We start from the raw sequence: 278,272 nt of genomic DNA on the forward strand, positions 1-278,272 counted from the left end.
ATATTTTTTTACAGACAGGGTCTTGCTCTGTCACCCAGGCTGGAATGCAGTGGCATGATTATGGCTCGCTGCAGCCCCAAGCTCCCAAGCTCAAGTTATTCTCCCACCTAAGCCTCCAGAGTAGCTGGGATCATAGGCGCACAGCACCACACTTGATTAAAAAAAAAAAACTTGTTTTTTTTTGTAGAGATGGGGTCTCCCTATGTTGCTCAGGCTGGTCTCAAACTCCTGGCCTCAAGAAATCCTCCTGCCTTGGCCTCTCAAAGTGCTGGGATTGCAGGCATGAGCCACTGTGCCTGGACCCCAATTGTATTTTTTATTTCAATTATTATATTTTTTAAGACTAGAATTTCCACTTCTACGCAGGACTGAAAAACTAGCACTGGACCTGCCCTCCTACCATAAGTAACCAGAAAACTGGACAAAATAGAGGAAAGAATTCCTTTCAGACAGTAGACAAAAGGAAGTGCGGAACTATGATATTCGAGATAAAGGAAATAAATTATGTAATCTCTGTGATTGCCTAGCTTGCTGCTTGGAGGCAATTTCTGGACCACAGCATAAAGATGGAAAACCCAAGCAGAGCACAGTGATCTTGCTGATTTAGGAGACAGAGATCTGAGTCCAGGTAGGCCAAGGCAGCTATAATTTGCGGAGCAGGGTATAAGAGAGGAGGGAGTTATGCAAAGAAAGAACTCCAGAATTTGGCATGGGGCTCCCTTGAGTCTTTGCTGAATACTGAGTTGTGCATACATTGAGTGAAACTCCCATGAGGATAGGCAAAGACCAACTGCTGAAGAGCTGTAAGCTGAACAATTCCCAGAGCTCAACCAGGACAGGGAAATGTTTGATTTCCAATCAGCCACAGTGAAGAAATGTTGAGTACCCAGGAATTTCAGTTGAGACCCCAAAATGATCACGCATTCGTAGTAGGGTTATCTTAGTTCTAGACTAGAGTGAAAGCTACCCTTGACCTACTATAACAAAGCTTATAAACAAGCCTTAAAAGTTTGAAGCTGACATGAAAATGACTTAACTGCCTGCTAAACAAAACTCAACATTCTTTAAAGTAAGACAACAAAATTCAGGCACTCAACAACAAAACGTTCACAATATCCAGCATCTAATTAAAACTACTAGACAAGCAAAGAAACAGGAAAATATGACCTATAAACAGAAAAAAAAAATAGATGACAGAAAAAAAACAGAAAGGGTAGAATTAACAGACAAAAATTTAGAAAAGCTATTAAAATATGTTCAAGGGTTCGAAATAAAATATAAACATAATGAGGAAAGAAATGGAAATAATTTTAAAAGAACCAAATAAAACTACTAGAGCTAAAAATATATTTGAAATCGAAACTTTACTGATTAGGATTAACAACAGATTAGACACTGCAGAAAATGAGTAAACTTGAAGACATAGCAATAGAAAGTATCCAAATTGAAACACAAAAAGAAAAAAGTATGAAAAAATGATAACTAGAGCCTCAGTGATACGTGGGACAATATCAAGCGGTCTCACTCATATATAATTGAAGGCCCAGAATGGGGATTTAGAGAAAACATTTGAAGAAATAATGACTAAAATTTTCAAAATTTGATGATAACTATAAATCCATAGATTCAAAAAGTTCAACCAACTCCAAGCAGTATAAACACAAAGAGAAACCACACTGAGGCACACCATAATCAAGCTGCTAAAAACTAATGACAAAGAAAGAATCTTGGCTGGGCGTGGTGGCTCATGCCGGTAATCCCAGCACTTTGGGAGGCTGAGGCGGGTGGATCACCTAAGGTCGGGAGTTGGAGACCAGCCTGACCAACATGCAGAAACCCCGTCTCTACCAAAAATACAAAATTAGCTGGGCATGGTGGTGCATGCCTGTAATCCCAGCTACTCGGGAGGCTGAGTCAGGAGAATCACTTGAACCCGGGAGGCAGAAGTTGCGGTGATCCGATTTCATGCCATTGCACTCCAGCCTGGGCAACAAGAGCGAAACTCTGTCTCAAAAAAAAATCTTAAATGCAGCCAAAGGAAAACAAAGAACAGTTTAGGTATAAGGAAACAAAGACAAGGATTAACACTGACTTATCAGAAATAATGTAAACTGGAAAGCAATGGAGAGACATTAAAGTAGTGTGATGGTTAATACTGAGTGTCAACTTGCTTGGATTGAAGGATGCAAAGTATTGATCCTGGGTGTGTCTGTGATGGTGTTGCCAAAGGAGATTGACATCTGAGTCAATGGGCTGAGAAAGGCAGACCCACCCTTAATCTGGGTAGGCACCATCTAATCAGCTGCCAGCATGGCTAGAATATAAACCAGGCAGAAAAATGTGAAAAGATTATACTGGCCTAGCCTCCCAGCCTACATCTTTCTCCTGTGATGGATGCTTCCTGCCCTTGAACATTGGACTCCAAGTTCCTCAGTTTTGGGACTCTGACTGGTTCTCCTTGCTCCTCAGCTTGCAGACGGCCTATTGTGGGACCTTGTGATCATGTGAGTTAATACTTAATAAACTCCCCTTTATATGTATGTGTGTGTGTATATATATACACACACACATATATACACACACACACACACACACACATATATATATGTCCTATTAGTTCTGTCCCTCTAGAGAACCCTGACTAATACAAGTAGTGAAAGGAAAAAAAAAAAACTGTTAACCTAGAATGCTATATCAAAGGAGGAAAAAACCTTCCAAAATAAAAGCTAATTACACACCTTGTCAGGCAAACCAAACCAAACCTGAGAGAATTTTCTGCCAGCAAACCTGCACAAAAAGAAATGTTATACCCAATGCCCAGATATTGGTTTCTAATTTCATTCTGCAACACAAGGGACCAGGGCTCCTCGGAGAAATGGCTGACTCTAGGACTGGGGCTATGAATATACAAGATGAGCCTGGAGCATTGCATAGTACCAGAAAGTAAGAAAATGCTAAAAAATATAAATGATAGGGGTATGCCAAAGGGACACAGCAATCAACTGAAAGAGCTCCCAAAGACCAAAATTGGAACAATTTGAATAAGAAAATAAATAAAACAGTGTGGGATTATAACTAAAAATATAAAATAAATATTCATGAGTCCTTACTGATGTAAACAAATAATTTAGTAAACAAATAAATGAGGGAGAATAGAGAAACCTCCCATACAAAAGAATTATAAATAATTTATGTGGATACTTCCCTCTCAAGGAGGTGGAGCATAACTCCCCACTCCTGAAATGTGGTCTGCACATAATGACTTCCTTCCAAAGAGTACAGTATGAAAAAGAGAGGAAAAGGGCAACTTTATGGTGGAAAAACTTGAAAACTACTATCTCAGCCAAGGGATCAAGGTTGACATCACTAATAAGCAGTCATGCTGATATCATGTGCCGCTGATATAATATGATGAGAATGGCACTTTACCTCTGTGGTCTTTTTTCCAAGAACATACAACCCCAGTCTAATCCTGAGGAAAACATCACACAAACCCAAATAGAGGACATTTTACAAAATACCTAACCAGTAATCCTCAAAGCTGTCAACGTCATTAAAAACAAAGAAAGTCTGAGAAACTACCACAGTCAAGAGGCGCCTAAGAAGACATGACAACTAAATGTAGTGTGGTATCTTAGATATGACTCTGGGACAAAGAAAAAAGCAAACAAAAATACAGTATGGATTTTAGTTAATAATGTAGCAATATCGTGGCCGGGCACAGTGGCTCACGCCTGTAATCCCAGCACTTTGGGAGGCCGAGGCGGGCAGATCACGAGGTCAGGAGATCGAGACCATCCTGGCTAACACGGTGAAACCCCGTCTCTACTAAAAAATATAAAACGTTAGCCGGGCATGGTGGCGGGCGCCTGTAGTCCCAGCTACTCGGGAGGCTAAGGCAGGAGAATGGCGCGGACCCGGGAGGCGGAGCTTGCAGTGAGCTGAGATCGCGCCACTGCACTCCAGCCTGGGCGACAGAGCGAGACTCTGTCTCAAAAATAAAAATAAAAATAATTTTAAAAAAGAACGTAGCAATATTGATTACTTAGTTGTATAAACCAAAATGTATCTGAGACAGGTCTCAATTAATTTAGAAGTTTATTTAGCCAAGGTTAAGGACACGTGCCTGGGATACAGGTCTGTGCCATTCTCCAAAGATGATTTTGAGGGCTTCAATATTTAAAGGTGGAAAGCAGCTTGGAGGAGAAAGAGGGAGGGTGTGGTTACATTACTGAATCCATATGTTACAAAAAGGGAGCAGGTAGGGGAATAGTAAATTATGTATTCATCTCACGCTCACTATAAGATAAGGTGAACATAGAGTAGCTACCTATGGAGATATTTAACTTTTTATCTGTACCTATCCGTATAGGAATAAAAGGAAAAGCAGCTTCTTGCATGACTCAGCCTTCAGCTTATTTCCTTTTCTTTTGGCTTAGTGAATTGGGGTCCCAAGTTTGTATTTTCCTTTCACATTTGTAACAAATGTACCATACTAATGTAAGATATTGACAATATGGGAAACAGGATGCAGGGTATAAGCTACTGTATCTGTGTGTGTGTGTGTGTGTGTGTGTGTGTGTGTGTGTATTTTTTATTTTATTTATTTATTTATTTTTTTTTTTGAGACGGAGTCTCGCTCTGTCGCCCAGGCTGGAGTGCAATGGCGCCATCTCGGCTCACTGCAAGCTCCGCCTTCCCGGTTTACGCCATTCTCCTGCCTCAACCTCCGGAGTAGCTGGGACTACAGGTGCCCACCACCACGCCCGGCTAATTTTTTTGTGTTTTTAGTAGAGACGGTGTTTCACCGTGCTAGCCAGGATGGTCTTGATCTCCTGACCTCGTGATCCCCCACCTCGGCCTCCGAAAGTGCTGGGATTACAGGCATGAGCCACCGCGCCTGGCCTAATAGTGTATATTGTAAAAGGACTAATGGCCATGCCCTAGTCTAGTCCTAATAAAGAGTTCCAGACATCACAGAACCACTGTTAGTCCTATTTCCTGGCACCTTATGAAGCAACTCCTCTGGTCAGTCACTCCTCTGGTCAAGCAATTCATCAGACCTAGGAGTACGGGTGGGGTGAAGAAATCAACGCCAGAGTAGTTGGTTATCTATCCCCATGCTCATCAACTCCTTACCCCAGCAGGACTTTGGAGTGGCCCACCTACACAGGCATTCTAGACTATTGCAATTGATTATTGCAGTGATTGAAGCAAGCAATAATCATTCCAAGGCCACACAGGAATGAGAGGCAGGAATAAGGAGAAGCAGGAATAGAGTTCAAAAAGTTTTCCTCTGTCCCATCTTATCACTGCTGCCTCTGGATCCTCTGCACCAAGCGACAGTCACCCAGCCTTCTACACACACCAGGTCAAGGCAGCATGAAGTATCCCCAGGGGTTTCTCACAGTGTTATTGCTTTTGCTGCTGATACTGCTGTTTCTAGAATCTATGTTTCTCTCCAGCTTCTACAGTTTCTTCAGAGTTCATTTTGGGGAGGGAAACAGCAACTCCTTTATCAGGAATTGTAACTATAACTCTTATTAGATGCTTACTCTGTGCACAGAACTTTACTTGCCTTATGTCATTTGATCCTTTCAACAACTCTATGAAACACATGCTATTGTTATACCATGTACATATGAGGAAACTGCAGCACAAAAACATTAAGCAACATGCACAAGATCACACAGCTGTAAGAGATGGAAATAAAATTTAAACCCATTCAGTCTTAATTTAGAGACCACAATCTTTGTTCATCATCAGATACCCAGTAATTAGCAGATTGTGAGTACTCAAAAAGATTTGTTGAATATTTGTCCAATAATGAACGAATGGATGGATGGTAAAAAATTACACTATCAGACCGGGCACGGTGGCTCACGCCTGTAATCTCAGCACTTTGGGAGGCTGAGGTGGGTGGATCACTAGGTCAAGAGATAGAGACCATCCTGGCCAACACGGTGAAACCCCATCTTTACTAAAAATACAAAAAATTAGCTGGGCGTGGTGGCATGGACCTCTAGTCCCAGCTACTCTGAAGGCTGAGGCAGGAGAATCACTTGAATCCAGGAGGCAGAGGTTGCAGTGAGCCAAGATCGTGCCACTGCACTCCAGCCTGGCAACAGAGCGAGACTCCATCTCAAAAATAAGAAAAAATACCCTACTAGCTTCACCGGCAATCTTATTCCTCATGTTTTCCTCTGTTTGATGCCTTAGTATCTCAAAAATATACTATGAGGCCAGTCTATGTATCTGAGTGGTGCATTCTACTTTCAGTTTTTACCATTTAAAGAAACATATTTGCATTTCTAATAAATAGAAACACTTTCCTTTTGATTTTTCTGAGGCAACATAGGTGACAAATTCTCATTACCAGAGCTCTATTTCAAAAGCTGGCTTGTTTGCTCACTTTGATTCCTCATGGAAGTAGGTTCTTCAAAAGAAAGAATGTAAATGGCTATCAAACATACAGGAAAGATGCTCAGACTCAACAATTATGAATGAAATATATATTAAAAGAATGCCAAAATACCATTATTCAAACTGGCAAAAATTAAAGCACTGAAATACCCAGTATAGGTAAGGGTTCTAGGAAACAGACTTTCTTATACATTGATTTGTTCCTTGGAGTTTAAGTTGGTACAGCCTTTTTAAAAGAAAATTTGACGAATTCTAACATTGAAATGTGCAGACATGTTGACTCAAGATTTTCATTTCTAGAAAATTTATGCTACACAAAAGCTTCTGTTGTACAAACATATCTGTTGTAGCATAATGTATATAAAAACTGGAATAAGTGAAATTTCTGTTAATGAGAGAATGGTTACATAGATTAAGACAATGGAATACTATGGGGTCATAGAATGAGAGAAACCTGTATGTATTTACATGGAAAAGCATCCATGATATTGACAAATGAAAAGTACAGAAGAGCCTATAAAATATTATTCAACATTTATAAACCAAAGCTAATTTATATATATCTGAATATATACATTTTTGATATGCATATGAAAATTCTGAAGTTATTCCAATCTATCAATAATAGTTACCTCTGGGGAGTAAGATTAATGGCATGGTGGACCCTCACTTCTGTAACACTGAAATTTTTTCACAACCTAATAGCTCTTTTATAATTTTTAAACATGTATATCTGGAAGCAAAGAAAGAAAAAAGGAAGGAAGGACTAACTTTTGCTTAGGACTAACATTTGCTTAGAATCCTCACTAAGATCAAATAGAACTACATTTGAAAAATAGCCAGGAATCATAAGGCCTTTGTTTTATTTGATGTCTTCTAGACTTGAGCTTATAGGGAAAGCTCTCTAGGCCATTGAGCACAAAGGTTCTTGTAAAGAGCTCAATCCCTCCTAACAGAAAACTCGTGTGGTTTTATGTTGTCATGCTAGTGATTAGGGCATCCCACACCCCTTGGGGAGAGAAGAAAGTGTGACAATTTCTTTAGCCCTTGAAAGAAAAATGGATTTAAATGCAAAAGGAAAATTTTCTCATTTTTTCTTATGTTAATTATTTGAATATATACATATACATGTACATATACATGGATGTATGCATCAGCAGGAAATATCTTCCCTCAGCCACACGTGAGAATGTATCCCCAGTTGTCAGAGGTTACTGGCCAGATCCTTGCTATTCCCAGTGTCTAAAGTTAGGCAGATAACGGGCCGTGCAAAGTTATATTGAGAATCTGAACAGATGAATGATCCAAACACTGAAAGAAGAGAAAAGGCCAGGGTTCTGGTGGAGGGTTGAAGAGGCAGCCTCTTTTTGCCTCCAACTCCAGACTATGTGACCATCTCATTGTTATACCTATGTTTCTCATAATATGTCTTGAGGGAAAAAAGTCTAATCTCACCTTAAAGATGAGTATCCTTCTTGGTAAGACTATAATAGTGTATTCAGTCAGCACCCTGACCTTTCTTGCCTTCACCTAGCTGAAATGTGTAGTTATATAATTAACCGGAAACCAATTAATTTATGCAACTCTTTACCATCACTTTCATTTTCATAATGAAGACCATTCCTACCAATTCTGACCCTCACAACGGCAATAATCAATGTTAAAATTACACGGCTTAGCCTGAACAAAGGATGAGAAAAATAATGAAATAAATAAAAGTTAACAAACACCAGAAAGCACAACTTATGTTGTTACAGCCGTGTTTCTTTATATAGCAAGAATCATTTTCAGAATAGCAGAGACTACAGTTTGACAACCCCTTGTGTGAGTTATTGGCCTGAAAAACACAGCCCTGTAATTATTTAAGGGAAAATGGGCATGGAATTTAGATAGAAGGAATGTCCAGATAAGTCCATATTTGGAGAGTAAAAACAAAAGACTAGATTACACTGTGTAGGTATGATAGACCCATACTTACCTAGGAAAGGTAATAAAAAGTTGGCACAAATAGGATGCCAACAGCGTAGTGTATCTCAACAATTCTGGAAGCAGGAAATCTTCACAAGATAATATATTTGAGTTGAGCTTTTTCATCAGCTGTACTAAGTGAAGAATCATTACTGTGCCCAATCATTTAGGAGTCTGGAGTCTTCAAAGCTCAAGGAGTAGGGGTTGGAGGCCCTTTAAATTCTTGCTAATGTGTGATCCCCAGACTAGTAATATAAGCATCACCTGGGAGGTCATTAGAAATGCAGACTCACAGCCCCCATTCCAGACATAAATCAGAATCTACATGTTAACAAGGTGCCCAGGTGATCTGAGATGTGCTGCTCTGGATGTCAGCTGAGAGTTGCACTTGCCTGATTTCAAGCACCAGAGCCATGTCTCCAGTAGCTAAATCCCAGCATCTACCCCTATTCCTAGTCTGACAGCCAAACTCTTAGGAGATAGAAGTGCACAATGGTATTAGCTGATGGTCTGATCAACCAACATTTATTAAACTTCTACTGTGTACCCAGCCAAGGGTTAGGCCCTTAGACAAAAGATGAAGCCCCCTATTTTCAAGAACTGAATCTTCTTGCTTGGGGAAGAGAAAAGAGGCATATCCGTATGCCAATCCACTTTCTCACCTTCTCTTCCCTTTCTTTCTCCTATTCTAGCCACAACAGAACTGATCCCTGTTCTCCAAACGTGCCCTGTGCTTTTCTGCCTTCGTACTCAATATTCTCTCCACCTGCAACTTTTCCTGTCCACCTCATCTTCAACTACACACACCTCAAAATCCAGCTCCTGCCTACCCTAAATTACTCTGCCTACCATTCCCCCCAGAGTGCATTTCTATATGCACCTTCACCATTATCCGGTAACACTTGGCTTCAAGCTAGCTGAAAAGATTGACGTTTTTTGAAGCTAAAAAGAAACTTCAGGTGGAATTTCCCATTTCTCCCAGCTAAACATAATAACCCTCTTAATGCTTGTACTTAGGGTGATCCTAGAACTGCCTCTTCTTCCAAAATGTTTCAGTTCATTGCCAAAGCACTGTTGAGGTTAAAGATTGTTAAAATGTCTCACCTAGCTTAAAATCAAATTTTAGGATTTCATCAAAATTTGAAATGTTTTATTCAGGGATCAAAATGTTGGTCCCCAAACACTGGGCTTCTCCCAAAATATTTCTCACTCCCCTACGTGGCTTACACAAAGTAACAAACACACGAACACACACAAACTCAGAGGCCCGAAGCAAGTCACCTGCATTGTCAAACACTGGGTGTAATTCTCAGTGAATACTCTAGATGGTAGCATTGTGCATTTTATTCTCCTATTCTTTTCATTGATTTTTCTAATTCATCATTTTATATATCAGGAAAGACGTGTGTGGAGAGGGAGAAAGGTCAAATATTAATTTTATATTAATATGAATCTATAATTAGTTGAAAATTAATAACAATATTAAAAACTTTTCCAACATTTTGTTGCCTCTTAGGCCAATTTCCCGACTCTCTTTTCCCTATTGCTCAAATTCTTGGTTGACACCATTGACTGACTCCACTATCTCGTATCGCATTCACTTTCCAACCCCTTGCCATCTTCCCCACCCAACCCTTCTAAAATTATTATTTCATTAACCTCCCCAGTGATTTCCTACCAGCTAAACCCAACTGCCTCTTCTTAGGGCTCATCCTAATTCATTTCTCTGAAACATTTGCGAGGTAATTAACTTTCTCCTTTTTATCCTCACAATTCTCCCAACTTCTTTATTTTGAAATGTTTCAAACCTACAAAAAATTGAAAGAATCCCACAAAGAGCAGCCACATACTTTCACTTAGATTGACTATTTAACCTGTTACCATACTTCCTCCATCCTTCTTTCATTCTCCCTTGCTCCCTTTCCCTCCCTTTCCAACTTCCCCTCTCTCTTTCCAGACATCATGGCACTCTAGATACTTCAGCATACGTTTCCTAAGTTGCAGATATTATCATACTTGAACCTTAAGTTCTTCAACATGCGTCTCGGGAATAAGTACATCCTCCTACAACAACTCCTTCTTGAAATTCTTTACTTTCCTTTCCTACCATTGATTCTTCTTCTACCTCTGACAACACTTTTCTAGAGGCCTAAGGTAGAGAGGGTGGAGTAGGGCAATGAATCTGGCCCTGGTTTAGCCACAAATCAACTCTGTGATTTGAAAGAAAAAAAATTTTGCTTAATTATAAAAATAACACGTCCATTGAAGAAAACAAGGGAAATACAAAGTTTAAAGAACATAAAAACCATGTAAACCTACTATCTAAAGATGATTACTCGAAAAACATTTTTTAGTCTTTCCCAAAGCATAATCTATTTTATACAGTTAAGCTGGTATGATAAATACAATTTTCTATCCTGTTTTTTCACTTAACATTGAAAATAAGCATTAAAAACTTTCCATAAAACATTTTTATTGGCTGAATATTATTCTACTATTTTGTTCAATGTAATCTTGAAGAAAAGATGAAACTTCCATTTTAAAAATGAGCAAAAGGCTTAAAGAGCAATTCATAAATGAATACAAATGGCCAAAAGTTTATGAAAAAAGTATTTAACTAGTAATAAAAAATAATTTCAAGCTAAAATGACACCATTTTTATCTATCAAACTGACAAAAAATGTTTTTAAAAAAGAAATAATAACCATGGTTGGAAAAAATGAGAGGAAACAGACAAATACTACCGACTAGAATACAAATTACTATATTTTTGGATAAAATTTGCAGTACATAATTTTGAAAACCTTAAAAATATACATACACTTTAGCAAATATGTTTGTAGGAATTCATTCTAACAATATAATTGGGCCATTGCACCACAATACATGCACAAAGATGTTCATAACAGTGTGATTTATTACAGATTGTTTCCAATCTATTGCTAATTAAAATAATATGAAATTAACTAAGTAGATTATCACACAACCATACAACATAATACTAAGCAGCCACTAAGCATATTGTTGAATAATAAAATTACAAGAAAACTATGGGCTGGGTGCGGTGGCTCACGCCTGTAATCCCAGCACTTTGAGAGGCCAAGGTGGGCAGACCACAAGGTCAGGAGATCGAGACCATCCTGGCTAACATGGTGAAACCCCGTCTCTACTAAAAAATACAAAAAATTAGCCAGGTGTGGTGGTGGGCTCCTGTAGTCCCAGCTACTCGGGAGGCTGAGGCAGGAGAATGGCGTGAACCCGGGAGGCAGAGCTTGCAGTGAGCCGAGATCATGACACTGCACTCCAGCCTAGGTGACAGAGCGAGACTCTGTCTCAAAAGAAAAAAAAAAAGAAAACTATGATTTTTCTGTTACATATTTATATATTACTTGAGGTTTTTCCAATAAACATACATTGCTTCTGTAATGAGTAGAAAACAAAGATTTTTAAATATTGTAGAAATATTTATTAGCATGAAATATATTAACAATAAATTGATGATTGAATAAAACCACTTATAGAAAACATGCATTGTATGATACTATTTAATGGCTTTAATAATATAATTTACACACCATAAAGTTCATCCATTTAAAGTGAACAATTCCATGGTTATTAGTATATTTACAGAGCTGTGCAACCATCACCATGATCTAATTTTAAAACATTTTCATCATCGCAAAGAAAGTCCTCTCCCATCCTCCCATCCCCATCTTCAGCCCTAGACTACCACTAGACTACTTTTCATCTCTATGGATTTGCCATTGTAGAAATTTCATATACATGGGATCATACCGTATGCAGTCTTTTGTGATTTCTTTCATTTAACAGTATTTTCAAGTTTCATCCATGTAGTATGTGTCAGTAATTTAATTTTTTATGAATGAATAATATTCCATTGTGTGGATATAACACATTTTATTTACCCATTCATCAATTGATGGACATTTTGGCTTCATTTATCAGCTATTATGGATAATGCTGCTAGTTTTTGTGTGAACATGTTTTACTTTTTTGATAACGAGGAGTGGAATTGCTAGGTCATATGTTTATACTAGGTTTAACTTTTGGAGAAACTGTCAAACTGATTTCCACAGAGACTGCACCATTTTACATACATACCAGCAATGTATGAGGGTCACAATTTCTCCACATTCTCACCAACACTTGTTGTTATCTATCATTTATTATTGCCATTCTAGTATGTATGAAGTAGTATCACTTTATGATTTCGATTTTCATTTTCTTAATGACTAATGATATTGAGCATCCTTTCACATGCTATTGGCCATTTGTATATCTTCTTTGGAGAAATGTCTGTTCAAACCTTTGCCTGTTTTTGTTTTTAAAAATTGAGTTGTCTTTTTATTATTGAGTTCTTTATATGTTCTGGGTACCAGTTCCAAGTCTTATATATGACTTTACAAATATTTTCTCCCAGTCTGGGAGCTATCTTTTCACCTTTTCAATATCACTTAAAAGACAAAAATTGTAACTTTAATGAAATTCAGTTATCTCTTTTTTAATGGCTGCTGTTATTGGTATCATATCTAAGAAAATACTGCTTAACCCAAGGTCACAAAAAATTTACTCCTATGTCTCCTTGTAAGAGTTCTATACTTTTACATCTTACATGTAGGTTTATGATCCCTTTTGAGTTAATTTTTGTGTATGGTGTACTGTGGGGTTTCAAATTTACTCTTTTGTATATGTGTATCCATTGTCTCAGCACTATCTGTTGAAAATGTTATTCTGTGTTCAGTGAATTGTCATGGTCCCTTTGTAAAAAATCAATTGATCATAAATATTAAAGCATATTTCTGAACTTTCAATTTTATTTCATTGATCTATATCTCTATACTATGCCAGCATCACAACTTGTTATTTTTAAGCTATATTAATGAAGGGAAAAAGACTGAAAATAAAGGGATTAAATCATCAAAAATAAAATATTTTATTGCATGTATGTACCATATGTATTTAACTACTTTCCTCTTTGGGGGCATTTTAAGCTACTTACACACTTTCTCTCTGGTAAGTAACACTGTGATGAGCATCCTTCCACAAACCTGCTGTATTTCAAGTTACTTTCTTAAGGTAGATTCCAATCAATGCATCCACTCAGTCAAGAGTAAGAGTATTTTTAAGATTCTTTAGATATATAGATGAGAGAGAGAAAATGAGAGAAAGAACAAGAGGAAAGAAGGAAAGAAACATGTGTGTTTGTATGTATACATACATGTCAAAATTAATTTACATATAATCTGTATCAGTTTACACCCCCAACAAGATGTATTACTTAGAGAAGTTCACCAATATTCTCTGTGTCTCAGATTTTTCATCTATCCAGTGAAAATTTGTTTACAAGAACGTTAGAAGCATCAAATAAAATCCTTGTTACAATGGAGCTATAACAAGTTTTTAAAGTTCTGTAGACATATAGGGTATTGTTATTTCCATTTATTTTGTCCAATTATGATCAATATGCATTTAGTGAGCAGGTACTTCCTGCAGAGAACTATGAGTGGCACAAAAATAAAGCAAAAATTAATTAAAAATTAATTTATTGACAAGATGGTAAGCTACTTGGAGACAGAAACCATATCTCATAGAGGATATAAGAAAAGCATAGTACAAAAGAATATGATAGCTGTTACAACAGATGTTATAAACAAAATCATTTGGATTCACAGAAGATGAGGAGATTAATTTCAGCCAAGGAAATAAGAAAGACTTCCCAAAAGAGGTAATATTTAGGGTAGCAGTGGAAATTTGATGGAGGTTGTCATGTTGGGTTGTCACGTTTCATTAAGAACATTTCTGTAAAGAGCTATTTCTTATGTTTATTCTATTTTTTATTCCATTTCTGATTGGTTTTTCTTATTCTTATCTTTTCCCAAGGTTAAGATTTTATTTACCTAACTATAAAGTTAGGATTATCATGCCAGACCTGGAGTAGTTAAAGATACCTCCTGATGATCAAATACTCAGAATACAGAGACTTTGTTGTACCTTCCCCAGCAAGTGGACCCTAGGTTTTTATGCAATTGAAAAGGCCCATTTTTATAGTTTGAGCTCATCCACCATATAAGGAACTGTCGAAATTATTGGCTCAGACTGATCAGATGTGTTTTCATTTGTTGCGACCCTAGTCTTATTACTGTCATAATCAAAATGTATCTGTTCTTCAATAATATTGACATTGTCTTGGGAAATAATTATCTATGGGTCTCACACATTTCTGTATCGCTTGCAAGCAGAGACAATGATTATTTTCAAAGATTTTTGTATAGCAAAGAGCCATGAAAGATAGAGATAGTGTCTCCTTCTAGGACAAAGGGCAAATTTGCTTATTGTTCAGTAAAATATAAGTTTCCCTCCCACTCTGCTCCTGTAGATAAGGTCCCCTAGCCAAACAATCTTCCGTATTGAGGGGATAAGACACATAGTTTTTGCTTATCCCTGAGTGATTGGTTTCAGTTTCCTGCCATCTTTCAGAATTATTGAAACAAGTCAATCACATCCCCCATGAGAACTGGGGGGCACCTTATCCTCTTGATACTACAAAGCTTACCTTCTAAAGCCCCTGGCTGTTAACTCTATTCCCACATGTCACCCCATGTGGCCCTGCATGTCATGTGGTGTCCTTCTCCACTAGGCTGTGAGTATATATGACTAACGAACTGCAGTGGACCTTACCTGTCCAGTGTTGAGTGTTAAGTGTTTGGTCATCTTCGTAACCCTGGAGCAGGAATCCGCCTTTATCAATGGGTTAAACAAGAGGTGGTCAAGACATCCAGAATAATAAAGACAATGTTTCCTTCTAGAGTAAATGTTGAACACATTTATATGCAGCCAGTTATAAAAGATTTGGTTCCCTACGTTCAGGATCCCTGGGCTGTGATGCCACTGTGTTCACAGCCTCTACCTAGCCCCCTCTGCATCACCCTGTGGGAGTTAGAGGGGAAGGGCAAGGGGTGCTGACATGAACACAAAGCTCCTGCTGTTTGCTGTGCAATGAGTTATGAAATCCTTTGCCTCTGACCCAGAAGTTTCATATTTTCTCCGAGCATCCATAAAACTGGCATGCAAGTAGAGTAAAATCTCAGACCCTTCATAGTTCTTGAAAAATTGTACAGCCTGATAAAATTACCTTGCACTTTTCTTGAGTGCCTCTTCTTTATTAATCAACCAATGTGTAAGTGCATTTTGCAGTGATTCTGAGTGGTGTTTGGTCTGTTTCAGTTTAAGTTAAAGCCTTTGGTCAATCTGGTTCACTGATATTACAAGTGTTCTTTCTTATGGATTATTAAGACCCACAATATTGGCATCCACTTGTTAAAAAATATCATGGCTACCACTGGGACACCAATGAATGAACGAATGGATGAATGAACGAACAAGTCACTGAAATCATTGAATTGTTGACTGTTTCCTATAGTAAAAGAGTCCTAATTAAATAAAGATGGAATTTTGGGGGATGTACACAGGAGTTCTTATTATTCAAATGTTCATTATCAAAGTCTACACAGTATGTTCCTGCAGAGAGCAAAAGTTTCCATAACATAAAAAGTGTTTATTAATGAACTAGCCATAGTAAAATTACAGCCCATTTAAACATCCCTCTTTGACTAACACTAGTGTCTATCCCTTGCCATTGCAGCAATGATCTTTTCTTCCTGTAAATATCCAACATCGTGCAGTGAAAATTTGCAAAGTGAAACTGAAAGTTTTGTAAAAGATGCAGAAGTATAAAGAAGATAAAAGATGTTGGAGAACTGCTCAAATAACTTACAAAGTCAATGACAAATGATCACTCAGCAAAGTTAGATAAGTTAACAATTGAAGAAGAGAAAATGAACAAGGATGATGACAGCACTGACATTTCAAAAGAGGACTATTTGAATAATAAAAGCTTAAGAAAGGTCCTTGGAAAAAATGATGCAGCTCTCAAACATTTTTGTAAAAATGACCCTCTAATAAAAGTCAAAAGTGAAGTGAAGGATATTGTTACCATGCTATCACATAAGTTTGCCAGAAAATTATACCCTTAAAAACAACAATTCATTCTTTGTTTTAAGAATTAGAAAATAGCTGAATTAGAACCTATATCAAATGTAAGATAAAATCTCTTTTCATAATTGTTTCACTTTTGAACTAAAATCTCAACCAAATCTTTTATTTTTTCACTGTTTATTATGAAACACTCCCTGTTTCACATATATTCTAAGTGTCTTTTTTCAGTACTAGTTTGTCCTGCATAATGAGGACTCCCTGTGATTACTTTGCTATATCAGGCTTCCTTTAATCCTGGAGTATATATATATTCCACTAGCACAGTAATTCCTAAGGGTGGTATTCATACCACTGATAGTACACTAAATGATTTTAAGTAATTTGCAGATAGTCTTTTTTATTTTAATACTTACGCATTTATTTTAATATGTATTACCAAAAATATAATGTATTGATTAACCCAACTTCTCACAAACTATTATGGCTTAAGACAAAGTTAAATTTTAAAAGGCAAATAGATTTAAAATAAACTTAAATAAAATGTTAATTATCTTTTTTATGCAAATGGGAGGCATATGAGGCATAAGTTGTAACTCATAAATGACTCCAGTTTAGGAAGCACTGCACTAGCATAAAGGTACCAGGCACAAATCTCAAGCACTTTCAAAAGATGACATTTGGTGGCCAAGAATGTGTTCAGCAGGACAACAAAGCCTCACATTAGTGATAGGACAGGCCCCTTCACATCATAATTGTGGAACAAGTCCCTACTATTCAGACACACTTAAAATTCTCCAGGAACAATTAGTTTGAAATAGTTAGGGACAAGTTTTGTCATCCCCCATCTCCTCCCTCTATGTGTCACTGCATCTTCCTCTACTTTCTGAACACCCTACCTGTCATCCATTTTTACCAATTTTTTTTTTTTTTTTTTTTTTTTTTGAGACCGAGTTTCGCTCTTGCTGCCCAGGCTGGAGTGCAATGGCGCGATCTTGGCTCACTGCAACCTCCACCTCCCAGGTTCAAGCGATTCTTCTGCCTCAGCCTTCTCGAGTAGCTGGGATTATAGGCATGCACCGCCACACCCGGATAATTTTGTATTTTTAGTAAAGACGGGGTTTCTCCATGTTGATCAGGCTGGTCTTGAACTCTTGACCTCAGGTGATCTGCCCACTTCAGCCTCCCAGAGTGCTGGGATTACAGGCGTGAGCCACCGTGCCCGGCCTATTTTTACCAATTGTTACCTGAAGGCTTGGCCCTATCCCACTTTCTATAGTAATCCAGGCTGGAGGCCAGAGTACTTCAAAGGCCTCAACATTGACCACCTCCAACACAAGGGAAGCATAATCCATTTCCCTTTCAGTGAAGGCATATGTGTGTGCACACACATTTGTGTGTGCGTTTGTGTGTGTGTGTTGTGGAGGGTATTATGGAGGTAATCATAGTAATGGCCTTCTATTTGTTGTCTCAATTCAAATATCTTTTTTAGTAAATAATTTTTATTTTAATTGATGGAAGAAAGGGAAGCAGCATCTCAAACAGATATTCGTACACTCATGTTCATGTTCATGTTCATGGCGGTATTATTCACAATACTCAAAAAGTGGAAACAATCCAAATGTTCACTGATAGATGAATGGACTAAAAAATGTGCTGTACACATACAGGGAAATGGTATTCAGCCTTTAAAAAGACGGAAAGTCTGACACATGCTACAACATGAATGAACCTTGAAGACATTATGCTAAATGAAATGCAGTTGTCAGGGACTGAGGGAAGGGGAGAATGGGGAGTTACTGTTTAATGGGTACAGTTTTATCTTGTGAAGATGAACAATTTCTGGAGATGGATTGTGGTGATGACCGCACAACAGAGTGAGTGTATAAAATGATTCTGAACGATACACCTAAAATGGTTAAAATTGTTATGTTACATATATTTTGCCACAGTGATGAATAAATAAGAAGGAGAAAGAGAAGAAGAGGGAGAGTGAGGGAGGGGGAGGAGGAGGAGAAGGAGGAGAAAAAAAGAAGAAAGTTGATTTACACTGGAGAACTCACAGGACCAGGACATACAGATACCAGAGTCCTCAGAAAACTAGGGTGAGACATGGGGCTAATATAGGGTGATAAGTTGTTGAAAGTCCATATATAAAGTGGTTGAATGACTACCAGAGATTCCAGGCAATTCACCCACAAACAAAGGTTTACTCTATGGAGAAACTGAACCAAAACAGACCTAGGGTAACACAGGAATAGATGTGGAGTTGGAAACAGGTGGATAAAGTGAAAGTCTACACACTAAATGTGGAACCCCTCAACTCCTGTCCCCTCTCCCCTGCTCCCAGAATGTGAGACACCAAACATCTGCTCCCAAGAAGATTAATTTTCCTCTTGAGAAATGGAATGGCCTATAGAATACAGCCTTCAGATTCTGGCATTTTGGGATCACTCAATAATAACATCAGCATACCAAAAGATTAAAGAAGGAAACAATAAAAGGAAACAGGGAGAAATAGAGATAATGCAAGTAAAAGACTTTTTATCTTTATCATTATTTTTTCAATCAATAATATATTTATATGGTTCAAGGTCAAATAAATATAAATAGGGACACAAGATTGGTCTCATTCCTATCCCTTCTTCCTCATCCACCTTCTTTGCATCCCCCACTCCCCTACAGGTAATCATTTTATGAGTTTATTTTTGCCATTTTAATATTTATTTATGTAAATACAGGAAAATATGAATATATATTTTATTTTCCTTTATATTACAAAAGATAGTAAACTATATATTGGTTTTCATCTTAAAAATATTTTTCACTAAAAAGCTATCCTGGAGATGTCTCCATATCAGTACGTAATAATCTTCATTTTTGTTGTTGTTTTAATTTTGGCTTTTTTGCATTTAGGTTTTTGTTTGATTTTTGTTTGTTTTTTGCCTGACAGGGCACACTATGTATGCATGTCATGGTACGTATGTAATTTTGTACATATCTATCTATAGGATATCTCTGGATAGATTCCTCAAAATTGAACTGTTACGTCAAAGGGAAAATAGATCTGTAATTATGGTATATATTCCCAGATTCCACTTCATAGTAGTTGTACACTTTTTCCCCAAGGCCTTATAAGTAGAGTATAAATTTTGGATTTTTTCCAGGGTGGTACATAAGAATTGGTATTTCACAGAAGTTTTAATTTGAGTGTTTCTTATTGTGAATGAGGTTGGGCATCTTTTCGTATTTTTAAGAGATCTTTCCATTTCTTTAAATTGTTAATGTCCTATGTCGATTTTTCTATTGGGTTGTTGGCCTTTTTCTTGACATTTTCTATGAGAGAGCAGCTCTTTGTGACACAAATTGCAAATATTTTATCAGTTTGTCTTTCTTTTTTTGCATTGCTTATGTTGCTTTTTGTCACAAAGACTTTTTTAAAATGTAGTCAAATGCCCTAATCTTTTTCCTTAATGGCTTCTGGATTTTGAATCATAGTTAAAAAGGCCTTCTCCCACTCTAAGACTGTAAAGGAATTGACCTATGTTTTCTTCCAGTTCTTTTGCGGCTTAATTTCTCTTTAAATTTACAACATCAATCTACTTAGAGTTTAGCCCGGTATATGGCATGAGACGTGGATCCAACTTTATCTTTTTCCAGTACCATTTTTTTTTGAGACGGAGTTTCGCTCTTGTTGCCCAGGCTGGAGTGCAATGGCACGATCTTGGCTCACCACAACCTCCGCCTCCTGGGTTCAAGCGATTCTCCTGCCTCAGCCTCCGGAGTAGCTGGGACTATAGGTGCGTGCCACCACGCCTGGCTAATTTTGGAATTTTTAGTAGAGACGGAGTTTCTCCATTTTGGTCAGGCTGGTCTCTATCTCCTGACCTCAGGTGATCCACCCACCTTGGCTTCCCAAAGTGCTGGGATTACAGGCGTGAGCCACCGTGCCCCGCCTCCAGTACCATTTATTAAAAATTCCTTTTTACCACATTGATTTGAAATGCCCTATACTAAATTCCCATATCTATTTAGGTCTATTTCAGGACTTTCTGTCCTGTTCCCCCGTCTCTTCCTTCACCAGTACCATACTCTTAACTTTTGAGGCTTTATATTTTAATATATTATTTTTCATTTTTAATATATGATTTTTCTATTGCAAAGATTCCTGGCTATTTTTGCTTGCTTATTTTCCATACGATCTTTAGAATCTCCTTTCAGAAAAGAAAAGATGATAGTTTATTGGAAGCGCATTAAATTTATAAATTAATTTAGAGGAAACTAACATCTTTATAATGTGAGTCTTCCCTACTCAAGAATAGAGTATATCTTTCCATTTGTTCAAGTATACTTTTGTCTTTCAGTAGTGTTTTCCTCAAATTTTTTGCACATTTCTTCCTAAATGTTTTATCTTTTTTGTTGCTATTGCAAATAAGGTCTTCTCTTTCATTGTACCATCTAATAGATTGTTTATATATGGTAAAAAATATTGATTCTTGTACATTAACTTTATATTCTCTCATCCTACTGAATTATCTCTCGCTCTCTCTCAATATACGTGTGTGTGTATATTGGTGGGGGCAGAGAGAGAAAGAAAGAGAATTTTTCAAAAAGAGTCTTTTTAAAAGCTATAATTAGTATCTTCTGAGAGTTAAATTATTGAATCCATAAAACAAGAGCAAGAGTTTATGGAAAAGGAACAAAGAACAAGAACACACTTTTTTTCAGATAAAACCACGTTTTATTTTTGTAATGCCACATCATCTATCTGCTCATGTGTGCAAATCTATATATTATATATTTTTGTGAAATAATACATGTTGAGTTTTGCTATAGAAGGGGTGGAAAACTAGCTTAGAAAACTAATTCTAGGCCTGCTTCTGTTATTTATTACCTTTGTCATATTAGGCAAATGAATTATCACCTTTGGATCTTGTTCCCCCAACTGTAAAGTTGTACTCAATTATCTAATTCTATATGGTCTTTCTAAGGTCAATATATCTATGAATAAATTAATCAGTAAATGATTTGTTTCTTTTAATTTTCATGTGATTTTTCTCACTGAGAGATGTAACAAGTTTGTGACAATAACCTGCTACTTTCACTATAATTTAAACACAGCCAGAGGTTTGAGGAAGTTTTTGGCCTTTGAAGTTTGTGAACTGGAAACTGTTACAGAGTGTTTTGAATTCTCTACAACCTGCAATCCTACTCAACAGTATAGGTCACTTATAGTTTAACTTCTTTTTGAAATTTATTTTTATTGTATACATTTCAGGTGTACAACATGATGTTTTGATATATACATACACATAATGAAATGATTACTACAAGTAATTGAGTTAACATATCCATCACCTTCCTTAGTTACCTCTCTTTTTGTGTTTGTGGTAAGAGCACCTAAAATCTACTCTCTTAGCAAATTTTTAATAAATAATACAATATTATTAACTATAGTCCTCCTGCTGTACATTAGATCTCTAGATTTATACATCCTACATAACTTCAAGTTTGTACCCTTTGAACTACATCTTCCCATTTCCTCACGCTTCCAGCCCCTGGTAACCACAGTCCTAGTCTCTGTTTAAATGTATTTGACTTTTTAAAAATATTTTACATACAAGTGAGATCATGCAGTATTTTTATTTGTGTGTGTGGCTTATTTTACTTAGTTTGATGTCTTTCAGTTTCATCCATATTGTTGCAAATGACAGCCTCTCCTTCCTTTTGTTTTTTTTTTTTAATTTCAGCTTTTATTTTAGATACAAGTGGGTATATGTGTAGGATTGTTACATGGGTATATCAGACCCAGGTGGTGAGCATAGTACCCAATAGCTAATTTTTCAACCCATTCTCCCTTCCCTCCCTGCCCCCTGTAGTAGTCTGAAGTGTCTGTTGTTCCCATGTTTATGTCCATGTGAGCTCAATGTTTAGCTCCCACTTATAGGTAAGAACATGTGGTATTTGGTTTTCTGTCCCTGCCTTAATTCACTTAGGATTATGGCCTCCAGCTCCACCTATGTTGCTACAAAGAACATGATTTCATTCTTTTTATGGCTGCATATTATTCCATAGTGAATATGTACCACATTCTCTTTATCCAGTCCACCATTGATAAGCATCTAGGCTGATTCCATGTCTTTGCTATTTTGAATAGTGCAGCAATTAACATATAAGTGCATGTGTCTTTTTGCTAGAACAGTGTACTTTCCTTTGGGTATACACCTAGAAATGGGATTGCCGCATCAAATGGTAGTTCTGTTTTCAATCCTTTAAGAAATCTCTAAACTGATTACCTCAGTGGCTGAACTTATTTACATTCCCTCCAACAGTGTATAAGCATTCCCTTTTCTCCACTGTCTTGCCAGCATCTGTTGTTTTTGACATTTTAGTAATAGCCATTCTGACTGGTGTAATATGGTGTCTCATTGTAGTTTTGATTTGCATTTCTCTGATGATTAATGATCATAAAAATTTTCTCACATTTCTTGGCCACTTGTATGTCTTCTTTTGAAAAATGTCTCTTCATATCCTTTGTCTGTTTTAATGGGGTTATTTGTTTTTTGCTTGTTGATTTATTTAAGTCCTTATGGATTCTGTATATCAGACCTTTGTCAGATGCATAGTTTATGAATATCTTCTCCCATTCTGTAAGTTGTCTATTTACTCTGTTGATGGTTTCTTTTGCCGCATAGAAGCTCTTTGGTTTAATTAGATCCCACTTGTTAATTTATGTTTCTGTTACAATTGCTTTTGGGGACCTAGCCAAAAATTCTTCGCCAAAACTGATATTAAGATGGGTATTTTCTAGGTTTTCTTTTAGGATTTCTATAGTTTGAGGTCTCATATTTAAATATTTAATTCATCTTGAGTCACTTTTTGTATAAGGTGAAAGTTAAGGGTCCAGTTTCATTCTTCCACATGAATGAATGGGTAGCCAGTTATCTCGACACCATTTATTGAATAGGGAGTCCATCCTCTATCGCTTGTTTTGTTGGCCTTATCAAAGATCGAATGATTGCAGGTGTGCGGCTTTATTTCTGAGTTTTCTATTCTGTTCCGTTGGTCTATGTGTCTGTTTTTATACAAGTACCATGCTATTTTGGTTACTGTGGCCTTACTATAGTTTGAAGTCAGGTAGTGTGACAGTATCTCCTTCCTTTTCCATTCATCCACTGATGGAAACTTAGGTTGTTTCCATATCTTAGTTATTGTGAATAATGCTGCAATAGACATGAGAGTGCAGATATCTCTACAAGGTGCTGATTTCATTTTCTTTAGTATATACTTAGCAAAGGAATTGCTGGGTCACATAATAGTTCCATTTTTAATTTTTTTGAGAACTTCCATACTGTTTTTTATAATGGCTGTACCAATTTACCCTCCTACCAACAGTGTGTGAGGGTTCCCTTTTTCTACACCCTTGCCAACACTCATTATGTCTTGTCTTTTGGATAATAGTCAACCTAAACAAGACAGTATGGTACTGGCATAAAGACAGACATATAGACCGACATAATAGAAAAGAAAGCCCAGAAATCAATCCACACACATATAGTCAAGTGATCTTCCACAAGGGTGCCAAGACTACACAATGGGGAAAGGACAGTCTCTTCAATAAAGGTGTTAAGAAAACTGGGTATCCACATAAAAGAATGAAACTGGACCCTATCTTATGTCATACACAAAAATCAATGCAAAATGGAATCAATTCAAAAAGCACATTTACTCACATGTTCATCGCTGCACTATCCACCACAGCAAACCACACTAAAGACCTAAGCATAAGACTTGAAACCATAAAACTTATAAAAGAAAACATAAGAACAAGCTCTTTGACATTGGTCTTAGCAAAGTTTTTTTTTTATGACACCAAAAGCTCAGCAACTAAAGCAAAAACAAACAAATGGGACTATATCAAACTAAAAAGCTTCTGCAAAGGAAGCAAGCAACAAAAAGCCTATGGATTGGGAGAAAATACTTGCAAATCATATATCTGATAGGGAGTTAATTTCCAAAATTAACCAAGAAACTCACATAATAGGAAAAAAACATAACTGATTAAAAGATGGGCAAAGGACCAGAATAGACATTTCTCCAAAAAAGACAATAGGTATTTTTGAAAAATGTTCAACATCACTAATCATCAGGGAAATGTAAATCAAGACCACAATGAGATATCTTCTCACACAGTATCATCTCTTTACGCTTCTAATATACTTTGGATATTTGTCTCTGCTCAAATCTCATGTTGAAATGTAATCCCCAATGTTGGAGGTGGGGTCTGGTAGGAGGTATTTGGGTCATGGAGGCTGATCCCTTCCTCATGGTCTGCCGCTGTTCTCACAATAGTCAGTGAATTCTTACAAGATCTGGTTGTTGTAAAATGTGACACCACCCCCTACCCTCTCTCTCTCTTACTCCTGCTTTCACCAAGTGACCTTATTGTTCCCCCTTCGGATTCTGCCATGAGTAAAATCTCCCTCAGGCATCCCCAGAAGCTGAGCAGATGCCTCACCATGCTTCCTGTACAGTCTGCAGAACCATGAGCCAATAAAATGTCTTTTCTTTACACATTACCCAGTCTCCAGTATTTCTTTCTAGCAATGCAAGAACAGCCTCATACAGCTTCCTAAAATGAGATAATTTAAGACATAATTATACCTTAAGCATGATTACCACAGGTTTAAACGTGGAAGAGAGGTCAGATTTTTGTTTTGGAATGCAATCAGAAATATTTATTTTAGAAAATAATTTTAGCAGTTATACAACATTATGATTTTATTTATCCAAGATGCATTAAAATAATCTTTTTCTTAGTCCTCCTTCCCATTTTGATTCTAAATCAGACTTACTTATCATGATGACAACTAATATTTATTAAATGTGTATATGTACCAGGCACTAGTCTAAGTAATCTCCATGCAATATTTTTTTGCTTTTATATCAACCCTACAAAGCACAAAATTTTTCTTTAATCTGTATTTCACAGAAATGATAGCAGAGCTTTAGAAAGCTAAAGTGATTTGCTCAAAGTCATACAGCTAGTAAAATATAGGCATATAAACTTGTCAGTCTGTCTCTAAAGCCCACGCTCTGAACCACTATGTTTAATTTCCTTTAAAAGAAAAAAGGAAATGAAAAAAAATGTACCTTAAGTGGTACAGCCTGATGAATCAGACTTCCTCAACTTTTAAGTCATGTCATAATGTCCAGATTCACAATCACGACCCATTACAGACAATAAAAAGTGTGATGTTGGGAACAAAAAGGTAATGGGATATTTTTCTTAACATAAGGCATGAAACTTGAACTACAATAATGTTATCCAGAGTTGAATGAAATTCTTGTGGCAAATGGGTCAGAATTTGGATTCGTTTTAATTTCAGAAACATAATAAAGTATGCGTAATATTTACTATATAGCACCATAATGTTTCATCAGCGTAAGTTGTGAATATTCACATTAAGTGGCATAAACAAAGACTCTAAATAGCCTTGTGTTGGTTCAGGTCAGGATTTACAATAAAATTAGTTAAAAAGGAGTTTTCGTTTCTAGAGCTCTATATATTTTGGAATTGTGGATAAGAACTCATGGACCTACACTTCTCTAATTTTTTTTCTTTTTTAAAAATTTTAATGTATTGTGGTAAGAGCACTTACCAGGAGATCTACCCTCTTAACAAGTTTTAGTTGTACAATACAGTTTGTTAACTATGGGGACAATGTTGTACAGATCTCTAGAACTTACTCGTCTTGCATAATTGAAACTTTATGTCCATTTGACTATTTTTGATACATCATATAAGTGGAATTATGCAGTTTTTTTCCTCCTGTGGCTGGCTTATTTCACTTGGCATGTTTTCAAAGCTTTCTCCATTTTGTCACATAAGGCAGAATTTTCTTCTTTTTATAAGGCTGAATAATATTCTATTGTATGTATATAGCACATTTTCTTTATCCATTCATGTCAATGGACATAAGATTGTTTCCACATCTTGGACATTGTGAGTAATGCTGCAATAAACATTGAAGTGCTGATATCTCTTCAAGATCCTAATTTCAATTCTTCTGGAAAAATACCCAGAGGTAGGATCGCTAGATTATACAGTACAATTTTTTTTAGGCACCTCCATACTGCACAAAGGTTCCAATTTCTCGATCTCTTTGCCAACACTTTTCTTTTTGTTTTTTTTGTTTGTTTGTCTCAGTTTTTCTGTTTTTATAATAGCCATCCTAACAGATGTGAGGTGATATTTCATTGTGATGTTTAGTTGCATTTCCCTGATGATTAGTGGCATTGAGCACATTTTCATATACCTGTTGACCATTTGTTTGTCTTCTTTGGGGAAATTTATATTCAAGTATTTAGCCCATTAAAAGCTTTTTAAATTATTACGGATACATAATACTTGTATATATTTAAGGGTCATGTGTTATTTCGATAAAAGCATATAATGTGTGATGATCAAACCAGGGTAACTGGGATATCCATCACACCTCAAGCATTTACCATTTATTTGTGTTAGGAACATTCCAATTCCACTCCTTTGATTATTTTGAAATCTACAATAAATTATTTTTAACCTTGTCACCCTATTGTGCTACCAAACACTAGGTCTTATTCCTTCTATCTAACTGTATTTTTGTACCTATCCACCATCTCCTCTTTCCCCCATACCCCTATGCCCCCCCCACTATTCTTTTCAGCCTCTGATAACCATCAATATATTCTCTATCTCCATGAGTTCTTTTTTTATCTCCCACATATGAATGAGAACATATAATAATTATCTTTCTGTGCCTGGTTTATTTCACATAACCTAAGGTCCTCCAGTTCCAACCATGCTGTTGCAAATGACAAGATTTCATTCTTTTTTGCTTAATAATATTCCATTGTGTATATGTACCACATTTTCTTTATCCATAAATTCATTGATAGTCACTTAGGTAGATTCCACATCTTGGCTTATTCGTTTAGGGGTGTGTTTTTTGTTATTGCATTATAGAAGTTCCTTATACATTTTGGAAATTAATCCCTTATCAAATATGTGGTTTGCAAATAATTTCTCCCATGTCTAGTTTCCTTTTTCACTCTATCAAGTTTTTTTCCTTTGCCGTGCAGAAGCTTTTTACTTTGACCTGGGCCCACTTGTCTATTTTTGCTTTTGTTGCATATGTTTTTGGTGTAGTACCCATGAAATCATTGCCAAGACCAGTATCAAGAAGTCTTTTCCCTATGTTTTCTTCTAGGAGTTTTACAGCATTATGTTTAAGTCTTCAATCCATTTTGCGTTGATTTTTGTGTATGGTGTAAAACAAGGGTCCAATTTCATTCTTTTTTATGTGCATATCCACTCTTCCTAGCACCATCTGTTGAATCTTTTTCCCATTGTGCATTCCTGGAATGCTTGTTGAAGATCAGTTGACTTTATACAGGTAGATTTATTTCTTGGCTCTCTTTCCTGTGCCATTAATCTGTATGTCTGTCTTTATGCCAGTACCAAATTATTTCATTTACTGAAGCTTTGTAACATATTTTGAAATCAGAAAATGTGATGGCTGCAACTTTGTTCTCCTTTTTGAAGATTATTTTGGTTATTTGGATCTTTTATGGCTCCATATGAATTTTAATATTATTTTTTCTGTTTCTATAAAAAGACTGCCATGAGAATTTTGATAGGAATTATATTGAATCTGTGGATCAGCTTGGGTAGCATGACATTTTAACAGTATTAAATTTTAATAAGATTGTTTTCCTAACTTCCTTTTTAGATAGTTCCTTGTGTGTTTTTTTTCTTCAACTTTTATTTTAAGTTCCAGGGTACATGTGCAGGATGTGCAGGTTTGTTACATAAGTAAAGGTGTGCCATGGTGGATTGCTGCACAGATCAACTTATCACCTAGGTATTAAGCCCAGTATCCATTAGCTATTCTTGATGCTCTCCCTCCCACTACCCCTCCAGCAGGCCCCAGTGTATTTTGTTCCCCTCCATCTGTCCAAGTGTTCTTACTGTTCAGCTCCCACTTATAAGTGAGAACACGTAGTGTTTGGTTTTCTGTTCCTGTGTAGTTTGCTGAGGATAATGGCTTCCAGCTCCATCCATGTCCCTGCAAAGGACCTGATCTTGTTCCTTTTTACGGGTGCATAGTATTCCATGGTGTATCTTTTTAGATAGTTCATTGTTAGTGCATGCAAATTCAACTGTGTTTTTTATGTTAATTTTGTAACCTGTAACTTTACTGAATTAGTTTATTAGTTATAACAGTATTTTGGAGTGTGGAATGTTTAGGGTTTTCTATATGTAATAACATATAATCTGCAAACAGGGACAGTTTTACTTCTTACTTTCTGATTTGGATGTATTTCATTTCTTTTTCTTGCCTAATTGCACTGGCTACAACTTCCAGTACTATGTTAAATAATACTGGCAAGAGTACCCATCCACTTGACATGTTCCTGATCTTAGAAGAAAAGCTTTCAGTTTTTCACTGTTGAATTTGTTATTAGTTGTAGATTTTCGTATATGGCCTCTATTATGTTCAGGTAACTTCTTTCTATTCATAGTTTGTTAAGAGTTTTTATCATAAAAAGGTGTTAAATTTTGTCAAATACTTTTTCTGCATCTATTGAGATAATCATGTGATTATATTCATTATATTAATGTAGTGTATTACAGTCGTTGGTTTGTGTATGTTGAACCATCCCTGCATCCCAGTGATAAATCCCATTAGGTAATGGTGTATGATTCTTTTAATATGCTGTTGAATTCAGCTTGCTAGTATTTTGTCAACGATTTTTGGGTCTACACTCTTCAGTAATATTTGCTAGTAGTTTTCTTATGGTGTCTTTGTCTGACTTTGGTATTAGGGTAATGCTGGCCTCATAAAATGAGTTTGGAAGTGTTCTCTCTTTAATTTTTTGGAAGAGTTTGAGAAGAATTGGCATTAATTCTTCCTTAAATGTTTGGCAGAATTTATCAGTGAAGCCATCTGTTTCTGGGCTTTTCTTTGTTGAGAGTATTTTTATTACTAATTCGATCTCCTTACTAGTTATAGGTCTGTTCAGACTTTCTATTTCTTCAGGATTCAATCTTGATAAATTGTATGTTTTTAGGAAATTATCCATTTCTTCTAGGTTATCCATTTCCCCTAGTTTGTTGACATATAATTGTCCATAGTAGTATCTTATGATCCTTTTTATCTCTGTAGCATCAGTTACAACATCTCCTCTTTCATTTATGATTCTATTGGTTTGAGTATTTTCTCTTTTTTCCTTACCTCCATACCAAAAAAAAATTTGGTATGATTTCAATCTCAAGTTTATTAAGTCGTGTTTAGTGACCTATCATGTGATCCATCCTAGAGAATGTTCCTTGTGTGCTTGAGAACTTAGTGTGCTCCTTTTTAGTCTAGCTAAATGTTTATCAAATTTTATTGTTTCAAAAAACCAATTCTTAGTTTCATTTTTTTCTAGTTTTTATATGTTCTATTTAATTTTTTCTTCTCAAATGATTATCATTTTCTTCTTCCTGCTAACTTTAGGCTTAGTTGTTCATCTTTTTCTATTTCTTAAGGTGTATAGTTCGATTATTTATTTGAGATCTTCCTTGTTTTTAAAAATGAGTGTTAAGCACCTGTAGTTCCAGCTACTTGGAAGGCTGAGGCAGGAGGATTGCTTGAACACAATAGTTAAAGGCTGCAGTGAGCTACAATCACACCACTCCATTCCAACATGCAGAGTGACAGAGTGAGACCTTGTTTAAAAAAATATTAAAAACAGGCATTTGTCACTACAAACTTCCCTCTTAGGACTGCTTTTCCTGCATCACATGGTTTTGGAATGTTGCATTTTCACATTTATTTGTCTTACTCCCTAATTTCCTTTTTGAATTCTTCCTTGACTCATTGGTGTTCAGAGGTGTGTTGTTTAATTTCCGCATACTTGTGAATTTTAGTTTTCCTTTTGTTATTAATTTCTAGTTTTAATGTGTTTTGGTCAGAAAAAATATTTGGTATGGTTTCAGTCTTAAGTTTATTGGGTCCTGTTTTGTGATCTATCACGTGATCCATCCTAAAGAATGTTCCATGTGTGCTTGAGAAGAATGTATCTTCTCCTGATGTTGGGTGAAATGTTCTGCATATGTTTGTTAGGTTTGTTTCATCTATAGTGTTGTTCAAGTCTGCTGTTTCCTTATTGATTTTCTGTCTGAATATTCTATCCATTACCGAAAGTGGGGTATTGAAGTCTCTTATTATTATTGTATTGCTGTCTATTTCTCCCTTCAGTTCTGCCAATGTTTGCCTTATATATTTAGGTGCTCTGATACTGGGTACATATATATGTATAATTGTTACGTAATTTTCATAACTTCCTGGAGAATTGACCCTTTTATCATTACGTAATGACCTTCTTTGTTTCTTGTGACTGTTTTTGACTTTAACTCTATTTTGTCTCATGTAAATATAGCAAACCTCTGCTTTCTTTTGGTTGTCATTGACATAGATTATCTTTTTTTTAATTCCTTCACTTTCAGCTTATGTGTATCCTTAAATTAAAAGTGAGTTTCCAATGAGATACCATCTCACGCCAGTTGGAATGGCAATCATTAAAAAGTCAGGAAACAGATGCTGGAGAGGATGTGGAGAAATAGGAATGCTTTTACACTGTTAATGGGAATGTAAATTAGTTCAACCATTGTGGAAGACAGTGTGGTGATTCCTCAAGGATCTGGAACTAGAAATACCATTTGACCCAGCAATCCCATTACTGGGTATATACCCAAAGGATTATAAATCTTGTTACTATAAAGACACATGCACACGTATGTTTATTGCGGCACTGTTCACAATAGCAAAGACTTGGAACCAACCCAAATGCCCATCAATGATAGACTGCATAAAGAAAATGTGGCACATATACACCATGGAATACTATGCAGCCATAAAAAAGGATGAGTGCATGTCCTTTGCAGGGACATGGATGAAGCTGGAAACCATCATTCTCAGCAAACTGTCGCAAGGACAGAAAACCAAACACTGCATGTTCTCACTCTTAGGTGGGAATTGAACAATGAGAACACTTGGACAAAGGGCAGGGAACATCACACACTGGGGCCTGTTGGGGAGTGGGGGGCTGGGCATTAGGAGAAATACCTAATGTAAATGACAAGTTGATAGGTGCAGCAAACCAACATGGCACATGTATACCTATGTAACAAACCTGCACATTGTGCACATGTACCCTAGAACTTAAAGTAGAATAAATAAAAAAAATTAAAAGTGAGTTTGTTGGAGACAGCATATGGTTGAATTTTTGTTTTCTATCCATTTAGTCACTCTATATATTTTGATTGGGGGATTTAATTCAATTACATTTAAAGTAATAATTGATGGGAAAGGATTTACTATTGCCATTTTGTTAATTGTTTCCTGTTTGGTAGCTCTTTTCTTCCCACTTCTGCCTCTTGCTGTTTTCTTTTATGTTTCATTGACTTTCATTGTTGTTATTGATATGCTTAGATTCCCTTCTCTTCTTTGCATAACTCCCATAGATATTTTTTGTGTGGTTACCATGGGACTTACATAAAGTATTTCATAACCATCTATTTTAAGCTGATAACAACTTAATTTCAATCACATACCAAAACTCTGCATTTTTACTCTTTCTACACTCACACACACACACAGACACACACACACTTTGTTATTACTGTCACAATGTACATTCATTTATGTTTTGTATCCTAACATATGTTTAGTTATAGTTACTTTTAATACTTTTATATTTTTGTACTACCATTAAAAGTAACTTTACCCATCACCATTAAAACAGTAAGTTGTCCTATATCTGTCTATATATTTACCTATACTAATGAGTTTTATACTTTCTTAAGTTGTTGTGTTACTTTTCAGTGTCCTTTCATTTCAACTGAAAGAACTCCCTTTCTCATTTCTTGTAAGGCAAGACCACTATTGAACTCCTTCAGCTTCTTTTTCTCAGGGAAATTCTTTACCTCCCCTTCATTTTTGAAGAATATTTTGCCAGGTATAGTATTCTTGGTTGACAGTTATTTCTTTTGGCATTTTGAATATATAATTTCGTCCCCTTCTGGCCAGAAAGGTTTCTGTTGAAAAATCCACTGATATGGGAAAATCCCTTATATAAGACAAGTGGCTTTTCTCTTGTTGCTTCCAATATTCTCATTGTCTTTTACTGTGATGATTATAATGTATTTTAGTGTGGGCATCTTTGAGTTTATTTTACCTGAAATCTTTTGGGCTTTTGCATCCAGATGTCTATTTCTTTCCCCAGATTTGGGAAGTGTTCATCCACTATTTCCTTGAGTGTGCTTTTTCATGATCGTTTGGGGGTTTTGTTCTTTCTTCTCCTTCCAAGACTCCTATTTTGGTTGGCTTAATGGTGTCCCACAAGTCCATTAAGCTTTCTTCATTCTTTTTCATTCTTTTTTCTTTTTGCTCCTCTGACTCAATAGTTTCCAGTGAGCTGTCCCTGAGTTCACTAATCCTTTCTTCTGTTTGATCTAGTCTGTTGTTGAACCCTTTAGTAAGTTCTTCAGTTCGAATATTGCATTGTTCAATTCCATGGTTTTTGTTTGGTACTTTTTAAATATACATTTTCTATTTCATTGTTGAATATGTTGAGAATATTTTTGAAATTCTTACTTTGTTCATGCATTTTTCTCCTGATCTTGGTGAGCATCTTTATCATGTTATCCATAAAGAATAAAGAATTTTCCATGAGGTAAATTATATAACTCAAATTTACTAGAGTTATTTTCTGGATATTTACCTGTTCCTTTGTTTAAAACATATTTCTCTGTTTCTTCATTTTCCTTGAATCTATGTCTTGGTGTCTATGCATTATACAAAATATCCACCTGTTTCAGTCTTCACAGATTGGCCTTATGCAGGAGAAGAACCTCAATCATAAGCCCAGTCAGAGATTTGAGGGCCCTTTTCAACCTTCATACTATCCAATCTATGTTCTTTGTTCTTAACAGCCACCAGGCATCTAGATAGAGTATGCTAATTCTCATTAGCACGTCAAGACAAATGGTCAAAAGGCAGTTTCTCAGGCAGCCTCCCCAAAACTTGGATCACTGAATGTTCTCTTCAACTTTTTTCCTCCTCAGAGAGAAGATGGGATCTGGGGGTTTTCACCTATTTTTTCTGTACTGAGTCAGGGGTGTGGGGGCGGATGTGGCAACTAGTAGTGTGCTAGATCAAATCACCAGCCCTGTTTTCACCAGCCCCCAGGCATCTAGATTATACCAGGTCCCATCAGAGCTCTGAGATATGCTAGAAAGAAGGCAGTCCTCTGGGTAGTAGGCATTTGACATGTGGCCCACCTCTTTCCCTCACCAGGGAGAAGCTGAAAGCTGGGGGTTTTGATCGTCTGCTTGCTCTGTGCTGAGCTGGGGGGAAGGACTGTGGGTTGATGGTGACTACCATCCCAAACTGCCATCTCTGTTCTCATTAGCCCCAGATAGCTAGGTCATGCCAGGTCCTGTCAGTGCTCCAAGATGAGAAAAACAGAAGCCAGTCCTCTGAGTAGGACATGGAGAATTTGGGGTATTAGATGTATAGTCCATCTCTTTCCCTTCCCATAGAGAAGCTGAGAGCTGGAGGTTTTTTCTCAATCATATAGCACTATGACAGAGGTAGGTATTATGGAAACAGGGTTTTATTATTATTATTATTATACTGTAAGTTCTAGGGTACATGTGCACAACGTGCAGGTTTGATACATAGGTATAATGTGCCATGTTGGTTTGCTGCACCTATCAACTCATGATTTACATTAGGTATTTCTCCTAATGCCCAGCCCGCCACTCCCCAACAGGTCTCAGTGTGTGATGTTCCCCACACTGTGTCCAAGTGATCTCATTGTTCAATTCCCACCTGTGAGTGAGAACATGCGGTGTTTGGTTTTCTGTCTTTGGGATAGTTTGCTGAGGATGATGGTTTCCAGCTTCATCCATGTCCCTGAAAACGACATGCACTCATCCTTTTTTATGGCTGCATAGTATTCCATGGTGTATATGTGCCACATTTTCTTTATCCAGTCTATCATTGATGGGCATTTGGGTTGGTACCAAGTCTTTGCTATTGTGAATAGTGCTGCAATAAACATACATATGCATGTGTCTTTATAGTAGCAAGATTTATAATCCTTTGGGTGTATACCCAGTAAGGGGATTGCTGGGTCAAATGGCAATTCTAGTTCTAGATCCTTGAGGAATCACCACACTGTCTTCCACAATGGTTGAACTAACTTACACTTCCACCAACAGTGTAAAAGTGGGAAACAGCGTGTCTTAAATCTTCCTACTGGCTTTGATATAGGTAGTTTTGTGCTCACCTGCGGTCCAGGAGCTTCTCAACTGTTTCTGCATTTCTCACAAAGGTAAGTTTCCCATGAACTACAGTGTATGTGAAGAGAAGAAAGGTCCAAGGCTTCCTATTATGCCATCTTGCTGATGTCACTAAAGAGTACACTTTTGAAAATTGTTTTAATAGTGGTAAATAACATTCATTTTTAGTATCTTTTTTTTTATACTTTAAGTTCTGGAATACCATGTGCAGAATGTGCAGCTTTGTTACATAGGTATACATGTGTCATGGTGGTTTGCTGCACCTATCAACCTGTCATCTACATTAGGTATTTCTCCTAATGCTATCCCTCCCCTAGCGCCCCACCCCTCAACAGGCCCCAGTGTGTGATGTTCCCCCTCCGTGTCTATGTGTTCTCATTGTTCAACTCCCACTTATGAGGGAGAACATGCCGTGTTTGGTTTTCTGTTCCTGTGTTAGTTTGCTGAGAATGATGGTTTCCAGCTTCATCCATGTCCTTGCAAAGGACATGCACTCATCCTATTTTATAGCTGCATAGTATTCCATGGTGTATATGTGCCACATTTTCTTTATGCAGTCTATCATTGATGGGCATTTGGGTTGGTACCAAGTATTTGCTACTGTGTATAGTGCTGCAATAAACATACATGTTCATGAGTCTTTATAGTAGAATGATTTCTAATCCTTTGGGTATATACCCAGTAATGGGATTGCTGGGTTAAATGGTATTTCTGTTTCTAGATCCTTGAGGAATCACCACACTGTCTTCCACAATGGTTGAACTAATTTACACTCCCACCAACAGTGTAAAAGCATTCCCGTTTCTCTACATCCTCGCCAGCATCTGTTGTTTCCTGACTTTTTAATGATCACCATTCTAACTGGAGTGAGATGGTATCTCTTTGTGGTTTTGATTTGCATTTCTCTAATGACCAGTAATGATAACAGGTAACATGGCTGCCTATGTAAAAAATTAAAAGAAGGGCAAAAAACCTCCTGTCATGTGACATGATGGCTCCCCTTTGCCTTTGGCAATGATCATAAGATTTCTGAGGTCTTCACCTAAAGCAGATGACAGCACCATGCTTCCTGTAAAGCTTGCAGAAATGTGAGCTAAATTAACCTCTTTTCTTTATAAATTAGCCAATCTTAGGTATTTCCTTAAAGCAATTCAAGAACAGACTAATACAATGTGCATGAACAGGAAGGCTTGATATTGTCAAGATGTCACTTCTTCCTAATCTGTTCTATAGATTTAGTGCAATCGCAAACAAAATCCCTGCAACTTATTTTATACATATTGACAAACTGATTTTACAGTTCATATGGAGAAGCAAAAGATCCAGAATAGCCAACACTTTTTTTTTAACCTTTATTTTAAGTTCAGAGGTACATGTGCAGGTTTGTTACATAGGTAAACTTATGAGGGTTTGTTGTACAGGTTATTTCATCACCCAGCTATTAAGTGGGTATTCATTGGTCATTTTTCTTGATCCTCTCACTCCTTCTCCCACCGTCCAACCTACAATAGGCCCCAGTGTGTGTTGTTTCTTCCCATGTGCCCACGTGTTCTCGTTGTTCAGCTCCCACTTATGAGTGAGAACATGCAGTATTTGGTTCTCTGTTCCTGCATTAGTTTGCTAAGGATAATGGCCACTAGCTCCATCCATGTTCCTGCAAAGAACATGATTTTTTTTAATTTAAATTTATTTATTTATTATTATTTTTAAAATTTTACTTTAAGTTCTGGGATACATGTGCAGAATGTGCAGGTTTGTTACATGGGTATACACGTGCCATGGTGGTTCGTTGCACCTATCAACCCATCATCTAAGTTTTAAGCCCCGCATGCGTTAGATATTTGTCCTAATGCTCTCCCTCCCCTTGTCCCCCAACCTCCAACAGGCACCAGTGTGTGATGTTCCCCTCCCTGTGTCCATGTGTTCTCATTGTTCAACATTCACTTATGAGTGAGAACATGCCGTGTTTGGTTTTCTGTTCCTGTGTTAGTTTGTTGAGGATGATGGTTTCCAGCTTCATCCATGTCCCTGCAAAGGACATGCACTCATCCTTTTTTATGGCTGCATGGTATTCCATGGTGTATATGTGCCACATTTTCTTTATGCAGTCTATCATTGATGGGCATTTGGGTTGGTTCCAAGTCTTTGCTATTGTAAATAGTGCTGCAATAAACATACATGTGCATGTGTCTTTATAGTAGAATCATTTCTAATCCTTTGGGTACATACACAGTAATGGGATTACTGGGTCAAATGGTATTTCTGGTTCTAGATCCTTGAGGAATCACCACACTGTCTTCCACAGTGGTTGAACTAATTTACACTCCCATTAACAGTGTAAAAGCATTCCTATTTCTCCACGGCCTCGCCAGCATCTGTTGTTTCCTGACTTTTTAATGATCACCATTCTAACTGGAGTGAGATGGTATCTCATTGTGGTTTTGATTTGCATTTCTCTAATGACCAGTAATGATGAGCTTTCTTCCATATGTTTGTTGGCCTCATAAATATCTTCTTTTGAGAAGTGTTTGTTCATATCCTTCGCCCACTTTCTGATGTTTTTTTTTTCTTTTTGTAAATTTGTATAAGTTCCTTGGAGATTCTGGATATTAGACCTTTATCCAATGGATAGATTGCAAAAATTTTCTCCCATTCTGTAGGTTGCCTAAGAACATGATTTTATTCTGTTTTATGGTTCCATAGTATTCCATGGTGCATGTGTACCACATTTCCTTTGTCCAGTCTGTCATTGATGGTCATTTAGATTGATTCCATACCTTTGCTATTGTGAATAGTGCTGCAATGAACAAAGCATGCATGTGTCTTTATAATACAATTATTTATATTCCTCTGGACATATGCCTAGTAATGGGATTGCTGGGTCAAATGGTAGATCTGGCTTTTAACTCTTTCAGAAATCACCAAACTGCTTACCACAGTGGTTGAACTAATTTATACACTTACCAACAGTGCATAAGTGTTCCCTTGTCTCCACAACCTGCCAGCATCTGTTATTTTATGACTTTTTAATAATAGTCATTCCCACTGGTGTGAGATGGTATCTTGTTGTAGTTTTTATTTGCATTTCTCTAATAATTAGTGATGTTGAGCTTTTTTCATATGATTGTTGGCCACATGTATGTCTTCTTTTGAAAAGTTTCTGTTCGTGTCCTTTGCCCACTTTTTAATGGGTTTTTTTTTTCTTGTAAATTTGTTTTAAGATTCTTATAGAGGCTGGATATTACACCTTTGTCAGATACATAGTTTGCAAAGACTTTCTCCCATTCTGTACATTGTCTGTTTACTCTGTTGACAGTTTCTTTTGCTGTTCAGAGATCTTTAGTTTAATTAGATCTCATTTCTTGATTTTTGTTTTTGTTGCAATTGCTTTTGGCATCCTCATCATGAAATCTTTGCCCATGCCTATGACCAGAATGGCATTGCTCAGGTTGTCTTCTAGGGTTTTTATAGTTTTGGGTTTTACATTTAATTCTTCAAATGATCTTGAATGAATTTTTGTATATGGTTTAAGGAAGGGCTCCAGTTTCAGTCTCTGCATTTGGCTAGTCAGTTCTCCCAGCACCATTTATTGAATAGGGATTCCTTTTCGCCATTGCTTGTTTTTGTTAGGTTTATTGAAGATCAGATAGTTGTAGGTGTGTGGTGTTATTTCTGTGTTCTTTATTCTCCAACACAATATTGAAGAAGAATAAAGTCAGAAGACTGACACTACCTGAATTCTTGCTTACTATAAAGCTACGATAATGCAGTAAGTGTGGTATTGGTGAAAGAATAGATAAATAGGCCAGGCACAGTGGCTCACACCTGTAATCCCAGCACTTTGGGAGGCCGAGGTGGGTGAATCACGAGGTCAGGAGTTCAAGATCAGCCTGGCCAAGATGGTGAAACCCTGTCTCTAGTAAAAATACAAAAAATTAGCCGGGCATGGTGGCGGACGCCTGTAATCCCATCCCAGCTACTCAGGAGGCTGAGGCAGAGAATTGCTTGAACCTGGGAGGTGGAGATTGCAGTGAGCTGAGATTGCACCACTGCACTCCAGCCTGGGCGACAAAGTGACTCTGTCTCAAAAAAAAAAAAAAAAAAAAAAGAATAGATAAATAGATCAAGTGGGCAAAATACAAAGCCCAGCAAATAGACCACAAAAATATACTCAGCTGATTCTTGACAAGGGAGCATAGGCAATATAACGGAGCAATGATAGTCTTCTCAACAAATGATGCTGGAACAACTAGACATCCACATGCAAAAGGAAAAATCTAGACAAAGACTTTATACCTCTCATAAAAATTAACTTAAAATGGTTTATAGAGTTAAATGTAAAATATAAACAACACAACTCTGGATTATAACATAGGAGAGAACCTAAATGACCCTGGATATGGCAATGACATTTTAGATTTAGCACCAAAGGCATAATCCATGAAAAAAAGAATTGATAAGCTGAAACCCATTGAAATTTAAAACTTCTGCTCTGCTTCAGACACTGTTGAGAGAATGAAAAACAAGCCAAAAACTGGGAGAATATATTTGTAAAAGACATATCTGATAAAGGATTATTATCCAAAATATATGAAGAACACTTAACCTCAACAATAACAAAAAAAAAACCCTGATTTTAAAATGAGCAAAAGACTCAAACAGACATCTCATCAAAGAATACATACAGACAGAAAATAAACAAATGAAAAGATGCTCAACATCATATGTCATTAGGTAATTGCCCATTAAAGAATAATGAGTGGAACAATATGGTGGGATAGAAGGCTCCACTGATTGTCCACCATCACCCCACCCGAAAGGACATCAATTTAATAACTATCTACACCAAAAAAGCACCTTCATAAGAACTGAAATTCAGGCGAGCATTCACAGTACCTGCCTTTAACTTCAAATTGCTGAAATTGACACTGAAGAGGTGGGAAAAACAGTCTTGAATTGCTAATGCCACCCCTCACTGACCTCCCAGCCGGGCAGCAGCTGTGTGGTGCAGAGAGCATTTCTCGCCACTGTGGGAGGGAGAGCACAGCAATTGTGCTACATTGAACTCAGTGCTGCCCTGTTATAGCAGAAAACAAAACTGGACCAATATTAGCTGACACCCGCCCACAGAGGGAGGATTTAAACCAGCCCTAGCCAGAGGGAAGTTGCCAATTCCAGTGGTCTAAACTTGAATTTGCTCAAGCCCCACCACCACTGCAGGCTAAAGTACTCTGGGGCTCTAAATAAACTTCAAAGGGAGTCTAGGCCACAAGGACTGCAATTCTTAGGTGAGTCTCAGTGTTGAACTGGTCCAGAGCCAGTGAACTGGGCAGCACGGGACCTACTGAGACACCAGCTGGGGTGGCTAAAGGCGTGCTAGCATCACCCCTTCCCATTCCCAGGCTGCACAGTTCATTGCTCCAAAAGAGACCCCTTCCTTCCACCTGAGGAGAGGAGAGGGAAGAGTGGGAAGGACTTTGTCTTGCATCTTTGATACCAACTCAGCCACAGCAAGATAGGGCACTGGTCAGAATCATAAGGCCCTCTTTCCAGGCCCTAGCTCCTAGACGGCATTTCTAGATACACCCTGGACTAGAAGGGAACCTGCAGCTTTGAAGGGAAGTACCCAGGCCTGTCAAGATTTATCACTTGCCAACTGAAGAGCCCTTGGGCCCTGAATAACCAGCAGCAATCCCCAGGTACCATGTTTAAGGCCTTGGGTGAGACTCCGAGACTTGCTGGCTTCAGGTAAGACTCAGGACATTCACAACTGTGGTGGTATGGGGCAAGACTCCTGCTTAAGAAAAGAGGAAAAAGTAGGCCGGGTGCAGTGGCTCATGCCTGTAATCCCAGCACTTTGGGAAGCCAAGGCGGGCAGATCACAAGGTCAGCAGATTGAGACTATCCTGGCTAACATGGTGAAACCCCATCTTTACTAAGAATACAAAAAAATTAGCCAGGCATGGTGGCGGGTGCCTGTAGTCCCAGCTACTTGGGAGGCTGAGGCAGGAGAATGGCGTGAACCCACGAGGAGGAGCTTGCAGTGAGCCACGATCGTGCCACTGAACTCCAGCCTGGGTGACGGAGCGAGACTCTGTCTCAAAAAAAGAAGAAAAGAAAAAAGAAAAGAGGAAAAAGTAAAGGGGACTTTCTCTTGTACCTTAGACATCAGCTTGGCTACAGGGAGGTAGAGCACCAAGTGGACTCTTGGAATCCTAGATTCCAGGTCTTGGCTTTTGGATAGCATTTTTGGACCTGCCCTAGGCCAGAAGGGAATGCTGTGCCATGAAGGGTGAGTCCTAGGCCAGGCAGCATTCACAAGCAGACTGAAAAGCCCTGTGGGCCTTAAGGTAACATGGCGGTAGTCTGGCAGTACTCCCTGTGGGCTTGTGGTGGTGGTGGCCACAAACTGAGATTCATCTGCCTTTGGAAAGGAGAGAGAAGAGTGGGAAGAACTGCATCTTGTGGTTTGAGTGCCAGCTCAGCCTCAGTACAATAGCTCATGAGGTACACTTCTAAGGTTTTTCACTCTTGTCCCTGGCTCTCAAATGGGAACTCTTGACCTGCCTGGGGCCTGGGGGAACTCACCACCCTGAAGGTAAAGCCACCTGTTTGGCTGGCTTTGCCACAAGTTTATTGTAGAGAAACATGGCAATGAATGAACATAGGTGGTAGCCAGGGAGTGGTTACAGCAGGCCTTGAGTGAGACCCAGTGCTGTGCTGGCTTTAGGTCTGACCCAGCATAATCATAGTGGTGGTGGCCACAGGGGTGCTTGTGTCACACCACCCTTAGCTCCAGGTGAATCAAAACAGAGAGAGACTCAGTTCGTTTGGGTGAATGTAATGGAAGAGAACAAGAGTTTCTGCCTGTTAATTCAGAGAATTTTCCTGAATTTTGTCCAAGACCATCAAGGCAGTACCTCTACAAGTCTGCAAGAAGCACAGTGTTACTGGGCTTGGGGTGTCTTCTAAAGCAGATACAGCTTAGATCACAGCAACCAAGTCCTTTTTTTCTTTCTTTTTTTTTTTTTTTTTTTGAGATGGAGTTTTGCTCTTGTTGCCCAGGCTGGAGTGCAATGGCATGGTCTTGGCTCACCGCAACCTCTGCCTCCCTGGTTCAGGCGATTCTCCTGCCTCAGCCTCCCAAGTAGCCAGGATTACAGGCACGTGCCACCACGCCAGGCTAATTTTTGTATTTTTAGTAGAGACAGGGTTTTCCATGTTGGTCAGGCTGGTCTCAAACTCCCGACCTCAGGTGATCCTCCCACCTCAGCCTCCCAAAGTGCTGGGATTTCAGATGTGAGCCACCATGCCTGGCCAACTCCTTTCAAATATCTGAAAAACTTTCCCAGGAGGGGCAGCCATAAACCAGCCCAGATTGAGAAGAGTAAAAAAAATGCCTAACTTTTCAATGCCCAGACACAGACTAACATCTACAAGTATCAAGATAATTCAGGAAAACATGACCTCACCAAATGAAATAAATAAGACACCAGAGACCAATCCTGGAGAAAAAGAGGTAGGTGACCTTTCAGACAGAGAACTCGAAATAGCTGTGTTGAGGAAACTCAAAGAAATTTAAGATAACACAAAGAAAGAATTCCAAATTCTATCATATGTATTTAACAAAGTGATTGAAATAATTTTAAAAGAATCAAGCAGAAATTCTACAACCAAAAGATGCAATTGGCATACTGAAGAATTCATCAGAGTCTTTTAATACCAGAATGGATCAAGCAGAAGAACGAATTAGTAAGCTTGAAGACAGGCTATTTGCAAATACAGTCAGAAGAGAAAAAAGAGAAAAGAATAAAAAAACAAAGAAGCACATCTACAGGGTCTAAAAAACAGCCTCAAAAGGGCAAATCTAAGAGTTATTGGCCTTAAAGAGGAGGTAGAGAAAAAGATAGGGGTAGAAAGTTTATTCAAAGGGATAATAACAGAGAACTTCCCAACCCTAGAGAAAGATGTCAATATTCAAGTGCAAGAAGGTTATAGAACACCAAGCAGGATGTGCAGCAAGATGGCCGAATAGGAACAGCTCCGGTCTACAGCTCCCAGCACGAGCGACGCAGAAGACGGGTGATTTCTGCATTTCCATCTGAGCTTTGAGGAGAGCAGTGGTTCTCCCAGCACACAACTGGAGATCTGAGAACGGGCTGACTGCCTCCTCAAGTGGGTCCCTGATCCCTGACCCCCGAGCAGCCTAACTGGGAGGCACCCCCCAGCAGGGGCAGACTGACACCTCACACGGCCGGCCAGGTACTCCAACAGACCTGCAGCTGAGGGTCCTGTCTGTTAGAAGGAAAACTAACGGAAAGGACATCCACACCAAAAACCCATCTGTACATCACCATCATCAAAGACCAAAAGTAGATAAAACCACAAAGATGGGGAAAAAACAGAGCACAAAAACTGGAAACTCTAAAAAGCAGAGTACCTTTCCTCCTCCAAAGGAACGCAGTTCCTCACCAGCAACAGAACAAAGCTGGATGGAGAATGACTTTGACGAGCTGAGAGAAGAAGGCTTCAGACGATCAAATTACTCCGAGCTACGGGAGGATATTCAAACCAAAGGCAAAGAAGTTGAAAACTTTGAAAAAAATTTAGAAGAATGTATAACTAGAATAACCAATACAGAGAAGTGCTTAAAGGAGCTGATGGAGCTGAAAACCAAGGCTCGAGAACTACGTGAAGAATGCAGAAGCCTCAGGAGCTGATGCGATCAAATGGAAGAAAGGGTATCAGCCCTGGAAGATGAAATGAATGAAATGAAGCGAGAAGGGAAGTTTAGAGAAAAAAGAATAAAAAGAAACGAGCAAAGCCTCCAAGAAATGTGGGACTATGTGAAAAGACCAAATCTACGTCTGATTGGTGTCCCTGAAAGTGACGGGGAGAATGGAACCAAGTTGGAAAACACTCTGCAAGATATTATCCAGGAGAACTTCCCCAATCTAGCAAGGCAGGCCAACATTCAGATTCAGGAAATATAGAGAACGCCACAAAGATACTCCTCGAGAAGAGCAACTCCAAGACACATAATTGTCAGATTCACTAAAGTTAAATGAAGGAAAAAATGTTAAGGGCAGCCAGAGAGAAAGGTCGGGTTACCATCAAAGGGAAGCCCATCAGACTAACAGCGGATCTCTCGGCAGAAACCCTACAAGCCAGAAGAGAGTGGGGGCCAATATTCAACATTCTTAAAGAAAAGAATTTTCAACCCAGAATTTCATATCCTGCCAAACTAAGCTTCATAAGTGAAGGAGAAATAAAATACTTTACAGACAAGCAAATGCTGAGAGATTTTGTCACCACCAGGCCTGCCCTAAAAGAGCTCCTGAAGGAAGCGCTAAACATGGAAAGGCACAACCGGTACCAGCCACTGCAAAATCATACCGAAATGTAAAGACCATCGAGACTAGGAAGAGACTGCATCAACTAACGAGCAAAATAACCAGCTAACATCATAATGACAGGATCAGATTCACACACAACAATATTAACTTTAAATGTAAATGGACTAAATGCTCCAATTAAAAGACACAGACTGGCAAATTGGATAAAGACTCAAGACCCATCAGTGTGCTGTATTCAGGAAACCCATCTCACGTGCAGAGACACACATAGGCTCAAAATAAAAGGATGGAGGAAGATCTACCAAGCAAATGGAAAACAAAAAAAGGCAGGAGTTGCAATCCTAGTCTCTGATAAAACAGACTTTAAACCAACAAAGATCAAAAGAGACAAAGAAGGCCATTACATAATGGTAAAGGGATTAATTCAACAAGAAGAGCTAACTATCCTAAATATATATGCACCCAATACAGGAGCACCCAGATTCATAAAGCAAGTCCTGAGTGACCTACAAAGAGACTTACACTCCCACACATTAATAATGGGAGACTTTAACACCCCACTGTCAACATTAGACAGATCAACGAAACAGAAAATCATCAAGGATACCCAGGAATTGAAATCAGCTCTGCACCAAGCAGACCTAATAGACATCTACAGAACTCTCCACTTCAAATCAACAGAATATACATTTTTTTCAGCACCACACCACACCTATTCCAAAATTGACCATATACTTGGAAGTAAAGCTCTCCTCAATAAATGTAAAAGAACAGAAATTATAACAAACTATCTCTCAGATCATAGTGCAATCAAGCTAGAACTCAGGATTAAGAATCTCACTCAAAACCGCTCAACTACGTGGAAACTGAACAACCTGCTCCTGAATGACTACTGGGTACATAACGAAATGAAGGCAGAAATAAAGATGTTCTTTGAAACCAACGAGAACCAAGACACAACATACCAGAATCTCTGGGATGCATTCAAAGCAGTGTGTAGAGGGAAATTTATAGCACTAAATGCCCACAAGAGAAAGCAGGAAAGATCCAAAATTGACACCCTAACATCACAATTAAAAGAACTAGAAAAGCAAGAGCAAACACATTCAAAAGCTAGCAGAAGTCAAGAAATAACTAAAATCAGAGCAGAACTGAAGGAAATAGAGACACAAAAAACCCTTCAAAAAATTAATGAATCCAGGAGCTGGTTTTTTGAAAGGATCAACAAAATTGATAGACCGCTAGCAAGATTAATAAAGAAAAAAAGAGAGAAGAATCAAATAGATGCAATAAAAAATGATAAAGGGGATATCACCACCGATCCCACAGAAATACAAACTACCATCAGAGAATATTACAAACACCTCTACGCAAATAAACTAGAAAATCTAGAAGAAATGGATAAATTCCTCAACACATACACCCTCCCAAGACTAAACCAGGAAGAAGTTGAATCTCTGAATAGACCAATAACAGGAGCTGAAATTGTGGCAATAATCAATAGCTTACCAACCAAAAAAAGTCCAGGACCAGATGGGTTCACAGCCGAATTCTACCAGAGGTACAAGGAGGAGCTGGTACCATTCCTTCTGAAACTATTCCAATCAATAGAAAAAGAGGGAATCCTCCCTAACTCATTTTATGAGGCCAGCATCATCCTGATACCAAAGCCTGGCAGAGACACAACAAAAAAAGAGAATTTTAGACCAATATCCTTGATGAACATTGATGCAAAAATCCTCAATAAAATACTGGCAAACAGAATCCAGCAGCACATCAAAAAGCTTATCCACCATGATCAAGTGGGCTTCATCCCTGGGATGCAAGGCTGGTTCAATATATGCAAATCAATAAATGTAATCCAGCATATAAACAGAACCAAAGTCAAAAACCACATGATTATCTCAATAGATGCAGAAAAGGCCTTTGACAAAATTTAACAACCCTCCATGCTAAAAACTCTCAATAAATTAGGTATTGATGGGTCGTATCTCAAAATAATAAGAGCTATTTATGACAAACCCACAGCCAATATCATACTGAATGGGCAAAAACTGGAAGCATTCCCTTTGAAAACTGGCACAAGACAGGGATGCCCTCTCTCACCACTTCTATTCAACATAGTGTTGGAAGTTCTGGCCAGGGCAATTAGGCAAGAGAAGGAAATAAAGGGTATTCAATTAGGAAAAGAGGAAGTCAAATTGTCCCTGTTTGCAGATGACATGATAGTATATCTAGAAAACCCCATTGTCTCAGCCCAAAATCTCCTTAAGCTGATAAGCAACTTCAGCAAAGTCTCAGGATACAAAATCAATGTACAAAAATCACAAGCATTCTTATACATCAATAACAGACAAACAGAGAGCCAAATCATGAGTGAACTCCCATTCACAATTGCTTCAAAGAGAATAAAATACCTAGGAATCCAGCTTACAAGGGATGTGAAGGACCTCTTCAAGGAGAACTACAAACAACTGCTCAAGGAAATAAAAGAGGATACAAACAAATGGAAGAACATTCCATGCTCATGGGTAGGAAGAATCAATATCATGAAAATGGCCATCCTTCCCAAGGTAATTTACAGATTCAATGCCATCCCCATCAAGTTACCAATGACTTTCTTCACAGAATTGGAAAAAACTACTTTAAAGTTCATATGGAACCAAAAAAGAGCCCACATCGCCAAGTCAATCCTAAGCCAAAAGAACAAAGCTGGAGGCATCACGCTACCTGACTTCAAACTATACTACAAGGCTACAGTAACTAAAACAGCATGGTACTGATACCAAAACAGAGATATAGATCAATGGAACAGAACAGAGCCGTCAGAAATAATGCCACATATCTACAACTATCTGATCTTTGACAAACCTGACAAAAACAAGAAATGGGGAAAGGATTCCCTATTTAATAAATGGTGCTGGGAAAACTGGCTAGCCATATGTAGAAAGCTGAAACTGGATCCTTCCTTACACCTTATACAAAAATCAATTCAAGATGGATTAAAGACTTAAATGTTAGACCTAAAACCATAAAAACCCTAGAAGAAAACCTAGGCAATGCCATTCAGGACATAGGCATGGGCAAGGACTTCATGTCTAAAACACCAAAAGCAATGGCAACAAAAGCCAAAATAGACAAATGGGATCTAATTAAACTAAAGAGCTTCTGCACAGCAAAGGAAACTACCATCAGAGTGAACAGGCAACCTACAAAATGGGAGAAAATTTTCTCAACCTACTCATCTGACAAAGGGCTAATATCCAGAATCTACAATGAACTCCAACAAATTTACAAGAAAAAAACAAACAACCCCATCAAAAAGTGGGCGAAGGACATGAACAGACACTTCTCAAAAGAAGACATTTATGCAGCCAAAAAACACATGAAAAAATGCTCACCATCACTGGCCATCAGAGAAATGCAAATCAAAACCACAATGAGATACCATCTCACACCAGTTAGAATGGCAATCATTAAAAAGTCAGGAAACAACAGGTGCTGGAGAGGATGTGGAGAAATAGGAACACTTTTACACTGTTGGTGGGACTGTAAACTAGTTCAACCCTTGTGGAAGTCAGTGTGGCGATTCCTCAGGGATCTAGAACTAGAAATTCCATTTGACCCAGCCATCCCATTACTGGGTATATACCCAAAGGACTATAAATCATGATGCTATAAAGACACATGCACACGTATGTTTATTGCGGCATTATTCACAATAGCAAAGACTTGGAACCAACCCAAATGTCCAACAATGATAGACTGGATTAAGAAAATGTGGCACATATACACCATGGAATATATGCAGCCATAAAAAATGATGAGTTCATGTCCTTTGTAGGGACATGGATGAAATTGGAAATCATCATTCTCAGTAAACTATCGCAAGAACAAAAAACCAAACACCGCATATTCTCACTCATAGGTGGGAATTGAACAATGAGAACACATGGACACAGGAAGGGGAACATCACACTTCAGGGACTGTTGTGGGGTGGGGGGAGGGGGGAAGGATAGCATTGGGAGATATACCTAATGCTAGATGACGAGTTGGTGGGTGCAGTGCACCAGCATGGCACATGTATACATATGTAACTTACCTGCACGTTGCGCACATGTACCATAGAGCCTAAAGTATAATAATAATAATAATAATAATAAAAAGAAAAAAAAAAAAAAGAACACCAAGCAGATTTAACACAAAGATGACTACCTCAAGGCATTCAATAAGCAAACTCCTAAAGGTCAAGGATAAAGAAGAGATCCAAAAAGCAGGAAAAAAAAAAAAAACATATGATGGAGCTCCAATACGTCTGGCCACAGACTTTTTAGTGGAAACCTCACAGGCCAAAAGAGAGTTGCACGACATATTTAAGGTGTTGGAGGAAAAAAAGCGTTTACCCCAGAATAGTATATCTGGCAAAAATATCCTTCAAATATGAAGATAAATAAAGATTTTCCCAGAAAAACAAAAGCTGAGGGATTTCATCAACACCAAACTCATCCTAAAAGAAATGCTAAAGGGAGTACTTCAATCAAAAAGAAAAAATGTTAATGAGCAATAAGATATCATGTGAGGTACAAAACTCACTGGGAATAGTAGGTACACAGAAAAACACAGAATATTATAACACTATAACAGTGATGTGTGAACTACTCTTATCTTAAGTAGAGACTAAACAATGAACCAATCAAAATAATAACTACAGCAAATTTTCAAGATATACATAGTACAATAAGATATAAATAGAAACAACAAAAGGTTTAAAAACAGAGGGACAAGACCTAGAATCTTTATTGGTTTTCTTTTTGTTTGTTTCTGCAAACAGTGTTGTTATCAGCTTAAAATATTTGGCGATAAGATAGTGCTTGCAAGCCATGTGGTAACCTCAAACCAAAACATACAAACATGTGGTAACCTCAAACCAAAATATACATAAATAAAAAATAAAAAAGCAAGAAATTATACCAGAGAAAATCACCTTCACTAAAAGGAAGCTAGGAAGAATAGAAATGAGGAAGAGAAGACTATGGAACAACCAGAAAACAAATAACAAAATGGCAGGAGTAAGTCATTACTTATCAATGATAATGTAAAATGTAAATAGACTAAATTCTTCAATCAAAAGACATCGAATGGCTGAATGGATGAAAAAACAAGACCCAATGATCTGTTGCCTATAAGAAGCACACTTCACCTTTAAAAATACACAGACTGAAAACAAAGGGATGAAAGAAGATATTCCATGCCAACGGAAACCAAAAAAGAGCAGGAGTAGCAATACTTATATCAGACAAATTCCATTTCAAGAGAAAAACTATAGAAAGTGACAAAGACGGTCACTATATAATGATGAAGAAGTAAATTCAGCAAGAGGATATAGCAATTTTAAATATATATGGTCCCAACACTGGAGCACCTGGATACATAAAGAAAATATTATTAGAGCTAAAGAGAGAGATAGACCCCAATACAATAATAGCTGGAAACTTCAACACACCATTTCCCACATTGGACAAATCTTTCAGACAGAAAATCAGCAGAGAAACATTGGACTTAATATGCACTATAGACCAAATGGTTCTAATAGATAATTGCAGAACATTTCATCCAACAGCTGCAGAATACATATTCTTTTCCTCAGCATGTGGATCATTCTCAAGGATAGACATATGTTAGCTCAGAAAACAAGTCTTAAAACATTCAAACAATATGAAATAATATCAAGCATCTTCTCTGACCACAGTGGAATAAAACCAGAAATCAATAACAAGAGGAATTTTGGAAACCATCCAAATACATGGAAATTAAACAATATGCTCCTGAATGACAAGTGGGTCATTGAAGAAATTAAGGACATTGAAAAATGTCTTGAAACAAATGATTATGGAAACACAATATACCATAAGTTATGGGATACAGTACCCAAAGTACCCAAAAGCAGTACTAAGAGGGAAGATTATAACAAGTGCCTATATCAGAAAAAAAGAAAATTTCAAATAAACAACCTAATGATGGCTCTTAAAGAACTGGAAAACCAAGAGCAAACCAAAACCAAAATTAGTAGAAGTAAAGAAATCATAAGGATCAGAGCAGAAATAAATGAAATTCCCATGAAGAAAACAACACAAAAGATCAGCAAAACAAAAAGCTGATTTTTTGAAAAGTTAAATAAAATTGACAAACCTTTAGCTAGACAGAAAAAAAGAGAATATCTAAATAAATAAAATCAAGGCAAAAAAGAAGACATTACAGCTGATACCACAGAAATTCAAAGCATTATTAGTGGCTACTATGAGCAACTATATGCCAATAAACTGCAAAACATAGAAGTGGACAAATTCCTAGACACATGTAACACACCAAAATTAAACCATGAATAAATCCAAAACCTTAACATACCAATAATGAGTAACAATATCCAAGTTGTAATAAAAAGTCTGCCAGTAAAGAAAAGGCTGGGACCTGATGGCTTCATTGCTGAATTCTACCAAACATTTAAAGAAGAGTGAATTCTATTCTGAAAAAAATGAGGAAGGAATATTTACAAACTCATTCTACAAGGCCAATATTATCCTGATACCAAAACCATACAAAGACAATTCAAAGGCCGGGTGCGGTGGCTCACACCTGTAATCCCAGCACTTTGGGAGGCCAAGGTGGGCAGATCACCTCAGGTCGGGAGTTCAAGACCAGCCTGGCCAACATGGTGAAACCCTATCTCTACCAAAAAAAAAAAAAAATACAAAATTAGCTGGGTGTGGTGGTGCATGCCTGTAATCCCAGCTACTAGGGAGGCTGAGGTAGGAGAATCACTTGAACCCAAGAGGTGGAGGTTGCGGTGAGCTGAGATTGTGCCATTGCACTCCAGCCTGGGCAACAAGAGTAAAACTTTGTCTCAAAAAAAAAACAACAAAAAAAAGACACTTCAAAAAAAGAAAACTGTAGGCCAATATCTCTGATGAATATGGGTGCAAAAATCCTCAACAAAATAGTAGCAAACAGAATTCAACAAAACATTAAAAAGATCCTTCATCATGACCAAGTGGGATTTATCCCAGGGATGTAACGATGGTTTGGCATGAGCAAATCAACTAATGTGATACATCATATTAACAGAATGAAGGAAAAAACCATATGATGATTTTAATTGATGCTGAAAAAGCATTTGATAAAATTTAACGTCCTCTCATGATTAAAAAAAAAAAAACCCTTGGCTGGGCATGGTGGTTCACGCATGTAATTCCAGCACTTTGGAAGGCTGAGGTGGGCAGATCATGAGGTCAGGAGATCAAGACTATCCTGGCCAACATGGTGAAACCCTGCCTCTACTAAAAATACAAAAATTAGCTGGGCGTGGTGGTATGCACCTGTGGTCCCAGCTACTTGGGAGGCTGAGACAGGAGACTCACTTGAACCCAGGAGACGGAGGTTGCAGTGAGCCGAGATGGTGTCACTGCACTCCAGCCTGGTGACAGTGCGAGAACCCATTAAAAAAAAAAAAACCCTCAAAAAGCTGGGTACAGAGGAAACATACCTCAACATAATAAAAGCCGTATATGACAGACCAACAGTGAGTATCACACTGAATGAGGAAACACTGAAAGCCTTTCCTCTAAGATCTGGAACATAAAAAGAATGTCCCCTTTCACCACTGTTATTCAACACAGTACTGGAAGTCCTAGCTAGAGCAACAAGACAAGAGAAATAAATAAGGGACATCCAAATTGGAAAGGATGGAGTCAAATTATCTTGTTTGCAGATGATAAGATCTTATACTTTGAAAAATCTAAAGACTTCACAAAATCAATCACAGCTGATAAATTCAGCAAAGATGCAGGATACAAAATTGACATACAAAAATCAGTAGCATTTCTGTATGCCAACAGTAAACAATCTGAAAAAGAAATAAAAAAGTAATCCCATTTACAACCACCACAAATAAAATTAAATACCTAGGAATTAACTAAACCAAAGAAGTGAAAGATCTTTATAATGAAAACTATAAAATGCTGAAGAAAGAAATTGAAGAGGACACCAGAAATGGAAAGCTATATTCCATGTTTATTGATTGGAAGAATCAACATTGTTAAAATGTCCATATTACCCAAAGCAATCTACATATTCAATGCAATCCCTATCAAAATACCAAGGATGTTCTTCACAGAAATAGAAAACATAATCCTACAATTTATATGGAACTACAAAAAATCCAGAATAGCCAAAGCTATCGTAAAGCAAAAGGGATAAAACTAGAGGAATCACATTACCTGACTTCAAATTATACCACAGAGCTATAGTAAGCCAAATAGCATGGTACTGCCATAAAAACAGATGCATAGACCAGTGGAACAGAATAGAGAACCCAGAAACAAATCCACACACCTACAGTAAATTTATTTTCAAGATGCCAAGATATACACTGAGGAAAAGAAAGTATCTTCAGTAAACGATACTGGGAAAACTAGATATGCATATGCAGAAGAATGAAATTAGACCTCTCTCTCTCACCATACACAAAAATCAAATCAAAATGGACCAAAGACTTAAATCTGAGACCTCAAACTATGAAACTATTACAAGAAAACATCAGAGAAACTCTCTAGGACATTGGTCTGAGTGAAGATTTCTTGATTAATACCCCACAAGCACAGGCAACCTAAGCATAAATGAACAAATGTGATCACACCAAGTTAAAAAGCTTCTGCACAGCAAGGGAAATAATCAACAAAGTGAAGAGACAACCCACAGAATGAGAGAAAATATTTTCAAGCTACCCATCTGACAAGAGATTAATAATCAGAATGTATAAGGAGCTCAAACAACTCTATAGGAAAATATCTAATATTCAGATTTTTAAATGGGCAAAAGATTTAAATAGACATTTCTCAAAAAGACATACAAATGGCAAACAGGCATATGAAAAGGTGCTCAATATCATTGATCATCAGAGAAATGCAAATCAAAACTACAATGAGATATCATCCCACCCCAGTTAAAATGGCTTATATCCAAAAGACAAATAATAACAAATGTTGGCAATGATGTGGAGAAAAGGGAACCCTCACACACTGTTGGCGGGAATGTACATTAGAACAACCACTATGGGGAACAGTTTGGAAGTTCCTCAAAAAACTAAAAATTGAGCTACCATATATTCCAGCAATCCCACTGCTAGGTATATACTCAAAAGAAAGGAAATCAGTATGTAGAAGAGACATCTGCGGTCCTATGTTTGTTGCAGTACTGTGGACAATAGCCAGAATTTGGAACCAACCTAAGTTCCATTAACAGATGAAAAGATAAACAAAATGTGGCACATATACACAATGGAGTACTATTCAGCCTTAAAAAACAGTAATATCCAATGATTTGCAACAACATTGATGGAACTGGGAATCATTACGCTAAATGAAATAAACCAGGCACAGAAGACAAACATCAAATGTTCTCACTTATTTATGGGATCTAAAAATCAAAACTATTCAACTCATGGAGATAGAGAGTAGAAGGATAGTTACTAGAGGCTGGGAAGGGTAGTAGGAAGTGGGTAGGAGATGGGGATGGATAATGGGTACACAAAAAATAGAAAGAATGAATAAGACCTAGTATTTGATAGCACATGGTGACTATAGTCAATAATAATTTAATTGTACATTTCAAAATAACTAGAAGAGTATAATTTGATTGTTTTTAACACAAAGAATAAATGCTTGAGGGGATGGATACCCCATTTTACATGATGTGATTTTCACACATTGCATGCTTGTATCAAAACATTTCATGTAACCCATAAATATATATACCTACTGTGTACCCACAAATATTAAATATTTTTTAAAAAGAAAAGAAAAATAAATAAGTATTTTTTTAAAAAAAAAGAACAATGAGAAACCACTGTACATCTGTTACAACAGCCCAGATCCAAAGCACTAACAACACCAAGTGTGGATGAGGATGTGGAACAGCAGAAACTCTCATTCATCGTTGGTGGGAATAAAAAATTGTAGAGTCACTTTGGAAGACAGTTTGGCAATTTCTTACAAAACTAAACATACTCTTACTATGAGATCCAGCAATTATGGTCCTTGGTATATACCCAAATGAGTTGAAAACTTATGGACACACAAACTCTGCACCCAGATATTTGTAGACTCTTTATTCATAATTGCCAGAAATTAGAAGCAGTCAAGATGTCTTTCAGTAGATGAATGGATAAATGGATAAATAAATTGTGATACATTCAAACAATGGAATATTATACAGCAGGAAATAAATGAGCTATCAAGCCACAAGAGGACATAAAAGAATCTTAACTGCATATTGCTAAGTGAAAGAAGCCATTCTGAAAGGGATGTATACTGTATGATTCCAACTATATGTAATTCTAGATAAAGCAAAACTATGAATATGGTAAAAGGATCAGTGGTAGCCAGGGGTTAGGGAGGAGGGAAGGATGAATAAGTGGAGCACAGAAGATTTTTAGGGCAGTGAAAATACTATGTTTGGTACTATTATGGTGGATATGTGTCATTAGGCATTTGTTAAAACCCATAGAATGTATCACACCAAGAATGAACCCTAATATAAACTATGGACTTTGGATGATAATGATGTGTCAATAGAGTTTCATCAGTTGTAACAAATGTGCCATTGTGGTGTGGGATTTTGACAGTGGGGAAGGCTATGTGTACGTAGAGGCAGGGGGCATATGGGTAATCCCTTTACATCCCACTCAGTTTTGCCGTGAACCTAAAACTTCTGTAAAAAATAAAGTCTATCTTAATGAGATAGCAAAAGCAAAAAGATAAAGATATGGAAAATGGAAGAAAAAAGATAATAAAATTTGAGGATCAATCCAGGGGTATAATATCCACCTAGTTTAGAAAAAGAAAAAAGTGTAGGGGATGAAATTATCAGATAAACAATGTAACAAAATTTCCCAGAACCAAAGGATGCAAGTCCACAGATTAAACGGGCCTACCTTGTGCTCAGCAAAATGCACACAATAAAAGACTGACCGTTCTGAAGTGATTTGAGTATTGTCAATGGGAGCTGATCTGCAGCAAGATTATGTTATGAAATATGTTGTTCTTTTTCAGTAGCTCTAATTTAAGGCTTAGGAATACATCAAAGTCACTTCAGTGGAGTTTTCACTAGAATTACTTGGCTGAGTTGTGTAGGCCATTCGATTTATTCTGTTTCTTGGCTAGCCTCTTAGCATTGAACATGAAAGAGGCTGAATGAGAAAGTACAGATGGGTTAACACAAAACCATCCCCAGTATAAGAAAAAACACTCCAAGTACCTGGCCTAGCGGGAAGTTCTGTATCTTCATATATACAAAGCAGCCTCCTCATTTTAGATAACCAAAATGTGCATAAATTATTTTATATAGTGGGTTACTACCCACACCCTAGGCTGGATTTAGGTTTTGAAACATTCTCTGGAAAAGGAAATGATTGGGTTTTCTGTGTTTTTGGTGGTTTCCTAGTCATCTTTATTCACATAAAAATTCAAGCAAAAGCCCAAAAGTAATTTTTCAGGCCAATATTTCCAGGCAAGCAAATTTTATATGCCAGTCAGATTTATTGTAATAGGAATAGAATGAATTAAGTCAGCTGCTTCTAGATGATGTTTGTGATTGATTTTCCAGAACACCTTGGAGACTGTCCGTTTATCTCCTCCTGTTCTCAGTTTTTAAAAAAATTGAAAAGTTCTTTGGCCAGGCACATGCTATTTTCCACCTATCCTCCTTGGCACCTACTACTGCACAGCGCCACATGTTCTTTTCACCCAAATTGCTTGACTTTACCACGTCTCACTGAAGTTTTTTTTTCTCCCCACAGTTACTGCTCTTATGTCAAATTCTCTTTGAATGATCTATTTCTTTTCTTGTCTCTCTCTCTCTTTCACACTCACATTCTAATGACTCTTTTGATAATATCCAAGGCGCTTATTTAGAAAGAAAGAAGATCAGCAGGAAGAAAAACATCTTCTCTTACTCCAGATTTTTCCCATTTTAAAATACGATATTCTATTCATCTTGTAGAATTTTTTAAGTTTTCAGAAGTGAATATTAATCAAGTCACAATGTGAGGCATTGAGGGAATCCATTCACCTATCTGACTCAATCTTATCTTTTATAAAAGGCAGTCACTAAATTGCCCAGAGTTTATACCTTTTGAATAAGTAACTTCTTTTTTTTTGTTAATCCACTGCTTTCTCATTGGTCTCTGCTTAAGCACTCTGAGTAGAGTCATCCCCGTAAAATGAAAAACTGAGGGAAAAAGCCTCTCCATGATTTGATGAGGGTCACATGGCTGGTCTGTGACATTAAGAAATAGCCTGGTAAACTCAGTACACGGGACAATCTTCCCACTCAATTGTAAATCATTTAAACTCAGATTTAAGTATAATACCTTGCCTTGGTCTCAGTGCCACAGTGGTCATTTTATTGTTCCTGGCAGAGAAGGGAGGAAAAAATGAAAAGTAATATAGTGGTTGAAAGCTAAATCTCTTTAACAGACAAAGCTTTTTTTAAAAAAAAAAAAAAAAAAACTCACTGTTTTCCTCCAATTCCTTCCTTTTGCACCCTAGACTTGGTCCCACTTCAAGAATGTATAAAAAATTATTAGTTCATCTTCTCTGGGAATAACTATCCCTACCATAAGTGGGAAGAGCCCTGGAAAAGGAATCATGAGACCCAGGCACTTGTCCCAGCTGAGCCACTAATTAGCTGTGTTACTTTGGGCAAGTTGTTTCATGACTCTGGCCTTCAGTTTTTCTATCTGTAAAAATAAGAGGGTTGGAGTAGAAAGTTTCTAAGGTCGTTTTAGTCCCAACTTTCCTTGATGGTATGGTCAATAAAAGAAAATACACACTGTGAATATACACATGAAGTAAAGAGTGAAGTAAGAAGAGACTAATTGGTCCGGGCAAAAGGCAATGCACATGTACACACACACACACAAATCCAAAGATGCACGAAGCTGAAAAGTATGAGATGGTGTTAGCAATTTAAGAAAGGATTTAGATACTGTTTGTTGTCATCCATTTTACAGAGAACTTGAAGCCTTGGGTTAGATGGTCATTTTCCACCTCTAAGCTGTCCTTTCTTTTATAGGTTGATGCAGTTGTTAATCCAAAGGGATATAGGATGGTGTCTTAGCTTGGGTTGCTATAGCAGAATACCATAGACAGGGTGGATTAAACAACAAACATTTATTTCTCACAGTTCTGGAGGCCAGGAAGTCTTAGATCAAAGTGCTGGCAGATATGGTGTCTGGTGAGGGCCCACTTTGGCATTTATAGACAGCTGTCTTCTGATGGCAGAAGGGGTGAGGGAGCTCTCTGGCATTTCTTTTATAAGAGCTTTCATCACATTTATGAGGACTCTGCCCTCATGACCTAATCACCTCTCATAGGCCCCACCTCCAAACACCATCACATTGGGAATTAGAATTCCAATATATGAATTTTGGGAAGACATGAATATTCAGTCTATAGCAGACAGGCTGAAAGTAAGGAGTCTTGACCTTGAAAGATGAGATTGTATGGAAGGATGGAATCTGACCAATGAAAGGCATTAGCACCATTCAGTAACCTATAGAGAATGAACACCATTGTTTCAGCCAGACACAGGAGACATCATTGGCAACATAACGGAAATTTGGCAAACATTTTATGTGGTTGTGCACCCAGGTACAGAAATGTAGCCAAATAAACTCATGCTCAGTGTTTCTTTTAGGTAGGTCTGTTCTCTATTACATTAGGGTAAATGAATGAGCTTAAATAACTGTTAGATGATAATTCTTCCAGAACCATGTTTCTCAAATTAGGTATGCATAAGAATTATCTGTAAGAAGTTGTTAAAATACAGATTCCAGGGTACCATTCCTAGGATTATAATTCAGTAGGTCTGTAATTATGACCACCAATCTGTATCTTTAAAAGTACCTTTGGTGCATTCTAATCCAAGTCAAAGCATACATTGTAAAAACACTGAGGTAGAGAGAATAGATCAGGCCTCTTCTACCTGGAACCTGCTCGTATATGGCCCATTAGAAGAACTTCTTTCAAGCAAAAGAGTTCCCTAGAGTGAATTTTTCACCACGTCGAAAGGCATAAGCAGTACATAGAAAATTCAGATATAATCCAAATGTAAAGCTATTGTGTATTTGGTCACTGAAAAAAATATATAGGCTACTGATTATCTCCTCTGCCTCTAACATCTTACCATCACCTTTATTGGTTTTGTCCCGTGAGTGTTTTAGCACACTAATCTACCTCAGACATTATTTTAATAAAATTCTCAGAAGCAATTATAGTATTTCTTTTTTTTTTTTTTTTTCAGATGGAGTCTCACTCTGTCACCCAGGCTGGAGTGCAATGGCGCAATCTCAGCTCACTGCAACCTCCACCTCCCACATTCAAACGATTCTCCTGCCTCAGTCTCCCCAGTAGCTGGGATTACAGGTGCCTGCCACCACGCCCAACTAATTTTTGTATTTTTAGTAGAGACAGGGTTTCGCCATGTTGGCGAGTCTGGTCTCGAACTCCTGACCGCAGGTGACCCACCTGCCTTGGCCTCCCAAAGTGCTAGGATTACAGGCATGAGCCAACACGCCTGGCTGCATTTATAGCATTTCACTGCCCTCAGACTACTGAATATTTCCACTTTCTTCAAACCCTTTCTTCCTCTGGCTTCCATGACACCACACTCCCAATATTTAATGTCTACTATTCTGGCAGTGACATATCAGTTTCCTTTGCGAACTTTTCTTTCTATCCCCATTCCTTAGTGGATATTGATTTCCAGAACTCTGTTCTAGGTCCTCTTCTTATTCTAAACACCTTTTGGGGGCAAAGTCATTATTTCAAGGTTTTTAAATTACCATCTCTATGTTAACATCCACTAAATCTGAATCTCCATCCCAGATTGTTCTTCTGACCTAGTCAACCATCCACTTGATTTCCCACTTGAATGATGCCCAAGCACCTCTAAATCAAGATGGTTCAAACTGTATTTGCAAAACCCAGGAGATCTACCACAGGATCTATCCAGCATAACTATGGAAGGAAGAAGAAGAAGGAGGAGGAGGAGTGGGGGAGGGAGGGGGAGGAGAGAAGGAGAGGTGGATGGGGGAGGGGGACAGTGGAGGAAGAGGGAAGAGGGAGAAAATAAGGAGAAAGAGAAGGAAAGGCAGAAGGGGAGGGGAAGGGGGAAGGGGAAGAACAAGGGGAATGGGAAGAGAAAGAAGAAGAAGAGAAGAGGAGGAGTAGGAGGAGAAATAACAAAAGGCACCAGGTTGGAAAGGAAGAATTTAAAATATATTTATTTGCAAATGACATTATCCTATAGTGAAAAATCCTTAAAAGTCCACTAAAAAGTAAAACATAGTGAAGCCAATAAACAAGTTTAGTAAAGTTTCAGGATACAAAATCAATTTATGAAACCCACTCTTATTTCTATACACTATCAATGAATGAATCAGACCTAAATAAATGGAAAGACATTCTGGGTTCATAGATTGGGAGACTTAATTTGTTAATAAGGCAACATTAGCAAAATTGATCTACAAATTCAGAGCTATCATATCAAAATTCTGACTCATTTGCAGAAATTGACAGACTGATCTTAAAATTAAGATGAAAAGGCAAGAAACCTATAATAGGTAAAACAATCTTGAAAAAGAAAAACCAAGTTGGATGACCCATTCTTTCTGATTTCAAAATGCTACAGTAATCAAGACAGTGTTGCAATGGAATAATACAGGCATATAGACCAATTGAATAGAATAGAAAGCCCAGAAATAAACCTTCATGTATAAGGTCCAATAATTTTTGAGAAGGGTACCAAGATCATTCAATGGAGAAAGGACAGTCTTTTCAAGAAATGGTGCTGTGAAAACTAGATGAATGAATTTGTATCCTACCTCACACACCATATATAAAAACTAACTCAAAATGGATTAAAGATCTAAATGTAAAATCCAAACCATAAAACTCTTAGAAGAAAACACGGAGGTAATCATTCATGACCTTGGATTTGGCAATGAAGTCTTAGATATGACACCAAAAGTACAAGCAACAAAAGAAAAAAAAATGTGTAATGTGGAATTCATGAAAATCCAAACTTTTACAGATCAAAAAACATTGTCAAAAAAGTGAAAAGGTCACCTATAAAATGGAAGAAAATATTTACAAATTATATGCATGACAAGGGACTTTATCCAGAACACATAAGAAAACCTCTTACAACTCAATAATAAAAATACAAATAACCCAATTTAAAAAGTCAAGAGATTTGAATAGACATTAAGAAGATACACAAATGGCTAATAAGCACATGAAAAATGCTCAACATAATTAGTGATTAAGGAAACAAAAATAAAAACCACAATGAAATACTACTTCACACCCACTAGTATGGCTATTATATATGTATATGTATATGTATATGTATATGTATATGTATATGTATACATTTAACTTTTCTTTTTCTCCTTAAAAAGAGAAAAAGGCTGGGCACTGTGGCTCACATCTGTAATTCCAGCACTTTGGGAGCCCGAGGCAGGCGGATCACCTCAGGTCAGGAGTTCATGACAAGCCTGGCCAACATGGTGAAACCCCATCTCTACTAAAAATACAAAAAAAAAATTAGCTTGGCGTGGTGGTGTGCACCTGTAGTCCCAGCTACTCAGGAGGCTGAGGCACAAGAATCGCTTGAACCCAGGAAGTGGAGGTTGCAGTGAGCTGAGATCGTGCCACTATAGTCCCACCTAGTCGACAGAGTGAGACTCTGTCTCAAAAAAAAATAGTAATAATACAAGTGTTGGAAAGAATGTGGAGAAATTGGAATGCTTGTACATTGCCGGTGGAAATGTAAAATGGTGCAGCCACTGTAAAAAACAGTTTGGTGGTTCTTCTAAAAGTTAAACATAGAGTTATCATATGTCCCAGCAATTCCACACCTAGGGATATACCAAAGAGAATTTAAAAACATATGTTCACACAAAAACTTGCACTCAAATGTTCATAACACTCAAATGTTCATAGCAGTATTAGTCATAATAAGCAAAAAGTGGAAGCAAGCCAATGTCTAGCTACTAATGAATGATTAAACAAAATATAGTATGTATATTCATACAAGGGGATATTGTTTGGCAATAAAGAAGAATGAAATGCTTATACATGATACAATAGGGATGAACTTTGGAAACATTATGCTAAGTGAAAGAAGCCAAACACAAAAGGTCACATACCGTATGATCCCATTTCTATGAAATGTCCAGAATAGGCGAATTCATAAAGACAAAAAGTAGATTGGTGGTTGTCAGGGACTGGGAAAATGGAAAACTGAATCATACATGTTTAAATGGTGAACTGAATGGTATGTGAATTATATAGCAATAAAAAGTAAATTAAAAGAACAATAGAATTGGGCTGGGCATGGTGGTTCACACCTGTAATCCCAGCATATTGAGAGTCTGAGGTGGGCGGATCACCTGAGGTCAGGAGTTCAAGACCAGCCTGGCCAACATGGTGAAACATCATCTCTACAAAAAATACAAAAATTAGCTGGGCGTGGCAGCATGCATCTGTAGTCCCAGCTACTTGGGCTCGGGAGGCTGAGGCACAAGAATCACTTGAACCAGGGAGGCAGAGGTTGCAGTGAGCCAAGATCGCGCCACTGCACACTCCAGCCTGGGTGACAGAGTGAGACTCTGTGTCAAAAAAAAAAAAAGAATAATAGAATTGGGCAAATGATATCAACAGGAAATTCACAGAAGAAATATGAACAGGGTTGCAATTTCAATGAGATGTAATTTTTTTCAGCCTCTCAGATTATCAAAAGTGTTAAAAATAGATAATAAAGATTGTTAACCCAACTGAAAGAAATAGAGCAATATAGGTGCTGTCATACACTGCTGAAATAGGCGTGCATTGGTATCACCTCTTGGAGGGCAATATAATGATATTTATTAATGTTTCAAATATGCACACTTAATAGCTTAAAATTTCCTTATGTGAAGATTTGAAATGTGTTCCCCCAAAATATATGTGGAAGTCCTATCCTCCCACCAGGACCTGTGAATGGGACCTTACCTGGAAACAGTGTCTTTGCATATGTTATCAAGTTTAGATGAGGTCATGCTGGATTAGGGTGAATCCTAAATCCAATGACTGCTGTCCTTATAAGTAGAGGAAGATTTGGATATACACAGATTTACACACAGAGAAGAAGGCCATATGAAGATGGAGGCAAAGATTGGAGTGATGCAGCTACACACCATAAATGCAAGGATTGCTAGGAGCCACAAGAGCTAGGAAAAGGCAAGGAAAGATTCTTTTCTAGAGCCTTCAAAAGGGGCACAGCCTTGTCAACATCTTGATTTAGGACTTCTAGCCTCAGAAACTGGGAGATAATAAATTTCTGTTGTCTTAAGTCATCAAGTTTTGGTAATTTAAGATAGATTCTTAGTAGGATTAAAACATCCTACTAAGAATCTATCTCGCAGAAATGCTTGTGGAAGTGGACAAAGATATTTACAATGTACTAGTGGGCTTGTTGCAGCAACCTTTATAATTTATAATTTCAAAAAACTAGATATAACCTAAATGTTCATCAATAGGTAACTGGCCAAATAAGTTATAGTACATTCTATTGTATATGGACCTTTATTCAGCTACTAAAAATGAGTTCTCATACTAACAAGGAAGGACATCTGTGCTATATTTCTAAATGAAAAGAGCAAGTAGCAGACAAACCTATGAATGTGTCTTAGTCCATTCTGGTTGCTATAACAAAATGCCATAGACTGAGTGGCTTATAAAAAACAGAAATTTATTTCTCACCTATGAGAAACACACATTCACCTGTCCAAACCCAAAAAAATTGACTCAGAGACATGTAGAACAGTGGAATCAAGACTTTTAATGGTGGTCTTGCAAGATCGGATATCTGGTAGGCAGGCACACTGGGGGCAGTTACAGCAGGTAATTTATCTCCTAGCATGCAAGCCCCTCCTCCAGATCCTCATTGGTCAAGTACTATGGGGTTACAATCTTCCCTGACGTCCCCTAAGTTTCATTACCCCCTTATAAGGTTATACCCCATCCCTTTCCCCACTTTAGTTTCAATTTCCCAATAACGAAAATTTCTTCCCTTTTATGGGCTGACCCCTCTTCTACATTCTGTTCACTTATCGTGACCTTCTAGGTGCATGAGCTGTACAGTTTGTTACATTCACAGGCTGGCTGCCAGTACTTAGATTTATTATGCCTTGAAAATGGATCATTTAAAATTCCCTCCTCTTTTCTATTTACTTCGTTTGGTCTCATTTTCATCTAAACCCTTTTTGTTTTTCAATCACTTTAGAAGTTGTTTACTTTCTTCGTCATAGGAAAGTGAGTTTAATTTGGTTTCTAATAGTAGCAGGTTATTTTGCTGGTAAGTTACGGGCATTTGTTTATTAATAGCTGTTTTAATTAATGTCTGTGCTAGTCCCCTCATACGAGGGATAATATAACATCCCACTGCTGTTAAGACTCCTGCCACAATTATGAGAGATGTAAGGACTGAGGCTACCATGCCTTTTAATTTTTTAAACCAACTTTCTAGCCAACCCATAAATGAGTCATTAATTCCAGCATTTTCTGTCAGTTCATTGGCTAGAGTTGTCAGCCCATGTAAAGCTTTTGGGGAAGTATTTTTGGGAAAGTGCAACATTTCCCACCTAGCATAACACATACGCTGCCTTTTTCTGCTAGTATTATGTTCAGCGCAAGCCTGTTTTCCCAGGCCATTTGGCTGGTGGCATTTAACTGTTTAGCCACCCCTTTGAGGGCATCCCAAGTATAACTGATGAATCTCTGTTGATTATAATAGATGCAGTTAATCTAATTCACGTTTTTATTAATAGCTGACTACCAGAAGAGTGCTGACTCAAACCCAGCAGCTATTTGGTTTCAGGCCTTAAAGTCATTAGGCACCCTCCCCCCCCGACCAGAGACTCCTACTGAGTTAACATATATATTGGGATTAAAAGAATTTGTCAAATCTTTCCAATTTTGGTGGCCATATGTATTTTCAAGTGTCTTATGGAATGCCAGGGTGAAGGGAATGGCCAATTGGACTAAAGCACAAGTCCCGGTCCAATAGGATGGTAACAAGTTATGGAGGTTCCTTTTCCCACAATACCACCAGACATTAGCCCGGAGTATATGGAGAGCTGAGTAATTGCCACTGCCTGACTCACCAGTGACATTTAGGATGTGGGTACAAGTCGAGAGTTCTCTTATGGGCTTATTGAACTCTGCCCCCTGCCTAGAGAGGCAAGAGGAGTTGTTCATATTCCCTATAGAGAACGAGGGGATTGCCTGCGGGAAAGAGCAATGACAGACTCTTTACAAGTCTCATTTCCCCATGTATTTTTGTCTTGGTATAGAGCCAACATGCAATGCATTCCTGCAGATTCGGTATCCTATCCTAGGGAAAAAAGAACCACCTGTGCTTGAGGTCATCCCACAGCACATGTGTAGCAGTTACTCTTGTTGAGGGCTTGTACTGAAAATTTGACCCATTTGACCCAGGCATTTACATTCTTGTACCCTGTCTCAATTTCTAAGGTTTGCCTTAAATGCTTTACCTCAATTATTTTTACTCTTTTAGGGTCATTATTTGGTGGACTAAAGTTTTTATTAGGGTTTGGGGTTGGAGCAGTCCTAGGCAAATGGCAGGTTGGGTTCTTGGTTAGTTTGAGAACAAATCACCCAAGGGGGTCCTTCTCTGTGATGTTTGCCCCTAAAACATATACCCAAGATGCTACTTTTGGTTTTTGATTTAGAACAGCTGGATTTGTTAATGGTGATGAATATAGGATTGCATTTTAAATTCTGGCAGTTATTTGGCGGGGAGCCCTTGGACAGATGTAGTTTATTCTTTAAGGGTCTTCAGCTTGGAGTTACCCACCCCATGTTTACTGTCCAACCATGAAATTGGGTAGTCCACCATACATCATCCCAGTTGGGGTACAGTGATGCCCTACTGTAACCTGTATCTGGTTTAGGGCAAAGATGTTTATCCACCCGTGAGAGCTGTCTTTGATTTTCCAAATTTGATTTTCCGAATTTCCAAATTTCTCTGCGGCGGGAGAATGGTGTGAACCCAGGAGGCGGAGCTTGCAGTGAGCCGAGATCGCACCACTGCACTCCAGCCTGGGTGACAGAGTGAGACTCTGTCTCAAAAAATAATAATAATAAAAAATAAAAATAAAAAAATAATAATCCTTGATTTCCATAGTAGGGAGATCTGTAGCTCTGCCCAAATATGGGAGCCCATATAATAACTTGTAGGGGGACAATCCCAAGTCTTTTCCTGGGGCTGTCCTAATCCTAAGGAATGCTACTGGGAGACATTTGGTCCAAGGCATTTTAGTTTCTAAGATTAATTTGGTGATATGCTTTTTGAGAGTTTGATTTATTCTTTCTACCTTTCCAGAGGAAGGGGGATGCCAAGGGGTGTGATAATTCCATTTAATTTGTAAACCTTCCGTAATTCCCCTTAACACCCTTGAGGTAAAGTGGCTCCCATTATTTAAATTAACATTTTTTACCAGGTTAAATCTAGGTACAATCTGTTTTAATATTATTTTGACCACATTCCCAGTGGTGACTGTTGGAAGGGAAAGGCCTTCACCCAGCCGGAAAGGTGATCTACGATTACCAATAAATATTTCAGTCTTTTTACTTTGGGCATTTCTGTGAAATCTACTTGAATGCTTTGAAATGGTCTTAGTCCAGGAGGTCTTCCTTCCATGGCCTGTTTTCTAATCACCTTTTTGTTTATCCTTTGACAAGTTACATAACTTCCACATACTTGTTTAGTGAGGGTATAAATCTTTATACACCTGTAATTCCTAAGTATTGCATTACACAGAGCCTGGGGCCCCCAATGACTCCCTTTGTGTGATACAGACATTAGTTATCTCATCAAGAGTTTACTTATTATTTCTCTTCCATCAAGAAGCACCCATTTCCCATCTTTAGTTTGAGTGACCTTTATCTTGTCTAATTCTTCCTTCTCCTCTCTGGTAAACTGGGGCCTTAATACTACCTTAGGGATGTCTGGGATCAGGCTAAATCGTTTAATTTCTTTCTCCAGGGAGGCTTGCTTAGCAGTTTTATCTGCAAGCCTGTTTCCTACAGCTTCTACAGTGCTCCCCTTCTGATGACCATTTACATGAAATATGGCTAGCTCTGCTGGAAGGAGGAGGCTTTCTAAAACCTGTTTCACCAGTTCCCCATGTACCAATTATTTTCCTCTGCTATTTATTAGGCCCCACTCTGTCCAGATTTTTCTAAAAGTGTGTACCACTCCATAGGCATATTTAGAATTAGTATATATATAGTGCCTTCTTGGCCTTTAAGGAGCTTTAGGGCCTGGTTAAGAGCATGTAATTTACAGGTTTGGGCCAACCAGCCATTAGGTAGTCTACCTTTCTTACATAAGGAGTGTTTATTTCCATTAATGACAGCATAACAATTATGTCTTTTGCCATTTATCACTCGGGATGACCCCTTTACAAATAGCCTTATCTCATCATGTAGTGGAGCTTCCCTAAGGACTGATTTAATTTTGGTTTGGTATTTTATGATATTTAAGCAGTTATGATCTGATGTTTCTTTTTTCTCCTCTCTTTTCCATAGGAAATTGGGTGCATTCAGGCAACTATTTATTGTTATGACCAAATTATTTTTTTCTAGTAATATGGCTTCATATTTTAGAATTTGAGAATCTGTTAACCATTTACTGGCTTTTTGATTTAATATATTCCTGACCTGGTGTGGAGTGCTTACTATTAGGGCCCCACCAAAGGTTATCTTTCAACTCTCTTCTCTGTTTTTTTTATTATACTTTAAGTTCTGGGTTACATGTGCAGAATGTGCAGTTTTGTTACGTAGGTATACACGTACCATGGTGGTTTGCTGCACCCATCAACCCATCACCTACATTAGGTATTTCTCCTAATGTTATCCCTCCCCTAGCCCCCACCCCCACACAGGCCCCAGTGTGTGATGTTAACCTCCCTGTGTCCATGTATTCTCATTGTTCAACTCCCACTTATGAGTGAGAACATGCAGTGCTTGGATCTCTTCTACCAGCAGGGCTGTGGCAGCTACTGCTTGCACACATTCTGGCCACCCCGAGAGACAGGATCAAAAAGCTTGGAGAAAAAAGCAACAGGTTGCCTCTTCCCTCCCCAAGTTTGAGTGAGCACCCCAAGGGCCATGCCCTGGTCTACTGTTACAAACAGATGGAATGGTTTCTCTAAAGATGAGAGGGCCAGGATGGGGACTGTAATGAAGGCCTGCTTTAGCTCTTTCACTGCCTGAATTTCCTTTGGGGACCATTGCAAGGGATTGGGTTCTTCTTCTAGTAACTTGAGATACAGAATCTTTGTCTTTTGAGCATATGAGTTAATCCATAATCTACAGTAGCCAGTTAAACCTAAACGTTTTTGGAGTTCTCTCTTTGTTTTAGGCAAAGGCAGACCTACTATTCCTGATATTTTCTCTGGCTTTATTCTTTGCTTCCCTTCACTAATCAGGTGTCCTAAATATTTAACTTCTTTTTCTACAAACTTCAATTTGTTCTTAGAGATTCACAATCCCCTTTCTCCTAGGAAATTAAAGCAAGCTTATGGTGGTTTCTGATACCTCCCCAGAAATTAAAAGATCATCTACATATTGCAACAACTAGGTTCCCCTGGAAGGTTGGAATTCCTTCATGACTTTTTCTAAGATTTGACCAAATAAGTTTGGGGCTTCCATGAAACCTTGTGGCAGCACAGTCCAGCAGTACTGTTGTTTTCTCCCAGTTATAGGATTTTCCCATTTAAAGGCAAAGAGATCCCTACTCATAAAGTCTAGGGGACACACCCAGAATGCGTCTTTCAGATCCACCACACTGAACCACTTATGTTCATAGAGTATCTTACTAAGGAGGGTGTAGGGGTTAGGCACTACAGGGTGGCGAGTCTGGACAATTTGATTTATAGCTCTTAGATCTTGCACCAATTTATATGACCCATCAGGCTTTTTGACTGGGAGAATTGGAGTATTGTATGGTGACATGCGGTGTTTTAATAGTTCATCTTTAATTAATCCCTCTATTACTGGTTAGAGACCTTTTCTCCGTTTAATAGAAATTGGATATTGTTTTCTGCAAACTACTTCTTCTGGTTGTTTTAGTTCAATCCTTAGTAAGATACTCTATGAACATAAGTGGTGTGATTTTTAGTCCTCCCCTGTGCTTTCCCTAACCCACAAAATGGGATTAATTTCTCTCTCCTCCTCCTCTGTTAGGAGGCCCATTATTACTTTTACTTTTCCTTCCTTTATTTCTAATCCTAAGCCCAATCACACAATCAGGTCTTGACCCAGGGATTTAGTTCCTACTTCAGAAAGATATGAGTGACCCCTCAATTTCTTCTGGTCCTAATCTAATTAACATTTTCTTGAATATTGGAACCTGAAATCCCTCCCCTTTTACCCCTAATGCTGTCGATTTTTCTGTAGAGTTCTGTACCCTTTGGTTGGTGAATTAGGCAGGAGAGAGCCGCCCCAGTATCAACCAAAAATGTTGCTGCTTCTCCCTCGGGTCCCACCTTCAAGATCAACAGTCATGAGGGGGATCACCTTTTCTTCTTTTTTCCATTCAGGACATTTTCTCTTAAAATGCCTAGCTTTTCACACTTGTAACATCCACTCATAGACTTAGGAGCTTTTCCCTGTATTTCTCTTCTTTCTCTGTGTCGAAATTTGTCACTCCCTTGTCTCCTTTGAGGAGGATTTTGATCTAACCTTTTTTTGACTACATCTTCCACAGTGGAAACCATGATTTTCATTTTTTGTTTCTGTTTCTCTTCCTCTCTCCTTACAAAGACCTTCTGAGCTTCCCTCAGTAATTCTTCAATCGGTTTCTTATTCCATCCTTTAATCTTTCATAGTTTTTTTTGGTAATGTTAGGCCAGTTCTTTTTACAAAGTTAACTTTCAAAAGGCCTTGCCCTACTGGGTCCTCTGAATCTAATCTGGAGTATTTGTTCATCTGATCTCTGAGCCTCTGCAGGAATGCAGAGGGAGTTTCCTCTTTTTCTTGTTGAATCTTGAGTGCCTTTGAGACATTTTGTATCCTAGAAGTGGACTCTTTGATTCCTTTAATTATTAGTTCCTTGAAGTCTTGCATTTGGGCCTGGTCCCTGGGATCATTATTATCCCATTTGGGATCAACATTTGGAAATTTTTGTTCGGCTGGCAAGACTTCTTGCCCAGGAGGGTGTTGCCTCTCCCAGATGGTCATGGCCACTCTCCTAATCATTCCCCCTTCTTCTCCTGTGAACACGATATTTATGATAGACATCAATTCAGCCCAGGTATAAAAGCTGGGTCCCAGGCCAGGCACAGTGGTTCACGCCTATAATCCCAGCACTTTGGGAAGCCGAGGTGAGTGGATCATTTGAGGTCAGGAGTTTAAGACCAGCCTGGCCAACATGGTGAAACCCCACCTTTACTAAAAATTCAAAACAAAAATTTAGCCGGGCATGGTAGCAGGCACCTGTAGTCCCAGCTACTCGGGAGGCTGAGGCAGTAGAATCGCTTGAACTCAGGAGGCGAAGGTTGCGGTGAGCTGAGATTACACCACTGCACTCTAGCCTGGGCGACAAAGCAAGACTCGGTCTCAAAAAAAAAAAAAAAAAAAAAAAAAAAAGGGAAGAAAGAACCTAGGAATTGGTCCAGCTGGTCCCTGTCCCATGGGAACTTCCCTAAGAAGAAACATGCTATATGCCCACTGTCTGGAAGGGATAGGAAAGTTCTCAATATCCCTCTTACACTGTTCTAATTTTTTCTTTCTTTCTTTTTTTTTTTTTTCCATTTGGATAAGGATTTAAAGGAGCAGTTGGTTGGGCTCCTCCATGGTCTGCAGGTTTTTCTTCCTTTAACCCTCCTGCTGCCCATTGATCTTTCTGTCCCCTATTTTGTGAGACACGTAGAGAGGGCACGCATAATAGGGGGTCCCAGGGCTTTTCACTGGGCAAGGACTTTTTTTTTGAGACAGAGTCTCACACTGTTGCCCAGGCTGGAGTGCAGTGGCACAATCTCGGCTCACTGCAAGCTCCGCCTCCCAGGTTCACGCCATTCTCCTGCCTCAGCCTCCCAAGTAGCTGGGACTACAGGCACCCACCACCACATCTGGCTAATTTTTTGTATTTTTAGTGGAGACGGCAGGGCAACGGCTTTTTACTAGGCTCTTTTTCTTCTTTGAGGGGAAACATGGGGGCTAATTCCTTGATCCAGCAGAGAGTGTAACCTATCTTTTCTTTTGATTATGGGGTTTTATCATTTACATAGAGAATTAAAGCTTGGCACACTCAATCCTTAACTGAGTCAAACTTAGGCCAAAAGATGGAAGACTTATGAATGGGGTCTTTGGGCCAGATAAAACATCAATACATTATTGTCTTTTGCTTTTCCTTGTCCCTGGTTTGAGGGTCATCCCTCCAAATCTGCAGCATTCTCCCAAAGGACTATCCGGGGAAATGTCAGAGGGAATCTCTTTGGCTCCCTCTTTTCTTTGTCCCCTAGGCTTAGAATTTCTGTTTCCCATTTTTGGTCAGTCTCGTATCTGAGCTTTTCTCTGTGTACTCAGCCCCCACACTGGAGGTTTCTTGCACACCCAGAGAATCACTTTGTTCATCTCCAACCATCTCCCTCACAGGAGAACAGAACCAGGTATTGGGACTCCACACTCACTTTGTATCCAGGATACATCTCAGTCACACACACTCAACCTCCAGAAATGCCCAACCACCAAGGCAGTACTTATAGTCTAATTTTCCTACCTTGACTCGTGCATGAGGTTGCCTGGTTGCCATGGTGCCTGCTTTATTCCCTGTGTCGCCTACGCTGCCTCCTGAATAACAGTCTCAGGTTTGTCTATGGCCTCTGTGGGGAGCCAGGATGCCTGGACAGAGCAGACCACCTAAATCAGGTGGGACGTGTCTCCCCTGTTGGCTGGGGTCCCACTCTACACAGGCACAGAGATCCCAGACGGGCCCCCAGGTTTGTGAGAAACACACATTCACCCATCCAAGCCCAAAGAATGGACTCAGAGATACGAAGAACAGTGGAAATGAGACTTTTAATGGCAGTCTTGCAAGATCGGATGTCTGGTAGGCAGGCACACTCAGGGCAGTTACAGCAGGTAATTCATCTCCTAGCATGCAAGTCCTTCCCCCAGTTCTTCATTGGTCGAGTACTATGGGGTTACAATCTTCCTGGACATTGTCCAAGTTTCATTATCCCCCTTATAACGTTATACCCCGGTCCCCTTCCCTGCTTAAGTTTCAATTTCCCAATAACAAAACTTTCTTCCCTTTTATGGGCTGACCCCTCCTCTACATTCTGTTCACTTATCATGAACTTCTAGGTGCATGAGCCATACAGTTTGTCACATTCACATGCTGGCTGCCAGTACTTAGATTTATTGTGCCTTGAAAATTGATCATTTAAAATGTTTTCTCACATCACCCTATTGGAGGCTGGGACCTAGAGCAAGAAACTAGCAGATTTGGTTTCTGGTGAGGACTCAATTCCTGATTTATAGACGGTGCCTTCTCATTGTGTCCCTACATGGTGGAAGGGAGTCACGGGGTCTCTCTAGGATCTTTTTATTTTTTAATAAGGGTACTGATCCTATTCATGAGGGCACCACACTTACGACCTAATCACCTCCCAGGGTGCCACCTCCTAATGCCATCACTTTGGGAGTTAGAACTTCAACATGTGAATTTGGGGAGGAAATAAACATTCAGACCATAGTAGAATGTTTTTGTAAAATAATATATTTATAAATACCAGTTAGTAAAGAAAACTACACACACACACACACACACACGTGTGTATTTTCATAAGAATAGTAAAGGATATGAAATAATACTCATTAAACTGTTAATAGTGGTTAATATTGGAAACTTGGAGGGGTGGGGAACAATGCTGATTTTTTTTACTTTCTACTTTTGACAGATTATTTATCAGTGAAGGTATACTTCTTTAGTAATGGAAAAAATTTAAATAATCCTACCAAACTAAAATTCTTTCAGTTGCTCAAACATTTCATTCTCTTTCACATTTCAAGGTTTTATTCATGATTTTCTTTCTGACTGGAACACTGTCTCTCTGACACCTTCACCTGGCTACTCATCTTATAAGTCTTGGTTTCTTTATTACTTTCTTTCAGAAGCCTTCCCTGAGTACCCTTCTTCTCCCTATAACCTTGCAACTGATTTAGGTGCCCTCCTCTGTGTCCCCTAGCACTCTGTATTGCCCTAAGATAGCACTTACCTCACATTAGGTTGTGATTGTTGGTTCACATGTCTTCCCCACTGCACTGTCTTATGCACTGCAGTATTCCCAGTCAATATTCAATATGTATTGAATTTATTAATTGATTTATAGACAGAACATTACTGAAAATCGTATTCCTTTTATTCCAAAGGGAAAAAATGGAGAAATACGGAAGACAGTAAAGAAGGGAGAAAAGAAAGATAATTCAGAGATTTTATTATACCCAAATGAAAAGCTAGATGGAGAGGCAGAAGGAAGAAACAAGGCAACCTGGAGAAAAAGAAAGTAATCTGAGTGACACAGTCTGTCATATCTTCATCTATCTCATGCGATCAATATTCCATTCACACTAGACTACTCACTCTGCTACCCCAAATACATACTTATACACCTGTATGACTTTGCTCATGTTATTCTTGCGGCCCAGAATGCTCTTTCACGTGTTCCTCCACCCAACTCCTACTTTTCACAGGATTTTGACCATGCAGAAGCTTTTGACAACAGTTCACCACTGCCTTCTTTATCAAATGAACTCCATTTCCCTGGCCAGCTGGCCAGCTCCTCTTTCTCTGTCACCTGACTTCTAATGCTAGAATTTCTATAATACAATACAGCCAGCCAAAGGATGAATGGGAAAGGCATGGTTAAAGGACCAGTGTAGCCCATGATGCCAAAAGACAGTGAAGCAATATCAACCAAGTCCTGAAGGAACAAAAGTGTGACCCAACAATTTTATATCCTGTCATTTTGCCCTTCAACAGACAGATATCTTCAAGCATGCAAAAGGTCAAGAAAAACAACACATGTGAGTGCTTCTTTTTAAAAATACTAGCAGATGATAAAATCTAGACAATCAAAATATGTACCAAAAAAGAACTCAGGAATAAAGAAGCTTTGAGAGAAGGACTAGTGGTAAGTATTGAATTAATTTAGGCACAAGAGCAAACAACTTAGAGAATTTTAAGTGGAGAACAGAATGTAAATGCTATAAACTGTGAGAAGGCACAAATAATAATATAGCTAACAGAAATCAGGAGATGAGAGGGGAAGTGCAGGGTTACATTTCCTCATATTTATTATGACAGTTTACTATGTGCCAGGCACTGTGCCAAATATTTTACAAGTGTTAACTCATTCGTTCCTTACAACAATCCATGCAGTAGGTACATTTTTTTTAAGTGGGTACATTTTAATTCCCTTCCAGAGAGCAAATTGAGGCAAGTAGAGATTAAATAATTCCCCCACCTTCATACAGCTAGTAAGTGGCAGAACTGACTTGAACCCAGGCAGGCTATCTCCAGAGCACATGTCCATAAACAACTACATAGAAAATCAGTCAACACTATCAAAAATTGAGACCCGGAGATAAAAATATGAAGACTTCAACCTCTTTATATTTTTTAAATCTTTGATCTTAACTTTAAAATAGTCTTTCAGAAACTACTATTCCTTGAGGGGGAAGAAGTTTACCAATTCCTTGGCTCACACTTTGATTTAATTTTCTTTGTTCAATTCGGTGATTCTTAAAACATAAATAATGTGTTAAAATTTGCCTATCCATTTGTTAATCCTATATAACAAAAGTGATTTCCAGAATAATGCTCATTAATCTTAAAACAGCTACTGGTTATTAGGTGTTCACTATTAAAATAAGCTATTTATTTATTTATTTGTTTGTTTTGAGACAGAGTCTCACTTTGTCACCCAGGTTGGAGTCCACTGGCATGATCACAGCCCACTGAAGCTTCAACCTCCTGGGCTCTAGTGATTCTCCCAACTCAGCCTCCCAAGTAGCTGGAACCACAGGCACATGCCACCATGCCCGGCTAATTTTAAAAATTTGTAGAGACAGAGGTCCCCCCGTGTTACACAGGCTGGTCTCGAACTCCTAGGTTCAAGTAATCCTCCCACCTCAGCCTTCCAAAGTGCTGGGATTACAGGCATAAGATTCCATGCCCGGCAAAATAAGCACTTTAAATGGATTACCTCATTAAGTTATTGCAACCACCTTATATAGGTTGTTGTATCACAACAACCTATAGGTACTGTTTGTATTCTCCTGTTTTTCAGATAAGCAAATTGAGGCACAATAATGGCTATTCTTGGTTGGTGCAGATTTGGAGGAATTTTTTTCTCTTTTTGTATTTTTATATTTCTCCATTATTTTTATAATGAGTGTGTATCTTTTTTATAAAATGAAAGCCATTGTGAAAGCATGTCTCAAAATAAATAACTGTGAAGATTCCCTGGGGCTCAGTCTTCAGCTCTTTTCTCCTTTTGTCCTGAACTCTCTTCCTAGACCATATCATAGACTCCCATAGGTTTGAATGCCAGCCAAAGGCAAATGGCTCCCATATCTATATTTCCATTCAAGCACCTGTTTTCCAAGCTCCAGACACACTTGCCCAGCTGCCAACTAGACAACTCCTGTTGGATACTTCATAGACTATTCAAGTTTAACATGTCCAAAACTATGCTCATCACTTACCCCAGACTGGTCCTCCTCAGTGCTTCCTAATCCCAGTGAATGGTGCCACTCTCCACCCAAAGGCACAAACCAGAATCTATGTCATTTTTTGTTCTTCTCTTTCTCTCATTCTCTATATATTCAATCTATCACCAAGTATATGCTTTACCTAAAATATGTCCCAAATCTGTTTACTTATTTCCATCTCTGCTACCACTTCCTAGTCCAAGCCACTATAATCTCTTTCAGTTACCTCCTAACTGGTCAACCTTTTAAAACTCTTGCCCCCTTACAATTCATTCTTCTCACAGCAGCCAGAGAGATTTTAATAAACATAAAAGGAATTCTACTTAGAACTTTTCAATTAATTCCCATTGTTCATAGAACAACTTCAGTTGAGTACAGGGGCACATGCCTGTAATGCCAGCAACTTGATAGGCTGAAGTAGGAGGATCACTTGAGTCTAGGCCAAGTCTGGCCTGGGCAAAATAGCAAGACCCCATTTCTAATTTTAAATAAATAAATAAACTTCAAACATTTACCATGACCTTTGTGGCAGAAATTATAAGTTGCCTACTCAATATGTTTCCCCCTTCTATATATGTAAAAAAAGATATTATTAAGAGTAGTAACAGGCTCAGTTAAAAATAAAACCTCCCCAGACCCCACTATAAGTAGGAGTGGTCATCCAACCCAGTTCTGGCCAATAAGATAAGCAAAAATCTACAGGACAGGGCTTCCAGGAACACTATTACTTTCTTAATGGAAAGGGACAAATTTGGCTGCCACATGTTCTTTTGCCCTTTGCTATCTCCCCTTTATCCTGCCTAGAGGTGGAGCAGCTGTCTTGGAAGCATGATGATGGAGGCCATGCTTGAAAGATCACAGAACAGAAAGATGGAAGCTTGGGTCCTTGTACTTGAACTAGCCCTGGACTGCTGACTTTGCAACTCCCATTATGTGAGAAAAATAAACCCTTTATTTGGTTAAACTGCCATAACTTGGTTTCTATTACATGCAGCCAAAAACAGTCCTAGCAGATACAACTCTGAATATGTCTCCTGCCTACCTCTTCAGCCTTATCTCAAGTAACTCTCCTCCTCATTCACTACATCACAGCTACACTGACATTCCTTTCATTCTCTAAATAATTCAACCCCTATTTTGCTTCAGGATATTTCCATGTGCTGTTCCTTTGGCCCAGAATAATCTTTTCCCCACTCATTAACAGCTAACTTCTACTCATTATTCAGGTCTTAGCTTAAGTGACAACTCCTCAGCATGGATTTCCCTCACCTATCCCGCCCAATCCAAATTAGGTGTTTACAGCACCTGCACTTTTCCTTCTTAGCATATATCATCATTTATGTACTTTTATTTACAGGATTTTTTTAGTTTAATGTCTGTCTACCCAACCAGACTCTGAGCTCTATAAAGGAGGAACTGTGTTTGCTTGTCTACTACTGAATATATATCTAGCTCCTATAACAATGCCTGCCACATAGGGGACACTGAATAAATACGTGCTAATCAATGAACAGTCTATTGAAATGCCATGTCCTTTGTGCCATTTTTCCTGCTTTTCTGAATCAGAATTAATCACTCTTCCCTCTATGTTTCCATGGAATATTGCTTTGACTCTTGGTTTAATTCAATCCTTTTAACAAGAAAGGCACGTTTTAAAAGATCTCAAAGTCTATTCAGGAGAGGAACACATAAAAAAGAATTATAATACAGCATACGAAGTACAACGGTTGAAGTATGAGAAAGATACAAAAGTAGAGCAAGGGAAAGGGTAATTAACTTAACGAAGTGGAAGAGATGAGACCAGGAAAGGCTTTCAGGGGGTGATAACATCTAGGCAGCATTTTGAAAGCCAAATGGGAATTTTCCAGGTAAACAAGGGAAGGCAGAAAACTCCAGGCAATGAATATAGCATGGGCAAATGTCCTACAGTGTGAAGAAGTAGGGCATGTTCATTAATAGGGTGTACAGTGTGAGGCAGGCATCAGAGGCATAGTGTGAATAACATCCCTGAGGGGAACCATATGACCCAATAAACATAAGTTTCTCCATGAGACTGCTCTTGTGGCTTTTCTTTTTTCTCTCTTTAAGCTTGACCAAAGAATTGTAGAACACATAGAATCGTGACATATTTCATAATTTATGTAATCACTTTAATGCACAATCATGTCTCCAACAATTAGAAAATTGTTTTCCTTGAGACATTAGGATGTGGAGGTAGTCATATGTACATGCCCCATTTTCCTGCCCAGCTGCGACCTCCCAGTTGGCTCCATCGCTGTAGAAAAAAATTGTCCAAAATCAAGGCTAGAGAGTTGGACAAAGTCCAGATCATTAAATGCCTACTATGTCACAATAAGTGGCTTGGATTTTATAGACAATGAATAGATACTAAAGGATTTTAAGCAAGGGAGAGATTATCCTCAAATCTGAGTCTTAGAAAGATCACCTTGAAGACAATGTATGAGAGACAAGGAAAACAGAATTCTATTGCAATAGTAAAAGTAACTGAGAACCTCAACTTAAACAGTGGTGATTGACAATGGAGAGAATAGGATTGCAGAGCTAATTCAGAGACAGAATTAACTGGACTTAATAATTGATTAGCCGTGGGGATGAACAAGACAGGAAGAAATCAAGGATCATCTGGAAGTTTCTATTCTAGAGACTGATTATTGTGTCATTTAGTGAGAGAGGTAATACCAAAAAAAAAAAAAGAGCATGTTTGAAAGGAGAGATAACTAATTCAGTTCGGGACATATGGAATTTGAGGTGTCTGTTGGGTATTGGAGATGTCTAGCAGGTTAGATGGACATATGGGTGTGGAGCTCCAAGAGAACAGCCTGGGTAAAAGATGGATGTGAGATTTGTCAGAAAGGATGACAAACTAAACTGGGGTGTTAGCAGTGAGCACAGGAGGAAAGAACAGCTTTCAAAGATATAAAAATTTAGAATAGATAGGATCTAGTGAGTGATTGGAATAGATGGGATCTAGTGATTGACTGGATAAAGGGAATGTGAAAAAGAGACAAAACCTCAGATTTTTGGTTTGAAAGACAAACCTCAGATTTTGGTTTGAAAGACTGGGTGTGTGACAATTCCACTATTATAAGCTGAGTTATGTCCCCTCAAAATTCATATGTTGATGCCCTAGCCCTCAGTATTTCTATATTTGACTGTATTTGGTGATACGGTTTTTAAAGAGGTAATTAAGGTTAAATGAAGTCATATGGATGGGCCCTTATCCAATATAATTGACGTTCTTATAATAAAAGGAGATTAGGATACAGGCATACATAGAGGGAGAATGTCATGTGAATATGGAGATGGTCATCTACAAGCCAAGGAGAGAGGCCTCAGAAGAAGCCAACCCTGATAACACCTTGATCTTGGACTTCTAGCCTCCAGAGCAGTAAGAATATAAATTTCTGCCATTTAAGCTACTCAGTCTGTGGTATTTTGTTATGGCAGCCCTAGCAAACTAATATAGCCACCAACTAAGATTGGGAATATGAGGAGAAAAGTAGGTTAGGAGAAGGTGTTGAAAGGAGACTTTGATATAGAACATGTTGAGTTTGAGATTTCTGAGGTATATCCAGGTGGAGATGTTCAAATGGCCTTGAAATTAAAAGATAGAACTGGGTTACAGGTACAGATGTGGAAATCATTGATATGTAGGTGATATTTTCAACTGTAGGAATGAATGATATCATCTAAGAAGTCTGTGTAAAGTGAGAATGATCATCAGGAAGAGAACCACAAGGCATGTGAACATTAAAAAACAGACTGAGGAAGAGGTCCCAAGAAAGGAGAAAAATCAGAGACAGAAGATGGAGAGAGCTTAGAATTAGTCTTTATTTTATCCTGTTTTCATTATAATTAGTTAAGTACATATTGATAGCACCATTTAAAGAGCTTTAACTTAGTGAAGGAGGCAGTATCTTATTCATTTCTGAATCTCAAACACCAAGCACAGCGCCTGACATTTAATATCCCTGCAATAAATATTTGTTGAACCAAATGGAATCGAAATTAGGACTTCATTCCCTTCTTTGTTTTGTTTGCTTATTTCTGGAGTGTGCAGCATGTATTACCATGATATTTTAAGTTCATAGTGAAAAATCATTTCAATGTGTCCTAGGCTTGGTCCCCTTCCAACCCAACCCCCAGGACAATAGTTTTCATTATAACCTTCTGTCTTTGCCATTCTGGATGGAATTCTGTGCACAGAAGTTATATACATATATGGGTATATCTATGTAACAAATCGCAGCACAGGAGTCCCCTGGGCTCCCTCAGGCTCTGGTATGACATATTTGAGCCATATAAATTCAGCTTCTCCTCTGGCATCTGTTAGCCGACTCACTTGCAACTCCACCTCAGCAGTGGTCTCTCAGTCCTCTCAAAGCAGGCAAAGAGTACTGTGTGCTGAGAGACCATGGCAAAGAATCCTCCAGAGAATTGTGAAGACTGTCACATTCTAAATGTAAGTTGATTCATATTTTTTCCCTTTTGAGCAGAAGCATGGTTTCACAGATTTATCATATTGCAAAGTGAACATTAGAAAGTGGAATCAAAGGTGACTTTGAATTATGGCTTGCTTATTGAGGTTTATTGTGTATTGTTTTATTCTCTCTGTTCTTTGGTTAGGCAGAAGCTTTTAAATCCAAGAAAATATGTAAATCACTTAAGATTTGTGGACTGGTGTTTGGTATCCTGGCCCTAACTCTAATTGTCCTGTTTTGGGGGAGCAAGCACTTCTGGCCGGAGGTACCCAAAAAAGTAAGTAAATACACATCATAATCTGATGCTTCTGTTCTGAGTTTGATTGAATTTAATTAGTAGGCATATAAATTATTCTGAAAATGAAAATCATTAAGTCTCTTTTGTGTTTATTTTCTGGTGGTATGAAAAACTGAATCAAGATTTTTCTCTCCTTCATTTGCCTAATTATTTTGGTAAGGGAAAAAAATTTATCTTCTGTATTTTGGTTAGTAATGATAGGGTGTAGAATTACCCATTCTTCCATAATGCTTATATTTAAGGAGTTAAGACTCCTCCTAGGAGCAAAGTTTTTACTTTAAGAAAAAATACTTTCAATCTTTCTTTCAATTATCTGGGCAGAAACTGATGGAAAAGTAATTAGACCACCACATAAGGAGAAACCACCCAAAGTGGCAGCAAAGGATTTTCAGGGATTATATTTCTGACTTAATGCATCTGCAGTGAGAACAGGCAGCAAGCTGCTTTTCAGGAGGAGCAATTCTCATACCTGACTTCACATTTATTTATGACTTAAAAAAAAACTAGAGCTTTTCAGCTCCTTGCCAGCGGTAATCATCACTGTCCCACTGAGATAGTAATGCCACAAGGTAGAAGCATGCGACACCAAGTCATTAATCACAGATAACTCAGAAAGCTTCTGATGCTGCGGTCATTTGGTGAAGCTTGGCTAGCCACTGTAGTTTATATTTCTGTACCTTAGTGTTATTGTTACTCCTGGGCTCATATGCAATGGGCAAGTTTAGATATAAAATAAATAAATAAAACCATAGTCCCAAATAAAACCATTGTCCCTTCATGCTCACAATTTCCATTTAAAAGATAATCAACAAATATACAAACTACAAGTTGTGAAGATAGTTTTCTGGCTTTGCCATGTTTTTCTGTTGGTGTGTGGATTGCTGCTGAAGTTATTGTTATTACTGTTGTTAATTTGTTGTCATAAGATGCTCATTTCTATTTGGTAACAGATGTAGGGAGAAAAAAGCACAAATCCAGGAAGGAGGATGATACAAGAAAATGGGTTGGCATGGACCGTTAGGAGCCAAAGGAGCAGTAGGAGCAGAGAGAAAAAAATATGGGTCAGTGGGGAGAGAGAGGTAGAGGGGGAAAAGCAGAAAACAAGGTGGCTAAGTGTCTGAAAGAAAACAGAGGTATAAGGCATAACCACCCTTGGGTTCTCCACCTCTGCTGTCATACCCACTTTCATTTAGTCCCAAAGGATATCTTATCAGGTTTAAGTAGGAGGGAGAGCAAGCCAGCCTACTTTGTTTGCCTTTTTATTTATACCTTGTTCCAGAAAAGATTTCAGGCATCACCCAACGCCTATGGTTAGCCCTATCCCCTACTCCTCCTCCCCTTACTGCTCCTTGCTTCTGAACTACTTACCGTTCAAATGTCCTTCTAGAGAAGCCACCTGTGTTCAGGCTGGCAGGGTGGGTAAAGCAATCGACATCAGGAAGGAAACAGCAATTAATAAGAGAGCCAAAATGCATTCCAATACAATTCTGGTACCACTTAGTTAATTCCCAAGGTGATATGTCACTCCACAAGTTGAACCTTGGATCCTCTTGAAAATTATACATGAGTTAAAGGGCCATAAATCCTTTTGTTCTCCACAGCCATAATGTACTTAATTGGGCATGGTGGATAGCTAGTCCTTTTGACCACCCTTAGATGCTTGCCTAAATAAGGGGCCAAATGGCCTTTCTTGTTTTATTGTTGTCGTTGGTACTGCAAATGCTATTCCAAAAGAGTATATGTGTTTTTATAAACTTATAGTGCTATTTGCCTCAGCGCAGCTATAAACGACTAAGTGGAGACCTTGCCTTTTTATTGCAAAGTGTCAAACTCACTAGCAGGTTCATGGTCTCCTCTGTTTCCCTGTTATATCATCTAGTTCTGTTTTTAATGATTATAAGGAGCAATCCTATGATATCTCAAACCAAAAGTAAAACTTGGTCAGTGCATGCACAGAAGAGGTGGGATATGCTGCTGAATAAAGTTTATCAAAAATCAAACCTCTTGTGAAACAATCCATTTTGGGATGTCATTTTCAGCAAAGGGACTCTCAGAAATGAACAAAGCTATTATGAAGTAATCCAGATAAAGACAACAGGTGTCCCCTAGGGCAAGTTTCTCTACCATGAACAAATGTTGTTGGTTTTCCATTCCAGTGGGGAGTTATGATTCATTGTCTTTGATATTTAAGTCATGGCCTTCACAAGACCAGGTTTGGTTCATTGAAAACTAAGAAGTCAGCTGGAAATGTGGATGCTTTACTTAGTCCACTACTACCTTCAAGTCCCAGACAAAGATCTCAGGAGACCATCTATGTTTCCAATGGCTAAGACTATCAATAAGCCTGCCTTAGAGCAGACTTAAGAATACTGGGAAGAGACTAGCAGTCAGATTAGTCTTGGAAGAATTGCATAGGAAAAGGATCCAGGCATCTTACACAAATTAAAGACTCTCCCCTTAATGGTATGGCCTAGCAAGAAACAACAGTTAGCAGATTAAAATCCAGGCTCTTTGGGCTTTCATTAACAAGTCCACGAGACTTGTTGGGACTCTGTGGCCCTTGGTAGAGAGAGCTGTGTGTGCAACTGTGCTTATTGGTGGCAGTGATTTGTTTGCTGTCCTGGGATTTCCTCCAAGCTCTTAGTGTTTGCTCTCCTAGCCTCCACCACGCCTTTTTATTTTGTCTTTCAACATCTGTGTATAATAAACAGTATTTATTTAACATCCCACATCTGGTGTTGACATTTTCATGCCAGTAAGTCCTTCTCCTCACTCCCGCTTTGGTGTGTACAAAAGATCCAGATTCCTGTATCCAAATTGAGAACAAGCCATGCTTGACCTCCTCGCCTCACATACCTCAGGTCTGTGTGCACACAGGTGTGCACACACACAGACACACACACACACACACCAGAGAGAGAAAGAAATCAAAATAAAGTGAAACAAGGACGACTAACTCTGGGTGAGCTGCTGCATTCTCTTACAGGTCCCAGGCCCCTGACCCACAGCCACATACAGGAGTCACCTGAGCTAAATGAAAGCCAGGTCCATCCAGCTCTGAATTCAGCTTTCTTAAACAAGCAGAAGAGACCTATTCAGTCCCAGCAATTTTGAGAAAGCATCATAATGAGGCTCTCCTTCTAGGCAGTGACTGCCCTGGGATCATTGAAGCAGAATCGCCAAAGAAACATTCTTGCTTAAAGCCCCCTGTATTACACATTTTACTGGAAACAGTCAGAAGCCAACTCCTCAGCTAATTAATCCAACATGAAGAAAACAAATCAGAAAAATCCTAGCCCTCAAACCAACAGTTTAGAAACTTAGCACAGACCTTGTAGCCCATCCCTGCCAATCCTTTGTGGAGCGAGGCAGAAGAATCATACATTTAATAAATGAAAGAGTGTCCTTACTGCCTTACATAGGAGCTGCCTGGTGACTTTAGGGTTGTTTGAAAGCCATCAGGACCACACAGTAATCAGCAGATTTGTGAGGATGTTCCTTCAACTTCTATATATTACCAGAGCAATGAGGAGTGATAGGGATAAGCGGGCATTTTTCTGCCCTCCTGCCACACCTCAGTTGCAGGTGATCATTAAAACAGTCTCCCCCAGCGTTGTGAGCCCACTATCATTCTAGGTTGAAAATCCTTTGCTCAGAAGAAGCACTTTCTTGACGAGTCTGATCGCAACTTTTTGTGCGTGCCTATTTCTTGGCATGCACAATTGGGCATTAGCCCAATATTAACTTTTTTCACTCCTCTCTAGGCACACAAGGAAGACAACTTTCTTCTCCAGGTCCCCTGGGCTTTCCTACACCACAGTCTGGTGGGTGAAATGTGGGTCTAGAGAAACATTAATATACCCTCAAGGAAAAAATTGAAGGAGTAGCCGGAATATTTTTGGCAGGGAGACTGAGCTTTACCAGATGGTGCCATGTTGGCACTTTCAAAAAAGAAAAAAAAAGACCTCTCTTCATTTTCCTCCTGAACCACTGTGAGACCCAGGTCCACCATTGTACAATTCTCACTGGGCCAGCACTTATTCTGGGCTACTCAAGGGCAGCTCCCAGCAATTATGTAGAGCCAGGCTGTGGCTGTGATGGGCATGTTCTTCTTAGTCAGTCTCTTCATTCTCCTAAGGCAGCATTTGCTGAACAACTTATATGACACCAGGATGAAGAGCCTGGGCCTTCGAAGACAGCTGTTCTGGAGTGGTTGAGAGTGGAATTGGGGCTGTGGAGGAAGTAGCCTGGATGATCAACAGATAGTAGCAGTAGGAGTAGTCCAATGATCAACCTGACAGGTTGATCTGAGCAAATCTTAGCAGACTTTGCTAACTATCTAGCATTACAGATGAAAAGGGGTAAAGGATTAAAATAGAAACTGAGTCCCTAGAGACACTCAGTGATTTACCCAAAATCACACAAATTGTAAGTGGTGGGGTTAAGGTTAGAACTAGAGGCTAGTCTGAAGATTCTTTCCACTATTCTTCAGCTGCATTTAAGAATCAGGGATGGGAATAATGGGTAGGATAAAAACTTACTGGTCAGCTCAAGTCTGTAGATAAAAGAAGTAGCTTTTTCTTGTTGAAAAAGACTGTCTGTGCTGCTTATGCCAATATTTTGCATATTGCCAAATGGTGATTGAAGACGCAGAACTCTAACTTTGCATAAGGAACAATCTGTCTGCTCTGTGTTGGTAAAGAAATACCCAGAGGCCCTTTAATTCCCCCAAGTTAGGTTAATAATAATATGGTACAGTGCATTCTCTTCCCTTCCTTCCAGCCTAACACCTGCTAGCCAGCTATTCTGAGCATGTATTTCACCTTTGGAGAGTGTACCTCATAAACAGACAGTAAGGGATGAAGATGGAGTGAAGAGCAGCTAGATTAATCACAGGCTTCAAAAAACAAACCTAAGCCAAATGTCCTCAAATCCCTGTCAGGACAGGCTAAAGCTTCTTGCCCCTAAAACAGATCCATCACACTGAGGTATGAGATAGCTTTACTTTTTCTAAAAAGCTTTCTTTTCTGATCTCAGGGACTGCCACAGAGGCAAGAAAACAAGGAAAACTGTGAAAGAGGGATGTTAGGGCTCATTTGCTGCCTGAATGGAGGATTTAACTGGACTGAAGACAGAATTCCTGGGCAGGGAAGAAAAATGAGTTGTGTCCTCTACATGTTTTGTCAGTGTGGTCTCCTTACGCCTCTCACTGCCTGGACTTAACCACATATCTGTCTCGTTTCACTTCTGATTCCTATTCCACTCCATTGGCTTCCTTGTTCCATTCCAGTGTTCTGGTTCTTATAGTTAAGGCCAGCCTTATGTGTGGGTGGAGTAAGAGCCCATTTGAGTGGTGCTGGAAAGATGCCCTTGCCCCCAAATAGCTCCCATTCCTCGTGCCACTGTGCCTATTAGATTGGTGCAAAAGTAATTGTGGTTTTAGCCATTGAAAGTAATGGCAAAGTAATAAAGTAATAAAATCCACCATTAGTACTTCATTCTTCTGAGTGAAGTACTGTACTCAAATTTTTAAACAGACAAATATTCATCACTAATATCTAAGTGTGAAATCATGGGTCAGATTGATTTCTTCTTTGTCATAAGGTACCTGAAGCACCACGAAATTCCTAGATGTCTAGACAGGAGACAAAGGGACAGAAATAGGAAGAGAAAGAGGAAGGGCTATGAGGGTATAGAATGAACAGAATATGAAAATAGAGCAGAAAAGGAAAGCTAGAAGCACCAAAAATTAACTCTCTCTATTTGCCAATTGGGCAGGGGTGTACTCCTCATCATATTCTGTCCTTGCTCTATCCTCCCTGGAATAAAGCTGAGTTGGAGGCAGCTGAGATGAGCTACTTGTAGCCCACTCACACCTCTCTTCAGGCCAGTCATCCTGTCTCTGCTTTAGCTTGCTCCTGGAGAGGACAAAGCCATTTATTCTTTCATCTCCAGGAAGACCTTCAACCCCTGAGCCAGGAAGCTTAGCAGAGAGCAAAGTACTTGTGATGCCAAAGGCATGAGCTCAGTCTTCATATGGGCCAGTGAAGCTTGCATAGCCATTACCCAAGCAATGTGCTCCACAGGGACCCAGGCGAGACAGTGTGTCTGGATTTGCTCATACCCATCTCCAAAGAGTCCAAAGTGGGCCACCAGCATCATCTTCCTAGACGAAGAACAGTCTGTTCCAAAAGGACACCTTTGATAGTGGAATTCTGTCTGGGTGAATATACAGCTCCCCACTCCTACCCCCTACCAAGGATTCACACATAAACGAAGTCATTCTGTTCCCACTCTAGTAACTTATCATTACTAACATAAAGCCAACAAGTTGGTTAATGAACACAATCAGAATGGACCCCTTCTCCCCTATCAAAAAAACTCTTTGCAGGAATGTTGAAAATAATCAAGATCTGCTGAGCTTGGCAGTTTCCAATAGTTTTCATCTAGCAAGGTGTCCAAGTAAAGTGCATTGCCAACAGTGCAGGAAAACTCATTCCACAGAAGCACACTGAAATTCTAAATGTCACCAGTAGGTTCCATAGTCTTCTACCAGTGATTGAAAATACAGCCTGTATTTTCTCTTTCGCCCAGGTAGGCAGTGTTCCAGCATCCCCTAGTCTCTAACCTCATTTTTCCATACAATAATCCATCAGTGGTGCTACTGATGAAATAAACACCCCACCCCAGCCCCCAATGGCTAGTGGCATCAACATTTGTCTCAAAAATGGATAGTATTTCTAACAAAATTCCCCCATTGGGAGAGCTGACAAGACTGGATCTGAAGTGGATGCCTCCCTTTTCTACTTAGGTCAGACAGACTGAGAGCTCAATTTGTTGCCATAGGTAGAAGTTTCTCTTTTCAAGCTGGCTGCAGAGCTGGAACTGAGGACATATTTATTGCTAGAAGCAAATAACAAACCTAAAGGAATTTGCTACCTATCACAAACCAGGCCAGACTTCCTGAGTTAACTCTGCAGTTGCTGGAGAGTTCTAAGTATTGTTTTTCTTTCACTTTTAAAATGATTTTTTAAAAACACCTTGCCAATACTCAAAAATGTCTCTTTAGGAAGATAAGGATGTGCTATTGGTGGGGAAAACTTATTCAACAAATACTTAGGTTCCAACCACGTCCAAGGCACTGTAGGGCTACCAAGAGGTAAATGACATTGTCTCTTGTTTTTCTCTTCAGCAGCTACATTAGACTTGTCACCCTTGAAGTAACACTTGCTTCTACAAATGGTTCCAATTTGTTTTTCTCTAGTTGAGTTGGTGAATATTTGACCAGGTTAAACTAACATTCAGTCAATGGCATCAGCAGAGACTAAAAAACGACCCAACCTGGTGTAAGTTCTCTATAAGGCTGCCACTGGGAACCGTATCATTAGAAAGCAATGTGGGCTCTGAAGAAGACTTGCTTTTTCAGGCTTTTAGTTTCCCAATTTTTTTTCATAAGGAAAAATGAACATGGAGAAACTCGATAAACAAAGGTCTCCTAATGACAGAGATAAGATAGACTTCCAAAAGGCATCATCAGGTCTGGCCTGGTTTGTGACAGATAACAAATTCCTTTATGCTTATTTGCTTCTACCTATAAATATGTCCTAAAATTATAAGTTATGGGCTTACTCCTAAACTGCAGTGCCATATGGGACTGGTCCTCTTGGTCTTTAGAAATACAATTGCCTCTTTTAGAGTGCAGGAGGAAATCTGGGGTTTTGTTTTAGCCACTCAAGAAAGACCTGATGAGCAGTCTTTCTTCTTGGGAGGCTCCACGTTACTTAATGCAGGACACTTGGCTCAGTTGGCTTAATTCCATATACACAAAAGAATCTGCAGAACTTGAAAACAACTGAATATGGCTTGGGAAACAGAACCCAGGAATAAACTGGGTGGGGTTGGTTGCCGTATAAAGAGAAGGCTAAGGGAAGGCAATAAATGTTTCCTGGAGTTTAAGGGGCAAAAGGAAGCAAACAAAGCAGGGTAGGGCTCTAATATTGGCAAGGAGAAAGTCTCCAGATTCTAAAACGAATAGACTCAAGGCTGTTGTGGCAATATTAAAGCCCTGGATAAATAAGAAGACAAAAAACACTTAACCATTTTATGTGTATTCAAATCTCTTTCCAAGCCCTAATAAATTTCATGGGCAGTGGGGGGGGGGGCAAGGCAGTGAGCGGGGGGGGGGAGGTAGGGGGAGGGGTCGTGATTACTTAGCACTTGGAAACGGAAGTGGTAGCCTAAAGAAGCAGCATAGGTTTTAGGTGATCCCTCAGCTTAACACAAGGAGAAAATACTTTATAGGCTGGTTTGCAAACTATCATTTGCTGTTTAGTCAAGGCTGCCAAGAAAACTGTTGGAATTCTTAGTAATTAGCTCAGCAGCTTGGCTTGAATTCAAAATACCAGCTCTGAAGGGATCCCCATATCAGCTCCAGCGCCAAAAAGCACCTCACTTTAGGGACACACTGAGTATCTTAGAGATTGTTTTCCTCTGTTCTCCCAGACCTATGACATGGAGCACACTTTCTACAGCAATGGAGAGAAGAAGAAGATTTACATGGAAATTGATCCTGTGACCAGAACTGAAATATTCAGAAGCGGAAATGGCACTGATGAAACATTGGAAGTACACGACTTTAAAAACGTAAGTTGGATGTTTTCCCCCTAAGACTTTCCACTTAAAATATTAGAGCAGTTGAGTCAAGTTAAAAATAGCCTCCATCTAAAATTTGAATTAAAATGGAAAGCTAGCCTCCTCTAGCTTTCCATTTAAATTCAAATTTTGCTAGTCTGGGACCCCAACAGATCATGGAACTTACTAATAGTGGCTCTTTTGGGAAGCTTTATTGTTGTTTTGTCTGTTTTATAGGGATACACTGGCATCTACTTCGTGGGTCTTCAAAAATGTTTTATCAAAACTCAGATTAAAGTGATTCCTGAATTTTCTGAACCAGAAGAGGAAATAGATGAGGTATGTAAGAAGAATAATTGTGGTGGCAAAAGACATCATTTATTGGATGCTAGCTATGTGCCAAACATTGTACTAAATGCTTTACTTTTCTTTGATTCTCCAACAACCTTATAAATAGGTACCATTATTATCATCATTTTCAGATCAGGAAACTAGAACTCAGAGCCAAAAAGTGACTTGCTCAAGGTCACACAGCTAGTGAGTAGCAGATTGGGGTCTTGAACTTAGGCCTTTCAGAAAACTCAAGTGCATAATTTTAGGTGCAATGCTATACTTTTATACCCGGGCACCCATTAACATTATGTTGATTTTCTCTGAAACCAAAGATTTCTAGTAAGAGGGATGAGCCAGAGAAAATCAATCTTGCCTCAGATAAAGCGTTTTTAAAAAAGAAAGTTCCAAAGCCACCTGGGGTTCTTGCCACTTTTGTCACACTTCAGTATTCACCTATTTTAAAGATTGTGGTTCATTCACCTTACCATTTTATGCTGGGCTGCTAATGGAATAATTCACATTTAACCACAGTAGGAAAGGCAAAGCAAAGAAGGTGAACACTGCAATGGGATACAAATTCTCTGAAAACACCCTGCTAGACAAAAGTAAGGCAACCTAGGGTGCTGGTGAAATCACTGAATGGCCCCTTAAAACCTAATGGGAGATGGATGTTATTGCCTAAAATACAACTATCTGTAAGGCCTTTAGGCTCTTTATTGTTCCCTGATATTTTGTCTATAATTACAGTATGGTTTTATTAGTGGGAGGAGAAGGGGGATCTCAGTTAAGGTCCTATTGTGACAGCATATCCCCACTATAGCAAGAAAAAACAAACATTGGTTTGGTTTGGTTTAGTGCTTAGCTGGCAAATCTAAAGTGGAATTATGGCAATGGCAGAATGATTTTTCTTCTTCTTCTTTTTTTTTTTTTTTTTTTTTAGTAGAGACAGGGCTTCACCATAGCCAGGATGGTCTCAATCTCCTGACCTCATGATCCGCCCGCCTAGGCCTCTCAAAGTGCGGGGATTACAGGCGTGAGCCACCACGCCCAGCCATGGCAGAGTGATCTTTCTATAAACTATAAAAACCTCTTTCTTTCTTCTCTCTCTCCCTGTTCTTTTCCACTTTTCTCCTACCCAGCTCCCTCCATCTTGATTCTCACCAACCCATTTATCTTTTCCTTTACCTTTTTCTTTATTTGGGGGCGGTGGGTGGGGAGGACTATTTTTCTTTCCCTTACCCAAGTCTTAGAGCTGTCATTGGCTCCCACTTTACTCTTTCATGCTACTGGTCTCCTCGGGGCCAGAGAAGTTACAGACCCTTGTTACTAGAATTTCCAAGAAAACAAAGAACGTTCTCCCAAAGATGATGCTCTGCTCCCAAGGTCTACTGTAGTGACAAAGTTTGGAGACTTTTTTTTTAAAGTAAGCATGAGTTAGATGCATCTGAGGAATAGATCAACGTTCAGGATATTAGGAATGACTATAGAAGGCAATGGTAAGATAAAAGGAAAATCAATAGGATTAAAAAGCTACTATACACAATAACGTATGCCGATTACATACAGAAAATAATGTAAGCATTTGAGTAGGCCACCCAGCAATGAGAACCGGAAGTGATATAATAGGATTTATTTTTTTGAAAGATTAAGGCAAAGGAAGCGGGGCACGGTGGCTCACGCCTATAATCCCAGCCCCTTGGGAGGCTGAAGAGGGGGATCACTGGAGGTCAGGAGTTCGAGACCACTCTGGCCAACATGGTGAAAACCCATCTCTACTAAAACAAAACAAAACAAAATAAAATTAGCTGGGCACGGTGGCGTGTGCCTGTAATCCCAGCTGCCGAAGAGGATGAGGTGGGAGGATGGCTTGAACCCGGGAGGTGGAGGTTTCAGTAAGCCGAGTTTGCGCCACTGCACTCCAGCCTGGATGACAGAGCAGGACGCAGTGTCAAAAAATAAATAAATAAACAAATAAAAAATAAAGGCAAAGGCTCATAATGTCTCATTTTGGCCCTAATTTAGTCTTCAGTTAATTTCACCAAATATTTTAAATAACGCAAATATTCATTTCATGATAGTAAGAATACTGTACCTTCACGTAAATCTTGTTTTTTATATTCACGCCACAGATTTTTTTTAATGAGACAAATTTGTGGTCCTGAATGACAAAAACCTTCTTCTGTACTTCCCTCCACACTGTATCCATGGCATGTGTATTTTAAACATGCAGAGCAGGTATATAAATAGCCCTGATTTTGCTAATAAAGCTAGTCAGCATACCAACCTTATTTTATACAATTCCTTTCAATGCATCTCAAGGTCGTTACAGACTCAAGGACAAAGGTGCTAAGACTTTAGAATTGTAAATGATTCCGGGAGAAATTCGTAAGAACTAGGTATACAACACAATTACCTCAATACTAGAAACTGAAGAGAAAGTGGCATCCTCTACAATATAAAAAAAGCTGCTTAAAGGAAAAACACTCTGTGAGATAAACTCTAAGCATCTACAATGAAAGGAATGCAATAGTAGGAAGGCCAGTGAAGTCATAAACTGGAGACTTGACTTTAAAACATAAAAGGACATCTTTTGTACTATAACTAGCTACCATCAACAGGCAAATCTTGTAAAACCAAAATATTAGATTACATTGTTATTGAATTGATCTCACCAGTTTGGATTATAGGAGTTTTTTCAGCTTCAGGTCAAATCCTGCTTGCCATCCAAGAGGCAAACCTAAAATAAGGCAGGCTAACAAAATGTATTTATAAAAAAGAAAACAAATGTAAATCACTTAGGGTTCCAGAAGCTCAAGTTAAGACATACACAGACCCAGGGCACCCTGAAAATAATGAAGCGCCTTTCTGACTTTGAGTGAAATGGTAACAGAGAAGGCTCCTATTTTAGTAAGCAGCCTTGCTGTTAGACCCAGGAGGGAGGAAGGATCAGTTGTTAACTCCCCAAAGGGCACCCACTGAATGCAAGGCACAGAGCTAGTTCACCAGCAGCCCTAGGATTAAACTTATTACACTCAAAATATATTGTTTTCCAGCATCCCATAATGTCTCACTTGTTCTATTAATTTCTCTGCCAATCCCTACCCTAAGCTACTTTCTTCTTTCAGAATGAAGAAATTACCACAACTTTCTTTGAACAGTCAGTGATTTGGGTCCCAGCAGAAAAGCCTATTGAAAACCGAGATTTTCTTAAAAATTCCAAAATTCTGGAGATTTGTGATAACGTGACCATGTATTGGATCAATCCCACTCTAATATCAGGTATGACATTGTTATTCTCATCCTCCTCCTATTTTGTAAGACAGTAACAGCTTAATGTTCCCAGCATTTAGAGGCTACATTTCTAGGAAAACAAATGATCGGTTTATATCTTCTTGGATGAGTCTGTATATGCTGACTGCCAGTGAGGAGGGAATTTTTCACAGCCAAGTTATAAATCAGATAAATTAATGTTGACAGGCTTTTAAATATCCCAGCAAAGGTAACACCACCTTAATGTGACTAGTGATAGCAAAAAACTAATCTGTCTTTCTTTGCACATCTATATTCATTGCAGTCGGTATACCAGACTATTGCTCAAACCACTGTGGGTCCAACCCAAGAATAGAGGAGAGAAGGGCAAAAACAATGCTCTGCTGTCAAGAAGGATTCCCTATGTCAAATGGTGGCATTTTCCTTAGAAGATAGGACAATCACTGCAATACAAATTTCTTTGTCGCTGTTTTAGGAATTACTATAAAAATAGTTGAGGGCTAGATGTCCAGAGGAGAAGAGTCCAGCCCTCAACTTCCAGTCAGCCCATAGAGAAAATAAAGGCCCCTGGATGTCTTAGTCTGTTTAGCTAACATGGAATTTGGCCTCCCTCATTCTGCACAGCACAGATTACTCTATTACCCAAGAGAGGTTATTCTCACCAGTGTAAGCATCTGTGGGTACTCTTTAGAGACATTAAAAAGGTGACTAAATGCAGTGTGGTATCCTGGACTGGATGCTGGAACAGAAAAAGAACAATTAGTAGAAATACTAATGAAATCTGAATAAAGTCTGTAGTTTGGTTAATAACATTGTACCAATTCTAACTTCTGATTTTTGACCATTGTACCATGGTTATGTAAGTAACATTAGGGGAAACCGGGTGAAGAATATGTGAACTCTGTACTATTTCTGCAACTCTTCCATAAATCTAAGATTATTTCTAAACAGAAAGTTTAAAAAAAATTTAAGACAAGAAACATAAGGGAAGTGGGAAGACAGAGGATGTCAAATCAATTCAGGCAACCAAGAAATATTTATTGAGCATCTACATGGGTAAAATCATCATTGTAGGAGATACAGAAGTCCCTTGTCCTCAGTTTTTAATTTAGTATGCTATTAAGGCAAAGCAGTAAATGCTTGATGCCAAAGAAGCAAAGAAGTTTGTGTATGTAGAAATGATCAGGCTTGTTTTGGAAACTACTCTAAAATATCAGCTGAAAGAGCTTGGAAAAGTGGTCCATGCCTAAACGATGCCAGTTAGAAGACACAATGAAAATCTCTATCCCCAACTGCTATTCTCCCAAGCACTTCTTTCAGGAACATTTGCAAAGCAGTTGCATCACAACTTTGCATTTATTATCTTAGTTTCCGAGTTACAAGACTTTGAGGAGGAGGGAGAAGATCTTCACTTTCCTGCCAACGAAAAAAAAGGGATTGAACAAAATGAACAGTGGGTGGTCCCTCAAGTGAAGGTAGAGAAGACCCGTCACGCCAGACAAGCAAGTGAGGAAGAACTTCCAATAAATGACTATGTGAGTTATGTTTATGTAAACTCTTGATAGAGGAGGAAAAAAGAGCCCTCACAAAACTTACTACCCCTCAGATCACGATCATTGGAAGGAGAATGATCATGGCTTTAACAAAAAAAAAAAAAATGTTTAAGAAACTTGGAATCTCCAGGAGGCTCATTCAAAATCAATCTCGATCTCTGCAGATATATCTCCATGATCAGGCTAAGGAGCTTAATTTCTCACAAGCCCCCAACTCATACAGTCTTCTAGTTCTCCCCTGCTTGGTGAGAACTCTTGCTAGTGAACCTTCCTCTCCCACCCCCAACACTGGCTTCTTCTTCTTTCAGACTGAAAATGGAATAGAATTTGATCCCATGCTGGATGAGAGAGGTTATTGTTGTATTTACTGCCGTCGAGGCAACCGCTACTGCCGCCGCGTCTGTGAACCTTTACTAGGTTACTACCCATATCCATACTGCTACCAAGGAGGACGAGTCATCTGTCGTGTCATCATGCCTTGTAACTGGTGGGTGGCCCGCATGCTGGGGAGGGTCTAATAGGAGGTTTGAGCTCAAATGCTTAAACAGCTGGCAACATATAATAAATGCATGCTATTCTATGAATTTCTGCCTATGAGGCATCTGGCCCCTGGTAGCCAGCTCTCCAGAATTACTTGTAGGTAATTCCTCTCTTCATGTTCTAATAAACTTCTACATTATCACCAACAGCCTGATTGCTGCTGAACACACTGGGTAAGTGTTTGCTGAGAATATTCCCAGCAACTGAAATGGAGCAGACCCGTTAAACATAGATGACTATGCTGAGGCTCAGAAAACAATGCCCCAAAATGAAGGCCTCAGAAGCAACAGTTTTTCTCTGACCTTCTCCTACCTGCCAGTCTCTCAGTCCCATTCTCCCCCCAAGGCTAGCCATAAAAGCTAGAATCCCTCTTCCTCAAGGCGTGTCATAGAAATCAGAACCCCTTTTTTCCAAAGCCAGCCATTAAACCTAAAAATATCACTCTGATTTTTCCTCTGCTTTTCTGTGTAAAAGCTGGCCATAAGGAAATTATCTGACCTACTTTGTTTGACTGTAGGTCATAAGACTCCCTTTCCAGAGAGGACCCAACAGGTTTGGAAGTAGAAAATGGCAAAGCATAACGATACCTAAATATCATATTTTACTCTGCTGTATTAAGACAGTGGAAATAAGGGGCTGATGACAAAATGTCTTCATAACTGATGCATTAAAAACATATCCTTTTGTGCATAGCCCCAGTGTTTAATTATATGAAAGATATATTGTGAACTTGCTGAAGTATCAATTAAGCTGCTGGACAGGCAGTGAGTCATAGCAGGCCAACACTAAAATATTCCAAATGTGCAGACTCAGCAAAGGAGAAAGCTAAACTAGCAAAAAGGGTCTCAGGCTCTCCTCCTATAAACAGGAACTCAACTTAGGACAAATTCAACATTCCATAGCCTTCACATCTGGCTCCTCTTTATATCAGTGTTTGACTAGATACCTTTCCAAGGCAATTGTCTAAAAAACAAGAACCCATAAATACCATTCACAGAAGCAGGCATCATAGGAAATTATTGAGATGAGGAATCAAATGGGATTTTCCCTCCCAAATCACAGGGAACTAGCAGTATACCACTTTCTGAAAGAAAAGGTAAGGGCCTACTTCCCAATCACTCCATACTTTGCTTGGGAAAGGAAAAGGGGGCAAAGGGGAAGGAAAAAGAAGTGGTTAAAGAGTAAATCCATAGAAAATGGCTTTGCCCAAGGTTGAGTTGCGATTAGCCAGTCATTAATTGGTAATTAGCATATATGCCATACTTAGATTACCAATTTTCACAGAATGAGAGCACAATAAAATATATCTAACAATGCACATTACTGAAAATATTTTTGATTGATGATTTAGAAGACATCTGATTGTTTTAGAGTACTTCAATTATCATAACAAGCATTAATTTATAGTTGAAATAGAAAAATGTAAAAGATATGAAATTACTTTGAGGTTATATGAACTTCATGATGTTTCTATCATTGTTTTTTAATAAGACTACTCATTTTTAACATTGCTTTTTTAAATCAGCCAATAATTTTATTTTATTTATTTTTCTATTTTTTATTTATTTTTCCATAGGTTATTGGGGTACAGGAGGTATTTGGTTACATGAATAAGTTCTTTAGTAGTGATTTGTGAGATTTTGGTGCACCCATCACCCAAGCAGTATACACTGAACCCCATTTGTGGTCTTTTATCCCTTGCCCCCCCCAACCATTTCTCCCAAGTCACCAAAGTCCATTCTGTCATTTTTTTTTTTTTTTTTTTTTTTTTGAGACGGAGTCTCCCTTTGTCACCCAGGCTGGAGTGCAGTGGCGCGATCTCTGCTCACTGCAAGCTCTGCCTCCCGAGTTCACGCCATTCTCCTGCCTCAGCCTCCCGAGTAGCTGGGACCACAGGCGCCTGCCACCACGCCCGGCTAATTTTTCTTTTCTTTTTTTTTTTTTTTTTTTTTTTTGTATTTTTAGTACAGACAGGGTTTCACCGTCTTAGTCAGGATGGTCTCGATCTCCTGACCTCAGGTGATCCGCCCGCCTCGGCCTCTCAAAGTGCTCGGATTACAGGCATGAGCCACCGCGCCCGGCCCATTGTATCATTCTTATGCCTTTGCGTCCTCATAGCTTAGCTTCCACGTATCTGTGAGAACATGCAATGTTTGGTTTTCCATTCTTGAGTTACTTCACTTAGAATAATAGTCTCCAGCCGGGCACGGTGACTAAGCCTGTAATGCCAGCACTTTTGGGAGGCTGAGGCGGGAGGATCACGAGGTCAGGAGATCAAGACCATCCTGGCTAACACGGTGAAACCCCGTCTCTACTAAAAATACAAAAAAATTAACTGGGCATGGTGGCGGGCGCCTGTAGACCAAGCCACTCAGGAGGCGGAGGCAGGAGAATGGCGTGAACCTGGGAGGCGGAGCTTGCAGGCCGAGATCGCACCACCGCACTCCAGCCTGGGCGACAGAGGAAGGCTCCGTCTCAAAAAAAAAAAAAAAAGAAAGAATAATAGTCTCCAATCTCATCCATGTTACTGCAAATGCCATTAATTCATTCCTTTTTATGACTGGGTAGTATTCCATCATATATATGTGTGTGTATATATATATGCGTATATATGTGTATATATGTATATATGTATATGTGTATATGTATGTATATATTACATATGTATATGCGTGTATATATATGTGTGTATACATATGTGTGTCTATATATGTGCATATATATACGTGTGTATATATATATATATATATTAAAAAAACAGTTTCTTTATCCACTGGTTGATTGATGGGCATTTGGGTTGGTTCCACGATTTTGCAATTGTGAAGTGTGCTGCTATAAATATGCGTGTGCAAGTATTTCTTTTGTATAATGACTTCTTTTCCTCTGGGTAGATACCCAATAGTGGGATTGCTGTATCAAATAGTAGTTCTACTTTTAGTTCTTTAAGGAATCTCCACACTCTTTTCCATAGTAGCTGTACTAGTTTACTTTCCCACCAGCAGTGTAGAAGTGTTCCCTGATCACCACATCCATGCCAACATCTACTGTTTTTTGATGTTTTGATTACTGCCATACTTGCAGGAGTAAGGTAGTATCGCATTGTGGTTTTGATTTGCATTTCCCTGTAGATCAGCCAATAATTTTAAATTCCTGAGATACTCAAATTTATGCAGTCTATAGTATACTATATATACCATGCTCTATGAGGGATATAAATGAAGTAGAAAATATACTCCCTGTTTCCAAAGAAAGATGAGACACCCAAAATACATAAGCCCTAACATAGGAACTTATACACAACTCACTACAGTTGTATATGCTGTGTGCATGTGTGCATGCGCGTGCACACACACACACACACACACACACAGACACACACTCTAAGAGGTATAGATAATTCCGTATCACATTTTAGGACTCAGAGTTCCTACTCACATTCCTTTAATTCAGGAAGCATTTCTTGCTCAAATGAGATACCTCAACCTCCAAATAATTTCACAGTGGGAAATTGTGATCCTCTTAATGAGCCAGAATGAGTTAAAAAAAAAATACAAGGGCATGCTTAAATAAATATTCAAGGCTGGGCACGGTGGCTCATACCTGTAATCCCAGCACTTTGGGGGGCCAAGGCAGGCGGATCACAAGGTCAGGAGTTTGAGACCTGCCTGGCCAATATGGTGAAACCCTGTCTCTACTGAAAATACAAAAAGAATTAGCCGGGCGTGGTGGTGCATGCCTGTAATCCCAGCTACTCAGGAGGCTGAGGCAGGAGAGTCGCTTTAACCCGGGAGGTGGAGGTTGCAGTGAGCCGAGATGGCGCCACTGCATTCCAGCCCAGGTAACAGAGCAAAAAAAAAAAAAAAAAAAAAAAAGAAAGAAAAGAAAAAAGAAGAACAAGAGGAGGAGGAGGCGGAAGGATTCAAATTATCACATGTTTAGAAGGGGGGGTGCGGGGAGAAGGGAACAGCACAGCAAACAAACAAATCCAAACACACTCGTCTGTCACTTCAATTTAGGCCCAGGCTACGTTGGAAAGGAAAAAGTATAATACCTCTCTCATCACAAATTTTTACCCCTCATATGAATCCTGTGTAGAGATTCCTTATTTCATGCTTTACACTTCCCTCACATTGACCCCACTGAGGCTACAGCTGCCTCTCTTCCCTACACCCTTCCCTAAGCCCAGCCTCCTCAAAGAGCAACATCAAAGTAACTCTGACCTCCCAAGCCAGAGACCTTGCAGTAATTACAATGTATCCCTGTCACCCACTCCAGCTCTTTTGTTGCCAAGTCTTTTCTCTTCTAAACCTTCCCCACCGGATTATTCCTTAGATCATTTGTTACAACTTCCTCCCTGCTGAAGTTCCCAGGTTGGAGATGGAAACTAACATAAAATGCTTATAGACAAAGTTTATTTTTCACTCACAGATTTCATTAATGCCATTTCCTTTCCTGAGAGTCTACAATAGCTACTTACTTACTACATTAAGGATCAGGCCTAAGTCGCATTCAAAACATCCTGATTCGAAGCACCTTAAACTACCACCTCGTATCTCTTTTCTCCTGCCACTACCCTACCTACCACTCTTGCTTTTCTCAGGCATTTTAGTTTCATGCTCTGTTTGTCCAGTCATCCCATCTCCTTTACAGACTTGTCTCTCACTGATTTGAAGAGATTTTTCAAATCCCATTTTCCTCTTGCCCAAACATGGAATCTAAATTCTCTCTACTTCATTCTATGCCTGTATAAATTAATACTGTCGTTCCTTGGTATTTGTGGGGGATTGGTTCCAAGACCTCCATGGATACTAAAGTCCTCGAATGCTCAAGTCCCTGATATAATATGAAGTAGTATTTGTATATAACCTACACACATCCTTCCTTATACTTTAAGTCATCTCTAGATTACTATTTATAATACCTAACAATGTAAATGCTATGCAAATAGTTGTTATTTTTTTATTTGTATTATTTCTTATTGTTGTATTATTTTTTGCAGTGGTTTTTCCGTATGCTTTTTATCCACGGATATGGAGAGCTGACTGTATATCACTCAATGCACATACTCCTTACATATGATTTTAACGTGTAAGTTCTAAAAGAAAAGGGCCCATATCCTCTCCCATTTTGCTCTGTCTAGAACCTGGCACCATATCTAAAGCATATACGTGGCCTTTAGATGTTGTGTGTGTGTGTGTTTTAATTGAGGCCAATGAGAAAGAAGACGGGGAAGAAGATAGAAGAAAAAGAAGAGGCTGTAAAAGAGCACAGTTACAAAGCCCAGTCAGAATATTATTACAAAAAGCTGGCCTTGAGTTCTGTTCAAATTTAGGATACAAGTTCTCATTTTACTTAAATTCATTTTTTTATTCCTCATCTTTTGACACAGTTGAATTCCGTAAGTGTAAGGAATTCCTCTAATCCCAGAATGATCAAAAGCATAGATGATTGTCCACAGCTCAATTATTTCCATTATATGAATGCAGGCATTTGGCATTTCCATCTCAATTTTCAATGATTCTATGCATAAAAAAGAAAAAATGCCAAAAAGCACATCTGCCATGAAATCACAAGAAATACCATATTACCTTTCAGATTCTTTGGGGATTTAAATTCCAATCAAGAAAAGTCAGGTAAGGCAAAACCATCCATTGCTCCCACTCAGCATAAGGACACTATGCATTAGTGTGCTCAGCACCTTCCAGCACACCTAAAATGGCTCTTTGGCAGGAATAGGGGCAAGGGAAATCTATTTTGAGTCTTTATATATAAGGCTCACTGTCTGGCTGAATCCAAAACTGTCACTTTGGCTCCTAGAGTCTAACGCTGAAAGCTTACTGAGATAAATATGGACCTTCTCATTCAGGCTGTCAGGAAATGCGTGGATCTATTTTATTTATACCCTTAAAAATGATTTCATTTTGGCTTTCCTTCTTTGAAGAAGTTTAATTCTGGGGCTTAATTTTGCTGACAGAATGCTGTTCCCTAACAAGAAAGAAAAGTATTTCCATATTAAAAAACAGGTATAAATGTATACACAAAAAATACTGTCCCTGGCATTCCAAAGTCCTGCTCCTAAGTCTCCTCTACTATCTTTCATCAATTTGCATGAAAGCTCCTTACCCAATGACTGCATTGATCATTTATTTAGATCAATATTCAGTTCTGTCATTTGTAACCCAATGACTGGATAGTCACTTGTCTACTTACTGCTTTGAAATTGGTATTCCATTGTCTATCTTCTCTTCCGTTCTCTTAACTTCACACTCAGTCCTATCATCCTTGCTAAAGGGGGTTGAGAAAGAGAGAGGCAGAATGAACCAAAGGAAATAGAGCAAGCCACAATAAATTCCTCAACCAAAACAAACTAACAACAACAAAAAAAACCCAATATCTCCGTAGTCCTGAGATGATCTCTGCCTGACAGTGACATTAATATATTGTTTATATTTATCCTTCTCTGCTGATGCTATCATTTGCCATTCTGAATTTTCCACTGACAGCAGTAATTCTACTGGTCTTATGGAGATGTTGCTTTCTAAAACACAATTCAGGCTCACACTCATATCAGTCACCAGTGAGCCAAAAGCAAGACACCTGCCAAGGGCAAGGGATTTAGGGTACAGGCCCCAGCCATAGTTGAGCTGCTGAAGTACAGAGTAAAAAAGCAGCAGTGCGACTATTTAGAAATAAAACATAAGGATTTGATCTTGTTTATTTTGCAAATGATCCATGTCGCCTATCAACTCACAAATTCACTGTGTCCACCGAAATTTTTTCTTAAGGATGGGGGTTGTCTCTACACAGCAATATTGCTCCAGCCTTGTGTATCTGGTGAGCCACCGTGATGTAAATCTTCAATGTTCCCAATAACAGCTTTCGATGTTTGGGTTATGCTAAATCATATCATGCTGAAATCAGAATGGTTTGTGGTTGACCTTTCTATATTTCCTCTTCCTCCAAACTACTTCTCTTTTTGAGAGTTTCTTCTTACCAGGGCATGTCAATCTAGGGTAACTGTTAAACTAATATGATCAACAAGATATGAAGAACCCAGAAACCTGCTAGAAACTATGGCATGACAGATAGAAAATAGGTTATCCTCTTTGTTGTCTAGTCATTTACAAAATACTTGGCATGATAAAAACTGTGCTTTTTAAACAATTAAGCAAGTGTAAGACAGAATTCGTTTCAGAAGGATTCAGGAGAACAAGAATTCTTCATATGCTCTCAGAGACCAAGAACTTCTGTCCCTCAAAAACCAACAGTGGCTTTAAATACTTTGTAAATAAGTAACAGAAAATAATTTCGTTTTACCATATCCTGTAGTTTCCTTTACTGGCTTACCCCACACATTCCTGGAAGGTTTGTCATTTAAAATTGTTTTTTCTTCTTTCTTAATTGTTGTGTTTTCTGATGACAAAAATAAAACATGCTGTTGTTTTAAAAATAAAAACCAAAAAACATCAACCCCCCCCCAAAAAAAAACCAACAGTGATGGTTTTCTCAGAATCAGCCTATCAGTTATATCAACTCAAAAATCTGCAAAGCCCTGATTACCCAAAGATATTTGTCTTACTGTTAAAGTCAAGTTCAGCTGCATATGAAAGGAAATCCTAAAATGATGTAACTTAAACAAAGTAGAAGTAGATAATCTGGGTTGTCCAGTCAACTGACCCATGTACCTATCTTTCTGTTCTTCTATCCTCAGTATGTAGTTTTCATCCTCAAGGTCACCTCATGGTCAAGGATAACTCTAGTTCTAGCCATCGTGTCTACATTCTAGATTGGCTTCAGAAAGAAGCTGGACACCACAAACGCACACCCCCTAACTTTTAGGGAGACTTCCACTTACACGTCATAAGCCTGAACTTAGTCATATGGCCAAACATAGCTTCAAAGGAGACTGGTAGCATTCTTTGTTCTGGGAGCATTATCACTTCAAATGAAATCAAGATTCTGTCACTGAGGAAGAAGGCGAGAAGACATGCTGGAGGAGGTAACTGGCAATCTTGGCAACATCTAGTAACTTGTCACAGGATCTAGGATCCCTACTATTAAAAAGTTATCCCTTTTGTATTAAGTTGCTGTCTCTCAAATTCTCGTTAAATGTAAATATATTACTCAGAAAGTGATAAAACATTAACAAATTAAGACCCATTCTCATATGATCACAAACCAGTCGATGAGATGAACATTTTTTCTGAAGAATGAGAGCATAAATAAAGAGAACTAAAAACCCTACTTGAAAAATAAATACAGGATAGGTTAAAGGAAAGCATCTAGAGGACTCTGTAAAGTCAAGACACTACAGGTCAAAAGGCTGAGGGTGGGGAGAGAGCCAAAACCAATTTTGCTTACCTCACAATTTTGCTGCAGACAGACCCCACACTTCTGGGTTGATATAATGGTATGGAGTTGCTACAGTCTGCAGATAATACCCAAAGATATTATATCACAAGGCAAACAATTCCATTTATTATTTTTTGCAAGATTTTTGTTTTTCATTTTTACCAACCAAGAGGGAAAAGTGGTACTAGGAGATGTAGGACTGGTTGGAAAAAGGAAAGAAAAAAATCTTTCTAATAACTATAGCTCTTGCTCTTGAATCAAAATAGAGCACCATTTTGAAGAAAAGTATGAGGACAGGTTTTTCTTTTCAAAAATCCTCCTTAGTTTTTGGAGTAAGACCTTTATAAAATGAATATTATTCATCAAAGGAATTTTGATTTGACAGACTTAAATTGACTAGAGAAAGTTCAAGTTCTACATTATGGGGAATCAAAATGTCTCTAGCAGAGCAGAGTAAATTTCATGACACATCATACACAGAGCAGATGTGAGAAACTTAGGCCAGTAAAAACAAGTTCTATTTTACTGTCACCCAGGGAAATTTCCCTTTTCTTTTGAGTAGCCAATAATCCACACTTATTTTTCTAAATCTTGATTTTTTGCACCATCAGTGGATCCCATCAGTCATGGCAATGAATATGGCTTTGGAGATAATAAAAGGCTGTAACCAATTTATAGACCAATCCCAAGAACATAAACTTTTATATTCAGAGAAACTACAATGACAATTTAGGCCACTAGAGAGAAAAAAAATATTAGTTTGAAACTTGTTCACAGTTTTCAGGCCAACTAACACAAACTGATTCCCTACAACACATTCATTCTGAGCACTCAATAAATATTAACCAACATTCCCCAGTGTTTTGACCCAATATTATATTTAGGCATCTTAAGAATGAAGCCCACTTTAAGTACTGAGAGATTGCTTCACAGAAATTTTGTCTTGATATTCAATCAAATTATTTTTATGCTAAACCTTCTTTACCCAGTGTCTACATTTTATTAATCAACTGGTCCTTCACTTTAAGCTTATGAGAAGTTGTACAGAAAACACTGAGAAAAGTTTTCTTTAATTTGAGGGTATTATTATCATGGTTGCAGATATTTTGACTTTGGGGACTTGAGGAAAGGTAAGGGAAAGCTAATCCATGTTTTAGCTTTTCCCCAAAGCCTCCAAACTATTGCCCATCCAGTTTCCTTTTAGATGGTAATTAAGCAGTCTGCTGGAGCTGAGAAAAAACACCTCAAACTGCAGAAAATTGAAATCTATGTTTTATCAGGCATGCAAGTATTTCCCTCCAGGTGTCTAATTCCACATTCCAAAGCACGTTGTTTTCAAAAATAGAGTAATTCAACATATCACAATTTTTCTTACACATTTCTGTACATTTTATACCCTATTCCAAAGTGTTCAACTGGCATGCAGGTACTCACGAAAGAAGTGCTCTATTTCATTTCATGGAGTGACATGTCTAGGAGAACATATTTTTTCAGTTATAGAAGTTTTAGATGGGTTTCATTCTATGTCATCTTTGAAAAATGAGTAATCCCACCCCGAGGGTCACATTCCTACCCCACACAGAAGTGGCCCTTGTCTCTAATTATCCAACCAGAAGGATAAGATTTCCATATTAAAGAGAAAAAAGACCATCACAGATTTCTTTGTTATACAAAGCTTAACATCAATAGACTGACTGTGCTCTCTACTGGTAAAATCAAGAGCTACAACTAGCATCAAAAATTTACTTTATGAAAACCTTATGGAAATAGGAATTCAAAAATTGTTTACTGTGCCCAGAAATAGGATTTCTTGCCAACTGAGTTCAAAAATTACAGGAAAAGATTACTCTTTAGCCTGAGAGCAGAGGCAAGTGTAGTCAGAGCAGCCCCAGGATCAAGGTGAATACAGATTCATATACTAGTACCATTTGATATCATTGTCAATGTGTTACTAGTTGCTTAGTGTGTTCTGACCAAACACAATGGTCCAGTGGTTCTCAAATTTTAGTCTGTTATCAGAAGCTCCTGGGTTGCCTGTGAAAAATACACATACTTAGATCTGAGGTACAGAAATTCTGATTCTGCAGCTTTGGGATGAAGCTCTGGAATTTGCATTTTATCAATTCCTCCCTCCCCTGATGATTCTGGTGCAAGTGGCCCAAGGAATACATTTTGAATAACATTGATAGATTTTGCAAAACACCCTTGTCAGATGTGCTTGAACCACAGGAACTCCATCTTGAATAGGGACTGTGTAAAATAAGGCTAAGACCTGCTGGGGGGCATTCCCAATAAGTTAAGGCATTCTTAGCCACAGGATGAGACAGGTGGTCGGCACAAGATACAGGTCATGAAGACCTTGCTGATAAAACAGTTTGCAGTAAAGAAGCCAGCCAAAACCCACCAACACCAAGATGGCGACCAGAGTGAACTCTGGTCTTCCTCACTGCTACACTCTCACCAGTGCCATGACAGTTTACAAATGCCATGGCAACGTCAGGAAGTTACCCTATATGGCCTAAAAAGGGAGGCATGAATAATCCACCTCTTGTTTAGCACATAATCATGAAATAACCATAAAAATGGGCAACGAGCAGCCCTTGAGGCTGCTCTGCCTATAGAGTAGCCATTCTTTATTCCTTTACTTTCTTAAACTTGCTTTCACTTTACTCTATGGATTTGTTACAAGAAAGGGGTCCCAATCCAGATCCCAAGAGAAGATTATTGGATCTTGTGCAAGAAAGAATCCAGGCGATTCTGCAGTGCAAAGTGAAAGCAAGTTTATTGAGAAAGTAAAGGAATAAAAGAATGGCTACTCCATGGACAGAGGAGCCCCCAAGGGTGGCTGGTTGCCCATTTTTATGGTTATTTTTTGATGATATGTTAAACAAGGGGTGGATTATTCATGCCTCCCCTTATTAGACCATATAGGATAGATTCCTGATATTGCCATGGCATTTGTAAACTGTCGTGGTGCTGGTGGTAGTGTAGCAGTAAGGATAACCAGAGGTCACTCTCGTCGCCATTTTGGTTTTGGTGGGTTTTGGTCGGCTCCTTTACTGCAATCTGTTTCATCAACAAGGTCTTTATGACCTGTATTTTGTGTTGACCTCCTATCTCATCCTATGACTTAGAATGCTTTAACTGTCTGGGAATGCAGCCCAGTAGGTTTCAGCCTCATTTTACCCATCCTATTCAAGATGGAGTTGCTCTGGTTCACACTCCTCTGACAGACTCGTCTCAAATTATTTATTGTGCGAGATCCAAGAACTCTCTTGGGGTCTAGATCAGGACCCCTTTCCAGTAACACCCTAATAGTGTGGTCAGAATAATTACAAACTAGTATGTCAGCAACACCATCTTCAGAACTATGATCTCTCTGGTGGGACTGGAGGAAAGCCTTTGGTTTCCTTGCTCTCATAGGTGCCAGCTCTCTGCCTTCACCTGTCTTACTGACTCCTGTTTGGTGTTTGAGTAAAGGAAAGTATTTTTAATTAATAGTAATAATAAAAGCTAACACTTACTGAATGCTTACTATTTGCCCAGTACTAAGTGCTTTTCTTATATTAATGTGATCCTTATAGCAATCCTATGAATGAGGTAGAATTATTATTATTCCTATTTTACAGATAAAGAAACGGAGACATTGCCTAAGATTACACACCCTGTTAAGTAGCAGAGCCAAGATATAGAAGGCAAGCAGGTCTGCTCCAGAGCTCATGTACCTAACCATTCTCTATACTAACTATATACATTTCAAAGGGAAAATATGAGCCTTTTTTCTTTGTGATTATATTTTGACTTTACCCACTGAGGTACAAAATTATTGAGTAGAAAAAAGGTTTTAAAATGTATTCCTTTATCAGTGGCTTACTTGATCAAGTTCTGTTTCCCTGAATAGTGTGTGATCACAGCAATATCCACTATTTCAGAGGCATTCAAACCAGAATAACTCCATCTTGAATAGGGGATGGGTAAAACAAGACTGAGACCTACAGGGCTGCATTCTCAGGAGGTTAGGTAGTCTTTGTCACAAGATGAGATAGGAGGTCAGCAGGACTGGTATCCTGCTGATAAAACAGGATGCAGTGAAGAAGCCGGCCAAAACCCACCAAAACCAAGATGGCAACAAAAGTGACCTCTCGTCATCCTCATTGCTCATTATACATTAATTATAATGCATTAGCATGCTAAGAGACATTTCCAGCAGCACCATGACTGTTTACAAACGCCATGGCAACGTTCAGAAGTTACCTTATATAGTCTAAAAAGGGGAGGACTCAGTTAAGGAAATTGCTTGCCCTTTCCCTGGAAAATTCATGTATAATCCACCCCTTGTTTAGCATATAATCAAGAAACAACAGTAGGTATAGTCAGTCAAGCAGTTCATGCTGCTGCTCTGTTTATGGAGTAGCCATTCTTTTGTTTCTTTACTTCTCTAATAAACTTGCTTTCACTTTACTCTGTGGACTCGCCCCAAATTCTTTCTTGTGAAAGCTCCAAAAACCCTCTCTTGGGGTCTGGATCAGGACCCCTTTCTGGTAACAGCTACAATGCTTTTATAATGCTTTCTGTGTTCCCTGCAAATTCATTGCCTCACTTAGATTTGGAAACTGACACATTAAGCAACTTTTCTGAAGTCACCAAGGAGTTGATGGCAGCAATGAAAGAGCCCAGGGAATTTCACTTCGAAATATGTCACCCTGGTGTGTTGATTATTTTAAATTAAAGGCCCTTGAAGGTCAGTAGATGCTAGAAGAGGCTTTATTCCTTCATCCGAATTAAGACAGAACCTGCAAAAAAAAACATAATTGCCTTCCATTTCTTCCCTGAAACTTCATTTTCTATCCCAGAAAAGAAGACCGAGGAATACAGCCACACCTGGACAGACTTTTTCACAAAATGTCTGTTTCTCAGGCTCATTCAAATTCCAAAGAGTCATTTACAAGTTAATTTTTGTCTCCCAGGCTCATTCATTCTCCCTAATAATTATTTATACCCCTCAAAAGAATTGCCTATGTTCCCCATCTCCTCCTCCCTTATAAAGAAGGGTATATACGCCTCTGGGCCTCATAGGTTATTGGGTAATCTCATTTTGGTGATTTCCCCACCCTCTCGTGCATGTTAAAGAAATTCTATATGCCCTTTTCTCCCATTAATCTGTCTTTTGTCTGTTCATTTTCTGTGGCCCTTCAGATGGCTTTCCCTCTTCAACCCTACAGCTGTGTAGTAAGACCTCTACTCATCCTCCATGTTGGCCCTCCCCACCCAATCCTTGCATGCGCACCACTCAATCCCTTCACATACTGGCTTGGTTTAAGTAGCATAATATCCATAGCCTAGGAATGGCCATATATGAAAGATATAAAAGAACAAGCTGTGTATTACACAAACTTGTCATGGCTTTTGGAAACCATGCTAGTGCCCAAAAGACAAACAACATAATTGAAGACGTCAGCCTAGACAAAAGAGGTGTTCTTTTTACGGTTGTCATTATAAATCTCTCTCTGAACTTTACTTGGCATTTAGGTATATTAGGCCTTCAAGTGTAGACCTTTAATTTCTTCCCTGTCTTTTTAAAGACCTTTAATTTCTTCCCTGTCACATTAAATATCACTATTTTCTTCTCTATATCCCCCTCATAAAATACTTTTAAAGCAACTTGGACACAATAGTATCCTTCTCCTGCCCTCTATAAACAATTCATGAGCCCAAAGCATGTGCAGTTCTTTCTAGTTGCAACTATGAAAGAAAAAGGTTAGCAGTAGCTAGCTAAAATGTTTGTGAGCAACTGTAAGTTCCAGTCAGGGTTCATCAATGCCCCAGAGCAATTTGCAAGAGGGGGCTGCATTTATATCCTGAGTCATCATGCCAAATCCCAAGGTGTAGAACTTCATCCTTCCATCGATTGCCATGAGTCTTGAGAGTATGAAGTTACCCAAATTCAGGAAACAATGGTAATAAAAGGGATTGATTGATACCTTTATCCCCAGACTGGTTTTTACAAACCACTGGAAAAACCATGCTGGTAACAGGGTATGCTCTGTGATGATCCCCACATCTAAAACCGTTTTTTTCTCTCCTCTTGCTGTAGCAAAGCCTCAATTCAAAGCAGTTTTCAAACCATGTGTAAGGTAAATAGATATCCTTATCCTAAGGTAAATAAGTGAATTAATGGAATAAGGCACTATTTTATGAACTATTGAATTAGCAAAAATTAAGAAGATTTTCAGTGTTGGTAAATGTATGTGAAGAAAGACACTTTGATATAGTAGTAAGAAGAGTGTAATTAGTGTAGCTATCTTGAGGGCAATTTGGCAGTATCAGTCAAAATTAGAACTGCATATACTCTTTGACCAGCTGTTCTTCAATTGGGAATCTAATCTAAATATATATACTTTTAGTATATAAAAAATATAATTCAAAGGGTATTCATTGCATTGATTGTGATATGAAAAAAATTGGAAAAAACCTAAATTGCATTGATTATGATAGAAAAAAATCCCGGTCTAATAATAGGGCATGGTTAAATAAATTATGTTGTGTCCCTACTCTGGAACACTACATTAGATCTGCATGACCTGCTATTAAAAAAAATTTAAGAGGCATTTTTAAATGAGGAAAAACCAAGGTAAGGAACGGCTTGTATAATAATAGCTAACCAGGTGAGACTTCTGGAATGGCAGAGTGAGGATCTTTGTAAATCCACTGCTCCATAAAATCGATGAAAATGCTGGCAAAATTATAAAAATCAACTTTTTTTTTTTTTTTTTTTTTTACAAATCTGGAAATTAACCAAAGGTCTAAAGCAATCTGAGGAGCATTTATTCAAGAAAAACCACAGCACCTATGTAAAAAAACTACATTTTTAACTTGGCCTACTCCCATATTTCTCTCCCCAGCTCCACAGTTCCCTTGAAAGCCAGCCAACTCACAGCCAGAGGAGCTGTAAAAACAAAACAAACAAAAAAATCAAAAACAAAAAAAGACAGGAGCTTTACAGCCACTAGAGGGGGCAGACTGGTTTTGGAGCTCCTCAAAAAACTTCTATCCCACAGCATTGTTACTGTTTGACTTGTCTCATATCTCTCTGGGAAAGCCCCATTTATACAGTGCTTTCATATGTGACCTGACTCTGAGCTTGCTCGACAAGAAAAGCCCTATCTTTAGTGCATTAATCAAAAATAATCAGCTGCAATTGTTTAACATCACAACTGCCTGAGGTGATTATACCCATTTGGGCAAGCCAGGGCCTGTCCAAAAACTTAAAAGAAAGATCTAAGGAATGCAATGTTTGTAGTGGGCTTTAAAGAACTTGAGACCGGCCTGGCCAACATGGTAAAACCCCGTCTCTACTAAAAATACAAAAATTAGCCAGGTGTGGTGGTGCACACCCATAATCCCAGCTACTCGGGAGGCTGAGGCAGGAGAATTGCTTGAACCCGGGAGGCGGAGGTTGCAGTGAGCCAAGATCATGCCACTGCACTCCAGTCTGGGTGACAGAGCAAAATTCCGTCTCACAAAAAAAAAAAAAAAAAAGGGTTTAAAAGATGCAAACAGAAATTACAGAAATTATGGAGTTGCAAAATACAGTAATTGCAATGAAAGATTCACTAAAATTGTTCAATAGCAGATTTGAGCTGGCAGAAAAAAAGAATCAGAGAACCCAAACATAGGTTAATTTACGTAATTCAGTCTGAGTAATAGAAAGCAAAAAGAATGGTGCTTTGGAGACCTGTAGTATACCATCAAGCATACCAATAGACATACAATGTAAGTCCCAGAAGGAAAAGAGGGAGATGTAAACAAATAGAAAGAATATTTGAAGAAATAATAGCCAGAAATTTCCCAAATTTTATGAAAAACTTTGCTCCACATAGCTAAAAGTGCAACAAACTTCAAGTAGGGTCAACACAAGGATATCTACACCCAGTCACATCATAGTCAAACTGTTGAAAGACAAAGACTCTTTAAAGCAGCAAGAGAAAAGCAATTCGTCTCTCAGTGAGATTGATAGTGAACTTCTCATCAAAAAGGACAGAATGCCTTCTTGCCTTCATGGAGGACAGAATGCATTTGGATGGCATCCTCAAAGTGCTGAAAGGAAAAACTTGTCAACTAAAAATTCTGTATTTGGCAAAACTATCCTTCAAAACTGAAAGAGAATTAACACATTTCCAGATGAACAAAAACTGAAAGAATTTTTCACTAGCAGATCTGACCTACAAGAAATACTAAAATAAGTCCTTCAGTCTAAAATGAAAGAACTACACAGTAATTCAAATCCACACAAAGAAATAAATAGTACCAGTAAAGGTATCTATGTAGGTAAAAATAAAAGATAGTATAAATGTAGTTTGATAACTTTTGTCTCCTCCTACCTTATTTAAAATATAATTGCATAAAGAAATAATTGTAAAATTGTGTTGATAGACTAATAATGTAAAATATATAATTTCTATGACAATAATAGCACAAAAAAAGAGACGGAATGGAGCTATATTGGAAAATGATTCCGTATACTATTAAAATTACATTTCTATTAATCTGAACTAGATTGGTTTGTTCTTGTTGTTGTTGTTATTGTTGTTGTTGTTGAGACGGAGTTTTGCTCTGTCGCCAGGCTGGAGTGCAGTGGCGCGATCTCGGCTCACTGCAACCTCCACCTCCTGGGTTCAAGCGATTCTCCCTGCCTCAGCTTCCCAAGTAGCTGGGATTACAGGCGCCCGCCACCACGCCCAGCTAATTTTTGTATTTTCAGTAGAGACGGGGTTTTGCCATGTTGGCCCGGCTGGTCTTGAACTCCTGACCTCAGGTGATCTGCCCGCCTTGGCCTCCCAAAGTGCTGGGATTACAGGCGTGAGCCACCGCCCAGACTAGATTGTTTTAAGATAATAATTGTAATCTCCAGAGCAACCACAAAGAAAATAACACAAGGGATATATGGTAACAGAAATGACGAATTAATTAAAATAGGGCATTAGAATATGCCTATATGTCACAAAGTAAGGAAGTAATGGAAAAACAGAGGTGCAAAAATGATATAACATATAGAAAACAAATAGAAAAATGGCAGATGCCAGTCCTCTCTTTAAAATCAGTAATTACATTACATTTAAATGGAGTAAACTTTCCAATAAAATATAGAAATTGACAGAGTGGATAAAACAAACACAATTCAACTACATACTGTCTATGAAAAAACTACTTTAAATTTCATATGGAACCAGAAAAGAGCCCGTATAGCCAAGACAATCCTAAGCAAAATGAACAAATCTGGAAGCATCACGCTACCTGACTTCAAGCTATACTACTAGGCTACAGTAACCAAAACAGCATAGTGCTGGTATAAAAACAGACACACAGACCAATGGAACAGAATAGAAATCTCAGAAATAAGACCAAGATGAATTAAAGATTTAAATGTAAAACCCATAATTATAAAAACCCTAGGAGAAAATCTAGGCAATACCATTGAGGACATAGGCACAGGCAAAGATTTATTGATGAAAATGCAAAAAGCAATTGCAACCAAAGCAAAAATTGAAACACAGGATCTAATTAAACTAAAGAGCTTCTGCACAGCAAAAGAAACTATCATCAGAGTAAACTGACAACCTACAGAATGGGAGAACATTTTTGCAATCTATTCATCTGACAAACGTCTAATATCTAGTATCTACAAGGAATTTAAACAAATTTACAAGAGAAAAGCAAACAAACCCATTAAAAAGTGGGCAAAGGACATGAACAGACACCTCTCAAAAGAAGACATACATGAGGTCAACAAACACATAAAAAAAAAAAAAGCTCAACATCACCAATCATTAGAGAAATGCGAATCAAAACCACAATGAGATACCATCTCACACCCGTCAGAATGGCGATTATTAAAAAGTAAAAAAAACAACAGAGGCTGGTGAAGCTGCAGAGAAAAAGGAATGCTTTTACGCTGTTGGTGGGAGTATGAATTAGTTCAACCATTGTGGAAGACAGTGTGGTGATTCCTCAAAGACATACAGAAAGAAATACAATTTGACCCAGTGATGTCATCACTAGGTATATACCCAAAGGAATATAAATCATTCTATTATAAAGATACATGCATGCATATGTTCATTGCAGCACTATTCACAATAACAAAGATATGGAATCAACCTAAATGACCATCAATGATAGACTAGATAAAGAAAATGTGGTACATATACACCATGGAATACTATGCAGCCATAAAAAATAACAAGATCGGCCAGGCGCAGTGGCTCACGCCTGTAATCCCAGCACTTTGGGAGGCTGAGGTGGACAGATCATGAGGTCAGGAGATGGAGACCATCCTGACCAACATGGTGAAACCCCGTCTCTACTAAAAATACAAAAATTAGCCGGGTGTGGTGGTGCGCAGTAGTCCCAGCCACTCGGGAGGCTGAGGCAAGAGAATGGTTTGAACCTTGGAGGCAGAAGTTGCCGTGAGCCGAGATCGAACCACTGCACTCCAGTCTGGCAACAGAGTGAGACTTTGTCTCAAAATAATGATGATGATAATAATAATTAATAATAATAATGAGATCATGTCCTCTGCAGGGACATGGATGGAGCTGGAAGCCATTATCCTCAACAAACTAACGCGGGAACAGAAAAACAAGCACTGCATGTTCTCACTTATAAGTGAGAGCTAAACAATCAGAACACATTGACACATTGGGGGAAACAACACACTGGGGCTTGTCGGGGGGTTGGGGGAGGGAGGGAGAACATCAGGAAAAATAGTTAATGGATGCTGGGCTTAATACCTAGGTGATGGGATGATCTGTGCAGCAAATCACCATGGCACCCGTTTACCTATGTAACAAACCTGTACATCCTGCACAGGTACCTCGGAACTTAAAGTAAAATTGAGGGGAAAAAAAGAAAGCATTCTTATTGTCAATTATGAAATCGTCAAATATATCAAATATAAATTATATTTTTCAGATGAATGTCAAACAGAACATGTAACATGTATAATGTAAAAAGGGTACACAAGGAAAGATGAATAAGTATCACTTTTAATAAATATACTGATTTTAAAAATAGTGTGAGACTAATTACCTTAGTAAACAGAAAAACAATAAAAATCAAAAAAATCCAAGTTGACTTTCTGAAAGGATCAACAAAATTAATAAACCTTTAGCTAGACTGACCAAGAAACAAAGATTCAAATTGCTAAAACTATAAATGAAAGAGCAGGCATCACTACCAACTTTAGAGAAATAAAAACATTATAAAGGAATACTATGGACAATTGCATGGAATCGAATTAGATAATCTACATGAAATGAACAAATTACTAGAATAACACACAAACTACCAAAACTAACTCAAAAAGAAATACAAAATCTGTATAGCTTTATTACAAGTGATTGAATTGGGAATCAATAAACTTTCCACAAAGAAAAACACAGGCTCAGATGGCTTCACTGGTTAATGCTATCAAAAGTTTAAACAGGAATTAATACAAATCCTTCATAAACTCTTCCGAAATTGGAATGTGAGAAAACACTTCACAACTCATTCTATGAGGCAAATATTACCCTGATGCCAAATTAAAACAAAGACATAATGAGAAAGCTACAGACCAATATCCCTTATAAACATATGCACAAAAACCTCCAACAAAATATCAGCAAGCCAAACTCAGCAACATAAAGAAAAATTTATACATCATAACCAGTTGGGATTTATTCTGGGAATGCAGGGTTGGGTCAACATACGAAAATCAATCAACATAAACCTAAAATTATCAATTAAAATATTTTAAAAGACAAAAACCACATCATGATTTCAGTAGACACGGAAAAAGCTTTTGACAATGTACAATACCTTTTTATGATAAAAATGTTCAACAAACTAGGAATAAAAGGGAACTTCCTAAACCTGATAAAATGTATTTACACGGTGGCTCACGCCTGTAATCCCAGCACTTTGGGAGGTCGAGGCGGGCGGATCACAAGGTCAGGGGATACAGACCATCCTGGCTAACACGGTGAAACCCCGTCTCTACTAAAAATATGAAAAATTAGCCGGGCGTGGTGGCGGGCGCCTGTAGTCCCAGCTACTTGGGAGGCTGAGGCAGGAGAATGGCGTGAACCCGGCAGGCGGAGCTTGCAGTGAGCCGAGATCGCGCCAATGCACTCCAGCCTGGGGGACAGAGCGAGACTCCGTCTCAAAAAAAAAAAAAAAGGTATTTACAAAAAAGCCCACAGCTAAAATCAGACTTTAATGTAAAAAACTGAAAACTTACCCCTAAAATCAAGAACAAGACAAGAATATCTGTGCTCACCATTTTTATTGAACATTGTACTGGAGGTTCTATCAGGAGAATTAAGCCAGAAAAAGAAATATAAATCATCCAGACTGAAAAAGTAGAAGTACAGTAACTCTATTTGCATATGACATAATCTTGTATATTGAAAATCCTAAGGAATCCACAAAACAAAACAAAAACTATTAGAAGTACACCAAGGCCACAGGATATATGATTAGTGCATGAAAAAGATTATATTAGAGCTTCATCTCACACCACACAGGAAAATTTATTCTGAATTTTTCGTAGACTTAAATGTAAGAGCTAAAAACAATAAGATTTTTAGAAGAAAACATAGGATAAAATCTATAAGACCTTAGGTTAGGTAAAGGTTTCTTAGATATGACACCAAAAGCACAATCCATCAAAGAAAAAATTGATAAATTGAGCCTTAGGAAAATTCAAAACTTTCGCACTTCGAAATGACGCTATTAAGAGAACAAAAAGACAAGCAACAGACTGGAAGAAAATATTTGCAAAACACATATGCAATAAAGGATTTCTATTTAGAATACAGAAAGAACTCTTGCAATTTAATAAGCAGACAACCCAATTTTAAAATGGACAAAATCTACGAGCATACTTTTCATCAAAGAAGATCTACAAATGGTTAATAAGCACATGACAACATGCTCAACATCAGTCATTAGGAAAATGCAAATTAAAACCACAATTAATACCATTTTGTACCCGGTAGAACGAGAATGAAAAGTAAAACAAACAACAACAAATGTTAGTGAGAATGTGCAAGAATGGAAACCCTCATGAAATGCTGATAGGACTGTAAAATGGTACAGCCACTTTGAAAGCAGTTTGGCAGTTCCTCAAAATGTTAAACATATAACTTCCATACAACCCAGCAATTTCATTCCTAGATATCTATCCAAGAAAAATTAAAACATGTGACTACACAAAGACTTGCATGGAAATGTTCACAGGAGCATTATTCGTAGTAGCCATATATTGGAAACCATCTGAATGTCTATCAACTGGCAAATGGACAAAGTGCGATATAATAGAATACTACTCAGCAATAAAAATCACAGACTACTAACACATGCTATGTCATGGATGAACCTCACAAACATTTTGTAAAGTGAAAGAAGCCAGGCAAAAGAAACCACGTATTGTATGATTCCATTTACATGAAATTTCTATAAAAGACAAATCTTTGGAAATGGAAAGTAGACTAATGCTTGCCTAGGGTTGGGGGTGGGAACGGAGATTAACTGTAAATGAGCAAGAGGGATCTTTATTAGGAGAGTGAAAATGTAAAACTCATTTATGGTGATGATTGTACCACTCAGTAATGTTACTAAGAATCATTGAATTGCACACTTAAAAGGGGTGAGTTCTCGAGACCATCCTGGCAAACACGGTGAAACCCCGTCTCTACTAAAAACACAAAAAATTAGCTGGGCGTGGTGGCGGGCGCCTGTAGTCCCAGCTACTCGGGAGGCTGAGGCAGGAGAATGGCGTGAACCCCGGGGGGCGGAGCCTGCAGTGAGCCGAGATCGCGCCACTGCACTCCCAGCCTGGGCGACAGAGGGAGACTCGGTCTCAAAAAAAAAAAAAAAAAAGGAGGGGGGGTGCATTCGGCTGGACGCAGTGGCTCATACCTGTAATCTCTGCACTTTGAGAGGCCAAGGTGGGCAGATCCCTTGAGCCCATGAGTTCGAGACCAGCCTGGGCAACATGGCGAAACCCCGTGTCTACAAAAAATACAAAATATTAGCCGGGCACGGTGGCACGTGCCTGTAGTCCCAGCTACTGGAGGGGTAAGGTGGGAGGATCACCTGAGCCTTGGAGGTCGAGGCTGCAGTGAGCCGTGATGGCACCACTGCACTCCAGCCTAGGTGATAGAGTACGACTCTGTCTCAAAAAAAAAAAAAAAAAAAAAAGCTGAATTTTATGTTATGTAAAATATATCTCAATAAAGACCCTTTAAATATTAGACTGACACTTACATAACGCTGTTTTAAGTGTCTGGCATATAAGCAACTCATTTAATCCTTATAACAGCCCTATGAAGCAAGTAATATTATTTATCTTTTCATAAATGAGGAAACTGAGGCACAGATAGATTAGGTGACTTGCCAAAGAGCTCACAACCAGTAATTGGTAAAGATGGAACTCAAACCTAGCCAGTCTGGCTCTAGAGTCTGTGATCTTAACCATGGCTTCCATTTGTGGGAAGAAAAATCTGTACAGATACACATGTATATAGCAATGTGTGGAAGGAATCATAAGGCACTTTAATCAGTGATCCTCTCTGGGGAGTGAGAGCGAGGATGGGCAGCAAAGCAAGACTTTCACTTATTACGTTATACTTCTTTGAACTCTGAATTTTTTATACATTTTCTAATAATTCATGTATTCATTTTGTAGATAAGAAACTTCTATTTTTAAATCAAAACATTGGTTATCTTTGATTTGTTACCTTATACACTTTTAATTTCCCTGAACATTTTTCCATTTTCCATGTTCTTTGGGATAAGTGTGTCTTCGGGCCAAGTTCTCACATAATTACCATGACATGTTTTCTGCTACATTTTGTCTTGCCAGTGTGTCAGAGACCCAAGATGGGGCTGAGGCCAAGAAGGATCGGGTAGGAGGCTAAGGAAAACTTCATGAAAGAGGGGCCTGTATTGCTCGCTCTGCTTGGGCAAGACTGTGATTGGGCTGGATTCAAGGCTGTCCTGAGCTGTAGTGTGCAGCTCTGAACTCCCTGGATCCCCTGGGGCACTCTAAGGGGGGCTGGCTGCTTCAGAAATTGCTTCTATTCTGTAGGGGAATAGATTATCTGCATGCATGTGCACATGTGCGAACAAACCCATTTAATGAAAGCAGGAGTTTGGACTTGTGCCTAAAGGGTAGGAGTGGTTCTGCACTGATGTGTGAGTGTGTAGCATGGGTGTTTTTGTTCTTGTTTGTTTCACTTAATATTTAAAGATACTCAAATGGGACTATGTTATGAAAGCAACTAAGTGTTGTGGAGTGTCTTTACTAACATAGGAAATAATAGTTTGTAAACTTTAGGAAGCATTAGACTGTCAAGATGCTTAAAAGAAAATGGAAAGAGTTGATGTTTAGACTGCGATTAATTCTCTTTGTAATCATTCCCTTGGTTCGATGATGTTGTGGAGCTGAGGAATAATAACAAGGTTGGTTGGTTTGTTTTTAATATGTACTTACTGTATACTAACACCCTACAAACGGCATATTGTGAGAGAATAGGATATTCTTTTTTTATTATTGTACTTTAAGTTCTAGGGTACATGTGCACAATGTGCAGGTTTGTTACATATGTATACATGTGCCATGTTGGTGTGCTGCACCCGTTAACTCATCATTTACATTAGGTATATCTCCTAATACTCTCCCTCCTCCCTCCCCCCACCCCACAACAGGCCCCAGTGTGTGATGTTCCCCAACCTATGTCCAAGTGTTCTCATTGTTCAATTCCCACCTATGAGTGAGAACATGCAGGTTTGGTTTTCTGTCCTTGTGATAGTTGGCTGGGAATGATGGTTTCCAGCTTCATCTATGTCCCTAAAAGGACATGAACTCATCCTTTTTTATGGCTGCATAGTATTCCATGGTGTATTTGTGCCACATTTTCTTAATCCAGTCTATCATTGTTGGACATTTGAGTTGGTTCCAAGTCTTTGCTATTGTGAATAGTGCTGCAGTAAACATACGTGTGCATGTGTCTTTATAGCAGCATGATTTATAATCCTTTGGGTATATACCCAGTAATGGGATGGCTGGGTCAAATGGTATTTCTAGTTCTAGATCCTTGAGGAATCGCCACACTGACTCCCACAATGGTTGAACTAGTTTACAGTCCCACCAACAGTGTAAAAGCGTTCCTGAGAATAGGATATTATTTCATGAAGGTTTTCTCTTTAAAGATTTCATATTCAATAAGGACTGATTAAAAGATATTTGGACAGGTCGGGCGCAGTGGTTCACACCTGTAATCCCAGCACTTTGGGAGGCTGAGGTGGTCAGGAGTAAGAGACCAACCTGACCAACATGGCGAAACCCCCATCGCTACTAAAAATACAATAAATTAGCTGGGCGTGGTGGCATGCACCTGTTATCCCAGCTACTCAGGAGGCTGAGGCAGGGAGAATTGTTTGAACCCGGGAGGCGGAGGTTGCAGTGAGCCAACATCGCACTACTGCACTCCAGCCTGGGCGACAGAGAGAGACTCTGTCACACACACACACACACACACACACACACACACACGAAAGAAATAAAAAGAAACAGAAGGGGGGGAAATAGGTCTTTTCAAATGGCCTATCTTCTCTTATATGCCCTTTTTTTTTTGAGATGGTGTTTTGCTCTTGTTGCCCAGGCTAGAGGAGCAATGGCATGATCTCAGCTCACCACAACCTCTGACTCCTGGGTTCAAGCAATTCTCCTGCCTCAGCCTCCCAAGTAGCTGGGATTACAGGCACGCACCACCACGCTCCGCTTATTTTATATTTTTAGTAGAGACGGGGTTTCTCCATGTTGGTCAGGCTAGTCTCGAACTCCCGACCTCAGGTGATCTGCCTGCCTTGTCCTCTCAAAGTGCTGGGATTACAGGCGTGAGCCATCGCGCCCGCCCTTATCTGCCACTTTCCTGCTGAGGAAGTACATGGCCTTTCTGGACAGGAAAATGTGTGCAGAATCTCTTACGCTGTACCCTAGGTTGCCCTGTGTACATAATGTAGCTACTTTACCTTTCTAGTCATGATTCTGAGTAATCGTCTACCCTGCTATATATGCTGCATATAGCCATTGGTGAATTGTCTATATCCAGGCAAGTGCCATGTCAGTTTGATTTGCTTTGTGGACATTGCTAATAGGTTTGTATTTTCCCAGAAAAAAAGTGGTGAGAAACTTCGGCTGGAAGAAACAAGAGCCTTACCAACTCACCACTTCATTTTTTTTTTAATGAAAATTTTGAGGATATGGTAATAAGAACACCATCAGATGAAGCATGACAATCCCAAAGAACTGATGTGCACCTGATAAATGCTTGTGGTTAGAACAGCTGACCCATTTTCCCCAGTTTCCATAAGCCATGTCATCCCTGGTTAAAGAGCCAGGTAGGTCAATGTCAAATAAGTACTTACTCTTCATGTGCTAGATGTTATGGGAGGAATATTTTAAAATTTTTAAGTGTTCGGAATGCTACTAAACTTTTAGGTATTGGAGAGGGATAGGAATATAAGCAAGCTGCTATGACCAACACACAACTAAAGTGCATGTCCCAAGAATAAGAGGTTAGGCCTGATGATCATGTACTTTAATTCCTCAAGGTAAGGTCAGCATAATCTAAGAGCAAAAAGCCAAATATAAGCCCTTGGGGTCAGCCACACTTGAAAAGGAGGAGGAAATTCAAACAACAAAGTAAACTAAAAAGAGCAGTAAAAGGGAAGAAAATCAGAATGTTACACAGTCAAAACAAAAAAAGAAAAATATTTTTAGTGGTACCAAATGCAACAAAGACTTCAAGAAAGAGAAGCAGCAAAAAGCAATTTGACCAGGAGGAAGTTGGCTGTGGTTTCCGAGGTTAAGTGGTTTCTGACTGGGCAGGTGGTTTCTATTATATAAATGGTGGCTTATATAGAATGAGATGTTGAGATCATCTTATTTCACACAGAACATTAAAGGAGCATTATAATTAGACTCACTCATTCATTCATTTATTGCATTAGCATTTACTGTGTTCTTACAAGTGCCTGATGCTACTAAGCTCCATGGGGTCAGGGTACCTAATAGAAAAACCATAATTAAATCATAATGGCTTCTCTCTCACAAGCAATCTGGGTGAAGTTTTAAAGCGATGACTTAAAAATGAAAGTCTTATTTCCCTATAGCTGTTTCAGTTTATATATTCATTTCTGACACATTAGCCTTTTGTTTTCCTTTTTAAATTAGTAAGGTTTGGTTTGCCACATCACAAAGTTTCAACCTAGAAAAGTAGCAAACTTAAAAAAAAATCAAATCTCAAAGTATCTTATATATGCTGTGAGGAAAAGCAGAAATGGCATTAATATCTTAGGTTAATTTTTTTTCCTGCAAACACAAACAAAAACCCTCACAGAATAGTCCAAGGGAACCAAAGTTTACTGTTTCATGAGAAAATGCATATATTGCTTTGTGTCTATTTTTTTATTTTATTTTATTTTTTTATTTTTTTGAGACGGAGTCTTGCTCTGTCACCCAGGCGGGAGTGCAGTGGCGTGATCTCAGCTCACTGCAAACTCCACCTCCCGGGTTCACGCCATTCTCCTGCCTCAGCCTCCTGAGTAGCTGGGACTACAGGCGCCCGCCACCATACCTGGCTAATTTTTTGTGTTTTTAGTAGAGACAGGGTTTCACCATATTAGCCAGGATGGTCTCGATCTCCTGACCTCGTGATCCACCTGCCTTAGCCTCCCAAAGTGCTGGGATTACAGGCGTGAGCCACCGCGCCCGGCCCTGTGTCTCATATTTTAACAGGTTTGTTAGGGTGCATCACCAACTTGGATTGTGACAGGGGGTTGAAAACATCAAGTCTCAAAGATTCTTTTGTGAGCTCTGAAGAAAACCAGAAATGGTATTTATACCTTGTATTACGTATTTATTTCCACAAAAGTTTGATGCTTACAACATAAACCCAACAACCCACCTGGAACAGGCCATGGAAATCTAACGAGTTTTTCACACTTAAGATATACCTAGAGATCTCTGCTTCTCAAAATGTCACCTTGCAACCTGGTGCCTGGAAATAAGGCAACCCACATCAATTTTGGGACATCAAAAATGAATTATTTTAAACATGGATATATAGTGAAGTAAAATGTAAAATTCTCCAGATTTCTATAAAACAAAACTTAAAAGCTCAAAACCCCCAGCCTGTGCCACTAAGGGAAACTCACTCCCTCTGCCATTAGGATTGTCACCATGGAATGAGCAGACCTACTGCTTCCAGTGGAAACTGGATCTCTCTCTCCAATCTAGTGATCCCTCTTTCTAACCAGCTAGTCTAATTAGCCAACTATTAAAGACACGTGAACACTTTCCTTTGTACCAGTTATCATCAGGTGAAATGTTTCCTCATTACTTTCAGAATTAAGTATACAATTCAGTATGCACATGTACATATCAGCTATAAGGGCGTTTTCTAACTGGCTATCCAAAATAAACCCATCTTAAAAATAAACCAATCCACCTGAAGAGTGATGTGTGGTGTTTTTCCTCTTTCTACATTCTATATTTTAATTTTCTATAATTTTTCCTTTTTAATAATGAGGGAAAACTTTTTTTTTTTTTTTGAGATGGAGATTCACTGTTATCGCCCAGGCTGGAGTGCAGTGGTGTGATCTTGGCTCACTGCAACCTCTGACTCCCGGATTCAAGTGATTCTCCTGCCTCAGTCTCCCAAATAGCTGGGATTACAGGTGCTTGCCACCACACCCAGCTAATTTTTGCATTTTTAGTAGAGACGGTATTTTACCATGTTGGCCAGGCTGGTCTAGAACTCCTGACCTCAGGTGATCCGCCTGCCTCAGCCTCTCAAAGTGCTGGGATTACAGATGTGAGCCACCATGCCCAGCTGAGAGAAAACTTTTTTTTTTTTTTTTTTTTTTTGAGACGGAGTCTTGCTCTGTCGCCCAGGCCAGAGTACAGTGGCGCGATCTCGGCTCACTGCAAGCTCCGCCTCCCGGGTTCACGCCATTCTCCTGCCTTAGCCTCCCAAGTAGCTGGGACTACAGGTGCCCGCCACCACGCCTGGCTAATTTTTTGTATTTTTAGTAGAGACGGGGTTTCACCGTGTTAGCTAGGATGGTCTCGATCTCCCGACCTTGTGATCCACCCGCCTCGGCCTCCCAAAGTGCTGGGATTACAGGCGTGAGCCACCATGCCCGGCCGGGAAAACTTTTTTAAAAACTCTAAATATAACCTTAAAACATTCTTCAAAACCACTGCAGTGAAAAATATGTATTTGAAAATTGCTGATAATCCTTTAAATATTTGCTTCTTTAATCTCAGTAGCCAAAAATCTGATTTGCTGTACTTGAGTCACTATTTTTCAACTTAATTTTCTTATCACCTTATCTTATGTCAAAAGTCACACATGAAATGTTTTAATGGAGAATATCCTTTTTCTGCAATAACTCCAAGCATTTTAAAACACATACTCAAAATTCATGATTATTTAACTAGTAGTTTTTGCCCAGGTTTTTTTCTAACTGTAACTGACTCCCCCTTACCATCAATTCAAGGACTGTGGCAATCAGACTAGATAGGTTCTACTAATGGATGTATAAAGAGACTCAAAACCAAAGAAATAATTCCCTGACTTCAACTCAAATTTTAGTAATTATTATTTTCCTTATTAATTTCCCTATTATCCTGAAGATACAGGTTACATCCCTCCCTGTACAACTTTTTAATGCAAACTATACAATCAAAAAAGTCTGATCTCTAGGAGATAGATCAGTGCTAGGAGATAACCATATGCTACTTTATAACATGGAATATAATTTTTTTCACAGAGAACAGTTTTTTTTAATATTTGCACTTTAAGTTTTTTTGTTTACATTAAGTTCTGGGATACATGTGCAGAATGTGCAGGTTTGTTACCTAGGTATACATGTGCCATGGTGGTTTGCTGCACCTATGGGAACAGTTTTTTTTAAACAAAAACATTATTTTTTTTAATACAGAGTTAAGGCCACAGGCTTATATTTCACATCTAAAAACAGTACTCTGAGTAGAAATGTAGGGCTTAGCTTTCTCAGTGGAAAACAACAACCACCCCAGCAGATTTTCTACAAGTTAATTTAAACACGATCTTTTTAGAGGAAAACAGTATTTATTGTATAAGAGTTATACTTATTAATCAAAGGCACAAACGAAAACTAAGACTTAAAGTTGACCATAATATTGACAAGTCATATCAACCTGGTACCAGCTAAATTTAATGAAGATAAGTTCCGCTGAATTCCTAAGGAAAATACAATAATTCCGACACCATTTAATAATTAGAAACTTTCAAACAAGAGGGAAAGTATGAACATCATAATAAATGCCTCGATTTGGAGGCAAAGAAATGTAAGTTGTGTGCTGAAACCTGACGTATCACAGAACATCAGTAGTCCCTTTCAGTCTTGGATGCCTTAGACCCAAGGCCTTAGACTGTTATCACCATCTGGCAACCCTGATGAGGGATGCCATCTATTGACTGACTGAAATTAAATTACACAATGTGACTCTCTGCCTGTCAGCAGAACAGAGAGTCATAAAACATTTTAACTTCTTGGTGCAAATTATACAATCAAACCAGATAACCTTGACTGGGAAGGAGCCAGTTCAGAGAGGTCAATTTTCTATCACACTACATCAATAGCAAAGTCAGAGGAATCAATTTTCCATCTTGTAACACTACATCAAAATAGCAAATTCACAGTGCCTTCCAAAGGCCCCCTACTAAGAAAAATAACAGTCAAGAGGAACACAGTATTACTTCATTTACAATTTACTAGCTCTTCCAGTGTTTCAGGGGGATATAGGGTTTCAACGATCTAACATGAATAGGACAGAAGGTGGACTTAGAACATAGCAAACATACATCTTGATTGAATCAGCCCATTGCGAGCACAAATCTTGATTGAATCAGCCTATTGGTGTAGTTTTAGGTCTACATACATCTTGATTGAATCAACCTACTGGTGTAGTTTTTGGTCTATCAGTAAGTAGTGTCGTCAGTTCTCCAGCCAGGCAACTTTCTAATTCACAGGGGGGACCCTAAATGTCCTAAAATTAAAGAAAAAAAGTTAATGTACTTGTTACCCAAATTTCAACATCTGTATTTGCTTACATACATTCTAATCTATTCCTGCTAATGAAGACCTTCCTATGTGTTCCTAGTCAGTGGCTCAAGTAAAATGCAAAGTGTGCCCTAGGGATCAATTCAGCCAACAACAGTTCTCACAATATTTTACCAGTCAAATACTAACGCCATTGAAACACATGTCTTTCCAAAATCTGGTTCCTTATTAGACCAGATGAGTTTACGGTTTTAACGATAGCCCACCAAAAACATCTTTTTACCAAGAAAGCCACACTCTCAATGACTGATTAAGATTGTGGTAAAAGAAAACTAGGAAAAGGACTAAGGAAAATGTCAATATTGGTGAGGAGCAGAGTGCACCTGCCAGGGAACCTCACAAATAAGGTCATTATTGGGATTCTTTGTTTCTCCTCTCTCTAGGCCGAAACATGTTAGAAAAGGGACCACTTATGATCTTTGGGCTGACATGTGTATGTAAATATATAAACCCACATGGGGAGTCTTCTGTTGCATAACTGTAGAGAGCATGCATAGATAAGCTGTAGCTAAGTCATTACTTTCTGACCATGCCCTGTGTATAGAGACCTAACCTGCCTACACAGGGCTTACATAGCACCAGCTAGATTTAAATATACTACTAGACAAGACATTCTTGGCAAACTTAGTCCATGCATCACATATACAGGCTAGAATAAATATCAACACTCACAGAGCTGAGGACCAAAATGAACGCACCTTAAAGGTAGAGAGGAATAGGCCCGCAGATACATTGGGTTACACTATCTCATACTGGTTATTTGTTATGGCACGAGAGAGGCAGTAGGCGAGAAAGATTCCAATCAGCTAGAAATAAAATAGGAACAAAATTAAATACATACACAAAAGAGCTTGAAGACCTAAGACCATATTCTCCTCTCACTTGTAATTCGCTTATGATTTTCGTCCTTGAGTTTTTCTAGAGTTATGTTTAATACTCTGCAGCATCTAGATCACATTCAAAGAATGTAAGTGAAGTTTTATTGCCACTATGACCCAGAATTTCACAACTCTCACCAAAGGAAAATCCAGCAAACTGTCACTCAAGGAAAATACAGTCACGAGTTTTGGAGAAACTTTTCTTACTCTCATTTCCCAGAAAAAACAAAGACATGGTTTTCAATAAGTATCTTAACAAGTGAAATCTCCATCAGTGAAGGCAGAGATTTTCCTGGAAAGATCCAGAGCAATGCTACAATAATGAAAATGTTCTAGAATCCCTGTACTGTCCGATATAGTAGGCAGCAGCCACATGGCTACTAAGTATTTCAAATCTCCAGCAAACTGAGGTTTTAATTTTATTTAATAATTTATAACAATTCAAAGGTGGCTAGTGGCTACTGCATTAGCATAGATTTAGATATAGCTTTGCTTGCTTCTTTAAAAATATATTAAGACTAAACTTGAATTAGTTTTATTTCTAGTGTTTAATATAAAAAAAAATCGTTCAGAGCCACAAAACAAACTTCATGCTACAGTGAGAAACACAACTTGGGAAACACAATTTGATCTACAACGTGGAATCAACCCCAAACAACTGGTGCATAATGAATGTGGGGGTGGCATCATCTAAATTGTAGTAAGTTGGAACTTGTATGCAACTCATCAGGCAGTTGCAGACCAGAAAAGATCCTAATAACATTTTAGAATCTTGACTGACCGCAGAGAGAACCAAGGTTCCTATCTAATGTTTTGTTTCATGAACTATGATACTGGAAAGTTGCCATAACTAAGAGGGCACTGAGTCTTTCCACAGTTAACTGCTTTCAAAAGATATGTACTGCTACAAGTTAATTCTAAATCTTACTTTTTTTTCTTCTTTTTTTTTTTTATTATACTTTAAGTTCTGGGATACATGTGCAGAACGTGCAGGTTTGTTACATAGGTATACACGTGCCATGGTGGTTTGCTGCACCCATCAACCCGTCATCTACATTAGGTATTTCTCCTAAATAAAGTATTTTTATACTGTGACCAGTAACAGAGAGTTTTGTGAAAATGCGACTTCCCTAAAAATGTCCTCATTATCCAGTCCCCTGAAGCAAAAACTTACAAGCCTTAAAAGTGAAAATCTTGCTGCATGCAGTGGCTCATGCCTGTAATCCCAGCACTTTGGGAGGCCGAGGTGGGCAGATCACTTGAGGTCAGGTATTCAAGATCAACCTGGCCAACATGCTGAAACCCCATCTCTACTAAAAATACAAAAAAAAATAGCCAGGCATGGTGGCACACACCTGTAATTCTAGCTACTCAGGAGGCTGAGGTGGGAGATTCGCTTGAACCCAGGAAGTGGAGGTGGCAGGGAGCTGAGATGGCGCCACTGCATTCCAGCCTGGGCAACCGAGCAAGACTCCATCTCAAAAAAAAAAAAAAAAAGTGAAAATCTTCTAGCTTACACCTACAAGAGGGATGGGATGAAATATTTCCTAAGTAACTACAAAGACTTACTTGGAAGCAAGCAACTCCAAAGGAAATTCCTGCAACAACTCCCATTTCTGACTCTATAATGGTCATCACCTTTATAAAACAACCCTAATGGGAGGAAAAAAACAAAGATTAAATACAGCACAAGCAGCCTGTACGTTTCTTTATGGTAATAAATACTTTGATCATATAACTCTGCAGAAAGATATATTTATGGTAATAAATACTTTGATCATATACCTCTGCAGAAAGATGTATGTATCATAGCCTTTGATTGTCATTTTATTGAAATCTACTCTCTTCCATATGCTCTTAACAGAACAAGTAATTATTCCCAACTATTTCCACCTTCTGGATTATATATTTAAAAGTGTTACTTCACTTGAACCCAGGAGTTCAAGGCTCCAGTGAGCTATGATCACACCACTGCACTTCAGACAGGGTGACAGAGAGAGACACTGTCTTTAAAAAAAATACTAAATAATAAATAAACAAAAAAGTGTTACTTGCTAGCTGTCTGAACTCAATTCTTACCCGCCCTGTCTATTTCAGCTTATATTTAAAAATTAAAAACTGGTCGGGTGCAGCGGCTCACGCCTGTAATCCCAGCACTTTGGGAGGCCAAGTCAGGTGGATCACAAGGTCAGGAGATTGAGACCATCCTGGCTAACACAGGGAAACCCCGTCTCCACTAAAAAATACAAAAAATTAGCCAGGCTTGGTGGTGGGCACCTGTAGTCCCAGCTACTCGGGAGGGTGAGGCAGGAGAATGGCGTGAACCCAGGAGGTGGAGCTTGCAGTGAGCCGAGATCATGCCACTGCACTCCAGCCTGGGCGACAGAGCGAGACTCTGTCTCAAAAAAAAAAAATTAAAAACTGGGTCAATTTTGTATTCAGTTAAGTCTTCAAATATTGTCAAATAGAAAGTTTTAAAAGGCACCTTACTTCATTGTTTACTTTGTCTGCATCTCTCTGTGGAGTACAATCTTCAAGTTTACAGCAACTCTTAGGAAATCCTTTTTCTGAGTAATAATTAGTATCTGTCCAATCTCTATAATCGGTGACACCACAACAATGCAACTGAAAAACCCAACAAAAGCATTTACTGTTTATATTACAACTTTGTAGTCAAACATTTAACCTAATATCCTCTATTGCAATTTGTGCTCAAAACATTTACTAATCTCAATGATCTCTCTCCTCAATTGATTCAAGAGATGAGCATTGGGTCCTTGATTAGCACCACGCATGACAGTTTTGTATTGGCCTTACTTTACTGCTATAGTTGGTACTAACTGTACCTGGACTATGATGTAAGTGGGGAAGGAAGAGAACAGGTGCACATGTGAGGAAAATGAAACACGTCACACTTCTTTCCCCTACAAGTGGATAACATCTAGTAGCCAGACTCTACTCTTTTCTCTGAGGCAACAGGGAATGTGTTCCCCTCTAGGTGGTGGTTACCACTTACCGTATTTTGGATCTTGTCTACTGCATGACTTCTATAATCTCCTGTAGAGTTATACTGCTTCAAAGCCTTCTCATAATTATTCTTAAAGCTGTTCTTAATCTATAGCAAAGAAACACAATGTCAGTAAGAAAATCCTCTAGAAAGTTCTTTTGGTTTCAGGTCAAATAAGTTCTCGAATCTGACCAATGGTTATATCTCTGACAGTAGCAACATACATGGTAATTAACTTCCATGGTACAATCCTGTCCTCTAAGGGATATAGGTTAGCTGAGGGGACTACTAAGCAAAACATTAAAATACATGATGAGAACCACTACAAGTTCAAAGTGCTGTGGGAATATGTATTTATCTGAGTGGCAATGCAGTATTGCTGTATTCTGCACCCTGCTAATTTTTCTCCACTTTAAACTGAGTACAAATTCGATGCCTATGGAATTTGTAAGCTACAAAACCTCACTTTGGGAGGCTGTGCTACCACTTTATGAGAACTCTCATTAATGAGCCTTTACTACTCACCAAATGATATTTAAACAACCCCAAGTTTACCTGTTTTCTAATTCAGTATTAAACTTTTTTTTTTTTTTTGAGATGGAGTCTCACTCTGCCACCCAGGCTGGAGTGCAGTGGCGCGATCTCGGCTCACTGCAAGCTCCACCTCCCGGGTTCATGCCATTCTCCTGCCTCAGCCTCCCGAGTAGCTGGGACTACAGGCGCCTACCACCACGCCTGGCTAATTTTTTTTTTTTTTTGTATTTTTAGTAGAGACAGTTTCACCGTGTTAGCCAGAATGGTCTCGATCTCCTGACCTCGTGATCCGCCTGCCTCGGCCTCCCAAAGTGCTGGGATTACAGGCGTGAGCCAACGCACCCGGCCCAATATTAAACTTTTGATGATTTGCATTAAGTATATCCAATCTTTTCAAAATGCAAGGCATAAGAAGGTTATCAATTTTGTGCTTTGAATATTTTCCTATCAGTAAAGTTATAAATTGTACTATCTCCATTTTAATAGGTATCTACACACAGAAAAATGACAGGGAATATAAGTAAGCAATTTTCTTCTGGTGACTATCAGTCTTTACAATTTTCTAAATTTTCTTTTAAATTAGAAGTGGACCAGAATTTTTACAAGAAGGCCATTATTGTCAGCTACAGGTTTAAATACAGAGGTCTGACTCTTCTACTTAAATAAATCCATTTTTATCTCTCAGAGGATAAATGTAACATGCTAAGCTTCCCTAATTCAGGCTTACCTCATGTCTGAAAACAAATCCTACGATGGCAGCGACCAGTTCGACCAAAAAAATGAGAGTCAGAAACATTGCATACTGCAGGATAAGAAAGAAAAGTCCAAGTCAGCATAAATAAGATATAGCACAACTGCAAAGGGAGTCAAAGAAAAAATAATGGTCGCCTTCTCAATTAGTTCATCATGTTTTCATTGAAAAGGGCAGGGAAAATAACAACATGTCTATTTTGAAAGTGGAAACTGGCAGCTGAACTGTGACTTGATAAGTTTTCATAAGGAACAGGAAAAATTGTAAAGGGCCATGGCCAGTTCCAAGAAAGGAATTCTGTAACATACAAAACTTTTCTAAAACCAAGAATCAATTCTAATGAAAACTAGGACTCACCAGTTTTAGCATCCATGCAGAAGCTCGGCAGGTAGCAAAACAACCAAAGGTGCCCAAAAGAATAATGACGGTACCAGTAGCAATGAGCACGAAGGGGACGTTGGTGGCCTTCTCATTTAAAAGAGAAAAGTAATTCTCCAGGCTCACCTTGCCCCAAATGCCAACTGCAAGAAGGATAACGCCAGTGATCTATGTGGGAATTCAGAGAATACAAACAGTTACGTACTGTGTACAGCAGCATCTTCAAATCACAATGCATGAGGTATTTAAGTCACAATAGGTGTAATATGCTGGGATACGGCAGACAAGGGGGAAGAGTAGAAAGGGTTAGGAGGGGATCTGCACACAAGAGCAGGCTGTGTACCAGGTATCTTATCAAAATTCTTAAAATTCATCTTTTCGTGTGTAAACACAAGCGAATGGCATATTTGCCCTAGGGATCAAAACTTCCTTAACTATCTTACTCCAACCTTAGGAAGAAAACCTTGAAGGGGGAAAAAAAAAACCGTGATTTTATGAGTTCCAGAAACTTCCCCCGTCCTCTCCAGTTAGGGATGAGCATAGAGTACAAAGGACTGGTACACAAAAGCAAGCCCAAGGATAGACTGGCGGGAGTGGAGGCATACCATACTTACCTGCGAAACACTCCTCTCTTATGAAGCAGTGAAAAGAAAGACACTATTATGCAAGTGAGCCCTCAAACGGGCCGGGCAAGCCTTGCTTGCCTCTGCAAAGGTCCAGGGTCACCGTCTGCGTGCTCTGGGGGCTTAAGGCCCCACCTCGCCTCCCGTATCGAACTCGAACGCTGGTACGTCTGGGTCCCAGCTCAGCCTGTCGGCCGCCTTCGTCCCGCACTCCGACCCCAGCGCCGGCGAGATGCCTGAGCTCTTTGCTCGGGGCCCAGTCACTGGTCGCCGGCGTCGGGGTCCCAGGCGCGATGGCTGCCCAAACCCCACACCATTCCCGACCTGAGCTCCCGCCGCTCAGGGTCACACCCCCCACACCTAAAAGCCCGGGATCCCCTGCCGGCCCCAGGCGCCTTCGTCTCTCACCCAGAAAATAAAAGTGTAGATTAGTAGGACGCTCTTGAAACAAGTAATGACTGGTTTAGTCTGCAGTCTCCGAGACGGGGACGCCATGACTAGCCCGAGACCCTGCACCACCGCACCGGGCGATCGGAACACAGAGAGCGAGACGCGGAGTCCCCGAGTCTCCCCGGAAACTGCCGAAAACTTACGAGCGTCCACAACTGAGAAGGGCCGGAAACACTGTACAATTTTGTAGAGGGTAAAGTACGGGAGGCTGTCCGGAAAGTGGCAACAATTTCAGAGCGCCCCCTGCCGAAGGTTACCGAAAACTATATACAAAGGTTCTAGTGTCGGAAATTTCATAGGTCTTCAAGTGGAGCTTTCTTCATTGTTTTTTTTTTCTATCCTAAGGAATCTTTCCCGCCCCCCACCCCTCCCCTCTCCTTATAACTTCACCATATTGTTTCTATCACCAGCAGAGCCCGCAGCGCTCTGAGATTGGGCCTCCCTGGCCCCTGCTGCCCTAGAGAGAAGGAAAAGAATGAAGAGGTTAAAAGCGACCTAAGAAAATACATGGGAAAATACCCACAAGAAATATATTTGCAAAAAGAAAGCGGATTGCAAAGCAATACATACAGTCACGTGTGCTTAGACAAAAACTGAAAGGAACAGTGAAATTTACCTCTGGTGGAATTAGGCTGATTCTTTTCTCACTTGTGTGCTTTTCAATTTGTGAACATTGTTTTATGTGTTAGGAAGGGGAGATATGAATCGAGGAAAATAATCACCACTTGTTGAAAGAATTTCTAAGCTAGGTATTAAAGATAATAATGACTTTAGAATTTCCCTGCAGGACTTTGCAAAACCCCAGTATTCCTCTCCTCTTTTATTCCCTAAGTAATTGGAAAGTTGAGGGAAAGTATTTTTACATAATAGTGAAATGTAAGTTCAGCTATTCGCTGTAAACTTTTAAAAAGAGAGAGTGCAATGGAAAATCCCTGGTGAGTGTGACCTTCTCTTAAATGTTAAAACAGAAAGGCACTGTACATTCCAGCCACCTGGTTTTTCCCATCAAAACCCAGCTGATTACAGAGAGATTAAAACCTAATGTTATATATTGTGAACATATTGGTCTATGTTGTTACAGCACAGGAGGTGTGTTAAGGTCTGATTTCTCAACTAAAGCATCAGCTCTTTGAGGGCAGAGACTGAGTGTTAAGTGAGTATGTGTTATCTCTAGAGGAATGGGGTTAGAAGGCTATATCAGTTCCCTATGCAATCCAACCCTTCATCATTGACACAAGCTTAATATCACAAGTGGCTATTTACTCTATTGCCATTGCAAAAAGACCTGCATTTGTGGAGGAGAGATGAATACTCAAACTTTTCTGCTTGAAACGTTGCTTTAAACATACACCTCAGGACCAGAACACAGGAAAGTTCCATTGACTTGGTCACACAGAGCTTCCCTGTGCTTCGAATATTGACCTAGGACCAGTTCCTGTAACATCTTGCCAGACGTCTGAGGTGCAAGGCAGCAACTATTGGAAAATTAATTATTGCACTGCCAGGCTTTATACTAAAATTTTTACTAAAATTTGAAAGGCCTAATACACAAATACATGGAGAGAATGGATAAGTGATACATCTACATACACCTTCAAACACTTTGAGGTAAAGTCGTCAGGAAATAGCAAATATTCAACATGGTGGAGGGGGTTGTCTAAGTATATGCAAAGTTTTCTCCCTAGGCTAAATGACCCCAACTGAAGGGTTCTTATACTAAAAACAAGGATCAAGGGAAGTCTTGATAACTTGTCATCTTAAAGAGATTTCTTGTCATCTTAAAGAGAAGTTTCTCTGAAACTTAGATTTGTACTATGTACTGGAAGGGATTTACAATGTGAGCCCAAGAGCAAAGAAATATGTCTGTAGCTGAAGAAAAAACAAAATAGCAAAGCAAAAGCCACATCTTATTTCCAAGAATGTGTTGACTTTCCTCCTCTCCCTTCCTCTACCACTCACAACGCTGCTTTGTTTGAATAACACTTGGTGCCAAATTAAACCAAATGCTGACATGGAAATTCATATTCCTATGGCTACAACACCTTGCACCATTGCCTCCTACTCTGCTACACCCACTTCCATCTCCCCACCCCCACAATGCCACCAAACCCAGAAATTCAATTTAGTTCAAACCTAGGCCTGGGTCTGGGTACAAACCCAGACCAAAGGGGCATCTAATCCCATTTAAGGCAATTTAAGAAGTATTTCCCTAGGCCATTAGATAAATGTATTCTTTAAAGTATTAATAATGACTGTGATAATGAGCATTGACTATATACCAACCACTATTGCTAAGAGCTTGATACACATTACCTCATATGCACACATCACAAGAACCCTATTATGAGGTTGACACACCTAGCACCTTCATTTTACAGATGAAGAAACAGGTTGAAAGAGGCTAAGTAAGCTGCCTAGGACTAAACCTGGGCAACTTCTGTGTCTTTCATCAGAAATGGGGCCCACTTTGTGATGAAACATAGCTGCTGTTGTACATACGGCTGCCTCTGCGCAGAGTAACCTGAGTAAAGATTGCTGTTGCACAGACATTTAACCTAAAACAAGGACTCCTCGGAGCCTCTGAAGCTTAAGAACCTCAATGATTGCCCCAATTCTGCCTTGCACTTGGGGTTTTTTGGTTGAATTTGGCTTTTGCCTTCACTCCAATAGCCCAGCCACCTAGGAAGTAACCCTACCTGCCCCAGAGTGGTAAGGCAGAGAGTTCAGTACTTTTTCTTGTTCAGCCTCTTAATTTCTCCCTCTTTCTGAGCACAGAAACACAATTTGATGCCAACAATGCAGGAAAAAAGGAAAATACTTTAAGTATTGTTACTGCTTGTTTTACATGGAACATTTAGTAGTCTCCCTTCCCAATTAACTTCCTGTAACCTTCAAGATTAGGTGTAAATATTTTTCATTGCTAGATATCAGGCAAGGGAAATGACATAAACAAGGGCTCACTGTTAAGTCAGACCTCCCTTGTGCCACCTCCAACCTCCCTCCATCCCTACCAAGCCCCTCATCCCAATACAATCTCAACTGATTTCCTACTGCTTTTCCAATGTGAATTTTCTGCTCTATACCAGGTCAGTATGATCAACCCCCCAAATAAACAAGTCCTATTCCCTAGTCTCTGCCCACCCTCATCTTCACTCATATTTTCTGCTTCTACTGAATATCCAGCTCAATCCCAACTCAGTAAAAAGTCCCTCCTCCCTCACCTCTTTCTCTAACACCATAACTGTCTTAACTACACACTCACTCCCATTAACTCAGCGCTTTAGTCAATTACTGCAATATCTGCTTTGCATTTCTACTTACCTATTCTACATCCTACCGTCTAGATGTTCAGAAACTACTGAAGAGCTAGTGTGGCAGGGCCCCTATGCCCCCTTTTATACTCTCCTCAGTACCCTAGGACATAATGCCCAATTGATGAGTTCATTTTCTGCTCAGCCAATCCCTGTTGAGCTGATTGCTCATTGAGGTCATAACTGGTCTCTGGGAGCAACCACATAGTAATTACTCAGGATTGATTGTTGAAATTAAATAAAAAATTAAATGTCTAAGCCATCCCAGTATCACACTATAATAAAACAGAAAAAATTAAATTGAGTACCTAGATAATGTCTTGGGACATTCCTACTCTCTCTCTTAGGAACCACTAAAATAATAATAATAATAAAAAACTGTATCACTGAGAGTACATCTTATCTCTTATTCACGTAATAACTTTACCATTTTCATTTTCTAATCCCTTTTCTAGCATCCCTTCAATTACCTTTGGCTAAGTGCCTATCATAGAATTTAAAGGCACATCCTACTTATTTTCTTAATATCTCATATTTTATGTTACAGTCATCAGATACCTCATTATTTAAACAGTTAATTCATATGTACAGTTTAAAAAATCCATTTCGTTAATGGAATATCTCTTTATTTCTATTGTCTCTTGTGCATTCCCATTCTCCTTCTCTGAAATTCTATTCTTTGTCTATTTTTATTCCCTTTTTTTTCCATCCACTCCTTTCAGATGCTCTGTAAAACCTTTACTCCCTTTCCATCCCTGATCTTGCCTTTTTCAAAAAAGCTCATAATATACAGTTTGGGACACATAGACATGATAAATACTTTTTTTGTTTGTTTGTTTTTTTGAGACGGAGTCTCACTCTGTCGCCCAGGCTGGAGTGCAGTGGCGCAATCTCGGCTCACTGCAAGCTCCACCTCCCGGGTTCATGCCATTCTCTGGTCTCAGCTTCCCGAGTAGCTGGGACTACAGGTGCCTGATACCACGCCCGGCTAATTTTTTGTATTTTTAGTAGAGATGGGGTTTCACCGTGTTAGACAGGATGGTCTCGATCTCCTGACCTCGTGATTCGCCTGTCTCGGCCTCCCAAAGTGCTGGGATTACAGGCGTGAGCCACTGCGCCCAGCCATAAATACTTTTAAATGGTATTAAAATTGACAATTCTATGTCCATTTTCTAAGAAAGTTGTTTCTAGTCTAGCCTTGTTGAGCTTTCCTGAGATCTCAACTAGGGAAGTCAGTTTCCATATCTAATATTTCGTAAAACAATACGTTATTTACTGCTGAGGGGCTTCATATTAAAAGTCTTAAAGTTGAAAATGGTACTGAACTTTAAAAAACTTAAGAAATTGAGTATGCCTGGATGCTGTCAGTCTCCTTATCTACCTTTGTCTTATCCTCCCAACCAAACCATAGAGAGAGGTGTTTTATTTTACTTTGTAGCCTCACAGTATCTAATGTTGTGTTTTACACACTGAGTATGTGCTGCAGAAACGTTGGGGTTATTATAATTAACCTCACTTGTTTTGGGTGAGCTCTTTATATTATTAATCCCAATGCTTTGCAAGAATGCTGTCTCTCTCCTCTGACATATCCCCTTACTTTGATCTCCCTATGATTTCCATATTCTCCCCCTTCACTTTCTTCTTTAACCTCTCTCTGGAACCCTTCTGGCCCACTCCTTCAAGCTTTCAGTGGGATTGAGGCCTTACGCAGCATCTTCACCCTGGCATGTGCTAGGCTTTGTGTTGGATGGCTGGGGATATGAAGAAGACTAGGATAAGGTTCTTGCCTTCTAAGCACTCATAGTCTAGTAGGAGTCAGAGATAAGTAAAGAACAATGCCAATAAGTGTGAAAAGTCCTAAAATTGAGATATGTACAAAGTGCTGTGAGAGAAAAGGAAGGCAAAGTTAACCATCTTGGGCTGGGATGGGCTGGGGGAAGCTTCCTAGCAGCAAGGGTGGGTAGAGTTCCAACAAGCCAAGAAAGGAGGGAAGGGACCATAGAGCAGAGTGAACACGTCTGTGCAGAGGCTCCAGGATGTGAAAGGAAGAACAAGAAGCTCAAGGAAGAGCATGAGGCTGAGGGTGTCCAGAATGAGGAGGCATGGGGTGAATGCTTAAAACTAGGCTAAGGACATAGGTGGGGTTTGCTTGTGAAGAACATGGTATGCAATGCTAAGGAACTCAGACCATTCGCTATGCCAAGAGGGAGCCAGTGAGGGGGGTTTAAGAAAGAAAAAACTCTGGTAGAATGTATTACTTTGCTTGTTCCCTCTCTCTCTCATATTCCTCTCTCTCTCTCTCTCTCACACACACACACACACACACACACTCACATACTCAAACACACAGACACACACATTTAATATATTCACTATTTTCTCACACATGAGCTTAAAATAAACTCCTATATCTAATTTTCTGGCCCTACCCTATTTATTCAACTTTGTTTTCTATCTCTCCCTTAAACCTCTTAGCAGTTAGCCTCTCCCTCCTCTGACCTAAAGGTGAGCTCTTGTTGATGGCATTTCCTTTGCCTGAGACTAGACCAAGGCCCACCTCTTCTCAGGTGACCCCCTCCTCTGACTTCCTCCTAGCGTCCTTAAAGTCTGTAACACAGCTTTTGGCAGTCTATTACCATAGGCAGTTGTATTGTTTTCTAATTGATTGTGTCCCTCTTCTCTCCCCTACTAAACATAAACTCTGGGAGCTGGAGAGTAAGCTCCATAAGATCAAGAATCACACATTACTTGCTCACCACTGTATCTGCAGTGCTTAGCTTATAGTAGATGACCAATAAAGATTCCCTAAACATACACAATTGTAATTAAGAACATGCTTGTTTGATGTCTGTCTCCTCTGTTCCATGAGGGCAGGGATTTTTGTGTGTTTTGGTCACTGATGTTTCTCAAATACCTAGAACCATATGTGGCACATAATGGATGCTCAACAAGTATTTGTTGAATTAATTATGGATTACAATGCCTGGGATTTTGTCTGTCTTGTTCACCACTACATCCACCACTCTTGACATGGTAGATACTTGATAAATTTATGGAATGAATAAGGCCATGACGATCACGTCTTCTTCTTCTTTTTTTTTTTTCTTCTGAGACGGAGTCTCACTCCCTCGCCCAGGCTGGAGTGCAGTGGCGTGATCTCAGCTCACTGCAACCTCTGCCTCCCAGGTTCAAGCAATTCCCTGCCTCAGCCTCCTGGGTAGCTAGGATTACAGGCATGTACCACCATGCCCGGCTAATTTTTTTTGTATTTAGTAGAGACGGGGTTTCACCATGTTGGCCAGGCCGATCTCGAACTCCTGACCTCATGATCTATCTGCCTACCTCAGACTCCCAAAGTACTGGGATTACAGGCGCGAGTCGCCGCGCCCAGCCACATCTTCTTTACATAGATATTACACTGTTAAGCACATGGTAGATACTCAATACATATTTGTCACAGGTGGATTGGAAATGAAGCAGGCTCAGGCTTGCTTTTGAACTTTGTATTCTCATAAGTACAATTCTTCCCCTTATGACTGAGAAGGGGTTACCAATTTGCTTGCATACACAGGAGAAACACCCTTTCTACAACAGCTTAAAATTCTTCCTTCTATAACCACTGATTTTCCAAGAGATGGAAATGTCAACTGTGAGGGGAGGGAGATTGTAAGTAGCTGGTCTGTGCTATGGCAGAATAGTCTCATTATCAGATACTAAAATGAAAAAATCTTGCTGAGTGAAATGTAGCCCTCCATCAGAGACCACTGGGAAGCAGCTAGATTTGCTCAAACAGCCTACCTCTAAAGCCTCTCCAGGCATGCTTTCCCTCCATTCTTAGTGTGGGAAATCAGTCTTGATTCTTCAGGCAAGAAGTACATGTTTTTTTTTGTTTTGTTTTGTTTTTTTGTAAACAATATAATCTTAACAGAAACTGAAGTCCAGAGAAGTTAGGTCACTGGCATGAGGGTTTCAAAGCGTATCTGACGTGATACCATACAGATTACAAGACAGTTCAGAGTTGGGAGTCTAAGGAATTACAGGAGAAATCTTAGGGAATGTCAAAGTCAGCTACAGTCTTCCCCTCTCTTTGGTGTTTGTGAATGTTTATGAAATTCCTTTTCATTCAATTCTTATGTCATGCTGAGTCATAAAAAGAAGTGCTCTTCAGTGCAACACATCTCTGGAGGCCGCTTAAGCCAGCCTCTGTGTTAGTCATCACTATACTCACAGGCTTGGAGCCAGTGCCATTCACACTTCCCCCTCTTCTGCAGCAGACGGACTGAGTTCCTCTAATCCCTGTGTTCCTTCTCCCCCATCTTTCTAAAACCCTTCTCTGAGAGAGGAATAACTATAGCTTCGGGGATAATATAGCTTTAAGGAAATTTTGGCAGATGTGGACGTCGTAACATCTGGGCAGTGTTAACAGAATCCCGGAGGCCGGGACAGACCAGGAGCCACTCGTTCTAGGAATGTTAAAGTAGAAGGTTTTTTCCAATTGATGAGAGGAGCAGAGAGGAAGGAGAAAGAGGAGGAGAGAGAAAAAGGGCACAAAATACCATAAAACAGGTAAGATCTGCAACTAACCCCTCCACACTCCACTACCCCAATTCACAATTGTGAAGGGGATAAGGAGACCCAGGACTTGGGCAACATGGCTGGGGGTGGAGGTCGGGGGGAAGTTCTTTTATGAAGCTGGATCATATGCTGCTTTTCATTTGTGCCGTGACCTGACTGCAAACACATGTTCCCAGCAACTTCTCAGCCCACAGCAGAGGGATGGGATGGTTGACTCTGGTGAGTCAAGTATTAAGCCTGAGACTGGGGAGAAGCTGGGCAGGTACGAGGTCACAGGTTCAGGGATCTGAAAAAGGAATGCCTCTGCTCCAGAACAAAGGAACTGGATGGAGGCTAGATGTGGGAGAGGGGTCAGTGATTAGTTATCTAACGTTCATTTTCCTGGATCTGTCTTTAATCTCCTCTTTCTGCTCCTTTTGTTGCCTCTTTCTGCGTTTATCTATCTCTTTCCTTCAGCTCTGTCAGATTTTCTTTCCTTCCTTCCCACATCTTTCTACTTCCCTTGCCTCCTTCGTTTACTCTCACTTTTTCTCCGTCCTGCTTCCCTGTCACTTTCTAGACAAAATCTGAAGCCAAGTAGCAATGAATTAGAAAATACATTTTTCCCTTTCTTGGGCTTTGCATGTCCCTTAGGGACTCTGGCCAGAATCTACCACATTTTTGTTTCTCTATTTCTAGGACTGACTCCTCCCCTGAGCATGGCATTTCATTGAAAGCATGTGAGTGAATGGGTGCTTGCTGAAATGCCCAGTGGCCAATTTATACCAATGGGCAGCAAGTTTTAATACTGTCATTTACAAAGTATTTGCCCGCTGGGAACCACAAAACTCTCGTCCCATTAGGGTGAGGACAGGGCAGGAAGTGAGAGGGCAATTGGAGCTTGTTCACCCTCTCCTCATGTACCTCAGCAGGTCCTCCTCTACCTCGCTGACTTCCTGCTGGCTCAGCAAGGTAAAACTAGAGGGTTAGGCTTTACTTGAAAGCCAGAAGCCACTACCAAACCACCAAGCCTTAAAACCCAAAGCTAAGAACAGAGCCAGAGTATAGTTACTGCCTGGGAGACTAGAGAAGGGAAACATTCAGTCCTGTCCAATACAAAGTTGGTAATAATATTGTCTAATATATAAATTACTTCCCTATATGACAGACAATAATCAATTCATGAGGTAGACAGTATTATTATTCCCATTTTATAGATGAGGAAACCGAGGCTTAGAGAAGTTAAAAAATTTGTCCAAGACCCCATAGTTAATAGGTGACAGAATTGCATTCACATCCAGGCCTGTGTAACTTCAGTGTTCAAATTCTTAGACCACATATGCTAATGCTTTCCCAGATTAGTGGTTAGGAAATGTTAGTTGAATGAATGAAACCTAATGGCAGCCTTTAGGTCACCAGGTTCCCTCCTGGTTCTATGTAACTTCATGTTGGCCTTTTCCTGGTCTCAGTACTTCAATGTCCCTCTCTATAACTTGGACCATGAAGCATTTGCATCTGATCCCACCACAGTCAGATGAAGATTGGTTATTTTACATCCTCCTCCTCCTGGGAGGAAAAGGGACCATAAATAACAAACAGAGTCTTGTTATTCTATAACATGAAAGATCCTTATGTGGGAGATAATATAAAAGGCATTCATTAATTATAAAATCTCTCTTCTTCCTTACAGATCCCATATTTCTGCTTCCCCTCACTTTTGGAAGTTAATTGATAGCTGACTTCTGAAAGTCACTTTCCTTTGCCCTGGCACTTCAGGCCATATACATCTTTTCTTGTCTCCATAATCCTCCCTTTCAAGGATGGCCAGTCAACTAACTCAAAGAGGAGCTTTCTCTCTGCTGTTCTTTCTAACTCCGGCAGTGACACCAACGTGGTATGCAGGTAAGTTCTAGGAGCTGTTGTCTATTATTTCCAGGAAGGGTAGGTCCTAGACCAAGACTTGGAGAAGGAAGAGTTAGACTACAAAAAGAGACACTTATTTTCTATACAGAGAAGTATTAAAGGACAATAAAGATGGTTAAACATGGCAACAGACTACCAAGGGAGGCTTTTAAGGCAGTCTAACAAGAGCTATTTGAAATAGGCCACACTAGTACAAACATGAGAAGGTTGGACATCACCTTTGAGGCCATTGTCTCACCTGCTTGTGCACTTAGCTTCCTGAAAACCATTTTCTAATATGAAATCCTTTATGAGTCAAATCTTTATTAATATTAATTCTTTTATGAGTCAAATACTCTTGTCAAGACCACAAAAATGGACTTAGACCACATACCTCATTTGGAAAAAATAAGGGAGGCAGGCAATCTATTCAAGTGAAACGAGAATCCATCAGACTTCTTCCCACCCTCTCTGACCTTATTTATAAAATGAGATTTTTTATAGCCCTTTTATGCCAAAGCTGTTAGTGGCAATACAGATCACATCCTTTTAATCAGGAATTTCCCAGTTTCCTCTCATTTGTTCTTTACTTCAGAAGGGATGGAGATTTCTGGATTCCTGAATATTTCACTCTTCACCCAGAGAGCCAGAGAACAAACTCAGTGAGAAGAGGGAAAGGGGAGGGGGAAGGGATGAAGGCAGGATAATGAAGTGGCATACAGAGGTTTTATATGGGGCCCAGCTGGCATTCCAAGTGCTAAGAATATTCTGTGGCCTGCAGTGTCTGCCCTCACAGGGGCCCATGGGGAGGAGTGGGGGAAGGAGACAGGCCCAACCAGTGGGGTTAGGAAAATATCCAGAGATGAGTAAATAACAAACTGCTCCCATCACAGCCACAGTCACTGCAGCTAAAATTTTCCACATGCCCTTAGCTCCTGGTGGAGGCCTTTGGCAGTAGCTCTGTTTGTCTGGAACAGCTGCATCAAGCTTTCAAACAAATATGCAAACTTCTTCCCCTTTTTGGCTTAACCTGGCTTTGTAGGGGGTGAAGCACAAGGACTGACATTGAGATGAAAAAATTCAAGTCAAGCCCTTCGCACAGCATATCCTGTTTGGGGTTAAAGGTGCCTCAAGTCTCCAGGAGATAAATATGCAACTGTCCTCCCCAACCTCCCCTAGCTTCAGTTCATTTACAGAGACCAAAATCCAGCCAAAGACCACAGGACTAAAGGAGTGGAGATTAGATGGCTCGAAGCCCAATTCTGAACACCTGTATGAAACCTCATGGCATGCAAAGGTCTTTACCTTTCCCAAAACAGAAGCCTGAGCTGTTGGAGGCATGAGCACAGAGCAGTTTTTTAAAAGTTAGATTCAGTTGAGGTTCTCAAAGGGCTATTTGCAAAGGTGGAACACCCCACTTCCACGTGAATCACGAGTCACCACTCCTGAGGAGCTCAGTTTGGTGAGGCCTCTGCCAGCCCTGCAATTCCACTCATTCTTCCCTCTTCTATCCTTAGGAGGCCACATGATGAGAGACATTTCCCCTACACTGCTAGCTCAGCTGTTGGGCTTGCCTTCATGCATTTGTTCATTCATTCCTTCAACAAATATTTATTGAACACTCTTTATGCATCCAGGACTGTTTTGTTTACTTCTACAGCCTTGTCTTCAAATGGGCATGGCAAAGAATAGCAGCCAAATGTGGATCCAGGGCTAATCAGAAAAAGGGTCCAGGAATAATCAGCAGTGGCTGGGAAAAGTTAAGAATATAAATAAAGCAAAGAATGGGTTAAAAGTGTGTGCTGGCATATCTGTGCAGCCCAGAAAGTCAGACTGTATTTGTCATCATAAGCCAAGGATTAATATGAATCTTAAAATAGTCTTTTAACTATCAATTACATGTCTAACTATACTTTTGTGAAGCGCAGTGCTTAGAGGGCCTGACTGTACTATGGAGGTTGGAGGAACCCAGTAACAGACCACACAGTAACCAAGCACTGATTGATCTAAAGAAACTGAGGAATGCTCCCCAAGTCCTTCCCCCAGGGCTGAAGAGGGACAAGCAGACAGAATAATGTAGGAAATGTTCCCCTTTAATTTCATTCTTATGCCCATCTTAGTATTCCACCATTTGCAAAAAAAGAAAAAAATACTCAAAGATAGGCAAAGAGAGGAAATGGGAAAATGGAAAGATTTAAAGTGGCAAGGTGGTCTGAACCCTTTCTCCACACAAAGCATAGTTGGCACTGTCCAGCTACTTCTGCACCCTGATGGAGATTGTAATTATCTTATTGAGTCTTCCCCACAGTTTTCCTACATCCCCTGTAATTCTGGAATGATGTAAAATGCTTGGTGGCCTTCGATCCCACACACACAGTAAAAAAGCTAGATTGCAAAAGAGATTTTGGACTTTTACCCCAGTCAGACATTATCAAAAGCTCTCCCCTAATCACCATCTTCAGTGGAGTGTCTTGAGTTTGGTATCTAGGGCATCAAGCAGACCTGGGCTGGAATGCCCACTCTGCTGCTTACTAGCTGGGAGACCTTGGTTCCCTTGGTTCCTCAAGCCTGTTTCTTTGGCTTTATATTGGAGCACATTAGTAGTACCTACTCTGCTGACATGTTATGGTGACATAATAAGCTAACATATGTAATGTGCTTAACACAGAATATGAGCTGAGAGATGTTAGCAGTCATTGTCGTAGTTGTTCTTGTTGTTGTTACTGTTATCAAGCCACAGGGCTTTGACACTCCTGTTTTCTCCTCTGGTAAACAGTCCTTTGCTCCCTGCTGAGCATTTCTTCAAAAGCTGGCTCTGTAACCGGAGCAGGGAGACCTAATACTTTAGGGAATCACACACATCTGGCCTCCTGTTTACAGGTCCTATAAGGCTTTGAGGCTAATACCAAACTGAAACAGCTGACAAAAATTCCATGACCCCCCCGCCTACTCCCCCGCACCCACCAAAGAAACCTCCCATTATGGGAAAAAAGAGAGCAGGGGAGATGAGGCCTGAGAAGAAATCAACGGAAGCCAGAAGAAGAACTGAAATGGGAAAACAGAAAAAAAGAAAAAGGGGAAAAAGAAAAAATGAACTCTTTCCTCTGGAATGAGGGCAAACCAACGAGGACATGATTTCATAAGGCAAACTTTCAATTGATTCATTCCCTTGTTCACCAAGTTGGACTGGTTTCCCAATACCTCACCTCCCCCACCCCTAGTCTGGGCCTGTGGGGAATGGAGGAGCTTCATCATCTGGCCCTCTGCTCCGCCCTTTAGTGCAGGGGGCCCTGTGCCTCTTCCCAAGAAGAGGAGGCGAGCTTTTGGCCTGAGTGTTTACACAGGCCAAAGGCCTCCAGCACTAAAACCCAGTCTTGTCCTGGAAGCACACACCCTCTCCTGGAAATAGGGAATTGTCTCTTGACTCCAAAACAGCTGGCTACCCTATTCCTGTGCATGCATTAGGGCTCAGGGAGGCTGGAAGGAGGGCTTCCGGAAACTTCACTCCGGAAAGGACCAAGTTGTTTTCCAATTAGTTCGTATTCATGACCGATTTCCTGCCGTCTGGTGGAACATACTGTTTAGTCTCCCAGACAGCCACAGACCTGCCTTCACTAGGGACTGGGCCACTTAACTGGATGGAGATAGATTAGGAATGTTCTCTAGCTCAGCAGCTCCCTGTTAAAGTTCCTTCTGATTAGAGAAACAGGAAATTTATCTGAAGGACTCTGCCTTCTCTGTTCTCCAAACCAGGGCAAAGTGCTCACAAAACTGCTTTCATTTCCTCTTGCCTTTTAAGTCATCCCTCTCGGCCTTGGCATGCCACCCCCAGCAATGGTAATCGATGACAAAAAGGCCCGTGCCCTGTGGGCTAGTGGAAGCCTGAGTAATTGTTTCTCTTTGAGGACCGTGAGCAGGGCCGTCACTAGGGGGAAGACACAGGTTCTGTTTTTGCCTCCTCTCTGGGACCACTGTCCATTCTCAGAGATTAGTCCCCAGTGTCTTACCAAGACTCATGTGTTGCTTCAAGGAAATGGGTCATTTATAGTCCAGATTGACAGGATTGATGTATGGTCAGATTCAATTTTTTTCTTTTAGATGGAGTCTTCTAGTGCTCGCAGTAACTGGCCACCACAACCATGAGCCTGCCCTCTATGCAACTAAGGTGCTGAGATTCACCCACAATAGTTCTGCTGCCTTACAATGCAGGATTTCCCCCACTAAATATCCACCTGGCTCCCCACCCACGGAATGCCATGTCCTAAGGAAGTTATAAAGTTGGATGAGAGGGGGAAGGTTGGGAAGGAATTGAGTGAGAAATCAAGACACCATCTTGATATTGTCTTCCTTATTCTAGGTTCTGGCTACTATCCGGATGAAAGCTACAATGAAGTATATGCAGAGGAGGTCCCACAGGCTCCTGCCCTGGACTACCGAGGTAATCTACCCTGCTTCTCAAGCCCAGAAAAGCTCCTTTCTGGCCTCAGACCTAGGCCCTTCCCTGAAGCATCCCCATCAGGCTTGGCTCACATGTGCCAAAACTGTAGCACAGGGAATCAGGGGCTGTGATTTCTCATCATGAACTTGGTTACTGACTTACTGTGTGACCTCACCTCTCCAGCCTGAAGGTTCTCCATGTATTATTAATCATTAACTATTGACTAGTTACTCAATGCCCAATCCTGTGCAAGGTAAGCCTGTGAGTAATACAAGGTCTCAGATAGGGTTTTGTCCCCATCATGTGGCTTATATTCTGTTGGGGTGATGGGGGAGTATAAAATTAGCACATGTAAGTGTGAAGCTATGTCATAGCAGTAAATGCAATAGGGTTTAAGAAAAAGAAGTCAGGAAAAGGGTCATGAAAGATGACATTTAGGCTAAGCTTAGAATGATAGGTGGGATTTTGAGAACTAGAAAGGGGAGGGGAGAGCATTCAGCAAAGCAGATGGCTAAAAATATGGAAGTAAGAACAAACCTGGTAGAGGAGGGAGCTAAGAAGAACCCAGCCTGATTGGAGGAGATGGAATGTGGAAGGAGTAGTATCAAAGAAAGTTAAATATAGGCCAAGTGCAGTGGCTCATGCCTGTAAACCCAGTACTTTGGGAGGCCGAGATAGGTGGATCACTTGAGGTCAGGAGTTCGAGACCAGCCTGGCGAATATGGTGAAACCTCATCTCTAACAAAACTACAAAAAATTAGCCAGGCATGGTGGCACGTGCCTATAATTCCAGCTACTCGGGTGGCTGAGGCAGGAGAATCTCTTGAACCCGGGAGGTGAAGGTTGCAGTGAGCCGAGAGCTGAGATGGCACCACTGCTCTCCAGCCTGGGTGACAAAGCAAGGCTCTGTCCCAAAAAAAAAAAAAGTTAAATATAAACAGTGAGACCAAATTAGGAAAGACTCCATAATCTAGGGACAATACTAATGAGAAGCAGGAAAATTATCTGTGATGAATGCTGCATAGTGAGTAATTCCTGCATTAAAAGGGAAGTTAGGCCAGGTGGTATCTAATATCCCTTCTATTTCTGATTCTTTGTTTCTTTGCTTTGCAAGCCATGTGGAAGAGTTTAACTGTTGTACTAGGATCTATAGGGAGCCCATCACATGTTTTTGCACAGAGGCATGACACAGTAAATTGTCATTTTAGAACATTAACCTGATTATTCTATGCAGAAATAGGGGTTCAGTGGTTAAGTCTGAGTCAGGGAGACTCTCCAGGAACCAGCTACAGTAATGTTGGCTAGAGATGACTGATGGTGGTGGCAAAGAAATGGAGGGTACGGATGAACCCCATAAATGTTTCAAAGAAAGAGATGACAAGACTTAGTACAGACTTGATGTACCAAGAAGCTAAGAAACAAACTGATGTCTGAAAGCACTCAGTCTGTACACCTGGAAGAATTGTAAGACCCCTCTCAGAAAGACAATGTCAAAAAAGAAAACTGGTTTGGTAAAGATGCCCTACAGGCAGCGAAAGGATGAAGTTGTGTGAGTCATCAGCTTACATAGATGGGTTGTCTGAGGGAGCAGAAGGCCAGGGTCAGAGCTTTAGAAGACATCTGTAGACATGAGTAGAAGAGGAACCAGCAAGGGGAAAAAAAGAGAACTAGTGGTCAGTCATGCAGGAAGATATCTGGGCAGTACCTGTCATATTACAGAAGCCACAGGAGAAGACAGTTTTAAGGAAAGGAAGGGGTAAGAGATAAATTGTGTCATATATTGCAAAGAAATCAAATTGAGGGTAAAGGAAAGATTTTATTTGGCAAGAAGGAGGTAAATGGTGACCTTTAACAAAAATAGTTTCAACTGAGAAATTATCAGAGCTTTGAGCTCCTCTGAGCTCCTTTGTAGCTACCTTCTACTCATGTTCTTCTCACTGCCAAATGGTCCATACCCACTGCCTCTCTCCCTCAGCACCCACTAACTCCTAAACTCTCTACAGTCTGTTTCTCGCCCACTCACAAATCTACAACCTGAAATGACATCTCTTGAAGAAAAAAGTTCTCTCCCATGAGAGAACCAATTCCCATGACCCTTTCTTGAGCTTGTCTCTCAGTCTCTCCAGCAGCAGTGAGCACCTTCCTTTCTTCTTAATCCCCCTTCCTTGGGCTCCATGGCATTTCACAATTCTGGTCAGAGCTGAAACTGGGAAAGGAGGTGGACTCTCTGGTGGTGACAATAGAGAGAATGAGACTGGGATCTGAACTTGGGTCAACCCTGACCTGTCTCCTGAGCTGGTGGACTACATCTCCAACTGCTGCTACGCACTTCTATTTGGAGATATCTAAGACAAAAATATTTCTTCTCTCCTGAAAAAGGTTCTACCTACTGACCTTCCTACTTTTGATAACACTACCATCATTCTCTTAGCTACTCGGACTTCAAAATACCTCAGTGTCACCTCTAATATGTCCTGTCACTTTTAACATCCCCCTTTTCCTCATCACTTCCTGCCAGTCAGTCACCAAGACCTGTAATTTCTTTATTAATCCACGGGATTAAAACTTTGACCTCACACATGGATAATACAGTTGCCTCTAACAGGACTATCTGACTCATGTTTCCCCCTCCCCCAAATCTAGTGGCCCACAATGACCATTTTAAATCAGAATCTGGCCTTGGTCTAGCTTCCCAGACTGACAACTTCCTACCTGTTCTCCCCACATGAAATCTGTGCTTCGGTCAGGCTGTGTTCAGTACTGTGTTCCCAACTGCTTTAGCCCACACTGAGCTTTCCCTCGCCCATTTATTCTTTCATCGAATATTTATTGAGTACTTATTAGTTACCTCTTCTGAAATAAATGTTTACTGTCTAGACACACTCATTTGGCCTTCATTATGCACTGCCTCTTTGGTTTACTTTTTATTACCCTCAAGAAAATAGTTCTGTATTTAACTGTATTTAGCTATATTTCTGTATTTGACTGTATTCAACTGTATTTGTGTATTTAGCTGTTTTTAACTGTATTTAACTGTTTTTAACTGTATTTAACTGTTTTTAACTGTATTTAACTGTTTTTAACTGTATTCCTGTATTTAACTGTTTTCAACTGTATTTGTGTATTTAACTGTTTTTAACTGTGTTTAACTGTATTTAAGGAATCATCTGTGTTACTCTCACAGAGCCATGGTAAAAAGTAGATGCTAACCACTAGCATCCTGGGAGCAGAAGCCAGATTATGGGAGACTATAGTTTGGAGAGGTGGCTAGTAAAAAGCAACAGATGCAGAAGGTACTTTCATGGAGTCTGCAGCCCTATTATTAACATTAACCTTCTTCACTGGTTCTTCTTAAATGAGCAGAAAGCCCTTTAGAGAAATATAAGCTGCATAAGGGCCTTTGGTTTGGAGGTCTAGTGTCTCATAGCTCTTTTTAGGACTTAGTCTTAGGGCATAAAATGAATTGAGTGAAGTTAGCAATGATGAGGGGGAGGGAGTGGCCAGGAAAAGTACAACCTGAGGCCCCAGCCTCCCAGGTAAAGTCTTTGTGACCTTATAATCAATAGGTCTGCAACTGTAGTGCTAAATGACTTTCCGTAATTTGGAGATGGTGTCTCCAGATGGCAGTCATGTGTCTCAGTCACATGCTCAAAACGAATGCTGGGAACCACAGCGTGTTGCTGCTTTAGGAAAGATGGGACACTGGCTCAAACCCAGACACTGACTTAGGGAAAATCATTCACAGGGTTGAATATTTTACACATGAAACTTCATTTGGTTCTCACAACAGCCCTATGGAACGGTTTATTATCCCCCATTTTACCAACCAGGAAACTAAGCTCAGGGAAGTTTTAGATTCAGAGAGTCACAGAGAATTTAAACTCAGATCTGTCTGACTCTAAAGCCATGCTTAATCCATCTCTTTCATCAAAAATTAACTCATTGTTCTAAAAAAGAAGACCAGAAAAAAAAAGAACAACCAAATCATTATTTTAGAGCAAATTGGCATGTCATTTGCTATCATTTTCATTCATCTTGCACTTTCTATCATTCCCTTATCCCAACTCCTAGCTTGGAGTCAGCTGGGCTGCTGCTTTCCTTGCAGCTTGCCTCATCCCTGAGCAAGCTAGTCACACTGCCTGGGTTATCTGAAGATAATAGAAGACAACAGAGAAGGCCCTTTCAAAACTCTTGTCAGCACTTTATCTTCTGCATACACCTTAAAAAGAGATAGACAGATGAATAGCTACAGAAAGCAGAGACAATGGGCCTGAGTTCAAACCTCCGCTTCTCCCCCTTCCAGCTCTTGGACTCTGGACAAACACCTATTATGTGCCAGTCACTGTGCTATGTATTTTATAAATGTTATTTCATTTAAATAAATTGCATGCTTGCTATGTAGTGATATGGAAAGATCTCTAAATACACTGTTAAGTTTATCAAACAAGCAATGGAGGGAAAAGTGGGCATAATATGCTACTCTATGTATTAAAAAGGAAAGAAAAATAAGAAGCTATACCAACATTTGCTTTATAGGCACAAAGAAACTATTAAAAGTAGTTATTTGGGAGGGGACTAAGTTGGGGTGGGCATGGGAGCAGGGGTTGGGGGAAGACATTTTACTTTGTAACTTTTTATACTTTTGAGGTTTTGAGTCATGTGGATATATTATCTATTCAACAAGGTCAGTGTTTACTTCAAAATAGTAGCCTATTTTATATCTGCAGTGGCAGACACTGTGATTACATAGGACATGGGGTTTGGAGCAGACAAAGCTTGGGTTCAAATTTCAGCTCTACCCCTTACTTGCTTAGGGATCCTGGGCAATTTACTTCCTCATCTGCGAAAGAGGGATAAACACCTGCACACCTTACAGGGCTGTTGGGAGAACTGTATGAGATGATATATGTGAAAAGGAAAACATGTAGCATGGTGCCTAGAACACAGGAGATACACAATAAAGACTTACACATTTCCTACCAGACAATTTTGCCATACAGTATTTTTTGGGTTTTTTTAGGTGGGGCGGGGGAGTTTTTTTTTTTTTTTTAGGACAAAGTTTCGCTTTTGTTGCCCAGGCTGGAGTGCAACGGCGCAATCTTGGCTCACTTCAACCTCTGCCTCCCAGGTTCAAGCAATTCTCCTGCCTCTGTCTCCCAAGTAGCTGGGATTACAGGCGCACATCACTGCACCCGGCTAATTTTGTATTTTTAGTAGACAGGGTTTTACCATGTTGGACAGGGTGGTCTCAAACTCCTGACCTCAGGTGATCCGCCTGCCTCGGCCTCCCAAAGTGCTGGGATTACAGGGGTGAGCCACCACGCCCAGCCAGCCATACAGTATTTAACCACATTCTTTTTTCTTTTATCGGTACATAATACCTTACATATTTATAGGGCACATGTTGAGCGTCACACACATAGACTGTGGAGTAATCAAGTCAGGGTATTTGCGGTATCCATCACCTTCAGTATTTATTATTTTTATGTGTTGGTATCAAGTCCTCTCTTCTACTTACTTTGAAATATACAAAACATTGTTGCTAAGTATAGTCACCCTATTCTGGTATCAAACACTAGAATTTATTTCCTCTAACTATAGATTTGTATCCATAACAAACCTCTCTTCATCCCCTCTGCCACCCACTTACCCCTCCCAGTCTCTGGTATCTATCATTCTATTCTCTATGTCCATGAGATTAACTTTTTAGCACCCACAATTAAGTGAGAACATGCAGTATTTGTCTTTCTGTGCCTGGCTTATTTTACTTAACATAATGTCTTCCAGTTCCATCCATGTTGCTGCAAATGACAGGATTTCATTCTTTATTATGGCCAAATACTATTCTATTATGTATATGTACCACATTTTATTTATCCATTAGTCCACTGATGGATACTTAGGTTGATTCCACATCTTTGCTATTGTGAATAGTGCTGTGATAAACACATGAATGCAGATCCCTTTGATATATTGATTTCTTTTCCTTTAAATAGGTACCCAGTAGTGGGACTGCTGAATCATATGGTAGTGCTAGTTCCCTCCCTCCCTTCCTTCCTTTCCTTCCTTCCTTCCTTCTCCTTCCTTCTTCCTTTCTTCTTTCCTTCCTTCCTTCCTTCCTTCCTTCCTTCCTTCCTTCGAGATGGAGCCTCATTCTTGTTGCCCAGGCTGGAGTGCAGTGGCGCCATCTCGGCTCACTGCAACCTCTGCCTCCTGGGTTCAAGCGATTCTCCTGCCTCAGCCTCCCCAGTAGCTGGGGTTACAGGCACCCGCCACCACGCCCAGCTAATTTTTGTATTTTTAGTAGAGACGGGATTTCACCATGTTCGCCAGGCTGGTCTCAAACTCCTGACCTCAAATGATCCGCCTGCAGAGGCCTCCCAAAGTCCTGGGATTACAGGCATGAGCCACTGTGCCTGGCCTTTTTAATAATAGCCATTTTAACTGGGGTGAGATGATACCTCATTGTGTGGTTTTGATTTGCATTTTCCTGATGATTAGTGATGTTGAGCATATTTTCATGTATCTGTTGGCCATTTGTGTGTCCTCTTTTGAGAAATATCTGTTCGTGTCCTTTGCCCAATATTTTGTTTTTGTTTTTTGTTTTTGTTTTGGAGACGGAGTCTCCTGACCTCGTAATCCGCCCACCTCGGCCTCCCAAAGTGCTGGGGTTACAGGCATGAGCCACTGCACCCAGCCCCTTTGCCCAATATTTTAATGGAATTATTTGTTTTCCTACTGTTGAGTTGTTCGAGTTCCTTGTATATACTGGACATTATTAGTCCCCTGATGGATAAGTAGTTTGCAGATATTTTCTCCCATTCAAGAGGTTGTCTCTTCACTCGGTTGTTTGTTGTTGTTTTGCTGTGCAGGAGCTTTTTAGTCTAATATAGTCCTCCTGGTCTATTTTTGTTTTTGTTTCCTGTGCTTTTGAGGTCTTAACCATAAAATTGTTGCCTAGACCAATATCCTGAGGAGTTTTCCCTATGTTTTCTTCTAGTAATTTTATACTTCTGGGTCTTACATTTAAGTTTTTACTCCACCTTGAGTAAATTTTTGGATATGAGAGATGAGTGTCCAATTTCATTATTCTGTATAAGGTTATCTAGTTTTCTCAGCACCATTTATTGAAGAGAGTGTCCTTTCCCCAGTGTATGTTCTTGATGGCCTTGTCAAAGATCAGTTGGCTATAAATATATGAATTTATTTCTGGGTTTGCTATTCTGTTCCATTGATCTATATATCTATTTTTATACCAATACTGTGTTGTTTTGGTTACTATAGCCTTACAATATATTTTGAAGTCAGGTAATGTGATGTCTCTAGCTTTGTTCTTTTTGCTTGAGATTGCTTTGGTTATTCTGGCTCTTTTTTAGTTCCATATGAATTTTAGGATTGCTTTTTACATTTCTGTGAAAAATGATGTTGGTATTTTGATAGAAAGTGCATTGAATCTGTAGACTGCTTTGAGCAATATGGTCATTTTAACAATATTAATTCTTCTGATCCATGAACACGGGATATCTATTTTTGTGTCCTCTTTAATTTCTTTCATCAATGTTTTATAATTTTCAGTGTATAGGTTTTCACTTCTTTGGTTAAGTTTATTTCTAGATTTCTTTGTAGCTATCGTAAATGGAATTGCCTTCTTGATTTCTTTTAACCACATCCTCGTTTCAGTTTCCCATGGGCATTCTTTGGGTACAGTTGCTCAGCTACTTATGAATTTTTAACCATATTGTCACCTCTCCTGTATTACATCTCATCCACATCAATGTCATGAAAAGCATTGTCACATGCCTCACTTACTTCCACATAGTGTATCCACCATTTCCCCTGCTCTACCAGTCTGGTGACCCTACCCAAACAGGAAATTAGGTCAATCTGGAATTACTTGTTCTAGAGGGTTCCTGGAGAGCACTATTTCTCTGGGTAACTGCCATACGCCTTATGTTTAAATATTCTAGAACACTATGCTATCAGTGCTGTCAGTGTCACTAGGCTATAGTTCCCAGAGACTTCTTCCTTATTTGAAAACTGAGATTGTGTTTGCTCTTCTCCAGCCTTTCAATGTTTTTGTCTTTATGCCAGGATTTTTTCTGGGTCAGAAAATTTGAACTTATTTACAATAGTTGGGGCCTCTCCTACTGTCTCAGCATTTAGACCGACCTTTATATTTCCCTTTACCATTCTTACTTATTCTACCGATTCCAATCTGATGTGTATTTTCCTTGACAGACTATGGGAGCGATATAGAATGGGAGTGATTGTTGAGGTCCCAGCCTGCCAAATAAGGTCTTTGTGATATGTGTTGTGGCCTTATAATCAACAGCTCTGCAACTGTAGTGCTTAAAATACTTTCTGTAATTTTGAGATGGTGTCTCCAGATGGCAGCCATGTGTCACTGCCACAGGCTCAAAAGTAATGCTGGAAGCCCCAAGAGTAGTGTTTACTGAAGAAAAGATTTCTCACTGTCATCTGTCTTCATTCTCCAGTTACATTCAGAAAGAGGCTCTAGCCTTTCTTTGTTCCTTTGGTGTCTCATCTACTTCTTTTTTTTTTTTTCCAAAGCTTTTTTTTTTTTTTTTCCCTTAGGATGTGGGAACTGAGTCAACTCACATGGGGCTTTAGCCTTCCCAACCCTAGGCTAACAGACCCGTGCCATGCTGTGTGTGTGCATCCTTGGGCAGGCGGCCCATTTGAGTTAATTTTTGTATAAGGTGTGAGACTCAGGTCGAGGTGGGTTTTTTTTTTTGCATATGGAAGTACAAGTGCTCCAGCACCGTTTGTTTGAAGGCTATCTTTCTTCCACTGAATTGTTTTTGCACTTTTGTCAAAAATCATTTCAACACACCTGTGTGGGTTTACTTATGGGCTCTCTATTTTTTTCCATTGACCTATTTGTCTTTTCACCAACACCACACTGTCTTGATTACTGTACTTCTAGCTTGCCTTTCTTCTATTGCTACAGTCCCCCGATGGTGTTACACATTAAATATCCAGGATGGAGAAGCCACATGCTACTCACCGAGGGGAGGAAATTATCACAGCAGCCTGGGCACGCGTTGTGAGCTCTCCTGTGACCGGGGCTTTCGATTGATTGGAAGGAGGTCGGTGCAATGCCTGCCAAGTCGTCGTTGGTCTGGAACTGCCTACTGTAGGCGTAAGTTGTGTGTGTGCATATGCTGATGCATGTATGCGAGAGAAGCCAGCCAGCCAGCTGCTGAGGGTATATGCCTGGAGGTGTTACTAATATGCCCTTCTCTCAAGTACAAATTGAGAATATTCCATAAGCCCCCCAGCAGGGCCTTTCCCCATTCTAACATTCGAGTTCAGTTTCTCTGGGTTACTGCCCAAGCAATATGAGCATTTAACCAGCGACCAGCTCTTCTGTCTCGGGGAGCCCAGGAGTGCACAGCCAGAGCTAAGGCTTGGGCCTAAGGTCTGTTGTGGACCTAGATCTTCTTCTGGAGCTCCTGAGGATATGTGGTCTTAGACTCTTTTCCACTTGTGGTCAACTGCTGTACTTCCTAGCCTGTAGCCTTAGAAGACCTTGGCAGTGGAGCTGTGAAACGTCTGCTATTCTTCATTTTCTTCTGAAAGTCAGAAGAAAAATCCCTAAGTCTAGAATGTGAAAGTGCTGATATACACACATTCCAAATCATGTCCCCCTTCAGCTTCCAAATCTCTACCTCTTACTCAAGTTCCACAGCCTTTTAGCAGCTGAGCTTTTCCTGTCCATATGTCCATGGCAGAACACCATTTGTAGGACACCCATGTATGCACAGCCCTGTATTGGTCACTTCCTGTGTTACTCAATTCTTCAAGTACTCCCAGGCTGCTTATAGATGAATGGGATAGAAACACAAATGTGTGCACATCAGTGTCGTGTAACTGGATGCGGAAGTGCTGAGCATTCATATAGAAATGGGGCTGGTCAGAGAAGACGCTGTAGAAGAGAAAAGAAGCTTGATAGCCAGAAAGCAGGTAGTCACCACACCCCTCTAGGTGACTGGAATTCAATTGTTTCAGGACTTAGACCCCATCATTTTCAACAGGAATTTGAATCGGTCTGACACAATTGAAAAATATAGGGCTGTAAAGTACAAGTGAACATAAAATCAATTAAAATAATGGTGACATACATATTTCCAGGTGCCTACAATGAGTCAATTACTACATTTGAGCACTGAATCTAGCTTTGACTTTCCTCATAAGAGACAAAAGGGCAAATGCTTTGGATCTATCATTTTTCCTGTCATATGATACTAAGCAAACACATTCATCTGAAGAGACAAATCTTTTCTCTTCACCCTGATTTCAAAAAGGTCATTTTTGCATAGGTCTTTACAAAGGGACACTGGAAAACAGAAAATGCAATAATCTTTAAGTCTGGTTTGCCAAGCAACAAAATGAACATAGCTTATACAGATCTTTATTCAAAGCTCTAACAATTGAACTTAGGTAGGATTAGAAGTTAGACAACCTAAAGGAATATATGGCCTCCTTCTCTCAAGTATCAGGTATCTCCAACAACACTTTGGCAAGCATAAGCTCACAATTAATCCATGGTGACAGGCTCCATCTCTGCCACATGTGGTGTCCAAGGCACATGGATTCCTCTTTTACCAAATACCACACCTGGCCCTCCAGGCACTGGTCTGACTTGTATTCTCGCCCAGACAGAGAGTCAGCCCAAGTTGGCATGTAAGTGAGCCTCAGCTGAGCAGTACCTACGGGAGCCCCAAAATTATATTGAGTATGCCTGGAGGAGAAAAGAAGCTTTGAACGTGCTCAAGGGCATCTAGCATTTGAGGAATAAGAGACAAAAATTAACAGTTGCTAAGGCCCTAAATGAGCCCAGAGGATATATGCATTGTGTCTTTTAATTTATACAACAATCCTATGAGGTGTCCACATTTCACTGAAGAAAACACTGAGACTCAAAGAGATGAGGCAACTTCTTAAAGTTACAGAGCTAGTAAGAGGTAGAACTGGGATGCAAACTCAGGTCTGATTTTTTTTTACTCTTGATAAGTTGTTTGACTTCCCCCTCTAAAATAGATTCTATTTGTTTAGAGAAGTTTTAAGTTCACAGCAAAATTGAATGAAAGATATAGATATTTCCCATTTATCCCCAGCACCCACACATGTACAGCCTCCCCTGTTGTCAACATCCCCCACCAGAGTGGTACATTTTTTACAGTTGACGAACATAAATTAATACATCATTGTCACCTGAATTCCATAGATTATATTAAGGCCCACTCTTGTTGTATATTCTATAGATTTTGACAATCTACAGTGTTAGGTCTGATTTTGAAGTCTATATGCTTGGACAAGTAATTTACTTTTTTGACACCCCCCTGCCCAAGGGTGCTGCTATACTTTATGAAAATACAAAGACAATTAGGGAAAAAGGCAGTTAGGCATAAAAATGTAAGGGCAGTTCAGGTAGGGTTTCTGTATTTTCTGCTCTCTCTGATGTTTCTCCCTGTGCTAGATGCCCAGGCATCACCTCCAGATAGTTGCACAAGCCACTGAGCTTGTCACTTGGTTTTCTCTTAGAGATGAGATGCCACGCACTACCATTCATCACTAGTGGCACTTACACCTGCACAAATGGAGTGCTTCTTGACTCTCGCTGTGACTACAGCTGTTCCAGTGGCTACCACCTGGAAGGTGATCGCAGCCGAATCTGCATGGAAGATGGGAGATGGAGTGGAGGCGAGCCTGTATGTGTAGGTAAATGCTGGTTGCTCCCAGTTGTCCTGGTGCAAAGAGCCACCCCAGCATTATATCGACAAAAGATGTGGAATTCTCACCACAGAAGGCATTCCTCTTAGCTATGAGGGTGGCACCCTGGGTATTTGCTAAACAAAATGATCTTCTCCCCTGAAGTTGCGCTTCCTTCCCCAGTTTCCTTGAGCACCTTGAACTTTTTACCTACCCAGTGGTGTGTGGCATTGCTTCAATGGATTCCCCCCAGGGAAAGCAAGGGGCCCACGAGTCAGCACTTGATTTTTCATCTTGGCAGACATAGATCCCCCCAAGATCCGCTGTCCCCACTCACGTGAGAAGATGGCAGAGCCAGAGAAATTGACTGCTCGAGTATACTGGGACCCACCGTTGGTGAAAGATTCTGCTGATGGTACCATCACCAGGTGAGCCTGAATAATGGATGCCCCTTATGCCTTCCCTCGGCTTCTCTCAGTCATTCAGGCTGGTCACATTGAAACTGCACAGGCTAAGGTAACAGTGGGGATGTGCCTCAGACTTCAATTCTAAGGGTCTCTTTCCTCAGTGTTTCTTTCACCCTGTCCCATGCAGGGTGACACTTCGGGGCCCTGAGCCTGGCTCTCACTTTCCCGAAGGAGAGCATGTGATTCGTTACACTGCCTATGACCGAGCCTACAACCGGGCCAGCTGCAAGTTCATTGTGAAAGTACAAGGTCAGAAAGAATTATTTAGTTTCCATATTGTTCATTAATCCTGCTCTACCCTGACCCACCCCATGTCTCTCCTCTCTATGCCTGGAAGAGACACACCTCATTTATACTGGGAGAGGAGAAAAACAAGTTCACCAAACAGGCTTATTTAGGAAGCCAGCATTACATGTGCATACATATGTTTCTGAAACCTTGACTCTACAACAAGACTGTCATCAACAAGACTCTCATTATCCTAAATCCAGATAAAATCCACAAGGATATTCTTTATCCATTTCTTTTCTTAGACGTCAAAATGATCACATGTAATCAGCCTTCATTCTGTCGTTCACCTCTGCTAAAATTGGTGGTGTTGGCTGCCTGATTCTTCCTCTTTGCTTTGTGTTATATTGTTTTGTTTTGCTTTTCTCATTATAAAGATAATTCATGCTTGTTGTTGAACATTTGATAAATAAGGAAATACATAAAGGGGGAAAATCTATTACCCCATCATCCAGAGGCAACTGCTATTAACTTTTTGGTATTTTCCTTCCAGTCTTTTTTCTATACATACTTTAAAAAATATATAGTTGAGATTGTACTGTACATCCAATCATAAATCATCCTTTTCACTTTTCATTAACAAAGTAATTTTCCCATGTTATTTTAAAATTCCTCAGAAATATTTCTAATGACAGCATAATATTCTACTCTAAAAATATATCATAATTTGCTTAACCCTTCTCCCACCAATGAACATTTAAGATTCCTCCAACTTATTTCTGCTATTAAGAGGAATTCTGCAAGGTAGTCATCTCTACACAGCATGTCCATAAAGTCTGGAAACAGATGGTAATATTTTCTTCTAAAGATTGTCAGTCTTTTGATGACAACATGTATATTCACCTGTGTTTCCAGACTTTACAAACCTTTGTCTGCATTTCAGATTTAATTCCTTAAGAAAGGAAAATTCCAGCTCCATCCCCAGCCAGTGGAAATATAGAAAAGCCATTTTTCTGATCATCTTAAGTCTTCTGGTCTAGAAAGCCCAGCATGGGCACCCTCTTAGCCTTTCCTTCTTATAAGAAACACCATTAACTTCTAACTTGAACTCCTCCCTGACAGTGAGACGCTGCCCAACTCTGAAACCTCCGCAGCACGGCTACCTCACCTGCACCTCAGCGGGGGACAACTATGGTGCCACCTGTGAATACCACTGTGATGGCGGTTATGATCGCCAGGGGACACCCTCCCGGGTCTGTCAGTCCAGCCGCCAGTGGTCAGGTTCACCACCAATCTGTGCTCGTGAGTGAAACCGGGGAATGGGGCAAGTAGATGTGGTGATCAGGGGAACTTTGGAGGATCTTCCTCATGGCACAGGGGTCCAATAACAATGTATATGATGTGAGACAGGGGGGTTCTAGGATGTGTCTAATTTAAAGGCCAACATTCCCCTGTAGACTACTGCTACCCCAAGAAGAAGGGTTTAAAATCTCTAAGTGTTCTTTTAGGATTTCCCCCAAGGGATGGGAGAAACAGCCAGAGAGAGGCAACCTGAAAGACTGGAACACCTCAAGATGTTAGGTTACCTAAGCTGGGATGGAGGAGAAAGCCGTACTCTGACTGGTCGCCTGCTTCTGCCCTAGCTATGAAGATTAACGTCAACGTCAACTCAGCTGCTGGTCTCTTGGATCAATTCTATGAGAAACAGCGACTCCTCATCATCTCAGCTCCTGATCCTTCCAACCGATATTATAAAATGCAGATCTCTATGCTACAGGTAAGGCCCACTCCCCTAAAGAGGGCTTAGCTCCGGTAAATTATCCCTTACCTTTTCCAAATCAGAGTTGTTCTCTGCAGCACAAACCTTACCTACTTCCTGAAACTTTTTGTGGATAGCATTTGATCAGTTTTACCGTAGACATATTTAGCACATTTAAAAAACTGTTGTTACTGAAAAGGCAATCAAGTCACTGGAGTGGTGGCTGTGACTTGCAGGGAGCTGGGTGAAAGATGGGAAGGGAGTGTGGCAAAGCACTCTGAAGAGACTTGCAAGACAGCTATGATCAAATGTAAATGTTGGGAATTAAGTACGTTTATGTTTTCAAGGAATAACAGCACTAACAAACACTTATGCAGTAAGTGCTATGTAGGTATCCAGTACTGATCTATGGGTTTTACACATATTCATCCAATTCTCACAACAACCCTTTGGAGGTAGATACTATCGTTATCCCCATTGAATAGGTGAGGAAACTGATGCATAGAGATTAAGTCACTTGCCCAAGGTCACTAGCTAGTAAGTGGTGGAGCTGGGATTGAACACAGGGAGTCTGGCTGCAGAATCTGTGCTCTTAGCCACTACCAGTAGCAGAAAAGAAGGAAAAGCGTTATGATATCTCAAAGTAAAATGAGAGAGTTGCATGTCAGTTTTTAACATAAGAGATACCTAGCCAAAGCCACTAGTAGGGAGAGGTCGATAGGACAGAATAAATATGATTATGGGGACTTATAAAAGAACAGGCTAGGTTACTGAAGATAATTCAGGGTGTGCTGACAAGACTAAGAGAAGCAGCTCTGGGGAGCTGCAAGGGGCTGGATACCCACGTGGGAGAAAAAGCTACTTAGGAGGTTTCTAAACATTGAATCTTAGAAGTTGCCAAGTGAATATTCAGAGGCCCAGGATGGAAGCAGTTTTACAAAAAAAAAAAAGAACCCTGGAGGGTCTAGACCAAAAAGAGGGCCTTATTCATCCAGAGATCCAAAAAGACTGACAACGGCAACAGTTCAGTTGGAAGCAAGGGAGTAAGAACAAGAAAAGGAACCTGTCAGCAAGCATAGTGACTCTGAGGGTGAGGACTAGAGGGGAAGTCCAAAGATGAAACAGAGGTGGGGTGCCGGGGAGTATTCAAGGCCTCTTTAAACCTCACCCTGGTAACTGGCTAGCAGGTGATCCTGCAAGACAAGGCAGGACAGAGATCTGGGGTAGGACTGCAAGCTGCGCTGCCCAGTGCAAGGAAGGTAACAAGGGGTAATGAAAAGATCACTGGGCACAATTTTGGAGAAATCCTGGAGACCGAGCGAAGGCCCTGGCCAGGTAGCCTATTGGTAAAGAGCACACGCTTGGGCAGGGGGCATCAGTCCTCAGTTTGAATCTTGGCTCAGCATGTTATTGTCACCACCTGGCTTGTGAGGAGTGTTGTGAAGATTAGATTATGTCTACAAAGCATTAGGTTTGTGTATTCAATAAACAACAGCCATTATCATATCACATTGGCTATCCATCAAGAACTTATGTAATTTAAAACCTATGCAAAGCTAAACAATGATTATGTTCCTGCAATTTACTCATTGAATTTCTCTTCTCTACCCCACTTTGTGTAACTGGTTTCAGTAGAATGAAGGAAACACTGTTGGGGCAAGTACTTCAGGAATGACAGAGGGAACAGGTTGTTGTAGACCCCACAGTGTGATTGCGTGACCACTGGGGGAGAAGGGGCTCCTTTCCCACACTGCTTCATATGGTCCCAGGAGGAATCAGCCAAGTAGCCTTAGGTTTGAACGCACAGCTCTGTTGCGTAAAATGTTCTGTCTCCCCCCCAGCAATCCACCTGTGGACTGGATTTGCGGCATGTGACCATCATTGAACTGGTAGGACAGCCACCTCAGGAGGTGGGGCGCATCCGGGAGCAACAGCTGTCAGCCAACATCATCGAGGAGCTCAGGTCCAGGCTGGGAGGCTGCCAAACGTGGGGGGAGGGGGGGTGGGGCGGGGGGAGAAACCCTAGGCAGGACACTGGCAAAAGTGGACTATGGGGAAACCATCAGACACTACTCTCTTGCGGCACTTCTTGCGTTTGAACTCTTATGGATGCATTAGGTAAGACCAGAGAGTAGTTTCTTTACTTTGGTAGAACATCAGAATCAAATGAGGGCTTAAAATACAGATGACCAGGCCCCATCCTAAACCACCTTAGGAATGTGCTTTTACAAAGGCACCTGAGGGGACTCTGAAGCACAGCCAGGGCTGAGCCAGTAAACCCAAACTTGACTCAGATAAGCCCCTGCTCTTGTTTTCTGGCCTCATCTCTTTGCCTTCAGTCTCCAAAGAGCAAAAGGCATCTTTTTTTTTTTTTGAGACGGAGTTTTGCTCTTGTTGCCCAGGCTGGAGTGCAATGGCACGATTTCAGCTCACTGAAACCTCCACCTCCCAGGTTCAAGTGATTCTCCTGCCTCAGCCTCCCGAGTAGCTGGGATTACAGGTGTGTGCCACCATGCCCAGCTAATTTTTGTATTTTTAGTAGAGACAGGTTTCGCCATATTGGCCAGGCTGGTCTCAAACTCCTGACCTCAGGTGATCTGTCCACCTCCGCCTCCCAACCTGCTGGGATTACAGGCATGAGCCACCATGCCTGGCTGCAAAAGGCATCTTTAAGCACTGAAATCTGAGTAATATCTGTCAACTCCTGGGGAAGAGAACATTAGAGGTGACAGGTGATGGAAGAAGTGGGTCTTTCTCATTATCTATCCAGTATCACCCTTCTAATGCCTTCACATATATTCAGGGCCAATAAAGCCATCACTGCTCTGTTTTAGAGCAGTGCCTCTAAACAATAGAGAAACTATACCTGCCTCTAGAGTGTAGTCTCAGTGGGGACAGAAAGATTCAGTCCCAGTTAGAGAAGAGACTAGAAAACACTCAGAGGGAGACTGCAGACTTGCAGCTACAGATGGAAGAGTTAACCAGAAGGTATTTATCAACCTAAGGGCTGCCATGTATGATGTGCATACACAGCATAGTCTCTGCAATGGGTGGCCCCTGGAGTCACCCTGTGCAGCCTGCACAGCAATATGTGATAGCCCTGCTTAAAGGGGCCTACAATGAAAGCACTGCCTGTTAATAACAAAGCTATTGCAGCTGAGGTGAGGAAGGGACAGCTTAGCAGAACTAGATGCATGGAGGCAGCAAGAGTAGAATCTGAACACAGAAAAACAAAGCGACTTGAGACAGGAAGTAGAGGGGATGGGGACCAGGGATGAGGTGGGGAAGGAATTAGTCCATGAGTGGAGCTGCAAAAAGTCAGAGGGTAGTAGAGCCTGTGGGGATGGGTGCCCAGACAAGGTCTCATACCTCCCTGGGCTGCTCTCTCTAGGCAATTTCAGCGCCTCACTCGCTCCTACTTCAACATGGTGTTGATTGACAAGCAGGGTATTGACCGAGACCGCTACATGGAACCTGTCACCCCCGAGGAAATCTTCACATTCATTGATGACTACCTACTGAGCAATCAGGAGTTGACCCAGCGTCGGGAGCAAAGGGACATATGCGAGTGAACTTGAGCCAGGGCATGTTTAAAGTCAAGGGAAAAGCTCCTCTAGTTAGCTGAAACTGGGACCTAATAAAAGGAGGAAATGTTTTCCCACAGTTCTAGGGACAGGACTCTGAGGTGGGTGAGTTTGCCAAATCCTGCAGTGTTTCCAGGCATCCTTTTAGGGCTGTGTAATAGTTTCCCTAGAAGCTAGGTAGGGACTGAGGACAGGCCTTGGGCAGTGGGTTGGGGGTAGAAGTTCTTCCTTTCCTAACCGGGGCCCCTGCCCAGCTCTCGAAAGTCTTTCAGAAAAGTAAATCCTAAATTCACTGACGAACTGGCTGTTTTAACTGGTTCCTCTACCCTGAGGTGACAGCAGAGGGCAGCACGAGCACAACAGAAACCAGCTTACACTTTAAGCAAGTGTAGCTGGATTTTCCTTATAGGATGAGGGGTGGGTAGCAGGGTACAAAACATCCTTATTTTTTTATTTATTTTTTTTTTTTTTTTGAGACGGAGTCTTGCTTTGTCGCCCAGGCTGGAGTGCAGTGGCGCGATCTTGGCTCACCGCAAGCTCCGTCTACTGGGTTCATGCCATTCTCCTGCCTCAGCCTCCTGAGTAGCTGGGACTACAGGCGCCCGCCACCACGCCCGGCTAATGTTTTGTATTTTTAGTAGAGACGGGTTTTGACCATGTTAGCCAGGATGGTCTACGATCTCCTGACCTCGTGATCCACCCGCCTCGGCCTCCCAAAATGCTGGGATTACAGGCGTGAGCCACCGCGCCCGGCCCAAAACATTCTTGAACTTGTTTGTCATTTCCCCTTCTAGGGCATTGGGCAGCAAATGTTATCTGAACCATTGCTTCACTGTTAGAAAAACCCTGCAGTGGGAGAGAGCTTGGTAAGATGTATCCAATCAGAGCAGAATGCTCTCTGGGGCCCTCCAGCTGGCTCACGGGCAAGAACCCCTTCTTCCTGAGGCCTCTCGTTTCTGTAGCAGAAGGCAAACAATTCTCTCCCTTCCTCAGAGGAGTCCCCAGCTTGTTACTTAGGAAACTTTAAAACCACCACTGCAGGTCGTAGGGAAAGAAAAGAAAAACAGACTCAGCCTCATGTATTAACTTCTTCAGATACTTGTCCCCTTTTGAGAGATGAGCACAGAGCAGGTAGGAGCTATAGCAGCACAAAATCAAGCCTTACCAGGCCTAAAATTCGAGGTGGAGCCACACACAGATCCCTGCTCTGACTGCAGTCCCTCTTAATGGTGTGCCAGTGTCTGAAAGAAAAGTGTTCTCTTCCTTGCTGCTGAGAACCTTCTTTCATGCAGTCATGGAACCCAGAGTCATAGCTAAGACTCCACAGCCTCTCTCCTTCAGCTTTACTCAGGGGGTCATCAGTGGATGACTTGAGGGGAGAAGGAAGCAGGCTGGGTGGGGAGGCAGAGCTCATAATGCTCTAGCACTATGTGCCAGGTGCTGTTCTAAACACTCTACTGATTGACTCTGAAGTCTTCACAAGAACCCTATGAGGCAGGTACTGTTATTAACCCTATTTTACAGATGAGGAAATTGAAGCTGAGAGAGATTAGGTAATTTGCCTAAGATCAGACAGCTAGTAAGTGGCAGAGTCAGGATTTCAACACCAGCAGCCTGGCTCTAGAGGCAATGTTCTTCTTAGACATTATGCCATCCTGACGCTACTTCTTTTCCTACTTTCCATTTAAAGACAACTGAAAGCTGTAAGCAAGGAGAAAGTTTCCATGCTCTATAATCCTACCCAGACACAAGGCTCAGAGTGGGCTCAGGAGGAAAGAGGGAATGAAAGGCTCTCAACCTGAGAAAATTCAGTCTTGAAAGCAGAGTGATGGGACATAAATCATGAGCCCAGAACAAATTGGGGGAGCAGTGAGTCAGAGAGAATCTCCTTCCACTGGGGTTTTAGTGGAAATCTCATTTTTTAAATGCAATATAAAAAATTAGGGAGTTGCTGGGTAGAATGGAACACAGAGCAAAAAGCTGGAGCAAAAAGGTCCCTTCTCCCTCTTCCCTCCAGGGAAATATGGGAACTGTGAGAGGCAGCAGGCAAGTTATGGGCAGAAGGCAGATACAATGATTTCACGTGGGAAATTTCTGGTCAGACTAGCTTTGTGGTTCCAAAGGCAAAGACTGCACCTTGGGCGAGATGAATGCCCTTCGTTGTCTTTATCACTAACACTTCAAGTGGGGCAAGCCAGGACATGCTAGCAAGTCAAAGGCCCAAACAGAGGAGGCCTACTACCCCCCCCGCCCCCCCCCCCCAACAGAGCTCCACCTGGACCTGACTCAAGGAACATTTATATGCAAATGAGGAGCTTTTGTTTAATTTCATTTTGAATAGTCAAGTCAATCTTGCTTTCTTTAGGTAAAGTTTTACAGTAACCTCCTTTGTAGTTCTTTGAAGATGAGGATTTGAGAAATCCCAACCCCTAAAGTAGGGGAGAGACAGCAGCAGAATAAGGCCCACAGCCAGACCCAAAGGGGCTAGCCCAACCCCTGTATATATTGTACCTCTCTCTATGCCCACCTCTCCCCCACTTCTCCCCCCTGCACCACTCTCTCTTATCCTGCCTGTCCCTCTCCCCTGTTTCTCTGTCTCTCTCTCTTTCACATACACACACACTCACTCACAAGCAGTACAGTCCCTAAGTTGGCTAGGTAATATCCAAAGCATTCTGATTGTCCTACTTTTTGTAAACTGAACTTATTTAAGATATTTTAGAAGAGATGAGTCATGTCTTCCTTTGACTCTTCACCCATAACACACATAACCATTCTCACAGGAGGCCACATGGTGCAGTAGAGTCAGACTTTGGTTCAAAGCCCAACTCTGTCACGTGACAGTGGGCTTGAGTTTCCTCATCTGTAAAAAGGGAAGATATCCTACTTCATAAAGTGGTTGGAGAAATTAAAGAAATAGTATATGAAGCCTTGCACATAAAAAGCATTTTATATATATTAATGCCCTTTTGCACAAGAGGTCAAGAATTGCTTGGGTTCTACCTAGAAATCAAGAGCCTTATTTCTGAGCTGGGTTACTTGGCACCTGTGTTATTTCTCTCTCAAAACTACATAATGGTAGGAGGAGTAAAAGAAAAAGTCTCCGCCTCCCAGAGAAATTGAAGGATCCAGAAAGAAGTACTTATAGCAGGGAATGTCTTCCCTCACCTCCTGTATGAACATCTCTCTCCTTCCTCCAGTATAGGAGGGTCTACAAAGCTAAAGGAAGAGTTCCTTTGTTATGAGATAGAAAAGTGGTGCCACTTTTAAGATGATTTCTCAGTTCTCTCCTTAGATACCAAATACAAAGGACGAGGGATCAAGCTCAGCGAAGGTATCAGGCATTTAAGGTATCAGGCAGCAATGCGGGGAAAGGTGAATTTTCTTCAATCAGCATAGGATGGTTAGGGAAGAGCATTTATCACTTTGGTTCTTATCCTTCAAGCCAGGGGAAAAGCAACAGTGAGTTAGGATATCAGAGACAAAAGCATTTATAGAACTAACAAACGCAAACGTTTGACAAGTGAGAAAGCTTTATTAAAGCACACGTACATGTCAGGGGGGTGGGAAACAAAAGAGCAAGTTACAGCCCAGGATCCCAAGTTATGCCTTCCATTACAATTGCAATCCACACCAAATCAATCTTTGAAAACGTTCCTCCATTCGGTTCATACATACAATAGACAACATTGTAGCTGCCCTTAATCCAGTGTGCTTATAGGAAATCAGTTAGCAGCTGACTCTGTTGAAGGGGATTTCCTCTCTGCTATACACTCCTTCCACACACAACTTGGGGTAGAAACGCTTATGAGAATAGAAAGGTCAGTTTGGATCAATGAGTACCAGAAGATGAAACTTAGCTCACTAGACCCTTCTTTGAAAAGCCTCAACACACTACACCCATGTAATATGTAGGTCAAATTTAGGAAACAATAGCAAAAACAGGAACTGAAAGCTCATCAAGCAGGAAGTCAGAATAACAGGGAGACTCTGTCTACATTCCCTTAGAGCCCTTAACAGTCCCCAGCCTGGAGAAACACTGGGCCAATTGAGATAACACTTGGTTCTTCTGGTTGACACAGTGGTATGTAGACCATGCTCTGTTAGATAACACACCCCAGACGCAAACACTAAGACAGATGTGGTACATGAGGATGAATATATCTCATCTTTCATTCGAGAAATGAGGAGCTCTCTCTCCAATGACTGCAGTATCAGTTTAAAATGCAGAAAATTCAGCATGGGCTGTGAGACACTTTACCCTCAGTCACTCTGGTCCTCTGAGATCAGCTAGAAGCTGTCACTGGGCATCCTCATGATTTAGTCAAAATACATTATCTAATTAAAGTGCTTTTCGAAAGCAGCTCCATTATAAGAGTCCCCCAAAGGTCTAGTAAAGATACCTAGAACTGGAAAAAGCTTGGGAATTCTGTTAGCATTTCAAAGAAAAGCATTAGACCAAAGCAAGGTGGAAACTGCTTAAAAACTAGAAAAGTTAAATTTAAAAGCCAAGTTCCAGAAGTTTATCAAGGTAGAAAACAAGTTAAAAGCATAAATTGGAGAGGAGAAAGAAGAAGGAACTACTCACCTCTCCCCCACATTCCTGTCTTTACTAACCCAACCCTGCTTCCCAGAGCCTTAAAACCCAGACTGGTCCTAATGCCAAAGGTAGCCAGGGCTTCCTAGGGAAGTAGGAACAATGATAGCAAGACAGAAGATAAAAGGTTGTTTTAAAATAGCTGTTTTTAAGTTAAGTAAATCTTATAAAGACATAAGAAAAAATGGACTCTGAAAATATACTATACACAGAAACATTTTGAAGAAATGCTTATTCTTGAGACTGCTTTAAAAAGGAGAACAAGTCTGCATCACTCCAGCCAGCACAATGAGATTTGCAGAAAATACATGTTTGTACACAGACACACACACACACACACACACACACACACACACACATTAAATTATAAATCTTTGCTCTTGATTTCTTCACTTCCTCTGACTTGCCCTCGCCAGGGCTGGACCTGCAGAAGAGGACAGGGACTCATAAACCCAGCTTCTGCTTGGCCATTGAGGAACGGAGCTGCAGAGTCCCTTCTGCCCAAGACCCTGGGTACTGTCGCATCTTCTGCCACAGGCTCACTTCTTCCCCAGTCGAGTCCATCCAGTCCACCACTTCCCCATTACTGATCCCTGAGGAGAAACACCAGAGGAGGCTAAAGAGGGGCCCCATTCTCAGCCCACCAGGGAAGATGGGTTGTACAGCAAGATTAGCCACCCCATAACAGACAGTTTCCTATGAAGATGGGCTAATGGCCACAGCAGTCTGGGAAGTGCTCCCTCACCTGTACCTCCTGAGACTCTGTCAAGAGACTCTGGGTTGATGAAATCAGACTCCAAATGGCACGCAGTCACTAGAGACTTCTTATTCTGAGGCTGTTACAGAGTTCTAGTGCCTGACAACTCACGCCAGAGCTATTGCCAACTGTACTTAAAACATTTTTCTTTTATTATTATTATTAATTTGAGACGGAGCCTCGCTCTGTCGCCAGGCTGGAGTGCAGTGGCACAATCTTGGCTCACTGCAACCTCTGCCTCCTGGGTTCAAGCGATTCTCCCGCCTCAGCCTCGGGAGTAGCTGGGACTACAGGCCTGCGCCACCACGCCCAGCTAATTTTTTTGTATTTTTAGTAGAGACGGGGTTTCACCACGTTGGCCAGGATGGTCTCGATCTCTTGACCTGGTGATCCACCCGCCTAGCCTCCCAAAGTGCTGGGATTACAGGTGTGAGCCACCGCGCCCGGCCAACTTTTTTCTTTTAAAGCTAAATGCCTCTCCTCTAGCTGCAGACTCCAGGTCAGAAGTGAGGATCGTATGTGGCCCCATTCCTATTCTCTTGTATATTCATCCATTAATTCAGCAAACATTTATTGAGTGCCTACTGTGTGCCAGGTACTCTTCTAGGCTCTAGAGACACTTAGTAAACAAAGCAGAAAAAGTCTCTGTCCTCAGGCAACTTTCATTTGAATAGAGAAGACAGAAAATATACAAGCAAACCAGTAAGAGTATTTCAGATAGTGAGGTTAATATCATGATGTAAATAAACAGGGTGATGTGTAGTGCCTGACTCAGGAACTACTGTGCAGATGGAGTGGTCTGAGGACTCTCTGAGAAGGTGACATTTGAGCCAAGACCTGAAGGATAAGAAAGAACCAGACTTTCCATTCAGAGAAAACAATAATTGCAAAGGTTCTGAAGTGGGAGTGAGCTTGGTATATTTGGAGAGCAGAAAGTCATTGTGGTTGAAGCATAGTGAGCAAGGGGAAGAGTGATACAAGATGGATCAGAAAGGAATAGAGGACCCAGGTTACACAGGGGCCTGTAGGCATGGTAAGAACTTTGGATTGTTTTCTAAGCACAACAGAAAGCCACTGAGGGGTTTTAACAGGGGACTGACATGAATTGGCTTACATGTGTAAAAACATCAGTCTATATGCTTCATGTTAAATGTTCCGTGTGATTATTAATATATAAGTATATTAATATACAAGTGCAGAGACTAGGGAGAGGGCAAAGAAGAGGATCCGAGACTAAGCTCTGCCAAGCACCAACATTTAGAGTTTGGGTATAGAATGCAGCACCTACAAAGAAAACTGAGAAGGGGTGAGCAGTGACTTAAAAGGGAATCAGAATGCAGTGTCAATAGAAGTTCAGTGTTTCAAGCGAAGAGGAGTGATCTACCATGTTAAACAGTGCTGAAAATTCTAGTGAGATGAGAACAACACTTTGGCAAGAGCAACTGCTCAGCAGAGTGGTGGGACAAAAGCCAGATCACAGTGAAGGAGAGCTGAAGGAGAGGTGAGAAGTGGAGACAATTCTTTCTAAGAAACTAGAAGGAGAATGTGTAGTCAAGGAAAGGTTTGTTTTTGTTTCATAATATTGGAAATACCAGAGCATATCTGTATTCACCCCTGGTAGGTAGGGAGGATGAAACTGAGAGATGAAGATTATAGAAGTGAGGTCATCGAGAAGGGTGGGGGGAGGTAGCCCAGAGCACTTGGAGAGAGCTTGGCTTTTGCTAGCAATGACCCTTCTTTCATTATTAACAGCATGGAAGATGGAATGTATAGGTACATACATATAGGTAGGTTTGTAGATTTTTTTGGTGGGAAGATTATGGAGTTCCTGGCAATCAGGGTCACATTTATCTGTGCACGTATCAGTGCATGAGCTCAGCCTTCCCCTAGTCCTGGCACACAGTAGGCACTCAATAAGTATTGGCTGAATGTTAACTGAAAGGAAAGAAGACAACTGTCATCACAGAGGAGCTTTGTGTTCGGGGGGCGGGGGTGGTAATAGGAGTAAAATAGAGAAGAAGCCTTCAAACAAGTGAGGATGGGGGAGGGGATCTCACCAGTGCCAACACCCAGCCTGACCCCTCCCAGGAAGTCATTGCTGGCCAGGGGCTCCCGGTCCCACACAGTCAGTTCCAGGCACATATGTTGTAGATCTTCCAGCCTCACACCATTGTAGACAAATGTATGGTTGTAGTGAGGATTCAGGGTCTTCTTCATCACAGGAGTTTTACGTTTACTGGCCTTGTTCCTCATGGGAAGGAGGTATCTGGCAGAGGGCGGGGAGTAATCAACAGCCTACTCAAAGCGGACAGTTATCTCTCTAAATTCCCCTTTCCCCTACCACAGGCCTAGCCCAAGAAGATGAACCCACATCCAGATCCTACTACACACGCCCCTCCTTGAATCTGCTGAAGCAGAGTTCCCACTACCTCTACTAGATCATTCACCTGATTCAATTCCTTTAACCTAGAGAGAAAATGAATATAATAGTATTAGTGAGGCTATTCTGTGCTCCACTGAAACTGGGTTTTAAATATTGGGCTCTGTTTCTACTAGACAATTTATCTCTTTAAATAAAACCAATAGTAATATCTATAAGCTTAGCCAAACATGATTTCTAGATAAATTAAGTCAGTGGGTAATCTGTAATTTGGGGAAAGCTTAAAAATTGTGGGAAACAAAGCCCTGAGTTCCCAAATCTAGACAGTCAGAAGACACAGATTTTCACCCAGAATTAACTAATAACATGAGTCAGACAAAAGTCAGAACCTGTCTACAGCCCTCCTCTTTGGATTATCGACTCTACAGCCCAGACCAGTGCAAAGGTGGTGGAGGTTTTGCCATTACCTAATTTCAGGAACAAATTTGGTTGCCGGGAGTGGTAAGACACACTGGATAATATCCACAGAGAAAGTTAAATTGGGTTCTTCTCTTAGCTCTCTTGTTCTGAAACTGGTTAGTTTGGGGCTGGTCTAGGGACTCACCCCTTGACAAAGCTGTCTGAAGTCCCTCCTGCTTTGGCAGCCGTCAAGTTCTTGGCTTCTTTGATCCACACCTGGAGCTCTCCCCCTTCCCCACCTTTACCTGTAAGGGATGTCAGCCATAGCAAGTGAGACCCTTACACCTCTAGATTTATCTTGAACTTTGTTCATGCAGCACTTTCCTTCCTTGCTCCTAAAGGCAGCGAGCTCCATAATAGAACTGTGCCTGTCCTGTCTCCTCAGTGCCTAGCACAGTGCCTGCCAGTAAGCAATAGGCGCTGTATTAATAACAACCACAAAATTAATAAATGCCTATTGAAAACTGGCTATGTGCCAGATACCATGTTAAGCATTTAATTCTCAAAACAACCCTAGGAGAGTCACACTATTTTTGTCCTCATTTTGTACATGAGAAAATTGAGGCTTAGAGACATAAAGTTGCCTGATATTTGTTCAATGATTCAAAAAAGAGGGAACTCCTCCATCTGAGTTCTTGATTCCACCGCTACTTCGCAGGACTCATCAGGCATCATCAATTTCAATCCCCACCTCCCAATTTAAATATCTTTTTCTCTACTTGTCCCTTCCCCTCAGTCTAAATATATACTAATCTCATCTCTTTGAGAAAGTACTTCTAAAAGAAAAGCTCCCTTTAACCTTATCTCTTCTTCAAGCTATTCTCCATGTCTCTACTTTCTTTCACCATCAATTATCCTGAGGAAAAAAAAAGTCCACACTTACCACCTCTACTTCTTTGCCCATTCACTCAGCCTAGTTTCTAGTGAAATCTGGTTTCTGCTTTCACTGATCCACTGAAAATGCAATCTAATGCTAATTGGCCATGTCTTCTCAGACCTCATCTGGTCTGACCTCCCTGTAGTATTTCAATACTGTTGATAACCTCCGCCCCTTCTTCTTGAAGCTCTCTCCTGGTAACCTTTTACTTCACTGGTGTTTCTTTCTCTCTTCATCCTTTAAAATGTTGCTATCTCTCTGGTTCTATACTTGCCTCTCTTCTCTAGTCATGCTACATACCCTCATTGGGGATTTCATTGATTCTCCCAAACCTTCTAGATGTGACTCTGCCAAAGGTATATTTTTTCAAAGAACTTAGGCTACACATTGCCAAGGGATCAAGTGAAACTCTTTATCATTAAGTTCAAGGCCCTCTTCAGTCAGGCTCCTACCTCATGTCCAACTCCAGCCCCACACCCACATCTAGTGTACCAAAACTCCAGTCCCACTAAAATAAGGGACACACTCACATACAACCCCACATTTACCATGCCTCTTTAAAACCTTTGCGCATGTTATCCCCTCTTCTGAAAATGCTCTTCTCTCCTCATCCTGCTCCTTTTCTGTCTGGTAAAGTTTTAAGATCCAGTTTTAATGTTACTTCTTCAAAGCTCTCCCAAATGTAACCAGACATAATTCACCACTCCTATATCTGTGTCCTTTTAGCACATGACTGTCTTTCTTGCAAAAACTTAAGCTCCTCAAGGGAAAGCACATATGTTTCACTCATCCACACAACCGTAGTCACTAACACAGTGGCTGGCATGTTGAATTACTCTTCCCCAGCTTTCAACTTCCTGTCCTTCATACTTTACCACCTCTCCCAGCCACCCTTCTCAGCCCCAAAGTTTCTGTTCTCTTCTGCCCTCTTAGTAGCTTGCCACAGCTGGACCAAGACCAAGTCCATTTAATAGCCTAAAAAAAGAAAAGAATGCCAACCCTAAGGCATTCCCTTCTGGTTGAAAAAACGCAGAGAGGCTTCCTTAGTAAAGGAATCTCCCTAGCAGATCCAGGGAGCATCCCAATTTGGTCTCTCCAACAGTGCTAGCCAGTAGCCAGCACCGGCCTTGCACAGATCCTGTGCAGAAGACTAAGCTACATCCAGGACCCCAAAGAAAACTCACTCTTTTTCCGGTCACCTCCAACAGGGGGTTTGGAGGCTGGGATGTATTTCAATGAAACCACCAACTCGCCTTTGTGTGATGGCAAGCCAGTCAGGGACTCAGCACTGATCTGAAACACAGGGAAACCCAACAGGTCAAGCTGGGTTTCTCAGGAATTGTTGGGACTTCTCCCTGAGAAAATTCTAAAATTACCCCCCAAGAACAGCATCAGGGCAAAAGAGGATCCTTCTTCGTATGAATATAATCCACGGTCCCTACGCCATGGCAGCCACAGGTTTCTATGGCAGTTTCTTTAGAAGGAAATAGGGCAGAACCAACAAAGAGTCTTCTGCAATACCCACTATTATGCCACTTTGGGGGCATAGTTACTAGATTCCAAATACTCTCAAAGATCTTCAAGCAAGGTTGCCATACAAACTCACGAAGGACTGACAGCATGACAGAGAATCTTGCTACCAGCATTGTTAGTAATAGCCAAAAAGTGGAAATGACCTAAATGTCAATCACTATAGAAAGAGTTAAATGAATAATTGTAGTGTCCTTGTATGGCATATGGCATGCAGTCATCACAAAAGAATGCAGTGAATCTGTACATGCTGACATGGAAAGATATCCAAGACATAGGGTTAAGTCAACAAAGCAAGATGCAGAAAAATGTTCCACTTATATTAAAATATATTCATAGTTGTACATGTGAATATAAATGTATGTAAATAACGATTACCATTATCACTTATGTTAGCCCTTACTTATGTGCTAGGCACTGTTATAAGTACTTTAGGTGTATCATTTTGTTTGATGACTGTCTCTATGAGATAGGTACTATTATCCCCATTTTACAACTGATGGAAGAGAGGAACAGAGAAGCTAAGTAACTTGCCCAAGGTCACACAGTTAGTAATTGGCAGAGCTAGGATTCAAATTCAGACAGACTGGTTCCAGAGCCCATGCTTTTAAACATTATACTACACTGCATAGAAAAACCCAGGATACGAACAAACTTATCCTCCTTTCCTCTAGGGAGGGGAACAGAATAGGGAAATGAAAGACAACTTTCCCTTTTTTACTCTATATTAACATTTAGTGTCTTTTTAATGAGAATAGTATATATATATCATTTGTATGGTTTTTAAAAATACAAAGTATTTTTACAAGGTATTTTTAAAAAGAGGGTTTGCGGGGAAAAAAAAAGAGGGCTTTCAGTCAGGCGCAGTGGCTCACATTTGTAATCCCAGCATTTTGGGAGGCTGAGGTGGGCAAATGCTTGAGTCCAGGAGTTCGAGACCAGTCTGGGCAACATAGCAAAACCTTGTCTCTACAAAAACAAAAATCAGCTGATGGGGTGGTGTGGGCCTATAATCCCAGTTACTTGGGAGGCTGAGGCATGAGAATCACTTGAACCCAGAAGGCGCAGGTTGCAGTGAGCCAAGATCGCACCACCGCACTCCAGCCTGGGTGACAGAACCAGACCCTGTCCCTCTCCCCAAAAAAAAGAAAAAAGGAGGGCTTCCAAAGATTTGAGGGCTAGGTGAAACTCCATTACATGAATTTGGATATGCCACAATTATAAATTTTGCATTTATTTATCTTTGATCAATGTCTGTCTCTACCACTACAGTCGAAGTGCCAAGAGACAGAAATCAAGCCTATTTTTGTTCATCCTAGTATGCCCAACATTTAGCAAAGTATCTGGCACATAGTAGGTGCTCCACAAATATTTACTGAATGAATGTAAGAGTGAACGAATGAATGTCTGGGATGAGCAGCAGGTGGCCTATTGTCTTTGGCTTTGATTGGCAGAACTGCTTCACTCTATTGGCTCTCTCGGCATGACTTTGTTCCTTGTGCTTTAGTATCCAGAGCATGAGCTGGTGCAGACTAGAGGTGCCCTTTCACCTGCCTGTATTTTTTTTTTTTTTTTTGAGACAGGGTTTCACTCCCAGAGCCCAGGCAGGCTAGAATGCAATGGCACGATCTCGGCTCACTGCAACCTCTTCCTCCCAAGCTCAAGTGATTCTCCAGCGTCAGCCTCCCAAGTAGCTGGGACTACAGGCGCACACCACCACACCCAGCTAATTTTTGTAGAGGTGGGGTTTTGCCATGTTGCCCAGGCTGGTCCGGAACTCCTGAGCTGAAGCGATCCGCCCACCTCAGCCTCCCAAAGTGCTGGGATTATAAGCAGGAGCCACTGCACTTGGCCTTGCCTGTGTTAATTGGGGTTCCTCTAACTTAGGTCCTTACCAATGATAGGAAGGCATAATCCCCATAGGTTTGGATCAACATACCACATACCCAGAACACACAGTTTAATATATGTGAGAGAAACAAAAGAATCAGGAGGTAGATGCAGGCAAGGGAAAACTGAATAGGAGCAAATGGATTGCTAGGGAAAAAACAAAAACAAAACCAGAAACAACAAATGTAGAAGTTAAAATTGATATATAATATGGGAATGGTCTTTCTGTTGTTTATAAAATGTCTACACAATTTATTAATTTCTAGAAAATTATTTTTTAGGAAAGTTCTGTGAACTTCAGTGGACTCTTAAAAATTGGAGTTTAGCATTAGCTAGAAACTGGCATATTTGTTTTAGTAGCACATTTTTATTCTGGCTCCAAATATTTACAAAGAGCAAAGACCTCCATGTTAATGTGGTTTCTTCTCTTTATATAAAACGGTTTTATTGGCAGTAGTTCATGATGTTTACAGTGACATTTCCAATATAATTATATTGACCGTAGAGAATAACTTGGGTGCCAAATGGTTAAGAAATTCTAAATTTGTAATAATATGTTATACTTTGGTAATAATTTCTTTCCTGTCTTTTTATTGATATATAATATTTGTATATATTTATGGGGTACATGTGATATTTTGTTACATCCATTATTTTGAACATTTATCATTTTTTTGCACTGGAAACATTTCAAATCTTCTAGCTATTTTGAAATACACATATTTTTGTTGACTATAGTCATCCTACTGTGCTATTGAACAAATTCCTGTTTTTATTAGTATTTAAAGGGACAAATTTAATGTTGTCACTATTTTTTTTGCAAGGGCAACAGCTATCAAAATATTGGATGTATATTTCCTTTCACTCAGCAATTCCACCAACAGGAATTTCTCTGACAGTTACAGTCATAGAAGAAGACCAAGATATATTACAGCATAGTTTTAAGAGCAAAAAAGAATTCAAACAACTTAAATGCCTATTAGTGGGGGAATGGCAAATAAATTATAATACAGGCACATGAAAAAATACTATGCAGCAGCAATTAAAATGAGATAGATCTGTAAGTGATGGCACAAAAGGATGCCCATGATAAATGAAAAAAAAAAAAAATGTGTACAATGAGGTCCATGTGAACCCATTTGTGTAAAAAAAGAAAAAAATACATATAAATACATGGATGCATATCTGTGCTGCTTAATACAAAATTTCTTTCTTTCTTTCTTTTTTTTTTTTTTTTTTTTTTTTTGAGACAGAGTTTCGCTCTTTTGCCCAGGCTGGAGTGCAAAGGTGCAATCTCAGCTCACTGCAACCTCTGCCTCATGGGTTCAAGCGATTCTCCTGCCTCAGCCTCCCAAGTAGCTGGGATTACAGGCTTGTGCCACCATGCCCAGCTAATTTTTTTTTGTATTTAGTAGAGATGGGGTTTCACCATGTTGGTCAGGCTGCTCTCGAACTCCTGACCTCAGGTGATCCGCCTGCCTCTGCCTCCCAATGTGCTGGGATTACAGGCATGAGCCACCACACCTAGCCATAAAAAATTTCTAGAAGGATACACAAGTAGTGTTACCCTGGTTATTTCTAAGGAATGGAACCTACTTCCCTTTTAATGTACTTTATGTTGTTTTAATTTTGAATCATGTGTACGTAAGTCCATTTTTGCTTAATTTTCTTAATATGGTAAAAAGTTCAAATGCTTAAAAAGGGGATATAGAGAAAACTAAATATTCCTTCTACCTCAGTCTCCATTCCTAGAGGCAGCCACCATGACTAGTTTCTCATCTAACTTCCCAAAGATAGTCTATGGACCATGTAAAACCATCCCACATTTAAAACGCTAGTGTAAAAAAAATTAAAGATGAATTTTGTCATTTCATTGTATAGTTCTGATAATCAAGAAGTTGCTGAATAAGTCCTCTGTTTTAGCTATTTCTTCTTAGCCAGATGATTTCCCTACATTATTTTGTAAGTTAAGTGACTCATCTAGTTGGCAAGTGACAGAACCAGGATTCCAATACAGGTCTGCACTCAGATCCCAGGCATGATTATGCCATACTGCTACACTGTGGCCCGAGGTGCCATCTCCAAAGTAATATTTCCCTGGCCTCTGTAACCAAGAGCATAGCAATTGGAGCTCCATGAATTGCTTTACTTCCCACTTGGAAGTAAAGCAGTGGCTTGACAAAAGGGTACAGATTAGGATACACACAGAAGGTTAGCTCGGAGAAGAGGTGCGAGTTAGGATGTTAGGATACACCCAGATTCTGGAAGGTTAGGAGACAAAGTTTGGTACACATACGAAAATTTTTTCAAAGCAAAACCATGGCTTCATACTTTGCCTGGTTTACACAGAACTCACACTTGATACACAAATGCCTCTGAAATTGCTGTCAAACTCAGAAACACCAGCAGGGGGCACTAGAACTCCAGAGAAGACTACATTCAAAGACGCTACCAACATAGACCAGCAGAGGCTACTGCGGACAATTCTACCTCAGATCCAAACTGCAGGAGTTGTTAAAGCAGACTACCTTTCCATGTAAAGGGAGGCAATGATCCAGTTTCTTATCAAGCTTCCAGGAATCCATCTGGATCTCTGCCTCTCCAAGGAAAGTGTTTCTGCCAAAACGGCCATGATGCCAAACTGAGAACTGCAGGGTCCTCTGGGCCAGCAGAGATTCTGGGATCTCATACTGTGAAGGGAAAGTAAAAGCCCAAGATGATTAGTTAAGGGTAATTCTTCAGACACGATTATTCCAAAACCTGAGCAACCATTCCTGAAGTCACTAGTCCTGAATACCAAATTACTTTATGTTCCCTGAGCACTTTGAGTTTCCTCACTCAAAGCCTCAACTTAACCCGTTTTATAAAAACCTACCATATTCCATAGGAGGACCTGGAAAATTCATTTTTTCTTAAGTGGATGAGATAACACTGGATTGTCCAAAAAGAACTGCCAAGGAGACTCCTTATCTCAAATGTCTTTTTTTACATGAGATTTGTGGCCATGTGAATCTCCAACTTCACAACAATCCAGGAAAGGCAGATCACCTTTGTTCTCTTCAATGGGAGATCAGGATGTGAACAGATACCCAATGTAACCTCAGACACAGACATGGCCCACTGAAGCCCGTGTCACCTGGCCATGTTGCAGAGGAACAGCTACAGCTTAGGGCACAAGACAGAACAAGTTCTCCTACCCTTGGGGTCTAGATACTTACCCTGAGCGTCTCATCATATAGTGGATTAATAGTGTCCCGCTTGATGCTGGTTTTTCTTTTTCCTTGGCGGGACTTGTCAGGCAGAAGGTAAGTCTTCACATATCTAGAAACCAAAGAGAGCACTGAGTAATTTGCTGGCCTTTCTCAAGCCTGCTTTTCACTTTCCTCCTCTCCATATAAATATGCCATGGTGACATGTGATGTCAAAAATGCCACCTCAAGCCCTCTTAGACATTCTTGCTTTTTCCCAATCCTGGTTCTTTTCCTACATTACACCTCCCTGCTCCCCCAGAAATGGATAAGCTCTGTTCAAGAGTGCCCGGACAGATGCCGGGGCCTGGTCTCTGGTCTCAGAGCATCAGTCAGGTTCCAGAAGCACTCACGGGTTAGAGCGCTTCTTGGCTTCATCAGCATAGGCCAGCTGATGGCAGTCCTTCACATGGATAACCAGACTCTGGGTTTGCTGCTCATACTTCAGGGAAAAGGCAATCCTGCCAGTCACAAAGATGTTCCCGAAATCACCAGCTTCACTGTAGATGCTCATCATGCTGCCGATTGTACTCTGAAGATAAAGCACCCACGAACATCTGGGGAAGGCACACTCCCCCACCCGCATTGCTCACATCTTCCCTCATGATAAAACCACAGTCACTGAACAGAAGTTTCAGAAGCCCCTGCAATAAGTCAGTGCTGCTGACATTCCTTGACCCAGAGGGTAAGAGAGAACTACCAGCACTCAAAATTGTTCAGGTGAATGAATCAGCTCATGGCTCACCTAGCCTCTTAGCTTCTCTTCCTCTCCTCTTTTTACAAATTTTAGTGTTCATTTTCACCTGCCCCAGGAGGTGGGCAGGGAGCAGAGGCAAGGTGCAGGTAAGTCCATCTGGGGAATGTGTTATATACACTAAAACACTGGCTAGAAGGGGGTTAGTCACTAACTAAAACAAGGTGCCTTAATTATCTGTGGGTTTCTCTTATCCACCTTATGTCTTATCAGGGCCTATAGAGAAAAGAGATTTGGCCAGAACTGGGAGTGAGTGGGAGGGAGGAAACCCCACCAGAAGTGAAAAGGCACCTTCCTCTCTGGTAGTAATCGGTCATGTGAGCTGACATTCTCTTCCTGTGTGTGAGTGTGAACAAATTCTGTTCACCCTTGTTCCTGTTTCCTTAAATACCAATCTTCATGCTTATGACAGAACCAGGCCCTGATTCTTAAATGTTCCCTTTAAATTCATTATCCTGACTGGTATTATTGCTTGTTAACCATACCCTGATGTCGATTAACCCTGCCAGAGCCCCTCTCATGACACTCACTTTCTTTTAATGTGGAGAATTTGGAATGGACTATGATGAAGAAATCTGATCTTGCTCACTTCATAGCCTGGGTACCCCTTTAGAGGATACGTTAAGGTTATTGTTCACAAAGCTGTGATGAAAAATGTCTCCAGCCTTATCTAATGTAATAATCTCCAGGTGGGGGCTCAGGAAGTCACCTAGATGTACACTAAGCACCTATAGTCTAAATTGAGGATAGGAACAAACAAATGATCTTACTTACCTGAAAAGAGTGACTAGGACGGTTTCCCCAGGTCCCGAGTCTGCTCTAGGGAGGTGCTTCTTTTCTTCCTAGTACCCCAACATGCCTGTAACCACAGATCTAATAGAACTTACCATGGAGGAGCCACTTTGCATGCTGCTTCTGGCTAGCTTCTGGCGATGTAACTTCACTAGGTGGTCAATGTCTTCTTCTTCTTCTTCTTCTTCTTCCTCTTCCTGGAACAATAAATATAAATTCAGAGTTAATAAAAGGAAGACTTTTCTTTAGCTTCAAAGACTAATATCTTTCCTTTAAAGCTCCAAGTTGCCATGTGTATGTGTACGCACACATACTTTTTTTTTTTTTTTTTTGAGACGGAGTCTCACTCTTCTTACCCAGGCTGGAGTGCAATGGCGCGATCTCAGCTCACCGCAACCTCCGCCTCCTGGGTTCAAGCAATTCTCCTGCTTCAGCCTCCAGAGTAGCTGGGATTACAGGCACCCGCCACCACACCCGGCTAATATTTGTATTTTTAGTAGAGAAGGGATTTCTCCATGATGGCCAGGCTGGTCTTGAACTCCTGATCTCAGGTGATCCGCCTGCCTCGGCCTCCCAAAGAAGTGCTGAGATTACAGGCGTGAGCCACCATGCCTGGCCTCATATCCTTCTTTTTACATGTCTTCCCATTTCAGGGTTCCCAGCTCTATTCCAACCATCCTTCTCATATCTCAAAAGAATAAGATAAGAATATTTAATATTTTTCATAGAAGCTATAACTGTTTTCCATTTGACTTTCCCCAACCCTCTTTACATTTTAATCAAAAGAAGTATTTATTTGAGCCCCAGCCATATATCCAGCAATTTATTAGAAAATAAAAGAGATGGCCAGGTGTGGTGGCTCACACCTGTAATTCCAGCACTTTGGGAGGCAGAGGCGGGCAGATCACTTGAGCCTAGGAGTTCGAGACCAGGCTGGGAAATACAGTGAGACTCCCGTCTCTCAAAAAAAAAAAAAAAAAAAAAAAAAAAAAAAAATTAGCTGGGTATGATGGTTCATGCCTATAGTCCCAGCTACTCAGGAGGCTGAGGTGGGAGGATAGCTTGAGCTCAGGAGTTCAAGGTGACACTGCGCTATAATTGTGCCATTACACTCCAGTCTGGGCAACAGAGTGAGATGCTGTCTCTCATAAACAAAAAAAAATTGGGAGGCCGAGGCAGGTGGATCACCTGAGGTCAGGAGTTTGCGACCAGCCTGGCCAACATGGTGAAACCCCATCTCTACTAAAAATATTTAAAAATTACCCAGGCATGGTGGCACACACCTGTAATCCCAGCTACTCAGGAGGCTGAGGCAGGAGAATTGCTTGAACCCGGGAGGCGGAGGTTGCAGTGAGCCGAGATCGTGCCATTGCACTCCAGCCTGAGAAACAAGAGTGAAACTCTGTCTCAAAAAAAAAAAAAAAAAAAAAAAGAGAGATAGCAACAAAGACAGTCCTTTCCTTTAAGCCAATCAGGAACCAGATTTACTTTAGAAACTTGGGGGTATCAAGTTTCATGTTGCCTTTTCTTAAAGAATTAAATAGGTTGACTGAGAATATCAGGTACTAAAGCCAACTCCAGATAAGTAAAGTTTCATATAGTGACCAAGTAAAATATAAGGGCACCTACCATATCCACATTGAGGCCTGGGACGGATTTGCTTCTGTCTCCCAAGGAGCCACTTTCATGTCCCACATCTTCTGGGCGAAGATCTATCACAGATTTAGTGTACTCTGCGGGGAAGACCAAAAAAGCCAAATCAAAGAGACCTATTCTTCTCCATACCAAGAGCCCATCAAGGGTACTCAGAACTTCAGTCCCGAAAGACCAGTAAGGGAAACCAGTTACCTGAAGGCCTGAGGATTTTTCTGGTGTTCTTCTTAAATATCATCTCACCCTCATCCACAAATACCACATTTTGACCTCCAGGCTGAGTTTCCTAGGAAGGAACAAGGGCAAGAAAATGGAAAAGGACAGATGGATAGGTAGAAGTAGTGAGTAAGGAAGGACAGTCTTAAGAAGAATAAGGCTCAGATTTTCGCTAAACTATGACAAACTTAAAGGAAAGATTAAATGCCTAGAAATAGTACAAAACCTATTTTCTCACACATTTCAAACAAAACTTTAGAAAATGCTCCCAAGTGAATCTGAACTGAAATGTGTTTAGTTGAAATTCCTGACTTAAATTCTGCCTAAGAGAATGGAGGGAGGGAGGGAAGAAAGAGGAAGAGAAGAGTGAGGGGGAGGGAGGGAGGGAAAGACGGAGGGAGACAGGAGGTAAAGGAGAAAGGGAAGGAAGGAAGGGGAGGAAGGTGGCTCAATAACCTGAAGCTTACCTTTTCTACTTGAGATTTGGGAGCAGACATCTTCTTCCATTCTGGAAAGAGGCCAGATTTATCCAGAGAGTCTCTCCTGGAGGTAGATTCAGAAATTATAACTAAGTCACCTCCTACCCTTCCCCTTCTAGCCAGGGATCAAAGCTCTATGGAAGGAGAGCCAATGGCTTGGGTCATCGTAATAACCAAATTCAGAAGGTACCCTTCGCATGTGATTTACCTGGAAGGAATGCAGAAGATCAGATAGGCAACTTTGCACAAACACAAACACTCACACGCTCATTCTTAAGGGACAGCAGCATCAGTTGCTACTGGGCTAAGAAGAATACTCCAAGATACTGGGGGAACTGACTAGAGATGCCAATATGTTCCAGGAAGCTGTGCTCAGAGCCAAATCAGTAGACATGCTACTGAAAAGACTTCTGGTGAGGACAGAGAAAATACTTCGTTCAACTTCCTGAGGACAGAAGTCAGCAACACTGATGCTGCAGAACAAAATCACAACTTGGGTTGAGAGGAGATGAGGGAAATGGGGGGAACCCCACCTGGAGGTGCTATCCGAGTCAGCTGTGAAGCTATCCAGACTCTCACTCTCAGCTTCCAATGCACTCTTTCCACTTTTCAGCTTTGGCACTTCAAATAGCACACTAGAATAAAAACCAAGAGCCAATATTGAAAGGAAGCAGGTTCTCCTGCCTCTAGTCAGGCCTCTTTCCAATCCATTCACAATTGTAGCCTGAGTGATCTTTCTAAAATAAATATGAGTATACTTTAAACATATAATAAATGAATTAATTAAGAAATAGGGTCTCGCAATGTTGCCCAGGCTGGAGTACTGTGGCTATTCACTGGTGCCATCATAGTGCACAACAGTCTCTAACTCCTAGGCTCAAGCAATCCTGCTGCCTCAGCCTTCTGATTAGCTGTACCATGGTGTACCAGCTGAGTACAGGCATGTACCACGGTGCCCAGCTGAGTATACTTTTTTTTTTGAGACGGAGTCTCCCTCTGTCTCCCAGGTTGGAGTGCAGCGGCGCGATCTTGGCTCACTGCAAGCTCCACCTCCTGGGTTCACGCCATTCTCCTGCCTCAGCCTCCTGAGTAGCTGGGACTACAGGTGCCCGCCACCACACCCGGCTAATTTTTTTGTATTTTTAATAGAGATGGGGTTTCACCGTGTTAGCCAGGATGGTCTCGATCTCCTGACCTCGTGATCCACCTGCCTCGGCCTCCCAAAGTGCTGGGATTACAGGCGTAAGCCACCGCATCCAGCCCTCAGTATACTTTTAAAACTCTTCAGTGGTTCCCCATTGCTGTTGGGATTTAGCTGAAACTCCTTAGCATGGCAAGAAATCCTCATGATTTGGCCCCTGCTCACCCTCTCCAGCCTCATTTTTCACCCCCTACTCCTCCCTCAAGCTTTATATTTTAGAAAAACAAAGTTATTTTGTTTCTCTGAATATCCTCAAGCTCTCCATCTTCCCTCTTTTATCTGCCTAAGATATTCTTTTCACAATGGCCGCTTTTCTTCACCTGCCTCAATCTACTCCTGCTTCAGGTCTCTCCTTATATGTCAATTCCTCCAGATCTCTCTGGCCACGCCCCCACCCTAAGTCTGGATTAGTAACCTTCCTCTGCGCTCTCATAGCATCCTGATTTCCTAGTAACAGTCACCACATATGTAACTATTTATGTATTTTAAACAAATTATTTAATTGGTTCAATAATTTAAACAAATTATTTAATGTCTTTTTCCTCCATTCGACAAAGTTCCGTAAGATCAGTGACCACATATCTTATTTACTGACGTGTTCCCAGTGCCTTGAAGAGAGACTAGCATAGAGTACGCACTCAGGTATTTTTATTGACTGAATTATTGAATAAATGCCCTCCGTGGGACTGAGATATATCCATAAATAAGCAGTATGTCTAGAAGACAGTATTCAGGTGACCAGAATTCTTTTTTTTAGCTTAATCGCCTTAATAAAGGATGACTCTGGGCATTCAAAACACCAGTTCTCATCTTTCAAGGGAAGGATATGGTTCCTCGGCCCCTTACCTCAAAGAATTAGTGAGAGCAGCAGGAAAAGGGGAAGAAAAAAAATCCATTCTTCCTCAAATATCTCAAATAACTTCCCTTGGCTCCCCGGACACCACACTCTCCTGGTTTCCTCCTCCAACCTCACTGGCTGCTGCTTCTCAGTCTCCTTTGCTAGTCCTTCCTCCTCCTGTAGACCTCTAATATTTAGATTATGTCCAAACGTCTTCCTCGGGCTGCTCCTCCTCTCTATCTAGAATTATCCCTAAATGATCTCATCTAGTCTCATGGCTTTAAATATCTTCAATAAACTAATAACTCAAATATATTTATTTTTATTTATTTTTTATGTTTTTTGAGATGGAGTCTCTGTCACCCAGGCTGGAGTGCAGTGGCATGATCTTGGCTCACTACAACCTCCACCTCCTGGGTTCAAGCGATCTCCTGCCTCAGCCTCTTGAGTAGCTGGGATTACAGGTTTGTGCCACCATGGCTGGCTAATCTTTGTATTTTTAGTAGAGACAGGGTTTCACCATGTTGGCCAGGCTGGTCTTGAGCTCCTGACCTCAGGTGATCCATCCGCCTCAGCCTCCCAAAGTGTTGGGATTACAGGTATAAGCCATCATGCCCAGCCTCAAGTTTATCTCTTACTCAAACTCCAGACTTGTTTTTCCAATGGCCTACTCAAGGTCTCCACATGGATGTCTCAAACACAGCAAGCCCAAAACCAAAGCCCTAATCTTCCCCCAAAACTGCTCTTTGCTCTGTCTCATCAAATGGCAATTCCCTTTCATTTCTCAAGTCAAAAAACGCTAAGAATCATCGGTTACTACTCTTTTTCTCACAATACAAATCAAATCTGTCAGCAAATCCTCTTCAATGTATACCTAGACTCTGATCCGTTCTCACTGCCTCCACTGCCATTACTGTGGTCCAAACCACCATCATGTAACTCTTGGATGGTTGCAGTAGCCTCCTAACTAACCCTGCTTCCTCCCTTGGCTTTGGCTTTCCCTCAACAGCCAAAATGAGCTTTTAAAATGTAAATCAGGCATAGAACTATCATATGACCCAGCAATTCCACTCCTGGGTACCTACCCAACAGAACTAAACAATATATGTCCACACAAAAATGTTACATGAATGTTCATAGCAGCATTATTCCTAATAGCCAAGAAGTGAAAACACCCTAAATGTCCATCAATGCATGACTAGACAAACGAAATGTGGTATATTCATATAACGGATTATTCATCAATAAAAGACAATGAAATTCTGATACATGCTGCAACATGGATGAACTTTGAAATCATTATGCTAATTGAAATAAGCCAAACACAAAAGGCCACATATTGCATGACTGCATTTATATGAAATGTCTAGATTAGGCAAATCCATCAAGACAGAAAGCAGATTAGGGGCTGGGGTAAATGGAGATGACTACTTAATGGCTATCGGGTTTCTATTTGGGATGGTGAAAATGTTCTGAAATTAGATCGTGGTGATGGCTGTACAACATTCTGAAAGTACTAACAATCACAGAACTTTATACTTTAAAATTGGTAAAATGATTTTATGTTATGTCAATTTTACCTCCATTTTTAAAAAGAAGACAAAATAAGGCTGTGCCCCTCAGAGCCATCCTTCTTACTTGAAGTAAAAGACAGAATGCTTACAAGTGCCACCAAAGTCTTAACATGATCTGCTTCTCATTCCATCTCTGTCCTCAACTCTTTCCTCAGCCTCCCTTGCTCACTCAGTTTCAGATTACTAAAAGTGCCAAACAAAATCTCACCCTAGGGTCTTTACACCTCCTTCTTTCTCTGTCTACAAGCTCTTCCCCCAGATACACTAAGGGTTTGCTCCCTCATTTGCTTCATATCTTTGCTCAAACGTTACCTTGTTGTTAAGACTTGCCCTGGCCATCCTAAAGAACACAGTATATGTACACACATTCATTCCTGGCACTCCCTGTACCTTTGGTCTACTTCATTTTCTCCACAGCACCTGTCAACATTGATATACCATACATTTACTTGACTATCTTTTTATCTCCTACCCCAGAAATCTAAGCCCCACAAACAAGAGACCTTGTATTCACCAGTGTATCTCAGGGTCTAAAACAATGCCTGGCACATAGTAGGCATTCATAGATATTTGTCAAACAAACAAACAAACTAATAGATGCACAAAGAATGAGGTAACCAAAATCTATAATGTCTTAGCCAGTAAAGAATAAACTCTCCAAGTTGTCACATGATGTTTGAGAGTTCTGTGAAAACAGACAGCAGGGTTGAAATCCTAGTACTTGCAAGAGGTGAAATGTCGGTCATTCCTTGAAAGATGTATTAGCTGTATAGTACAAGACATAGCAGGGGGGCTTGATTTTATTTTTTACTTTAGAATTGTCCTTTTTCCCCTTTTGTCCCCACCCCCACCCCTGCCAAAAAAACCCAAGCAGAACCGTTCCTCCAGAGAGGTAGTTTTAACAATGGCCCATGGAGAGTGGTTTTTCCTTTTTTCCCTAAAGATTAATACATACCAATCCAGAGCTAATACAAACAACCCAAGGGCAAAAAAGCAATTATTTGACATCTGTGCAGTAAAAAATAGACTAAGAGATGGGAGCCCTGGACTCTAACTATCTGTATGATCTCAGGTAAATCACTTATCCTGCTTTCTTTTCTGCAAAAATAGGGTGGTTGAATTAAATTATCTCTGAGGCTCCATAATTTCATGGGAAAGATCATTTATGGTCACTTAATCTGTTTTCATGTTTAGGATAAATAAGAGTCTTCTGGGTCCAATGAGACAAGAGATCACAGACAACCAGAAGCAGTACGTTTCAGAAATTACTCTGACTAATGATGTCAGATGTGTTAATCAGGTTCAGCAAATAAAAGCCATTCTTATCCTTAATCCACAAAGAAAAAAGGGGGCCTCATCACCTGGAACAGATGAGTCACCCACCCAAGGCTGTGTAGATAAAAATCACAGTCCATATATACAATGAAACATCATACAGATGTCAAAAGAATGAAACAGATCCTTGGTGCTGACACAGAAAGATGTTCATGTTATATCTTTCTACAATTTTTTTCTTTTACGCTTTGAGTAATAACTGACATAAATAAGCTGCACATGTTCAAGTGTGCAACGTGACATTTTGACAAATGTAGACATCTGCGAAACTATCACCACAATTAAGTTAATGAACATATCTTTCACTCCCAAAGGTTTCCTCCTGCCCCTTTCTAATCCCTCCTGCCCTTCCTGTAAGTGTTGATCTGCTTTCTGTCACTGCTTTCTAGTTTGTATTTTCTAGATTTTTATACAAACAGAACCATACAGTATGTACTCTTTACTGCTTGGCTTCTTTCACTCAGCATGATTATTTTGAGATTTATTCATGTTGTTGCGTGTATCAACAGTTCATTTCTTTCCATTGCTGAGTAGTATTCCATCGTATAAACAAATCAGTTTATCCATTCACCTGCTGATGGGCATTTGGGTTATTTCCAGGGTTGGGCTATTACAAATAAAGCTGCTATGAACATTCACGTAGAAGTCTTTGTACAAACATACATTTTCCCTTCTCTTGAGTAAGCCAGGAATGAAATGACTTAATCACAAGGTAGGTGCACAATGAACTTTTTAAAATACTGCTAAACTGCTTTTCAAAGTAGCTATGCCATTGTACATTCCCACCAGTGGTGTATAAGAATGCTAGTTGTTTATAATAGCAAGGAGGAAATGTAGAAAAGAAAATTTTTTTTAAATCCAGTTGTTTTACATCCTCACCAACAATTGGCATGGTCAGTCTTTTTAATTTTAGTCATTCTAATGGGTATGTAGTAGTATTGTATTGTGATTTTTAGGTCAAATTTATTTAATGACTAAAGATGTTGAGCATCTTTTCATGTGCTTATCTGACATCTCTATATTGTCTTTGGTGAAATGTCTGTTCAAATTTTTTGTGCATTTTCTATTGGATTGTCTGTTTTATTGAGATTTTAAAGTTCTTTTTCTTTCACTTTTTTCACTTAACATGTATATAGTATCATCCTTTAAAAAAAAGAAATTAAAAACTTAGGAACCCAACCCATATATGTATATTTAGACAGTTTGGTAGTCCATATGCCAAAACTATTCACAACTATTAACAATAATTATCTGGGGAAGAAGCAGTGAGGTTACTGGAGGACTTACTTTATACATTTCTATACTGTTTTTCAACAATCATATGAAACATGATAAAGTCATTTCCCTTTGGGTGAGTGAAAGGGAAAAAAACACACACACACACCATACAAAAGCTAAAAATTCACCGCCACAACCAAATGAGTCAAAAATAAAGCCTCAAGTCACAGATTTCAAAAATTGTGCCTAAGAAAACAGAAGATTTAATCAGCAAAGCTCCTTAACTAATCCTTTCCAATGTAGCAATTTGCAGATTAAGTGAGTGAGTAGTCAAGAAAAACAGAAGTCCTCAAGATTTATAGCCCCAGGTAGCACTGTAGAACCCCAACAGAGACAGACAAGACTGATGCAAAATGTCATCTCCCAGGGCACTGGTATGAGCTAGGGGATTAACCCAGATCTGGGACAGGTAAGCCCTGAACCAGGACATTTAAGAGAATTTCATGAGACCAAAACTCAGGACCCCAAGTTGCCTTCTGCACCTACCCCTTCAGGTTACAAGGAAAGAAATATAACAAGCAATATTCAGTCCTTAAACTAACGTATAGCTGGGAATGGGGAAAAGATAAATTGTTTCAAGTTAAGGTAAGAAGAACTCACATATACTGTATCAGAAGAAACAAAAGATACAGACAAAACTTCCCATATTAAAGTTCAGTAAAATGAAATAATAGTCTGGCAGATATATAAATAGCCATGGAGTGGAGAGAAATGAAAACAATTTGCAAGATGGACAAAGAACCGAGTCTGGAGAACAATTTAACCCTAGGAAAACAAGTAGGTTTGATGTGAGTGCTTTACACAACAAGGGAACTAATAATATAAATTCAATGAAGTGCAAGAATTCAAATACAAGATGATAAAACAAAATAAGAGAAAGAAGATTAGAGCAAAGAACAAATCAAAACCTAAATAATTTACTCAAATAATTAAATTAGAAGCAGCAAAAAGTAAGGAAGGGAGGGGAAAAGGGGGAGGGGAGGGAAATAAACTGAAAACCAAATTAATAGCATGGAGGAATGGGTTGGGCTAATCACAGTTAACTGCTTTCACCATTTTTCCTATTCCATTCACTAGTAAAAGAAAATGACAAAAATAGAGGATAAGAAAATCCAGTATCTCTGAGGTGGAGAACTTAACTAATAAAACAGAAAGAAAAAGAGTTCAGAGATACGATACAGAAAAATTTTGCAGCAATGAAGAAAGAACTCATCAAGGGTATATATCACATATAGGGAAAAATGATACGGAATGATCACCATTGAGTTACAACCTTGTTAAATTACTAAACTTTTTTTTTAATTTTTTTATTTTTTGAGATGGAGTCTTGCTCTGTCGCCCAGGCTGGAGTGCAGTGGCACCATCTTGGCTCAGTGCAAGCTCCGCCTCCTGGGTTCACGCCATTCTCCTGCCTCAGCCTCCCCAGCAGCTGGGACTACAGGCACCTGCCACCACGCCCGGCTAATTTTTTTGTAGTTTTAGTAGAGACGGGGTTTCACCGTGTTAGCCAGGATGGTCTTGATCTCCTGACCTTGTGATCCACCTGCCTCGGCCTCACAAAGTGCTAGGATTACAGGCGTGAGCCACTGTGTCCGGCCCTTAAATTACTAAACTTCAAGAAAAAGAAAAGAAAATTTTCAGGCAAGTCCAATCTCTCTCTCTCTCTCTCTCTCATCCATAAGAAAGAAAGACAAGGGCCAAGATGTCCTCAGACTTCTTCACAGTTACATTCAATGGAAGAAGACAATGGAATAATGTCTACAACATTCTGAGGGAAAGAAAATGTGGCCCAAGAATATAATATCCAGCCAAGATACCATTCAAGTATACAGGCACCTGGCAGACATTCTTAACATGTAAGAATACAATAAATATAGCACCTACAAGCTCTTCTTGAAGGACCTCCTCAATGATGAAATCCAGAAAACCAAGAAATAAATCAGAAATAGAGAAGTTGTGGTATAAGGCCTGGTTGTAAGCATACAATCCTTTTAAGTATAAAACTAAAAGGAAACAAACAGATAAAACAAACAGATGATTTATGGTTATATAAGAGAATGTAAATATTATAAACCCTGACAAAGGAAAAATAATTTGAGTAACAAATAGTGGTGATAGAAGAAAATCACTGGGGGGAAGTGTAAGAAAGCTAACAGCTTCCTCTTTCACAGCAAAGAGTCCACTGATAATGTTAAATATTGAAACAGGCAGATTTTTAAAATGACAGCTAACTCCAAAGTATCTACCTTAGAAAAATGAAAACAGGCCAGGCATGGTGACTCACACCTGTAATCCCAACATTTTGGGAGACCAAGGCAGGTGGATCACTTGAAGTCAGGAGTTCAAGACCAGCCTGGCCAACATGGTGAAACCCCATCTCTACTAAAAATATGAAAATTAGCTGGGCTTGGTGACGCGTGCCTGTAATCCCAGCTACTCAAGAGGCTGAGGCAGGAAAATCGCTTGAACCTGGGAGGTGAAGGTTGCAGCGAGCCGAGATGGTGCTACTGCACTCCAGCCTGGGCAACGAGAGCGAAACTCCATCTCAAAAGAAAAGAAAAGAAAAAAAAAAGAAAACAAAACAAAACAAAACATACATCCACACAAAACTCTTAATGAATGTTCATAGCAGCATTATTCTTTTTTTTTTTTTTTTTTGAGACAGAGTCTCACTCTGTTGCCAGGCTGGAGTGCAATGGCGCGATCCCAGCTCTCTACAACCTCTGCCTCCCGGGTTCAAGTGATTTCCCCTGCCTCAGCCTCCCGAGTAGCTGGGACTACAGGCATGTGCCACCACACCTGGCTAATTTTTTTTTTTTTTTTTTTTTTGTATTTTAGTAGAGATGGGGTTTCACCATGTTGGCCAGGATGGTCTCGATCTCATGACCTCATGATCCACCCGCCTCAGCCTCCCAAAGTGCTGGGATTACAGGCGTGAGCCACTGTGCCCGGCCCAGCATTACTCTTAATAACCAAAAAGTAGACACAACCCAAATGTTCTTCAACAGATGAACAGATAAAATGTGATAAATACATATCATGGGGTATTATTTGGCTATAAAAAGGAATGAAGTTCTGATACATGCTATGACATGGATGAACCTTGAAAACGTTAATGTTAAGTGAAAGAGGCAAGTCAAAAAGGACCACATACTGTATGATTCCATTTACATGAAATACCCAGGATAGGCAAATACAGAGAGACAGAAAGTAGATCAGTGATTGCTTAGGGATTAGGGAGGGTGACAGCTAAAAGGGTAAAGGGTTTCTTTTTGAGGTGATGAAAATTTTCTAAAATTGATTCAGGGGATGGTTGCACAACTCAGTGAATATACTAAAAACTATTGCATTGTACACCAAAAATGGGCAAATTGTATAGTATGTGAATTATATCTCAATAAGGCTGTTACCAAAAAAACTCCACTAAAAAAGTGACCAACTGCTCAATGGCTTTCATAATATTTTTTCTTAAGCTTAGAGGAATGTTAACAACTAATATCTTTTACTTTAAAAAAACATTTGTCTGAAGATTAGCTATTCTTTCATTTTATTTCAGTGTTTTATTCTGTTAAATTCAAGTAAAATTAAACAGGATGATTTTAATTCATTATACTATGATCCAATATTAAAAAGATTTTTCAGTTTATCCATCCAGTCAACCCGTTATGCATATACATAGAAGATATACAAAATAATTTTCCCATAATGTGAAAACTGGGGTAGTAGGAATGTGGGTGATTCGTTGCTTAATAATGAGCATGTGTTATTTTTATTTGTCTTCAAATTGTTCTTATAAAAAACAAACTATTGGACCTGAGAAAGCGAATGCAAACTATAAAAAATAAAGAACTAAGTAAATATACCAAAATGTTAATGTCTACATATGAGTAGTAGGATTAGGAATGATTTTTTCCCTCCTTTACTATTTTCTGTACTTTTCAAGTTTTCCTATAATGAACATCTATTATTTTATAAACAGAAGAAGTAAAAAGAATAGTAAAAGAATTAAAGGGATATTGTAAGCATTTCTTTAAACAATTACTTGATTCTTACCTGGGCTCCTTCTGCCGCTCCTGAATGATCTTTCTTCCTGGCCAGATGTCACCCATCTGTGTCTGATGAAGGAGGGACTGTCCCACTGTCTCTCTTTTACTCACTTCAAGACAAAGAAAAGTATGCCAGGGTGGTGGTTATGAGTAGGGGAAAAAGGAAACAACCCTCATAGCAAATCCCCTGAAATACACCATGCTTGCAGAAGGGATGACAATACAATCTTCTATTCTCCACTAACTGGCTGAGCCCATGGAGTTAAGATGCCACCAGTCAGAATACACTAGGATTCCATACCAAGAACCATCTCTAGACAGGTCCAGTACCTGCAGTTTTGTGGCGCAGGGACATCCTGATTATCTCACTACCTGTCCGGTAAGCAAAGCGATTCACTTTCTGGTCATAAAACCAGTCCCCAGTTGCTTTCTTCAACTCTCTGGGAAGAAATAAAAGAAAATGACAGATGGATAAAGAATGGTTCTTGTCTAATAAAGGCTGAGGAAAGAAATTCTCACCACAGCCAAGGCCTCATCCCCTCTCTACTCAGCCATAGGTGACACTCACATTTCCTTGGCGCACACCTTGCACCTCCAGGTACCATTGCTTTCCTGTACGCGGCAGTCCCGACACACCAGGTGATTACAACCCCGACAAGTATTGGTTTTGGGACTCAAACGGCCCAGGCTTTCCTGGCACCGGGCACAGGTCCGATCACTGTAGTGTTGGCTGCCCCTCTTGGCCCCTTTCCTTTTTATCTCCAGTAACTCATTCTTTAGTCGCCTGCCAAGACCCAAAAGAGAAGCGTAAGTGGATTCAGGATATGCATAGATTGGATGGAGAGGGGTTGAGAGGTAAAGACATTAAGACTATTTGGTTCTGTGGAAGCAACAAACTCAGAGCCCAGCATGACCCAATAAGTAGTGGTAAACATCACATATACAAATTCCTATGAAAGTCAGGTGGGAGACATAAGGAAAAGCCCAGACATCATTGGTCAAAGGCCTGGGACCCTATGCGTTTTGGGGAACTCTTACCTAATCCTTTTCTCATCTGCTTTCCGGACCTCCTCATCTCGCTGTAGAACACTGAGAATCAAATCCTTTTCCTCCTCAGACAGAAAAGAAAGGTCCAGTAACTCCGACATGATTTATTCAACTTTTTCTTCTACTCTTCTTTCTTCAAAACAACCAGACAAGGAGAGCTACCAGAGTTGCCTGAAATGACAAAAGAACTAATTTCACACAGATGATTTACTCAAGAATAGGCCCACAGCCCTAAACACTTTCAATAGGTTACTTTCCCCTTGAGCCAAGCTAAAGAGACAAAGTAGAAGTATCTGACCTATTTACTCTTCCTACTCCCATCCGAAACATGCCCTGAAAATGAAGAGTCCTTGATTTTTCAGAAAGAAAAAGTTATTCGTGACTCTGGGAAAAGGATTGGTTATTCAGTATATGCATCTTAGTCTGGAAAGAACATAGAACAGCTGAGTCAATCTCCCTCTCCACCAAGTGAGTCCTCAATCATCCAATTTTTAATACTTTAAATGTTCTCAAATCTCAAGCCTATTAACCCAAATAACCAGGCAGCTGGTCTCTGTAGTGAAGGAGAAAAGCACATGAAGGCTCCTGCCAGTTTAGGCCCAGTTGTCTATTCCTAACCAGCTTCCATTCTCCCAGGAGTCAGTCAGCTTTCTGCTATGCTTCAAAACTTCCACCACCTACTCTATCTCTCAAAGTTCTTATCATACTAGCACTCTAGCACTACCTCCAGGATATCTTTCCCAAATTCATAAACACTTGTTGAGCACTAAGCTGACAGGCATTGTGTAAAGTGCTGGGGATACAAAGATGAGTAAGGCACAGTTCCTACCCTTACGAAAATCACAGAGTAGCAGGGGAGACAGACACACATAAATACAGTACAACACATTAAGTGCTATCAGAGGGATTATAAGAGACTATAAATTAAGTGCTATGAGAACTCAGGGAAGAAAGTAACTCATTCTATCTTGCATAAGAGAGAGGAAAGAGAGCAGTATACATGGGAAATTTCACAGAAGAGGTGGATTTTGCCTTATCAGAGGACAAATTTCCTCGTAGGGAAGAATGGTAGGAAAGATAGTTTGGGACCAGATTACATAACTCTTAAAAACTTTTTTAAAATTTTAAGAATTTTGGCTCAGCATGGAGGCTCTGACCTGTAATCCCAGCACTTTGGGAGGCTGAGGCAGGAGGATCGCTTGAGCCCAGGAGTTCAAGACCAGCCTGGGCAACATAGGGCGACTCAGTCTCTACAAAAAGAAAAATCAAAACTTAGCTAGGCGTGATAGTACACGCCTGCATTCCCAGCTACTCGGGAGGCTGAAGTGGGAGGATTGTTTGAGCCTGTGAGGTTGAGGCTACAGTGAGCTGAGATCACGCCATCACATGTGGCCCACGCTAGCCTGGGCAACAGAGCAAGATCCTGTCTGGAAAAATTTTTTTTTAATTTTAAAATTTACTGCATAGACAACAGAAATCCACCAAACATCTCTGATGTTGCTTTTTGATGCTGGGAAGTCACATGATGAAATTCATTTTACAAAGACATATTATAGCTATATCGCTCTAGCTATAATATGAAAGACTGATTTAGAGGACAAATCAGAGGACAATTTGGTAGTACATACATTTAAAATAGGCATATACTTAACCAAGCAATATGACTTCTAAGAATTTACCTAATAGAAATATTCATACAAATGCACAAGCAAGAGTATATGCACAAGACTATTACTGCAACATTATTTGTAAGAACAGAAACAGTTATTTAACAGAGGAATCATTAAACAAAATAATATGTCCACATAATGGAACATTATGTCACCATTAAAAATGTGGTAGATACACACGTATTGACATAAAAATATGGCCATGAGTGAAAAAGTAGTTGTAGGACAATAAAAAATGATATTTTATAAAGAATTTATCTAAATATTTGTATATGCAAAGAGAAAGGTCTAGAACAAAAGCCACTATCATTGGTTTCCCTTGGGGAGTAGAATTGGGAAGGGGCCACTTTCACTTTTCACTTCACATAGTTCTAATTTGTTTTTACATATATCTTCCATTTATATCTCAAAAAAGAAAACAATACAAATGAGGCAGAGATACTATTACAATACTGCAGCAAAAGACAATCTAGATTTACTAACTGTGCCTCTAAACAATTAGACCAGTCATTTTATTTTTCATTTCATTTTATTTTTCATTTTTAGAGACAGAGTTTCACTATGTTGCCCAGCCTGGACTCAAATTCCTGGGCTCAAGCGATCCTCCTGCCTCAGCCTCCCAAGTAGCTGGAACTATAGACAGAGCCACCGTGCCCAGCAGAAGTCATTTTATTTCTGACCCTTTGGTTTCTCATCTACAAAACGACCCACCTCAAACGTTGTTTAAAAAATTAAATAATGTGTGTTAAAGGGCCAATCACAATGTTTGGAGTACAAATACTTGCTGAATCTTCTAAAATGATAAAAGCCTGAGCCAGGCAGCAAGAAAAAACAGAATAGGTTTGAGAAGTAGAATTGACAGAATAGGGAGACTGACTGAGCAGAGAGGATGAAGAAGGTGAAGTCAAAGTGCCTAGTTCACAGTCTAGATTAAACAACTGACTGGCTAGTGACAGCCCTCATAGCAATAGAAGACGTAAGGAAAGAAACAGGTTTGGAAGTAAGGCAAAAAGTTTTCTTTTAAGCCTATTAAGTTAGTGTTGCATACTTGATATCCAGGTAACTGGGCCCAGGAAATAGTTGGAGACACAGGGCTGGACCTCAGGAAGAAAAAATGTATCTGAAAATATACACTTGGTAGTCATGGGAGTCAAAGAGCCCAAGGTAGACAGAGAGTGAAAAAGGAAATGAGAATCACACTTACCTTCTCTCCTCTCCTTTGAAACTAGACAACACGCCTCTTTCACTTTTTTATTTTTTATTTTTCTTTTTTTACTAATTCCCTACAAAACAGTGGAGAATATAAACAACACGGCAAAGCTATACAGGTTTCTGAAACCTCAATATTTCCTCAACTTATATATTTCCTGGTCTTTATTGAACTATAAGATGTTAAGCCTCTTGCACACACCCTTTCTTAGACAGTCTTGAGGAAGTGTTCTTAGTTCTTATCCCCAAGGAGAATATATACCCTCCATGAAAACAAGGACTTTTTCAATCTTCTCCTCTGTATCTGCCCTAGCACTGAATGCAATATCTGGTACGTAATTTTGCATATGCTGCCAATATTGCGATCACTGTCATTGTCACCCCAACAGTATCTTTTATTGAGAATTGACTATATGCCAAACAAGTACCTTACATATATTAACTAATTTAATCCTTGCTACAATACCAAGAATGAGTAACTATTATTATCCCCATTGTATAGATTAGGATTCAGGAGAGGTTAGGCTAACTTGCCCAAGAATAAAGAGCAAGTAAGTGAAACTGCAGTGATTCAAGCCCAGGCAATCTGATACTAGAGTAGGTGCTCTACAGGCTCAGTCTAGGCAGAATTATAACCAAAGCAACTATAAAATACTAAATAGACAAATCAAAAGCATTGTGGAAATGAATTCCCATATGCGTGATTATGGCTGAAACACTGCGCAAAAAAATCAGTGGCTCCTGGATAAAAGAGGTATTATCAGTTACCTGTCAGCTAAAAAGCAAGGATAGCACAGGCACACTAGAAATGAGAACCAAACCAGATTAAAAAACTGGTGCTTGTGGAGAGGCAGCAGAATATTGTGATGAGAAAGGCACGTTGGCATAATAATGAGACCAAGTAATATCAAAATCCAGGGAAGTAAGAAGATCCTTGAGGAAACAAAGATAGTATCTTAAGAAAATGGAACTACCAACATTGTATATCTGCCCTTTCTTTTTCATTTATGTACCTGACCAACCAGAACTGCCCCCTCTGAAATCTTAAATGCAATAATTCGTACTTTCCAACCACAGCTCACTCCTGCTCTATCTGTTCTTCAACCTTATCAAGATCACAGTCTCTTGAGCCCCACATTGTCTCTTGGTCCACTTGCCTTCTGCTGATCTATCTTCCCCCCATACCCATCCTGGTCTCCAGATGGCTCAACATCTGAACCACTCTCACCAGTACCTTCCATATCCATATACCTTCATCACTCTGCCACAATTGCCCATGAAAATCCCAAACCTGTGCTAATGCTCTAGCCTGCCTTGTCTGCTCCCATACCCAGGTTCTACATAATTCCTGGTCTACAACCTCAGCTGAACCCTCATTGTCACCCATAAATTCTGTTACTTATGCTTGTTCAATTCCTTTACCTAGTCCCTTTGGGTTCTATTTAAGCCTTCATTCATCTCACACTCCCACTTCCCTTCCCTCCAGTCCCATCAGACATGCTTGTCTCATACTTGTAAAAAGATTTTTGTAAGACCATCAGACATGGACTCTATCAGCTCCCTGCCTCCTCTTCCCCATCACTTGCCAATCTGACTCCTTTCAGAAAAGCCATATCCCACCCCAAGCCCCACCTTCCACCATAGGTTGCTGTTGTTTCCAACACTAACCCTGTTAACAGCCAGCTTATTTGCAATGGGATCTTGCAGAATCGGTAATGAGGAGAATAAAACAAATTAAGGACAAAAATTAAAAGGCAAGAAGACAAAGGTAAATGCAGAAAAAACTGAGACAAAGAGAAAACAAAAGGTAAAATGGCAAAAACAAGTTCAAGTATATCAATGAATATGAAACTCATATATGAGCAAAATTCACCCTTTGAAATACAGGAATTAACAGACTGGATAAAAGGAAAAAATCCAGTTATGTGCCATTTATGAAAGACACATCTAAAACATAAATTGAAGGAAAAATTGAAAGTAAAAAGATGGGAAAAGATATACCAGGTAAATGCTAGCCAAAAGAAAGCTGAGGTAGCTATATTAATATCTAAAAGTAAAAAAGACAATAAAAGCATTATAAAGGTTAGATAAGATCACCACATAGAGATAATAAACATGCATCCACTAATAAAACATCACTAAATATACAAAGGAACAAGAGAGAGAAATTGAAAAATCAACCATCAAAATGAGAGGTTAACATATACCTCTTTGTTGTTGCAATTATGAATGGTACAAGCAGATACAAACTAGTAAATATATAGACAAGTTGAACAACAAAATGAGCTTGATTTAATAGGAATACAAAAAATTCTATATCCAACTGGAGAATTACATTATTTTCAAGCACATATAGAATATTTACCCCCAAAACTGACCATGTACTAGGCTGTAATGCAAGTCTCCATAATTTTTTTTAAAAATCCTTCCCATACAGACCAGTCTCTGACTTTGAGGAAATTAAATAAGAAATCAATTTAAAATAAGGTAATTTCTTATCACAATACTTTTTGAAAATTTATAGACACTTCTAAATAACCCACATGTCAAAGAAGAGATCATAATGGTACTAAATCTATCCTTAACATCTTAGAGGAAAATACATGCCTCCTATCTCACTACCATCACTACTCCCCATACTATGGCATAGAATGTTCCCTAGAAATTCAAAAAGGAAAATACGAAAGAAAAATACAGTTTTCATATGCAATAAACCAAGTGATATATTTTTATGGTAAATAGTACATCATATTTTGAAAACTAGAACTCAGGAAAATAACGGAGGCACAAATACAGTTATAATAAGAAAACCAGATAGATGTGAAGTTAGAAAAGCTATGATTAATCGGATACTCCCAATTTATGGCTACTAGGGTTTAATAGAGAAACCAAAGCCCAAGAAAACTTAAGACCCTTCATTACATTCAGTCCCAGGTGTACAGTAAAAAAGGCAAGATTATCTATTGAGAAGACCACGGCTCAGGTAACATGAGTGTCAAAATCTGAGCTCAGATGGACAACTTGTTCTGTGTTAGTCCTGAGGTGTCAAGACTCAGATGAAGTATCTTAATATAGCATCCTTGTGGACCCATGCCCATAAAAAAATAGTTTAGAAAAGGTGGTTTGTATCATTCTCAGCAAACTAACACAAGAACAGAAAACCAAACACCGCATGTTCTCTCATAAGTGGGAGTTGAACAATGAGAACACATGGACACAGAGAGGGGAACATCACACACCGGGGCCTGTCAGGGGTGGGGGGCTAGGGGAGCGATAGCATTAGGAGAAATACCTAATGTAGATGATGGGTTGATAGGTGCAGGAAACCACCATGGCACTTGTATATCTATGTAACAAACCTGCACATTCTGGTATCCCAGAACTTAAAGTATAATAAAAAATTTTTTTAAAAAAAGAAAAGATGGCTTACTTAACAATTATACATATTTATTGCTAAAAATGAGGATAATATGTTAATGCAAATACTTACAAAACCAAAGGAAAAACTAAATCTACCATAAAAATGGGAAGTCACCATACCTCTCTCAATTACTGATAGTATAACAGATGAAAAATTAGTAAATATGTAGACAAGGTGAACAACACAATAAGCTTGATCTAAAGGACATGTATAGAACTCCATATCCAACTGGATATATCCAGTCTATATCCTAATCCTAATGATTGAGAAATAATAACAATGAATGAAAATAAACACTAACACAACTGGTTTTCAAGAAGGGGATGGGTGAGCTATCTCAAATTATTTCAAATTCTAAAGACCAATTTTAAAAATGAAAAACTAGGCAAAACTTGACAGGAAGCATAGAATAATGAAAATAGTGGTGAAAGACAGACTTGGGTTCAAATCCTAGCTCTGCTATTTTTAGCTATATGACCTTGGGCATGAGACTAGAATATTAAAAAGATGACTAAAAATACAGAATTCCTTGTAAGAATAGTACTCAGATTAAAAATAATCATTGGTGTTCCCAAAATGAAAACTGATGTGAATTAGGAAAACACCAAGTAACGTCCCTGCCCTGGACAGCAAATACAACAGATTTTGCTGTGTTGCATGCAGGCCACACATAAATGTGAAGATGGTAATATACGGTACTTATGCTCAAACTAGAAACATCTACCAGATGTAACCTCTTTGAAGGTTGGTACTACATCTGGATATCATAGCCCCAGGAGCTTGGCACAGTGTGTGACACACAGTATATGTTCAACAAAAGTCTAGTGAATGTCTTTACCCAGAAATCTATTTGTGTTTACATGTTTAAACTTAAACCCATGGAAATTGAAGAGCTGTAATGGAGCTGAGAGAAAAATGTTTTTGTTTTCCTGAGGCAGTGTGTGAGCTGTGGTTAAAAGCTTGGACTCTGGGCCGGGTGGGTGGCTCACACCTGCAATCCCAGCATTTTGGGAGGCTAAGGCGGGTGGATCACTTGAGGCCAGGAGCTCGAGGCCAGCCTGGCCAACATGGTGAAACCCTGTCTCTACAAAAAATACAAAAAAAAAAAAAAAAAAAAAAAATTAGCCAAGCATGGTGGCTTGCGCCTGTAGTCCCAGATACTCAGGACGCTGAGGCAGAGAATGGCTTGAACCTGGGAGGCGGAAGTTGCAGTGAGCCAAGATGGTGCAACTGCACTCCAGCCTGGACGACAGAGTGAGACTCTGTGTCAATAAAACAAACAAATAAAAAGCTTGGAATTGAGCCAGACTGCCTGAACTTGAATCCCAACTTCCACATTTACTAGCTGTGTGACCTGGGGTAAGTTACTAAACCTCTCAGTACCTCAATTTCCTCACTTGTAAAATGAAGATAAAAATTGTACCTATCCTTTGGGGCTTGTTTTTATAAAGATTAAATGAGTTTTTAAAATATGTAAAGTGCTTAAAGTAATGAGAACACAAAGAATGCTAAGTGTTACCTATTTTTGTCAGTTTGTATATGTTCATTTGTGCTTTCGGACTTAACTAGGTCTTAGAAAATTACATTTATTTTCTTTTAAAGAATGCAGATGAATTGTGAGTTAAACTGTCTAGACATCAGTTAAAGTTTTAGGCTATTGTTATTTAAATTTTTTTATTTCAATAGCTTTTGGGGTACAAGTAGTTTTTGGGTACATGGATGAATTTATAGTGATTAATTTTAATGCACTAATCACAGGCCACTGTATTTGAAGTGAGGAACCATGCTGACAGCCTTATAGATGACAGAATATTTTCTTAAAAATTGACCCATGCTCAAGGGCCAAAAGGCTGAACTGGTATTAAATTATTCTCTAAAGTTATAAGTAGTAATTATATGATGGTTTTGCAAATACATTCTAATGGATTATCATATCCTGCCAAAGTGATGTAATAAAAGTATTTTGCTGTTTAGGCTAAGGACAATGGACAATTTTATACCTCACTGAACATGAAAAAGTGAACCAGAGTCTTTCAAAATATATTCGTTTAACCAAGAAGCCTGAATTAAACTGCTCTTGTTAAAATGATACTATGTTTTACACAGAAACTGATTAATGAGTTTTATACTGATGTGAGATTTATACTGCTGCATGCCAGATTCTGTATACTTTTGAACATGGGTATTCAGAACTGATTTAGCTATGTCAAGAAATGTTATGGTGTCTACACTTTTCTCGAAAGATGATAATTTAAATTGGGCTGCAAATTTTAATTGGTCATAATTGGGGATTATAAAATGTCAAGGTGGAATGAATTTCCACCCTGCCTGAAACAATAACAACAACAACAAATGTACCAAATACATGAAACAATGGTTTTCAAATCACTGAACATCAGGCAATGAAGGACTATGATTTCTGAGATGGGAAACAAATAAGGTGAGCCCTTTGATTTTCCCAGCTTACTGTCTTAAGAGAATTTCCAGATAATGGTACAGAAAGGAAGAACCCAGGTAGAGCCTACTGAACTCCCTGAGTTCTGGAGACAGAGCTGAGAGTCTGGGAAAAAAAAACAGGTAACTGGAGTTCATAGGACAGAGGACCTGAGAGAGCGCCACAGAAAGAGAAAGAGATCTTCAGAGGCCTGCAGAAGGTTTCACTCAAGTATTTAGCAAAGGACTGATTAGCCCATGGTATGCCTGTGAGGAAATTACTCTAGGCCAGGGAAAGAACTACCTGAAAGGATTCAAAAGAACAATGCCTGTCACTCACACAGGGCTAAGAACAGTGCCTGTTTCCACCAGCCAAACTGGAAAACCTCATGATTCACAGGACACTAGCTGAAGGACTCAGAAGGGTCTTGCCTCAGTAGTGGGAAATAGCCCAGATTATGCACTGCTCTGGTCCTGCCTAACAAATCTAAACAGCAAAACCTGAAAGGGTCACTCTGTATCCAAGTAATTTAAGGGCATCCCAGAATAGAGCTCAAGTATATTTATAGTAATACAAAAATATGCAGTACTCAACAAGGTCAAATTCATAATATTTGGTACCCAGTAAAAAACTAACAGGCATGCAAAAAAGCAAGAAAATATGATCCATAATAATGAGAAAAATCAATCAAAAAGACCAAGAACTGACACAAATGTTAGAATTAGTAAACAAAGTCATTAAAGCAGTTATTATAACTGCATTCTATATGTTCAAAAAGTTAGGTAGGGGACATGGGAGATGTAAAAAGACTCAAATCAAACCTACGGATAAAAGGTACAATGTCTGAGATGAAAAACACACTCGTTGGGATTAACAGCAAATTGGACATTACAGTAGAAAAGAGTTAAGAACTTGAAGACATAGCAGTAGAAATTATTCAAAATGGAAAACAGAAAGAAAAAAATTGAAAAAAAGAAAAAGGAATTAATGAGCTGTGGGACAACATCAAGCTACCTTCTATACATGTCATTGATGTCACCAAAAATAATGGCCCAAATTTGGTGAACACTATAAACTCACAGATCCAAGAAGCTCTATAAACATTAAGCACCAGAAACATAAAGAAAAATATACCATGTGGCACACCATAAATTGCTTAAAACCAGAAATAATGGGAAAATCTTAAAAGAAGCTAGAGTGGTGGGGTGGGGTGGGGTTGGGGTCTTGCGGAAGGACACATTATATATATACAGATGAACAAAGATAATGATAAAAGCAAATTTATCATTGGAATCAATGCAAGTGTAAAGACAGAACAACCTCTCTAAAATACTGAAAGAAAAAAAAACCATCAACCTAGATAGAATTCTACACCCAGCAAGATATCATTCAAAAACAGAGGTGAAATAAAGACTTTTTCAGACATGAAAAGTTGAAAGAATTAATCACCAGCAGACCTGCACTATAAAAAGTGTTAAAGGAAGTCCTTGAAGCAGAAAGAAAATGGTACTGCACAGAAATATAGGTCTACAAAAAGGAATACAGAGCACATGCAATGGTAACAATGTAGGTAAAAATACTTTTTTCTTATTATTTAAATCTCTTTTAAAATATAATCGACTGTTTAAAGGAAAAATAATGATATATTGTGAGGTTCAAAACATATGGTAGAACAAAGCTGGAACTTAACCTGATTTCAAGAGACAATATAAATCCACAGTAATCAATTCAATGTGGTACTGGGCAGGAAGATAGACAAATAAACGAACAGAACAGAGAATACGGAAATAAGCCTTCATGTTTATAGTCACTTGATTTTTTAAATAAGGGTTAAGGGAAGTTTAGTGGAGAAATGGCAGTCTTTTCAACAAGTAGTGCTGGAAAAACTAGATATCCATATGAAAAAAAAAAGCAAGCATTTCTGACATGACACGTAAAACGTGATCCAGAACTTGATAAATTAGGCTTCGTCAAAATTTAAAACCTCTGCTTTGTAAGAACTTTATTAGAAAATAAAAAGATAAGCAGTATACTGAAAGAAAATATTTGCAACTAGTATATCTGATAAGGACTTATATCCAGCATATATAAAGAACTCTCAGAACTCTACAATTTTTTTAAAAACACAAATTTTAAAAATAGACAAAAGATATGAATAAACATATCACCAAAGAGGATATACAAATAGCAAATAAACACATGAAAACATGATCAACATCATTAATCATTAGGGAAATGCAGACTAAAACCACAGTGAGATATCACTACACACTTATTAGAATGACCAAAATGTAAAATGCACCAAATGTTGGCCGGCATTTGAAGCAACTGGAACTCTCATACACTACAGTGGGAATGTGAAATGGTATAGCCATATTGGAAAACAACTTAGTAGTTTCTTAAAAAGTTAAACATATATCTCCCATATGACCCAGGCTTTCCACTTTTGGTATTTATCCAAGAAAAGCAAAAGCATATGTAGGCCAGACGTGGTGGCTCGCACCCATAATCCCAGCATTTTGGGAGGCCAAGGTGGGCGGATCGCTTGAGGTCAGGAATTTGAAGCCAGTCAATCAACATGGTGAAACCCCGTCTCTACTAAAAATACAAAAAATTACCCAGAGCGAAATTCCGTCTCAAAAGAAAACAAAAACAAAAATTAGCTGGGTGTGGTGGTGCATGCCTGTAATCCCAGTTACTTGGGAGGCTGAGGCGGGAGAATCACTTGAACCTGGGAGGTGGAGGTTGCAGTGAGCCAAGATTGCACCACTGCACTCCAGCCTGGGCAACAGAGCGAGACTTTGCCTCAAAAGGGGGGGGAAAAAAAAAGCATATGCCCACACAGATTTGCATGGAAATGTTAACAGCATTATTGGTAATAGCCCAAATCTGGAAACAGCCCAAATGCCCACTAAGAGGTAAATGGATAAACAAATTGTAGTATACCCATGCAATGGAATACTACTTAGCAATAGAGAAGAATGAACTACTGATACACATAGCAACATGAATGAATCTCAAAATAATTATGCTGACTGAAATAAGTCAGGCAAAAAAAAAAAAAACACTGTATGATTTCATTTATATAAAACTCTAGAAAACACATAGTGTCAGAAAAGAGAATCAGTGGTTTCAGGAGTTGACGGGGTGGGGAGGGTAATAGCACACAGGGACAAGAAGGAAGGATTACAACACGGCACAAGGAAACTTTTGGAGGTGACAGATGTTCAGTATCTTGATTCTGGTGATAGTTTCATGGATATATACAGATGTCAAAATTTGTCAAATTGTATACTTTATATATAATTTGTCTATTGTAGTTCAATAAAATGTTTTTAAACATTTTAATATTAAATGTAACTAAATTTTCTTCTTGTAATCATGTTTTCCAATCCCAGAATACCTACAAGACACTAGAAGCCTTTAAATTAATTGAAACACTAAAATATTTTATGTCAAGGTTTTTTGTTTTTTTTTTTTTTGAGATGGAGTCTTGCTGTTGCCCAGGCTGGAGTGCAGTGGCATGATCTTGGCTCACTGCAAGCTCCGCCTCCCGGGTTCACACCATTCTCCTGCCTCAGCCTCCCGAGTAGCTGGGACTACAGGCACCCGCCACCACACTCGGCTAATTTTTTGTATTTCTAGTAGAGACAGGGTTTCACCATGTTAGCCAAGATGGTCTCGATCTCCCGACCTCGTGATCTGCCCATCTTGGCCTCCCAAAGTGCGGGGATTACAGGCGTGAGCCACCGTGCCTGGCCAAGGTTTTTTTTAATAGAGAATAAACAATACAGAGTAGGTTTGAAATACTTCCCTTACTATACAGTTTTGTTATCTAAAAGATGTTTCACCTTTTAACTTTTCAATTTGTTAAAAATGTAAAAGACAGCAGGTTCAGGAATAGCAATAAAATGTTTGCATAACTGGTGCCTGGAACTGTAATATGAGTATGATCATTTAGTAAGTGCATCCAAACAATATACTTCTTCTATTTTAAAATGTATATACTTTGTGAGGCATCAGTCATTAAAATCAAGTATAAAAATAAACAGAAGTTAGAATCAGATGTTCAAGTAGCTGTATCATAAACCAAAATTTTGTTTAAGTGAAGCACATTTAATGTCACTGGTCTCATCAAAATGAGGGCAAAGGTTATTGTACCATTAATAAATATTAGAATTAATTTTTTAAAGTTCATTTAATCTTTCATCCTTCTTTATTTCTATTTTTGTGCTTTTTCTTTGAGACAGAGTCTCACTCTGTCACCCAAGCTGGAGTGCAGCAGCACAATCGTAGCTCAGTGTAGCCTTGACCTCCTGGATTCAAGCAATTCTCCCACCTCAGCCTCCCCAGTAGCTGGGATCGCAGGCACAAGCCACCACACCTGGCTACTTTGTTTTATTTTTTGTAGAGATGGAGTTTCACCATGTTGCCCAGGCTGGTCTCGAACTCTTAGACTCAAGTGATCCTCCTGCCTCGGCCTCCCAAAGGGCTGGGATTACAGGCGTGAGACACCACACCTGGCCTGTGCATGCTTTATAATATATGACCAATACAGTGGTAAATAATGTAGTTTATAAATACTTATTTTAGGAGTGATAAAAATTTGGGGTGATAAAGGTGAGTAATCAAAAAAGCTAGGAAGTCCTTTACTTAAAGGCTGGTTAAGGGAAACTATTCTACAAATTGCCATATATTTTCATGATTCTGCTTGCATAGAGATATGATGTACGTTAATTAGGAAAGAATAAATCATTCTGATGATTGTAATGCAGTTGCTCTTATGCAAGTAGTACAGCATAATGAATAAGAATTTTTGCTGTCATAAGACACATTCAAAAGTGGACTCTAGGCTAGGTGAGGTGGCTCATGCCTGTAATCCTAGCAATTTGTGAAGCCGAGGTAGGAGGATCTCTTGAGCCCAGGAGTTTGAGACCAGCCTGGACTACACGGTGAAACCCCATCTCTACACACACACACAGACACACACACACACACAAATTAGCCAGGTGTGGTGGTGTGTGCCTGTAATCCCAGCTACCTGGAAGGCTGAGGTGGGAGGATCACCTGAGCCCGGGAGGTCAAGGCTGCAGTGAGCCAAGATCGGGCCACTGCACTCCAGCCTGGGTGACAGAATAAGGCTCTTTCTCTCTCTCTCTCAAAAAAAAAAAAAAAAAAAAAAAAAAAAAAGTGGACTCTATTAACTAATTGTGACATAGGCAATGACAGCATCTAAAGCAGATCAAGCTAAATACTGTCAAAACTAACACCTATTATTTGTGTGGGTTTCCAGAACATGGGTGAAGCATAGCCCTAAAAGGTAGCAAAATCTAGTACCCATGGGCGGGGGACTAGTTATTTGATAATCTAAAGGTAAAAGAATTGATTTGGCCGGGAGTGGTGGCTCACGTCTGTAATCTCAGCACTTTGGGAGGCCGAGGCGGGAGGATCACCTGAGGTTAGGAGTTCAAGACCAGCCTGACCAACATGGAGAAACCCCGTCTCTACTAAAAATACAAAATTACCCTGGCATGGTGGTGCATGCCTGTAATCCCAGCTACTCGGGAAGGCTGAGGCAGAAGAATTGCTTCAACCTGAGAGGCAGAGGTTGCGGTGAGCTGAGATCACACCACTGCACTCCAGCCTGGGCAACAAGAGCAAAACTCCATCTCAAAAAAAAAAAAAAAAAAAAAAAAAAAGTTGACTTTAGAGCATGGAAAAATGAGACCAAATCCAGAGTATATGGTGGTCTGCAAAACTTAAAAAAAAAAAAAAAAAGAAAAAAGAAAAAAACTCAAGTAGAAAAGAAAGCTTCCAGGGATGCAGGGCTTCCTAAAATCCCCTTGTCTGGATCCAGCCACCTATGCACAAAAATACCAATGGATAACATCTTACTGGTAACATTTGCATGAGCATACAACATTGCTTACAGTCAATAAAATATTTGCTTTGGGATATTGTGTTGGTTATTGTATCAACTGCCCCTTTCAATTTTAGGGTGATGTCTCTCCTAGAAAACTATAAATATTCTTATTAAAATGTATCTGTCTTAGATACTTATTCCAGGCTACTCAGACAAATTCAAGGAAGTTTCAATTTATAAAGCTGCTAAGTCTGACTTCTTAGAAGTTTCAAAGTTCCCTTTGGATTCAGACCCCAGCTCCCATCTCCCCACATCCTTTCTGGCTCTTGGGTTAAATAATGTAAATTACCTGGCCCCAAAGATTTTTCTGCAAGAGCTCCTTCTGCTGTCCTGGTAATTATCTTTGAATGTGTGCACGGTTTCAGGCCTTCCAAATCCTACTTCTTTCCCTGTCCTAGAGCTCTGTATTCTGCATTGTTACAGAATGCTCACTAGTTGGGAGGGCCAACTGTGTGCTAAGCGGTACACTAGCTGGCTAAGAAGAAAAGAACAGAGCTAGTCCATGCCCACAGAGTTCACAGTTTAGTAACAGAGACACTTAAATAATCCTTAAAAAAAAAACATGGTAACCAAAGAAATATATGTATGAGATATTATAAGAATACCAAGGGAGGGCACGTAATTCAGCTTGGGGAAAGGGAACTAGAAAGAGAATATCCAGCAGTAGCACATGAATTGATTGTAAATTAATGTGTTTCAGCTGGATAAGCAGGAGAAAGAGGGCTTTCCAGGCAAAGTGCGTAGCATTTACAAAAGCATGGAGGCATAAAGCAACGTGGTATGAGCAAGTAGTACAATGATGCTGGTTGGTTTAAATTGTAAGGGAGAATGCAGAAGAGGCAGGTGGGGAATCACATCGTGTGGCTGGCGGGTGCTCCATATGCTATGCGCAAAAACACGGCTAATTAGCCTTTGACAACAGAAGTCATTGAAGAGTTTTAGGTAAAGAAAGGACTTGTTAGGGCACACTGACAATTTTGCAGACTATGGATTTGAGGAGGCTGTGGCATAAATCCAGGGGAAAAATGACAAGAGCCAAGAGTAGAGGGCAGTGGCACTAGAGATGGAAAGGGGCATATTAAAGACATAACACGGAGAGAAAATCTGCAGGACCTGTGAATGTTCTGTAACAGAAGTACGGCCTCTTCTACTAGGACTTGGAGTTCTGATGTGCTAGATTTCTAATTAAGGACAGTATAGCATAGAATTGTGCTTAAAAGCACTGGATCTGAGCTGCCTGGCTTAAAATCGCAGCTTTGCTTTTTCCCTGAATTAACTTTGGGCAAGTTATTTAACCTCCTTGAGTCTGTTTCCCCATTTGTAAAAATGAGGATTAATAATAAGAGCTCCTGCCTATGGCTGTGAGGATTCAAGCATGCATCATGAGTAAAAGGCATAGCATAGTGCCTGGCCTAGAGTAAGCACTCAATATTGGTAGCTGTTTCGTTTTAATTATTATTAACCATATGCTTTGCAAAATATATGAGCATATGGCAGTTTTGACATCTTTCTATGAAATTTGAGAAATCTAATCAGTATTCTTGCCTAGATGGAAGGTCACCGTACCTCTCTGCATGGAGGGAGGCTGACAAGCATAAATATGAAGCAAATGTTAGTAATTAGATATGATCAGTTTAAAGGATATTTATTTATACACTGTTCCAGACAGGATTTAAAGTGACTTACAAAGATTCATAAAACATCAAAAAATATCATAAATTTTAAAAATAGGATCAAAAAGAAGAAAAACAGGAGTGGAGACAAACTGGTAGAGTCAGTATCAAGGCTCCAAAACCAAAGGGCAACTGAGGCTTCCTAGGAGTCAGCTGGGGTCTAGACCCCCACCTGTCCATCCATGGAGCACATCTATGCCTCACATAAAATCCCCTAGGGCCTGCCTTCACGAGTCCATTCTCAAAAGTTGTATGGGAGCAAAGCTGTATTTTTCCCTAACAATGAGAAATTTACAACTAGCTCTTAATTTTACAAAATTCTGATTTTGCAGTAAGGTTTTGGCTCCCTACGATCCTTTTCAAAATAGATTCTACAGAAGTACAGTTTGCATGTGCTGAGGCATTTTGTGCTTTTCACTCCTTTTTTTTTTTTTTTTTTTTTTTGTGAGATGGAGTCTCACTCTGTTGCCCAGGCTGGAGTTAGGCAGCGCCATCTCAGCTCACCTCAACCTCCGCCTCCTGGGTTCAAGGGATCCTCCTGCCTCAGCCTCCCAGTAGCTGGGATTACAGGTGTGTGCCATCACACCCGGCTAATTTTTGTATTTTTAGCAGAGACAGGGTTTCACCATGTTGGCCAGGCTGGTCTCAAATGCCTGACCTCGTGATCTGCCCATCTCGGCCTCTCAGCGCGCTGGGATTACAGGCATTAGCCATCTCACCTGGCTGGTTTTCACTCCTTTTAAGATATCCACCAACTGATGAAGATGATGACAATGATAGTTAACACTTCTATAATGTTTATTATGTACCATGCACTTTTCTAAGCACTTTATTTAGTCCTCACAATCACACTATGAGGTAGGTACTAAATTATTATGTCCACTTTACAAATGAGGAAAGTGAGGCACAGATTGAGCAAATAACTTGCTCAAGGTCACATGCCCTCTGACAGTCTGGTTTTTGGACCCAGGCCGTCTGGTTCCAGAGTCCAAGCTCTTAACCGTTACATTATATTATACTGTCTCTTCATATTCTGGCAATATTGCTCTATATGGTGATTTTTGGAAAAGGGAACATCAACCTCAGGAACTTGAGGTGGGGTTTCTAAAAGTCTTCAGCTAATAACAAACACAATGTTTGAGAGGCCCTTGGTCTGGCTTACATTCCCAGACCCCTGACCTCCTCCTGCAATATATGTAACAGGCCAGAGCAACTCTAGCTCAAAGCAACATTATACGCAAGAAAATAACTCATTCCCCTCATCCAGGACATCCATCCTAAAAGATGGCAGGTGCATAACGGTGGGGCAGGGGGTGGGGGTGGGCAGCAGGGTGGAAGAAGGCAGTGGTAGTAACTAAAATGCCTCTTTTGTTAGCTCTTAGAATCATATGTGGGGACAATTTCCTCCAGATGGAAACCACATAGCTACCTTTCAATACCAACAAATTCTGTTCATAAATGGTTTGTAGAAATTCCCACTTAAAATAATATATACTACTCTAAAACAAGTCCCAGAAGGAAGTCAGATATCTTAATACTATATATTCATTTCTCCTGCAGAATGTTTGTTTTGGATATGTGGAAATGTGGTCTTTCATGATTCCACACATTTTTCCCCTGCTCCTCAGCAACTCTAGAAGGCGCCTTAAACCCACCACCAATCCTAGAAGGCAGATTTCCATAAATGTGGTACATAGAAGTAACTCTGAAATATTATAAAAACAAGACCATGTGTCCAAACACCCTACTTGGCAACAGGGAAAAGACATATATTAAAACAAATCCCATTTAGCTTTCCAGCTTTCAAAATCTACATTTGAAGCTTCCTCTAACATGAGCCAGACACAAGAGCCTCATAAGGCTGATGGGTGCAGGATGGCCAGTTTACCCTCTTCTCTGCCAAAAGCCCCTTCCTTGACAGCCCATTTTTTAGATTTTTAAAAAATCTAAAATCCCCAACTAAAAGAATGGACTGTTTTAAAATCTAGGTCATTTATATGTATAAAACATTTTTAAGTCCAGTAAGAGCTGACACATTGTTATTTTTCAATAAGCCTCATCACCTCCCACGCAGAACACTATTATCTTTCCTTAGTCAACAAGCTTTGATAATGCAGCACCCCCGCAGGGAAGACCCTCTTCTGCCAGGATCACAGATGGTGGGGATTTCTAAACTGAACTCTAGCTGGCATCTGATTATTTCTTACAGACCATGTCACCTAAAAATTACCCACACAGTCCCCTTAAATGTGAAATCATCATGGTTCATGACTAATCCAGCCCATGCTCACACATAACTGTGATTTCATGCATTTGGTTTCTTTTTAATTTTAGGGATGCTGTGATCTGGCTATGGCCACATAAACCTTAAAACAATAAAAAATAACCTGTAGTTGAATTTAAATTGAATTGCATACGTGGCAGGTAATTTTAAAGTGTTACTTGAGGCCTATAAGATGCCAAATAAATGCTAATTTCTTTCAAATAAAATATTAATAAATATATACATGAGCATATGTACATTAAAAGGTAGGTATAAATAATAAAATAAGAGAATAATATAAAAATAAACGTAAAATATTAACTTATTACAAGCCCTCTTTCCCTCCTAAACTGCTTAACCATAATTACTCTACACATTATATCAAATCCCTAGAGCAAGATTAGTACATGCATTATCAACATCTGGTCTACAGCTTGAAGCAATATCCTAATATTTTTAAAAAATAAAGTATAAAAATTAAAACCAATGAAATGTTCAAATTAGATTTGTATATATTTGTTTATTTTCAATACTGACATAGTAAGTAAAAATACCTTAAAAAGTTCTAAGGGGAAAAGAGGTATGAGTTTTCATAATTCAGTTAATATAACTTGAAATAAAGCAAGATACTCAAAATGCCTAGACGGACCTTCTTAGCCCCCATATATGTAAATATTTGATCCTGGTATTATCATTAGTTACAAATAAAGCTACACATACAGGAATCAGCACATCAATAAGGATGTTCTTTTAGTTTATAAAAATAATCCCCCCCACTAGATTGTAAGCTGTATGAGAGAAGGGAGTTTGTTTTGTTCATTTCTGTACCTTTGGTGCCTAGAGCACTGCCTGGATCATAATATGCACAAAATAAATATTTGTTGAATGAATGAGCTGGCATCAAGAATACCATATATCATATTCAGCCACACCCAAGAGCTTATCATCTAGGACTTCTCCACTTTTGATATCACTGATTCAACACCCCCTCTCTGACCACAACCTGCTGTGCTTCTAGCCTATTCAGCCAATGAGCCCCCCAACTAGCCCCATTCCTATTCTCAGATTTCTTGGGTGGGGGCAGTCTTCCACAGGCCCTTCTGCTTTCACCTCCTCAGCTCCTTCCCATCTTTACTTCCTTCCCAATAACATTTAAATTTTATTGTTTGTTTCTCTTTTTTTTTTTCTGAGACTTTTTCTCTGTCGCTCTGGCTGGAGCGCAGTGGCATGATCTCAGCTCACTGCAACCACTGCCTCCTGGGTTCAAGTGATTCTCCTGCCTCAGCCTCCCAGGTAGCTGGGATTACAGGTGTGCGCCACCACACCCGGCTAATTTTTGTATTTTTAGTAGAGATGGGGTTTCACCATGTTGGCCAGACTGGTCTCGAGCTCCTGACCTCAGGTGATCCACCTGCCTCAGCCTCCCAAAGTGCTGGGATTACTGGTGTAAGCCACCACACCCAGCCAATTCTATTGTTTCAACTGCACTCTTGTCAATATCCTCAATAATGCATAATTTCACTGCAAATATCTGATTTAAAAAACCATAGCTCTTCTAAGCCCAACTGTTATACTTTATGCATGCACAAGGACTCCTGAGATCTACTGGAGAAAAAAAAAATCACACTCTGGTAGATTATTATCCATATGAATTCTTGGTCACCAAGCTCATCTTAACCCTGCCTGGCACTGCAACTATGCTTCCCTAGGCTGCTCTCCTGTTCTCCACAATAACTATTTCAAACCTTCTTCAAACACCACAAATATCTAACTCAAACCTTGTCCCATCTTAACCCCTGCTCTAACAGGTTGGCCATAACTATTATATCATAGAGAAATAGAAATATCATCAGACAAGTTCCTGCTGCCAAATCTATGAACCTACTTTCATCTATGCCTATTGAGGATAATCCTCTACCTCAATCTGGATCCCCTCCCATCTGGCATAAGGACTTTGCCCTCCAAGGATTTTGCTCTATTAATTAGTCCCTCCTTCCCACCAGCCTTTAAAGAAACTCAGGTCCTTCCTAAATAAATGAATAAATAAATAAATAAATAACAGGTCCTCAATCTCAACTCCTTCCTTGCTACTACCCTTTCTCTGCTCTTCAAAGCCAGACAGATTTCTCTAAGGAATTGTACATAATCACTGCCTCCACTTCCTCATCTCCCCAATCATTTCTCAACCCACCATAGTTTAGCTTTCTGCCTCACAGTTCTCTGAAATTGCTCTAAGGTCACCAATAACTTCCTAAATCCAATAGACAGTTCTTGGTCTTCCTAGATTTCTCTGGATCTTTAGTACCACTGACCATATTTTTAACATAGCCATTTCATTTTGAGAAACTTATTCTGCTGATATTCAAGTAAATTCACAAACATATATTCTGAGGATGCTCAATATTTGAAATAGCAAAAAAAAATTAAAGAACATAAACATCCATCAATAGGAAACTGACTAGTTATGGTACACACATATTAGGGAATATTGTGCCTTTGTTAAAAAGAAGAAGGTACTGTAGTTCTATATATACTGACACTGAAAGCATATTAAGTAAAAAAAAAATTGCAAATCATATATGATTCCATTTTTATTTGTTTACATTTTATACAGATTGGATCATGGATGAATGGAAAAATGTCTAGAAAGAAATACAATCTTAACATTGTTACCTCTGGAGGTGGGATAAGCAGGAACAGAAGATTTATATGTTACCTTTTATTGAGTCAAGTAATAAAAATGTAGTCCCATCCCTAAGCACAGCAACACTTCTAGGTAAGAAAAAAATTTCACAGGAGATCAAAAGGGAATGGCTGTAGAGACTAGGGGAAAATATTTTAAGGTCACCAGGGCTAAGGGAGAAAGGAGAGAAGTGTAGCTAATGGTTTCAAACATGGAATGAGAGATCTATTAAAAACAAGAAGAGGTAAGTATCCAATAGACAGAGAGCGTGAACAGATAATTCTTAAAGGGGAAAAATCATATGGCCAATAGACATCAAAAAGAAAAAGTTTCACTCTTACTGGCAATAAAGATTTTTTTTATGTTTGCTTATTAATTCAGCAAAATTTCAGAAAGACAATTTTCAGTTTTTAAAAAGGATTTAAGAGATATTCTCATATTTTGTTGGCAAATGTAAATTAGTAAGACCTGTTAAAAAGCAATGTGACAATCTGATTTCTAAGAAAACTGAACTTCACAGAACTTATCACAATTGTAATTAAAAAATTATGTGATACAATATTTAATATACACTTCCCCTGCCGAAATAAGTTCCAGGAGAAAAATGGCCATTGTCTACCTTCTTCTCAGCCATACCTCAAGCATCTAGCTGGGTTGATGGATGGATAGATGGATAAATCTACATTGTAGGATCCTGACTGTAGGCTCTCAGTTGGTGCAATGTAAATCCTCAGTAAATCAACACAGAGCATGGCACAACGCAGGCCCTCAGTAAATCAAATCATGCTTTCTGATGAGTTTAAAGACACTGATACTAGTGGTATTCTGATGCCTGAATTGATAGAGCTACAAACAAGAAGCAGTGTAGATGCCATGGAAATTTTCTACTTCTTAAAAATTACTCAAGGTCAAGTTAGGTTTAGATAGTCACAGATATGAATATGAAAGCCACAGTGGTCTATCATTTCAACTGTTCTTCTGCCAGGGCCATCCAATTTCCAGCCCTTTCCCTATTTCTGTCATGGCCACCCGGAAAAAATCCCCCATACTAGATTGTCCACACTCTGTTCCTGGTCTGATGAGTGCTGCCGGACAGAATGGATACAGGGTTCTGTGACTTGAGGCAGAGACAAATTCAAGTTACCCAAGCCATTTTTAAAAATTTTTCCGGTTTTATGGAGGTATACTTGACAAAAATTGTACATATTTATGGTGTACAGCATGATATTTTGAAATACACATACATAACCTGGATGATATGCCCCTAAAGAACTCCTCTTTTCGTCTCTCTCAAATGCTATTCCAACCCTTCACTGTTCTTCCTTTCTTTACTCTCTGGTCAACCTTTCACTCTCTTGTTGGGAGCAGAGGGGCTCTCTCAAAATCCTGTCCCTCCACAGCTCCTTCCTTCTCCATAGTTTTTACCAAGAGGATTGGCGAATCCTCTTGTTTCAATGGAAGAGCCACTACTTTTTCTCTAAGGCTAGTCTTTTCCCCCCTTTCACTCTGGCACTCCCACCCTCTGACTTTCTCAGGGACCTTGCATCATCAAGCTGTATGCCAACTGCACATAAATGGGCTCACCTATCTCTTAAAGTAAAACAAAATTAAATAAAACAGCCTTTTTATCCCCTGTGCCTTACTGTCTATAAGGAACACTCTCTCCTTCCCATCATAGCCAAGCTTCTTCAATGTATATACTACATTTTTTTAATTATATAAATTTATGGGGTACACATGCAATTTTCTTACATATGCAGTGGTTAAGTCAGAGACTTTAGGGTATCTATAACCTGAATAATGTACATTGTACCCATTAAGAAATTTCTCATCATCTACCCTTCTCCCACCCCTCACCCTTCTGAGTCTCCATTGTCTATCATCCCACTCTCCATGTCCATGTGTATCTACCATATTTTTTTATCAGTCCTTCTCAGTCCTCACTGCCCAACCCTCTACGATCTGCCTTCTCTCCTCCTGCTGCACTGATGTTGTCATTGGCCTCCTAATTGCCAAATCTAATGAACGTGTTTTTTAAATGTTTTATAGTGGGTTTTATCTGATTACGAGAGGGGTACACATCATGAACAAAGTTATGACATATGACAGACTAGAGAGAAAAAAACTTGCACTATATAATAGGCAATAGGTAAATATAACTAATAAATGTAGTGTTCTTACAAACAAATCAAATATATAACCCAAAAGATAAATGTGCAAAGGATATAAAGGAGCAAGTCTCGGAAAAATACAAACAGCTAGCACAAATGAAAAGATGCTCAGCCGCACTAGTGATCAGAGAAATGCCAAGTTAAATCAGTTAGATACTATTTTTCACCTATCAGATTGGAAAAAATTAAAAGCGTCATCCATCCTCAGCAAGGGCAGGAGGAAAACCACTCGCAATGGTGAAAGGGTACACCCTCTTGGATGTCACTCTGGTGATGCCTATTTAAATTGTTTAATGTATATATCCTTTGACCTAACAATTCTCCTATTAGAAAGCTATCCCACAAAAATACTTGTGTATATGTATCCTTGAGCATTATGCAAGAATGTTTGTGGCAGACTTGTGGTGGCTTGGACTAGGGTGACAGGCAGAGGAGATGGAGACGTGGCAGAACACATGATACAGTCTGAAGATCAGGTCAGCGGGACTCCCTTATGAATTAAATTGGGTGGAGAGCAGCGAGAGAAAAAGAAGAATCAAGGGTGATCTTAGGTTCTTGGTTTGAGCAACTGAATGGATGATGGTGACATTTTACTGAGACAGGGAGTGCTGAGGGAAGAGGGTGGGAATACAAGGGCAATCGGGAGTGCCGTTTTGGCCACGTTACATTTGAGAGGTCTATCTGATAGGCAAGCAGAGATGTCAAATAGGTCACTGGATATATGAGGCTGCAGCTTAGAAGAAAGGCCTGGGTCACAAACATAAATTTGGGAGTGATGACTGTCTAGACAGATGTTCTTCAAAGCCATGCGGCTGGATGAGAGCCTCTGTGAAGATTTTAGATGGAGAAAAGCCCAGGGACTGAACCCCGGGTCACTGCAATGTTCAAAGGCTGGGGAGACAAATTTAGTAGAAAAAGAAGCTGGTCAGTTCTTTTGTACAAATTTGAGTTTCAAATAAGTTAACATATATTAAATGACGAGAATCACATATTTACCACCTTATGGAGGGCCCAACTCCTTCCAAGTCTGTCTTCTAAGAGATTCTGGCCTCTTCCTTTCTGAACAGTTCAAAACACTTCTAAACAGAATAGCACTTTTTTCTTTTATGTTACACAATGGTTTCTTCAGACTGCACAGTCATCCTGGTAGAAAACTAGTTAAGTACAACACAAATAGCACTCAGCTACGGCTTTTCCATAAAGTTCCATAATCCAATAACCACCTCATACCTAAAAGGCTATGGGTAACTTGAAACCAGAAGCCTAATTTGTGTCATCCGTTATTCTTTCGAGCTGTTCACTTCCCCATTGCACAGTAACTTTCTCCAGCCTTTTATTGATCTTGCGAAAAGCCTGAAAGGCCTCAAGACACCTGATGGTCCACATCCCTTCCTCCCAGTGCAGCCCCCCTTCCTACCAACAAGAAGCACAACATTTTTACATTTCCACTTTTAAACTTTAGAGATTTCCACCCAGGGACGCATACTTTTAAAAAATAAGAGAGAGAGGCCAGGCGCGGTGTCTCACACCTGTAATCCCAGCACTTTGGGAGGCCGAGGAGGGCAGATCACGAGATCAGCAGATCGAGACCATCCTGGCTAACACGGTGAAACCCTGTCTCTATTAAAAACACAAAAAATTAGCCGGGCGTGGTGGCAGGCGCCTGTAGTTCCAGCTACTCAGGAGGCTGAGGCAGGAGAATGGCATGAACCTGGGAGGCAGAGCTTGCAGTGAGCCGAGATCGCGCCACTGTACTCTAGCCTGGGCGACAGAGCGAGCCCCTGCATCAAAAAAAAAAAAAAAAAAAGTAAGAGAGAGGAAGTACTTCCAACTAGGTCAAAGTTGGCATCAGGAATGCAATCTCAAGGCAAAAATCAGCAGAAGTAAAGCTGAGTTTTGGGCCTGGGGCAAACTTACACCTGTAGGGCGACAAACTGGGTAGGCTTAGTTTCAGGTCCAGGAGTGCCTAACTCCAAGAGTGCCAAATTCCTAGAATGGCAATGCCATTCATTCATTAACAAATATTAGTATGCACCTATGATGTACCAAGGACTGTTCTGGGTCCAAGAGCCTACCGGTGAATACAACAGACAGCAATCCCTGCCCACAGGGTGTTTATGTTATGGTGGGTGAGGGAGTGGGAGGGCAGACAATAAGCAAGAACAATGTAATAAGGTAGGGAAAGGGCATATGGAATGTTCAGGGAAGGGATTACACGTTTAAATAGGGTGGTCAGGGCAAATTCCTAGCTGTGGTATTTCAAGTGCCTCAGGAAGGTGTCTTCTGTACCTCAACCCCACCATCACTACACCTCAGCCCCTTGAAGGAATGGCATGGTATGTCCGGTTACCGGCACAAATATTTGCCAATATCTTATATTTAAGACAAAGGGAGCTCCGAGATCCAGACCTTGCCCTTGGAGAACTTACAGCCTTCCAGGTGGAAAAACAACTAAGCAGTGTTAACGGCTTTACTGAGGTGTAAACAAAGTGCTTTAGGACACAGGATAACTGGCAATTCTGCTTGGGGGAAGAAGTATGTGTTCAGTAAGACCGTTCCAAAGGAGGTGACTTTAGAACTCAAACTTGAGGGATGGATAGGAATTAATGTCAGGGAGGGGGAATGGGGGAGGAAAGTTACCTTTTTAGGAAGAAAAAAAGGAACGCTTTGAGCAAAGTCCCAGAGATCGGAATAGGGAGGACATTTTCTTCCTATCCTTGTCTATGGTACTCCATCCATCCCAAGACAAAACTAGCACACGATCACCCTCAGGCTCTCTGGTATGGCTGTCAGGAAATCCATATCACTTACCACTCCCTCATTTCTCCCCTAGCCAGCAGGAGAGGAAGAACTTGAGTCAGGCACACATCCCTAGAATCCAGGGTTACCCTCCCCTAACTTCAGGACAATTACCACAGAGCTGAAAACCCGGGAGATTTCATTCATCTACGTACACTCAGGGATGTGTACTTATAGTGGTAACGTGGCAACTGGCCCATGTTGGAAATGAAGTGGGTAAGACATCAGTAAGGTAAGTAGTCCATAGTCTCGGCAGTGCAGCTAAGGTGGAATCAAGGAGCAAAACATATACTTGGGCTTGGAAGGAAATTTTTTAATCACTTAGTCCTCATCCATGAGCTATTCAGTGTTCCCAACATCTAAGACAATAGAGGTAGTGTGACAGGATAGGAACACAAGCTCTGCCTCCGAGATTTTGAGGGCAAGGCACTTAACTTCTCAGTCTCTTTTTCATCATAATATGGTTATAACTGTAGTACCTACTGTACAGAGTTATTGTGAGGATTGCATTTTTATCTAAAGAACTTATCACAGTGTCTGGCTCAATGGAGCCTAACAACCAGAGCCTAACAAGCTCAGAGAGCCGGAATACTACATATACTCACAGATCAGTTACCCCAGAACAGGCCTCCAGCTCCATTTCACTGCTCTGACCAGGAGTGAGACACCTGAAATTGTGTTACCAGAAACGTTCATCCCCTGCCCAAAAAGAGCCTCACAAGCCAAGTTGGTGGTGCTTTTCTACTAGGGTGCTAAAAACCAAACAACCAAACACGCAGAAAACTTCATCAAGGCCACGTCTCTGCATTAAACATGGTTCCCACAGCGACAAAAGTCTTAAGTCATTAATACCTCAATATTAATAGATTTATGAGAGGTGGGGGTGGGGAGCTTAAAGAGCAGAAAATAAGCCAGTTAAATATAGGAGGTCCAGGATGTACAGAAGACTCATTTTTGCCACAAATATACAAGGTCTAGGGTCAACCCTGCCAAGCACAGTACTCTGGAATTTTACGCCCTCTAATCCTGAAGAAGCAGAGTACTGGGGGAAGAAAAGCTTGATTAGAAACTCACCACTTTTCAAGCCACCAGAATTCTAACCAAATGATTTCACCACCCCAAATCCCACCTCATTCAATGTTAAGGGTTGGAGGAACACCTTTTTCTGCCCCATTACAAACCAACACAGGAGACAGAAGCATTCTGTGCCCCTTCTGAGATCTCGGGGACCCTCCTCCAGTACCAGATCTCTCACAGCCTGCTTGAAGAGTGGCAATATAAAGCAGCTCCACAGCACACAGCTAGGTCCCCAGCCCCAAGCGCAGAGGGAGCCCACTGAGGCAGGACTCCAGCCAACCAGCCTCCAGCCTTTACCTGTGGCTGACTGGCCAACGCCAGAGAAGCCGCAATGTCGGAAGTCCGAAGAGAGTGCGGGTTAGCGACCCCGCTCGACGGCCGAGCGCTGTGAGAGGAACCCACGAAAAGGTGACTGGACGCCTTGGAGGGCGCAGTTCCCGCTAGGAGCTCGGCCCCGCCCCCGCACCCAGGGCTAGCTCTCGGGAGTGGCACCAGCTCGGGCTGGCGGGAAAAGCCCGGGCACTCCCCGCGAGGGGAGCCGGAGAGGAGAGGGAAGGCGGCTACCAGAGGGGCACAGCCCGCATTAGTGCTGGGTGGGTCAGGGAAGGGGCCAGAAGAAGCCCTGGAGAAAGAAAAGTGGCCGGGAGGGACCGCCCAAGCAGACGGGAGTCCAAGCCTGGGGAGTGCGGTCGGGAGAGGCGGACGGGGAGACGGGAGACGCGGTCAGCTAGGGAGAAGGAAAAACTGGGGGACCAGAGAGCGGGTAGGGAAGACGCACGACCCCGAGATGGGGGTGGGGGCGCTTCAGCAGCGAAAAGGAGCTGGGGGTCCAGAAGGAGCCCCGGACCGAGGGCGAGGGGGCGGCCGCTGGCTGCTGACCTACCTGTCACCTGCAACAAGTGCCTCCAGAGAGCGAGACGTCCCAGTGCCGGTTTCGAGGGAGGGTCTCCGGCTCCGGGAAGATCGCAACCCAGCTCCGGCAGCCGGCCCTTCTCACCCTCCCAGGAGGCGGAAAAAGCTGCAACTTTCCCTGGAGCGGGGAGGAGCTGGACTCTTAAAGGGGCCGCACAGCGCCCCGGGTTCCTTAGCAGGGGGCCACTCAGCCCGACAGGGAGCTCTGGGACCCAAAGCCTTGAGACACAAGAGGAATGTCCTTCCAGGTTAGGAATGGGAGCCTGGGGACTGAGAATAGGGGTCTAACACTAGACGTGCCTCCCCACCCCCTTACTTCCATCTGTTGGTCACTCTCTTAGACGGTGAAATCACCTGCCTCTTTCGTTCAGCTGAGTCAAAAGTTGTCAAATTGCCTCACACTTCTAAGAAGATAAAAGAGTATGAACTACCTAATTTGAGTAAATAAAATGTGATACCATTCTGATCCTTTGACTTGTGGCCTTTTATGGCAAATACATGTCTGTCTAAAATAGAAACGTTTTGGGCAAAAGTGTAGACTAAATTCACACACACACAGTCAAGGACACAACTGATTAAAATATCCACCTCACTAGTAATCAAAGAAAAGCAAATTAGAACAATAATGAGATTCTCTGGCAAAGATATTTGTTTTTTATTTTTTTAATAACACTTAATGATGAGAAAGTAGCCACTAAACAAGCTCTCTTAATTGCTGATAGGAGCATATGTTGGTTAAAACCCCTTTTAGAAAGCATGTGAGCAATATGTATCAATAGACTTTAAAATGTTTATACCTACCCAGTAATTGCAGATTCCTCTCCCTCCCTCTCCCATCCCTCTCCCCCTCATTTCACATCAGCAATTAAACATGCTCAAGTATCTACCATCTTAAAAAAAGATCCTCCCTACACAGGAGGTCCCTCTTCAGGTCCTCTTTATGAGCAAATGTATCGAAAATACATTTTCGATACATTTTCGATACAGGTGAAATTGGAATTTTTATTCCCTTACTTCTCATTCATTTCTTAGCTCTCAGCAGTCTGGCTTCCTTCCCCCACTGAAACTTCTCAATGAGATACACAATGACCCTCAGTGTCAATAAATCCATAAATAAGTAAGGTATTTTTGGTCCTTATTTTGTTTGACTTCTCCCCTACATTTAACACCGTTAACCATTTCCTTGTCCTTGAAACTTTCTATGGCATCTATGACATTTTACTCTTTTGCTTTTCCTCCTACTCCTTTGCTCTCTCCTCAGTGACCTTTGTAGGCCACTCTTCTGCTATCTGATCTCTGAAAGTCAGACATTCTCAGGGCTAGGATACATATACTCCCTCCCCAAATAATCTTTTTCACTCATTTGGCTTTAATTACCATATATATGGTCACAATTCTAATTCTATAACTCTACCCAGACTGCTTTATTGAGTTCTGTTTTCTTGACATCTCCACTTGAATGTCCTGCAGACACCTCAAATTCAACACATCCAAAGTTAAACCTACCATCTTTTCTCTTAAATTTGTTCCTCCTCCAGTATTTCCTATATCAGTAAATGACAACATGCCACTCAAGGCAATGGATTCACCATTCTAGATGCCATTAAGAACATTCATGATTCAACGGAGAAGGGCAAAATATCAACATTAACAGGAGTTTGGAAGAAGTTGATTCCAACCCTCATGGATGACTTTGAAGGGTTCAAGACTTCAGTGGAGGAAGTCACTACACATGTGGTAGAAATAGCAAGAGAACTAGAATTAGAAGTTGAACCCAGAGGCCAGGCGCAGTGGCTCGTGCCTGTAATCCTAGCACTTTGCGAGGCCGAGGCGGGTGGATCACAAAGGTCAGGAGACAGAAACCATCCTGGCTAACACGGTGAAACCCCGTCTCTACTAAAAATACAAAAAGTTAGCTGGGCGTGGTGGCGGGCGCCTGTAGTCCCAGATACTCGGGAGGCTAAGGCAGGAGAATGGCGTGAACCCGGGAGGCGAAGCTTGCAGTGAGCCCAGATCCTGCCACTGCACTCCAACCTGGGTGACAGAGCGAGACTCTATCTCAAAAAAAAAAAAAAAGTGGAACCCGGAGATGTGACTGAATTGCTGCAATCTCATGATAAAACTTGACTGACCAAGGAGTTGCTTCCTGTGTGAACAAAGAAAGTGATTTCTTGAGATGGAATCTACTCCTGGTGAAGATGATGTGAACACTGTTGAAACAACAGCAAAGGATTTAGAGGCCGGGCGCAGTGGCTCACTCCTGTAATCCCAGCACTTTGGGAGGCCGAGGAGGGCGGATCATGAGGCCAGGAGATTGAGACCATCCTGGCTAACACGGTGAAACCCCGCCTCTACTAAAAATACAAAACATTACCAGGCATGGTGGCCAGCGCCTGTAGTCCCAGCTACTCGGGAGGCTGAGGCAGGAGAATGGCGTGAACCCAGAAGGCGGAACTTGCAGTGAGCCGAGATCCCACCACTGCACTCCAGCCTGGGTGACAGAGTGAGACTCCGTCGCAAAACAAAAAAAAAGGATTTAGAATGTGACATAAACTTAGTTGATAAAGCAGCAGCAGGGTTTGAGAGGATTGACTCCAATTTTGGAAGAAGTTCTACTGTGTGTAAAAGGAATCAAACAGCATCACACGCTACAGAGAAATCGTTTGTGAAAGGAAGAGTCAATCAATACAGCAATCTTCATTGTTGTCTTATTTTAAGAAATTGCTATAGCCACCCCAGGCTTCAGGAACCATCACCCTGATCAGTCAGCAGCCATCAACATCAAGGTGAGACCTCCCATCAGCAAAAAGATTACAACTCACTGAAGGCTCACAGGATCATTTGCATTTTTTAACAATAAAGTTTTTCTTTTTTTGAGACAAGGTCTCGCTCTGTCACCACCCTGGAGGGCGGTGGAACAATTGTAGCTCACTGTAGACTCTATCTCCTGGGCTCAAGCGATACTCCCACCTCAGCCTCCGAGTTGCTGGGACTATAGGCACACACCACCATGTCCAGCTATATATTTTTAAAAGTATTTTATTAGAGACAGGCCTCACTATGTTGCCCAGGCTGGTCTATAACTCCTGAGCTTAAGTGATCCTCCTGCCTTGGCCTCCCAAAAGTGCTGGGATTACAGGCATGTAAAGTATTTTTCAATTAAGGTCATTGGTTTTTTAGACATAATTCTATTTCACACTTAATAGACTGCAGTATAGTGTAAACATAACTTTTATATTACTGGGAAACTAAAAAATGTATGCGACTTGCTTTATTGTGGTGGTCCAGAACCAAACCCACAGTATCTCCAAGGTATACCTGTATGCAAGAATTTTTATTAAAATATTGATAGTGGGCAGTGGCTCACACCTGTAATCCCAGCACTTTGGGAGGCTGAGGCAGGCGGATCACGAGGTCAGGAGATCGAGACCATCCTGGCTAACACGGTGAAACTCCGTCTCTACTAAAGATACAAAAAGTTAGCTGGGCGTGGCGGCATGCCCCTGTAGTCCCAGCTACTCAGGAGGCTGAGGCAGGAGGATGGCGTGAACCCAGGAGGCAGAGCTTGCAGTGAGCCGAGGTTGCACCACTGCACTCCAGCCTGGGTGACAGAACAAGACTCTGTCTGAAAAAAAAAAAAAAGATAGATAGACAGACAGACAGATAGATAGATAGATAGATAGATAGATAGATAGATAGATAGATAGATAGATACTGCGTGTCTCTAGGTGATGGAACTAAACAAATTTTTAGTTTTGCTCCTACTTTTCTGTCTTTTTCAACTTTCTTTTAATGAGCATGTATGGCTTTGATAATATTTTTTAAATCTTCTTGAAAAATCTTCAAAAGCTAAAAAAAAAATTTAATTCTAGCAGACAAAACAGTAAAAATCCATCTCCCAGGCTCTACCCAGAGTTTGTTTTTTTTTTTTTTTTTTTTATGCTTTAGCCCTTCAATACACCGCCCCACCCTGAAGTGTGAGGCCACTTTGAAAAGGAAATCCTTAGCCTAGATGATGGATTGATAGGTGCAGCAAACCACCATGGCACATGTAAACCTGCACATTCTGCACATGTATCCCAGAACTTAAAGCAAAATTAAACAAACAAACAAACAAACAAACAAAAAAACGGAAATCCTTTTGTTCTGTCTAGCTTTGCTAATTCAGCTCTCCCTCCAGAGCCCTCTACTCAGCCTTGGACTTTGAATGTGTTCCGCCCCCTAAATCTGGCCTGTGGGAACTCATACCAGGCACTTCTCTGCTCCTTCTTTGCAGGTGGTGCTTGTCAGGAGCTGGAAACACTTTCAGCCAGAAGTAACTTTGGAAACATTTTGTCCAACTCTCTTATTCCTCAGCAAAATTTTAAGCTTTACTTCTTTATATGTGTGCAGTTTCTCACTGTCCAAGGTACCCCTCACTAAAGAGGATGTGAGGATTTGACCCCTCTTCTCTAAGACAGTCTTACTGACCAGCTTCAAATGCACAGAGAGACAAACATAAATAATGAACCCAAGCAAAGTTAGTCAGTGGCCTGTTTACATATATTCTGTGCTTTGCAGACTGCTGCCCATTTCTGTTTTATCCTCCTCGTCTGCCACAAGTTCAAATTCTTATACTAAACATTGAAAGAGGTCTAATGAGAGCACACCCAGGCACTATCCTGGCAAAAATGTAAACAGGAATGTATGAATTACCACCCCATGTATAGTATATGATCTCCTGACCCATTGTGAATGATTGAATTCAATGAGTCGATTTCGCCACGTTGAGAGAGTTTGGACCAGTGCAAACTTTAAAGATGAAGATTTTCCTCAGCCCCAGGTGACAGGATACCTCAGTATTGAGCAATTACTCTTTTGAAACAGTTTTAAATATTTCAAAAATATATAAACATATGGAGAATAATATAACAACAAGGACATGCGCACTACCCAGCTTATGAAGTAATGCATTACCAAAACAGTCGAAACTCTCTGTGTCCTCCTCCATCCTAAGGTTTTCACAATCTCAGATTTGGTCTTGATTATTTCCATGAAATCTGATTTTGCCACACTGAGCATGTTCTGACCAGTGCAAACCTAAAAAGATGGAGATTTTCCTCAGCTCCAGGTGACAGGATACCATGAAATTCCTTGTATGTCTATACACATTTACTAAATATGTGTTTATCTCTAAACAATATGTAGTACTTTACAGAAATATTATCTTTCTGTATGTAACTTCTGCAATTTGCTTTCCTCACTCAATATTATTCTTATGAGATTTATCCCTGTTGATAGAGATACATTTATTTTCACTGCTATAGAGCATTCCAGGGCATAACAAGATTGCAATTTATATATCTGTTTTGCCATTGATCAGGTACCTTTTAATTGCCAAAGTTTTAATTCTGGTTGCCAGGACACTCCCTTTTCATCTCATGTTGAGTTTACTTTTGTAAAAATCAAAATTAAAAAAAAAAAAAGGCTTCCTAACACAGCAAATTTAGTACACCAGTGGTCTACAGTAAGTATAAAGTGTAAAAAGTAAATTCAAATCTCTCATTCTGTCAAGATCGAGGTTTCTCAATCTCTACACTGTTGATATTTTGGAATGGATATTTCTTGGGGTGGGAGGATGGTGCTATCCTGTGCACTGCAAGATGTTTAGCAATGTGTCTGACCTCCATCCACTAAATGCCTCTATCCACTAGATCACTTTCCAATTTGTGACAACCAACAATGTCTCCAGATATTGACCAATGTCCCCAGTTGAGAACCACTGGTTAAGATGTACTGAGTACCCACTACATGTGAAGCACTTTAATAGGTACTATGAGAAAATAGATGAACAAACACTGGGGAAAAAAGGCCGTTCATTCAAATATAAATATATTGTGCTACTTAGGCACTGGGGTTTTGGTGACTCTTTCCTCTGGGAGTTCACAGAATGGGGTAGGGGAAGGCAGGCAAACTAAAACATAAATTTACAATACAGTGTGGAAAGTACAAAGCTGGGGAGATGCTCAGGTTATGGGAGAATGCCTCAGAAGGCCATTTACATCAGCCTGATTGGGGAGTGGTCAGTGAAGGGTTCCTGGAAGAAGAAATTGCTTCTCTGAATCTTAAAGGATGAGTAGGAATTAGCTAGACCAAAAAGGTAGAAAGGCATTCCAGGCAGAAGAAGAGCATAAGCAAAAACAGAAAGGCTAGAAACACTGGATATGTGCAAAGGGAGTGCAAAGAAGTTGCTGGAGCATAAGGTTAAAGGAAAAAGTGATGATAGATGAGGCTAAAAGGATGATGTATTAGTTTATAAGAAAGTACCAAAAACTGAGTGGATTAAATAACAGAAACTTGTTTTCTCACAGTTCCGGAGGCTAGAAATCTGAGATCAAGCTATCTGCAGGGTTGGTTCCTTCTAAGGGATGTGAGGAAAATCTGTTCCATGCCTCTCTCCTAGCTACTGGTGCTGTGCTGGAAATCTCTGATATTTCTTGGCTTGTAGAAGCATCATCCCAATCTCTGCCCTAATCTTCACATGGCACTCTTTTTGTATATGTGTCTCTGTGTCCAAATTTCCCCTTCTTATGAGGATACCAATCATGTTGGATTAGGGTCCATCCTAATGACCTTATCTTAACCAATTACATATGCTATGACCTTATTTCCAAATTAGCGTACGTTATTAGGTACTGGGGATTCGAAGTTCAACAGATGAATTTGGGGGTACACAATTCAACCCATAACAGGTAGGTAGGTACTAGAACAACAGAGGCCTTGTGAGTCATGTTAAAGAATTTGAACTTTATCCAGTAGCTAATTACAGCCATTTGAGGAGCCCTGAGATTCCCTACTCCATCATTTTGGTGATATCACTCAAATAATTTTTCATTCTTTTGTGACTAAATAATATTCCACTATGTGGATATACCATATTTTGTTTATCCACTCAAAAGTTGACGGGCCATTGAGATTTTTCCATGTTTTGGCTACTACAGATAATGCTACCATAAACATTCATGCATGAGGTTTTTGTAATCATATGTTTTCAAAATGCTTGTGTATCTACCTAGGATTGGAATTGCAGATCACGTAGTAACTCTATGTTTAACCTTTTGAGGGATCGCCAGACTGCTTTCCAAAGTGACTGCACCATTTTACATTCCCATCAGCAATACGTGAGGGTTCCAATGTCTCCACATTCTCAATAGCACTTGTTATTATCAGTCTTTTTCATTACAGACATCCCTGTGAGTGGAAATTGGTATCCCATTGTGGTTTTGATTAGCATTTTCCTAATAACTAATACTTTTGAGCAACTTTTCATGTACTTGTTAACCATTAGTAGTATACCTTCTTTGAAGAAATGTCTATTCAGAACCCTTGTCCATTTTTAATTAGGTTGTCCTTTTTGTTGTTGTGTTATAAGAGTTCTTTATATAGCTTATTTATACTTTTGAAAAGAGAGGTGAGTAGGAGGAAAGGAGAAGGACATTCTTAGGAGGGGAAGTTTCATGGAGTTGTATGCAGACATAAACAGCAGGTTTTATGGTTTGTTTCAAGAGGAGAGTCCAAGTCAGGGGAAAACGTACTAAGTTGTATTGAGGATGTGTCCTTTATGGTTAAGGCCAAGTACGTGCGGGACTGGTTTGTTCTTTGGAAGTTGGTAACGCAGGGCTGAAAACTTTTAAGGCCTATTTTCAAAGATTTATTCTGGTTGGTAATTCATTTTAATAAAAGCATCTTTCAGGGAAAGAAAGCCAATATTTACCAGGATATGAAAGCAAAAATTGGGGCTGCTTGTTAGACAATGCAATGACAATTTTTTAGTTTTATTTCCCTTTCATCCTCTAGCAATGTTTGACACCATTGCCCATGCCTGCCTTATTACAATCTCCTCTCCCGTGGTTTCTGGACATCATGACCTCCTTGTTCTCCTATCTCTCTGACTGTCTTTCCTAATATTTTTGGACTCCACTTTTTCTGCCAATATCTTAACACTGCAAGGCTTAAATGTCATATTAATTTATTCAGGAAAAATCTGAGGTCACTAACATTTACTAGTGCCTGTTACATGCACTGTTTTTTAGGAGTTAGAAGTATAGCAGTAAAGTCTTGCACACATGCAACTTATATTCTAAGTCAGAGAAAAATAATAGCACTAATAGCAAATGCATATAGCACTTACTACTATCCTAAGGTACTAATCTAAGATACACAAACACAAGCATGCACATGCACACACGCGCACACACACTCACACACATTTAGTCCTCACAAAAGTCCTATGATGCAGATACTATTATTACACCCATTTTACAGATAAGGAAACTAAGTCACAGAGAGGTCAAATGGTTAACTCAGTATTTGAAGCCAGACAGTGTGGCTTCAGATTCCATAGTCTTAACTAGTACTCTGTGTTGTCTCTCAGCAATAAATAAATAAATATATCATATTCATGTGTGTGTGTGTATAATACGTATACACACAAGATATATATTTGTAAGTGTATGGGGTTATGTGTATATTGCTACATATATTTGGAAAAGGATGTTAAATGGGACTTTTTCTGTTGTTTCCCAAAGTTTTGACTGAGGCTTCAAAGTTAAAGACATACATACTAGGGGTAGTCATACATTCTAAAGAGGGATGTTAGACAGATTCCCACAGGACTTGCTAAGAGGTAACCAAACTGGTATTTCAATTACTAATCCCCACCACTCAACTCCAGAATTATTATAAGATAATTCTAGAGATTAATTGAAGCAACAAAGAGGATTTTTTGAAGGGAACTCATTGGAGTAGAAAGCACTATGGTTCCCCTGCTCGAGCCAAGCAAAAATGATCCTAATTAAACCTTTCGAAGAGAGACTGGCATCTCACCCCCAGGCTGGAGGCTTGCTGCACTACAGAAATTTTAGCCTTTGTTGCTACTGAAACAGGATGAGTTCATGAGAGAACCTTGCATATGTCCTCTAGTGCTATGAAAAGATAGAAACTTATACTTGACTTTTACCTAAAATCTGAAGGCGGAAGCCTGGTTTAAATTGCTCATAACGGCAGAGCAAAGAAAGAGATCTAGACTTCCAAGGGACCATGTTTGTTGTGGACCAGGTAGTTTCTTTTGAGCATAGCTGGCAACTCCTGCATAAAAATGAGGATCCCATGAATAGAAAGTTGTAGGGGCAACAGCCAAGGGGGAAGATGGTCAGATGGTACATTGTTCCTATCAGGGAATAGTGTAGGGAAGAGATCCCTGCTAGCAGGAAGAGGAGTTAGAAGGTCCCTGAATAAACCACGAAAGCACACTACAAGAAAAGGCAGTATTTGGGCATCTACGTCACAAAGGATATTCATAGCCAGATTACACCAACACCAGTCAATTCAGCTTCTCACTGTCCCTTTACGATTCCCCTCTCCCTACCCACCCCACCCCTAAGCCCTGGAGGAGACAGAAGCAGTAGAACAAGCAGGGGAGGAGGTAGAGCAAGAAGAATAAAAGAACAGACCAAGTCACTTTTCTCACTAGAGATCTGTGGGATTGCCAGTCAAGCTGCACTGGAGGTTCGGGACTGGAGGAGAAGTTTTAAACTGGATGTGAGATGGAAGTTTTGATTTGACTGAAATTTTAAGTGCCTACAAATTAAACTATTGTAAATATCTGAGAGTAACCAAAAAGCGACTGGGTTAAATACATAACATAATATGGGATAGTGAAACGTTACCCAGAAAATCAGAGTAAAGGAATAGAGTCATATTTTATATATGTTAGTCAAGCAAAGCCTCTCAAAAGAGGTGACACTAACAAAGTACAGAAGCAAGCCATGGGAATGTCTTTGGTCCTCATCTCTCTTCAGTATACTCATTCTCCTTAGAAGATCTTAGAATAGAAGCTTGTAAGATAGACAGGGAGCAGATTATGAAAGTCTTTCTAAGTCATGTATGTATAAGACGCAATTTTGAGAACCACCGAGAGCCACTGAGTTTCTCCGTGATCCGATTTGGATTTGGGGAAGAGTACTTTGGCAGTGGTATGGAAAATAGACTGGAAGTAGGATAACTATCCCAATGACTTCAATTTCCCCCTGCTGACTCTTAATCTTGTATCTCTACCCTACATTTTCTCCTGATCTTCAGACTTGTATGTTTAAAGGCTACCAGCCATCCCCACCTTAATGATCACAACCACCTCAAATTCAACTTTTCCAAACTTAAACTTCATCTTCCTTACAAATCTTTTCTGTCCCCAGTGTTTTCTATCCCAGTGAATAGCACTACCATCTACCTAGTAGCACAAAACAGAAACCGTCCCCACACCTAACTAGTCCCTAGATCCTGTTGTTCTCATCACCTAAGTAGATTTTAAATTCCTTCCTACTGTCACTGCCTTAACTCAGGCCATAATCATCTCTCACCTGAACTACACAAACAGCCTCCTGACTGGTTACCCTAATTCCAGTCTACTTTCCACACCACTGCCAAAGTAGTCTTCCCCAAATCCAAACAAATAGGATCATGGAGAAACTCAATGGCTGTCGGTGGTTCTCAAAACTGAGTCTTATACATGGCTTTGAAAGACTTTCATGATCTGCTCCCTGTCTGCCTTACAAGCTTCTATTTTACCATTCTTTGTCTTGACCATTCTGTTTCTAGGCAACCTAAATGATTTTCATTTTCCTCCAAACACCAAGTTCTCTCATGGCTCTTCCATCCTCCTTTTATCTTCTCCAGGCCAAGCCTTACTTATCCTTTGACTCAGATATGATCTCTTCTGGAAAGCCTCTCCTGTACCCTGCTAGTGTGGGTGTCCCTCCCCTATGCTCCCATTGTTCCATAACACTATTTATATATTTCTGACATAGTACTCACTACATAGTATTTGCATTGTCTTTTCAAGTGGTTGCCTTCACCACTAAAACATGAGCTCTTCGAGATCAAGATCTATATCTTATTAACCTCTGTATTCATAAGGCCTGCATCTGAAATAGGTTCCCTTTTAAAATCCAAACTGTTCTTCTGCCCAGACTCTTCTTTCCTTCACTCCCCCTTGCACTTTGAATTCCTAGTCACTCCTAAAGATTCAATTTATCTACCCCATAGGGTGTTTGTATGCCAAACAACTAGCTGATTTATTTCTCCTAGGGTTTATTCTCAACCAAAAACAATATTGCTTCCCCCTGCCCAGGGGACATTTTTGGTTGTCACAACCAAAAAGAGAAGTGCTACTGGCATCTAGTGGGTGGAGGCCCAGGATGCTATTAAACATCTTATAATGCACAGGACAGCTTCCCACAACAAAGAAGTGTCCAGCCCCAAGCTCAGTAGTTCTGAGGGTAAGAAACCTTTCCCCTTAGCTGTGGTGTACTTTTCAGCCTTGTTTCTCTTGTGCTGAATTACAGCGTTTCCTGTGAAATTCAGTCCTGCATTCTGGAGTCCAAGATAATGACAAGAGGAAAAAGGAGTCATAAAGATAAAATTCTTGTGGGCTGGGGTTTCATTTGGTCTTGCTGATGAGCAAAACACATTTGCACATATGCTAAAACCCATATTTGGGAAAACATTCACTTACAGAGAGACGTGCCATTTGTAAGATGGGACTTTAAATTCAGAGAATACTTTAAAGCCACTTTTTTGACTCAAGCTAAGCACACTAGACAAACTCCTATACAAGTGAAAAAAGAGAGGAAAATAATTATTTGTTGAGCTATTTCTATAATGCATCATCTCTTTTAATCATCACACTAGCACTATAAATTAGGCACTATTATTATCTCCACTTTAAAGATGAGAAAACTGTTGCTCAGATAAGTTAGGTAACACATTAATGTTAAATGAAGAAACAGGGGCTTAAATCCAATGTCTTTCTATTATACCACGCAAGGATGATTCAGTGTTCAAAGCACAAAGAAATTAAAATGTTTTCTAACGCTTGCAACATTTTGTTTGTGCTGTCAAACTTAAAGAAAAAAAAAGCAGTTTGGCATTCACTCCAAGTCCAGTTAACCCTTTGTTTGAGTCTCCTCACTTGAGTAGGACGCATCTGCCTTTGGTATATTTCCATCTAGGGGCACTGTAGTTCAATAGGATCTTGCCTGGGCTAGGAATCAGAAGATGTGAACTTGTTCAATTTTTTTTTTTAATGACTGTGGCAATTATCTCACTATTTCTTGGTTTCTCATTTGCAAAATTATATTTTTTTTTTTTGAGATGGAGTCTCACTCTGTCGCCCAAGCTAGAGTGCAGTGGCACGATCTCGGCTCACTGTAAACTCTTCCTCCCGGGTTCAAGCAATTCACCTGCCTCAGCCTCCGGAATAGCTGAGATTACAGGCGCCAGCCACCAAGCCCGGCTAATTTTTGTATTTTTCATAGAGACGGGGTTTCACCATGTTGGCCAGGCTGGTCTCGAATTCCTGACCTTGTGATCCACCCGCCTCGGTCTCCCAAAGTGCTGGGATTACAGGCGTGAACCACCACGCCCGGCCACATATAGGCCTTTCTAATATGCAACTTCAGGGTCCCTTTTCAGGCCAAGACTCCCTAGCCAAAGGCCCCTAGGATTCAGTCTTCTTTTCTCTTTCCGAAAGTACTGCCACCCCTTCTATCCTTTTGGGTTGCTTCTCAATAATCCTTTTCCCCCATTCTGTGAAGTGGGACATGGTCTCAATCCTCCAGAAGACAATCACAGGAATTCTTCTACTATAACCAGTTACAGCACTACTAAACTATTTTTCCCTTACAAGGAGTAACTATTGCATTAGCCAGATTCAGAGAAAAACATGGACTGTGCGACTTTTCTGTTGTTATTAGGAATACCATCAAACACTGCTCTAGCACTGTTCATAATGCTTCACAGGAATGGTGGTCATTGTAATAGGAGTGTACATATCATATAATGCCTCAATTACTCAACTGTCAACAGCTGCCTCAATGCAAAGGGCAGTTTGGGATGAGGCAGCGTATAAGCAGAACATTGCACGCTATAATTTGCATTAATAGCCTTTCCACCCACTATGCTTGTATCTACTCTAATATCACAAGCTTCATCTTCAAGGATCTTGAAGTCACATCTCCACTACTTTGCTGTTGCCATTCCATTTTTCATAATGCAGCTCAAAGTTTCTCTCTTCAGACTTACAAGGAGGAGCTATCTGCAAATCGCTTCATCTGGGTTTAATCCCTGCTTCCTTTTCCTAAAATTTTCTTTATAATTCTTCTTGCACTCTTACTTGACAATCTTAAAATTGTTCTTACTGTGTATCCAAAGGTATGTAAGAATGAGGCTTGACACAAATAAACTGCAATCAGATGTGAAGGCAGTTACTAGGGAGCTTCTGCAAATTTGTCGAGTCCTGGCACTCATTTTAAGCAAACAAACAAGTTTATTGAGAGTTCACCCTGCCCAGATACCTTTCTATTTGAAGCTCAGTAAATGTGCAACTACCTCACCTCAGCATGAACTGAAAAGTTACAACAAGATTTCCAAAAGAAAAGTATTTGACAAGCAGAGTTAAAGTGAAAATTAGTATTTTCTTTAAAAAAATAAGATTGGGTTCCTCTGTGCTCCAAGTCCTATGATTGTTCTTTGACAAATTTTTTCACATTGTTATCTCTTTTGTTAGATCTTCAAAAAAGCAGACTCGCAAACAGGATGTTTTAAAAGTGAAAACCATGGGCTTGAAAAATAATAGAAAGAACGAGCAAGAAGAATAGTGTCCAAATTCCATCCTTCTGTTGCTACTGCTAACTGTCCAGAAAGCGGAACTGGTAGACAGTTGATGCTTCAGTTGCTGTGAAGTAGTGAAGTAAATAATAATACGGGAGGCCTCTAGGAAGAAAGACTATGTGTTGACACCAAATCAGCCAGCGTAGAGTAGCCTCCACTCTGTATGTCTCTGCCTGGACAAATTCCGTCTCTCTGGAGGCTATTTTCCCAGCCTAATTTATAAACATCATGACAAAAGAGTTGGTTATTTGGGGTCAGCATAACACCGGGCAGTGGAAAAGCAAATACAGAGGACAAGATGTTCTACACGTACATAATAGTGTCATTTCTTTTGAGGAGACACAGGAATCAAATAACAGGGATTTTTGGCTCTTCGGATTCTGAAGGAAAACAAAATGACCTTGGCATCTAGCAAATAAGCTCGAATTCAGAGGATTGAAGTTATTACCCAAAATAAGATTAGATTCTGCCCTGTGGGGACACATTTGTATTCCACAGTCAATTTGGGATTAACCTTTTCAGGGCTGGTGGAGAATTAATTGGTTCTTTACTTCTCTCTCTGGACTGCCTCAGGCTCTAGAGGTTTCCATGTATTCCAAAGGAGATTTGTGCAGGGCAGCCAGCTGTGCAACTGTGACTTATTTACTCATGCTTCTGGCATAGATTCCTCTGAGTGTGAGACCTGGAGAAGGCGCCCCTCCCAAAGAGCACACAAGCCCAACCCAGTGTAGCAGGACTTTGTGTGGGTGAGGTCCATCCAGTGCATCAATTATGACAGTCCAGAAAGGGACTGATCTGTGAAATCTCCCCAGGTCTGTTTCCTCCTCCACGGTGTTTCTCTTTTCTTCAGTTGCTCCTGCTTTGTCCACACTACCACAGATGGGGCAGTTATGGTAATTCCAAAAGCCCAAGAATTCAAGCTGGCACTGCCTCAGGAACTGTGTGTTTTTAAAAGAAGCATACAAGTTCAATATGCATAGTTTAAAAAAGATATCCGTCAAAATGTTAACAGTGATTATTTCTGTGGAGTGGGATTACTGCAAATTTTTGTTTTCCTCTTTGTGGTTTCCTACATTTTCTGTTTTGATCATGAATTATTTGTGTAGGTTTTTCAATTTTCTTCTTTTAAAAAGGTAAGCTTCGCAGATGAATCATTTGTATTTCCCTAGTGCTCTATCTCCAAGCACTGTAGAACAGCCCTGAAAGTGTACAGAAAAACACCCAAGTGGGGAGTTTCACTTCCAGCGTTATTTTTCTTTAAAATCATGGAGATAAGGCAAAGGATGAAGATATGAACACAAGTTATCAGCGGAGCCTCAGCAGAAAAAATAATTCACTCCAAATGGCTCAAATGAAGAGAATTTGTGAAAAACCATTTATAGGAAGTGGTCAGGGTTATAGACCTTGTTACAGAAGAAACAAGGGATAGTGAGGTTTGAGTGGGAAACTGTTACCACCCCTACAGCCAAGGGATAAGCGAAGAAACAAAGTTACCAGAGCCCAGCAAGTGCTGCGTCTATGGAGGAGGAGTTGGCCAGTGGGTGCTCTAGTTGTTTAAGAATGCAGCTACTGCCAGGGATGCAGTGCACAGCAGAGAGAGTAGGGAAGAAATATCCCTGACGCCTCTCTCCTTCACTCTCTGATCTCCTATTATTTTTACCGCTTTACCAAACCCAATGCAAGCCAAGGCAAGGGAACCAAGAATATGCAGTCCATAGGAGTAAACCTCCTAAGACATAAGGAAGGACTAGGAAGAGTAAAAAATGGATGAAGGTAGGAGATAAAGACCATCTAGCAGTCTACTCCTTTTATTTGAAAAACCACTTTATTGAGAAATAATTGACATAAAAAATTATACATATTTAATGTCTACAACTTGAAGAGTTTGGAGAAAAGTATACACACCTGAAAAAATAACCACAATCTATGTCACAAACACATCCATCATCTCCAAAAGTTCCTTCCTGCTCCCTTCATTTATTATTTTTTATAAGAACAAAACATAAAATCTACTCTCTTAGCAAATTTTTAAGTATATAATACAGTATTGTTAACTGTAGGCATCATGCTGTACAGGAAATGTCTCGGACTCATTCATCTTGCGTAACTAAAGCCTTCCCATTTCCTAATACCTTCCCATTTCCTCCTCTCCCTAGCCCCCAACAACCACTATTCTACTCTCTGCCTCTATGAGTTTGACTATTTTAGATGCCACATTAGTGGTATCATGTGGTATTTGTCCTTCTGTGTCTAGACTATTTTACTTAGTATAATGTCCTCCAGGTTCATCCATGTGTTACAAGTGGTAGAATCCCACTCTAAGGCTGAATAATATTCCATTTTCTGTATATGCAGTAGTCCCCCCTTATCTGTGGTTTTACTTTCCACAGTTTCAGTTATCCCTGGTCAACTGTGGTCCTAGAATATTAAATGGAAAATTTCAGAAATAAACAATTCATAAGTTTCACGTTTTGTGTCATTCATAGTAGTACGATAAGATCTCACACTGTCCCACTCAGTCCCACCCTGGATATGAATCATCTCTTTGTCCAGTGTATCCATGCTGTATATGCTCCCTGCCCATGAGTCACTTAGGAGCCATCTAGGTTATCAGATCAACAGTGGCAGTATCACAGTGCTTGTGTTAAAGGAACCCTTGTTTTGCTTAATAATGGCCCCAAAGCACAAGAATAGGGATGCTGGCAATTCAGATATGCCAAAGAGAAGTTGTAAAGTATTTGCTTTAAGTGAAAAGGTGAAAGTTCCTGACTTAATAAGGAAAAAAAAAATCATATGCTGAGGTTGCTAACATCTATAGTAAGAACGAATATTCTATCCACGAAACTGTGAAGAAGGAAAAAGAAATTCGTGCTAGTTTTGCTGTTGCACCTCAGACTGTAAAAGTGATGATGGCCACAGTGCATGTTAAGTGCTTAGTTAAGGTGGAAAAGGCATCAAATTTGTGGGTGGAAGACATCAATAGAAACATGTTCTGGCCAGGCACAGTGGCTCACGCCTGTAATCCCAGCACTTTGGGAGGCCTAGGCGGGCGGATCACCTGAGCTCAGAAGTTCGATACCAGCCGGGGCAACATGGTGAAACCCAAACTCTACTAAAAATACAAAAATTAGCTGGGCATAGTGGCGGGCATCTGTAATCCCAGATACTCAGGAGGCTGAGGCAGGAGAATCGCTTGAACCAGCAGGCGGAGGTTGCAGTGAGCCGAGATCACGCCACTGCACTCCAGCCTGGGAGACAAAGGGAAACTCTGCCTCAAAAAAAAAAGAAAAAGAAAAAGAAAAAAGAAACATATTCTGACTGGCAGCAATGTATTGCTCCAGAAAGCATTGCGTCTATACAAAGACTTAGCAAGAAATCCCCTGAAATGAGCAAGCCATTTACTGTAAGGGATAGTTATACAGATTCAGGAATAGGTTTGGACTGAAAATACAGAAATTACTGGAGAGGCTGTGTCTGCCAGTGAAGAAACTGCTGCCACATGAGTACAGTACAATAAGATATTTTGCAAGAGGGACCACAGTCACATAACTTTTATTACAGTATATTATTATAATTTTCTATTTATTATTAGTTATTGTTGTTAATCTCTTATTGTGCCTAATTTATAAGTTAAACTTTATCATGGGTATGTATGTATAGGAAAAAACATAGCATATATAGGGTTTGGTACTATCTACAGTTTCAGGGATCCACTGGGGGTCTTGTAAAGTTATCTCCTGAAGATGAGGGAGAGACCACTATACCACGTTTTCTTTATTCATTGGTCCATCCACAGACATTTAGGTTGCTTCCATGTCTTGTCTATTGTGAATAATGCTGCAATGCAATGAACATGGGAGTGCAGATCCCTTCCAGATCCTGATTTCAGTTCTTTTGGCCATATACCCAGAAGTGGGATTCCTGGATCATCTGGTAGTTCTGTTTTCAATTTTTAAGGAAATTTCATACTATTTTCTATAGTATCTGTACCAATTTACATTTCCATTAACAGTGTTCAAGGGTTCCCTTTTCTCTACATCCTCACCAACACTCGTTTTTGTTTTGTTTGTTTGTTTTTGTTTTGTTTTGTTTTGAGATAGAGTCTCGCTCTCTTGCCCATGCTGGAGCGCAGTGGCGCAATCTCGGCTCACTGCAACCTCTGCCTCCCAGGTTCAAGAGATTCTCCCACCTCAGCCTCACGAGTAGCTGGGACTACAGGCATGTGTCACCATGACCAGCTAATTTTTGTATTTTTGTAGAGATGGGTTTCACCATATTGGCCAGGCTGTTCTCGAACTCCTGACTTCAAGTGATTCGCCCGCCTCAGCCTCCCAAAGTGCTGGGATTACAGGTGTGAGCCACTGCACCCAGCAATACATTATCTTTTGTTGTTTTATAATAGCCATCCTAACAGGTGTGAGGTGATATCTCATTGTGGTTTTGATTTGCATTTCCCTGATGATTGGTGATATTGAGCACCTTTTCATATATCAGTTGGTCATTTGTATGTCTTCCTTTAATAAACATCTATTTAGTTCCTTTACCCATTTTTTAATCAGGTGGTTTTTGCTATTGAGTTTTATGAGTCCCTTATATATTTTAGATATTAACCCTTTATCAGATGTATGATTGGCAAATATTTTCCTCCTTTTCGTAGGTTGCCTTTTCACTACTGCTTGTTTCCTTTGCTGTGCAGAAGCTTTTTAGTTTGATGTAGTCCCACTTGTTTATTTTTGCTTTTGTTGTCTGTGTCCTTGGTGTCTTGTCAAGAAATCATTGCCAAGATGAATGTCAAAAAACCTTTTTCTCTGTATTTTCTTCTAGGAGTTGTACAGTTTCGGGTTTTATGTTTAATTCTTTAATCCATTTTGAGTTGATTTTTGTGCATAGTGTAAGATAAGGGTCCATTTTCATTCTTTTGCATGAGGGTATCCTATTTTCCCAACACTTCATTATAGAGACTGTGTACCCCTTTTGTCACTCAGGAGCCATTCTTGTCCTTTGTTCAAAGGAAGAACTCTCATCTATAATAAAGAGGAGACACAAAATTCTATGAGCTACCATATCATCATGAGGTGGTGTTGATTTAATTACATTCCTATCTGGAACCTAAATTATAATATTAGCCACCATCAGACTATTCATCAAGGAAGCAAGAAGAGGGGAGTGAGAAAAAGAAATAGTTGATTAACATAAAATATGCATAGCTGTTACAGTACCCAATTGCTGAAATGGGGAATGAATTCCCTCATCTCCCTCCCCCTACACACAGGGAATCAGCCATCCTCAGCATAAAATCTTAAATAAACACCCCTAGGGCAGTTACCAGGCAAGCTAGTGTTGAGCCTTTTCTGGATCCACACTCTTATCTGCTTCAAGTCCATATGGAGAGTTAGACCCAACAATAGCATGAATTACAAAAGAACAAGGCCTGGCCCAAGAGAGAGAGCTTTTATCCCAAAAGAGTCCTAAGACCTCACCAGTCTGTATTGACTGGAGCACAGGAAGCATGTTCAGAAGTGAGTTCTAGGGGTATGAGTGAGACCAAGGAGGAAGAAATATAAGACTTGATAGACATGAATTCTTCAGCACAGGTGTATTCATCCAGAACTCAAAATTTAAAGTTCAAGCACTAAGATATGTTGTAATGGTATGTTAAATTGGCTAATTAAAACCTGGACCCAGTGATGGCCTGCAGTTATTGAAGTTAAAATGCCTGAACTTCTCTGATGTCCTATGGAATACGGAGTCCAAAGATTCAGGGTAATGGATATAATGAAATGGATCTACGTACAAACTGTTTAGCTACCCCCCTAGGCATCCCTCCTGGAAACACACAGAGGACACTTCCTTCACCAAGGCATTTAGAAAAAGGCATCAATATCTTTCCTCTTTCCTATCATTCCTGGGAAATTTAGTCTGAAAGCCATTAGGTGGAGGCAGAGCAATGGAGGCATCTGAAAGGCAGAATGTTAAGTCTGAGTAGAGTAGAAAGGTGTGGTGTAGGGTTATGGAGATGGAGCTTAAGCAGAGTATGAGGACACCCATGCACATATGGAGGGCATCACACATAGGAACAGCCTGAATGTAGTGGCAAAGCCCAAACAGGGAAAGGAGGAACTATGTGAAGAGGGGTCACCTGGCTTGGGGGTATAGCACTCAAGAAGGATTAGGAGAGTGTCCACACTACTGGACAGTCCAGCATGAGGAGTCACAGCCAGAGCAGAGGGAGAAGGACATCCCTAAGAAGAGGTGGCTTTAGAGTCTGAAGATGGTGAGGAAAGCATCCACATGGATTAAAGGGGAATGCCTGGTGTGGGGAATCAGAGCCCAAGCAGAGTGAGGAAGGCATCCTTCAAGAATGGAACAGGGTATTTCTTTTTTTTCTCTCTCTCTTTTTTTTATTATACTTTAAGTTCTAGGGTACATGTGCACAACATGCAGGTTTGTTACATATGTATACATGTGCCATGTTGGTTTGCTGCACCCATTAACTCGTCATTTACATTAGGTATTTCTCCTAATGCTATCCCTCCCCCTGCCTCCCACCCCCCAACAGGCCCCAGGGTGTGATGTTCCCCGCCCAGAACAGGGTATTTCAAAGCCTAAGTGAGGTTAAAAGAGTGTCCATACTGGAGCACAACCCAGCATGCAAAGTCAGCGCTGAGCAGAGTGAGGAAGGCATTCACACAGAGATGCAACCTGGCATGCAGTATCTGAGCCCAAGTGGAATGAGAAGGGTGTCTATGAAGGCAGGCAGACTCATACAGGGCAACAGATCCTGTGCCAGGTGAAGAGTACCTCAATGAAATGAAGTGGCAGCCTAAAGCAGCGTGTCAGAACCTGAGCAGGGTGAGGAAGGCATACATGCAAGGGGAAGACCTGGGATGGGGTGACAGAGTCCAAGGAGAGTGAGAAGGGTATCCATGAAGGAGAGAGACTTCCCGGTGCAGGGTCTAAGAGCCCAGGTGGGATGAGAGGAAGGCTTCCATGCAGGCGAAGGAACAGTCTAGAGTGGGGAGTTTTATCCAAGCAGAGTGAGGAGGATGTCTCCAGGAAGAGGCTCCCTGGTGTGGGGCATCAGAGCCCAAACAGTGTAAGAAAAGCATCCATGTGGGAAGAGGGGCAGCCTGGCATTGAAAGGTCAGAGCCTGAGAAGAGCAGGGTGAGGAGGGCATCCCTGGAGACAGATGCCTGGCGTGGGGTATCAAAACCCACAGTGCAGTCAAGAGGATATCCACACAGTGGAGGTGAGGTGGGGTGGGGATGGGTGGTGTACAACATCACAGATTGAGTGGGACAGAATGAGAATCCTCACCAAAAACAGTATCCTGGTATGGCACATCAGTAGCCAAGAAGGGTGAGGAAGGAATCCATGCCGAGGAGTGGCCTGGCAATCAGGTGTCAAAGCCAAAGTGGGGTTAGGAGATATCTTCATAGGTGAAGGGGTGGTAAAGACATAGATTAACTACAGAAGGGGAGGGGCCTAATAAAATCATTAAGGATAACTGAAGTCATGTTTCTCACTGTCAGAGAAGGGAGTTACCAATATGGTAAGGGAAAAAAATAAAATAAACCTTATGGTACCCGACTGGAATCGGAGGTCCAATTAGAACTTGTCATTTTAAATATAAAAATATAGATGTAGGCCAGGCGTGGTGGGTCACGCCTGTAATCTCAGCTCTTTGGGAGGCCGAGGCAGGCAGATCATGAGGTCAGGAGATCGAGACCATCCTGGCTAACACGGTGAAACCTCGTCTCTACTAAAAATACAAAAAATTAGCCAGGCGTGGTGGCGAGCTCCTGTAGTCCCAACTACTCGGGAGGCTGAGGCAGGACAATGGAGTGAACCAGGGATGTGGAGCTTGCAGGGAGCCGAGATGGCGCCACTGCACTCCAGCCTGGGTGACAGAGCCAGACTTTGTCTCAAAAAAAAGATAGATAGATAGATAGATAGATAGATAGATAGATAGATAGATGTAAATGTTTGTATGTATATATACATATTTAGATAGACAGCTAGATACACAGACACACACACACACACACACACACACACACACATATATATATATGTCCTAGCTCTATCTGCTGAGATGGCCTGGGATTAATGACATCCCAGTAGCAACAGTCACACTTAGCACCCAGATCTCAGTTTCTAAATACCATTCTTGGCTAAAAGAAGCCAGAGGTCCTTGGAGAAATGACTGATTGCAGAGCTGGGACAGAAATTGATAAGATGAGCCTGGAACACCCTTTTGAGCTAGAAAGCAAGGAAGTGCTCAAGAATGACTGAAGGCATGTCAAAAGAACATATAAATCAGCTTAAAGTGACTCCCATTGGCCAAATTAGTGACAATTTGAGGATCAGATTAATGATAGTAACAAGTTATTGAATAAAATAAGGAACTATGAGTCCATACTGATACAGATACTGCTTGACTTACCATGGGTTTACACCCCGATAAACCCATTCTACATTGAAAATATCATGGGTCAAAAATACATTTAATACACTGAATCTAGCAAAATCATAGCTTAGCCTGGCCTACTTTAAATGTGCTCAGAACACTTACACTAGCCTATAGTTGGGCAAAATCATGTAACACAAAGCCTATTTTATAATAAAGTGTTGAATATTGTACACAATTGGGCATTTTATAGACACAATAAGATGTGAAAACACAAAACACAATATCCAAGTAATGTTGTCAACACAGTCCACTGTAAAATATCAGTTGCTTACCCTCGTGATCTCATGGCTGACTGGGAGCTGCCGTAGTCCAGCATTGCAGAAGAGTACTATACTGCATATCGCTAGCCTGGAAAAAGATTAAAATTCAAAATTTGAAGTACAGTTTCTACTAACTGCATATTGCTTTCACATCACTGTCAAACATCATAAGTTGGGGACCATCTGCATGTGTATATATAGCCGCAAATGTATTCTTAACAAAATAGGGAGGAAATACTTATGACAATTATAATCCGTGTTTCTGTAACCGGTCTTGTGGTCGTAGCTGGTATTTATAACTATGTTCTACTCCCATTCTATATTCCCTTTGCCTTCAAAAAGCACCTTAGCTGGTTGTGGTTCTTTAATTGGCATGGTGACCCAAACATTTATTTCTGAAGGGCGTGGGTCATTTGTACTCCTGCCTGAGTTGGGTTGTTGCAGTTTCCCATTAACCTTAGCCAGAAGGCATGTTAATACTAAGAGATGCCCTAAGGGATCCCTTGTATTCTAAACATACTCTTTCTTACCTCCTTTGTAGAGAACTAATCCAATTTCCCCTTGGTAGTCTGGATCAGTCACCCCAGCTAACACCATAACTCTCTTCTTAGCCTGTTGACTCAGAGTTATGAGGAGCCCAAAGTGGCCAGGTGGCAGTTTTAACTTCCAGTTCAGTGGAATCATTGTTATGTCTCCTGGTGGAAGCATTTCTCCTTCTGGAACTAAGACCTCCAGGCCAGCAGAGCATAGTCATAGGAACAAGAAGCAAAAATGTTGCTTGTTTGTGGGTCACTACAGGTAATGGTAAGTGATGTCATTCCCATGTCCACCTCTTGATTCCTGGACCTGTGCATCATAACTATGGGAGATACAGTACCATATATTAGACACTGATTAAGAGCAGAAACAGCCTTCCAAAGAACCTTGCCCAGCCCTGCAAAGTACTGTCATCTACCTGCTACTGTAACTGTGTCTTCAGAAGGCCATTCCATACTATACAGCCATTAAAAAGAACAAAATTGTATGGTTTGCATCAACATGGATGCAGCTGGAGGCACAAATATCTTCACAGTTTTTGCTAGTTCAGATGTCCATCCACATACCTCTTCACCATATTTCTTTGTCATCAATTTCCCAATCATGTTCCTTCCAAGTCCCTGACCATGTAGCCAATCCACTGGCCATATTCCATGAATTGGTCTATAATTACATGTCTGGTTCTTTCTCCTTTCAAGCAAAGTGAAAAGCCAGGTGTACTACTTGGTGTTCTGTCCACAAAGAGGATTTCCCTTCACCATCGTTCTTTAGGGATGTCCCAGAAAGGGGCTGTAGTACTGTAGCTGTCCACTTTCTGGTGGTGCCTTCATATCATGAAGAACTATCTAAACCAGGCCCAAGTCTTCTCTTCCTCTGTCAACTGATCAAGATATCTGCAAACTAAGTTATGACATAGGGCTACAGGGCTGATATACCCCTTCACAGGCAGAACAGTGAAGGTGTATTACTGGCCTTTTCAGCTGAAAGCAAACTGCTTCTGATGGGCCTTATGGATAGGGATGCAGAAAAAGGCATTTGCCAGATCAATAGCTGCATATCAGGTATCAAGAGCTGTATTAATTTGCTCAAGCAATGAAACCACATCTGGTACACCAGCTGCAATTGGAGTCACCACTTGATTAAGTTTACAATAATCCACTTCATTCTCCAAGATCTATCTGTCTTCTACACAGGCCAAATAGGAGAGTTGAGTAGGGATGTGGTAGGAATCACCACCTTTGCATCTTTCAAGTACTTGATGGTGGCACTAATTTCTGCAATCCCTCCAGAAATGAAGTATTGCCTTTGATTTACTATTTTCCTGAGGAGAATGGCTCTAATGGCTTCCATTTGGCCTTTCCCACCGTAATAGCCCACTCTCCATAGTAAGGGAACCATTGTGGAAATTCTGCCAGCTGCTAAGTATGTCAATTCCAATTATGCACCTTGGAACTAGGGAAATAACTGCAGGATGCATTTGGGGTCCCACTGAACCCACTGTGAGTTGGACTTAAGCTAAAACTCCATTGGTAACCTGACCTCCATAAGCCCCTACTCTGAGCGTAGGGCCATAGTGATGTTTCGGGTCTCCTGGAATCAATGTCAGTTTAGAACAAGTACTCCCTGAAATATCTGATTTTTCCCCTCAATGCACAGCTACCCCAGTAAAAGGCCACAGATCCCCTTGGAGAAGGCTGGGACAAAGATTAACCATATATATTTTCAGTAGTGTACCAGGGTTTTTCCTTGAGGAGACCCAGCCTCCCCTTCATTCAAGGGATTCTGGGTTTGTAAACTGGCTCAAGTCTGAGAATTGATTGAGGGACCATGATTCTCTGTTTTTATGATTTGGGTTAGACTTTTATTGATTTGATCTGGAAGTTTTCTGCTCACACAGATTAAGTAAAAATTTAGTAGGCTACCCCAGTATTACCCTAATACCAAAACCAGGAAAGGACATAATAAAAAAAGAAAATTCCATACCAATATCCTTGATGAACATAAATGCAAAAATCCTCAACAAAATATTAGCTAACTGAATTCGACAACATATCAAAAAGATAATATACCATGATCAAGTGGGTTTCATACCAGGGTTGGTTTAACATACACAAGTCAATAAATGTGATACACCACATAAACAGAAGTAAAAACAAAAATCACATGATCATCTCAATAGATGCAGAAAAAGCATTTGACAAAATCCAGTATCCCTTTGTGACTAAAACCCTCAGCAAAATTGGCATAGAAGGGACATACCTTAAGGTAATAAAAACCATCTATGACAAACCAACAGCCAACATTATACTGAACGGGGAAAAGTTAAAAGCATTCTCCCTGACAACTGGAACAAGACAAGGATGACCACTTTCACCACTTCTATTCAACATATTACTGGAAGCCCTAGCCAGATCAATAAGACAAGAGAAAGAAATAAAGGGCATCCACATTGGTAAAGAGGAAGTCAAACTGTCACTGTTTGCTGACGTTGATTGTATATCTTGAAAACCCTAAAGACTCATCCAAAAACTCCTAGATCTGATAAATAAATTCAGTAAAGTTTCAGGATATAAAATCAATGTACACACATCAGTAGCACTGCTACACACCAACAGCAACCAAGCTGAGAATCAAATCAAGAACTCAACCAATTTTACAACAGCTACAAAAACAAAACAAAACGTAGTAATATACCTAAGCAAAGGGGTTAAAGATCTCTACAAGGAAAACTAGAAAATACTAGGCCAGGCGTGGTGGCTTACACCTGTAATCCCAGCACTTCGGGAGGCCAAGGCGGGTGGATCACGAGGTCAGGAGATTGAGACCATCCTGGCTAACACGGTGAAACCCCGTCTCTACTAAAAATACAAAAAATTAGCCGGGCATGGTGGTGGGCGCCTGTAATCCCAGCTACTCAGGAGGCTGAGGCAGGAAAATGGCGTGAACCCGGGAGGTGCAGCTTGCAGTGAGCCGAGATTGCGCCACTGCACTCCAGCCTGGGTGACAGAGTGAGACTCTGTCTCAAAAAAAAAAGAAAAAAGAAAAGAAAACACTGCTGAAAGAAATCACAGGTGACACAAATGAATGGAAACACATCCCATGCTTATGGATGGGTAGAATCAATATTGTGAAAATGACCTTACTGCCAAAAGCAATTTATAAATTCATTGGAATTCCCATCAAAATACCATCATCATTCTTCACAGAACCAGAAAAAATATCATAAAATTCACATGGAACAAAAAAGAGCCCACATAGCCAAAGCAAGACTAAACAAAAATAATAAATCTGGAGGGATCACATTACCCAACTTAAAACCATACTATAAGGCTGTAGTTACCAAAACAGCATGTTACTGGTATAAAAACAGGCACTTAGACCAATGGAACAGAATAGAGAACCCAGAAATAAAGCCAGATACTTAACAGCCAACTGATCTTCGACGAAGCAAACGAAAACATAAAGTGAGGAAAAGACACCCCCACATTCAACAAATGGTTCTGAGAAAATTGGCAAGCCACATGTAGAAGAATAAAAATGGATTCTCATCTATCATCTTACACAAAACTCAACTCAAGATGGATCAAAGACTTAAATCTAAGACCTGAAACCATACAAATTCTAGAAAATAACATCGAAAAAAATCTTTCTAGACATTGGCTTAGGCAAATACTTCATGACCAAGAACCCCAAAGCAAACACAACAAAAGCAAAGATAAATAGATGGGACTTAGTTAAACTAAAAAAGGCTACTTCACAGCAAAAAAATAATCAGCAAAGTAAACAGACATCCCACAGAGTGGGAGAAAATATTCACAAACTATGCATCCATTAGACAAAGGATTAATGTCCAGAATCTACAAGGAACTCAAACAAATCAGTAAGAAAAAACCAAATAATCCCATCAAAAACTGGGCTAAGGACATGAATAGACAATTCTCAAAAGAAGATATACAAATGGCCAACAAATATATGAAAAAATGCTCAATATCACTAATTATCAGATAAATTCAAATCAAAACCACAATTCAATACCACTTTACTCCTGCAAGAATGGCCATAATTAAAAAATTTAGAAAAAGATGTTGATGTAGATATGGTAAAAAGGGAACACTTTTACACTGCTGGTGGGAATGTAAACTAGCACAACCACTATGGAAAACAGTATGGAGATTACTTAAAGAACTAAAAGTAGAACTACCATTCGATCCAGCAATCTCACTTTTCCTCTGGGTAGAGGAAAAGAAGTCATTATATGAAAAAAAAAACCAACAAAACACTTGCACATGCATGTTTACAGGGGAACAATTCACAATTGCAAAAATATGCCACCAGCCTAAATGCCCATCAACCAACCAGTGAATAAAGAAAATGTGGTATGTATACCATGGAATACTACTCAGCCATAAAAAGGAATGAAATAATGGCATTCGCAGCAACCTGGTTGGAGTTGGAGACGATTATTCTAAGTCAGGTAACTCAGGAATGCAAAATCAAAGATCATATGTTCTCACAAGTGGGAGCTAAGCTATGGGAATGCAAAGGCATAAGAATGATATAATGGGTCAGGCGTGGTGGCTCACACCTGTAATCCCACCACTTTGGGAGGGTGAGGCAGGCAGATGGCTTGAGGTCAGGAGTTCAAGATCAGCCTGGCCAACATGGTGAAACAACATGTCTACTAAAAATAGAAAAATTAGCCAGGCGTGGTGGCACGTGCCTGTAATCCCAGCTGCTTGGGAGGCTGAGGCAGGAGAATTGCTTGATCCCGGGAGGTAGAGGTTGCAGTGAGCCAAGATTATACCACTGCAATCCAGCCTGGGTGACAGAGCGAGACTCTGTCTCAAAAATAAATAAATAAATAAATAAATAAATAAATAAATAAATAAATAAAATGATATAATGGACTCAAAACTTGCGGGGGAAAGTGGGAGGTAAGGGATACAAAACTACACATTGGGGGCAGTGTACACTGCTCAGGTGATGGGTGCACCAAAATCTCAGAAATCTCACCTAAAGAACTTATCCATGTAACCAAACACCACCTGTTCCCCAAAAACTATTGAAATAGTAATAATAATAAAAATAATTTAAAAAAATAATGTAGTAGGCTTCCCATCTATTTCACTTCTAAGAACACCATGATTAATTGGCCAATGCTGTAGTCTATACAAGTCAGAGTATTCTGAAGGTTGCTCTGACTCTGCTGTTCATCATAACTATGCTCACCATGCCTTTGGCAGTTGAGTGCTGCCACTTGACCCATGCTACCCTGGGATCCAGTTACTCCCACAGCATTTAATTTTACCAATTGAGTGACTGTGGTTCCTACAGCAAGGTCTGGCCTGCAGAGAAGAGCAATCACAGAGCTTTTCAAGGATGTTGGGGCTCCACTTGGAAATCTATTTCTTAAAGTATTGGCGAAGGTTATGTCTTCTGAACTCTCCCAAAGTGGGTGAGTCGGTCTTAAATGGCAAATCTTCCCTAACTACATTCCAATCTCCTTAAGCCTCTTAAGTTCTTCCTGTATGTTAAATCAAGAGATAATAGGCATCTCCAGCTTACCCACCATGAGTCATCTTTTGATCCATCTTTCAGCGAAACACCCAAACTGTTAGAGCCATAACTCCCTGAGTTGCAACATTAAATGAAGGCTGTCTGCTTAGTAGGTCAATATCAATAAATTCAGCCTGATCCAACTTTATGTTCCTTCCAATACTATACCAAACCTTCAATATCTATTCCAACACATGTTCCCCAGATTTCTTCTTGTATAAATTGGAAGATTTTCAACTGCTTCTTTTGGAATGTAGTACACCTCCTCATGGGTCACACTTTGTACCTCACCTTTAGGGGGCCTGCTGGGGCTTCAGTCTAGTTATAAGTCTAGAAGCAAAGAGGGGTGGTGGATAGGTCCTGAGAAAAATCTGAATTGTCTTGCTTGACAACTGTCTTAGGGAATGCCATTACCATTTTCTCAGGAAATGCAAAGTTAATCCCCTCAGACAGAGGTGGAAAGGCAGATGCTGCTGTGGGTCGGGGTTGGGATGCCACTGCTGCTAGGGGTGAAGAAGCAACTTCCACTGGCATAAAAGACTCATCCAAATTTAGGAGTTCAATGTCCCCAACTTCATCAGAGTCTTTCCACACAACCACATCCAACCTTACAGGATCCCATTCTTTCCCAATCAATGCTCTCACTTTAACAGTAAATACTCTGCAAGACAGGGAGCTCAACTTTTATTGTAATTCAGCCAATTATATTATGAAAATTTGTGTTTGGTTTTTAGCACTTTTGTCCCTGTGGCTACAGGACATAAGATTCTCCCTCAGGATATACCTAGAAACTCTAAGGTCATGTATGCATTGCTTGAGCCTAGAATTTGAATCTCTGAGCTCATCCTTTTCTTTCATCACTTTGTCCAGTGACATTAGGAGCAACCAACTGATATCATTATATTCCTTAGTTTTCCACAAATGTTTGAAAGTATCGTATACAGGGTCACTAAGTTATTTGCCCAATTATAAGTGGTTAATTAGGTGTATCCAATGCAGACATTTTGCTTATCTCTATAAACATTTAATGCCATGGGCTATCAGTGCTTTCTGTACTATTGGAAATAGAGTTTTTAGCATTTTTAAGTCTAATCGGATTAAAGAGCCAATTCCCAAAACCAATTCAGGAGACTCATCCTTAAAATTCTCTTCCTCTAGAACCACTCTTGGTATCAAAATCTATATTACAGTTCTCCAAAGAAACCAAACCAATAGAACGGATGGATAGACTAAGATAGCTAGCTAGCTAGCTAGCTAGCTAGATAGATAGGAGAGGAGATTTAATAGGGGAATTGGCTCATATTATTACAGAGGCTGAGAAGTCCCACAATATGCTGCCTGTAAGCTGGAGAACCAGGGAAGCTGGCAGTTTGGCTTAGTCCAAGTCTGAAGGTTTGAGGACCAGGGGAGCCAATGTAACTCTCAGTCTGAGGCCAAATGTCCGAGAACACAGGGAACCAGTGGTACAAATCCAAGAGTCCGAAGACCAGAGAATCTGGAGTTCTGATGCTCAAGGGCAAAAGAAGATGGGTGTCCCAGCTCCGGAAGAGAGAGAGAGAGCAAGTTCACATTTTCTCTGTTTGTTGTTATTGTTGTTCTATCTGGGTCCTCAGATGATTGGATGATACCTCCCCATATTGGGTAAGGACAGATCTTCCTTATTCAGTCCACTGATTCAAATGTCAATCTCTTACTGAAACATCCTCACAGACAAATCCAGAAATAATGCTCTATCAGCTATCTGGGTATCCTTTAATCCAGTCAAGTTGACACCTAAAATTAACCATCACCATATGTCAAACAGCACTTTAGCAAGCTGACTATTCTATTTCTACTTACCTGGTGATCAATTAGCCATTGCCACAGATTTTTGTGGGTCAAAACATTCAGATTACCATTCTGTTCCTGTGTGCTACTGTGATAATGGTCCCTATCTTGTCCACCTGACTTTTACCACTTTGGGATCCCATTGTTTCTATTTGAGGTCAGGGGACCTAATTGTATTGCAGTATCCCTCACCATTATTTCTGGCCTTTAGAATATAGCCACCATTGAGCTTATCAAGGATGCAGTTGCTCTGCTTACCAATTCATACTTTTATTAATTTTTTTTATTTTGAAGCAATTACAAGTATACAGAAAACTTATGGAAAAGTGGTAAATACAAATGACATTTTTTTCTGGAAACTTTTTAGAATAAATTGCCAGCCTGCTGCTCGTTCACCCCTAAATACTTGTGTGTATTTCCTCAGATATTTAAGTGTGTATTTCTGACAAACAAGGACATTCTCCCATATAATCACAAGTCAACCATCAGTATCAGGAAATTAACACTGCTACATTATTACCATCTAATCCTCAGACCCCATTCAAGTTGTGACAATTGCCCATCAGAGTAAAAGGATTCAAGACAGAATTATAGGTTGCATTAAGTTGTAATGTATCTTTAGTCCCCTTTAGTCTGGAATGTTTCCTCAGTCTTTCCTTAACTTTTATAATCTTGAAACTTGTGAAGATTACAGTTATTTTGGAGACTGTCCCTGAATTTGGATTATTCTAATATTTCTTCATGATTAGATTCATGTTATGTATCTCTGGTGGCTTTAATATTTGTCAACAAGTTAGGCTGAACTGCATTTTCCAGAATTCCCTTTTCTCTATGCTTCTTGTTAGGGTGGGCCACAAAAGATTCCTGTGAGAGATTTGGAGGATGGAAGTGAAGCAATAGCCGTTTTGCAGCTCACACATTTGCTGCTTATCTGCTGGCTCACCTTTTTTGTATGGAGCACATCTGGGCCTACAACTGCTCCACCTTCCCCTAGGTCCTCCTTCAACTCCTTCGACTCCTGAGCCAGGTATGTGTTTTACTCTGAGGTGAAGGGCCTGGCTTCTGCAGGATCTCCACACCACTAAGGTCAGAGGCAACAAGAACGGCCAGCTTGGGCTTGCGTGTTGCAGCGGGGGTTGCAGTGAGCTGAGATTATGCCACTGCATTCCAGCTTAGGTGACAGAGCAAGACTCCATCTCAAAAATAAAAATAAAAAAGATAAGAGTAGTTTAAGGCCAGGCATGGTGGCTCACGCCTGTAATCCCAGGACTTTGGGAGGCTGAGGCAGGAGGATCACGAGGTCAGGAGATCAAGACCATCCTGGTTAACACGGTGAAACCCTGTCTCTGCTAAAAAAAAATACAGGGCGTGGTGGCGGGCGCCTGTAGTCCCAGCTACTCAGGAGGCTGAAGCAGAAGAATGGCGTGAACCCGGGGGGCAGAGCTTGCAGTGAACCGAGATTGCGCCACTGCACTCTGGCCTGGGCAAAAGAGCGAGACTCCATCTCAAAAAAAAAAAAAAAGTAGTTTACACATCACAGTTACAGGGTTGTAATATTCTACTGTTTTTCTGTGTACTTACTGTTATCAGTGAATTTTGTACTTTTAGGTTTGGGCATTAAAGATTTAGGTATTTATTATAGTCTTCACAGTTTAGGCTTGTTTGTACCCATCCTTCTTGGACAGATTTCCAGATATTCAAAAGGACTTGGGTGTTGTGATCTAAGCTTTATCTACTTTAGGGGGCACCCCAAGCTCAGTAACACTGTAGTTCTTGCAGGCTCTTAGAGGTACCACCTTGATGGTCTTGGACAAGATCTGGGAGAATTCTCTGGATTACCAGGCAGAGACTCTTGTTTTCTTTCCTTACTTTCTCCCAGACAATCTCTCTCTCTCTCTCTGTACTGAGCCACCTGAAGCTGGAAGTTGAGTGACAGAAGCACTCCTGTGGCCAGTACCACTATGACTGCATTGGGTCAGACCTGAAGCCAGCACAGCACTGGGTCTCACCCAAGGCCTGCTATGTCCACTCTCTGGTTACCACCTATGTTTGCTCAAGGCCCTATGGCTCTACAATCAGCAGGTGGCAAAGCCAGCCAGGCCTGTGTCCTTCTTTTCAGAGCCATGCGTTCCCCCAGGCCCCGGGCACATCCAGAGGTACTGTCTGGGAGTCAGGGACTAGACTGAAAAACCATAGACATCTATTTGGTGTTCTACCATACTGGGCTAAGCTGGCACTCAAACCACAAGATGCAATCCTTTCTACTCTTCCCTCTCCTTTCCAAAGGCAGAGGTTCCTACCCCATGGCCACCATGGGGAGTATTGCCAGACTACCACTGATGTTCACTTAAGGCCAAAGGGCTCTTCAGTCAGCTTGTGGTGAATGCTGCTTGGCCTTGGACTCACCCTTCAGGGCAGTGGGCTCCCCTGTGGCCCAGGGCAGGTCCAGAAATCCCATCTAAGAGCCAAGTCCTGGGATCAGGGACCCTAAGAGCCCACTTAGTGCTCTATTCCCCTGTGACTGAGCTGTTACCTAAGGTGTGAGACAAAGTCCCCTTTACTTTTCCTCTGCTTTTCTCAAGAAGGAGTCTCAAAGAGCAGTCTCAATCCCATAGCCATCACAGCTGGGAATGTGCTGAGTCTCACCTGAAGCCAGCAGGTCTCAGAGTCTCACCAAAGGCCCTCAATGTAGTACCTGGGTATTGTTGCTGGTCATTCAGGGCCCAAGAGCTCTTTAGTTAGCAGGTGATGAAGCCTGCCAGGAATGGGTCCTTCCCTTTAAGGCAGTGAGTTCCCTTCTGGCCCAGCGTATGTCTAGAAATGTTATCCAGGAGCTAGAATCTGAAAAGAGGGCCTCATGGCTCTGACTCATGCCCTATCCTGCTGTGGCTGAGCTGGTACCCAAGATGCAAGACAAAGTCTTCCCTACTCCTCCCTTTCCTCTCCTCAAGTGGAAGGAAGGGGTCTCTTTTGGAGCCACAAGCTGAGCAGCCTCAGGTTAGGAGAAGAGTGATACCAGCACTCCTTCAGCCACCCTGACTGGTGTCTCAGCAGGTTGCACGCTCCCCTGCAGTCCAATGTCTCTGGCCCCAGTTAAGCACTAGGGCTTTCCTAGGAGTTATAGTCCTTGAGGTCTAGACTGCCTTTCAAGATTATTTAGAGACCCAGAGCACTTTAGCCCACAGTGGTGAGGCTGTGGAGACTAAAGTTCCAACTGCTGGGATCAGAAATTACCCTCTGGCTAGGGCTGGTTTAAATGCTCCCTCTTTGGGTACACATCAAGCTGAGTTTGGTCTGGTTTTCCTTTCTGCTCTAAAAGGACAGCACTGAGTTCAAAGCCTCACAATTGCTGTGTTCTTCCTCCCCCAGCACCCAAAGATGCTCTCTGCACCACACAGCTGCTGCCAGGGGTTGGGGGAGGAGTGGCATTGGCAATTCAAGACTGTTTCTCCTATCTCTTCAGTGCCTCTTTCAGCAAATGAAGTTAAAACCAGGTACTGTGAGTGCACATCTGATATTTGGTTCTTATGAAGGTGCTTTTTTTGTGTAGATAGTTGTTAAACTGGTGTACTTGCAGGGGGGATGACTGGTGGAGCCTTCTATTCTTCCATTTTGCTCCACCTCCCTCCTCTGATCTCTATAGGTATTTTCTTTGTGGTTGCCATTGTAATTACATAAAACAGCTTAAAGTTATAACAATCTATTTTGAACTTATAACAACTTAATTTCGTGACACAAAATATCTCTTTAATATTGCATACCATTAACATAGATTTAAAATTACTTTTTCTGCTCTTGTTTTTAAATGCTAGATAAGATTTTTAAAGTGATTTATGTACCTATATTAAAATACTACGTACAGGATTCTACATTTATCTGTATATTAACCTTTACCACAGAATTTTATATTTTCGTATGGTTTCACATTGCTGTTTATTGTCTTTTTCTTCAACTTGACAGACTTTCTTCAGCATTTCTTATAGGACAGGTCTAGTGTGATTAACTCCCTCAGCTTTTGTTTATCTCAGAAACTCTTCATTTTGCCTCCATTTTTGAAGGACAGTTTTGCCAGATATAATATTATTGAGTAGCAGTTTTTTATCTCAGAATTTTGAATATGTCGGTTCTATCCTGCAAGGTTTCTGCTGAAAAATCTGTTGACAATCTATTAGAAGCGCACTTTTAAATGACAAGTTGTTTTTCTTTTGCTGCTTACAAGATTCTCTCTTTGTCTGTGACTTTTTATAGTTTGATTATAATGTGCCTCAGTATAGGTCTCTTTATATTTATCCTAATTGAATTTCTTTGAGCTTCTTGAATGTGTATGTCTTTCTCTCCTCTGATATGAGAAGTTTTCAGCCATTAGTTCTTCAAATAGTTCTTCAAATTCTCTGCTCCTTCCTCTTTTTTTTCCCCCCTCAAGGACTCCCATAATGCATACATTGTTACACTTGAGAGTCCTTTAGGCTCTGTTCAGTTTTTCATTCTTTTTTTCTTTTGGCTCCTCTGTCTAGATAATTTCAATTTCCTGTCTTCAAGTTCACTGATTTGTTCTATCTGGTCAAATCTGCTGTTGGACTTCTATCGTGAGGTTTTCAATTCAGTTATTGTATTCTTCAGTTTCAGAATTTCTGTTTGGTTCTTCTTCATGGTTTTTATGTCTGTTGATATTCTCATTTTGTTCATTTTCCTGATTTTATTTAGTTGTCTGTGCTCTCTTTTAATTCACATTGAGCATCCTTATGGTGGTTATTTTAAAATTCTTCCTCTGGTAATTCAATTATCTCTACTTCTTTAGGGACAGTTTCTGAATATTAACTTGTTCTTTTGTTGGGTCATGTTTCCTTGTTTCTTTGTATGCCTTGTTATCATCTGTTGGGACTTCAGCATTCACGAAACAGCCACCTCTTGCAGTCTTTGGAGTCTGGTTTCATACAGGGAGGACTTTCTCCAATTAGATCAACTACAGTTCTGGAGACATGTAAAGCTTTCTAAGGCTCCTTCCTGTCTGGGCTTTTGTATGTTAAGCTCCCAATTGAACTTTACTGGCTTCTACTCAGGAGCCCCACCTGGTGTCTATCTGTAGTACTGCAGCCTCGCTGGTGGTTTTATAAGACATAGCACTGGAGCGCCGCCTAGTGTCTATCTGTGATAATGCACTCTGGTGCACACTTAACTCTCTTTTTCTCCGCAGCCCCCAACCTGGCACCCCATTCTTATCAGTACTTAGCTTTAGCAAGACAGAAACTAGTCCCATAGGAAGCCACCGCCCCCACTCCAGAAAAGTTAGAATGTTGGATATATTTTCCATTCTTCTTTCACTACTCAGGGAGACTTTCCCAAGTCAGGGAGTTGGGAGTTCTTTCCCAATCACACCCGCTATTTTGGAAGAAAGGGCTCTGGCAAGTGAATGTCATGTTTTCTTTGTTACCACACTTCAATTTGGTTGGCTTCACACTAGCCTGTGATACAGAAACTTATTTATTTATTTATTTATTTATTATTTTAAGTTCTGGGATACATGTGCAGAACGTGCAGGTTACATAGGTATACATGTGCCATAGTGGCTTGCTGCACCCATCAACAGTCACCTACGTTTTAAGTCCGGCATGCATTAAGTATTTGTCCTAATGCTCCCCCTCCCCTTGACCCGCACCCCCGACAGGCCCCAGTGTGTGATGTTCCCCCCCCGTGTCCATGTGTTCTCATTGTTCAACTCCCACTTATGAGTGAGAGCATGCGGTGTTTGGTTTTCTGTTCCTGTGTTAGTTTGCTGACAATGATGGTTTCCAGCTTCATCCATGTCCCTGCAAAGGACATGAACTCATTGTTTTTTATGGCTGCATAGTATTCTATGTGTATATGTGCCATATTTTCTTTATCCAGTCTATCATTGATGGGCATTTGGGTTGGTTCCAAGTCTTTGCTATTGTAAATAGTGCTGCAATAAACATACGTGTGCATGTGTCTTTATAGTAGGATGATTTCTAATCCTTTGGGTATATACCCAGTAATGGGATTGCTGGGTCAAATGGTATTTCTGGTTCTAGATCCTTGAGGAATCACCACACTGTCTTCCACAATTGTTGAACTAATTTACACTCCTGCCAACAATGTAAAAGCATTCTTATTTCTCCACATCCTCTCTAGCATCTGTTGTTTCCTGACTTTTTAATAATCGCCTTTCTAACTGGCATGAGATGGTATCTCATTGTGGTTTTCATTTGCATTTCTCTAATAGCCAGCGATGATGAGCATTTTTTATATGTTTGTTGGTCACATAAATGTCTTCTTTTGAGAAGTGTCTGTTCATATCCTTTGCCCACTTTTTGATGGGGTTGTTTGGTTTTTTCTTGTAAATTTGTTTAAGTTCCTTGTAGATTCTGGATATTAGACCTTTGTCAGATAGAAAGATTGCAAACATTTTCTCCCATTCTGTAGGTTGCCTGTTCACTCTGATGGTAGTTTCTTTTGCTGTGCAGAAGCTCTTTAGTTAGATTCCATTTGTCAATTTTGGCTTTTGTTGCCATTGCTTTTGGTGTTTTAGTCATGAAGTTTTTGCCCATGCCTATGTCCTGAATGGTATTGCCTAAGTTTTTTTCTACGGTTTTTATGGTTTTGGGTTTTACATTTATGTCTTTAATCCACCTTGAGTTAATTTTTGTATAAGGTGTAAGGAAGGGGTCCAGTTTGTTTTCAGCATATGGCTAGCCAGTTTTCCCAGCACCATTTATTAAATAGGGAATTATTTCCCCATTGCTTGTTTTTGTCAGGTTTGTCAAAATCAGATGGTTGTAGATGTGTGGTATTATTTCTGAGGCCTCTGTTCTGTTCCATTGGTCTATATATCTATTTTGGTACCACTACCATGCTGTTTTGGTTACTGTACCCTTGTATTATAGTTTGAAGTCAGGTAGCGTGATGCCTCCAGCTTTGTTCTTTTTGCTTGTCTTTGCTATACGGGCTCTTTTTTGGTTCCATATGAAATTTAAAGTAATTTTTTCTAATTCTGTGAAGAAAGTCAATGGTAGCTTGATGAGAATAGCATTGAATCTATAAATTACTTTGGGCAGTGTGGCCATTTTTAAGATATTTATTCTTCCTACCCATGACCATGGAATGTTTTTCCATTGTTTGTGTCCTCTCTTATTTCCTTGAGCAGTGGTTTGTAGTTCTCCTTGAAGAGGTCCTTCATGTCCCCTGTAAGTTGTATTCCTAGGTATTTTATTCTCTTTGTAGCAATTGTGAATGGGAATTCACTCATGATTTGACTCTCTGCTTGTCTATTATTGGTGTATAGGAATGCTTGTGATCTTTGCACATCGATTTTGTATCTTGAGAATTTGCTGAAGTTGCTTATTAGCTTAAGGAGTTTTGGGGCTGAGATGATGGGGTTTTCTAAGTACACAATCATGTCATCTGCAAACAGAGACAATTTGACTTCCTCTCTTCCTATTTGAATATCCTTTATTTCTCTCTCTTGCCTGATTGCCCTGGCCAGAACTTAAAATACTACATTGAATAGGAGTGGTGAGAGAGGGCATCCTTGTCTTCTGCCGGTTTTTAAAGGGAATGCTTCCAGCTGTTGCCCATTCAGTATGTTATTGGCTATGGGTTTGTCATAAATAGCTCTTATTATTTTGAGATATTTTATATATTATTTGAGATATTTTGAATCCTACTGAATTCATTTATCGGTTCTAAGAGTGTTTTGGACGAGTCTTTGGGGTTTTCAAAATATAAGATCGTGTCATCTACAAACAGGGACAATTTGACTTCCTCCTTTCCAATTTGGATGCCCTTTATTTCTTTCTCCTGCCTAATTGCTCTGGCTAAGACTTCCAGCACTATGTTGAATAAAAGTGGTGAAAGTAGGCTTCCTTGTCTTTGTCCAGATCTTAGAAAAAAAGGCTTTCAACTTTTCCTTATTCAGTTTGATGTTAGCTGTGGGTTCGTCATATATGGTCTTTATTGTTTTGAGGTATGTTTTTTTCTATATCTAATTTGTTGATAGTTTTTACCATGAAGAGATGTTGAATTTTATTAAATGTTTTTCCGCATGTGTTGAGATGATTACATGGTTTTTGTCCTTCATTCTGTTGATATGATATATCACATTTATTGATTTGCATATGTTCAACCAGCCTTCCATTCCTGGGATAAATTCTGCTTGATCATGTTGTATAATCTTTTTGATGTGCTGTGGAATGTGGTTTACTAGCATTTTGTTGAGGATTTCTCATCTATGTTCATCAGGGCTATTTGCCTGTAGTTTTCTTTTTTTGTTGTTGTGTCCTTGTCTGATTTTGGTATCAGAGTAATGCTGGCTCTGTAGAATGCATAGAAAGAATTCCTTCCTCTTCCATTGTTTGGAATAGTTTGAGGATAAATTATGTTGGTTCTTCTTTAAAACTTTGGTATAACTCAGCAGTGAAGCCATCCAGTCCTAGACTTTTCTTTATTGGGAAACTTTGTATTACTGATTCAATCTAATTACTTGTTATCAGCCTGTTCATGTTTTCTATTTTTTTCAATCTTGGTGGGTTATATGTGACCAGGAATTAATCCATTTTCTCTAGGTTTTCCAATTTGTTAGTGTATTGTTGTTCATAATATTCTCTAATGATAATTCATATTTCTGTTTTATCACTTGTAATGTCTTCTTTTTTGTTTCTGATTTTATTTATTTGGGTCTTCTCTTTTTCTTTCTTAGTTTAACTAGTAGTTTTTTTTTTTTATTTTATCTTTTCATAAAACCAACCTTTTGTTTTCTAGATCTTTTGTATTGTTTTTCTAGTCTCTATTTTGTTTATTTCTGCTCTGACATTTCTTATTCATTTCCTTCTACTAATTTTGGGTTTGGCTTGTTCTTGTTTTTCTAGTTCCTTGAAGTGCATCATTAGGTTGTTTATTTGAAATCTTCTACTTTTTTGACATAGGCATTTATTGCTACAAACTTCCTTCTTAGTACTGCTTTTTCTGTATCCCATAGGTTTGGTATGGTGGGTTTCCATTTTCATTTCTTTCAAGAAATTTTAAAATTTTCTTCTTAATTTCTCCCTTTAGCCATTGGTTGTCCAAAGGCATGCTTAATTTCCATGTATTTGTACAGTTTCCAAAGTTCCTCTTGTTATTGATTCCTAGTTTTATTCTACTATGGTCAGAAAGGATAATTGATATGATTTCAATGTTTTAAATTTTTTGAGACTTGTTTTATGACCTAGCCCATATGGTCCAACCTGAAAAATATTCTATGTGCTGATGACAAGAATGTGTATTCTGAAGTTGTTTGATGAAATGCTCTGTAAATGTCAGTTAGGTCCACCTGGTCTAGAATGTAGTTTAGCTCTGATTTTTTTGCTGATGTTTCTGTCTGGACAATCTGTCCATTGCTGAAAGTGGTCTGTTAAAACTCCCCTAGTATTATTATATTGTAGTCTATCTCTACCTTTAGATCCATCAGCATTTGCTACACATATTTGGGTGTTCAGGTGTTAGGTGCATATATATTTACAGTTGTTATATACTCTTGCTGAATTGACCTATTTATCGTCATATGATGACTTTGCCTCTTTTTGCTGTTTTTGACTTAAAGTCTGTTTTATCTGATATAAATATAGCTACTCCTGCTCTCTTTTAATTTACATTTGCAGGAAGTATCCTCTTTTCATCCTTTCACTTTCAGTCTATGTGTGTCCTTACATATGAGGTGAGCCTCTTGTTAGACACATATATATGGGTCTTGTTTTTTATCATCCAGTCATTGTATGTCTTTTAATTGAAGAATTTAATTCGTATACATTCAATATTATTATTGATAGGTATGAACTTACTCTTGCCATTTTGTTCATTGTTTTCTAGAGGTTTTTTTTTTTTTCAACTTTTTAGAGTCAGAGGTACATGTACATATTTGTTACAAAGGTATATTGCATGATGCTGAGGTTTGGGGTATGACTGAACCTACCACCCAGGTAGTGAGCATAGTACCCAATAGGTAGTTTTTCAGCCCTTTCCCCTCCTCCACCTGCTAGTAGTCACTAGTTTTGTTGCCATCTTTATGACCATGAGTAACTGACGTTTAGCTCCCGCTTGTAAGTGAGAACATGCAGTGTACAGTTTTCTGTTTCTGCATTAGTTCCCTTAGGATAATGGCCTCCAGCTGCATCCACGTTGCTGCAAAGGACATGATTTCATTTTTCCTTATGGCTGCATAGTATTCCATGGTGTATGCACACCACATTTTCTTTATCCAATCCACTGTTGATGGGTACCTGGGTTGATTCCATGTTTTTGCTATTATGAATAGCACTGTGATGAACATATGGATGCATGTGTCATCTTGGTAGAACAATTTATTTTTGTTTGGGTGTATACCCAGTAATGGGATTGCTGGGTCGAATGGTAGTTCAACTCTTAGTTCTTTGAGAAATCTCCAAACTGCTCTCCACAGTGCCTGGACTAATTTTTACATTTCCACCAGCGATATACAGATGTCCCCTTTTTGCTGCAGCCTCACCAATATCTGTTTTTGTCTTTTACTTTTTAACAAAAGCCATTCTTACTGGTGTGAGATGGTATTTCCTTGTGGTTTTGACTTGCATTTCTCTGATGATTAGAGATTATGAGCATTTTTCATGTTTGTGGGTCACTTGTATGTCTTCTTTCGAGAAGTGTCTGTTCATGTCCTTTGCCCACTTTTCAATGAGGTTATTCACTTTTTGCTTGTTGATTTAAGTTCCCTATAGATTCTGGATATTTCTAGTTGTTTTATAGATCTTTTGCTCCCTTCCTTTTCTCTTGCTTTCTTTCTTAGTTGTTTGATGGCTTTCTGTAGTGGTACATCTTGGGTCTTTTCTTTTTCTCTTTTTTATTTCTATTGTAGGCTTTTGCTTTGTGGTTACCCTGAGGTTTACATAAAACATCTTATACAGCCAGGCACAGTGGTGCATGCCTGTAATTCTAGCTACTTGGGAGGCTGAGACAGGAGGATCACTTGACCCCAGGAGTTCAAGGCTATAGTACACCATGATCATGCCTCTGAATAGCCACTGCACTCCAGCCTGGGCAACATAGTAAGATCCCATCTCTAAAAAAATTTTTTTTAATTAGCTGGCCATCAAATGCCCATCAATCAACAAGTGGATAAAGAAATTGTGGTGTGTGTGTGTGTGTGTGTGTGTGTGTGTGTATATACACAATATATATATATACACTATATATATATATACACAATATATATATACACTATATATATATATACACAATATATATATACACATATATATACATGTATATGATGGAATACTACTCAGCCATAAAAAGGAATGAACTAATAGCATTCACAGCAACCTGGATGGGATTGCAGACTATTATTCTAAGTGAAGCAACTCAACAATGGAAAACCAAACATCATATGTTCTCACTCATAAGTGGGAGCTAAGCTATGAGGATGCAAAGGCAGAAGAATGATACAATGGACTTTGGGGACTCAGGGGAAAAGGGTGAGAAGGGGATGAGGGATAAAAGGCTACAATTGGGTTCAGTGTATACTGCTCAGGTAAAATGGGTACACCAAAATCTCACAAATCACCACTAAAGAACTTACTCATGTAACCAAATAGCACCTGTTCCCCAAAAACCTATGGAAATGAAAAATATAAAATTTTTAAAGTTAAAAATAAATATATAAAATAAAAATTAGCTGGGCATGATGGCACACACCTGTGGTCCCAGCTACTTGAAAGGCTGAAGTGGGAGGATCACTTGAGCCCAGGAGTTCAAGCCAGCAGTGAGCCATGATCATGCCACTGCACTCCAGCCTGGGTGACAAAGCAAGACCCAGTCTCAAAAATTAAATTAAATTAAAATTAAAAAAATAAAAACATCTTATACTCGTAACAGATTAATTTATCCAATAATAACTTAATTTTGGTTGCATACACAATACTTCCACTTTTACTCCACCTCCTCCCTGTTTTGTTTTTGATGTTACACTTTTATATCATCTTATAACATGTATCCCTTAGCAAATTATTGTAGTCTTAGTTGTTTTTAATGGTTTTTCCCTTTGAACTTTATACTAGAAATATAATTGATTTACCTACTCCTGTTACAATATTAGAGGGTTTTGGATTTGACAATGTACTTACTTTTACCAGTGAGTTTTATACTTTCATATGATTTAGTTACTAATTAGCATCCTATTCCTTCAGGTGAAGAAGTTCATTTAGTTTTTGTAATGCAGGTCTAATGGTAATAAAGTCTCCCAACTTTTGTTTTTCTGAGAAAGTCTTAATCACCCCTTCATTTTTTGAAAGACAGTGTTGCTGGGTATAGTTTTCCTGATTGGTGGTCTTTTTCTTTCAGGGTTTTGTCTATATCACCCCACTCTCTTATAGCTTGTAAGGTTTCTGCTGAGAAGTCTATTTATATTCTTATGGAGGTTCCCCTATGATAATTTGCTTTTCCCTTGTTGCTTTCAATACTCTCTCAGTCTTTTAACTTTTAACAATTTGACTATGATGTGTCCTGGTGTGGATCTCCTTAGGTTCATCTTATTTGGTGTGCTATGGACTTCCTGGATCTGGCTTTCCAATTTCTTCCTGGACTTGGGAAGTTTTCTACCATTATTTCTTTGTATATGTTTTCTCTCCCTTTCTCTCTTTTTTCTACTTCTGGCTCTGACTCTGGCTATCAATTATGTGTAAGTTATTTTGCTTGATGGTATCCCATACGTCACTTAAGTTATCTTCACTCTTTGTCATTTTTTCTTTTTGTTCCTCAGATTGAATGATTTCCAGTGTTCCGTCTCCAAGTTCACTGATTCTTTCGACTGCTTGATCCATTCTGTTGTTGAATCCCACTGCTGAATTTTTCAGTTCAGTTATAATATTCTTCTGATCTATGATTTCCATTTGGTTCTTTGTAATACTTTCTATCTCTTTAAGTTATCATCTTGTTCTTCCATTGCTGCTCTGACCCCTGTTAGCATCTTTATGACCATTATTCTGAATTCCCTGTTGGGTAAATTATGAAACTCCACTACCTTTGGGTCAGTTTCGGGAGATTTATCTTGTTCTTTTATTTGGAATATAATCCCGTTTCTTCATTTTTCTTGATTCTTTGTGTTGGTTTCTGCACATTAGATAAAATATCTACTTCTCTCCATCTTGTTTGACTAGCCTTATATAGAAGAAGGTTTTCACCAATCCATGTGGCCAGAGGTTTTAAGCTGCCTCTCTAATCTTTGTGTTTGTCCAGACTGCCATCTCTGTTTTGGATGGATCTCAGGAGCTTAGAATGTGTCACATCTTGTCAGTACCCTGAGACCAGCAAGGTTCTTTAGATATAGCTGGTAAGGTTGGGGTATTGGGCCAGTAGTGGGATTGCTGGATCAAATGGTAGTTCTACTTTTAGTTCTTTAAGGAATCTCCACACTGTTTTCCATAGCAGCTGTACTAGTTTACATTCCCACCAGCAGTGTAGGAGCATTCCCTGATCACCGCATCCATGCGAACATCTACTGTTTTTTGATGTTTTGATTATGGCCATTCTTGCAGGACTAAGGTGGTATCACATTGTGGTTTTGATTTACATTTCCCTGATTATTAGTGATGTTGAGCATTTTTTCATATGTTTGTTGGCCATTTGTATATCTTCTTTTGAGGCTTGTCTATTCATCTCCTCAGCCCACTTTTTGATGGGATCGTTATTTTTTTCTTATTGATTTGTTTGAGTTGGTTGTAGATTCTGGATATTAGTCCTTTGTCAGATGTATAGATTATAAAGCTTTTCTCCCACTCTGTGGGTTGTCTTTTTACTCTGCTGACTGTTCCTTTTGTTGTGCAAAAGCTCTTTAGTTTAATTAGGTCCCAGCTATTAATTTTTGTTGTTGCACTTGCTTTTGGGTTCTTGGTCATGAAGTCCTTGCCTAAGCCAATGTCTAGAAGGGTTTTTCCAATGTTATCTTCTAGAATTTTTATAGTTTCAGGTCTTAGGTTTAAGTCCTTAATCCATCTTGAGTTGATTTTTGTATAAGGTGAGAGATAAGGATCCAGTTTCATTCTCCTACATGTGGCTAGCCAATTATCCCAGCACGATTTGTTGAAAAGCGTGTCCTTTCCCCACTTTACGTTTTTGTTAGCTTTGTGGAAGATCAGTTGGCCATAAGTATTTTGGTTTATTTCTCGGTTCTCTATTCTGATCCATTGGTCTATGTGCCTATTTTTATACCAGTACCATGCTGTTTTGATGACTATGGCCTTATAGTATAGTTTGAAATCAGGTAGTGTGATGCCTCCAGATTTGTGCTTTTTGCTTAGTCTTGCTTTGGCTATACAGGCTCTTTTTTGGTTCCATATGATTTTGGGAATTGTTTTTTCTAATTCTGTGAAGAATGATGGTGGTATTTTCATGGGAATTGCATTGAGTTTGTATATTGCTTTTGGCAGTATGGTCATTTTCACAATATTGATTTTACCCACCCATGAGCATTGGATGTGTTTCCATTTGTTTGTGTCATCTATGATTTCTTTCAGTAGTGTTTTGTAGTTTTCCTTGTAGAGGTCTTTCAACTCCTTGGTTAGGTATATTCCTAAGTGGTTTTTTGTTGTTGTTGTTGTTTGTTTTTTTTGCAGCTATTGTAAAAGGGGTTGAGTTCTTGATTTGATTCTCTGCTTGGTTGCTGTTGGTGTATAGAAGAGCTACTGATTTGAGTACATTAATCTCGTATCCGGAAACTTTGCTGAATTCTTTTATCAGTTCTAGGAGCTTTCCAGAGGAGTCCTTAGGGTTTTCAAGGTAGATGATCATATCATCAGCAAATAGTGACAGTTTGACTTCCTCTTTACCAATTTGGATGCCCTTTATTTCCTTCTCTTGTCTGATTGCTCTGGCTAGGACTTCCAGTACTATGTTGAAGAGGAGTGGTAAGAGTGGGCATCCTTGTCTTGTTCCAGTTCTCAGAGGGAATGCTTTCAACTTTTCCCCATTTAGTATTATGTTGGCTGTGGGTTTGTCATAGATAGCTTTTATTACATTAAGGCATGTCCCATGTATGCTGATTTTGCTGAGAGTTTTAATCATAAAGTGACGCTGGATTTTGTCAAATGCTTTTTCTGTGTCTATTGAGATGATCATGTGATTTTTGTTTTTAATTCTGTTTATGTAGTGTATCACATTTATTGACTTGCATATGTTAAACCATCCCTGCATCCCTGGTATGAAACTTACTTGATCATGGTGGATTATCTTTGTGATATGTTGTTGGAACTGGTTAGCTAGTATTTTGTTGAGGATTTTAGCATCTGTGTTCATCAAAAATATTGGTCTGTAATGTTCTTTTTTGGTTATGTCCTTTGCTGGTTTTGATATTAGGGTGATGCTGGCTTCACAGAATGAATTTGGGAGGGTTCCTTCTTACTCTATCTTGTGGAATAGCATCAAAAGGATAGGTACCAATTCTTCTTTGAATGTCTGATGTAATTCTGTTGTGAATCCATCTGGTCTTGGATTTTTTTCTTGGTAATTTTAAAATTACCATTTCAATCTCGCTGCTTGTTATTGGTCTGTTCAGGATATCTAATTATTCCTGATTTAAGCTAGGAGGGTTGTATTTTTCCACGAATTTATCCATCTCTTCTAGGTTTTCTAGTTTATGTGCATAAAGCTATTCATAGTAACCTTGAATGATCTTTTGTATTTCTGTGGTGTCTGTTGTAATATCTTTTGTTTCATTTGTTAGTGAGGTTATTTGGATTTTCTCTCCTTTTCTTGTTTAACCTTGCTAATGGTCTTTCAATTATATTTAGCTTTTCAAAGAACCAGCTTTTTGTTTCATTTATCCTTCGTATTTTTGTTTGTTTTTTTCGATTTCATTTAGTTCTGCTCTGATCTTTGTTATTTCCTTCTTCTGCTGGGTTTGGGTTTGGTTTGTTCTTGTTTCTCTAGTTCCTTGAGTTGTGACCTTAGAATGTCAATTTGTGCTCTTCCAGTCTTTTTTATGTAGGCATTTAGGGTTATGAACGTTCCTCTTAGCACTGTCTTTGCTGTATCCCAGAGGTTTTGGTAGCTTGTGTCAATATTGTCATTCAGTTCGAATAATTTTTTAATTTCCACCTTGATTTTGTTTTTGACCCAATGCTCATTCAGGACCAGGTTATTTAATTTCCGTGTATGTACATCATTTTGAAGGTTCCTTTTAGAGTTGATTTCGTTTTATTCCACTGTGGTCTGGGAGAGTGCTTGATATAATTTCAATTTTCTTAAACTTATTGAGGCTCATTTTATGGCCTATTGTATGGTCTGTCTTGGAGGACATTCCATGTGCTGTAGAATAGAATGTGTATTCTGCAGTTTTGGGATGAAATGTTCTATATATATCTGTTAAGTCCATTTCTTCCAACATATAGTTTAAATCCATTGTTTCTTTGTTGACTTTCTGTCTTGATGATCTGTCTAGGGCTGTCAGTGGAGTATTGAAGTCCCCCACGATTATTGTGTTACTGTCTATCTCATTTCTTAGGTCTATTAATAACAGGGTTTTTTGTTTTGTTTTGTTTTGTTTTTCTGAGATGGAGTTTTGCTCTTGTTGCCCAGGCTGGAGTGCAATGGCACGATCTCAGCTCACTGCAACCTCTGCCTCCTGGGTTCAAGCGATTCTCCTGCCTCAGCCTCCCGAGTAGCTGGGACTACAGGCATGCACCACCACACCTGGCCAATTTTGTATTTTTAGTAGAGATGAGGTTTCTCCATGTTGGTCAGGCTGGTCTTGAACTCCCGACCTCTGGTGATCTTCCCGCCTCAGCCTCCCAAAGTGCTGGGATTACAGGCATGAGCCACTGTGCCCAGCCCATAGTAACTATTTTATAAATTTGGGAGCTCCAGTGTTTAGTACATATATGTTTAGAACCGTGATATTTCCCTGTTGGACAAGGCCTTTTACCATTATATAATGCTCTCTTTTGTCTCTTTTAGCTGCCGTTGCTTTAAAATTTGTTTTGTCTGATATAAGAATAGCTACCCCTGCTCACTTTTGGTGCCTATGTGCATGAAATGCCTTTCTCCACCCCTTTATTTTAAGTTTATGTGAGTCCTTATGTGTTAGGCCAGCATCACCCTAATATCAAAACCAGCAAAGGACATAACCAAAAAAGAACATTACAGACCAATATTTTTGATGAACACAGATGCTAAAATCCTCAACAAAATACTAGCTAACCAGTTGCAACAACATACCAAAAAGATAATCCACCATGATCAAGTAAGTTTCGTATCAGGGATGCAGGAAAGCAGCAGATGGTTGGTGAGTTCTTATCTATTCTGCAATTCTGTAGAAAAGTGGAGCATTTAGGCCATTTACGTTCAATGTTAGTACTGAAATTTGAGGTACCATTGCATTCATCATGCTCTTTGTTGCCTGTGTACTTTAGTTTGTTTTTTGATTTTGCTCTTTAACTTGTATTTTTCTTTTATAGGTCCTGCGTGATTTATGCTTTAAAGAGATTCTGTTTTGATGTGTTTCCAGGATTTCTTTCAAGATTTAGAGCTCCTTTAAACAGTTCTTGTAGTAGTGGCTTGGTAATGGCAAATTCTCTCAGTATTTGTCTGAAAACAACTGTATCTTTCCTTCATATGCGATGCTTAGTTTCACTGGATGCAAAATTCTTGGCTGATAATTGTTTTGTTTCAGGAGGCTGAAGATAGGGCCCCAACCCCTTCTAGCTTGTAGGGTCTCTGCTGAGAAATCTGCTGTTAATCAGATAGGTTTTCCTTATAGGTTACCTGGTGCTTCTGTCTCACAGCTCTTAAGATTCTTTCCTTGGTCTTAACTTTGTATAACCTGATAACAATGTGCCTAGGCGAATATCTTTTTGTATCCATCGCCCAGGCTGGAGTGCAGTGTCTCGATCTCGGCTCACTGCAACCTCTGCCTCCCGGGTTTAAGCAATTCTCCTGCCTCAGCCTCCCAAGGAGCTGGGATTACAGGCTCCCGCCACCACACCCAGCTAATTTTTTTTTTTTTTTTTGTATTTTTAGTAGAGACAGGGTTTTGCCATGTTGGCCAGCCTGGTCTCAAACTCCTGACCTCAGGTGATCCACCTGCCTCGGCCTCCAAAAGTGCTAGGATTACAGGCATGAGCCACCACACCCGAGCCCTGATATTAATTTTTAAATTAAAAGACTTTATTTTTAAAAGCAGTTTGAGGTTTACAGAAAAACTGAGCAGAAAGTACAGTCTCTATATATCCCCTACTCCCTGCCCCCAGTTTTCCCTGTTATTAACATTTGTGTTAATGTGGCATATTTGTTACAATCAGTGAATCAATATTGAGAAATTAAAGTCCATATGTTAGTGTTCACTCTGTGTGTTATACATTTCTATGGGTTTTGCCAAATGTATTAATATGTCATGTATCCATCATTACAGTATCATCCAGCATAATTTCACTGTCCTGAAAATGCCCTGTGCTCCACTTATTCATCTTTTCCCCACTTGCCATGACCACACCAAAGCCCTCACAACCACTTATCTTTTTAATATATCTATAGTTTTGCCTTTTGCAGAACATCATATCATTAGAATCCCAATAATATGTGGCTTTTCAGACTGGTTTCTTTCACTCAGCAACATGCATTTAAGGGTCCTCCGGGTCTTTTGTGGCTTGACAGCTCATTTCTTTTTATCACTGAATAACATTGCATTGTATAGATATACCACAGTTTTTTTTAAATTTACTCATCATTAAAGGACATCTTGATTACTTCTAATTTCTGGCAATAATGAATAATGTTGATATAAAAATTTTTGTGTAGGATTTTGTGTGGACATATGTTTTCAACTCATTGAGGTCAATGCCTAGGTATATTTAGTTTTGTAAGAAACTGCTAAACTATCTTCCAAAGTATCTGTACCATTTTGCATTCCCACCAGCTATGAAAGAGTTTCTGTTCTACATCTTCACAAACATTGGTGTTATCAGTGTTTTGGATTTTAGCCATTCTAATTGGTGTGGAGTGGTATCTCATTGTTGTTTTAATTTTGCAATTCCCTAATGACATATATGTTGAGCATCTTTTCATATACATATTTACCATCTGTATATCTTCTTTGGGCAGATGTCCATTCAGGTCTTTTGCACATCTTTTCATTGGGTTGCTCATTTTCTTATTGAGTTTTAAGAGTTCTTCATATATTTTTGATAACGTGCTTTATCAGATATGTCTTCTGCAAATATTTTCTCCCAGTCTTTGTCATGTCTTTTCATTTACTTAACAGTGTCTTTCATAAAACAGAAGGTTTTAACTTTGATGAAGTCTAACTTACCAATTTTTTCTTTTATGGATTGTGCTTTGTGTGTTGTATCTAAAAACTCATTGCCAAACACAAGGTCACCTCTATGTTCTCCTATGTTATCTTCTAGAAGCTTTGTAGTTTTCTGTTTTACATTTATAGGGGCTGTGAGAAGGTGACAGAGGTTAAATGAGGTAATAAGGATAGGGCCCTAGTTGAATAAGGCTAGTGCCCTTATAAGAGGAAGAGACGCCAGTTTTCTCTCTCTCTACCATATGAGGACACAGCAAGAAAGTGGCCATCTACAAGTCAAGAAGTGGGCCGTCACTAGAAACCAAATTACTGGCACCTTGATCTTGAACTTCCCAGCTTCCAAAACTGTGAGAAATAAATTTCTGCTGTTTAAGCCACGCAGCCTACAGTATAAGTTATAGCAGCCCAAGCAGACTAAGACAGAACCCTTAGCATATTAATCATAGTTACTTTAAATCTCTGGTCCCATAATTCCAAAATATCTGCCACATCTGAGTCTGGTTCTAGTGCTTGCTTTGTTTCTTCAAGACTGTGGTTTTTTTTTCTTTTTAGCATATCTTATAATTTTTCTGTTCAAAGCAAGGCATGATGTACTGAGTAAAAGGAACTGAACTGAGGTAGATAGGTGTTTAGAATGAAATTTAGAGGCAACTTAAGAAAGTACACAAAAAACAAAATTATGGGAGCATGCCAAATGGACACAGGAACCAGCTTGAAAGAGCTTGCAATGGACAAAGTTGGAACAATTTGAGCAACAAAATAAGTTATTCTTCCTTATAAAGGAATTCTAAATAATTTATATAGATACTTGCCTTCCAGGAAGTGGCACTTAATCCCCCTCAAACCCTTGTAAGTGTGGGCTGGACTTGGTAACTTCCTTCCAAAAAATAGAGTATGGAAAAGGGGTGAAGTAACTTTATAGTGGAAAAACCTGGCAAACACTACCTTGGTTAGCTGAGTAAAGCCTTGATATGGTGTGATGGCAATGGAATATTACCTTTGTGATCTTTCTCTCAAACACTTATAATCCCATTCTAATCATGAGGAAAGCATAAGACAAATCCCAATTGAGGGACATTCTACAAAATACCCGAGCAGTACTCCTCAATAGGTCATCAAAACAAGTCTGAGAAACTGTCACAGTCAAGAAAAGACTAAGGAAAAATGACAACTAAATGTAATGTGGTATCATGGACTGGCTCCTAGAACAGAAAAAGTCAGTAGATAAAAACTAAGAAAATCTGAATAAAGTATGGACTTTAGTGATAATAATGTATCAATATTGGTTTATTACTTGTAGCAAATGTACCACACTAATCTAAGATGATAATAAAAACAATAACTGTGTAGGGCCAAAGGAAGGGAAGTGGGCTGATACGAGAACTCTCTGCACTATCTTAGCAACTTTACGGCAAATCTAAAATTATTCCAAGATACTAAGTTTCTTTTTTTAAAAAAATCACAAAACCTGAAGAATTTTAAAGAAATACAAATTTAAAAATTAAAAAAAGAGTCAAATCGCAGCTGTATTTTTATTAATTATGTAATCTTGTACAAGTCACTCTCTGAGCTTTGATGTCCCTGTTTATAAAAGTGATAGAATACATTTTTGAGTGACATCTGAAAGATAGCAGAGTAGGAAGTTCCAGGCCCTCCTTTCCCCATGTAATCTTTGAAAGGAAATTCAATTCTGGGACGCCAAACTCATTTAGCGAAAGGGAAAAGTCAAACTGGGAACTGGGTCATGCAAACCTGCCTCCCCCTTTTGGGTCCTCAATAAGATGGCTACAAGATGAAAAGCTACATGCCTCCGCCATATTTTGCCCACAAGGAAATTCCTAGTGAGTTGTTAAAATTTCACCGTGGCAATGCAAATTGATAGCTTATCTTTACAGGTGCAGTCGCCCCCGGCGCACCAGACATAAATGCACATCTGAGTGTTCCCCTGCCCCATTTTGTCTATGTTATCTTATGTAAAACGCATACTCCCCACATTTTTCCTCTGCTTCTTTTATGTCATCTTATTAATGCAGATTCCCTGAGCCAGACAAAGGCATGAATGACTATTTTTCCCTACCCTCCTCTTACATGAAAATTGTGTACTTCTCAGTATCGCACCCTTTCCTCTTTAAATTTTGAGCCCTCAAAATCATCTTCGCAGACAGGCATAGACCTGTCTCCTGAGTGCATCCTTAACTTTGGCAAATAAATCCCCTAAAATGATTGAGACTTGTCATTTTTCTCAATTGACATCTGGTAACCATGAAGGGATCCTGAGTGAAAGTGACCCAGCCTGCAGTAGCTCACCTCTCAGTGCTTGTCACCGGCTTGGTCACCTTATAGCCCAAACTGAGAGGACAATTTGCCAAAGTCCAGGAACTCTTTCCAGGGATCTCTGATCTTCCAACATTCCAGTTGGGGGTCTGAGGTTTATTTGCTGTTAAAAACAAAACAAAACAACAACAACAAAAAAAATTCCTTTTTTTGTAGGCGTTTCCACTCACTTCCATCAAGGAAGGCGAGCCTGTCTGCTTCTGAATATGCAGAGAGCAATCTTCAGCTTGTGCCCCCATCACTAGGTAAGAAACTGGTTTGGGATTCTGTCTTGCAAATTCTTTTAAATGACTAGAATTAGCACTAACAACCAGCTGGTGTTAATTTCCTGCTTACACTTAGAGCGCTCAGAAATCATATAATTTGCGTGATCATTGTTAGTTTTGTTTAATTGTTTTGTTTGTTTCTGGGTTTGTGTGTGTGTGTGTGTGTATGTGTGTGTGTATGTGTGTGTGTGTGTGTGTGTGTGTGTTTTGGTCCTTTCCCCTATCGGATTTGACCAATTCTGAACCCTCAAGGTCATGAGTGTGAAATTTTCCACTCTGAAGAAACAGAACACATTGCTCCCCTCAGCCCTTTGGGGCATTCTCAGGCGACTGAGAATCACGTGAGGGTGTCTGGGAGAAATGCTCCCTAAGACATGCAGCAGCTCTAAATAGGTTTCCCCTCAAAAGAACATACTTAGGGTCTAATCTCAGCCAGCAGGTGCATATAAGGAACTGACCTCTCCCAAACTTTGAGCCCCTGACACATTGTGCCAGGTGGGCACAACACTGGTGGACCAAACTGGTTTAGGGTGTAATGGCCCTGTGAAAAGCTAGGTCTGCAAGCAGTACATTTTGGGTCCGACACACATCCCAACTTGGTCAAATCCAAAGGGGAACTCTAAATCATAGAGAACAAGGCCTCTAAGACCCCAGCAGCAGCAGAATATAAAGTTCCCCCTTTAGAAACTCCAGCAGGGTATATGCAAAATACTTATGGTGAATCATCATGCAAATATTTAACCAAGCGGACCACTATAACTAGAGCAGATTCTACGTTACAACGGCCTAAATGGGGATCTTTTGAAATGCCCAAATTAGTGTACCCGTGAACCAGGATGGACACAAAAACTAAACAACCAGAATGGGAGAGCTATTTTCAGTGGTAGCTGGAAACTAGCAAAAGTGGGGAAGACCACTGTCATGCGTGTCTGTGTGAAGAGACCACCAAACAGGCTTTGTGTGAGTAACAAGGCTGTTTATTTCACCTGGGTGCAGGTGGGCTGAGTCCGAAAAAGAAGTCAGCAAAGGGAGTTAGGGGTGGGGCAGTTTTACAGGATTTGAGTAGGTAGTATCAGGAGGCCTGACACTCCTGTCTTCTTATATTAATAAGAAAAACAAAACAAGATAGTGGCGAAGTGTTGGGGTGGCGAAAATTTTGGGGGGTGGTATAGAGAGATAATGGGCAATGTTTCTCAGGGCTGCTTCGAGCAGGATTAGGGGCAGCGTGGGAACCTAGAGTGGGAGAGGTTAAGCTGAAGGAAGATTTTGTGGTAAGGGGTGATATTGTGGGGCTGTTAGAAGCAACATTTGTTGTATAGAATGATTGGTGATGGTCTGGATACAGTTTTGTATGAATTGAGAAACTAAACAGAAGACACAAAGTCCGAATAAGAGAAGGAGAAAAACAGGTATTAAAGGACTAAGAATTGGGAGGACCCAGGACATCTAATTAGAGTGTCTAAGGGGGTTCAGTGTGATTATTTGCTTGGTTGGTCAGTTTTGGGGCTCTATCCTTGAGTTTTTTTTTGTTGTCACATACCAGGCCAGATTGATTTAGGTGAAAACAACACTCTTCATTTAAAAATATACAGAGTCCCCTTTTTCTAAGCAGTGAGTAAGCTGAAGTCTTGGTGATTTTGGAGGAAATAGAAATGCAAAGCCAGCAATTGTTTGTTAAAGAAGGATTAGAAATGGCTAGGAGAGAGTGAGATTGATAGTGTGGTGGAGATAGCTGGGGAGAGGTAGAGGGTGGCATAAGAATGGGAACGAGAATAAGACTGAGTATAAAAGTAAAGAATAGGACTTCATCAGGGTGAAAGTACTGGAGTGTGCCTTGCCACTGAAGATCTTTTATCCACTTCAAGAGAGACTTAAGGGTGGTGGTTTGAGGTAAAACCAGGAGATACCAGTTATGATGGTTTGGAGGAAAAGCGTAAACTGGCAGTGTAAACAAGGGCAGGGCATTTATGAGTAGTTGAGAATGGTGAATAGGAGTATGACTTGACAGAAGATAGTAGGGATGACAAGTTTTTGGGGTGCAGTCCAAGTTGGGCTGGTGTCTAATAAAAAGGAGTGTCCATACAGGAGCTCAAATGGGCTGTACCCTGTAGCATCCCGAGGACAGGCCCGAATTCTGGGAAGGGCAAGTGGTAAAAGTATTGTCCAGTCCTTTTTAAGTTGGAGGCTGAGCTTGGTGAGGTATGTTTTTAAAAGACCATTAGTCCATTTTACCTTTCCTGAAGATTGAGGACGGTAAGGGGTATTGAAGGTTCCACTGAATACCAGGAGCCTGAGAAACTGCTTGGGTGATTTGACTAATAAAGGCTGGTCTGTTATCGGACTGTATAGAGGTGGGAAGGCCAAACCAAGGAATTATGTCTGACAGAAGGGAAGAAATGACCGCAGTGGACTTCTCAGACCCTGTGGGAAAGGTCTCTACCCATCCAGTGAAAGTGTCTACCCAGACCAACAGGTATTTTAGTTTCCTGACTCAGGGCATGTGAGTAAAGTCAATTTGCCAGTCCTGGGCAGGGACTAATCCCTAAGCTTGATGTGTAGGGAAGGCAGGGGGCCTGAACAATCCCTGAGGAGTAGTAGAATAGCAGATGGAACACTGAGAAATGATTTCCTTGAGGATAGATTTCCACGATAGAAAGGAAATGAGAGGTTCTAAGAGGCGGGCTAGCGGCTTGTAACCTACATGGAAGAGGCTATGAAATGATGACAGAATAGAATGGGACTGTAAGGCTGGAAGGAGATATTTTCCTTGGTCCAAGAACCATTTGCCATGTGTGGGAAGAGATTGATAGGTGGAAGTTTCAGCGGGGAAGTAGGTGGGAGTGACCGATGAAAAGGAGAAAAACTGGCAGTGAGGGACAGAAGTTGGAATGCTAGCTGCTTTTTTAGTTATCTTATTAGCGTAAGTGTTGCCTTGAGCAATGGGATCTGATGCCTTTTGATGGCCCTTGCAGTGAATGACCCTAGCTTTTTTGGAAGTAGAGCAGCTTTAAGAAGAGTTTTTATTAAGGAGGCATTAATTATGGAGGACCTTTGTGTAGTGGGGAAATTTTTTTCTGCTCATATAACAGCATGGTGATGCAGGATATGGAAGGCATATTTAAAGTCAGTATAAATATTGACACATAGTCCCTTTGCAAGATTGAGGGCCTGAGTTAAGGCAATGAGTTTGGCTTGCTGAGAGGTAGTGGAGGGGGGCAGAGCAGTAGCCTCAAGGATAGATGTGGAAGACACTATAGCTTAGCCTGCCTTTGCCAGTGATTGGCGATTAGGCCTGGTGGAACTGCCATCAAGTGTGATCAGGGTGAAGAACAGGAAAGAAGGAAATATGGGGAAATGGAGTGAATGCCAGGTGGATCAGAGAGATACAGTCATGGGGGTCAGATGTGGTATCAGGAATAATGTGGGAGGCCGGAT

The 278,272-nt window shown here is 40.0% G+C and overlaps 3 protein-coding genes across 20 annotated transcripts; 2 read left to right on the forward strand and 1 right to left on the reverse strand.

The window, feature by feature from the left end:
- Positions 1–88,102: 88,102 nt before the first annotated feature.
- On the forward strand, positions 88,103–94,910 carry TNMD (tenomodulin). The gene is made up of 5 exons (XM_002831880.2): positions 88,103–88,509; positions 88,735–88,836; positions 91,956–92,109; positions 93,469–93,635; positions 93,962–94,910. The coding sequence occupies exons 1-5, from the start codon at positions 88,378–88,380 to the stop codon at positions 94,169–94,171; spliced, it is 765 nt and encodes a 254-aa protein (XP_002831926.2). The 5' UTR covers positions 88,103–88,377; the 3' UTR covers positions 94,172–94,910.
- Positions 94,911–123,731: 28,821 nt separating this feature from the next.
- Positions 123,732–222,670, reverse strand: TSPAN6 (tetraspanin 6). Of its 17 annotated transcripts, none has more exons than XM_054544012.2 (20): positions 222,524–222,670; positions 194,309–194,488; positions 193,839–194,054; positions 193,601–193,710; positions 193,278–193,380; positions 183,532–183,633; positions 182,987–183,062; positions 182,499–182,589; positions 182,280–182,383; positions 180,746–180,847; positions 179,458–179,636; positions 179,075–179,177; positions 178,385–178,546; positions 130,294–130,482; positions 129,913–129,987; positions 128,661–128,759; positions 128,135–128,269; positions 127,214–127,297; positions 125,465–125,572; positions 123,732–124,692 (listed from the first exon to the last, which is right to left on the reverse strand). In XM_054544012.2, the coding sequence occupies exons 2-19, from the start codon at positions 194,416–194,418 to the stop codon at positions 125,504–125,506; spliced, it is 2,109 nt and encodes a 702-aa protein (XP_054399987.1). In that variant the 5' UTR covers positions 194,419–194,488; positions 222,524–222,670; the 3' UTR covers positions 123,732–124,692; positions 125,465–125,503.
- On the forward strand, positions 138,611–168,178 carry SRPX2 (sushi repeat containing protein X-linked 2). Of its 2 annotated transcripts, XM_054544838.2 has the most exons (12): positions 138,611–139,264; positions 139,952–139,992; positions 140,943–141,154; positions 145,512–145,592; positions 154,564–154,755; positions 157,161–157,337; positions 157,630–157,756; positions 157,923–158,044; positions 159,146–159,325; positions 159,667–159,800; positions 161,624–161,745; positions 163,174–168,178. In XM_054544838.2, exons 3-12 carry the CDS (start codon positions 141,073–141,075, stop codon positions 163,352–163,354), a joined length of 1,398 nt encoding a protein of 465 aa, XP_054400813.1. In that variant the 5' UTR covers positions 138,611–139,264; positions 139,952–139,992; positions 140,943–141,072; the 3' UTR covers positions 163,355–168,178. The 2 variants fall into 2 exon arrangements, with proteins under 2 accessions (XP_054400813.1, XP_002831928.1); XM_002831882.6 differs by lacking the exon at positions 139,952–139,992.
- Positions 222,671–278,272: the final 55,602 nt, after the last annotated feature.

The sequence above is a fragment of the Pongo abelii genome, chromosome X (assembly GCF_028885655.2).
Source record: "Pongo abelii isolate AG06213 chromosome X, NHGRI_mPonAbe1-v2.0_pri, whole genome shotgun sequence".
Taxonomy (NCBI): domain Eukaryota; kingdom Metazoa; phylum Chordata; class Mammalia; order Primates; family Hominidae; genus Pongo; species Pongo abelii.

Bases quoted from the DNA above. Each gene is read 5' to 3' on its own strand.
- TNMD (XM_002831880.2), top strand. From the start codon at position 88,378: ATGGAGCACACTTTCTACAGCAATGGAGAGAAGAAGAAGATTTACATG. The intron at 88,837-91,955 runs GTATGTAAGAAG...TTCTTCTTTCAG, and splicing joins CAGAAGAGGAAATAGATGAG to AATGAAGAAATTACCACAAC. The intron at 92,110-93,468 runs GTATGACATTGT...TTATTATCTTAG, and splicing joins CAATCCCACTCTAATATCAG to TTTCCGAGTTACAAGACTTT.
- SRPX2 (XM_054544838.2), top strand. From the start codon at position 141,073: ATGGCCAGTCAACTAACTCAAAGAGGAGCTTTCTCTCTGCTGTTCTTT. The intron at 154,756-157,160 runs GTAAGTTGTGTG...GTTTTCTCTTAG, and splicing joins TGGAACTGCCTACTGTAGGC to AGATGAGATGCCACGCACTA. The intron at 158,045-159,145 runs GTCAGAAAGAAT...CCTCCCTGACAG, and splicing joins GTTCATTGTGAAAGTACAAG to TGAGACGCTGCCCAACTCTG.
- TSPAN6 (XM_054544012.2), bottom strand. From the start codon at position 194,418: ATGTCGGAGTTACTGGACCTTTCTTTTCTGTCTGAGGAGGAAAAGGAT. The intron at 193,711-193,838 runs GTGAGTGTCACC...ATTTCTTCCCAG, and splicing joins AAGGTGTGCGCCAAGGAAAT to AGAGTTGAAGAAAGCAACTG. The intron at 179,637-180,745 runs GTAAGTTCTATT...CTTTATCTTCAG, and splicing joins TGCAAAGTGGCTCCTCCATG to AGTACAATCGGCAGCATGAT.